Genomic DNA, 222,037 nt, shown 5'->3' on the forward strand with positions numbered 1-222,037 from the left:
CCTCCCGCATTTTCTGCCATCCAGGAGTTTCTCGCACCCTATTTGTTGTGTGCCAAAGGTCTCATACACCCCCTTTTTCGTCCCTAAACATCCATTGTCCCACATTGCCCTAGACTTTGTCACGAGTCTTCCTCCTTCCTGGGCATTCCTTGGCAACACAGTCATCCTTACAGTTGTCGACATATTTTCAAAAATGGTCCATTTTATTCCTCTTCCTACCGCTGAACTACTGGTCACTTACATTTTCTGCATACACGGCCTCCCTCGCAACGTTGTCTCCGACCGTGGCCCCCAGTTTGTATCTATATTTTGGAGAAAGTTTTTCAGGCTGCTTGGGGTAATTGTCAGTCTCTCCTCAGGTTTCCACCTGCAGTCAAATGGTCAGATGGAGAGGCTGACTCAGGACCTGGAGGTTGGTCTCCGAATCTCTTGGTCTCCCAGGAACCATCCTCCTGGTCCCAGAATGTGATCTGGGTTGAGGAAAGAAATCTACTGTTCCTTCTGCGCAGGCTTCTGTTCAGTGCTGTCAGCTGACTTGGACGAGGGCGCGTGCTGCTCTAACCAAGACCTTAGACTATTATAAGAGATTCGCCAATAATGCCACAATAAATGATGGTACTGTTGCTGTAGAACAGTGCTGTAACAATAATAATGCTTCTACTTCAGAGTAGCCCCTGTTTTCTAAAGATAGGCATTCCATGCAATAGCTGGCAAATCTATCGAGATTTTGGGTCCCTAATTCTGTTATTACTTAAAGTCAGGATTAGCAGTAAAATAAGAGATCAGATGGCTAGAAGAGGTACGCATCACTGTGTCCATACATGATTTCTTTTCATGTAAACACCATCCATTCATTTTTTGTCTAACCTAACCATCTATCCATCCCGTGTTGCTACTGCTTTTATGTTAAACAAAAGAAAACTTCTTGATTTCTTTGACCTGCTCTGTTTTTCTATGTGCATTTATCAAGCAGACTTGGGTGAAGAGTTTAAGTCACTCCTGTGCCATCCCCCCGCCCCCAAAAGCTAAATCCCTTAATCTGCTCCCGGACACGTCTGGAGGGCAAAACAAACAAATAGGATCCCCCTGGTACTCCTCCTTTCTACCACCGACTCCACACACACACACACACACACACACACACACACACACACACACACACACACAGCTCCCACCTGAGCACCACCAAGCACCACCACCAAGCTTGACTTTACTAGGAGGAGCGGGTGACAATAACCCTCTCAAGGTTAACAAAGTGAATTCAAATCATGACAGTGGATTTTTCCATGCCCACTGGATAGACATGGTGAAATGTTGTCATAACAGCAGCACATCATCACTTAACTGTTATTGAAAAATGTGTTTCACGATTAGGTAGAAAATGTTTTGGTGTGAGTTAGGGGATCATCATGGAACACTTTGGTTCAGGAATGATTGTAGTCAAGCCTAAAATAAGGTTGACTGTTGGCTGGAAACTGGAAAGAAGCCACGGTCTCTCTGGTAAAAGCCTGAGTTTGCTCCATGTGCAGACTTTGTTGCTATATAATGTCACCCGACATCATAATTATTACAACTGCTAATTTAGTCACTTCAATATAAACATGTTGTTAGTAATGATGCTTTATTCCATATCATTATGTAAAGTTTTAGATTTTCACTATTTTATGTTTTATTTGCAATTTTTGCTCCTATTGTTCTGCATAGTGAATTGCACTGTTTAGAGCACATAGTGTAGATAAAAGGTTGACTCAACACCAATCAGTAGCCCATATTAGTGACCTGTAAGCTTGTTAAACACCTTCTCTTGTGCACATTTGAAAATGCACCTCAAGTGATCTGAATTAGGTTTTTTTGACCATTAAAGTGAAAGTGTCCCCTTGTGTGTTTGTGTGTGAGAGAGAGAGAGAGAGAGATAGAGGGAGAGCTGGTGCTTCTGCAGAGGTCAAAATTGAAAGGTCGGTGAGGGATGTGTCATAAAAAGCCTTTGGCTCGTCAGCTGATGACACCGAGATAGAGAGAAAGAGGGGAAACACAGGCAGGACATAAACACAACTTATCTAGAAACTAGAAAGTATTGCAAGTCGCAGACAGAGTAAGCCAAAACATCATTTGGGCCCCAATGTGTATTTATTTATATACGTGTCTCACCCTCTTCTTATGCCTACAAACTAACCTTATTACCTTTAAATAAAAACCATCTTTTCCCCTTTTTCTTTTTCTTTCCATTCATTTTTAGCTGCTTCCTCCCTTCGCTGTGGGTTACCTCTGACTTCTGACTGGGTGGGAGCGACCATGGGCCAAAACAGTGATGTCACTGGTGTTATTTTCAAGAGGGGTGAGCTCATTGGCTGCAACCACAAAGGAGCTGGCATCCAAGTGTCAGGGAACAAGCAGCCGGGGTTGCTAGTGGCCTGGCGCTGGTCTTGATTTGCAGTACATCTGGGGAAAGGATCTGGGACAAGTTGTGGTAGATCTCAATCTATCTGTCGTTCTATCTGTCTATTTCTATTTTAAATGCAAAGGAGTTATAAAGTCATTAAAAGAGAAAAGGAGTCTTTAAAAGATGGGGCACAAGAACAAAAGAAAGACAAATTGACACTAAGACCGCAAGAATAAATAACTCAGCTTTTCACATTTTATAGTTTGGCTTAAAGGCCTCAAGGAGCAGATACCGAGGCGTGGAGCCCAGCAGCCACGCACTAGTTGACCATGACATGGAAAGAGTGACACAGCTTTGCAAGATGTGCCAGAGGACTGATAATACAACAACTGCTCCTCCTACAATTCCAGTTCCTGTTGACTTTTACAAGGCACATAAAAAAAACCCAGCTGCACAAATCTTCAAACTAAAGGATTTCTTTTTAGTTTGGTACAGATAATATCACTTCACAGTATAGTACATCCAAACATTTGTATTTTAAAGAAATGTTCAACTTTGTTTAACAAGATCAACTTTGTTTATATATATGAAACCAATTAAAGTGGGGAGACTGAGTGAATGTTAAATTTGCCTTAAAAAAATCTTTGACTCAAAACATAAGATGACTATACATCCCTTCACTATCTCAAAATAATAATAAAAGATGACAAAAAAATGATTGTTCCGACACTTTTTTTCTTCTGTTTTTTATTTGAGAGATGGTGAGTGACATATGTGTCACTGACATATCACTAAGCATAACAGAATCTCTCTGGGAAATGTGATTAAAGCTACAATATGTACAGTTTGGGACCCAGGCTTGCTGTATCATGAGACTTGAAATCAATCCACTGAAGGCATCAGATACTGACACTGTGTTACAGCCCGCGGCATCTCATAGATGTGGGCAAGGTACCTTTTCATGTTGCCTTGTGACACACAGGGTCTCTGACTGGTTAGAAGCACAAGTGTAACTTATAAACCTTAATGGTGAAGGCAAGCTAACAGCATAATTTTATTACCAATGTAACCTTGATCAGTCGCTTCATACACCCCACTGTGTGAGGCAGAGAAACAAGGACCCCGTTCTGTAACAGAAAGTTTAAGAAAGCTGAACCTGGTCTATGGTCCAGTGTGAAGCCTATCGTTATGTGCTTATGCTCTAGTGACTAACGACACACAACACTGTCTCCCTATGGAGAACATGGTGGAGAAATGTTGTGCCACATAAAGGGTGTAACAAAACCTGGAGATAACGTGTCAACTTATGACAAGATATTTGGACATGGCTTTCATAGTTATTGCTTAGTGCCCTAAGTGTGACAGATGCTAATGAGCCAGCTAATCAATCGGCTGATTGGATATTTGTCTGTGGCTTAAACTCAGGACGGTAGTTGGGGTGAACCTTTACTCTCTTCTTGTTTTAACTGGACTGTAACTAGATAATTTCCCTTTGTGTGGTGGATTTGCATCAAAGAAAAACCAATATGGGGTCTGCTGCCTCTTGTAGGTGAGGTGCGTTCAGGGACACACAAAGTTAAGGTCATATGTGTTTCATTAGAAAGTGGCTCTGTGCTAGGTGTCTTACTTTGTCTTAATGTCAAGTTGAAGTCTAGCTCTGCATGTCATCTAATGTAATTTGCCTAGTCAGAAAGGTTATTGGGCATATTTAAATATACTTAATTATATAAATATTATTATATAAATATATATTACTATTTTAAATAGATTAGAAAAAAATTTCATACTGTAGCTTTAACTCTAATGTTACTTTTTTCCAAGGTCAGAAACAAATTACGGTTCAACAGCTAGTAAATGGACTCTAAGATAAAGCTGCAAAACAGCTGTTTCCAAGGCCAAAAACAAACACTTTGAGTTAAAGTAAATGAATCAGATTAGAGATAGATAAACTCACAAATCACTGAGCTTCAATGACTGTTAATTTGAAGGTGAATTATTCCTTTATCATAGATCATATTGTTGTATATATGATTGAAAGTGATAAAAACCTCCAAAACTGAACTATATACCCATCGATCTGTGTAATGAAAGTTGGTGAAAGTCAGTGTGTGTGCACGGCTGCACTGTAAACAGCACATAGGATAAAAGGCTAACAGAAAGAGATACAGAGCAGATGATTTTCTGCTTTCTGTCCTTCCATTAAAGTTGTCTCTGTGTGTATATTTCTGTGTGTGTTAGTGCCTCATATGTGTGTGTGCCATTCAATGAATGTGTTTACACGCCTGTGTCTGTTCGTGTATTTGTGAGGGTCAGCCTGGGCAGCAGTCCAGACTGTTAAGAAGAAAAGGAGTGAGTTTCACCACAGGAGGTAGTTCTGGGCACTGTGCCAGTCAGCCTAGCACAGAGTCACAGTAACACACACACACACACACACACACACAGACATACACACACAGCCCGAGGCAGTGGCCCTGTGCTGTTGATGCCTGCAGGCAGACCTGACAGAGAGGACAAGCTGATAAGGTGGAGACTAAGAGAGAAACGGAAACAGAGGCTGATAATGATAGATGGAGGAAAACAGAAAACGAAAGACAGAGAATGAGGTGTCAGGAGAGAAAGAACAATTGGTAAAGGAAAAAATGAAATGGACAAAAGGGAAATGGGATGATTGAGGTGAGTTATAGGTAGGTGTGTTTGTTGTAGGAGGTGCACTGAAGGGTCCCGAAATGTGGAACAAGGGGGGAGACACAAAGCTGTGGGGAGAAAAGATGGGAAAGAAGTGGAAAGGCAATGGAAAGTGTATCTGAAAAAGGAAAGGGGGTGACAGAAACAGACAGGGGCTTTAAGGATAGTGGAAAAAGGATAAGATAAAGCAATGCAACCAGGAGAAGTGCTTGTGTGGGACAAAGAGATTTAGACTGGTGGTTTAAGGACATACAAAGCCTCCTTTAATTGAACTGATAGAGAAGTGAATGAAAGAAAGAGAGAGAAGATGAGAAAAGAAATTAGAGAAAGTAAATAATACAAAGAGGATGACACAGAGTAGAAAAACAGAGCAATAAAATACCAGAGGTAACATACACAATTGAGCAATCACGAAATATCCCACAGGCTCGGCTTACCCACAGACTGCAAAGCAATCTGTTTTGTGAATGCTTATTGCTTGCAAATTGCAGATGAGTTCGCATCCTCATGCTTGGGTCACAAGTAAAAGGTTTAGATGAGTGCAGTGTCAAAATTAACGAGGGAGGAAATGATCTCATATTTTTGTAAAACAGCCAAAGGTGGGATGATCAAAGATGGGTTCATCAGCACAAGCTCACAGAGGGATTACCCCATTCTGAAACTATTACACTATAAATGAGTAAGCAGACATGTTGTACTCCATCTAGTTGCATTATTTGACTTTGATATTCCAGACACATGCACTAATTATGCTCTTCTGCTTCAAAGATAATCTGTATGTGGGAGAAAGTGCTAAGATTCATTACCTAACTTACTGGTAAAAAACTTTCTCTTCAGTAAAAAAAATATATAAAGTAGCTAATATCAAAGTGTTTTATTATCATTGGATCTCATTATGACTTTTGGATTTTTTAACTTTGCAATTGTGTTTCATTTGCATTTACTTCAAGGTAGATATGATAATAAGCCCGTCATTGGGCTTTTATCGTCTTCCTACTCAATAATATATTTCATGTATATTTGTTATAATTGTTTGAAATTATACAAAAAAATACATATACTATACCAATAATTTCCTTCTTTTTAATTCAAATGTACAATGTCGAATATGTCTCTCATAATGATGGACTGACAGTAAATTATAATGTGACTCTGTGGTTCTCAACAACTCTTTGTGGTATCTTTCAATCCCCATTATTTACTGTTCTGGTTGACACACACTGGTGCATCACCCAGCATTTGGTAAATGGTCTGCCCTTAGCGTTCTTCTACTTTACCTGACAAAGAGCTTTACAATGTTGCTTCTCAATCACCCATTCACACACACACACTGATTATTGCAGAGCTGCCATGCAAGGTTCTGGCTTGACCCACCTCGAGCAAATTGGAGTTCAGTGTCTTATCCAACACAGCATGATGTAAAAAAGCCATTTACTGGCAAAAACAAAACTATAAATAGCCACTGTATCCTATTTGCACAGTGCCAAACAGCAAGCTGACACAGTTAGCAGCTAGCTGGAGAATTTATTGGAGATGCCAGATGTTCCCATCACAAGTTGGACATGAATAAATAGAGCTAAAAAGACTGAATATTGTAATAACCAAATTAATAATAATGTTTTTGGGTTTTTTTGTCCTTTCAGCTTATCCTATGAGTTCAGGTCGCCACAGTGGATCATTGTCCGGATGTTGATTTGGCACAGTTTTTACGCCGGATGCCCTTCATGATGCAACTCTCCCCAATTTCTACTGGGCTTGGAGCAGCACCGCACAGCTGGGTATGGGGACGGTGTCCTGCCCAGAGACACTTTGACACTTTTTGCTGTATAACAAGCACTGTAATGCAGATGAAGACTGTCCAATAACAGCCAAAACATTCTATTAAAAAGTAATCGTCAAGGTCATCCTTTATGCTCACATTGATGAGAAGTTCTATAGGTGTTGTCTGTTAATGGAACATGACAAATAGCCGACTATACAGCACATTTGTCCGAAGTGCTTTACAATCTTGCTTCTTGTTTACCCAAGGACACTTAGACATGTGACCGGGGATCAAACCACTGACTCTGTGGTCCATGGATGACTGCCTTAACAACTGAGCTACAGTTGTCTACAGCAGAGGACCATATGATTGTAGTTGGCTTTGAGTTTAAAGGATTTCACGCGATCTGGAACATTTTCTGCAGAACTGTGAAGAGGAATGACAATATTTATATGTAAACTCTGTATACGAATGGTGACAAATCCAAGGAAAAACCTTGGATTTGTTAGGAAGGTGTGGAGCCACCACATGCAGCCCAAACAGCTTCAGTGCACCTTGACGTTTATTCTACAGGTCTCTGCAACTCCTCTTAAAAGTTGGAAAACCATTATTCCCTCATTTGTTGTTTGGAGAGCACTTTCTAACATCAAAATCTTCCATAGATGATCTATTGGATTGAGATTTGGTGCCTGCGAATGCCATAGCATAGGATTTTCGTACCCATCAAACCATTCAGTCATGCCTAAAGGAAGAGGGCCTTATCATTCCACTTTTCCACTAATTTATTTGATTGGCATAATCGGTATCTTATAAAGTATAGGTAACTTGATGAGGTATTGAATGTATTAAATATTGTTCGAGTTTTCAATAATAGTTTTCTAAAATTAAATAAATTTGGTTAAAAAAAAGTAAAAACCTTGTAGCACATAAACAAAACATGTTGAAAATGGCCATCAACAGTGATGTTTGGCACAGGGAAGTTTGAACTCTCAATAAGGCCACTGCTGTATCCTTAACAGCACTCGGTGTCAAGTGTAGCTTTTGTTTTATTGTTGTTCTGACTGCTGTTTCTTTCACTCCTCTTCGCACCAGTACAGGCAGGCAGAGAAGGGCGAGAGTGATCCAGCAAGACAGGCATGCTGAGAGAGAGAGAGGCAGAACAACAAGAGTGAGACAGAGGAAGAGAAAGAAAGAACGTCTGTGTGGGTGCCAGAGTGAGGTATAGGGTTTCCTGAGACTTGTTTTCCTGACTTAGCTGTTCTGTAAGCCCTCCATCCACTTCCCCTGTCACACACTCGCACACACGGACACACGCACGCACACACTCCTCGCCTCTCCTCGAATCACACTACATATCGCTGGAGATAGAGGCTTTTGGAAAACTGAGCTTAGTTCCCTTGGGCTATTCCCAAACCTGCACTCCGGTTACACCACCACGTTCCAGAGTGCAATTCCTCAGTGTTGGGTTGAGTTTACTTAGGCAGACGCCTCTCTCCTCAAACCCTACACAATCACCCCCAGAGAACTTAATCTCTGTTATTGGAACTCTGCTCCTATCAGTCCCCTTCCATCTAAATATTATTCGAGGCAGGGATAATAAAAAGTTGCAATAAATATGTGAAATAACACAGAGAGTGCACAGCAAGTCCACTTCCCTAGCAGTTTACATTTGAAATGAATGTGTTAATATGTGAAGTGTGTACAGAGTGTGTAACCACTGTGGCATCATGTAACAAATGTAAAAATAAAAGCAAAAGTCTAAGCAAAGTCGTAGTTTGAAGTGAAAGCGTTCTGTACAATACTTCAAAGTACAGACGTGTATCATCTCAAAGCCTTCAAAGAGCCATCAGCTTGGCCATCATTGTCTGTGTTTATGATTAATCTGATCGCTTGATCTAAAAGATGGTCGAGAGTCAAAAGATTACTCATCCTAAAACAGAAGTCACATAGGATTTACTACAAAGCAACCCATAACCTGTACAAATAATACTGCAAAAACCTACTGTATTGTGGTAACCCACAACTTACCTTCGGTAATTAAGGAATAATATTTCTATGTTTTGTTTTTAAAAGACTGATTCCCTTCATCTTATACTTGTCTCCACCAACACAAATGTTTAAAAGTTGTTGCTGCAGTGGACTGATTTGAATAATGGATTGAATATTGGTATTGGCCACGATGACTGTTAATGATTCTTACCAGACTTATCTTCTCGTGACCCTCAGATTTAGTTTTGAGATGAGATGCAAATGAACCATTGCTCTGAAAAAAACAAAAAACAAAAAGCACATGAATTCTGATCTGATCGTTCTGACAACGGCAAAAGTGGTCCAGATCTGATTTTTTAAAATTTGATTTTGTCCACACCTTAGAAAGAAAAAAATGTGGGGCTAGACCTACTCTTGAGGTCTAATTCAAATTAAAAACAGCTGTTTGGATGTACGTTACCTTAAACATTGACCCAACCGTGCACCCATAGTTCAATCTCTTAGAAAAACTGTAACTTAACTTTTGCATATTTTCTTTGAATTAAATAAACAATGAATCAGTTAAAACAGTCCTGAGAACAATGTGCTTATGAGGCGGAAACACACAAATACAGAGAAAACAGAGAGCTAGTGCAGCTGGCTTGCATTTTATCAGTACACACTATGTCACAATAAGGGGTGGTGAACCCATGCTGCTCGAGGGCCGCAGCTCTGCTTGCTTTCCAACTATTCTTGGCCTACCCACTGTGTTCAGTCAATCAGAAGCAGGGGCAGCAGTGGGTAGGGCAGGGTTTGAAGGGGGAACTAAATCCAAATGAGATTTTTGTTAATTACAGAGTGTTTTGTTGATATACAACATCTATATAACGGCGAACAAGATTTAGATTGTGCATATAGAAAACTGCTTTTTTCGTCAGATTTTATGACTTGAAAAGTTGAAAAGCTGTAATCTCTGGTTCCTGCCAAGTCACCTGACTCTGGACGTTACAACACTCATGAAGGACGCTAATAGCACACTTTTGACAGTAGGTCAAAATGAATACAGTAGTACCTCATGTCTCTCAAACACCTTATTATGTATTTAAAAAAATCTATACATCCTATATATGTATTTAATATTTTCTAGGAATATCTTTTATGCTGTTGCTTTGTCTGTGTCTGCCTGGCACGTAACAAACCACCCACACACTGCAGAGCCGCTACTACAGCACATGCTCAGCTATTGCATTTTTAAAATACTTTGGATGGATCCCAGTTTGTCGATATACTTTAAAATAAAGTAGGAGTTCTGCACAATACTTGTACAGAAATGCCTTAGGCGAGTAGTTTCACCCCATGCTGTCTGTGGGGGGTTTTGTTCATTAGTACATACTGTAGGTAGCAGCAGGGAGACAGACATCACTGTGCAGTGGTGTGCATTAGGAATCCAGAAACCACAAGTACAAGCTGGTTTTCCTTCTCTCTTGTCTCAACCCATCATCTCTAAGCCAAACCACTCTTTCTGATACCTCAGCCTCTGTCCAAATGATTCATTCAACCATCCACCCATTAAGGAAACACAGAAACAAAGAATGAATGTAACATAAAACAGCCTATACTTTTCCAACCACATACATTCACACTGAAAATCTGTTCACCCTTGTGCGTTCGCGCAGCGCAACACAAAAAAGACATTTACTCATCCCGATACACAGCAATACACACATACCAATTGCACGCAGTTCTTCTTCATCATATTCCACGTCATTCAACTCCATCTGTCTATTCCTGCCCTGAAGCCCAAAGGCAACACCGTTCCTGCCACCACAGGTCCTGGCCTACTTCCAGTGCTGACCTGAGATGACATCATTCGACTGGCCCCCTCCCTGTGCTCCCTGTCTCTCCCCCTCTGCTCCCATCATACTCTAACAAAGGGCTGAGGTCCAACACAAATCATCCAGCCCTGTCCTTAATGACAGGGTAGAGCTAAGTGATGCCAGGGGGCAGGAGAGCTGGAGGTACTTTGGTCTGGGATGCTGCCCATTCGGGATTCCTCCCTGAAACATGTGGTTTGTTCTCTCTCTCTGAATAGAGCATGAACAGAGGAATGGATGGATGAGGGGAGCAGGGAGGAGGGAACAGGGAGACCACAAAGTAAGCTCATAGCCCCAAGTGAGGGATCATTTGTAGCTCAGGTGGGATATGATTCCGCTTTCATCTTGCGGTGGCTTTCTTCTGTGGATGGCATTAAATACCAGAAGTATACCCTTTGGACAGAATATGAGGATGAGGTTTATGTATGCAATTCAATCGTTTTTGCAAATTTCCTGACATCACTGCATATGGGTGCTATTTAATCCTGTGGTTTGGTTTAGGGTTATGCACACGACATGACCGAGGTTATTTTCGACCCTCCGTTGCACGTACAGCTCAGGCGAACAAATGTAGGAAATAATGAAGTTCTTGAGCAGTTGTGGAAAGAAAATCCTTTCCAAGGCTTTTAAGCTATCGAAAAGAATACAGTGATATAATTTCCACAACCTTAGCTTAAAATTTATGACGCTGTCCTCAGCAGCTTAGGCTGCACACAATCAGAGCTGTTTTTGTGTCTTTTAAGGCCAGTTTCAGTTTCCAAGTCATTAGGATCAAGTCAAGTCAAATCTTTTGCCAAGTGAAGTCATCATGGATCAGTAAATTCTAAAGTCTAATGATCTAATGATGTCAAGTCCTTAAGAAGATGTTCAAGTCAAGTTATCTGCGACCAGTGCAAGTGAATTCTCTAGTTTTGTGAAAGTGAGTCTCAAGTATGGTCTTTTAAGGTGAGTTCAAGCCATCTAAACAAGAACTGGAGCACGAGCTGAGTCTCAGGTTTTGTGACAACAAGTCTAATTTTACATCCAAGGCAAGTCTTGAATCGAAGCTTAAGTGTGTAACAGGAAGGTTAGGTCACGTCCTGTCATGTTGATTAAAACTATTTTAATCAAGTCCAAGTCATCTTCTAAGAGAGAGATTGACATTCTTAAGAGTCCAAGTTGTGTCACAAATAGCTATAAAAGGCTTAATCAATTCTTTTAATAATGAACCTAATCGTTGCCCCAACTCCTTACAATTCAAATCCATGTCAAGTCACCTGTCTTACTAACAACCACTGTTATGTCTTTACAACATGTCGGAATCATGTGATATGAGCCAAATCAAGCCAAGTCAAATCACACATTTTGTAACAGTAACTACTAATTTCATTAAAGACAAACCACATAATGAGTCATTCGTGATTTCAAGTCTCAATTCCTGACAAATAATGCTGACAATTAAATTATTGTATTCTTTCTATGTTTTGTCATAATATGTTCTAAAGGAATTATTGAAACAACTTTGCATGTTGCTCCTTCGTGATATGAAAGACAGCTGTTCCAAAATACAAGACACTAAGTGATTCCTCTTTGGATTTACTTCTTAAGAGCTTTGAGGATTTTATTTGGTCTACATGAGGAAGCTAAATGCATTGAACACATATAGCAGATTCCCTGCTGAGGCAGAAAGAGATTACCAGTCCACTAATACTACTAGTTAATTACTAATTATCAGTATGATTGGGTTGTGTCAAATCTGCTGTCGTGCTCAGAGACATTCTGGCCTCTGTTTGATATAAGCCACATGTGAGCCAGCCTGCCTGGTGCAACGCTGTAAACCTGTCATTGTTCTGGGTCAGCTCCCTAAGGATGTCCTTAAGGCCCCCCACCACACACACAAACACACTACAGCAGGATTTCTCCTCCTCCTCCTCCTCCTCCTCCTCGGTGGGGAACGGGCCAAAAGCGGACAGCCTGTGTTCCGTCAAGGCGTCCAAAATTCCATGACTTTCCCAGAATTCCCACCCCAAGCCAAGTCATATATTCTGTTGTCATCCACAAGGCCCTAATGAAAACCCACGACGAACAGAGGCAGATCATGTCTGCTCACTCACACGCCATTGACACTAAAATGAAAATACACATTGAATATGACTCATCACACACCACTGTGGATGCTAATTATCCGTCAAAACATATCAATTATACAGCTGCTAGTATATGGGATATAGGCTGAATAGACTTACTGAATTAATTTGCTCTGTGCGAAACCACTAATGGTAGGACACAGTTCTCCTTGCAGCATTAAAATAGCAGCATATTCAGTATAGTCTACATTGTGATTCATTCAGTCCAATTGCGTCCAACTCAAACAAGATCTTAAAATTAAATCAAAATTACACGCTTTTTTATTAATATTTATTGCATTACATGTTGTTAAAAATCTCACTAAAATAAAATTTTTTTTAATGCTGTCTCGAGGTCAAACTGTTTATTTTGATGTAGTCAGACAGAGGAGGAGTGTACTTCCCCATGCCAGGAAATATGAATTAAATCTGGCCCATCGAGTGCAAAAAGTGGTTTAAAAGACCTTTCCATGTTTTTTTATTTAAAGAACAGCTTTGATAGGTCACAGACTTATTTTAACCAGTGAACATGTCAAGTGTTAAGGTGTATTATAAATCACTCTCCCTCACGTTCTGTTCCACTCTTTTCTTAGGCTTTCTGAGAGGTTTGGAGGAGCAACATAACTGCTCGCAGCTTTGGAGCGCTTCATCAGTAACCTTGCCTAAATCTACATTCAGCCTGCTGTTTTATTGCATTAGAAATATTTAGGATTACAATGGGACTTTAAAAATGGAAACCTGCTATACAACTATGATTGATTGGCGAGGCTTGCACGATCTCATTCAGTGGTGCTGTAATGGTGTGTGTTTAGGAAGAATGACAAAAATATTTCAATCAGTTGTCTGTTAATCAAATAGTTCTGAGTTAAATATAATTGTGGTTTTTGACAATCTGGTTCCACAGAATCAGTGGAACATGGGGGCAGCACGTTAAAAGAGGAAAGGATGGTCTGCGTGACGACGTCTGTGTATAACAAAGATTTTCCCCTCCTTTGAAAAAGAAGATGGAGGAAATAATTACTTTTTTCCAACCTTAAAGACCAACTAATTGCTTAAACATTTCCTCTATGGATCCACATGGGGGCAAAAGCCAAGCAACAGTCTTTTGGCAGTCTTAAAGCCACATTTGAGAATTTTCTACTCACCTCAGACAGAGCTGTTAGAGAGTTGAAGGCCTCATTGAGTTTCATCATAAACACAGTAGGGATACTTGCTGCTCCCTTAACATTCTTGGGGGGTATTTTGTGAAACTATTAACTGCATATGGTGTATGTTTCTCTTTCTACTTGCCACATTTTCTACTTGAAGCAAAAAGACTTTGCTGCTCTTCTGATTGTAAGGGCAGAATACTTGCAACTTTGAAGCTGCCATTCAGGTGTGCACATATTTTAAAACCACAAGTAGACATCCCACCTGCCAAAAAGTGATTTCAATGGATTTGACAGATATGTGGGTTTTGTTCCGGGTACTCTGGTTTCCTCCCACAGAACAAAGACATGCCTGGACAGTTGTTTTCCAAGCATCTGCCACTATTAAATGCACCAACACTGCTGATAGTTACGTGTTAAATGCACACACACACCATCACCTCTTCATAACCCACAGTGCTGGACAAAGTTACAGTTATTACAGTTCATCTTGTAGATGTACTATGAAAAATCTTCTGGATTGCAGACAAAAACATCCTTGCGCTTCTTCGTTTTTTTGGCCCATACACGCGGGCAGTGGTGACCTCCTACATTCAGCTCCCCCAACACATTAATATGGCAAAAATAAAATCTCCCAAATTTGTTCCTCTCGCTTCGAAAGGTGATGCTCCTGCCAAAGTGCACCTGCAGCATCAATACCAGATGCAGTTGCTCCAGACGCAAATAGTGGCACCCCTGGAGCGTCCAATAGTGACCTTTGGTGTCATTAGGATGCCTTTGGGATGAGAACGTGTTGAAAGACCACATAACACGTTTTCACACGTGAATCGCTGGGTGGCCAACAGCTATGCTCTATGTGTGTAACCAAAACTTCCTGTAAAAATCTAAATTACACTAGCCACCAAGCGGGGGAGAACAGACAAATCATCATTGCATCATTCACCCCATCTTATTGGCTCTCTCTGCACACCACAGCAATGAACTGCAATGCCTTCACGACTGGGCAACAGAGATGCAACCTAAAACAAACCATAATTATCTATTTGTGGTCCTGCTTGGGGCAAATCGGAACATAATACAAAAGCACACACATGATGTTTGGAGTTCCAGTAAATTCCACAACCACAGTTTAGTCTCCAGGGGACACTGGGTTCCTCTCAGCTGAACTTCTTTGCTTTCTTTCCTGAATGACACATGTGCACGCACACTCACGTACACATTAACTGTAACACTAGCCTGCTCCAGACCACACTGTCATTGGGGCAGCTCGCCTCGCATGATGCTAACCTGGCCACCGTCTTTTTTCCTATACATTGCTTAAGACTTATACCGTTTCCACAGTCGTATGCCTACTGAACCACGGCCCTCCTGTTCATTGTTTTACAGGTTTGAGCAATCAATGTGAGATGTGAAATTTAGACTGTTTCCTGTTTTGTGGAGAAAAATACACAGTGTTTGTTTGCCCCTGTGCATGTGTGTAAATTAGTGGTAAGGGATGTTCCTTTTTTTGAGCGTGACATTTGGGGAAATGTGGTCAGTGGTTTTGTGATCTATATGCAACATACAGAAAATTTAGTGCATTCTATAGCATCTACTACTGTATATGCATAGAACTCTTTAGATAAAGTACAGGTAGCTGCACAAATTGTGATAAACTGCCTCAGGTGATGTCACTTGAGTCAGCCCTGGTTGGTGCTGTGACAAATTTAGTATTTGGTATTTAAGGACCCAAGTATACAGGCAAGAGGTTTCAAATTAAAACAGGGTTTATTGTAGTGATTAGGGAGAGAAAACAGAAAATTGTTTCTATTTTCATATTAAACCCAAATATGAAAACAGAAACAAACTAACAGGGTCAAACAAAGAACCGAAAGGCTAACAAGATTAAACTGTAACTATAAAACTATAAAAAATAAATAAAAACAACTAATGAAATAGATAAAGAAAGACTAAACGTGGAATTTAAAAACCTCAGTACTAAGACAGAACCTAACAGGCAGGGATAACCAAACCAAACCAAACCTCAGACCAAGGGGAAATCAGAGTCCATCTAAAGAGAGTCCAAAAACGGACAGGCAGGTAGGCAAGGTGTGTGGAATGAGGTGAGCAAACAGCTGAAGAAAACAGGAAGAACTGGCACCCTACTGTGGGGAGAACTAGGTTTAAATTAAAGGGGGAACAGGTGAAAACAAAGACTATCAAGGTGGGTAAATAGTCGGGAGAGACGAGAACAGGAATTGGGGACAAGTAACCACAAAATAAAAGTCTGTGAACAAGAAGTGGAGAAATGAAAACAACCAAAAGTCCAGAATCCTGACAGGTGCTGAAGACTACAAGAGTAACCTGGGAAGAAGTGAGCTTCCTTCTCATCTGTGCTTCAGCCTAGAGGCTCAAGAGTACATTTCACAAGGAAGAAGAATCCAGTAAAGTTGTGCTTTATTAATAAGTTTGAACACTTTATTTTTTAGGTTCATGCCATTGAGATGCCATTATTAAATTATCCATTGGCGCTTTACCTTGCAGTGTTTGCTCACACACATTTCGGCCCCTTTCTTATGCTTATTTTATATTATACTAATTCACCCAGAAACACAAGTACACGTTGTGCTTGTTTGTGGCTTAAGGTGGTATTATCTCTTATGTGTTTTGTCTTAATTAGCCCTGCAACTTGTGGTTACCTTCTGAATCTGTGGATTACAGGTTTGATTGTTTTAGCTCTAGTTGTCTTACCTTCTAACTATGGCATGTTTACTTGGTTTTGTTTTTGAAAATCCAATGTTTAATGCTTGACCACAAAGCACACTAACAAACAGCATCTTATTCGGATGAGGTGCATAACTGTTTTCCTTTTTAGATTTATGCCATAACCCGACTGTGATCTTTTACATGAGGTACATCCACCCAATTTATTAATTGCATACTGATTCAAAAACAAAAAAGCCCTCCTGTAAGCTGTAAAAACCTCCTCAAATATAAATGAATTCCACTGTACTCTGTCTTCAATTACCGAGTGTGTCATTAGAGTCCCTTTGGAGCTCTCCCAAACTCTTGTTTTTGTTCACTTGTTATTTTCTTTTTCTATATTTTCCACCCTAGACACAGTAGGAGCAAGGCATTTGCTCCTTTTACGTCCCATCCCACCCCTTCCCAAATGCTCTCCGCTGTTTCTCCAACCCTGTGGCCTGTCTGTCAACCCCTGTTCCCATGGCAATTAGTTAGAAACCATGGCCAATTATCCGGTGCTCTTGAACACACACGCCTAACGAACTGCTCAGAGCAGAGACTTGCCACCACCCTCCAGAACCTCCTCAATAGCTGGGAGAGATTTGTGTGATTGGTTAATGGTGGGGATGGTGAAAGTGCTGCAGAGGCGACAAAGTTGAGTTCATTTGGTTTATAGTATGCTTTGACCCTATTGAAAGTTTTATTGTGATGGGTGTCTATCTACATATTCAGCTGAATGGGACAAAGGGCACATAGAGAGGACGAGATGACACAGACCCATAAAAGCCTGGTACAGACCAGAGGCCTGCTTCAGAAAAGACACACATAAGGAGAAAGCGCATGTCTAACAGGAAGTGTCACAGTGTTTCAGAAGCTGGTTCACGGCAAGGCTACACTGAAAGCCATGCTGCACAACCTGTTACATACTTTGCCAAGCGAAGTAACAGAGATTGAGTGTCTTTCTATTCTGTGTGTAGGTGACGCGTCCCCTCAAGAATGTGGTTCTCTTCCTCTCGCCGTTTGCTTCAATTTCCCCTCTGGTTGCTTACTTCACTCACACAGCCGAGAAGCTGTCGCTTGAGGAATCTGGAAAACACCAGCGGGGAATGAGAGGAATTTCTGCTTTTCGCTTTTTCTTAACCACCCCCTCACCCCTTGCTCTCTTTACTTTGGACGCCTCTGCACAGCCGGGCTCTTGAGTTTTCTCTTGTTTCTGAATGTAGCCCAACAATAACAACCTCTCATAAACAATGGGGCTTGTTGATTGGGGGGTTGAGAAAGAGAGTGGCTGTTGCTGGCCTGTGCAGTTGGTTTTGCTGGTAGCGGGCCTCACGAATGCTCCTAAAGGGCCGAAAGTACAGGCTATATCAAGGACTGTGAAAGATTTAAGGGCATTTAAAATGCACCATCCCTGAAGGACCATAAACACATGTTGTAGCTCTTTCTTAATCTATCTTTCCTTCGAAAGGACTTTGATGAACCAAGCTCTGAAAGGGGATGCTGGTCGGTGTCAGGAAACCACAAAAGTACAGGGAGAAAATGGTAGTTTTGGAATTCTGCTTTTACAGCACACTTGTACTCGTAAAGGGAGTCTGGATCACATAGAGTAGGATTCTGAACAAGACGACCACGGAGCACTGCCCTGTCCTTTCAGCCTATGGGCAAAACACAGCTAAAGTCACATGCCACTTAAACAGCAGAGCAACAGTTAAACCCTCTGTCTGTGACAGGGAAATGATAATACAGAGTGATGTGTCCTGGAATAACTCTGCCTCTACAGTTTCCATTTTGGAAGATGATACCACAGCTTACTGGACATTGTCCCTCATCTGCTAAAACGTTTTTATGACTCGCACATCAACTAAATCATAATAAAATGTCAAAAGAGATTCTTGTGAATGGGATGGGTAAACAAACCACAAGTGTATTTTATTATAATTTCCTACAGGCTGCATACCAGAACGTTGCTTTTGGAAATACTGAAGTTTTTCCAAAATATCTAAGATGCACAAACAAAACATTACACCAATCAATGCCCTTTGTATCTGCAGTCAGGGATGCAATGCCCCCTTGTGTACCAATGAGAACCAGCATCTGACAGGATTTTAAATTTGGGGACACAAAATACATTACACAACATGCAAGTCTAAAACATTTTTTAACTGTTTAGAGCAATAAACTTTATTTGTAAGGAATCACTCAACAGCCAAAATAAACACATTCTGGAAATCACTCACTCGCACACCCCAAGCACTCATCAAATAGACGTTCTCCAGTCAAACTCTTCATCAGCATCAGTGTCTGGCATTAGTAAAGGTCAGCTTTCACTGGTCATCATTTTCCTGCAGACTTGAATGGATCTGACCATATCTTTACACCTTGAGAGAAAACAAAATCTAAATAAACATCATGTCAGTGATAACGCCATGAATTCCACAATATTAAATGGTCATTTTACTAACCACACCTGTTCCAACAGTGTGTGCATTTAAATGAAATCTTAATTCACAATGTCCTAAATGAGTGCGGCACACTAGGACACTGTATTCAATTTTTCTAAAAGATTAAATTGAGTATATTTGTTTGGTTGTATAACGGTGATGAGACCAAGCCCCCTTCTTTGTGCGCTTACCAACAGGTTGTACGTCTGCCTGGCTAATTCCTGCCCGGTTGGACTTTTGGACTTCCCCTAATAATGAAAGACAGTTATTGTATTTAGTGTCTTAAACAATATTTTGACATTGCAGCTAGTTATTATTGGTCTTTACTGTGTGTCAGTAACACTGGAAAAAGTTTATCCAAAATCCACAATCTCCTGTATTGCCCTGACAATAGCTTTCCATCTATGCTGGCCAGAAGTAGCTAAGAATAAAGGACACTGTCCAACAGCTGGAGTGGCGGTCCTAGACATATGTCGTAACCACAACTATGTGGCTTAATGAATTTTCCTGGCATCACTCATTGTCTAAGTTGGTTTAGCTACATGTTTATGGTTTTGAGGTTGGGGAAAGGAAACCTCTTGGTGTGTACTATGAAATGATACTTGTCTTCTGGGTTTAAAGGTTATTGTTGTAAGTGCTCGCAGGACAGCATACATTCATACATTAGTTATTTTAAATGTTCTTTGTCACCAATTTAAAATCATTACATGTAGAAATGTGGTTAAACTTACAAAACCAAATAAAGTAAATTAAAAACTTGCAACCTTGTTCATATAATTAGAAATTGTTATATAGCTAGAGAGAGTGTATTGGCAAATGTATATCTGCTAATATTGATAAAGATGATTACATTTAAAATGAAAACAATTTTTTTTCTGTTCCATTTACATGAATAAATATGATATTTACCCAAAATAAAAGGTAAAATTGTAAAAGATCTAAATATTGGTTGTTTTTCAAATGGAAGGACATTTTAAAGTTTGATATTTGGCTAATTATACAGGTTTTACCAAACGTTCTATGTAACTGAACATATAGAGCTGGATAATATTGATTAAAACTTTGAATTGAATTGCTTTTTTTTTTTTTTTTTTTTTTACTTCGAACAGGCCATTTTAAATATCTTAACTATGTATCTGAGCTTGCTATATTCTTGCCATGTGCTCTACTTATTGTGTCTTTAACCATAAAAAGACTTTCTCCCATTGATAACCTAAATTTCTGTAACTGTAACTTGATATACGACACAAACAACGACGGAGCCACTTCAACTACTTTATGTACTGAAATTTAATTAATGTAGTTTTTGGAGCAAAAAGTATAATATACATGTTTTACTGCAAATTACACTGGATTTAAGTAGCTTCTGTACTTAAGTACATCACTTGTGTAAATGTACTCACTTAGTTAACATCACTGGAAAAGGCAGAAGAAAAGCAAGATAGTTGCCTTTAATTAGGTAACACATCCACAAGTTATGGAGACATGGAGTTATAGCTAGCGCACCTAGCGTTCACTAATAAAGATGTAAATGTAATAATTTTTCTTAAATTATCTGTGCGCAGAGACAGTGAATAAGTGAATGGTAAAATATTTACAAGCACCAAACTGCTAAGTTAACAAATGACACTAAGCTACACATTATGAACTTGTGTATAGTTAGCTGTTAGCTTGAAGCCACTTACTGTACTCTTCTTTATGCGTGAGCGGGTAGAAAAATATTGGATAAAAAGCAGCAGCCACAGCCGTTGCAAAGCCTCCAAATACCAGTGCTATTCTTACATTTTTTGACATGTTTGTTGCACAGGAGGACACGCTTCGAACTCCAAAGGTGCGCCGTGAATTACAAGAATTGTTTCCGGGCTAAAGAAGGTGAACAGTGACGTGCGGACAGGCTGTTTTGACCTGTTCGGGCTTCCGTACTGACTAAAGTTGAGACGTCAGTATCACGTGCTGTAGCACAACAATAATAAGGAAGTCTGAGTGCTGATTTGAGGACTCGGTCTCTAATTTAAGGGCAAAAAGATGATATTTTTAATCTCTATTGCGGTACTTTGTTGTTGTTGTTTGTCCAATGGATTGACAGACGAAAACAAGCCAATTCAGACGTTTGTCATTCCTCACAGTCACATGGATGTTGGATGGGTGTACACTATCCAGGTAGGTTTCAATTTCAAAATTTCTGTTAACATGTTAACGTTGACCAACATTTACAGTAACGTTACAGACGACAGTTCAGGCAAATTTGTGCATTTCCTTTAAAATGTTTTTCAAGGAGAGTATGCGCGCATATGCAGCCAACGTTTACACCAGTGTGACTGAGGAGCTGTCAAAGGCTAAAGACCGCAGGTTCATCGCTGTGGAGCAGGAGTTTTTCAGACTATGGTGGGACACTGTTGCCACAGACTCCCACAAGAGACAAGTAAGGACATATAGTGGATCAATAATATGTACTGACATTTTGCAAGAAAATGAAAGTCGCAAAGCATATCTCATGCTATTATCAATGATCTGGTTACAATAGCTTTTAGAAGGTCTAACTCTAACTCAGATTATGTATTTTTCAAGTAAAAAATTTGCAGCAGTGCCTGAGATACCCCAGATTTGGCACTGTTTTACAGCCAAATAGTACTTACTATGATTTACTATGAAATAATTACTTAGTTAATTATTAACATGTTATTGCTTGATTGGCTTTCTAGGTGCGACAGCTCGTGAAAGAAGGTAGACTTGAGTTCATCATTGGGGGCCAAGTGATGCATGATGAGGCTGTGACTGATCTAGATGACCAAATATTGCAAATGACGGGTAGTTTACCACATTTCCTGCTTCTTTGAATCTCATTTCTAGGCATGAGTTATATAGTAAATTACACACAACTTCCCTGCTCTTTCAGAGGGCCATGGTTTCCTCTATGAGACATTTGGAGTGCGTCCTCAGTTCTCCTGGCATGTCGATCCATTTGGGGCATCTGCCACCACACCAGTCCTGTTTGCCCTAGCAGGTTTCAATGGCCACCTCATCTCCCGCATTGACTATGACCTGAAAGACACAATGCAGAAAAACAAGGTATTAGTTACTGCCCGATTCCACATACTACAATTTTTGAATGTTGATGATACTACGTAGCAAAAAATAAAACAACAGCCCACGTTATATTGAGCTACGTTGGTCAAAAAAGTAAATTGGCATCATTTAATCTGCATATTTATCTTGATATTTCCTTTTTTGGTACAGAATCTCCAGTTTGTTTGGCGAGGTTCTCCCTCTTTGAAATCCCAGCAAGAGATCTTTACTCACACTATGGACCAGTTTAGCTATTGCACTCCATCCTACCTGCCATTCTCTAACAGGTATACCATGTTTAGCCAATTTTTGAATAATGCATATTTTAGGTATTGTTTGATGATGGTGGGGTGTATTTTAGCCCCAGTGCTTACTACTAAACAAATGACAAGTTTTGAATATTAATAGAATCTGTACACACTCTAGTTCATCTAAAACCATTCAAGGAAATCTAATGCAAAAAAACACTGACTCACAAGACTTTCTTAAGTTTGTGATCAAAGTTAATTTCATAATTCATTTTTTAAATAATTACTGTTCCACCCTAAGAGACAGCTGGAGTATCAAGCAATAGACAAAGAGCAGACTGTCATTAAAGACATGTTCTTATGTCTCAGCTCTGGTTTCTATTGGAACGGAGTTGCCTTGTTCCCAGACCCCCCTAAAGATGGAGTCTACCCCAACATGAGCCTGCCCGTAACCAAGGAGACTGTACATGCCTACGCCCAGACGATGGTTGAAAACATCAAGCAGAGAGCTGAGTGGTTTAGAACTAACCATGTGCTTTGGCCATGGGTAAGTAGAAACCTGGATTCATTTAGTAATAAATCCAGTTGAGCTAACAGTACAGACTTTTTTAGTGCAGCCATCCACAAGTATTTTTATTTAAATTAATATAATATTCTTTAATCCTTGTGCTTTAGGGCTGTGATAAACAGTTCTACAACTCATCAGTGCAGTTTAACAACATGGACCCTTTAATGAAGTATATCAACCAGAACAGCAAAGAGTTTGGGGTGACAGTCCAGTATGCTACTCTAAGTGAATACTTCCAAGCCATGTACCAGTCAAATCTCACATGGGATGTCCGTGGGAGTGAGGATTTTCTACCATATTCTACAGGTAATAATCTAAAACCATTCTGTAATTTAATCATCCCTTGCTTTACACTTGCTTCAGTTCTCTCTTTTCATGTCACTGACTGTCGCTTATGTGTTTTATTCCCTAGAACCTTACCAGGCATGGACAGGGTTTTATGCCTCCAGGAATGTTTTAAAAGGAGTAGCACGACAGGCTAGTTCTCAGCTGCATGCAGCTGAGACTCTTTTCACCCTCTATCGAATCAGCTACCCTGACGGACCAGTAACAAAAGACTGGGCCCTGGACAAACTGAAAGCCCTTCGCTGGGCTGTCTCTGAGGTAAAATGTCAAAGGCAGTTAACTCCATTATTATAAAAATAATTCTAAAACCAATTTATTTGCTGCACACTATTTAGTATACTGTATATTTGACTTTCAGTTTTAGATGAGCACAAATCATCCGAATAAACTTATCACTGAATGATTGTCTGGTTTAGACTCAAAAGAGTATTTGGTGGTTGTTTTTTAGGTGCAGCACCATGATGGCATCACTGGCACAGAATCTCCAAAGGTAGCAGACATGTACCTCCAGCATCTCATGCAGGCTATGATGGGAGTAAAGGAGCTACAGTCTGCACTGTTTCTGCTGCCCCACAGGCTTGACAAACCTAGCTTCCTCAGCAGCCACTACCAGAGAAAAGGTCATTACAGCAGGACAAAATAAAATTTAATTAACATATTATTATTATTATTATTGTTGTTGTTGTTGTTGTTGTTTTTGTTGTTGTTGTAGCAATTCCTGACTGTTGATTTGTGAGTTTAAAAAAGCCAATTTAACCCTTTTGTACGCTTCATAAGTAAGATTTTAAGTTAGTGTTTATATTAACTAATTGTCTTTTTGCTTTCCTACCAAGCAATGAGGCGCAATGACAATGGTATCAGTCATGTCTAACTCTTCAGAAAAAAGTTTAATAGAAAGGCTGCATATTCAAGCACCTTTACTATTTCAGAATGGTTTAGGTTACTATTAAAATAAATAATTTGTAATTATTCTCCTGATTCCAGGTGTTGATCAGGAGCTGGAGCAGCATATCATCATTTACAACCCTTTAGCATGGAACATCACCACTATCATCAACATTACAGTAACATCCCTGTATGCAGCTGTCTTTGATGATGAAGGACATGCAGTGCCTGCACAGGTAGTGTGTGTGTGTGTGTGTGTGTGTGTGTGTGTGTGTGTGTTTGTGTGTGTGTGTTTTGATGTAAATGGATGTTTAAATGTCTCGACTTCAAATAAAAACTTTTTATTAACTCGTGTTACGGAAAAATAAATAATGCTAAAATATGGTGTAGTATTATAAAGACATTTTTCATAAAGTCAACAAACATAGTGTTTGGACATTGTCTTACACACACAAAATATATGCGTCAATAATATTTTACTCTGTCTATTCTAGATCCAGAGGTCTGCGCAGTCCAATGTGACCAATGACCTTTTCATCGTGGTGGAACTCCGAGGCCTTCAGCACAGGAAATACTTGATTAGGTTCTCTCAGACAACTTGTTCTAGAAGCCCTAAGTGTAGCTGGACTTATAAAGCCAAAGGAGTCTTGTTTGCAAGACGTAACATCAAGGACTGGAGGAAAACTGGGAGGAGGCTTCTGCCAGTTATAAATGAATGTTACAAGCTCATGTTTGACCAGGACACTAATCTACTGCACAGCATCACATATCTGTAAGATTACAAGTATCATATCACTTATATTTGCATATTACTTAGAGATTATTCTGCTATTTTTTACTCTGTAATGCTTTTTATTTGTTAAGCACTGTCATTTTTTATTAGTTGCATTTGTAGCTGATTATGATACATAGTATTTTATTGATAGAAAATAAATAAGTAATCAAAGATCATAAATATCATATTTTAAGCAAAAATTAAGCTTCTCAAATGTAAATATGTGATGTGTTTTAAATTTAATGCACTTGGATTTTCAACTTTTAAATTGCAAAAACAAGTAATTCTGTACCTTTGGACATTGCAGTAACTATTGTTCAGTCATTGGTGTCATATTGTTTCTTAATTTTAAAGAACAAAATAATTAATCAATAAATAATGAGCTTATGTTGCAGTTGATGCTTTTCTCTTCTGTTAAAATAACTCTCTGACTTTCAACTTGTCTGTCTTCCTCAGAAGTCAGGAAAAAACCCCAGTAATGATGACTCAGGATTTCTGGGAGTACCATGCTAATGGAGATGTAAAAGAAGGACCCATCTCTGATAACTACGTTTTTAGTGCCAACGGTTCTGCTGTGCGAGCCTACAAGGCTGTGGAAATGGAAATTATTCCTGGGAAGATTGTATCCGAGATCAGGCAATACTTCTACAGGTGTGTGAAGGAAAATGTATTAAATATTTTGGATTTATTTGTCTCAGGTTTTTCTGCTTTTCTTTTCTCGGCCATGACTGCATGGACTGCCATGGACAGCGTTCATTCTCACACTTTGAGGTGTTCTCTCTTTCAGAGAGGAAGGTGATAAAGACTATGCTTACTCAATCATCACCCGTGTCCCAGAATGCTTTGGAAGCTCAGTAAGGTGTCTCAGGCTGGAGCAGACCTACTCTCTGGGCCCCCTCCAACTCAACACAGAGGTTGTCCTGAGGACCAGCTCTTCCTTGAAGAACAACAGGACCCTGTACACAGATGACAACGGATACCAGATGATGAAAAGGCCATATAGGAAGTTTACCAACAACACTTTAGCAAGAGTAAGTTGTTTGATAAAATAGACATGGGAATTTTTATTTCTATATGTTATATGTGCCAAGTACTGCTAATAGTAAAGCCTTTTTATATATAATGGGCATTTTGCAGAACTACTTCCCTATGGTTCGTGCTGCCTATATTGAGGATAACGTTAGCAGGCTGGTACTTGTCAGTGACAGAGCCCATGGTGTGTCCAGCCAGGACAATGGACAACTAGAGGTAAACTAAAAAATAAATAAATGGATTAACGCACTCAGTTAGCATCTACTGAGTCAGAAACATGCTAATGTCCTGAAAACTTCTCAGGTAATGCTCCATCGACGTCTTTGGAACAACTTGGCCTGGAACCTTGGCTACAACCTGACTCTCAACGACAGCTCAGTTGTACGGCCCACACTGTGGATGATGCTGGGCTCCATCAGTGCCACAGCTACGCACCAGAGAGAGGGAATAGAGCTGCAACACAGACCTGTTGTCATGGTTATAGACCAACCACGTGAGTGCAAATTTTTGTAACACACTGCATGACATCAAAAAGTTCCCAGGATATGGGATTTTTCTTTAATAACAAGTTCGTAAAAAGGAACAAGCCATAACCCTATCCCTAGACAAGGTAGATCTGAGATTTACAACCCCAATTCAAAACCAGTTAGGGTGATGTGTCAAACGTAAATAAAAACAGAATGCAATGATTTCACAATAAACATAGACAACATATCATATGTTGAAACTGAGATATTTTACTATTTCACTAAAAATAGTAGCTCATTTTGAATTTGATGGCAGCAACACATCTCAAATAAGTTGGAACAGGGGGACCAAAAGGCTGGAAAAGTAATTGCTGCAAATAAAAAAACAAATGGAGGAGCGTAACCTAATTAGGTTACTTGGCAACAGATCAGTAACATAGCTGGGTATAAAAGGAGCTTTTCAGAGAGACAGATCCTCTCAAATGTAAAGATTGGCAGAGGTTCACCAATTTGTGACAAAACTGCATCTCAAAATTGTGGAATGATTTCAGAAAAATGTTCCTCAACGTAAAATTGTGAAGACTTTAAAGATTCCACCATCTACAGTATATAATATCATCAAAAGATTCAGAGAATCAGGAGGAATCTCTGTGTGCAAGGCACAAGCCCAAAGCTCAAAACTTAGAAACAGGTGTGATTCTCTACTGGACATCAGTGCATGGGCTCAGGAACATTTCCATAAACCACTGTCTGTGAACAAAGTTTGCTGTGCAATCCACAAATGTAAGCTAAAGCTGTATCATCCAAAGAAGAAGCCATATGTGACCACAATCCAGAAACGCTGAGTTCTCTGTGTTAAAGAGGGGATGCTACATAATAGGAAACTTCCACCTGTTCAAACTTTTTGTTGCTGCCATCAATTTCAAAATTAGCTAATATTTTAGATATTTTTTAAATAATTTATTATATATTTTGTGCTAGTTAACCAAGTTCGCCAATCTTTTGTACACGAAGAGAAGCCCTGGCAGGAGAGAGAGCCGAGAAGCAATTCTCCTGCGCAGTCAGTCGTTCTGCCGCCGAACCTCCACCTGCTCAGCCTCAGTATCCCTGGATGGAACTACTGTGCTAATCATGACGTTCACCTCAGCCACTTACATGCAGGTCAGCTGGGAGAAATACTGGGTGCATAAAAATCTATTTACATATACTTTTTGTGTTGTGGAGTTTTTCTTTTTTCAGACAAAGTCATCAGATATAATTGTGTTAGAAATATCAGATAGAAATATGTTGTTTTATGTAACATACATATAGGTAAGGATCTGCACTCAGAGCCGGACTATGACCGAGTCCTCTTGAGAATCATGCATCTCTTTGAGGAGGGAGAAGACCCAGAGCTTTCAAAGCCAGTTACCATAAATTTAAAGGTATTAATTAAAATACAATGATGCAAAAACAAAATCTCATTATTAGCATAGTTTTGTAAGATTTCTTTCATAATTCTTCATATTTTTCTTTCTTATGGTAATTTCATGTCTGCACAGGAAGTTCTTCAAGGCATAGGGGAAGTAAAAGTGCTGGAGGAGCGTTCTCTCACAGGAACCTCGGATATCACTCATCTGCAGAGGTGGAAGTGGAAGACTGTAGATAAATTAGAAACAAGTAAGACTTATTATTTTTAAATAGGAGAACAGAAAACAGCAAGATTTCGTATTGCATAAGTAACAGATTGTATTGGCCAGAAAAGTTCTTTTGAGAAACAGATTTAATTTCATCTGTACATCAAGTCAAACTATCGCCTCATTCCTTTACTCATTGTATTTATTTATTTATTTTTTTAGATGAGAAAACATGTTGGAGGTGTGGAAATGATGCTTTCACTGTGACCATCTCACCCAAAGAGATCAGAACGTTCTTTGTTCACTTCAGCTCCAAAAACATTTAGGCTGAACTGAGAAGAAAGACCTAATATGCAAATTCTTTTAAAGATCTGCTATGCTGCCTAATAATGCTCTTTTTGCACATTATATTGATTTTAAGAGGCACTTTCTCAGTGTGAAATTCCCCACTTAAAATCCCCATCAATTCTCACTGAATAAAGTAATTGTTTTTGTGATGTTTGTGTCAAAAATCTGACTTATCTTACACAGATCAACAAATGCCACAGCAACGATTGTCTGATATTTAGGGGAATTTATCATCTCCTTGTGTCTTATACAGAATCTTAAAATCTATTTTGTACATGATGTGTAGTGAACACTGTGACTGTGCTAAACTAAGCTGCTTGTCTCTTAGACTTTAATCTCATCAGACAATACTGACCTGGTATCTTCTCATCTAACTCAAAAATAAAACAAATAAATGCTTTTCCAGGCAAGGACATGTAGCACTAACTCGAAGAAAATATAGGTTGCCAAAATCAGGCTCAATGTGTAGTGGATGCTAAATTTCCATAAATTCATTTTTTGAACAAAGCATGACATCACTGACATCAGTCATTTCCTATGACAATGGTGACATTACCTTACAGTAACTAGAGGAGCAGACATTAGTTTAGGGGTTATATTTTTCCAAGGTTTGAATCCGAGGAGATTGGTGGTTCTGAAGCTCAGAGCTTTGTGTCTTGTTGCCACTGGGTTTTCTTTTGTTTTTGTTCTTGCCAAACGTCAGCTGCCGGTTCAGGGGGGACTTTTGCTCTGACCTTGCTGAGATGCAACCCTACTTCCATACCCTACCTACCCTGCTCTGTGGTCAGAAGATGGGAGGAAGAGAATTTAGGGGGTTAAAATGGTGGGTGGCAAAACTGTAAAATAATGACAGAAATTCATATTCATGTTCTAAGATAGTCATATTAAAACACAGGCCCAATAACTGAGACCAAAATGGAGCCCATGATCTTGTGAAACTATTTTGCCATTTGTAAAGTGAAAAAAAATAAATAAATCCGTGTGGTTAGTGACATTTTGCTGACTTTACTGCCTCAGAAAATTAGGCTGCACCATTTTTCCTATAATTAGAGGACAAGGAGTTTTGTTGTCGGTAATTGTAGTTTCCAGCATGGCCACTAGGGGCATCATTCTCCACACTTACATCGCCCAAAACCTCAACCTGCAACCAAGAGCACCATTAATCAAAATAAGGCAACACCCGAGCAAAACCGAAGCTTGTGCCACTGTAGCATCCAAGGAAACAAAGTAAGGACATGCAGGAGCATTTGATCGTCTGGGAATGAGACGTTTCTGTAATTTGGATCAAGATGAGCAGCGGCACCGTGAGTAATATTTCCCTCATGGTGTGCGTGCCTCTTCATCAGATGCAGGGTTTGCAGCGCGTGCGGCACTACTTGGAACTGATTTAAGTAGGACAACCTAATACGTTTTGCAGCATGAAACTCAAATCCATGATTCAGTTTACGCGTTGTCCCTCATTTGTCCCTCAGTTTAGTAACACGGCTGAAGCTATTATCAGTACAAATGCAGGATGCTGTGAGGAGGCGTTGCGTGGGTTGCTAGGATACAAGGCTTGAAGGGAAATAGGTGATTTATGGTTCGGGGATGAAGAACATAATCTAAAAATGCTATTTTTCCTTATATATTTGACCTCTGCTTAATAGAAGAGAGAGAGGGAGCACAAGAGGAAGCTGCAGCACTTCCTGAGCGACATGGCTTTGATTGGATCATTACAGGTGCGAGCAGACACACCCAGTAGATGCAGACTGTGAAGAGACTCTTGGTAATATGAATAAACTTTTTGTTTTTCTCGCAGGGTTTTAAATACTTCCAGCCTTGGCTCAGAGGGAAAGAGGAGTTGCTGCTGACAGTTGTCAATGAGGACCTTGTCAGTTGTGTGGATGCAGTGTGATTTCCTCTGTAGAAAACACATATAGACACAAACACACAGCTTGTGTACTACAGAAATTAATGGAATAAATCACGCAACAGTGGCCCATGTCACTTACTTTGTCTCTTGCTCCTGCTCCCATCCTGCAGGGTTGGCGTTCCCCAGGCTTCGCCGTGTCCAGAGCCTCGTCCTACTCCTCCACCAGCAGCTGCAACAGCAGCAACATTTCCCCCAGCAGTAGCTCCCCCAGCCTCGACAGCAGGAGCAGCTCTCCCCTGCCTGGGGAGCCACCGGGGCCACGAGACCCCCAGTCACGCACACACACTAAGACTCAGCCACACGCTGGAAGGTAACTGATGTCACTCTGGGTGTTTGTGGGTTGAGTTCAGTGGAGCTTGTGATGTTTGAGATAGTTCCGTGTTCGTGACTCTGCTTCTATTTGTTTTGTTTTAGGCAGCAACATTACAAAGCAGCATTTGTAGTTGCTGCATTCACTGTTAGTGCTCAACAACAACTTATGCAGATGGTGTCTCTGTGTGAATCATGTACATTACCTGTATGGTGGAAATAATGAGCTGCTATTACTGGACAGTAAAGTGATGTTTGGATACAAACATTAGACATTTATGGAATTACAAGATCTCACGTTGGACTCACTTGAGGACTCAAAATTTTCTTTCATCATCTGTATACCCAAAAATCTAGAAATCAAATAGTTGTAGCCGTGCATATCACATAGTTCGCTAGAGTTTCACAGATAATTTTTTTTCTCTGTCAGTTCTTGAAATTGTTTTTCTGTGGGACACGTACTGGTTAACCTCTTCTTGAATTCGTAGGGAACCCAGCAGTGAGGAGCATCTTCTTCCTGCATCGCCCAGTGAAAGAGAAATTGCAGTACCTGTAAGTGCTTCAGCCAGAGAAAACCACAGCCTAACAACTAAAAGTTGCTTCAAAGGGCAGCACACACATGGACAGACAGCTATTTCTAGTTTTTGCCAAAACTCAGAATGTTTGAACCTCACCACTAAGTCATTCACACACACACACTTCACTTCGTCCCTCAACAGGAGGTCAACTGCACTCTGTTTTTATTGGCTGGGTACATCAAATACGGCCGGCCCTATGCCTGGATACGCTCAAATCACGAACGTTTGGTCAACATCGGAGGAACTGATTCGATGGTCAAGGACACGCCCATGAAACTTAAGTCCATTGCAGACTGGCAGACACGAGGTATGGAAACTGTGTGGAATCCAAACAGGGCAAAGTTATTGTTTTGCTGCACAAATTGAATAATAACACTATTTTCCATGAACTAAATCACATGCAGATGTCATTGCTTGTGTTTAACCTTTTTTAGAGACTACTGTTTGGTGCAGATTAGGTTTATGGAAAAATACTCAAGACTTCTACAAATGTTTTATTTAGATTTTTAAGAAAATCCTTTCTTCCCTTTTTTTCCCCCAAGGTATTCGTGTGTGGGATGTCATCAGCGAGCTGGTGTACCTATGCACTGTTCCCTCTCCCTCCAATCCATTTGCCCTGGATATGCGTTACATCAAAAGTCTACCCCTCCCTGACCATTTCCTTGTCACAGGGGCTCTCCTTAACTTCCTGGAGATGTACGTGGTTTACGGGAACCGTGACGAGCTGCACTATGACAAAGGTGTGTTTCTGATCCCAGGAGGTCTTAGACAACAACAGCTGGTGTCCGTACACTATCAGACTCCAATATGCTGTTGGATTTTTATACATTTCTACTAATGTTGAAACCAGCAGGTGATGCTGTTTAGCCACAGTTCACACAGCCTTTCTCCCACTGGACACTAACAGCTACATTTCAAAATGAAATTATCGGTTCGTGTTTTCGATGATTTTATTGTTTTCTCCTTTCAGTTGTAGAGGAGGTGAAGCCTCTGAGGCGTCTGCATGTCCAGTCCCTGCTTGAGTTACAACGACAGCGGGAAAACCATGCTGCAGCCAGCAGCACAACAGTTCAAGACTCTTGTGGAGAGGAGTGAGTGTACACTGATCAGGGGTAACATTGTGATCGTATTCATTTTAAATAGGGTGTCCAAAACATTACAACCACCTCTTCTTATAATGCTTTCCAGTACGACTCCACTACCCACTTTGACCTCAACCATAAACATATAAAAATATAGTAGAATTATAACCTTTCTGACAGTTTCAATCTAAAAACGGAGAAATTGTAAACTTGTGTAAAATTCACGCCAGAGCTACCGTATTGGATTGCCTTACATTTCACAGGGGGTCACAATATTATGCCTGATCGGTTGAAATGAATAGCAGAACTAATCTCAGTTACCATGTCATCAATTTAACCTTAAATGTAATTTGGTACTGTAATCGTGCATCTAAGTAAATTTGAACATTGTAATATTATAATATTTTTGATTTAAAGTGGAACTCAAGATAATTATTTCAGCATTAGTATCCTTTTAATTTCAACGTCTGTGGCTTACAGATCATTAAAATAAAAACTTCTAGTGTCTCAAAATGTGAATATTTCCTAACATCAGTCCAAAAAGACATTTCCCACTCCTGTAAATTATGGGCCTTTATCAACTCAGTACTTGGGCAGGGCTTCTTTAGCATAAATCATGTCAGTTTTTTTCAATTACATTTATTCTACAACAACTTATGCACTTGCACATCCTTGAGAAGAACTTGCGAATGCTCTCCAAATACTTCTTCCTGAGTTTACCCTCAACTGTAATTCCTTCATGCATGCTACTGCCTGTATTATGAGAAACCGAGACAGGTGAAACAGCTTTATTTATGCTGAATGGCTTCTCAGCTATCCCTGCAGAGGCTGTATCATCTAAACAAGTTTTTTCCTGTGGTCTCTGAAGAACTTGTGAAAAGCCTTATATAGTTCTTCCTGTAATGGACCTTAACAAAACCTGTGGTTCCATCACCTTAGCTAATGTCTAAATTATGTGCAACACAGACAGGTGAACCAACCTTGTGTCTGGTGGCCTCTGAGATGGGGTTCCATAATTTGGGATAGTGGTGCCAGCTTCAGCTGCGGCGTATATTAATCATTAATGTAGCAGTGTTGTTCTTCAACACGATGTGGAATTGTCTACCCATGTGAAATGGAGTGATTAGCAATCCCACTTCACAGCTAGGAGGTCATGGGCTCTAATCAACCTGTGAGCCTTCTGTGTGGAGTTTGCGTCTTCTCCCTGTGCTTGTGTTTCCTCTGGGTACACCGGTCTCCTCCAACACTCCAATGCATGTTGGGCTTATTGGTGACTAAATTGCATTTGGTATAGCAGCTCTTTCAACTCATTAAAAACAAGCTTCTTCGGGTCATAGGTCAATTGTCTAAATCTTAGATTTCTTACAGGGCATTGAATAGATCCAAATTAAAGTAAGTCTTACTTTCAAAATTACATTGAAAAAAAAGCATCTGGTTATTTAACTTTTATCTCAATCAGATTGTGCAACAAGAGGCAGTGTGATCAAGGTTATTTCCTTTTAGATTTAAGCTCTCCGTAGGTAAAGCATGTTTTAGTGGTGTCGTAGTTCTCAGGAACTGTACATTTAATGCAACGGTCAACAAAGAGGGTTTTGAATTCTAGCTGGATAAATGGTTGTTGAACACATGGGTTTCAAGGACTCACCATCCGGTTGGAACTGTATCTGCATCCTTTCTACAGCTGGAGCATGGTCACATGTATTCAAAATGCTTTCAAAAAGTTGAAACACGGGAGAAATAACCCTGGGAAATCAGTCACATGGTCGAGATTAAAAATCCCAGGACCTCTCTGAACATCTTGCCCTGCCTGGCCAAACCCTTCAATCTCTCCTTCTCTCCCACACAGACATACTTGGAGCAGGAATTCTGTTTTCTTCAGGCCAAATATAACTTAAATGTTGAGTGTCCAATCATGGACTCATCCATCAGGGTCAAAGCAGCAGGAATTAAAGCTGGTTATAGTACAAGAACAACTAACAAATAGGTGTGTTATATATAAAAAGCTTTAATATATCATAAAACATTTAATTAAATATATACAATAACAAAATAGTGAATTGATTAAATACACCTTAAAGCAGGCACATCAAAACCCTTTTGAGATGAGGGTTGTGCCGTTTGTAAGATACATCACGAGTACAAAAATGTTAAAACTGATAAAAACAAAGTGGCACATCAGTAAAAAACTCAGGCACCTTTCCAGTCCAAAAAGGTGACTTCTCTAGCTTAGTTTTGGTCAGGAAGAAAAAAAAAAATAAAAAGGGAGAACTGAATGGTAGCCTCGGAGTGTATCACTGGAGTCTCTCGTTTGTAAACCTTGGACAGAAATCCCCATTATGAGAGCATGTTATGCAATACTGCACACGACTGTGGCTATAATAGTCACTTTAACTGGACCTAAGTAGTAAGTTCACCTTTTATGGCTTTGGTAATGTGAACATGCCGAGGGTTCAAGAGCTAAAAAGCACATTGTAGCATCTGAGGATGAGGAGGCTCAAAATGCAAACTCATGGTTGGACATGAGGATTTGGGGATTTATAAGATTCTCCGTCTCAGATTTCCTCCTGTTGGAATGCACGTGCATGTCTGCACATTCCCCACAGAGGCTCGACATGGGAGCACACAGATCCCAGTGTTCAAATAAAAACAAACCTGCAAGTCACTGCGTTGTGTGTTTTTTCCCTCCTACATACTGCAAATAATTTATCACTGAAGTGTGAACAGTCAGAATCTGGTTTATTGCAGTGTTGCTGGAGTGCATAACGGAGGATTTTGTTGTCGCTGCAAGTTCAGCAAAGGTTTTGTAAAATTGTTGGCAGGTGCTGGGCCCGCCATACATCATAGGAGCAAATGACTCCTAAAATGTGAAATTATTAATTAAGTCCTTGAGTAGGAATTTAATTAATGTCAGAGATATCAGTCTGAGACTAAATGAGTGTTTTTACTGTAGGTGCGTTACAGACTGGAGTCATTTTACTTGACTTTTGTATGACGAGTCTGCAAATCTGGTGTGGTTTCATCCATCCATCCTATTCAAAAATAAAAAGGAACATGATTGCTAGTGCCACAGGGTTAAAATTTTGAATAAAGACATGACCTATCACATGTCAAAATGTGAATTAAAAAAACAAGATAAAAAAAACAAGATTCTTGTTATCTTTTTCCAGTTCTGCCTATGGATTGTTTAGCCACCAGCATTGTTGATTTCATGTCTACACTGCAGCAAATCATCAGTGACTCAAGTGTCATGCTAACAAACAGTCCAAACAAAGAAGAGCCATGGAAATGAACCAGTCAAGTCCTTAAATGACTCAGTCACATGTCCTCATGAAACTGTTGACAGGTGAACAAAAGCAGCTGTGAAGCAAAACCTGTTGACAATTCAACAAACAACCTTCAAGTCCATACACTCACTGAGAAGTGTCCTCATATGTCCAAATATGGACTCCACATCCTGATTTTATCCCCTTTGTCCCTTGTTCTATTTTGTCATCGTTCCAATCTCCTTCTTCCCTTCAGTGCTTTCATTCATGAGGTTGTCATCATGTTAATGTGTTCCCACGTCTAAAGGTTTAAAGCCGGGGTTCAGTTCCAGCTGTTAGAGGCAGACCCTCTTCTGGTGATGCCCCTGAGGGGGCTGCGAGACACAGAGCTCCTCTTCCTCCAGCGAACTGAAAAAAAAAAGCAGGAAAAAAAAAAAAAAAAAAAGAATAGATAAGTGACATTGGTCTGGTAAATGCAAATAAAAAGCTAACACTGGTGTTTAAATATTAAAGTTATTAAGAAGTGTCCAAGTGAGTTTATTCATTTACTACCACTGCAGTGTTCAGTACTTTCACTTATTGTTCTTGGTACATCCACAAAGTTTTACTTTCCAAACTACTGTAATATAACTGTACACCAATACAGACCACTGTGGACCATCAAACATTTCCCTTTCTGCCCTACAAATCCAAATCGCAGTAAATATATTTGAATCAGACCTACATTAGATCTGACTTTTTGAGCTGTTTAATTATCCTATTCTCTAAATCTGGGGAAAACATGAAAAATATGAAAAACTAGAAAGCAGCAATACATGCATACGTGCATCATCTGCACTCTCGCAAATTTAGCCTGGCTTTGGAAAGCTTATTTTGCAATTCCTCAAATCATCAAAACAGTTTATTTTATACCACATAAATAAAGTGGCATCTAAATTAAAACATGAGAGAGGTAAAGATTAACTAGTCAAACTAAAGATTAACTATTCAAGCTTAGCAAAGTTACTTTAATGGCCCTGCAGCTTACGAATATATTTCAATTCACATGATTTTAAGGAGTCAGGTTGACTTTTAAATCAGATTTGCACATACTTTATCAATTATTAGTTTACTGAAGAAGCTCAATGGTTTGCACGGGAACACAGAGTGAAAGATCATGTTTGTGTTTGTGTCAATGATCAGGTTTAATATAGTATTTGTTTTAGGTGACTTCACTTGTTTGTGAGGCAGTATTGTTTTCTCACCTTTTCCCAGACTGGCAGGCAGCGTGGAGCTCTTTGTGTTGGTAGGAGAGTTGGACGACTCCTCACCACGTTTCCCCTTTACCTCTCCTGCAGTCAGGGTGGCCGAGCCGTCCTGCTGCCAGTCACTCAACGCACGCTGGAAGGAGTGAGCCAGACATGCTGTCATGTCTCGGGCCCGCTCTGCCCGGCTGCACCAGAACACCCGACACTGCAGCTGCTGCCCGTGATGTTTACAGATGTACAGGAAGACATTAGGTCGGTTGGCATCAGCAGCACAGTATGCAATGTCCTGCAGGTACGTCTTAGTGAGCTGCCGTCCTGTACTTAATTCCTTGACCTCGACATATCGTGGGCGCACCACCAGAGCGTGATCTTTGCTCAGCTTTTTCCCATTCGCAATACCTTCTAGCAAATGGCTAATGGCATCCTGAGCCTGCTCTCGATCCAGGGAGAAGATTTTTTCAGTGCCCAGGTAGTGAACTTTGAAGAGAGGATCACCGTGGGACAAAGACTCGGTGCGGTCGCGGCGGAAGCGGCGCCGCAGCGCAGCAGGAGAGTTCTTGAGGGTCTGCATGAGCTGGAAAGTGCTAAGAGACATTTCTGGCTGGGTTTTGGACGAAATTATTGCAGAGGTGCGACTGCTGGTGGTCAGCTGGTTCCCTTTACAACGTCTCCCACCTCACGTCTTTAAAAGGAGAGAAGCAGCATCCACAGCTTTGCTCTGAAATGAGGAAGATAAAGAGAGTGGCGTTAGTGGATCCATCTCAAAGACACGTGAATAATTCCGAGACAAATGCTGAAGCTTTGACAAGCTTTGAAGTTAAAATAGGGTGAAGAGAAGGCTACATCCTAACAATGGACAGTTTTGACACAAAATATGAAGCAATTCTTGATTAGTAAATTTTTTTTAATGCAATTTCCTGTTCACAACTCTTTGATGAGGAAAAAAAAAACAAACAACTGTCAGCACAACTAGAGCCACAGCGTGGGAAAACAAATGGTCATTAAAAATCATCAGCATGTGATGCACTGAGTGAAAATTTTAAACCACACACACTAAATATTTACAGTTAGGTGTAGTTTGGGCTTTGTGCACACAGTGAGCAGTGAACCTTTAAATGAGCTACAAACACCATTGAACTGGATACAAAATGTGAAAATAGAAGGTTGCTACACCACACAGATAATGACGTAGGGCTCTCTTTTAACTCTACCCATCTCAATTATTCAAACTATCACCATACCAGTCATTACTAGAGCACATAAAAAGTATCTGTGACCTTGCTAACTCGAGCTTTATGTAACTACATGTGGCCTCCTATTGTCATTCATTCTACAGAACTGCCTGTTCTCCATTGTTTTACACTTAATTTTTTTCCCCGGTTCTCTTTTCTGGGCTATTTTCTCAACATCCTAGCTCCCTCTTAAGATGTGAGCTGCAGACAGAACCGCCGACTGTTCTGAGGTGTTGTCCATTGTTAGCCGATCCCCTGTGCAGGAAACAGCTTTGCATTCCCCCACCCTAAATGTTTCTCCTACAAACAATGGCATGCTTCTGAGTGTGTGTCACATCACAAAAACCAGGCTGGTTGACCCAGGATATGCACACACAGATGTGTGTTGTGTGTAGTTACATGAGTGGATTACAAATAAAGTACCTGCCAAAGTACCTAAAACTCTCTCTCGGAGACTCTGACCCCAGTGTTGCATTAAACCACAGCCCCTGTAGAACCAGTTTGCTCTGTCACTTGATGCAAGGCAATGTTAGACGGAGAAAAGATCTAAAGTACATCAAAAGAACTTCACGTGATCAGAATAACTATCCCCATTTCATGACTGACCAAAATCTGCTAACAGTTCATCCTGTTAAGAAAATCTTAGAGTAATACGTTGACAATATTTTACCCAAAGCATGTGGCAAAAGTATATTCAATAGAGAGTCAACTTTCTTCATTTGAAGCTGCATCCTAGGAGAGAGAACATCAAGGACGGCTTCAATTGTTTTGAACTTGCTTCTTATGGTTTTAGTTTGGGTAGTACATGTACATCTACTTCTAGCTGAAAAATGCCTCTAGATGACATCACTTGGAGGATCCTTCAGTTCAGGTTATGTCATCTTGTTGCCCACACTATGGAGTTTGTGATCATGGTCAACCTGCTTTTCCAGAGGTCCCCCAAATCATCTGAACTCCTAATGATGAAAAACTCCTCGGGTGATGCCATCTGGAGGAATTTTGCAGCTAGAAGCAGACAAATATTTGATATAGTAAAGTAAGTTGGACGTTTAAATGCAATATTGGACTATTACACCCTAAACTGGATGAAGTCGACATCTTCTTGCACCAAAACAAAAATCAACTGTTGAAGCAATGAACAGGACTTGATCTCAAACCCGTTCATGCCGAATTAGCTTACAGAGCCTTGCGATTACACGAATTCAAATGAAAGACGTCTTGAGCAACGTATGACCTCAGAAAAGATGGATTTATATTCTCACATTTTTACAGCGCGGTTTGGGCTCAGCCCCGCGAAACTAAACATTTTTTGTAGCCGTTAACAAGACGTTAAAAAATGTCTCAGGTGTTTATGATTCAACTTACTTTTTCTCTCAGTCACGCTATTCAAATATGTTTGTCTTACCTGGGCAGTTTCATGCAAACTGTGTCCTCGCGCGTCAGGTGAACCGCCGAATTCTTTTTTTTTTTTCTTTCCTCTTCTTTTTTTTTTTTTCACGCACAATATCCAAGTTTTCCTCCAAGCTCCGTGTACACAAATGACCGAGATATGGCCACAAGCTGACGGTTTATGCGAGCTCTGAATCTTGTTCTCCTGCCTCCGCTCAGCGTGTGTGAACTAACTAACTGACTCACTCACTGTACGCGTAGGACGACCGTATTTAACGGCGTCAGCGCGAGCGCGTCACACACGTGGACGAGCTCTTGCGTCTGAGGAGCGCAAAGGCCGCTATTGTGTATGTGTGTGCGTGTTTGTGTGTGTGTTTGTGCAGAGGAAGGTGTGTGGGGAAGGGGTGATGTTTTACAACACAAGAGGGTTGGGATAACAATAAATTTGATTCTCTTACATAATGTCACTGTTATCTGCATATGTGCATAAATATTTCAAACCTCTTACTTTAGTTTTCCAGTCTGTTTCTCATTTGTTACTTTAAATGTTCTTCTTTAAAGTCCAAAATCAAGTTTTGTTAGTTTTCAGCTTCAGATTCAGGTTGGGAAAACAATTTTTATCCCAAGTTGGGAATGAAATCTTCTCTGTTTACATAACATTTACATATCCCAATATTTCTGTAATGTGTATAACAACATTTCATATAAAATATTAACACAAAAAAAAATCACATAATGTAATTCAAACAGTGTTTAACTACACATTGTGATGACTGGTATAGCAGCCCACCATTTGTTGGGATAAAAAATATATACATATATTTTTTTTAGCACATTTACTGAAATCAGCAAAGCAGGCTGACTAAGTCATAGATTACAGAGCCAGTTAACATGCAGAAATAAACTCCTCATGATTATTTCAATATTTTTAAGCTAACAATGTCTTATATTATTGATGAATCCGCCAACTATATTTTCCAATGAATTAATTTTGTCCAAGGAGATTTTATAAAATGTCTTGTTTTGTGGGACAAGCTGCAACCTACAATTTCAATATACAATGAAAAAAACATCAAATACTCACATTTGCTGCAACCTTTAAAGCAACATTTTAACTTACTTTAACACCATTTTTACGTTTTACAAATAAACAGCTACTGACAGCTAACTTTTTTTTTGTTAATTAACTAATCTTTCTGTGTCTATTCAGGAAGCTTTTTAAAACCCTCATAATACAGCTTTAAACTGACATAACTAATGTAAATGTCACATGACATAATTAGTTGACATCATTGCACAAGTCTGTGACACCATTCTGCTCCTGAATGCTTTAAGCATATTTGCAACAGCAGAATGAGGAAACATCTGAAACCCACTACCTCTCATTACTATCACATTGCATCATCCCTGTCTCTAATGGGGATCATTGGCCTCAATGCTTCAGATCTGCTGCAAGTGTTTATTCTGGGGGCATTTTGAACAGTGGCAGGGGAAAATTTAAACAGTTCCATGTGTGTACACGTCTGTATGTGTATGTGTGGCAGGGTGTGCCTGACATGGGGAAACAGTAGGGTCCCTGTTTCTGCTGGGTTTAGCCCAACAACAGTTAAGTTCTGGACGTCACACTTGCCTCAGTGCCTTGCAGGGCACACTGGAACTATTCTTAGGGCACCGGTGACATAATGGACCATCTCAGACAAGCACCCACCCTTTTCTAAGTTTCACACAAGGGGCAGCAAGAACAGAGTCAGCATCCAAATTGTGGTGTGCAGCTGCAGAATATGAGAACGTGTGGCGTTTTGTTTTGAAGGTATAGGCAGTTTCCAAAAGGATTCAATGACTGCAAACATTGAATTAGGTCTCAAATTCCCCTCCTCATTGGTAAACAGTGTAGGGATGCAGCACTATGCAGAAACTGGAAGTGCCAGATACTTCACAGGTTTAACCCTATTAGTAAAAACAGTCCAACGTGTGTTTCTTGACCTATTTAGTTCAATGCTGAATCTTCAGCCAGTTGCTCTGCACAACTTGACAACTCTGAGATGGATTACTTCATAGATCTGTACATAACCATGGCCCCTTGAGTTTAAAGGAAACTGATTGTGGTGACAGACTTTTCATGGTACCATCATCTGTTTAAACCGGCAAGTCAAAGCGTGTCTGCACAGATAGCATTAAAACCATGTTGTTCAGTCATCTACCTTGTGTGTGCCTCTCAGAACAGTTGCTGTTTTGTCAATCCAGCTAGGCAGCATACCAGCTTGTGCATAGTATTTTATTCATGCAACTTTATTTTGACATTAAATGTCTCTGTCTTTGTTTTTCATGTCTGTAACTACAGTGGATTAAGACTGGGCTCTGAGCACCTCCAAAGTGTGGATGACCTACAAGTCAACACAGTGTCTGATCACCTCCTGTGTAAACACACACATTTTGGAAAAACCAGCATAGACCAGCATAGAAATGATGCTGGTCTATGACGGTTTTTTCCAACAGCATGTTTATGAGTGGCTGCTGCTGCTGCTGCTCTGCTGACGTGCTGAATGCTTCACACAGTACTGCTTTGCACTACTTTGTGTAACTGATTTCTTGTTCCCAGTTGGTTTGGTTTTTGGCTGTATTGTCTCTAAACTTCACCAGTAATCCCATTATGAGTGTGCCAGTGTTAGTTTGCAGACTCAGGATTTTGCCTGCAGGATTTTGCCGAATTAAATGTAGTTATCAAACGAATTGGAGAGTACAATTTTATCCCGTTATCAACATGGCATTATTATCAGCGGGTGTAGCAGCTGTTACAGGCACACCCAAATGTTCAGAGACTAATGAGCAGCTAAATGTCCTCAGTGCTGAAACTGACTGAAATTCCCTACATGGTAATTACAGGTCACTGTGGGGAAACAAAGACAGTATCTGACTACTGTGGGCAGGGAAAAGGAAAATCTGTGGTCCAGTGTAGACAAAACTCAAAAGCTCCTTCAATGGTGAAAGTCGGCCCAGTTCATTGTTAAACTCCAAGGACGTTTAGAGATTTCAAGGCCAAAAAGCATGCTTTGTACCACACAACTAAAACAAAAGGGAAATTAAATATTTGTTGATGATGTAAGCTTTTATTTCATACTAGATGGACAGATAGACAATAACTGGGCTCTGTGATAGGCTGGTGATCTAAGTTCCTTTCAGCCAGTGACTGGTGGGATTGGCTTCATCCCCCCTTTGCTCTTAACAGGATGAGCAGTATAGATAACAGATGGATGAATAGACTCAGACAGGAAGGATATTACAACTTTAACAAACCATAAACTCTTAAAGAAAAGAGGCCTGTTCCAAGAAGCAGGTTTACTGGAGTTTGGGTAATCTAGCTTCTTAGAAAAGAAGCCATCATATTTACAGGGTTGTGACCTGCCTGTCATACCAAGACAAACATGTATACTGCTACTGGTGGAAGGACAGCAAACACAGTAAATTAAGGAAGTAAAACAAGAGAATGTAAAGCTCCATCCATTCAATGTTTTATGCTGTTTTAAGTTCCCTTTTTTAAAAACTACCTTAAATCATATGTCATTGCCATTTACTGATGTGTATCTACGCACGTCAATAATAAGAGCAGCATTCCAGTTTGCTGCAGTTCTAGAAAAGCAAAAAGCACATAGCAATCTGTCCCTGCTACAATCCCCTGCTATAAAAAGAATGCACTTTTCATAGGATAACTGTCAGAGCTGAGTCACGCTATTGGCGAGGCTTGAGGACCATTAGTTCTCATTTGTTCACCACTTCTGTTCAAATTAAAGAATCTTTATTGTAGAGCCCAATGAAAATATGAATGAGCAGTTGTGCAGAAAGATTCACAGAGGCAGGTCCGCAAACTGGGGCATCGGTTAGTAGAGATATCCCCAAGGGTTAATCAGGTTGAGAGGGCCATATTCAACTAATTTGGGGAAAAAGGCAACAAATTTCTCCTCTCTTTGCATATGTATGCTAATAACCTTTCATCTTTGATTTGCTTAATAATTTAAATTATCATAAAATACCTGAAAAAATAAGTACTCTTTGTTGTAGTTGTACTTTGTGTTTAGGGATGATTAGTAAATGTTTGCATATCAATACAACAACCTGGGGCTAGGACTAACATGTTGTTGCATTGTGAGCATGTTTGCATGTTTGCATGCTGACGTTAGCATGCCTCGGACATCAGCCTTCAGTAAGATATTACGGTTTAATTTATCATGAAAATAAATATTAAGGAAAAGGCATGTGAAAACCCTGCTGAACTTACTTTTTTTACCAGTAGGTTTTTAGGTTTAGATTAGAAGCAAAATCAAAGTATAATGAAACAATGATCAGATCAGAGCTTGAAAAGGGTGAGATTAAAACAGGAGGAGAAAAAAATAAATTAAAAAAATGAAAAGAAACAACTAGTAAGGACTGTGTGTAGGGGATGTAATCCTAGTGTCACTAAGGAAAAATAGGAGACAGGACGAATACAAAATAACTGCATCCCAAACCAGCTGATATTTCTCTGCTTTATCATTCCTCAGATAGGCTGCCTTTGTTTGGGGGATTTGCAGGAATTTCACAGTGTTCACAAATTCAGTAATCTGACAATAACAAAAATCCAAAATAAAACCTTTGAAAGTAAGCAGAGTAACTTACTTATGTGCAACTAAACTTCACATTTGAGCCAAAAGTCAAAATCATATCTGATGGTTACTGCAGTGTCATTTGTAGTCAAACTAGTTTGGATTATTTAGTTGAACGCCACACACCCACACACTATGTCCCAGTTGTTGTCTTTGAATTGCAGCAGAAATACATTGCATGACTGTTGCTTTAGATTGTAAGCATGACTATGTTTATTTCTGTGAAAAAAACATATTTCCTTCTCTGTTTCAAGTAAAACACATGCAGAAGCTGAACACTTGCATAAAGATAATTATGACATTTATGTTGGTTATCAGTGTCAGAAATATGACATAACTACTGTTATGAAGAATACAGATAATACAAAATGTTATTATTCTTGTGAAACATAGTGAGCATGAACACATCGACCTCCTTTTATGTGAATAATACAGTGCAGTTACAGTAGCTGCTCTTTCAGTGCAAGTGACCAGATTTAGTGACAGGTGTGTAAATCCAAGTATGTATCCAGTCCCCGGTTACACTTTCCTATACAAGAACATGCCTCTGGTTTCTTAGGACGAGGAAATGGCTCAGTTACTCAGAAGAAATGTCACTGGTGGGGGTTCATTGTATCTGTTGGCCTCACAGTCAGGTTTTCCTGTTATTCACCTAAATTGAAAAGAATCAAATCACAGGAAATTACAGAAGAAAGAGAAAGAGGAGAAATGGGTGGCTCCTACATTTGATAACTCGGAAATTCTAAACTGCCTCTTAAATTCTGAATCGACAGTTTAAGAGTAGTTTTTGCATCTTTACAGTACATGGGGTTTATCGCTTCCCAAAAATTAATATGGAAAACACATCTGACTTTTTTTTGGCTGCAGCCCAAGCTTTGAAGCTTCATTACAGTATTATTTAAAGGGGGAGACGATTTCCTCAGGATGTTGCTAAATAGCGTATTTGTTTCTACTGTACTGTATGTTTGTAGTTTAGATACACTCCGTGCATTTCCCAAACTGCTGTGTTTTGTAGAAATACAGGCACTTGTAGAACTGATGTACCGCCCTTTGTTTGTTTACTAAGTTGATGTAACATCATCACCTTTTATCTATTTTTGTTCACACCCAATAAACTGTTCCAGGCCAGAATATCGAGATCAAACACTGGCAAATCTGTTAGAACGTTTGTGTAAATGTGTGTTGCACTAGCTATAAAAAGATTAAACTTAAAAAAAAAGAAAGACTAAACTTAAAAAGAAACGTGGTGAACAATATCTGCTTAACAGTCAGCACGTTGGTAGTCTTGTAGCGAGCAGATCAGCTTTCTGACATTAGTATTTATTTTCAAGCACCATGTTAGGATTTAGGCCCTAACATGGAGACAATCTTAAGGCCAGATCATACTCAGTGTTAATGAATGCACGATTATGGCTCAGTGGCCAGTGGTCAGCAGTATTACTCTTATTTTAACTCTATTTGTGTGTTAGAGAAGCTGAAAGAAGCACCTGGATGAGGTTGCTAGTGTGCATGGTCTATGGGCCCAAAAATGTGAAAGCGTAAAGATGGTCCATGTAATTTTAAGGCTGGTATCTGGAAGAATGATTATGTTTTTCAGAGGAATGATTAGGCACCATGTTTGGATATGATATCCAAACGTCCCAATCTCTCTCATGGTTTATTTGATGTCTATGTGAGGCATTTAGGGACCGTACAGAGCAAAGGACAGTTGTTTTTCAAAAGTGCTAAATGCCACTTTCAAGTCTCTCCCAACTAGTTTGTTTTTCCGAAAAACTGTAAACTTAGTTCTACTTTCAAGATTATGAACTATTTACCTGAACTCAATTATTGTAATCCTAGTGAAGTCCGAGCTAGCTCTTGTAAGGTGTGAACTTGTACACTGTTCATACTTTCCTCGTACAGGCATGTACTGGCACTATAGGCGCACATTTCTAGTCATGATTCACTTATAGCTGTGTTCCTCACATGCGCAGTATAAATTATGGCAGTAACCTTGAGGGTAGCAGCAGCAAGAAGAAACACTCCTTTGTTTTTGCACTTGAATGAAAAACATGAAATAGCGTAAAAAACAAAAAAAGGGTCTAACTGCTTTGTGAAAGCAGCATCAAGACCATGTTACACATAAACACCCACAAGTTTGTTTGATATATCTTGATGAAACAAGCAGCTAGTTTACATTTCAGGCACATGCACAGTTGGTGCACTGGCACTTTTGGGCTTCATCCATGTTTATACAGAGTCTGTCCTGAACCGCATAATCTTAGGTGGTCATAAAATAAAATACATGTTTACACCCATGGTCAAAGTCAGCTGCCAAAGCTGACATCTGAAAGGTAGAGGCCTTCCTAGAAGCATCCCTACTGCTTAGGATTTGTTTATATTTACTGGACCTTGTGCAGTTTCACTGCTTGGGAAATGCTGGCTCCAGTTTTACATCGCGTCATCTACTGATAGGGGCAACAACAAACATACTGGGTGCATTTAGAAAGTATGTTTTTCAAAGGTTAATGGGGTCTATATAAGGAAGTGGTACAATGCTCTGTGTACTTACCTGTGTGCAGTTATGCACCACAGGATAATATTTGCATAGTAGCTCCAAGGCTAGTAGGACTATTATGATGTTTGAAAAACAATTCAAAATTAATGGTTGTTGACAGGAGCAACAGTTTTTTGTGTGAGTGTTCTCTCTAAACACAGTTTTGACCTGCACTGAAGGCTATGACAGATGACCCTTTTACAAGGCACAGATCTGGGCCTGAAAAGGGAAGCTGGAGGGTAAGTGGAGCTGTTATCAATGGAACAGAAATATGAGGCTTGTAAATAATACTTCCACACAGTATTAAGTGAAAGGGAGTTATTTATCCCAGATTGATAAGTCACATTTGAGCTTTGCCAGCAGTTTACGGAAAGTGAAGCTACTGAGATAATTGCACCTCCTCCAAGAATTGTTAACTGGACACTGACACGGAGCCGAGCCGGAACGACAAACTGTTTTCTTTTCCTTACGGGAACACTAGTGCTCTATTTATCTTCACAAAAAAATTCACCTGCAGTGTTATTGTTTAATTTTTGCCTCGCTGTGGTACTCAGTCAAAGTCCCATGGTGAGCAAGCGGCCAAGTGTGTCGACCTTCACAGGAATCACATGACTCAGACTGTCTGAAGCATGAGTATGAAGCAGAAAGCAAAAGCAACATCTGGCAGCCTGACTGCTTCTACACTCAACTGTCTGCAAATATCCTAATAAGGTGTGCTAATAGCTCTGTGATAGCAGAGAGAATGACACGTGTCTCCTTTTTTTTCATGTCTAGTTGTCTTTGCATGTGGGTTACGTCAGTCGACCGGTGAGCTAATTTCCTTCATTTTCATTTAAGGGGAAGTGGCTGAGTTTAAGTATAACATAAGTAGGGCAGTCAAGAGGAAGGGTTTGTCTGTGAGAATTACTTAAATCACAAGGTTTTAGCACGATGGCTTTCTGATGATATTCTTGAAAAAGGAGGCTATCACATTGCTTTTTGCAACAGGAAACATGATGCCAACCAATTATGTAATAGCCTAGAATAAATCAAAAGATGCATTTTTGAGGCCTCTGTATTCCCAGAGTGAGCTATTCATGAAAAGGCAAATAAAAGGCCTCGAGTGACTTGAATAGTTCTTATCTCAGTCCCTTTTCTGTGTCGAGCTTTGCTTTTTTAAATTCTTGCACAGAATAAGTTTATCATGAGGGATTTACTAGTTATGGGATGCACGTATTATGAAAGCAAAATAATGCCCAAAAATGGAGTTTGTGGAATTTCTATAAGGGAGCTAAGAAGATTCAACAGCAGTGGCATTTTTGACCCTGAGTCTCTTTTCACTTTTAGCTCTTTTAAGAATATAATAAAAGGATTCACTGCGTTGTTGTGGAAATGCTTCTGAGCCCAGGGGCCAATCAGAATGTAGACTAAACAGGAAGAGGAAGTAGCTTCCTGTACAGGCCCAAAGGAGTTTCCTTTATAAGAGCCTAAATAACAGTGAACTGAAACAACTTTCTCAGGGAATAAGAGAAACAATAGCTTGTCAATTTTAAAAGAAATCCAAGTCGGATTAGTGTGAATCTAAACTCAGGTAACAGGTCAACAAATTGACAAGCAAAAGCCAAAAAACTGTTTGATTTCTCTTTCTTTTCTGTCCATTTAATATAAAGCTGCAGGCACCTAGTTAGCATAGCATACGACAAAGAATGTACAGATGCCAACAGCCACTCTGGCATTGTCTCAACTCAGATGACCACTAGCCAGATTTGTGAGCATGAACACAAACACGCATATCCCAAGGCATATGATTTTATTGCTCATTTAAGAAGGGAGTATCAAAGCAGAATTGATGTTGCCAATCTTTTTTTTTTTTAAATCTCTTAGATCTGAAAAAAACAAAAAACAAGTTTAACCCTTTATGATGTCAACTTTTTAAATGTTTTTACTGTTTAAGGACACTCAAGATTTATATATTGCAGAAGTTTTACACAGCAACTGTTAAATAAAATTTGTTTTGTGCAAAGGCTCAAACACTCAAATCTGTGCATGCACAGTGTCACCAGACTACGGGCTTGTTTTCCTTCTTTTATGGATGTCAAAGATCATATGAACCTTAAATCGGAGCATGTTAAATGACCTCTAAATCCCAAAATTAATATTTAGCTTTCTATTAGAACTCAAGTACAATTAACTCAAAAGCCTACTGGCTTGTTTCTGTGATGCAGAACAGAACTTGGCTGCAAAGCTTTATCCAGTTTGGACTTTGAAAGTAGGTGCACATAACACAATCTTTTTTCATTTATTCTAAGGTGTGAATCATGTCCTTGTTATTCAATAAGTCTATTCATTAGTACTGAATCGAAATTGTGCAACCTTGGCTTTGCCTTTTTTATTGCCTTCTTGCAAGTATTTGGAATCAGACTGCACCATAAATTCAAAACAGCAACATTATGTCCTGAAGTGACAAATGACAAGAAGGAATTAAACATCCCATCATGAATGATGAAAAGCACGTACTGTAATTCCACAGAATAAACTTTTACTAGCCTAAAAAAAGGAAATCACATTTGAAAATATAAACCTTTCTTTAATCCATAAAGAAACAATCTTTTGATTTAATCTAAAAAATGGAGTGTAGCAAAATAACCAAAATCACGTTGGAGAAAAACGCAACCTTAATTGCAGTTAAAACATTACCTCTGGTTTGTTCCAGTTGCTGTTTGAGCAACAGTTACAGAAGTTAAACATCCCCAGAGTACATTTCTACAGGTGTTTTCAGCCAAGTGACTGTTTGCCCTGATACGCCAACTGCTTTTCTGTCCTTGTCTTTTTTTGTGTCTAATGTCACGACCTGGCTCCCTTTTACACTTCCTCCCTTTGGACTTTTATTTTGTAGCCCCTTTTCCCCACTTCCTGTTCCTAGTCCCGTGCTTCAGATTTACCGTTGTTTGCGCCTGTTCCACTCACTATTTAGGTCCAGCTTTCCCCTCTAACCATGTTCCCTGTCAGATCCTTGTCTCTCTCCTTGCCTACACACCGAACTCTTGCTTTACCTGACCCGAGTAATCCTGGCTCCCGTGAATTGCAACTTTTGGTGTGTTTCTTTTTATTAGTTTCCTTAGTTCATTCTGGTTTAGTAAATTATGTTTCTCATCTGTGTCTTATTTTGTTTTGTGTGTTTTCTGTTCATTTGTCCCCTTAGTATTTAGTGTTAGTTGGGTTTCCTGGTTGGTAATTTAGGTTTAGTGGGTTGCATTTTGGTTTCTTATAATTTATCTTGTTTTCATTCGGGTTTGTGTTCCAAGTTATTTCCCTGAAATTCTTGTTGTTCAGTTTATTTCTGTTTCCGGTCAGGTTTTCATTTGTACCCTCCTGTTAGGAGCGATTTATGTTCATTACTGATTTTCTAACAATAAACGAGCTTGTCAGTTCAGTCCCTTTCACCGTCTCCTCACTTGGGTCCACCTTTGTACTAATTGTGATAGTAGGATCTGGCCAAATATTGGACCCTGACATGTGTTCTGATCTGTCAGAAGAAATTGAGTTTTGGCTTCAGTTTAGGGAACAGTCAGACTCTCAAGGTTGTTTCTTTGAAAACCCCGTCCCCTGTCCCTGTTTGTCCTGTCCCTGTACATCATGTCCCTGTTTGTCAATATCCTGTCCTGATACCAAGGTCTTTGGCATCCCTCTGCCTTCTGCTCTGCCTTTGTCCTCTTCATCTTCCTCACCACTAGAGTCGTTTTACACAACACCATCCTGTGTTGTCTGGCTACACTCTCCCCTACCAATACTTTGCAGTCACTGATCTCTTTCAGATTACAACGTCCGCATCAGATGTAGTCCCCCTGAGTGCGTCTACCTCCGCTCTTATACGTCACCCTATGTTCCTGCCTCTTCTTGAAGAACATTTCCATCCTCTTTGAAAAAGTCTACTGCCATCTGTCCTTCTGCGTTCCTGTCCTAAAGACCAAATCTGCCCATTATATTCTCATCACCTCTGTTCCCTTCACCTACATGTCCATTGAAATCTGCACCAATCACCACTCTCTCACCTCTGGGGATGCTCTGAATCACTTCATCTAACTCACTCCAGAATTTCTCCTTCTCGTCTAACCTGTGGGGTTAAACCACTAACATTGAACATCACACCTTCAATTTCCAGCTTCAGACTTATCAACCTGTCTGATACTCTTTTCCCCTCCAGAACATTCCTCACAAAATCCTCTTTGAGGATAACTCCATTTTTAGTACAGAGTCGGCAGAACTTTTTTCAGAGATATTCACTTCCAAAGGCGTTTGAACTTGTCCTTCTAACCAATCAGAGAAGGCCTGACATGAGCTACACAACAGTTGGTCTGCTACTTGGCTTTTTTAAAGTTAGCTTGGTGCATCACTGACCTAAATGTATATAAGAATGTAGTGTTCTGTTCTCTGGTTCCCAAAAAAAATTAGTGTTTAAGTGAAAGGAGCCTCCACTTTATAGCAGTAGGAAACACAACATCACTGGAGCTAATAAAGGCTATGCCACTATTTTAGTCTCTTTCTAATTTGTAATTGACATATTTATGTCATCTCTACCTGTCTCAACTTCTTATTTTTGGCTAATTTTGTTCATTTTAGTGAAAATCACCTTAATATTTTTATAAAACAGTCACCATTTTATAAATAATGTTTATTGGCCTTTTCGGTGTAACTTTCTGGGTTTTCATAGGTTTATGGCAAATACGATGCTAAAGCCTTGTGACAGCTTAGCTTAGCATAATGAATGGAAACAAAGGGAAACAGTTAGCCTGGCTGTGTGCAAAGGTGGCAAAGACAAGTGCAGAGGAGGCAAACAACTCTTCATTTCTGTGGCTTTGGTTTGCTGCTAGTGCTCCAGTTTTGCTACTTTCAGACTGATCTTCAAACCATAAAGTAAAAATGTGGGTTTCTCAAAATTTTGAGCTTTCCTTCCAAGGTTAAGAGCTGCACTCTGAGGTGCCCTTGGAAACATCTGTGTTGATATTTCTGGACTTTCAATATTTACCACATCACACAGATCACTATATAACTCTATTCCTGTTCATCTGCAACAGACCCATTTTATTAGTAAATATCAAAAACACAAATTGCGCTCTCCTTAAATGAACTTTTGTAGCGTTTGTCAGATGTGAAAAGCATAGTGAGAGGGCTCAGTCTCTTACTCACAATGCACTGACTAATACTGTCTAACATCTCTGCTCCTGTGCCTCTGCCTCATGAGTGCGTCTGTAAAAACTATCAGGGGTATTTTTCGCACGTCATCATCACAGAGGCTGCTGATGAAAATGGTGGCAATGCTCTGTTTTCCACTCTTGCCTTGCCTGAAAAAAAGCAGTTCCTCAGTCTTGAAGTATCACACCACCTCATCTGAGCTATTAATACCCACACAGGCAGCCTTTTTTCAGGAGAAAGCTGACCATACAGCATTTGAAAGCAAACCCAGTAAAATCCCCCCTTTCCCTGCTCATTTCCTCCCCACCCTCTTTACTCTGTAGAAAGCCATGTACTGTGACAAATCTCTCACTAGACGTATTTTTAGCTCCGAGCAGCCAGGCTGCTGTTTATACTGAGACTTAAATAACCAAAGGTTGTGAGTTAGGTATTAGCATGTAGTACACTGAACCATATCTGTTGGGCTGTAGGTTAAACATCTTAATGTGCGAATAGACATGAGCTGAGCTATTTGACTGTTGAGTCATTCATCAATTATTAGTTCAAGCCAGACTTCACATGACTGCAGTTTTTATTAGTCTGGTTTGACCGATTATTATAACAATGCTCTTTAACAATGCTCTTGGATAACTGATCAAAAAGTTTAGAAAATGCTGTTGAAAATGCTGAAAAATACTGAAGCTTCATGTGTCATCTGGTTCCTGCACCAGAACAAAATTCGATTTAATTTGTTTTTTAACAGCATTTTAAAGATATTTTAAATATATTTTTACCACACAAAATATTTTATATACATTATAGTTTTTCACCCAGTAATATAAATTAAATTACAGATATGTTGGTTGACTTAATGTAAAAATAGTCCTTTAAAAGTACATAGTCTTCTTCATTACAAAGATATTAAACTATCAAAAGGGGATCTGTTTGAGTTGTTTTAACTTTGTCCCAGAATGTGTTAAAATTAAACTCTGAGGGGCTTTACCATGGGGTCAAAGTGCCTGCTGAAGCTCATTAGTTAGTGGCTAGTGCCAAAGAATGAAGTAATGGATGAGGTACTTTAGAGGGACCACTTGTCTTTTTATGACAACTTGAAGGAGGGGAAAATTATTTGACAGACAAAACAGAAAGAAACAATACAACTTAAACAAAGAAAATCTATTGTAACTTTCTTAGGACTTCTCATTGATTTATTCATTTGTGGGCTTATTTTTCTATGGTGCATCACTTCCTTCACAAAGGCGTTCTCACTTCCTCTAACATGGTGCTCTGGTTGTTGGGGACTTGCCGTTAGGTCTTTGTGAAACAGTGCAAATTCATGAGATCATCCTTATTTCTGCCACTGAAGTTCATAGTTCACACTGTGAGTCATCACTGTCTATCTAAACTCTATAACCTCTCCACTACTTTTGTCAAATTTTGTGTTTTTTTAGTTTCAATGACTTAATCAGTATATTTAATAACCTGCCACCCAGAGACACCTACTATAAGCTTAAATAGTCAGTGTTAAATGGATCAAGTTATTTTAAGGACAATTGGGCAGCCTAATTGTATTTTTAATGTTCTGCTTTTGTCTGAATTATTATTATTAATAGCAGTAATATTATTATAGAAACCAAGATCTCAGCAGTGGAGGAGATGTGCATTTTCCACTTCTGTCCACACGAACATCTATAAACTCTTAGACGTCTGGTGTCCTGCAGCTTTACTTACCATCTGTACTGGCTCTAAAATCGGGGTAGTGGCCTCTACAGGCTGCAATATTTATTACATCCTACAAAAAAGTTGGGTGAGAGGTTTGCACACCTTGACTTCTAAATGCAGTGCTCCTGTGGAATAAAGGCTACGAGGATCATTTCATTCAAAGGGAGTTGTTTGTTCTCTGACACTGATCAAGAACATAAAAAAACATTAACTCCTACTACACTACATGAAAAACCATCTTAGCAGGTCATATAATAATGGGTTTTTTACAATAATCTACCAGGTCTACAGTTGTGAATGTGGCTTAGAAGATATGCTGGATCACCAACCATGGGGCAGAAGCAGCAGCCTATAACTGTCTGGGCCTATGGCTTATCTATGACATTATGCATCAGCGGTGCATTTAGGTCCATATGTGTTTGGTGAAGCACACCAAGGAGAGTATATTATATAGTTTTGGGGGCTCTAGGGATATTGCAAATAAACAACATCACTTAACAGAGAGTTGTTAGAGTGGGAAGGACTGCTCCGGAGCCCCCTAGAGGATACATCTGATCCCTGCAAGAGGAAAAACACCAGTCACCGACAGAGAAAGCATCAGTAGATGATTAACGAAGCACGGCTACATCCGTTGTTTCTAAGTTACCAATCTCTATAGAGGATGTTTTATATTCTTTTAAAGCGCCTTTGTGTCCACAAGTGGAGCTGAGTCCCCCGATCACCTCCGTCCTGGGGGAGGGCGCTCTCAGCTTTTGTTCCTGCCTTTTGTGGGAGGTTCTGTCGTAGCCGGTTTAAAGACTACGGGTTATCTGCGCCCCCCCCCAGGTGATAATTCCCATTGCATCCTAGTACACAGCAGCGAGTACTCTCAGGGGAATCGACATGGACTTCTCCATCCGCGCAGCTAACGTGGAGGACTGCAAGGACATCGCGAGGATGATCATGGTGAGCGAGCACGTGCGCAGAGCAGCTGCTGGAGGACTAGGAAGACATTTTTAGCCTTTGACCCAGATCTTTAAGTCAGTAGATCCATTCATACACAGAATGCTGCTGTTTGGTTATTATGACATTAATGCATCCTGCAAATGTACATGCAGCAGCCAGGAGTGATACTTTTAACTTATTGTTATATTGAATATATGATCAACAAAAAGCACTGACTTATGTTTTTTTCCTCTAGAAATTGGCTGAATATGAGAAAATGGCAGACCATGTGAAAATCACACAGAGAGGTACTGTATGAAGAGCTGTGTCAAATTAAGTACGATACACTTCACTGCCTCTTGACCTTACATTAAAAAATATTTAACCTACATAATAACAAGGTGTAATCTGTGGGGGGGCTGTAGCTCAGTTGGTTAGGCAGTCATTTGATCCCGCGTCCCAGCTATATGTTCAAGTGTCTCTGGGCAAGACACTGAACCCCTAACAGCCCATTCCCATCCTCAGTCCAGTAGAAGTCCAGTAGAAATTGTGGAGGGTTGCGTCAGGAAGGTAAAAATAAAACTGTACCAAAAGACGTAGCCGCGACCGGGATCAGTTAGTAAGGCAGTCGTCTTACCCCACAGGGTCAGTGCTTCGATCCCAGTCCCGGCTACGTGTTGGGCAAGACACTGAACCTCAAGTTGCTCCCGGTGGGTCAGGTGAGCACCTTGCATGGCAGCCACCGCTATCCAGGTATGTGTGTGTGAATGGGAATCCACCTTGTAAAGTTTACCCAGCAAGAGTTAACTTTAACTAACTCTAGGCTTTCAGCACAATCCATTTAGTAGCAATTCTGGTGCTTTGACCTTTGGATCACTTGTGAATTTTTGATTTCAAGTGGAAAATTCAAATATTGACATTGACCGTTTTGACACAAGGCCAAATCTCAACACTTTGTTTTGTCCTTTCAGTTTATCTCATGAGTTCAGGGTCGCCACAGTGGATCATTTGTCCGCATGTTGATTTTTCACAGTTTTTACTGCCAGATGCTGTTACTGACGCAACCCTCCCCAATTTATTCCAGGCTTGGGACAGAGTGTCTCGCCCAGGGACACTTTCACATGTGGTCGGGAAGAGCGGGGCATGAATCTTAATCTCTAACAGTTTAATATGGAATGAATTTATAACCAAAGAGGGTACTCAGTTTTCCTTTATAATTGATGACCTGTAACACAGGACACTTTAACATTTTATTCCCCAGTCTTCTTCTTCTTATTTTCCTTTCGGCTGTACCTTTCAGGGGTTCCACAGCGAATCACATGCCTGCATCTAACTCTATCATCTGCATCCTCTTCTCTCACACCAACTAACTTCATGTCCTCTCTCACTACATCCATAAATCTCCTCTTTGGTCGTCCTCTAGACCTCCTGCATGGCAGCTCCAACCTCAGGATCCTTCTACCAATATATATATTCACAGTCTCTTCTCTGAACATGTCCAAACCACCTCAATCTGGCCTCTCTGACTTTATCTCCAAAACATCTAACATGTACTGTCCCTCTGATGTCCTAATTCCTGATCCTGTCCATCCTCGTCACTCCAAAAGAGAACCTCAATATCTTAAGCTGTGCTACCTCCACCTCTGCCTCCTGTCTTTTCTTCAGTGCCACTGTCTCCAAGCCGAACAACATCGCTGGTCTCACCACTGTCTTGAACACATTTCCTTTCATTCTGGCTGATCTTTTATCACACAGCACACATGACACTTTTCTCCACCCGTTCCAACCTGCTACACTTGCCTCTTCACCTCTTTTCCACACTCTCTGTTGCGCTGAAGCATTGACCCGAAGTACTTAAAGTCCTGCAGCTTCTTCACCTCTGCTCCCTGTAACCTCACTTTTCCACCTGGGTCCCTCTCATTCACACACATGTATTATGTCTTACTGCGGCTAAGCTTCATTCCTCTGTTTTCCAGAGCAGACCTCCACCTCTCTACATTTTCCGCTACCTGCTCCCTGCTCTCACTACAAATCACAATGTCATCTGCAAACATCATAGTCCACGGAGATTCCTGTCTAACCTCATCTGTCAGCCTGTCCATCACCAGAGCAAACAAGAAGGGGCTCAGAGCTGATCCTTGATGCAGACCCACCTCCACCTTGAACTCCTCTGTCACACCTGCAACACACCTCACCACGGTCTTACAGCTCTCATACATGTCCTGCACCACTCTAACATACTTCTCTGCCGCTCCAGACTTCCTCATACAATACCACAGCTCCTCTCTCGGCACCCTGACATACGCTTTTTCTAAATCTACGAAGACACAATGCAACTTCCTATGACCTTCTCTGTACTTCTCCATCAGCATCCTCAAAGCAAAAACTGCATCTGTTGGACTCTTTCTAGGCATGAAACCATTTTGCTGCTCACAAATTTTCACCTCTGCCCTTAGCCGAGCTTCCACTACTCTTTCCCACAAGTTCATTGTTTGGCTCATCAGCTTTATTCCTCTGTAGTTGCCAGAGCCCTGCACATCTGTTTTTCAACTTCCAGCACTTCGTTCTCTGCTCTGCCTTTGTCCTTTTCATCTTCCTCACCACCAGAGTCATTTTACACACCACCATCCTGTGTTGTCTGGCTACACTCTCACCCACCAATACTTTTCAGTCACTGATCTCTTTCAGAATACAACGTCTACACAAGATGTAGTCCCTGCTGTCAGTCCTACATTCTTAGCTTTCCTGTTCTCTCTCTGCCTACGAACACACCTTCTTCCTCTCCTTCTTCGACCAACAGTAGTCCAATTTCCACCAGTGCCCTGTGTAGGTCGCTGTTATTCCGGACCCGACCGATCCGGTATGGAAGTCGTGTGAAAGTGTGAAAGTCATGAATCGCATTTTTAATTTGGCCTGTGTTTTACGTCGGATGCCCTTCCTGACACAACCCTCTGCATTTATCCAGACTTGGGACTGGCACAAGAAGACACTGGCTTGTGTCCCCTTGCGGTTGCATTAACATTTTATTACCCAGTAGGGGAATAACCTGCAAGTTAACCTGCAGGTGCAATTATTCAAAACTTGATGTTAAGAATGAATTAAATTGCAGTGGAAAGATTCTGTGAGTAAATAAATGCTGGACTCAGCCATCCACCAAAATCAATAATGCCTATTAATGTCCAAAAACGACTTCGGTGCCTTCCAACCTTGTGTATCTCCAGGCCCTAGAGCAGCAAAAACAGGCTGTCACCTCTGAAAAATGTTCATTAAACTGTTCATTAAGTGTCTGTTTTTAATGTGCAGACTTGGAGCAAGATGGTTTTTCCAAGAACCCGTTCTTCCATGGGATCATCGCCGAGGTGCCAGAACAGCACAGTACCAAAGAAGGTAAAGGAGAACCACCATTAACACTGTTGTTGTAGAAAGTCAGACACCAGCATTAAGTTGTTTTAGTTATGGACTGAATGGACACATTATCACTTTGAATGGTTAAATGCTGAACGTGTTAGTGTTATTGTTATTACAGACCAGCTTATGTGTTTCTGGTCACATGAATACTTCTAGTTCAGTATCTGCAAGTTCAGTAACTGCAAGTACTTGTAAGTCTGGATTAACTTTATTACCCTTCTTTCACAGCAGACATTTTGGGTTGTTATAGCAGGTGTAATTAACTAATGAAGGCTGAGTCTTGTCAGCATGCCAGATGTTTAATAAATGACACCTTATTTTAAATAATATTTTCTTTCTTTTCCTCAAATTACTAATATTTTAACAGTTTAATAGCTGCATTTACCACACATTTTAAAGATCTCTGTTCCCTGGGATAACAAGCACTTTGCTGATGTGGCCTTTTGCCACTGGGACAACAAGGCAAACAAACTGATTTTCCCCAGAATACAGTAATAACCACTTTAAACCGTTTACACCGTTTTTAAGCTTGGCTAGTTGGCTGCCACTGGCTATCTCATAGCAGATATAGAGGCTGTGCCTACGAGAGCGATAAAAATGGAGCTTTTACAGAGATTAATTCTAGCAATCAAGGTGTGTGGCCGTAAATGTTTACTGTCTTTAGTCTGTCCTTGCTGGAGGCTAATGCTGGCTCGCAGTTGTCTGCAGACAGCAGGGTGATGTCTTGTTGTAAAACTGAGTGGCAAACTAAATGTTAGTAGCAATTTTATTGACAGTCCAGTTGTTGATTTATTGCATACAATAGTGCATTTTTTTATTATACATTAATTATATATTGCTTTGAACTTGTATATCTAAAAATATATAAATGTATTTAGGTAAATCTGTACTTGCCAAGGGAAATAAAACCTCAGTTCAGAATTTTACAATCAAGAAAAGTGTTTACTGCTGAGTGTATTCTGTTTATTTTAGCTTTATTTGCTTGATAGGATAAATTCTGAGAGAGACTTTACGCTTCACTGGCATTTAACTGATTTTGGTTCAAAATTTAATTAAATCTGCAGGTTAGTACCAGGATTCAGCTCTGTTAATATCTTCCAAGCACCAGACTGCTGACGCACAGAGTTAGCAGCTGCAGTAGCCGACAGTGGAGCATTTAGGAGCTAAACAGTCTGATATTTGAGACTAAACAGATCTAAACAGAAGCAACTGGACTTATTTTCATCAGATGGCCGAAACATGCTCAGGACGCCTTAAACAATGGATAACATATCAGGACTGAGCCTTTTCACATCTGTGGATGACTCCCGACTGAGATTAATCTTAACTTTTCAAACAGGAAATGTAAATGTACATAAAATGAAAAAACACACAGCAAATATTTACTAAGAGTGGCCTGAATTGTGATTCTCCTAATGCATTGAATTCACCTTTCATCTTTGACTGTTTGCTTTTAGGTCATACAAAGATAGGCTATGCACTTTATTTCTACTCGTACAGCTCATGGTCTGGCAGGGCCATCTATATGGAGGACTTGTATGTGATGCCAGAGTTCAGAGGTACAGTAGACACATCGATATTGTTATAGGGCAAACACATTTTATGATAGTAGTCTGAAATATATCAGCTTAAAGAAAAAGTAGAAGTGTACAGTATGTGAAAAAATTCCTGAATAAGACTTGGTTTCTGTCTTTTAGGGAAGGGCATTGGTAAAGCACTCATGAGCAAGGTAGCACAGGTGAGTTAAACCTAATTGTGATTCTAAGAAATGTATATTTATTCATTTATTAGGCTTTAAAATTAAATGAATATTCATGATACGTATAATCTTTGAACAATTTACAATCGCCGCTCTAATATATGACTGATCGATGATTGACAAATCTTATTTAAACACCCTACCCCTTTGTAATCGCCTCTAAAGGTAATGTCATCTATTCCTCATATACCAGACAATTAATCCAATAAATAAAGATATCTAGGAGTTCTCCGAGCGTTAAATAAACAAAGAACAAAAGCAATGGATTTATGTTATGTCAGCACACCAGTACTTATACTCGTGTTTTTGTTTAATTTTGTTTTCCTGTAGCTGGGCCTGGCTGCAGGCTGCAATCAGCTCAACTTCAATGTTTTGGACTGGAACAAATCATCTCTGGACTTCTACTTCAGTCAGGGCTGCTTTAATATCACCACTACCATGGGTTACAACTGTATGCGCTGTGAGGGAGAGGCACTTGAGCACCTGGCCCAACCCTAACCCAGCACTGCGCTCCTGACCTCTTGACCTTCGCAATCAACCGGTCAACCCACAAAATGCAGAGAGAGAGCACAACTCAGTGTCTCTGTTCCAAAACTTGCCACTCTTCTAAAATCTTTACTATTTTTTTTAAACATTAGATGTTTTATTTTTTGCAAAAGCAAAGTTTTTGTTTCTAACCACCCCAGATTTTGTCAGTTGACAGCTGATACAAGCTGCTATTGTAGTGCCGCAATTTACTACAGCATGATATGTATGTATTATGTCGTTAAAATGTGCTCATCTTACAAACTGATGCTGTTCAAAAGTTATATGCTCCTTGAGTTTGAAAATACAGATAGTATACCATTGGTTCTGTATGCTAACTAAAAAGACATGCTAATGATGGTGTAGGTAAACATAAGAGTCAGTATAACTTTTTCTTGTGGTTTCAGAAAGGCTAAAAACAATTATATGAGAGAGAGAGAGAGAGAGATGCTCCGTGCAAGCGATTTTAACGTAGGAAATCCAAACCTTGACAGATATGACTTTACTATTAATGATTTTTATTTATTGGCCTAATATTTGGAGAGTCAAAGATGTGGTTTTAAATACATTAATGGGGCATTAGCATACATTTTTATTAATATGTAAACAGGACACTAAAATATGTTTTGTGTTTTTCCCCTGGGATATTTTACCTTTGATTTATGGATTAAATACCCTCTCTTCCTGCAGCGTGATTTATTTTGAATAGGAGGAGGCACGCAATTGGCAGTAGCCTACAAACAGGTATGTTTCTGGTTTATGTGGCTTGTAGGGGAAATCTTAACATCATCATCCAGAAATGTTTATTGTCTATATTCAGAAAAACTGATTGCAATGCAAAACCAGAATCTATGTTTCAATGTATACCTATTTAAAAATGTGCCCTCATCCAGACAAGAAGCTCTGCAGAGCTGTTTGTGAAGCACAGTGTTGGTATTTGTACTGTTTCCTTCCTTTTGAGCTATATAAGTATCAAGTTCTCAAAATCATATTGTGCACTAAAGGAACCAGTTGGATTCAACCTAAAACCACCATCCATGCCGCCAGACAGCACAGTCTTGGGGCTGGTTTCAAAGAAATGGATGAATCAAAAATGATCCATCTGTTGGATTTTGAAAACTAAAATCTTGGACTAGGCTCAGTCTCTTTCTTTGAACCTGTCCAGGCGAAATCAAAGTGGCACAATACTGGTCTGCACTTCTGTTTTATATCTAGTCTGATTTTAAAACATAGGGCTTTTTGTATCCTTTCCAGCCTTTTAATGAAAACAGGCTGAGTTGAGGGTTGTATTTAGTTTGTTTTCTGTCAATCTAAACTAGAGAGAACTACTGACCTTCCTTTGGAACCTTTACAATTTGCATTTTTTTCCATACTTTGTTTACAACATAACAGTAGGAAAAAGGAAACGCTTTTTATTGATTAATTTCATACTGTGGACATTGTGTTGTTATATATCTGGTTATGTGTGCTTCAATATTACGAAACCTTCGGTTATCATCTACAGTGATGGGAAATTAGTTGTCAAAAGTAATATATTACATATTACTGTTCATTAATTTGTTACATTACAATATTACTTTACAAGGCAGTAACTTTGCAACATTCCATTGCAAAAACATTCCCATAAACTAGCATTTAGTATAATGTAAAATTATAAAGGCCCAGGTACTGAAGCACTTGTCAAGTATTAACAACACATTTCTATGACCTTTCTTCAAGCAAATAATCTCACACAGGCCTACTTACAGAGCCTGAAGCTGAACCAACTTTATGTATACACAAAATGAGCTGCACCCGAGCAGCCACAGTAGTAGCTAATAGTTATCTCTTCGTGCTTTGAATCAGCTTGGTTTGAATGGGGCTAATGGTCCTTTTGGAAACCATAGATTTCACCATGGATAATCTTTACACATCCCTTACTATATACTCTGCTGCAAGCTGCCTTAGCCCCTTCAAAGGAAAAAAGGTTAAGTTTAGGTTTTTATAATGTTTAACATAGCAAGGTTGTGCAGAATTCACAGCGGATTAGTTGAATTCATTGTTACAATCACAAATTTGTTGAGGGACTGAAATAGGCTTATTAGTATTAGGAGTCTTTTTTTTTTGAGTAAACAGAAAGTTGTTGTATGGACGCAACCCGTCATGAGACAACAGAGTCAGTAGTAAATTTGAAACATTGCAAAACAACCAAGGCGTTTGAAGAGATTAATTTTATTCAGAAAACCTTGATTCCATCCAGGTATATGTTTAAAAAAAACACATTTTTTTTAACATGGTAATACACTACTGCATAAAACAACTAGTAATATTATTACAAAACAGATGAGGAAAAGCTTTATATTACTTTGTTACTATGAAAAGTCATATATACTGGTTATCAGTGTGGAAAACTACAAGTAATGCGCTGCCATTATGCTGTTACTGAGTGCATGTCCCAGAAATCAACATCAAGCCCAAGGAAACATGAAATGATATTTATATGCTCCCTTGTATGCAACTTCCCATCAGAGTGACAGACCAAGAGTTATAACTCTGTTCCCAACATGAATTCCTCAAACTGTTTCTAATCAGTTCCTGTCAGATCCACTGGCATCTTTGCAATATATCATGTTAGTTACAGCATTTCTGCATAGAAATGACAAAAAAATACATAAAATGTTTGAAATGTTTATTGAGATTTTAGTGTGCTGGATGTGTACTGTGTGTAATTACCACACTGTGTAAATGTTGCTATAAATAGACTAGCCTGTTTATGTCCTGAGCTTGTACCATCGGTTTTGGTGCTGTACAGTTGTGCTAGAGTACAAAAAAGGTGTAATGTTCTGTCCAATCATAGACGTTTTCTGCAATCAGAGGTAGGTGTTAATCCACTACGTTAATCCAAAAAGTAAAACATTCTTCAACTCCTTACTTTTGTATGAGGTTCATGGGATAAATTAAACGAACAGAGGAGCATGAAATTCCCCAGATGATTAAAATGTATTAATATGTTTATCACATGACAGCAGACAAATGTTGGATGCCATTTTCTTTCTTCCAAGTGGCTCTTATTGCTATGTGTTGTACCAGTAACAAAAAGCCATATTACATTAAACTGCATGAGATTATCATATAATTATTTTAGGCTTCCTAATTTTACACATCGATAAAAACCACGTGTGTGTTTCACTGTTTCCTTGCCTGCTTTTTCTCAGTAGTTGACATCAGTCAGAGGAATAAAACTTGTCAGACTGATAATATAGTCACATGTTTGAATGTGTAACCTTGTCGAGTTCACTTCATAACTTTTCTTGTCATAACTTCTCTTTTTTTCAAAAATGTAACTAAATGTGAATTGCAAATTTACTAATATTTTTATAAATAAATACTGCTTGAATTTTAATGATTAAAACATCAAACAAGCTTGTCAGGAGGAAGCAAGTGCATTCAACCACCTGTTCTTTTAATCTGAGATGAAACAGAAAACTAGAGGTAGTGCTGGGGTTTCTGGGGACTTGATGCCCCCCCCCCCCCCCCCGGAATCTCGGGCCTGCACTACCTTTAAACATAATGAGGTACATATAGCGGGGTAGCAGAGGGGGGTTTGACATTACACATACCAACTATAAATGCATTGTTAAAAAAATTAATAAATATAGAAAACAACTACTTCCAAGGAGAAATGTTATAAATGAAATGAAATTGAAAAAAATAAGGTATTAAAGGTGCCTCAGCATTACAATTTTACAAATCACAAGCACAGATGTTCAAAGGCTAATTTGGCTAAAGTGATTTTTGGAATCATTGTCTTGGCAAGTATTAAATTTTTCCAGAGGAGTTTATTTTTTTGACCGCTATTAGCACTATGGAGCAAGCACACACACACACACACACACACACAAACAAGGGCGCGTGTGCATGCACACTGCAGCTGATGGTGGTAAGATGCCTGGCAATGAAGCAGCGAGCCGTCAAAGGCATGACAGTGGACGACTAGCAAGTAAACGTCGATACAAATAAAAAGACTTTCAAGTTTCTCCAAATAACAGCTTTGCAAATTTTTTTGCACAATAATGCACAATATAGACCAAGGTCCATATTGTATATAATGAGAGAAGGCACAACTACTAGTGGCAATATGTGGCTTGTTCCTGTAATATATCTAAAATTCAATTACTTTGCTCCCTTAAAGATAATAAAAAGCATTTGAAACTTCAACTAATACAAGTTATGATTGTGTGTTCAGTGGCTTTCTGCCAATTTAGACAAAAATTAAGAATTTAGGTGGGAAAAGGGCACAATCAGTTCCTGCCTCTCCTGTTGATGGCACACTTCACCGTTGCCAGTAGAGTAAATCTGGGTTATCTTTATCTGTACACTACAGCCACCACGTGGTTACAAACGGAATTGTCACACGAGTGAATGGCACATATTTTCAAGACATGCAGGCTGATGAAATTGATTTGAGAAGCAGAAGCTCCTCATAAGTTTTTTTTTCTCCCTTGCGCGCACCTTGTTGATTTACGGCGGATGCCAGCTGGTATCACTACATCGGAGCTCTCAGCGGGCGCATGAAAAAGTTCACCTCCAAGTCTCTGCGTGTGTAAATTCACGCTGATGTGTGCTCTGTCTGCCTGTCTAATATAGTGACCCCCCAGCACGCCGTTTAAAGGGAAGACAAGAGCGCTGAGTCAACGAATCACAAGGAGAAGGATGCAACAGTTGATGTGCGCAAGTTGCACAGTTTACTTGTATTTGGAGACGGCGTGCACACACTGAGGATGGTGGCTTTGATCTGTGTGAGGAACGAGAAAGGAGCGGATAATTTGTTGCTTTAAAAGCCATCACATAAACGGAGAATCAAGCACCGAGCTGTCCACAAGCAGCGGTTGTTAGTTTTAGGCGGTCCGCTTGCGCGTCTTTTACCAAAATGGACATTTGGACAGAAATGCATTTGAAGGGACTTCATGCTCTGCTTAAATGCAGTTGAAGTGCGGATTTCGGATGGTCTGCCGCGGTGAGTAGCAGTGCAGTCTGCACCAACATGCATCGGATTCTGCAGAGGAGGCGAGTGCGCAAGCTGCGGGTCGTCTGGGCTTCTCTGGCCCTGGTGGCTCTGTCTCTGGCCGCATGCAGCGCCCTGTTTACGGCGTGGACTTGGCGGCAGACGCGGGACCTGTCTCAGTCCTTTAAGATCCTGCAGGACCGACTGGACCAGGTTTGTATCGTACCTAAAACCATTCAGTCTTGCAGCCCTCTCCTTTAAAATCTATGCATCTTTGTACCAACAGGAATATTTAATCGTCTTCAACTTTTACTAAGCAATTGTTTGTTATGTAACTTCTTTTGTGGCTGCGGTTACGGGAATCATCGCGGGGGGTGTAGAGAAAATTTCAAGTCCACATTTCGCCCCCCTCTTCTCCCCATTGCACGCACTCTCTGCTATTGCACCGATTCTCTACTTGGCACGTTTATTGCTTACCAATAAGTGCAGTCAAGTTAAGTGGAGTTACTGCTTATTTTTGTGTCCAACCTCCCTCCGCTACCCCGCCATGTTTAATTACTCTGGTGCCAGTTTGTGCTCCAGTTTTATCTCAATTTACTGGAAAGCCTCAACTATTTGGCATGTGAGCACTTTTATACCCAAATGACTGCAGCGAAGCTTGAAGCATGAAACAGGCTGAAAGATAAAGTGTGGCAAGTGTAAACCTTCTGTAACGTGCAGAGCCTCCTCTCATGCACACACCAGGGTGATTCCAGTCTGACTTATATTAGTAGAAATCGGTCACTTTTTTAACCTTCTTGCACTTGCAGCAGATGTTAGTTAGACTGCAGCATGAGGTTGCATCACGAGGCAAATTGTTTCTAAATGCGGCCAAAAGGAGCTGATGGAAATTCTTCTGGTTTCCAATTCACAATATTTACAAAACCAGGTTGCACTGGATTTGTGATCAGGGCGACAGGTTGGCTGTGTATCATGTTGACAGACCTGCATACACACATACACAGTTTGTCCTTCTCTCTCTCTCTCACTCTCTCACACACACAAACACACACTCAAACACCCCAAAATTGGACACGTGGAGTGTTGATGCTGGAGCCTTTCCCAAGGGGCCCCATTCTGTCCATTTGACTGTTTGCCAGCTTCTGATGAGAGCCAGTGAGTGAATGTCTGGAGAGTGAAGAGCAACTCGTTGCCTTCATTTCCACAGTAGCAGTAAATTTAAACACACGTTCCCTGAGTCTCTCTCACTTCATATAAGCCTGCTTTGGTGGTTCAGTCGGCCCCCAGCCAAGGAATTAAAACTTTGCTGGCTTGACAAAACTCATTTCTATGTAAAAAAAAAAAGGGGGAGTAAAGACATGTGAGGAATGCAAAGCACTGAAAACATGCATTAGGTGTCGCAACTAGTCTCTGAGGAAGTGGTCGACCTAAAGCTAGCATGGCAGCAGGGCCGGGATACTGGAAGAGACATGCCTGTTTATGTGGCTGGCTGGAAGAGGCTGCCTGTGGCTGTGTGGGAACAGTGCCAGTACAAAGTCATAATAAAGTTATTAGATTTGTTAATAGTGCTTTTTTTCTCTCTTTCAACAGGTCAATACACAGAGGAAGGCCATTGTGCAGCTCATCCTGGAGAAAAGAGAGTTGCTGGTGGGACAGAGGGTCAAGAGAGATGGTATTGCAAATCAAATGTTGTCCTGAGCTACATTTGCTTAACTTCCACCACCAGTATATAAACGTTTTGATTTTTTCAGTTGCGGAAACAATATACTTACCAACTGCACTTGTTTTTTCGGGAAGAGCATTTAACACAAACGTTGGCCAGTGTTGGCCCACATGCCACTTTGGTCAGGTCTAGCGGGCCGCAGGCATTACCCGCTGCTAAAAGTTGACACAGGAAAAAGTAGGCAGCTGCAAGTCTGTTCAGAAATTACAGGTCTGACCGGAGCGGCCTCGAAGCCCAGAAAACCAGCTGGCACAGGAGCGAGGCCTTGTCGCACGCTTTTGGGCAATGAAATTGATGTTTCCCCTCACTGGGGCTCGCGGCTGACACGGCTATGATTTGTTGTAAAAGCAGTGATATTTGACGACATATCGTTGGTCTATTTATAGCCTCTGTTGTGTCACCATCGCGGCGTTGTTCACAATTTGTCTGAGAGTGAACCCTTGAGCACCTTTGTTCTGGACATGAGTTGAGGAATAAAAATCCAAATTTCACAAAAGGATTCCGTTAGAGAACTGCATGTCTGGCCAAAATATCTATACTGCTGTCCTGCAGGTATTGGCTTTTCTCTGTAGTAACTGATATCTGATTTTGTCTTCCAAAACGCATTAAACAGTGTTTAGAAATTCATGGCTATCAATTGGGGGAAAAAGACCAAACATCTTTTTCCAGTTTGGAAAGTTGACCACCACGGTGCACCATTTCAGCAGGACACAGCAGTTATGTTCTCTGCCGGTGACTGACAGCTCAAGTCAGGAAAGTCTGGCCGGCCTCAGGGCTTTACGCTCGCCCATAGCAAATCCTAAGTCTACAGGGTCACCCACCTGTGAGTTATTTTAGCAGAGACTTAATATTGCTGTGTAACGACAGGGGCCCAGTGTTTGGCTGCTCCATCTAGAAACATAAAGTATATATTTCACAGGTCATACATACAGTATTCAAGTTGTATCTATGCTTGAAATCGTTCCCCGTAGTCCAGACTGCAAAGCTAAAATAAACTTTTGGTGAATAACTAGAGCAGGCGTTCTTCAACTCTGGCCTTTTAGTGTTGTGTTTTATTTATTGTTTTTATCCGAGCGGGGCCCGTGGCTGTTGCTTCACTCTGTTCTGAATCAACTCTTTCTGGCCACAGAGCAGCCAAAGACCTTTTTGACTCTCTTCTTCCGGCACTTCATTTCTCTTACTTAGTATTTTTAGATTTGTCTCTCAGGCTACATTTACTCCTTCATCAACCACTCCTCCTCCACTCCTTCCACTGTCCATATTGTCTTTTTCTACCCCCCCTCCACCCTCCCACCCCCCCACACAGGACTCCATCATCACTCTGGCCCTCTCCTCTTCTTTCTTTTATAGTTGACTGCGACCAGCTGGCACTAAGATTAGCCCTCACAGTTCAAAAAAATAAAAGGCCTCCACTTGTGACTGAAAATAGCAGAATGAGGAAATATATTAAAACACGTGAAAGGAAATCCTTTGCCCATCTGCTAACTGCGTTAAATTGAGCCAAGTTGAACGTAAACTGCTGGAAATTAACACACCATGTTATTAAACATATACCGAGGGGTATTATTGTTTTATCAAAAACCACCAACATTATTTTCTTTGCCATTTAAACTCATATTCTCTTTCTTTTGCCTTCCAAAAGGGGGGGCGGTACGAGGGAGAAATGGAAATGGAAATGGAAATGGAAAGAAAGCAGCGTCTCATTTTGAGAGTAAGTGACTTGGCAGATCCGTAACAGGCCTCTCGTGTAGCATCTGCTGAAGTGGTTTCAATCATATGCCCCTATAAGATTGCACTCATAAAATCTTAATTGACTTTTCCCTTTTCTTTGTCTTTCAATGTGTCTCTTACTTTCCACCAGTAACCAAAGTCTCCTCTCAACAAGGTAAGAATCATAAAACTGAAGCATAATTGGGGAATCTTTCATCTGCTAGATTAATAACTTTGACTTCCCTGTGTTTGTGTGTGAGTGGGAGAAGGTGGTGTGATAAAGGGCTGGGAGGAAAGGACGTTGAATATGAGTAGAGCGGTGACGTACAACAAGGAGCAGGGCACCTTCACTGTGGAGCGAGCGGGCGTCTACTTCCTGTTTTGCCAGGTGAGCTTGTTCTGGAAGTTGTTGTTTCTTAACAGCAAGACAACTGACTAGCCTGGTCTCCACTTTAATATTAATATTGATTAATATTTAGATTCTGACAAGGGACCAAATCACTGTGTAGCTTATAATTATCACCAGCGTGCAGTTGCTCTCAGGCCTGCAGAGCATTTTAGCATCTTTCAGCTGATTGTTTCAGTTTTCTGGCCAAAAATGACTAAAAGAGACGGGGAGCAGCAAGCCAATGAAAACAGTGGAGCATTTAGCAGCTGAAGAGCCAACTTTTCTAGAATGAGATGAAAACAGAGCTAACAGGAGGGTGAATATTATACGTTCATCAGGTGGACACAAACGTGGCTAAATAAAATCTGCATATGTGATAAAGGACATGCTGGTTAAGAAGTTCAGTACATGAACCTTTAAAATGTTCTGAACTGGCTTTACTGCCACCAAGATGCCAAAATAATAATAATAATCATGCTTTGAGTGAGAGAATAATAGAAAAAAAATACTGTCATTATACAGTAATGGCTTCACACATTTTCGACTTGGCTTCTACAGTTCTAGTTTGGGGAGTACAGATTACCCAGCATACATTCTTCTGGTTTCCATGGACTGAAATACTCCCCTGCAAAATCCCTCTGATTGACATCATCTGGAGGAGTTTTTCCTCTCTGATCATGTCATGTGGTTGCTACTGCTATGGATGTGTAGTGCTGGCTGACCTAATTCTGTAGAAGTCCTTCAGATGATGTCATGAGGAGGCGTATTTAGCTAGAAGTACAGATATTTTAATACTCCAAAATAGAATCATAGGAATTAAGTTGAGCATTGGTAAAGACACCTTTTAATGGTAAAAACAAAATTTCTAAAAGTAGGGAACAACAATTTGGCTTCTGAGGTAAATGATGAATAAATATTAGATTTATTTCATATTTGCAACCACACTCAATCCGAGTCTTAAGATTAACCAGCATAAAAAATAAATACTTTTGAATACGGTGGCCACTGATTTTTGTAATAATAATTTTTAAAATAATAATGTATTTGTAATTTTGACCTTTCATCAAATTTTAATTTTCCATTAATAATGTTTTTTCCTTATAACTAATCTGTGGGCCTGGTGGCTCAGGGGTAGAGCCTTGGGTTGGGATGCAGAAGGCTGTGGGTCTGAATCCCACCCCACCAGGCACAGCCCCACCCAGCCACCAAGGGCCACCCTGGTGCCGGTCCCAAGCCCAGATAAAATGCGAGGGTTGCGGCAGGAAGGGCATGCGCCATAAAAACTCCTGCCAAATCAATGTGTGGAACAAGTTACGCTGTGGTGACCCCTGAAGGGACAAGCAGAAAACAGTTGATCTTTTTTTCATCATAACTAACTAACTAGTTTTTTTTTTCCCTTCTACTTGCGGAAACAACCTTCCATATTTTTCAGTGGTACCTCTGAGAAAATAAAATCTGTCTATTCTGCCCTGTCTGAAAACTGGTGTTTAGAGAGGCAAACACTTCTCCAAATGAGAGGCTGAAAACAATTAGATACAAGGACAAAACATACAAAATAATTTTGAGTTCAAACAGAAAATTCATCAAATGTTCAAAGTAAAAGCCTGTATAAACTCCTGACACATAAATGAATGTACCCTGTACAAAAATGAGTACTGCAGCATTATTAATAGGGTGAAGTGGGAGTTGAGGTGGCTGTGTCCACACAAGGAAAACAACAAACCCCAGTGTGGTGTCCAGGAAAATAAAGACCTCTCTTGACTAATATCAGTGTTTATTGACTGAAATCTGATCACATTTTATGTTGTATTCACACAGAAATGGAGCAAATTCTAAAAAGTTCACAAACTTTCAAGCTCCACTGTTCTAAAATGGGAGCTTGGAAATACCATGACTCTCTGGTAGGTTTTATTGTTTGTAAAGAAAGATGGTTTTGTGGTCATAGTGCTCCTCTCTGTCTCCTTTCAGGTGTTGTTCAATGACAAGCAGACTCAGTATGTGAAGTTGGATGTTGTGACCACTGGCCAGAGGCCCCAGAAGCTTCAGTGCATAGAGGGCTATGCGACGACCCCGTCTGCCGGGCCGCACGCTTTCCATTTTGTGAAGTCCTGCCAGGTGTCCGGCCTGCTGCGGCTGGACAGAGGCACAGAGCTGCAGGCCATCACAGGCCCGTCCTTCAGACTCCACACTGTGGGCAGTCCCTCTGCCTCACCTCACGTCTTTAGCATCTTTAAAGTCAACTGACGCTCAGCGCTCATATGTTCTGAGTTGGGAACTCTTTTTAAGAGTGCATCAGAGGTTGTTTTTGGGTGGACAAGGGTTTTTCTACATGGTAAAACAGTCATAAGCCATTGAGGGCATCACATCCTGCTACAGCCTCTGTAATCCTGACATTTGTGGAAGTTGTTGTGGAATTTTTTCCTGGACACCGGTGCTGCTTTGGATCCGAACAGCAGACTTTGGATTAAAACCAAGAGACAATGTGGACGAAAAGCCTCAATGAATGTCTGCCGGGAGAACAGATGTGATGGAAGCTGTTTTTTAGCTAAAGGGGTTCATATAAAAATATTTGGATGTTCATACTAGCCTTGGTATCATGTAATAAATAGTGCTTACACTCTCTTTAGAAGACTGACAGTAAAACTGCACCTTTCACTTTTATATCACCGGATGCCTCAAGGAGCTGAGAACACATCTGCAAGTGTCTGATATGAAATAATATGAAAGCTTATATGATATTTTATAAAATATAGCATCTGAGTGTGAAATGTAATGAATCAAACTATGTGTTTTTGTACTGATTTCTTATGCTTCGTTATACAATGTGCTGTGTGAGTGAGAAACACCTGTAAGCCTTTTTTAGAAACTTTGTATATACATCACACACATATGTGCATATCAAGTCATGAGCTGGCAAAGAAAGTGGAACATTTTAAATATCATTGATGTGAATTTGTGCTGTTTTCTATGGTCATTTTGATTGTTAAAGTTTTTATGTATAGCATACTTGGCTTTAATTTTGGAACGTGTGTTCAATTTATGGACTACAACTCTAAATACAGCTTTGGTTTCTGCTTCAGCTATGACACAGTAATCACCACCGCCACCACAACGCCTATATCTAAATCATCTGATGAATGTTAATATTAATCCCATTAGGAGACAGTCATGAGTGAGGCCCTAATAGATTCAGAGATACAGTATGTAAAATGTACTTCAAATTCATCGTTGAAGTTTTTGTTTAAAAAAAGTGGTAGGAAAATATATATAAATATTTTAAAAGAATCAAGGTGTAGCAAAACAAGAAAAAAGTGCATTTATGTAAATTATTTATGTGAAATTAGGTATTAGATTGGCATAAAATGTGGTACTACTACTAATCGACGGTCTTTTCTTCTATCACCACCAGCAGGTCAAACTTTTTCATTTGTGTAAAACAAACTGCCAAATTAATAACATTCAAGCTCAGCTTTACTTTGTTTAATGCTAATTAGCAATTTTGCGATTAGCGTGCAAACACTTTAAGATGATAAGTATTATAGCTGCACAACCTCCTTAGTTAGTCAGTTTATGTAAGCATGCTGCTATTAGCATTTAGCACCTACGTACAGCATCACAGGACCAACAGTAAAAAGTCCCATGTTGCTCAGTGGACAGTCAAACAACAAACAGATGTGTGATCTACAATGTACTTTTTGTTTTTAGCACTTGTAAGCGTTAAACTTATAAACCTCAAATAACTAAAAATAAGATGGTAAACATTTTTAACAATGTCACTCTTCATTTGTGGAAAAATCCTGACTCCAGATCCGCCCTATGACACCAAATCACAAATCTGCAGAACAAGCATGGAAAAGAGCCAACACACACAAAAGGGTCTGCGATTCATTTTCAATGGAGCTGTTCCAAGTAAAGTTATATATAAAATACCTTGATAACCTCAGGAAAGACCCAGAAAGTTGTGGTTCCTAGGTTTCTGACTAGACAGAGGGAGAAATGGCATCAGCTTAAATTTAAAAGATTAACATTCAGAGTTATATATCATTCAGTTCATGCAATTTTTGGTTGCCAGCATTTTGTCAAGCTCCCTTTTCTGCTCTGATTATTTCATATGATTATTATTATTTTTTTTTTTTGCTTCTATCTCTGAAAATGAATCTCCTTTCATCTTTTAATATGCTTCTGCTGCTTTTTGTAAATAATCCCTGCTGCCATACAAACAGTGTCTCATTCTAACAGTGGGATTCAGCAGTCCCACTCTTGTTTATAAGTAGTTTTTGTGGATGGACCGCATTGGTTTCTCTTCAGCACTTTACTGCAGTGAACATAGATTTTTTAAAATTGGAGCCAAACATTCCTGTTTTCAAATAGAAAAAGTGTACACAGACATGGATCCTGTTTGATTTCCTCATCGTTTGCCTCTTCCCTTTTGTGTCTCACTCATCCACCCCACCGCCCTTACCACCCCCACAGCCCCGTGAACCTTATATTTCCCCATCAGCACCAATCAGACCGCAAACACGCACACACACACACACACACACACTGAATCTCATGCACTGCACCCAGACACACATACACACGCAGCAGCAGCCATCTAAATTTTCACTTCCTGAATCTGAATCTGAACCACAAGCTAGAAGTCTTTGAGGAAAAACATGCCTTGTCCCTCCCCCCCCCCACACACACACACTTCCCTGCCCAATTCCTTTTTTTAATAAATGTCAAAGTTTATTACCACCTCGGAAAATCTTGTGAAGTCATGTGAAGAAGTTCTCTGTAAAATGGTGATGTATGCATTGCCTGTAATTTTGTTTTTTTATTTCTTGTCAACTCATCATAAATGTTGAGTAAACTTCTTTTGTGGTTTTTGAAAAGTTACTCTGTTTAATAAAAAAAATCCTTGAAAAAGCCCTTGTCTTTCTAGAAATAAAGGAAAGGTGAAGATAAAATGTTCATTGAAACGATCCAATCCAGTAAATAAAGCTGCATTAATCATGTGTTGCTAATGTGAAAGGAATTGCTAAAAATGAGGAACCAAAAGAAATTATCACTGTCACATTTCCCTCTAAAGATCTCTACAGCAGATTTTAGCATTTTAAGTTAACTATTTTGGTTTTATGGCAACCAACAATACTGTGGTTCACTCTTGCCACTGTCCCCAGCATTTTAACCAGCTGTTTTCAGGTATCTGCGTAGATCACTGGATACTACCTGCTCAGCAACAAACAATAGAAACGTTTGTGAAGACAGTGAGAGAGCAAAACAGAATTAAATCATATTGCTCGGTGGCAATTTCAGTATTTACTATATTGATATGTCGAAATGTATTAAGAGTATATGCCTGTTTTTTGTTTACAGCTCGTTGTGTGATCAAAAAAATGTTTTTTATGTTTTTTTTAGTGTTTCAAATGATAATGTACAAAAACAATGTAAGAATGTAAAACGGGGACAATGGAGAGATACATTGTGGAGCATTTAGCAGCTAAAGGTGGAGACCAAAGTCAGAGCTTAAAGGTGACTAAATACTACAAGTGCCATGTAGAATCAAAGATGAATCCAAATGAAGGCTAATGCTGTTTTGCTTTACATGTAAATGAGAACTGTGAGCCAACATGTTTACAAGGTGATAAAATATAAAGTGCTAAAATGTTATAAGGTAATGAAATATATACAGTGTAATAAAATGTTAATAGATTTATAATATTATTATTACCATATAGAGACTCATTCATAATATCTTGCTTTAAGGAAACAGTTTTAATTATATGTAAGCCATATACCACCAGTTATAACAGCTAAAGGCTGTAAACTATATACATTTCAGTCAGATATCTGAATCTGAATCATATTTTATTATTAAACATCTTCGTGTCATCCAACTAACTCTCATCTAACTTAGAGTAGCTACAAAAAGCGATGACACGTAACTAATTTATCATACTCACGATCCTACTGATCGTAGATCGTAGTCATTCTCTCAGTCCTAAGTAGTTCAGTAACATTCGAAGGATGTGTACATTTGAAAGTAATCAGCGCAACAACAAGATAAACAAAGAAACGCAAGTAAGCGAATGGCTGAATAATCATAATTAAACATTAATCATAAATCACATGGCCCAAACCTACTCTAAAGTAATGTAAAGTCGGCATGGTTTTGCTTGTTTACTGCAGTAATGTGTGTCAGTGTTTTGTTTAATAAATATCAATTATCAATTAATAGCATCTGAACAATGAATATTACATTATTTTGTAGAGTGTTTGGGGGCTTAATTAACTGATGCAATTACTTTTTACAACAGTACATTTTGACATTTTAACAACAAACAGCATTCACCTGAATAAACTAAAGAACTACCAACAAGTTTCTGTTCTGCTACAAGAAGCACCTGAAGCATACACCAATCAGCCACAACATTAATACCACCATGTGTTTTTACAGTATAAAGATATTATAAAGTAATAAATGCTGCTGTATCATTATGGGTTAGCCACCTGTCTGGACATGAAGTTGCTAAAAATTAGCTCCACCCGTACAAACGGAGATCCTTGACCCTTTTTTTTATTAATTACAGTACATGTTTTGTCATCCTTAAGTTTAAGATACTTCACTTTTGTGATAATCTGCTTTGTACATTTACGTAAGTAAAAGATTTAAAGGTGTACTTGTAGTTGATAATTGTTTCAGGCCAATATTTGGACTTACTCAAGAGCTGAGTTTGTGTACATTTACCACCGTTGCACATGATGTATCACATTTTGCTGTGAATGTCCCTGTGTAGCTGCAGACCACTCAGAGTGTCCCTTGTCCTCCATGTCACTGTTAAGACCACCAGTAATAATGTTATGGTTGAGTGGTGTAAATGTAAAATACACATACAGCAGAGAAGAGCATGCACATAATGGGAGATGACATAACCTCCAGAGTCTCCACTAGAAACCACAATGGTGAGATAATAGTAAATAGTGAACTGCGTGGCATCAATCTGCTCTGAATAACAGATCACTTCATCTTTAGTCATTATGAATCATCAACCATTTGCTCCTCAACTTTGTTGTTACGAGTTTGTGTGTGTGTGTGCGCATACACATTATCAGCCTCCCACATAGATGTCTTCCTACAGTGCTGCTACACACTAATTCTCAGTCATCGAAGTAGACTGACATAAATTTTAGCCTCTGAGGATGACTGTTCCCAATTCGTAAGAGGTTTAATCAGATGTCAAGTTTTTATTCATCTTCATTTATCAATGACAGCTACAAAGAGTTCACAATGTTTTCTCTCCTCACAAATCCCTGTAATAAACCATTTTGTGCGCTTAACTGCAGATTTACTGGTATATTGCTGTATTGCAGTTAGAGTGAAATTAATAAATTTTACATTTCACAGGCTATTTCAATCTACAGGCTTGAGCTGAATCATTTAGATGTTAAGCTTACAATCTAAAATACATAGTAGAGTTGGGAAAAAAATTCCCATTACAGTTTCTGGATGCAGCCCTAAATGTTATTTATAGTGTGTGCTTCTCTGTCTGTTTCTAAAAAAGTCTGTTTTTACAAAAGGGTTTAAAATGACGTTAAATAGGACTTGACATATAGAATAAAAAGTAAGACAAGGCTTATAAGTCTTAAAGTTTAAAAAAACACTTCTTCTCTAGTTGACACATACAACTGTGCTACTGGTACAACTTGTGAATATTTCAGCTGGATTCATTTTGTGGCTCATACCCTATTTTGGGGACAGTAGATTTGAACCGGACATGTGGATTTTGGTTCGGATTTGGACAATAGTCCCTCCACTGGGCTCTACTGTTCTAGCATTTTCCATGATTCTGTAATTATCAGTTGGGGAGGCAGCTGCTGTTTATAGAGTTTAAATGGTTTAAATGGTTATAAAAGTTATGTATCTTGTGTTCTAGTTGTAGAGATATTTCAGCGCTGACCAAAACCATGATGCAAGTGCAGCAGGACAAATGATGATAATGTGTCTGAAATATAAACCCAGTCTCAAAAAATGCACACAGTTGATCATTTCATTCAGTTTTATTACAAACAAAAAAAAAAGAAAGGAAAAAAAAGGAGATGCATCATCATTGACATGTTTTTACTGCCACTCATCATTTGATTGGCACCACTACATACACAGTGACACAAAAATACCCAGAAATGATCACAAAAAATCTGGAAGGAGGACAAAATTAAAATGGAAAAAGAACTAAGTGCTTGATTTTGATGCAACATTTTAGTTCAGGGGTTGCAAAAAGTTTTTGTATGAAACATAATTTGTAAAATGGACTGACTATTTCCTGGGGGGATCAGCATAAAATGTTCTGTGGTTATGGGATAAATGAACTATCTACTGTTTTTTTTTTTTTCAACTTAAAGCAGAATTCCACTGGGATTTACAGGTTGACATCAGGTTCATTATTCAATTTAATGACTTTACATTTGTTCAGCTATGTTTATTAAGGCGTTTTTTTAATAGTGCGGTGTATACAATGGATTTCCAGCCTTACATTTTCCAGGTAATAACCATGTATTTTTACTGGTGTTAGATAGTATATATTTTCTTTTTGCCCATACAAGCATTAAGGGTTACATGTGGCCTATTTCCTATATATGTCTATGTCTTTTGCAAGCCCCAAATCTAAAACGTAAGCAAGAAAAATTAGTTTTTTCTTGTAATACATCTACGTCTGAAGTTACTTTAACTTCTTCGTTTGCGCTCTCTTGTAATTATAGGACAAACATGGCAAAGAGGTGCATCGTGTGTCGCACATACTGTATCATACTGTTTTTCATAATTTCTTGTTACAAAAAAAATGTCTCTTTTGGTAGAAGCTCTTTCTCAAATAGCAACAGCGAGAACAACAGCAACATTGACGACAACAATACTGATAATTGCGAGTAAAAACACAAGAGAACACGAATGAGCTGTTTAAATATGCAAAGTATATCACAGGATTTTGTAGAAACAAATAAAAACTGACAAAAATTGATTGAAAAGCGGCAGGGAAAGGAAGGAGAGGGTATCAGGAGGAGCGTCAATCGGTTTTAATAACACTGACTCGCTTCTTAAAAGGTTATAAACATTCATAGGAGGTTTTTTGAAAAATAGCATCATCATGAGGCCTTTTCTGGAACAAACCCCCAAATCACGTCAAAGCTCTGTACATAAGCTTAAAATCAGGGAAGTGGGATGGTGTTTCGGCACATACTTGCGTGGCTGAACAAGTTCTGAATATAATTATCACTATCACACCTTGCTGCGAGTGTTTTATCTGAACGTGTACCACAAAAAAAGAAACGAAAAAAAGGTGAAACAAAACTAAGGCCTGATAAAACTGGAGCTGTGCTTGGAACTGCTCAAACTGAGAAGTTGGACTGAATTAAAAACAGTATTAAAATTACTTTAGGCACGGCTTGATACCATTTTTTTCCTTTCCACGAGACAGCATTATTGTGATTAGAGCATGCTTCAGGGGATGGAGTGTAGCGGTAGAAATTATTTTAGTTTCACATGCAGCTTCCTGTCAGGAGTTTAAGGAGCAGAGAAGAAAAATTACATGATCTATTGAAAGATCTAAAGGTTTTAAGATTGAGGTGAGTTTGTGTGTGTGAGTTTAAGCATGTGTATGTGTGTGTTTAAGTGAGGTTAGAAGCATCCATAGAGGAGTAGGAGGCCTGTATGAAGAGGCCATCTTTTGAGGAGTATAATGGTTTGAGGCAGACAAGAAAAGGTTACAAGAAGTTATGAAACAATACGGACTGTATGCACTGAAGGTGTGCGTGTGTGTGTTTGTGTGTGCGTCCAAGGACACCAAGTGCACATGTGCATGAGTGTGTAAGTGCGATTGTAGTTTTTAGCGAGTACCAGTGAGCAGAGTGTTTAAAAGAGTGTGTGTGTGTATGTAGGGACTACAATCACTTGGGGGTCAATAAGTTCACCCTCAGTCAGTCAATCTGGTTTAATACTGGATGTTTGGATCAACGGTGCTATTTAAGGAGCATTTACTGCAGAGACTCAACTTTCTTGAAGAGAAATCGTAGAAAGGTTTGCAGCAGATGGGTCTCAGTGTGTGTGTGTCTGTCTGTGAGAGTGTTTGTAGGTGTGTATGTCTAGTCGTCAATACAGATGACCTCTCCACTGCGCTGCTCCCGCCGGTTGACCAGCAGCTCTGCCACTTCTCGCTCCTTCTTTACAGACATCGGAGGCCCATTCAAGACTGCAGGGGAAGAAGAAGACAACGTAATTCAGGTTCAATGTGTACTTTGCTCTCTGAAACTTCTCTGAACGCACAGATGCAACAGATCAACACTGGTTCATGTACATAAATATTGCATCGTTAACGCTTGAATTCAAAAGCAAAACCCTTTTCTTATTAAGAGCAAGTCAGAATCTTTGTTTCTAATGGTTGCATTGTCCATTGTCCATCGTTGAAAGGAGGGTAGGCAGGATTTTATTAGTATTAGGCGTCAAAGGTTTACAAAGTTATTAAGCCAATAAAATACTGATCGTATCGATTTCAACTGTAAAGCTGAAACATAACAAAAGGTATTTCTGAGATTTAACAATTTACACTATCATGTAAATTGTGAGTTTACATTGACTATGACCTTTCACCAATCTAATCTAATCAGTTCATCCCTGAGTCCAAGTGGAAGCTTATGGCAAATTTGAACAAATTCTTTTAAACCATTCCTAAGCTATAATATTCACAAGAACGGGAGGGACAAAAGAGACATAGGGCAACAAAACCCAGAGGACTTCATGCTAGAGTCAAAGTCGATGCTTGATAATGTGGACTAAGGATGGGGCGATGCCTCCTTATTACGTAAATACGTCGACTAATTTAACGTGCGTCGACACTTCGTAAATAGGACATAAAATCCGGGTTGATTTCAATGAACCACTTTTCAAAACATGAGTTTCTTACTAAAGTATTTGTCTTTAATATTTTTATCAAGTATTTTTTAATAGTAAAATTTGTTCAAAAATTTTTCAACATAGGTAAGAAGAGCCAAAATATTTTGCTTTGACAAAGGGGTTAAAAATTTACATCCTCGTTTTCAAAATACAAAAAGCAACATTGTTTGTGGGAAATGTGGCCTAGGTTTTGAGAAGCACAAGCACTATATATCTCTGCAGCTCATGAACTACTTGTCAATATTCTTTAACTCAGGTTTGTTTATTTGTGATAACGTGATAATTTGTGATAACGATTACTTTTACATTGTGGTTTTTTAATAAAAAAATGTATTGTAACTTAAAAAGTATTGTAATACCTAATACATAATCTTTTTCCATTATTAAGAAAACAAACCAAATCCAGGCATGCCTGATAATATTTGATAGTTTAATAAGCAAACTTGCATAATACATTACAGTACATCAATATATCATATGACATATACAGTATCATGTTTACATTAATGATAAAACCCTAGAATGCATAATTGTTAACATGGAAAGTGAGGTCGGCAATGAATATAAACAAACACTCTCACAGACACATACACACACGCAGGCACATGAGGACACAGACACACAAGTGCACACATGCATGAAAATTTACTTCTTTCTACACAAGTGCACAGCTGGCCAGCACACAGATTTGTGGTTCCCACATTTGTGCACTATCATGAATCTGCTCGGGGAGTGGAACAGCAAGTTTAGCACTCCTTTCAAAACAAAGCCAGGAATAGACTAACAGCGCACTTCTCTCACTCGTGCCATGGGGAAAGATAAACTGTCATAACACTCCCGTGCAGATCAAAGATATGATATGTGGAGCATTGAGCTAAGGAAGCTTTGAGGGGGCTGCAACTGTGTGTGTAAAACCAGAGGAGGGACCACTTATGGGAAAACTTGTGGAATTTTGCCAGTGGAGGCCAACAGAGGGGATGGAGAGAAAAAGAAGAGAGGAGAGACAGAGTCAGAAAGTGTGCATGTGAGTTGAAGACAATCTGATAAGAAGCAAAACAAATCGAGGTAAAGACTGGGTGAAAGAGCAAGAGAAATTATGAGTGCATAGTGGAAAAAGATGCAGAGGCAGAAGACAGATGTGCAAGAGGAAGACAATAAACACAAAGCAATACTTTTAGCATGAGCCAAAAAACAGCAGGAAAACTGCAGTACAGAAATGGGAACGTGAGGAAAGTGCAGAAAATGAAGTGAAGGCAAGTATACAATTGTAAAATATCCCCCTTTTTGTTGGAAACTAAATGTTGGGATCCTCACGAAAATGTTTCCTAAATAATGTAAAGGAAACACAATACTTCTATTTGATTTGAAAAGCTTGTAAAGTTGTAATGCTTAAGGTTTCTGTCAACCTAACCCCCACTTTTGAAACTATGTTTATCATTTTTCAGTAATGGCCAAAAAATTAATACATTCTGTAACTATAATAGTGGGCTGCTGGCAGACTATGCCACACCTGCATTGTATACAAATACAGTGACTGATCTATACTAATTTTTATGTTATTCTTTGGTAACAGCCTCACTATTTACTGTTTTACATTAAAAGCATTTCTGCCAAACACTGACTTTTGTTTTTAAGCGGTCAGATAAAACTCAACATTTCTGTGCGATAACTGCAACTGATTATCAAAATAAGACATTGTCATTTTAAGAGTATTTGGAGAGCAGATCAATTTTTTTATAGACTGATATTGTTAATAAAATAAAGTAAGTTTGAGTTCAGTTGTGCTGTAAACAGATACTGTACAGTAGCTGCTGCTACTGCTGTAATAAACCACTTGTCCACCAGTAAGCACAGTTGTAGCCCACATCAAGTGTTAATATTGATATTGGCTTCACAAAAACCTAGTATCTACTGAGCTGCACTACAAGGGTATATAGGGGAAAGAAACTGGAGGAGGGATTCAATGAAGCACTTGTTTTACAAAAGATAACAGATTCCCTCAGCAACATTGCACATTTCCCTCCATTGCCAAATTCACTACAGTTCTACACCTCTGTCGTCCTCCTCTTTCTTCATACAGACCTATACTAACCTGCCCGCACCTTAGCAGTAGCAGCATACACGGTTACACAGAAACAAGTATGGTTGGTTAAAATTGTTTACAATAAACATAACAGGCCACCTAAGAAAAAACCAAACCATTTCACTAATAGGCTGACAGCTCTGGGATAGCACTGGGTGGAACAAGTCCAGAAAGGCAATAAAAAACATTTCTGGCCAATGTGTTAGCGTAAATCTCTCCCCTGTAGGTCCTGCCTACTATCTGACAGAGGTGAATGCTGCCCTCTTGGCAAGAAATGTAGCATTTTTGCTGCTTGAAGAGCTTTGCATGAGTGCATCCATTCCAAAAAACTTTCATCAGTAATCATCTTGTGTGTCTGCCATGTCAACCTTTCAGGAACTAGAAAAACCGAATGAAGAGGCCGTCCAACTAAGACTTGAAAAGACCATCATAAAGCCAGAGGTGGCAGGAATTTTTCAATTGACTGAAAAAGGAAATTATTTTTTAATTTAAGGCTGCATAAGTGCACATGTGGACATGAGTGTCCGGAGCACTGAGTGTTAAAAATGTCAAGTTTTACAATTTAAATAAGAGCCTCATCGAAAAAACGGTGACAAAGACCAACTGCTGCATCTACTCAGGCCAACTTTCGTCAAAGCCAACAAGTTGCCCTTGAACACATTGCAAAGACAGGTGACAGGCATATAGCATGTTCTGTGCTTGTGTGATTCACCAAGGATGCATCAGAGTGGTCTCTCTGACTCTTGGGATCATTTGCAAATGACGACTATTCAAGTGAAATCGGCTGAAAAGCTGCAGAAACTACACAAACTAGGCCGACCGATGCTCACTATTGGCCCAACACTGGCTGATGGCCGACCATCAGCTTGGTACAAACACAGTCTTAAAATGCTTGGCAGCATTTAGAGTTGAATTTCTATCACCCTAATGATGGTGAGTCAGTACTCTTCTTTTAGCTGGGTTTTCTGTCTCCACCAACTCCTAAAGGATTTATTTGGCCTTTTTAGCAGCTAAATGCTTCACTATGTTCACCATTGTGTTGGACAGGTAGTGTGGAATGGGTTCAACCAAAATATTTCACTGAAAACAGCTTCGAACAAGGGGGCTGAGAGCAATGGGACTGAATCAAACAGTAAAGCTGTGAGACGTAAAAGCAAAACAATGAGTTCAAAGATGATAAACCTTTGTGGAGCTGAGGGGAAATGCAGAATAAGGTGAAAATTGTGTTTGCATTTGTCATTATAAGTGACCCCCTTCACATCAGTCATAGTAATTTATTCCATTGTAAATATTGAAAACTAATCAGTGCAGCTTTAAGTTTAAAATTTAGCCATTTGTGATATCATATTTATTTAGGCAAAATTCTTGGCTGGCTCCATTGAAAATTAAGTGTAAAGACATTTAAGTAATTTAGCTTATTTTGTAGGAATAGAAAAAGGTGTTTTTAGAAAACATAGTAAGGTATACAAAAAGGCATTATTTTGAAATTGGCCAAAAAAAACCCCCCAAAAAAACGTAGGAATCACATTGGCACAAATATCGAGAATGTTAAACAATACAGTATCTGGTTTGCATAAAAAAGTCAGTTAGACCATGCACACAGTCACACGTACAAAAATACATTCATACACAGAGCAATTCTTCAACCTACACACAAGCAGCATGTTCTCAATGCAGGCCGCACCACTGCCACACTTATGTCGTTCATGCTTAAAGGGAAATACCACTCCATTTTAGCTCAAAAATCATAGAAAACATTTTGACAGTGGAACTGACTGTCCACTTGTCTTCTTTACAGAAATGAGGCAGGGGAGTTTGTTCAGCTCCCAGCTCTGGGATGTCACACATGTAGAGCTGTGCAGCACATACACACAACCGCGCCAAGCTGGAAAAACGATGAGAGAGTCCAGAGTGTTTTATTTTCTCAGGGAATAGGGGCATTTTCCAGTGTGGAATCCATCACACTGTCACAATAAAGAACCTCGATGAACAAAAATGTCTCTTCAGGCTTCAAAGAGAGTCTCCCTTTTTTCTTTCAATGACAGATTACAGATCTTAAGCTTTGGGGAAGTGCTGCTCATAAATACAGATTTAGCTAAAAACAGGAAATGTAAATATTGCAGTTGAGTGATATTCCCCTCTAAGTGACCCCCCCTGCAAAAAAAGGTGCAATAGTAAATATGCTTTGTAATACAGTACATATCTCAATACCTGTCCATGAGACTGGGTCAAAGCCACATTGCTACTGATTGTTAAACAAAGGCAAAGTCTCAGTTCTCTTTATCTATGGTTCTTGCTTCTATGCTTGGTCGAACTTAGGAATGCTGGGGTAAACGAGTCCATGGGAAGTAGTGTTTTATAATTAAAAAAAACTTTTTTTCTTCCTTTTCTTTCTTTCCTTTTTATGCAAGATAATGAGTCCAGTTTGTCCCTTTCTTTTTTGAGTTTAGGTTTAGGAGATGCAATCCGAACCTAAACAAGTTCTTTGCAGGTTTTCAGGTTGTGTGTGAGGTCTAGAGTGTATTTATATATATGTATATATATGTATATGTGTGTGTGTGTGTGTGTGTGTGTGTGTGTGTGTGTGTGAATGTTAGTGAGGGAAATACAGAGAGAGACAGAGGAGTGGAGGACTGTGGAGGAATGAGGGAGTACAGGGTCAAAGTAAGGGGACAGACTTGTTCAGTCAGCCGGCTGATGAAGAATTGATCCGTGGGGAAATCTTATGTCTACGCAGAGCGAGAAATAGAAAAAGAGGTCTAGTATAATCTGTCTGAGAAGAAATAAAAAAAATTCTTTTTTGCACTATTTCTACAATTCTGCCCTCATATCTGAAACCTCAAAAACCTGCGATTGCATTCACATACAATCTTTTTTCCCTGTCGTTCTTACAAAGGCTGGAGTTTTTCAATAGTAGCTTAATTATTTACTCAAGGATTTGTTTGTTGCAGACAGGTCATCTTTCTTTTTTCTGTTTCCTCCATTCTTATCATTAGTGCTCAATCTCAAGACCATTTTTTTTTTTAACTCTCCCTCCTCTTTCTCTCTCCGCAGTTGATTGCTTGTTTTCTTTTGTGGATTAAAGTGCTGCCACTTCTTTTCACTTTTCATGTCCTCTCTTCTTTTGTTTTCATGCTTTCATCCCTCCGGAATCCATCCAGGGAGCCTTTTTCTTTTTCCTTTGTACTCTTCACATTCCAACAGTGTCAAAGTGCTCAGTTCCTTTTGGACTCCCTTTTCATGCATTCAGCTTTAGGTCTTTCTTTTCAGTTTACGTTTTGTTTAATTCCAGGATGTTTTATCCAAATGTCCTTTCTTCTTCCCTTTCGGTGAGTTTCCTCCTCTGATCTCAGGGTTTCTTTGGTCGGCCATTGCGCGGCAGGTTCTCCACTGTGTTACTGAGCCGGTACTTGACAATAATGCTGTGTACCGTGGACTTGGGCATCCTCAGCTCCTGCCCAATGGCTCCCTCTGACTTGCCGTCCTTCCAAAGGTCCACCACTCGCTGCCGCTGCACCACATCGTGCTCCTTGGTCTTCTGGCAAGAACTGGCAGCGGTTGGCCCTCCAGTGGCTCCACCAGCAAATCCCCCGGTGGCCCCAGCTGCGGCGGCGGCTTCTGTGGGGGCAGACAAGCGGCAGACTGTAGTGGAGACTCGGAGAGGGGAGCAGGATAATGTGACACTTTACTGGTCCCCGTAGGGGATTCTTTTAGCTTGAGTTCCTCCTCTGCAGGGAGGTCAGAGGTGAGTGGGTAGCTATTAGAGCTGGTTGGGTTGCAGTGTCTCGGTCAGGGACACTTCAGCAGGGCAGGTGCTTGCAGACATTAGGGCTTGAAGCCATGTGCTCGACTCCATTTCTCTAATTCCTACCTTGCTAAAAGATAAAGCTGTGTCTAGTATGGGGCCTTCCATTTAGTACAGATGAGTAGCTTCCTCATGGTACTGATGCGTGAAACAGGTTCTCCAAATTCCAAGATTCAAGATACTTAACAACAGCTGATATATTGCCATAGGTGAGACATCACAAAACAGTCCTTCATTGGAGCATTGGGTGTATCATTACATTCTGTTGCAGAGTTCGCAGAGTGCAACTAAAGTAGTATATGAGCAGTTAGAAAGTTCCATGGCAGACATGGATATTTTTGGACATTTTGTTTTGTGTACTCAAGTGAGGGAACTTTTCTCAGGAGAGTGCTGTTAATGGAGGGAGGCTAGGAGGTCACAAAATCAGAGGATTGTGTTGTTTTAACTCCTTCTATTTCTTCTACTCACCCTTTTTTTCCTCTCTGCCTGAATCTAAAAAGGTCAGGAATCAGCAAGACCCCAATCAAGACCACAAATGCGGCCTCATTTGCTGTACGCTTGTGCCCTGCCAGAGTTCAGGATGTTCAGACTGCACACTGCTCAGCTCGACCTGTGCTCAGCTCAGCTGCTCGCCATGAGGCCCCCACAAGCAAAAAAAAAAAAAAGAAAAGAAGAATAAACCCACGAAGCAACACAATTCGATCGTGACTATTTCTGAACAGCCAGCACTCGGCCCTGCCCTCCACTGGTTCACAAGTCACAACACGACGTTTACACAACCAAACTCCTTCTGTGGTTTCTGTCCCTCTCAAAATACCTCGGTACAAAGTCCGAATGTTTTCTTGGCGCGGTTCGACTCAGACAGGCTGAGCATAATGACATTTTCAGAGATAGGCCCTGGCTCTCTAAAATGCAATGGTTTTGACAGATGTCTCAGGCTACAATTACATAAATCATGATACACTGAGTGAGAGGCAAGCACAGCACTGAGAGAGTTGGTTCTTGTGGTTTTTAGGGCAAAGCTATTGGGGAATATCAAGTTTTACCAGTTATCTCCGCCACATCTCTCCTATCTAAACATCTCCGAACACGAACAGACATGCAGAGAAGAGTGTGTGTGTCTGGTGAGCATATGCTGTTACCAAACTAATTATGAGAAAATAAATTCACAAACTGCCTGTACGCTCTGACAGACTGCAGGCGAAGGCAGTTGGACGAGAGGCCAAAACAAAACAGATTTCTTTTTCTTTTTTTGTGACTCTGATTCTAAAGCTTTTAACTCAGTAAGTAATGAGAGCAACAACAGGACTTTATAAGAAAAAAATAAACATGCTTAATAAAGAAAACACTCCTCAGACAGGTCTGATAGCACAGACTGTGCTTTATTTTTGCACAGTGTGCTATTACCACTGAGCCAACTACTGAGGTTGGACATGTTAAGAGATGAAAATGCCTTAATATAGCAGTTCAGCACGTTTGTGTTTGATTTGGGTAATGCCTATTTCAGGTGTCTATCTGGCAGCCACATCAGAAACTCTACAGCTGTTTTTTTACCGATATGGAACCACTTTCTGGATTTTGCAGGTTTCACAACTTTAGCTGCTAAGGGAGATACTGTAGAGTGGCTATTCAAAGTGTTTTAAACAGAGCTTCTTTATAAGTCATCAGGTTGGGTCTTTGCACCAAACAATAAAGGATTATTTTGAAATGCTGGAGTTAAAATGCGCTACAGTGCATAGAAAATTTCCTGAAATACCCAATTCCCACAGTCAAGAATTTTGATAAAGCCCGAACATTTTTTGCCACGTTTTTCCACAACAACATAACCATATAAAGATGGAATTCCTTCCTCAGATGAGATCTTTAAATAGGAGCTACATTTGGACTGCTTGTGCCCATCATTGTGTAAGTTGCCAAGTAAAGCCAGACTTTTAAACCCAGATATTGTATGTGAGTTTCCGCCACAGTGTCCTGGGGCCAATATCGCTTAACTGGAGCCAACATAAAAAATCTTAACAATTTAACTACCATATAGCTGCAGAGACAGAAAATAATGTTAATTTGTATCTGTTGCCAAAGATCACAGAGGAAACACTGAATAAAAGTAATTTTCTTCTTTTCAGTAATACTAAACAAAATTACACTGTGCAACAGTAAAGTTGTTCTGTGAGTAGGAGGTGTGTGTTTGGAGATAACAAACTTGGTTTACATTTCTAAACATTGTGTGTGAGGTCTAAGGCAACTACTTCTTTGTGTTTCTTCTCCTGTCAACATGGTTAAAAGGGGTGTAGGTGGAGGTAAATGGTTCTGTGCGGCCCTGTATCCTGCTACAGCCCCCCTATTTACCACTTTTGAGCAATCCAACTAAATCTGAAGGACCCACTTTTTTATTTGAAATTTATCACATTGCTGAAGATTCCAACTAAAGTTTAACACTGACTTGGTGCTACAAACGTAGGAGAGGGATTAAAAGCTGAATCCATGAAGCAGCATCCAAGGTATACTGAACTTTACTCGGAATACATAGTTCGTCAATTAAATTAGACACTACATCTCCCACAGACTAACCCAATTTGTAAGATCTTCCTTGCCAGGTAAATCTCTGTATCTGTAATGCTCAACTCAACACCTCCAGATTATAATGTTTCTCCCATTAATTCACTATGATCATGGTTGTTTTCTCCTCTAGTGTCATTAAAAAGGCATTTACAGGGTGACTTGTACTCTCCATGATAAGTAAACTGATCTTCATGTGTAAATTTAGTGGAAAGCCCTTTAAACACGACTACTTTATAAATATGTGTTTTATGCATTAGGTAGTGAATTCTGTTCTGGTTAAGACCTTACTGCTGTCTATTTGTCAGAATGCTAAGAATGTATCCCAGTTTCCTTCAGGAACACACGGAGAGTGTGAGCGTATTGTGAACGATGACACTCAACTGGTTAAATTCTCTGCTGAATTGTAAATCAGTTCCTGTGCCAGAGGCAGCTATTGCAGTAACACCTCCGCAAAGAATCATAAATCTGGATGAGATCTCCAGCTTGCCAAGTATCAAATAGATCAAACAAACCAGTATTCTTCCTCTGTAAATTAATCTTGAATACTGTAATTATGGATCCTCTAATACCTTTGAGTTTTTATTACTGCTTACAGTTACACATTCACCTGTTTATCTCACACAACCATAGATTCACAGAGTTTTTCCATGGTGAAATTCTTTTAACCTATCCCTTGAGTACTTTCAAAGTAATATGAAACATTTTTGCCCCACAAACAGTTTATATCTGAATCTGCTTGAGGTAGAGCTCTTTAAGGTAGAAGTATTTCTGATATATTAAAGCCCTAAATGTTGTTTTTATAGCTGCACCTTTATAAAATGAAAAATTCCAGATATTTAGGGCATCTTTTTGTTCATATTTCCCTGCAATTGAGACTGACACATCTGAAGTATTTTTAACTCTTGATTTTCTAACAGCAAAAGCAGCTGAGCAGTTTTCATCTGCACAACATATGTTTGTACTGATGGATCCAACTTCTGACCACAGCACTGATTACAGTAGTAGAGACAGTGTCAGTTGAACTGACCTGATATGAAGGATCCAGGCGGCATCTGACTGTAATTGGCTCCTCCCATGTGCAGGGCGCTCGGAGGGGCAGGAGTGAAGGGGGCTCCATAGTTCTGGGGGGTGGCGTAGGGTCCTGGAGGAATGGGCTGCACAAAGAAAAACAGATTTTGGTCAAGAACTATGGCTAAAGAACTATCACCAATAAGTGATATGATTTTTAATAACAGTCAGTAAAATAGCTCAAAACTCTTTTAAGTTACGTAAGCTGACAAAAAAATGTGCTGACTAAGCAACTGTGGAGAGAAAAAGAACAGGTGGGTGACAACATAATGGGCTCTGTATTTTCATTGGCTGTTTTCCATCTATTATTTTTCCACTAAGCGCACGCAGCTTGAGCAGGTCCAAACTTGTGAGTGTGGCTGTTAAAGTGTGTGTGTGATGTAAAAGCTTGCTGCTGACCGGGGGAGTGTGCGTTTCCATGCCCTTGCTGGCCAGTCTGCTGAGGATGCTCCTCTCAGACATTTGCAGGCGGGCGGCGATGGGTGGGACTCTGGAAAGCGTGGCCGGTAGTCGGGTCACATCTGCCTTCATGTCACTCAGCAGCTCCTCCAACTGGTTCAACACTGCAATAACAACAAACAGAAATATCTATAGACTTCCTGAAGGAATACATACATTCATACATCCTACTTGTTAATAGCTTTTTTCTGTTTCCGTGCAAAAAAATGTTTTATAACGATATTATTTAAAGTTCACAGTCACTTTAATTCAAGACAATTAAAAAAGGTCTTTAAATGGTATTATAGTGATAATTTTGGGGTTAAATATTATTGTCTTAACACTGTTTGTAAACCTCAGCTTTTTACAAATTAAAAAAAGCCAATTTCTCATTCTGTTTTTACAAGGAATGTCTGGTACCATTCTTTTTTTTATCTTACTAGTCTGTCACCACATCTCTACATGGAATTAATCACTGATAACAGACTAGCAGCATAGCTTTGCCCATTGACTAAAATGTTTATGACCATCTAATAACTCCAATGCCGCTGCATCCAGACATAAAAAATGAGAATACGAACAGTAGTGTGTTAGGCATGTTGTGCTTTCAACAGAACAATGTAAACATGGACAGACTTGCCAGGCACCAGGGAGGAAATGTTTGGAGCTATCATTTAACATCGTGCAAGCTTATCTGTTGGCTTTACTGAAGTCCGCTCCAGGGAGAGCGATACGGTTGCTGCTGCAGGAAACATGGAGATTGCACAACAGTGCTTGTGTGATGTGTTGATAATGTTTATCTCTCTTTGATTGTCTGCCTATGCCTGTCTGCCAATGTTTCCCACTTTCTCTAAATGTGCTCACTCTGTTCACATATATTTTGTTTTAATTACAGACTAATATTTAAAGTTTTTGATTGTAAGCCCTAATTACTGGCATCATTCCACCATCACCGACCTTTGTGCAGGACAGCATTTGCTGGCTTGTTGCCTGCCAGCGACTCCTTGCTGAGGTGCTGGTGTGACTCCGCCAGGCACTCCACCTCAGCAAACCGTGCATTGAGGGCCATGGCAGGGTGGCTTGGGTCCTGGGTCATGTTCAGGTAGGCTGCCCGTCGCAGCTGCTCCTCTATCACCAGTGCCTGCTCCAAGAGCTGTAGGGCAGAGAGCCAAGGGGGTTGGAGCAAGAAGTAAAGAAAGAAACACATTAATGTTTAATTTAAATGAAATCAAAATATCTGAAAACAACACGGGTCTCTATAAATGACGCGCTCAGCAATTTAGTAGGGCATACTGACTTTTGCGGTCAGAAAACTAGACAAACAGAACCTATTTAAATTAGGCTGTTGTGCTGAATTGGGAACAGAGAGTGTAATCAATATTTAACATGGCTGTCTCTTTTGGGCAAAGGAGTGAGTATAGTTGGAACCAACGAGAGCATTGGACATTCTTAATCTACTGCTGTAATTTACTGTGACAGGGACAATATGTTTGCAAACCCTGCCTAGTAAAACTGGTAAGAAAACATTTTACATAAAACTTTGAGGAAACTCAATAATTAAAGTGTTGTCTTTCTCCCTCCTTCTGCTCCCTCCTCTCCTCACATTCAGTATGAAAACTTCTACAAGAACTCTTTTTTTTTGGATAAAAGCGCTATATAAGCGACTATTTATTTACCATTTACCATAAATACAATACAACTTTTACAGCAATGTGAAGTGTAAAAATGTTGTAAAACAGGGTTTTTGTAATACACCACCAATTATAATTCAAATACAGTACACTAAGGGGAAATTGGTGCAAAGTCATTGCATTTGTGCTGGATTGTTCATTTTTGATGTCATGTGCGGGAAAAAAAATTGTAACAAAGAGATAATAAGAAAAAAAACAAGTCAAATAAAGTAAAGTAAATGATGATGTTGAGGGCAGGATCCGAAACACAGGGAACACGTGAAACTGGTCAAAAACAGGATGAGTGCTCTTCCAGAAAAGCAGTGGTCAGCAATACTGTCCAACCAACATGTGGGACTAGGGGCATCTGTCATCCGACCATCAAACAAGTCAGGTGATGGTAGACGCTGAGAAATGGTACTAAAATAGTCCGGTGGCATAAAAGTAGGGAAAGATATAGAAATGTGTCTGCAGGAGACATTACTGAATTTAGTACTGAATAATGTATTGCTCATAGTTGTAATCCTATTTAAATCAACCAAAGAAGGTTCAAACATTTTTACACTTAATGCTTGAAACCTTTGTCAAAAAAGAAACAAACAAACAAAAAAAACGGGGGGGTTGTAAAAGTAGTATTACTTATACTAGTTTTTCTATACTACTCAAAGTGAAGCTGTCACTGCTGTGTGGTCTTACCTTGAAGCGTCGAGCCAGAAATTTGTTCTTCATCTCCAGGAAGTTGCCTTTATTTGCTTGAGACTTGAAAGGCTCGTTGACGATGGCAAACTGTGGATCATTCTGGATGTCCTGCCACCGAGCGTAGCCGTGACTGGCACAGGGGTAAAGGGTCATAAAAAACCAGTCAAGACAGTGGTAAGCAGCTCTTTTGTGGGCTCATCTTTAATAACAAACTTTACAATTATAGCATTATTGTAAAAATAAACAGGGAGGATTCTTTGAATTCTTTTAAAGACTGAGAAGAGAGAGAAAGAAGAGTTGTTAGTTTACCGCTTTGGAAAATGTGGTTATTTGCTTTCTTACTAAGAGTTAGATGAAAGGATTCATTCTTGTCTCATGTAGGTGCTTAGGGCTCCAGCCAGGACACAATTAGCCTAACTTATTATAAAGCCTTAAAGCAAGTCTAAACAGCTAAACTCCAACAATTTGCCTGTCAACACCTCCAACGCTAATTCACAAGTTCAACCTTGTTTAATCTGTATGCAAACACAAACTTAAAAACAAGTATATATGGTTTTAGGGGGAAGTTACAAACGTTTATAGCATGGTTTGCCACATACTGTATGGGGGGCCTGGTGGCTCAGGATGCAGAAGGCCGCAGGTTCAAATTCCACCCCACCATTCTAAATGAATGAGCTGACAATAGCTCATCCAGGCAGACTACTCACTTGTGGTGAACCAAGTGTTTTAATTGTAGTAAACTGTTTTAGCAAAAGCAGTTGAAAACGCTGTCTGAAATTGACTGCTATTTTGACATTATGGGAGTGTGTATACATGCGCACATCATGTTGGTAGCTCATTGTGAGTTGTGGCTCTGTTTGTCAGGACACTGGGCAGAAGAGCTACAGCACATACCACCTAATCAGTCAGTCCACAAGATGTGATTTTTAATTCTTATCTCTTTTTGTATATGTTCAATAAAGGCCATTCAAAAGATTAATCAGTGAAGGTTAATCAGTGAAGCTATCCCCAAATCCAAAGCCAATCACTTTCCAGCTCAACAAAAACAAACTTTAAGGAATTGTTAATTGGCCTTTTCTTACATAATAAGATACAACTCATATAATTCTCTATAACTGATCACTCCAATATCTCCAATACCATTGTGTCAATGTAAAGTACAAAAACTGGACACAGGAAAACAGCTATTCTATATCTGATAGTAACAAAATCTGCCTACATACTGTATGTCATTTGTTTTAGAAGTTCATAACAAAATACAAAAAAAAGAAAAAATCTTTTACAGATCATTTTTGAACTTTGGAGAGAGCCAGGCTGGTCAGGCCTCATGCTAAAATAAGCAAATAGGTTTCTTAATAAAATGTTGAGCTAAACATTTAAAGTTTTTTTAGGGTGATTTATTTCATTTCTAATCTTCTTTAAATGTAAAATTGTTGTTATTTTAGCACAAAATAGGTTTCAGACCAGTTCTGAAACCAAGTATTACTCCCCCTTTTTTTGCCTAACTGGGTCAGACCATTAGCTTGCAAAATAATGAAAACAGAGTTTTATGTGAATGCTGGATGGCCTTAATTACAATAATAGAGGGAACAACGTGAACTAAATGACCCACTTCATCAGCTTCCAGCAGACAGAGTTTGCTGTTTACTAAGCTCTGGCTGGCTTGTGGACTTATTACACTGGGGTTCTGCCGGCTGATAGAAAAATAAACACACCAGGGTCACTGCCTGGGCAACTGCTGTCAAGGATACACCACAATTCCCGCCAGCAGCCAGAAGTCATGTCTGCGGTGCCAGATCTCGTTCATCTTCCCCGAGGAGATGGCAGCCCGCTCCTCGTTCTGCCAAAGGGTGTGCAGCTCTGCGGGGTGAAGCCAGCACAAGGTGAAAATTAGACTGGGCTGCAGGTGTTTCCGCAGCATGCACAGCATTTGAGGGTTTGTGGTCAAGGTAAAGATAATTTTCTCTCAGTGCCACTTTCTTGTGCAGAAGTCAAGAAAAGCAAGGGTAAGGAGATTTTGTTTTAGCAGTACATCTTATATTGTTCAGACTGCTTAGTAACTTGTTTGGCCAGGCTAATATTTTTTTTCTTTTTAATCCTCATTTATCAGGGCCTAATCCTCTAATCCTTTAAAGCGTTTGTATTAGTTTGTTTTTTACTTTAATACTTTACACACTATGGTGCACAATTTGCATCTTCTAATTGTGATGCTAGATGATTTCTACAATAAATAAAACTGCAATGTCTGTATTTAATTTATTTTGCATGTAGAACTACTGGAATGGCAAGGCCCATTCATTTGTGATTTTTGTACACATACATTTTTGCTTTAAGGTCAAACAATGGCTATGAGACAAAAGGTCCGAACTTTAAGTTTTATTTCCATCTAGGTATAATTAACAACATAGAATTTAACACATTTTGTATCAGATTAATGCTTCTTCTTACCGCGATGTGTCCTCTGAAACGGTTTAAATAAATAGCTCTTAATGACTTCTCTTGAAAATTAAACCCTTTAAACCCCTTGGTTTAACCTATGAAGACTATATTTGTTGTTGAAAAGGATAAAGCAACATGAAAACCAGAGAGTGGTCTATGGGAGAAAAGCAAGCTATTTTGAATCTTAGAAATCAGGGAAAACAAAGACATTGCAAAACTATTGGGCATTTCCAATACAACAATTTGGAATGTCCTGAAAAAAAACCCACAGGTATACTGAGCCACATACACAAAAGGGGTTGGCCAAGGAAAACAACAACTGATGACAACCTCCACAGACCAGTGGTGAAAGGTATCACAATCCACCATTCCTCATGAGCATTCTTAAAAGCTTTATGAACAAATGCAAATGCGATAACACAACATGCAAATCCCTCAACAGTAGTAGGATTCAGAAATCAGGAATTTACAAAACAAAAGTTCAGAGGTGATCCAAAAGAGTTCTGGAAAAAGGTTTTATGGACTGCTGAGACTGGTGAGTGGAAGGTTTTAGAGTCTGAGTCGATCCCCATAACACTACCCAACTGAACATGCATTTCAACCTGCTTAAGACAAACTGAAGAGAAAAAACACAAACAACAACTCAAAGAGACTGCAAAAAAATAAAAAATTAAATCTGGAAAAGCAAAAATTTGGTAAGATGACCGACAGGTTGGATGCAGTTAATGCAAGGAAAAGATTTATTCTATGTTGTCTAACAAAAGGTGTTTTATGTTCACTCCTCCGCAGTACAGAGGCCTGCATCATCTACCTGCAACCTGTGTACACACAGTAGGTTTAGAACCTGACAGAAACATTTCATAAAACACCATATGTCCTATTTTGAAGCCATGTTTTATTATTTTGCCTATTATTATACAGCCCAAAGTTTTTGTGCATTTCGAACAATTAGGTTGAACCCAGAATACCCAGAATTGGTGTTTTCGAAGCAACAGCAGACTATAGAAAGCTAATAAGAGAGATGAAGTCAAGGAAAATCAGAACAAAGGCTGTAATGGGAGACCTACGTACATGCCTAAACCACACAAAGTTCAGTAGCATATAGGTCAGTTTAATCTACTGCATTCCACACACGCTGCAGATGGGCCAGTTACTAACCTGTAAAACCTCCGTCTGCGATGTTGAACATAAAGCGTGGTCGGTCAGTCTGTGGCTTCCCTATACCCTTGGGCATCTCCTTGGGCACCATTTCTTTCCCAGCATCCTTTTCACCTTTGACCTCCTCTGTTATTGAGCATGACCGCAAACATTTAATTTAGCAAAAAACTGCCTTTATGCACTAATGGCAACACACCATCACAGACATTGAGATTGTACCTTTCTTCACGTCTGTCAATTCAGTTTTGTCCTTGGCATCTGTTGCTTCCGTTGCAGTAGATGTCTCCTCGCGCTTTTCTTTTTCCTCCCCAGTCTTCTCTCCTTCTGCAGGTAAAAAAAAATACAATTAACTCAGGCATGATGCAATTTCCATGTTGCATTGCTGTGTGCAAACCTTGTCCATCTGTTTGTATCTGTCAGATTTTATCAAGCTTATGGCTTTTTCAGGAGCCCTTTCTGCTTTTGTCTTACCTGATTTTTCTTCTTTGACCTCTGTATCTTGCTTTGATGTTTGTTTTGTTTCCTCTTTGCTCCCCTCCTTTGCTTTTTTATCCTCTGTTGTGCTAACTGGAGGGTCAGTTGTTTCTTTCTTCTCTTCGTCCTTCAGGCTGCCCTCATCTTTGCCGTCAGACTTTTGGCAAGGAGATGCATTGTGTGATGTCTCTTTTGTCGAGGAGGAAAGCTATGGACAGTGACACGATATGGTAACAATAAGTTACAACACACACTTATCATTTTAATACAACAGAGTAAAATACGGCAGAGATGCCAAAACAGAAACTTGCATAAACAATAACTAGCATTTGTGTTTTGAGTCAACTGTCCTACCTCTTGAGGGTCTCCATCCTTGCTGCTGTCCACCTCTTTCCCCTCTGCCTTCTCCTTCACTTTGTCTTTCTCAGAAAGCGCATCACCTTCTTCTTTATCCTCTTCCTTCTCTCCCTCTTTTCCATTCTTTTCCAGCTTGTCTACTGGAGCAGGGGTCGCTGCAACAAATTAACACATCAACACAGAAACAAACACACACACATTAATGGAGGACACAGCCAACAGCTTCAACGGACTAACTGGCTGCCTTTACATGGAGAGCCCCCTGCTGGTGTGTGTGTGTGTGTGTGTCTGTGTGCATGTGATTGTGTGATTCTGTGTGTGATGTTCGGTTACCTGGCTTGGAGGTGCATGGTGTATTGTTATAGCTGGCTTCAGGGGTGGGTGTTGCGGTTTTCACAGCAGGAGAAGAGGCCCTGGAGGAGGATTTGTCTATGTTGACCTCGGGCTTGAGCTCTGGAAGACTCCACCGCCCGTTGATGTGCTCAAACTCTTGGATCTGAACACAAACCACAAACCGCATATTCATTTTCACAAAAATTGGCACATATTTACTTTACCTTATACCACCTTATTTCAACTCACCACCCACATGCCCTGTGTGCCTGGCAGTATATCATACATTCCCTTTGGCATACAGAGCAGATCAGAATGTCTGCAGGTTTAAACAAGTTGAACTGAAAACTGGATTTGAAATATTTGGATAATCTAAACTGGCAAGGTGAAATAGGAGCAATGACAACATCTGTCACGATGCCATGATTGATTTGTTCATTAGAAAATCAAGTTAACAACTAACATATAATTTGAAACCCAAAGACAAAATTGTGTTTGCTGTTTATTGAATTTCAGATTACTTTGTGCTGACATGAAAGGATCCAATTGAAGTTGCAATTTGTGTGAAATCAAACCGTTAATGCTATTTATAGTTGGCAAATGTTGAGCAATAGCCTCTAAAAGCATGTACATTCAGTAATAAACTCTATACACTGATCAGTCACAACATTAATACAACCATGTGATTTTATTATGAAATTTTCTTTTTTTGAAAAGTATTATGAACTAAAACATGCTAATGTTTTATTATCAGTTAACCAACTGTCAGCACATAAAGTGGTTAGAATCAGCTCCACCTTCAGTGTACTCTGACTCATATTATTATTTTTTATTATTAAATACTAATCATGTACTTTTACTTGACTAAAAGATTTGATGTGGCCAAGACTTGCACTTTCACTAGAGTACTGAGTCTGTGTACTTCTAACACCTCTTCACAAAATGTATCACATTTTCCTGCAAATGTAGCTGTGTAGCTGCTGGCTACTCAGTGACCATACTGACCCTTGTCCACCGTGATTTAAATAAAACAACCAGTGGTAATGCTGTGGCTGATCGGTGTATAGTTGATTTCATTGTTAGTGGTGGATTCCTCAATTCACATGCCAGGCTCACAGGACACAATGCAGCATGTAGTCCAGCATTAATGTTTTTAATTTCATCTGACTGCAAAAAGGTTTACTAATAAATGTTATCTTACCTTAAGCTTTGCCAAAGATTTAATGAGTTGCTTACTACTACTTCACTGTACAAAACTGTAAAATGCCAAAACACACAGGGTGTTTTATTGAGAAGTGGGCACAGGAAACACAATTTGTCACACTTCTCTAGCTTTTTTCTTCCTCAGCAAATAATTTTATTTTATTTGTGAGGGAGTAACAAGAAGAAACAATAGGAAGCTACACGTAACAGACTACATACCTCAAATTAATCAAAGTAACTTCCAAAACTTTCCTCATTATTAATAAGTTTGTTCATATGCATTGTAAATAGACACACTAGCAGTTCCTCTGTTGTATTTTAAACCAATTAGCTACTCAACAAGTGTTTGCTGAAGTTATTAAAACACACTTTTGGTAACATTGTAATCACAGTTATCACAAAGCCAACCAGGACTGAACTTAAGGGTCAGAACCTGCTTCATTTACCACATTTGTCTTGACCTAAGATAAAGAAAACTTTGTATTTGACCTTCTTTTTGACAAGGGACATGACGCCAATTCGGGTGAGGACTGGCTGGCGACACAGTCCCTCTCTCGGCACGCCGTCCGCAAAGGTTTCGGCACCGTCAGCCACTGGCTCACACAAGTGACGCATGAAGAGAGACACATATGCTCTAGCAAAGAGGAGGACAGAAATATATTTACAAGGTGGACAGAACAACTTTGAGTGATATTTTCCCTAACATGGTACTTACTTGAATTCTTTCTCAGTCTTGCCCCTGAGGTCTCTAACCAGCCACTGAGAAGAGAAAGCGTCCTGAGATGGCATCCCCCAGCGCATCACTGCATTCAGGAAAGCCTTTCTCTGGCGTGTGTTAAAACCAAGCACCTACATGTGGAAATTACTTTGCATTACGGAAGTTTCTGGGTGAAAGAAATCAGTATCACTGACTGGACATTTGAAACAGTGTTAGTCTTTTAAAATATATCAAGACCTTAAATAATGCCAGGATGAGATCATTAAGTTGAGAATTTGACTGTCTAATAATAGTAAAATAAACCCTGAATTCTAGCTTGAACAATGCGGGCCATTATAATCATGTCTGTTACTATCAGGATGATGAATGAGCCTGAAAAGCTCAGTGCTGTTGGAGATGTAATAGCTATGCTGCCATCTCCAATTTAAGATTGTTAGGCAATATTCTACTTCACATTAAATAAAAGCTGACAGATTCCAGTAATCCAGTAATATCATAATAAGAAATACAAAAAAGAAAGCAGTACAGGTTCCAGAGATGTACAGACCTCAAGGTTGCCTCCAACTCTGGCCAGAAGAGGAGGAAGAGGTTTATCCTTCTCATTCCTCAACTGACGACGTGACTGCCTTCGACCTTAAATAAAAGCAGGCAAAAGAAATACTCTAATAATACACACAGGAAAAAAGCATGTAGGAGTAAATAAATGTCCATTTAATGTTTCTATCAGGTTTCTCCTTGCAGACTTGGAGCACCTCCTTAAAATGTACAGTTAAGAGAACTTCTTCAACCATGAATCAAAAGTTTGTGAGCATTTTCCTTCAACTGACTAAAGTAAGAGGTGGACAGCGGTTTGCATATTTGGCAGTCTGACTCTGCCAGGCAACTGCAACAACTAAATCAATTTCAAACTGTAATTCAACACAGACCTGAGCGTGTGTGTGTGTGTGTGTGTGTGTGTGTGTGTGTGTGTTACAGCAGACATCTTTAATCGTACTTAAGACGCCTTGCCTGAGATATATATAGATACATATATCTATATGTATCTATATATATATATATATATATATAGAGAGAGAGAGAGAGAGAGAGAGAGCTAGATAAACACATATATATATTTTTTTTTTATTTATTTTTTTTTTAGCTCTCCTTACCTTCTGGCCGATCGTCAAAGTCCTCATCTTCCTCCTCGGATCCCACCGAATACTCAGACTGGTTATCTGAAATGTCAGCATGCCACTCTGAAACAGAACAATGTGGCTTATCATTCAGTAGGCAAGGCCGATTCACACCCACCGAGCAAGTACTAACTCCAACAGTCCAGTGGTAAACATTCCACTCTAAAAACAAAGCCCTACCTTGGTCTTCCTGGGCTGCATCATTGTAGTTCACTGGCTTGCGGTTCCTTTTGCCTTTACCTAGTTTACTCGCTAGGTCCTCTTGTTGCTGCTCATAATGATGCCGCAATAGTTTCTCCCAATAATCTGGATCCACATTCTCCTCTTGTTTGATAATCTCCCGCTCAATCTCTTCAATCTGGTTTAGATAAGTACATGTATGTTAAATGCTTTCCTTTCTACAAACACCCCCACAATCTCTATAGGTCAGACTGTGCACTTTATTTATAAAAGTATTGAAATTATTTTTCACATTTATATATATTTCTTTTACAGGGTACTGAGTGTACATTAAAAATATATAATATATATATATATAATATATAAAAAAATTATAAATGAAAAAAGCGAAGGGGGTCTGAAAGCTTTCCAATTGGACCTTGAACTACCTTGAACTTGATAAATACCCTCTGGGCTCTGCATCTATCAACATCAAACACTGACATCTCTCCACAGCTACACACAGATTTAGTCATGCAGTCAACAATTATTTTCATTATCACATAATGTGCTGGTTGTGATTAACCAAACAATCATTCCACGTGGCAGAATTTCAGAAAACAGCAAATAAAAATTAAAAAAATCACAATTTTCCAATGCCTCAAACTGCCTGTTTTGTCCAAAACCTTAAAGTATTCAGTTCAGTCCCAGTGAAAACAAATAAAACCAACAAATCATGTTAATAGAAATGCTGGAACTAGTGAATTATTGGAACAGGACAAGTTCTTTCAGCTTCAGCCAAACGTACATAAAATGTGTGTTCCTGTGTTGATTTTATTTTTTATTTCTTTTCATTTTTTAAACTTGTATCAAGACAAATTTGGGAATTTGTGAACATGTGTCTGAACCTGCGAACAATCCCCCCTCCTGTCTACTTTATACTACTTTATACACAGTACTATATACTGTGTTCAAGTAACATGCTGCTGCCCTCCTCCCTCTCACCTTATCCTCCTCTCGGACCATGTATTGGGCCACTTTAAAGGAGCTAAGGTACTCGTTCATGTTTTGAACATCTGAGTCATCTGTGGCATCTTGACTTCGGTCTAGCAGCCTCTCAATGGCCGCAGTGTCGTAGTGGATCACGTTGCCCTCGTCCTCTACTTTATCCCCTGAATTATTCTTCATACCTGTGACATGTGGAAATAAAAAGAAAGTGGAAGTGAGTTGTCCTGTGCTTTGTGTAAAAAGGATTTTTCTTGTCATCCAATTGCATGACCCCATATTAATATACATATTTTACTGAAACGTAAATTTCACACTGTTCACCTTCTCCCTCATCCTTGAAGAGCTCCTCTGTTCCAAACTTGAGGATGTCATCCAGTTCCTGTTTGGTCATGGACCCAGCTTTAGATCCCAGACCTGGCCGGACCACCAGGTGGGTCAGCATCATCTTCCTCTTGGCCACCTGAGTGATACGCTCCTCCACGCTGGCTCGCGTCACAAAGCGGTAGATCATCACCTTGTTAGCCTGTCCAATTCGGTGAGCTCGACTGAACGCCTGAATACAGCACGAAGATTAGAATTTTGATACAAGCAAGTACAAAAAGTCAATCATCTTTCTGTCCCACATCAGGTATCGGTCTGATACTACCTGTATGTCATTGTGAGGATTCCAGTCAGAGTCAAAGATGATGACAGTGTCCGCTGTGGCCAAGTTGATGCCCAAACCTCCCGCTCTGGTGGAGAGCAAGAAACAAAACTGACAAGCTCCGGGAGCTGGAAAAAAGCAACAGAGAATGTGCGACCATAATTTATTCAAAAATGTAAATAATGTCTTAGACAGTCCCAGTGTTTCTGTACATTTGTTTTGATTTATCAGAAGTTTTTTAAAGTACTGTATCTATTTTGTCTTATCTTGTTGGGTATCAGTCTGAATTGAATCACCAATTAAAATTTTAGGATCTTTTATGCAAGATTTGGATTTTCCCCAGATTTCCCCCAAATGAGGGTCGCTTATAACTCAGCGTTACATTAAGAAGTAGAATTGGTAAGATTTCTTGATTTTAATAAAATGGAATGACCAACAGAATTATGATAAATACAACTCATTCAGCAATTACTTCACCTTCAAAATTGTTAAATTAAATATATTTACATCACCTGGTGTATTAAAGACATTTATATCTTGAAATGTTCACTCTTTTATTTTGACAGGAAGCTTTTGAAACTAGAAATTCACAGTTATACTCACACCTACAAGCAATTTAGAGTCACCAATTAACCTAACTTGGATGTCTTTGGACTGTGAAAGAAATATGGAGTACCCGGAGGAAACCCACGTAAGCACAGGGTAAAACATGCAAAGGCCTGAGGCAGCAATGCTAACCACCACCATGCTGGCTGATTTCATTCCCTAATATAGACATACCCCATAACAATACAGTATACAATTAGAATCTTACAATGTTAAACAAAACTTTATGTCGAATTGAAACACATTCATTTAAACACCTTTTTAAAAAAACATTTTATCAACAGGAAAACAAAATCTTTAACATTGACAAATCACAAATATTTTTTGATGCTAAAATTTTAAATTAAGACATAAATGGCCAAAAAAACCTATGCTTATCACTGTGGCAAATGCACTCTGCACTCTTTGTGCCAAATTCAGAGAATGCATCAGTGCCCGATAGGCTGTTATTTATACTGTATAGTTTAACATCACTCACTACCAGCAACTTCTTATTGATATTGTTGATTCTCCATGAAAACAAACTCACTATGATATCCACTGGTGGCAAAATGCTTTTAGCTGTGACAACAGTTCATCAACAGCAAGTAATTCTTAGTTTTCCTCCCTTTGCCTGTCTCTCCATCTCCTGCCATCATCCACACTGCATTTACACCCACTCAGCAATAGAGGGGCATAAACTATGAACTTGGAATAGTTCAAATCCCCAAACCCTCATATATCATATACCAATACATTAATATATATCAAAATTTTCTGGAAAAATGACACGAGAATTTGTTTGAGGATAAAAGACAAAATTTCAGTTTTTAGTCGATTCATGTATTATTTGACAAATTAATTTACTTCAGCACACTGATGCAAAATCGATATAAAATATGTAATATAGCCCCACATATAAATTTCTTACTGCATTCAGATATATTTAAAGTTGATAAATGTATAATGCTTCACAATAGTTAATCCCATCCCTACCATGAACATCATCAACCACTGAGCTGCAAAGTAAAAAAACATTGTGTTCTCAAGCCCAAAAAGCAAAAAGCAACACAACATTATCACAGTGTTTTGTATTGTTATGTGTTATCTCTTCATTATACATTTTTGGGATTTGCAGCATTATTAGACAACTTTCTATGGCTTGACACTATCCAGTATCTCACCATTGAAGCGATCGATGGCCTCCTGTCTCAGCGCTCCTGTGATGCCTCCATCAATTCTTTCATACTTGTAACCTTCGGAGTCCAGGAAATCTTCTAATAAATCCAGCATTTTAGTCATCTACAAACAGAGGACAGAGAGAGTTGGCGAGTATGTTTCCATCTGTGCCAGACTTCACACAGACACACCGACAGCTGGAATCACAGCCTGCTGCTAAGCCTTCTGCAGGTGTCATGGGACTAATGTCTGTGAGGTCTGTGTGAGCCTATGTTAATGAGTGTGTACCTGTGAGAAGACCAATACTCGATGTCCCTGTTCTTTTAGCTTCCTCAGCATCTTCTGCAACAACATCAGTTTGCCAGAAGCCTTAGTGAGGGCTGACCCCTCATAAGCACCGCTGGGTGTTTTTTGAGCCTCCTACAAGCACGAACAAAAATATACCATGATGATTAATAAGATACAGCACTTTGATTGGTTGTCCTAATAATAAATTCATGAAAACATTATGTAATATCTCATAATAATATAGAAAAACATCTCAAATGTAATTTTATCCATACATAAAAAAACAGTCACCTTTGCCACATCACCACAAGGTGTCAATGTTGTGCAATTTTAACAGTGACTTAAAGAATAGTAATGCAGTCAACGAATGGAGGAACTTCAACTTCCTGTGTTACCAAGCATATACAATTTATACAGTTTGTTTGTGTCCTCTCACCATGGAGGCCACAGGGAAGAGGTAGGGGTGGTTGCAGCACTTCTTTAGGTCCATCATGATGTTAAGCAGGGAGACCTGGTTTCCTCCACCTTTCGAGTTAAGAGCCTCAAAGTTCTTGGTCAGAATCAGCTTGTAGTATTTCCTGTTGCAAACAAATAAAATGATAACCTCATCTCTGCAAAAATGCAATGTAAACTACATGTAACACAAAGATCGTTACACATTTTCTTAATTTCTCTCCTCTCCATCTTATTGTTAATGTTCAGTTACTGTCGCTTAGCTTTCTCATGTTTGTATTCCATATTTATTTTATATTATACTAAAGAAAATAAGATTTCAGAGAGCTAACAATTACACACAGATTGTTTTACTGGTGCACAACAATAAACACTGCATATCCTATCTTTCAGATTCTATTATCAGTAGCAAACAGCATTTTTTTCACATTAATTTTTAATCCTATCTCTAATGTTAATCTTTAATATTATTAAAAACCTAAATGTCCAGATATTGAACAGCAAAAACCAACTATTTTTGCTAGAAATCTCCAAAATGTTTGGTTAAAGATAATGCCAGCTAGGTGGTCAGCATGGTAGCTTTGTAGGAGAATGTTTTCCAGTTTCTCACAAATGTCCACATGTCCCCGTAGGGGGTACCAGGGGAAATTCGTACTTCTGCATAGGGCTCAGCTCCACTCTGACAATCAGCTCAGTTTTGGCGGGCATGTTCTTAAAGACGTCAGCTTTTAGCCTCCGCAGCATGTGAGGCCCCAGGAGGTCGTGGAGCTTCTTGATCTGGTCCTCCTTAGAGATGTCAGCAAACTCTTCCAGGAAGCCCTCAAGGTTACTGCAGAGAGAAAGACTGGGTCAAAGACTGATAAAACCACTCTTTAGCTGAAACTTTTATACAAATGTATTGGTAATAATGTCCTGTTCCTTAGAATTAACAAATATTTTATATTTAAAAATATTTTTAGGTTTGGAACAAACATAATTGTTAAGTTCACCAAACTTGTCAGGAGAAAAACATATCTTTCCTACTTGAAGCGGTTGGGTGTGAGGAAGTTAAGTAGATGAAACAGCTCCTCCAGGTTGTTTTGTAGAGGTGTTCCTGTCAGCAGCAGCTTGTGGTCGATCTTATAGTCGTTCAGACGCCTGAAAAACTGAGAGCAAAGAAGAGTAAATGTTAAACCGCCTACAACAGATCTAACACTATCTTTATAATCATCACAACATGTCAGAAGAACAGACCCACCATGGCTACTATTACTGGTCAGTTCTAGCATATTACTAATAATTGACATACAGTCAGATTCATAAATATTGGAATAACTGACAGCAATTTGCCATTCTCCGTACACCACATTAAATGTGAAATGAAAGATTAAAAATGTGAGCAAAGTCATGACTTTCAGCTTTTATTTAAGGGGCTTGACAAGAGCGCGGCATTAACCATTTGGGGATAACAGCCATTTCTATACACACACACCAAGTGTGTGTCCAAGTGTGGTCTGTTCCTTTATTACTAATCAAGCAGATAAAAGACCAGGAGGTGCTCAAGTGGATCAGGAGTGTTAAATTTGCATTTTGTAGCTGTTCATTGAAACCCTGATCACGAGGTCCAAAGAGGTATCTATCCAGGTAAAGGAGGTTGTCATTAGGATGAAAAAACACAATAAACCCACCAGAGAGAAAAGAAAAACATTGGGAGTGGCAAATTCAACAGTTTAAAACATCATTAAAAAGAAAGAAGTAACTGGCAGCTCAGCAACAGCAAAAGGCCCGGTCGACAACAGAGAACCCTTTCATAACATCCTGCCAAGTCTCTTGACTCTTAAGGGAGGTACATGTATCACTGTCAAAGTCTACAGTAAAGAGACTGAAGAGAGTGAAACACCAGTGGTGAAACTCAAAAACAAAAGGTCCAGATCAGAGAATGCCAAAATATGTAAAACAGCACTGAAAGGTGTGAAAAATTAGACTTCTTGGTTACAGTAGAAATTGTACAAGTTGTTTATTAAAAATATTATATATTAAAGTATATTATGGATTAAAAACTCAATTTCCACCAAAGCTCTAAGTTTTATTAAATTAACACTGACACACACAGACTACTTACTATACCTTGGACTGGTTGTTCTTAAGGCGGTGAGCTTCATCCACCACCAGGCAGGCCCAGTCGATGGATTTGAGCGCCGTCTGGTCAATGGTGACCAACTCATAGGAGGTCAGAAGCACGTGAAATTTAATGGGAGCCTCTCTCTGCAGGGGAAGACGTAAAGCAGGAAGAATGACCGGCTGTCATTATGTCACTGCCTTCTTAAATCACAGAGGTTAATGTTTCAGGTTATTGCTTTACTTTTTCCTTCCTATTACTATCATACTGTATCATCTTCCCTTCCATGTCCTCCCTTTATCCTCACCCTCAGTTTAAAAGCCTTCTTTCCTCCCTTGACAGCGGTATCATCGAAGGTGAACTCATTCTCTCTGATGATGGCTCGACTGTCCTTGTCTCCCGTGTACGTCACCACATAGAAGTCCGGTGCCCACATCTCAAACTCCCTCTCCCAGTTGATGATGGTGGAAAGTGGAGCACTGACCAGGAATGGGCCCTTAGTGTGACCCTGAGGAACCGAGAGAGTAAAACCCACACAGTGCTTTTATCTAAGCGAGCACAAAGTTGAAGAACAAGATGATAACAGAAGTAAGCAGCTACAGTACCTCTTTAAATAGCGAGTAGAGGAAAACAATGGTCTGGATGGTCTTGCCGAGGCCCATCTCATCTGCCAGGATGGTGTCTGTGCCCTGAGCCCAAGAAAACCGCAACCAGTTCAGACCCTCCAGCTGGTACAGATGCAGTGTGCCACCCGTCGATGTGACAAAGTCTGGCTGCTCCTCATATTTTATTGTAGGCTGTGAAAATAAAAAGACAGAACAGAGATAAGAGAAGTGATTGACACACAATAGAAACAACAATAATAAATAACTTTTTCTCACTCACAGACCTATGGTTCCTAGCAAATTGAAACCTCTTGTTGTGCCTAAAGTCGATCATTTAAGGACTTTTTTCTGACCACATTTCTTGCTCGAAGATGATGGGTCACCACTTTCCATCCAGGTTTTAATCATCATTTTAGAAATTCTAACCTGGTTTTAGTTGTTTCAGCAATCGTCCTTGGTTGTTTTCTTTGCTTGATGCAGGCCAATAATTTAACAGTTCTGATACAGAGTTTTTCCATGACATAGGGCATCAAGATCAAGAAATAAGAAGCTTCTCATTGCATCAGTGCGAGCTGAATAACTTGTTCATCAGTGAAGAGAATCAGCCAGTGGCAACAACCCAAACTTTGAAATACTCAATGTAAAGCTGGATTTTACTCACATCAGTAACCGGTGAAGCAGCAGGAGACTCCTCTTCACCATCCTGGTTCTTACACCTTATTTTTCTTGGTTTGTCCAGATCCTCCTTCATTATGGCGTCTCTGGCAGACAGAAGGTTATCACAGAGAGAAGCAAATTAGTCAGCCAAGAAAGAAAGCAGTCAAACAAGATTTGTAAATGTACAACTGTATAATAAACATATATATGGGCAGAGTATTAAATAGACATTATCTACAGTACATTTCCATACTTTGTGAGACTCTCTTGTCCTTAAATAAACCTCTAACCCATTGAAAATAGTTGAAACATTAGTACAGTGTTTTTTGGTAAAAGAAAACAGCTTAAGGGCCATGTTATAAATATAGCTGGAGAGCTGCTCTTTCTTGTTACAATCAGCATTTGTTCTTAGTGTGAATATGTTCCCTGCAGTACCTGTGTCTCCAGTAGGTGGCCTTGTAAATTGGAAAGTCCGGGATCTCCAGGTCATCGCGCTCCCAGGTACACTGGTCGTAGGTCAGGTCTCTCCATTTCACCAGGTAGTGGTATATCCCTTTCTTGTCCACACTGGCAGTATGACACAAACAGGACAGTTAATGCACAGATTTTGTTTCTTTGCTATGTAAAAATGTAATAAGTTATTTTTGTTTTAATGTCATAAGACCAAAAACAATATTGTTTTTATCACATTAACATTAACATTATCACAGTTGCTCACCTGTGATTGATGATGCGGTGGATCATCATCCACTCTGGTTTGATGCCATATTTGTAGTACTTGTCTTCCAGGATGGCATACTGGGGGTCCTTGGCCCTCCTCTTCTCACTCTTTCCCACTCCGTTCTCATCCTCTCCACCCGATCCGTAGTCTAAACTGGGAGGCTCGTCCATGTCTGTCTTCCTCTGGTAGTTCCTGTACATCACTGAGTGGAAGATCTCCAGCTGGAGGAATGAGCGAAAGTAGACGCAGACAAAAATAATTTTTCTTTAAAGCATTACTAGACAGAACATTTTGAAATAAATATGACACTGACTGTCCTTTGGCTTCTGCTGATGCTTGTTCAATGTGTATTCTTGAGCAAACATCTATTTCTAAAAGTAAAAGAAGTTACAGTCGTTCTGTGTGGAGTTTGCATGTTCTCCCCATTGGTTTCCTCTGTGTACTCCGGTTTCCTCCCACAGTCCAAAAACATGTATGTTAGGTTAATTAGTAAATCTAAAAGTTGTCTGTAGGTGTGAATGGGAGTGCGGATGCTTGTCCGTCTGTGCATGTCTCTCTGTGTTTGCCCTGAGATAGACTGGTGACCTTTAGATTTGACTTTACACTTTACACTCATCCTTCTGCTGATCTTTTCTCTCACCTGCAGCTCGGTGATCCATGTACAGTGCCAGAACGACTGCCCAACAAACTTGACAAAGAACTCCCTCTCAGCTCTGCCCTTCATGGGCGGTGGCGGTGGGGCATCAGGTGGAGCATCAGGAGCAGGGGGCACAGGAATAGGAGGCGGAGGTTCACCCCATCGCCAATGGAGAATCTTCTGTACACGTCCTTTGATTGGTGGGCACTACATCAAGAAAACACTTCTAAATATGATGGACATTATTTGAGCAAGAAAAAATATATATACACAATAAATATGCAAATTGCTGTGATTTCTTAATGATATGTGTGTACACGACAGTCCTTAATTACTGCATCAGAACAGAACAGTTTTAATGCCAGTACACATTTAGTCTTGAAAAGTGTGATCAGATGTATTACAGACATGATTTTTGAAAGCCAAAACTCCTCAGAGTGATGTGGTTCTTCAAACTAAATACAGGATTCAAAGGTGTTAATGACATTTTGGCAGAAATAAAGAACCATTCAGATTGAAGTAAATATGAACACTTGTTTTCAAAAGCAAACAAGAATTGAGCCCAGGATGGTATTTGGGGAAAAGAGCGTTCTGTAAGAGCATTTTGTATTAGCTCTAATTTATGCTTTGGTGTGTAAAAAATTATAAAATAATTTCATTTTCATTTTGCTCTGCCATACTTTTGGAAAATGTATGTCATATCCCTTAAGTCCTATTCTTAATATAAAGGCATGATGGGAATCTGCCTCTATTATACACATATCCATAAATGACTCATAAATCCTAAATTTCCAGGAGTGTGAAAAGGGTATATTATCTTCATTTAAGCAAGAAAAAAATTAAACTAGAGTACACAGAGTCCCGAATAAGACATAAATGGCAATAAAATCAACTGAGAACAGGAGAGGGACAAACCGTGCACCGCGGACACAGCCACTCTCCATTGGGGATCTCTGGCAGCGGCGGGTTTAGACAGTGGATGTGGTACGATGAAGTGCAGGTGTCGCAGCACAACAGTTCACCTCCATCTTTACACACCCGACAGAACTCCATGTGGTCATCATCCTCCTCATCTGCCCCAGTGTGGATCCCAACCCCAACCTCTGAAATCACTCTGTCCTCGCTGTCCTCCTCAAAGTCTTCAAAGTCTTCGTCTTTTGCCTCCCACTGAATTCCCTCTTTTTCCTGGGAAAGAACAAACAACAGAGAATCACTTGATCCATTTAAGTCCTGAATATGAGAAGAAGATTTTCCAAGAATGAAATTTAAATTAATTTTAAATGTCAGATTTTCTATCAAATAAATTGTCAGGTTTTCCTCTGGGCTGTAAGTAACCTCTGAGAATTAGAAGTAAGGGAGGACTGTGACAGGAAGGTTCAATCCCAGGACTACAAGGATGAATTTAGGAGAGGTTGTTCAAAGGAAAGGTTTCAATGAACCAAAAAAAAAAAAAAGGCCCTGCTATGTTTTGGAAAAGAATGGCTGTTAATCCATGAGCATTATTGGGTATAACAATATTCTCTCTTAAGTAATCAGTGAACAAATGAAAAAACAGCTCTATATGGAATAATATGGAATAAATGAAAGTCAGTAGTGACATTTTAAAACTGACACTAGATGGTTTGCTAAATCAGCCTGCTGACATTCAAAGAACTATATGTCTCTAAGGAAATGAAGCAGTGTCAGCTGATAGGCATTTCCTCTGCTGGATCTTAGTTATTGGGCTCTTTCATTAATGTGAATTGTGAGCATCACTAACAACACACAAATGATTCAGCATATAAAGCAATTTTGTTCTTGGTCTTTTTTGGGTTGTAGGTGGACAATTGTATGTTATTGGTGAAATGTACCAAATGAGTGAGTGGGGAAATTATCTCTCGGCAGAAAACACAACACACAAGTTGCAGATATAACAGCATTAAATGAGCCTTATTTAAAGATGTCGTATAGAGAAGTGACAACAAGCCCCTCACAGTGAGTAAGGATTATTAAAAAAGGATATATTTCACAAGGCTCTTGACAACATCTTACTATGAAATCTATGCACCAAAATCATGGATGGATTATTGAATGGGAACGGGTAAAGGCCCAGTGGCCCAAGAGTCAGGGGGCTCATGGAAAGTCATGGGAAGTCTTGCTTGAAAGTGTTCAGTTAGAAGACACAAAACGAATAATAAATGATTAACAACAACTGGAAACAATCTCAAAGAGGTGCTTAATGTCCAAAACCACACACCACTTCCAAAAACTATTGTAAGATTACCACATACTGAGTAAAAGGAAAGGGTGAGTTGCCCTTGCCCTGTCTAAGGCCCCTTTTTTCATAATGCATCCATGAGAAGAATGCCACAAAAAAGAGTTTAAAAAAATGCTACACACATGTTCATACACAAACACAGGCAAGTCCAGCAACCACTCAACACCATTAGGGAGTAAATCCACTCCGTGTAAGAACTAGTAACTTGACATCCCTGTGGTAGACAGTGATTAACACTGTTGTCAACACAGACATAAATTTAACCTGGCACCCTATAAACAAAGGTCTGAAAGCAACAAAAGAACAACAAACAGTGTGCACCAATTGTTTTCTAAGACTGGCTCAATTTTCCCCGCAGAAGAAATCTAACCATCAAAATAAATTTAAAAAATGCACAAGTCCAATACAAAGACCCAGTTTCCTGCAGTGGCGATTTACTGTGCATCAACTGAACAGATTTTAATAATCTAGCACTGATTGTCATCATATTTTCTGTATGAAGACTGTGTCATAGCAGCAAAAAGAAAAGTATGAGCAGCACTGTCTGTCTTTGTCTGGGCAGGATTGTGTATGTCTGTATGCAGCCAGCCCTCCATTCTGATTTGTGATGCAACTAAAAAAATCTCTATTTATGTGTTCCTCCAAGCAAGTAAGAATAAACCACTTTTCACTTTGGTTTGCTAAAGAACCACCTTGCCTGGAGATAAATGTGAATATGGATGCATAGAAGGCAGGAAACAGACTTGCGCAGCTGTACTTACGCAGTGCGGGCAGCTCCATTTGCCCTCAGGGGCCTTGTCCAGCTCAGGCTCAAGGCAGACAAGGTGGTAGGCTCGAGGACAAGTGTCACACAGGATGATCTCTCCGCCCTGCTGACACACCTCACAGTAGTCCTGATGATCTGTCTCATAGCCGTCCCCTTCCTCTTCACCTGAGACTTGAGGAAGGAGAAGGTGATGACAATCACAGAAAGACAGGCCACACAAATGACTTATATGTTAATGTGCATAAACTGAAAAAAAAAGCACGTTTATGCAACGAAATCAGCATGAATTTTATGTGAATTATTATTTCTTTTTCTCTCAGTCTAAATGGAAAAGAAACCACACAGTGTCTGCCACTTTTCTAGCTCTGCGCCAATAACCTTTCGATTAGATTCTATAACAATTTACAGGACTTTGTGCTGTAGGACTATGTTTCTGTTTGCAGCTGTAATTGTGTAAGTAAAGATCACAAAAAGAGTAATTTCAGAAAATACAATAATAGCAATCTTCTTGTCTACCAGAACTAGTAAGGACAAAATTTTCTGTTTTGTGCATTACTCTTTTTTGGCAGATCACTGCATAGATTAAATGAAAGAAAACAGACATGACGCAGCTTGTGTAGACAGCTGGTCTGATCACAAAAGCAGCGTGTGTGCATATTCCATCAGACACAGTTGAGACAGATAGCTGGAGAATGCAGCTGAAATGAAGTGTAGACACACCATAAACTACAGAGAGACTCTGCAAAACACAAGGATGCTCCATCTTCCTAATTAGGTTTGCTCCTGGTTGGGAAATTGAAATTCTGGTGTCAGGTGTGGACACAGGAAGTGACAAATGAAACCTGAAGAACTCCTCACAGACAGAGAGCAACAAGTGGTTCTTATGTCTCACAAGGGAATACTGAAAACCTTGTCATCATGCAGTTTACATAAAAAGCAATACAGATCAGCACAGATTGGTGAATGTTTATATGTAAAGTCCAGCCACGTAACCAAAGCTCAGAAGGACAAAAAAAAAATATCAAACAACAAAAAATATCCAGAGAAAAGATTTTCTTTTCTAAAGTGGAACTCAGAAAGCTGCATAATATCAAGACGGATGCTGACATACATAATTTATCTTTATGTGCCACACACAGGCTTTCCTTACTTTTCTTTTTTTTTTTGGAAGGCCGTCCTCGCTTGTTCTTCTTGACACGACCAGAGCTGTCAGAACGAACTGAGGAGCTGTGAACGCTGGAGTCCTCCTGCTCAGACTCATCCTCGTCCATATCCTCGCTCTGAAAGAGAAAAAGTAAATGTTTGAAGAAATGGGTTGAAATAATAGAGGCAAATCTACTTATCCCTGTCCATTCGCTATTTTCAGCATCGACTTTATACTCACTGAGCAGCTCTTCTTCCTCTTGGCACCTATAGGAGATAGTTTGATACGAATGGGTGCCATCTTTTTGGCCTTTGCAAGAGCTGAAGCCTTTTTCTTGTCAGGGATCCGGGGACTTTTACTCCGTTTCTTATAGCCTGGACCTGGACAGACAATAAAATCGTGAGCAGTATGTAGCAAAAAAAAAGCAGAATGAAAACAGAGAGGTATTTATTGGGTTGGGATGCAGAAGGCCGTTGATATCTTTAGTTGGCAGCATTTGTTGCTTTAAATTCTGACGCCATGTCAGGGGCAGTTTTTAGTGGAAACTATTTCCCACATTCGTTAATTTTAATATTACGTTTACTGGAGTAGTTTATAATCTGAATATAAAGGGTACAGGGTCTGTCCACTCACCTTTGCCCTCTTTCGTCTTGGCCTTTCTGATTGGGGGCGGCTGTGGCGGCGGCTCAGGCGAGGCGGTTGCTGCAGAGACCTGCTCGGCGACAGCGATAGCTGCAGCTGCAGCAGCTGCAGCAACGGCAGCAGCATTTCCCTTGAAAGGGTTGTTAGAGCTGAACTCCCTCCACTTGACCCCCAGCATGGTCATCATCTTGGACATGGGGATCTTAGGGTTCTTCTTAGCTATCATTGGCCTGGGAACAAGAAAAATGTTTCAGTATAATTTGTTAACTAATGACGGTTAAAACATTGCTAATTGTTGAGTAAATGTATAGATATTTGTCACAAAAATGGTTTGTATGCAAAGTCTCAAGTATTTGAGAAAAGGTGATTTTGGTAAAGTCACTGGAATGGCCTAAAGGCTACCGCCCAGTCATTCAACAGAGTAGACAAAGGCTAAACTTGACAACCAAATCACTGCCCAACGCACATGCTTTGGGTAATAAGGATTACTTCGTGTTACCAGAGTCAATGCAGCTGTGAGTCAGTTGCGGAGGAAGAGGCTCAAGCTGCTACTGAAACACTCAGAACTTCTGCCTGCACATCCCAACCACGTGGGAAAACAAAACCAAAACTGCCAGAAGAAAACAGAGGTAGTAGTTCTTGTCCTGTTGTTCTCAACCAGTGACACCTGTCTCTGTGTTCATCTGCTGCTGGGGGTGTCACCAGTCTTTGTGGATGGTGATGCTTGTGTGTAAAGCCACTGGTGTTTGAGGCAATGTGGAGGTTCAAACAGAAAACCCTTGCAAGCACATGTTACCATTTATGTCCATGCTCATCACTAACACTGTTATAACCAACAAGCAACAACATGATTTAGTGGTGTTTTGATTGCTGATTCATGCAAATAAAGTAATCTCTAGTGAGCAAAGCTAAAAATGCAGGACCATAAAAAAGCTCCCTCTTGGAGCTGAGATGGTCTTGTGAGTTGGGCACTAACATTAAATGTGAAGCAAAATTGTAAAGTGCTTTTAGTACCGATAAAATAGAAAAGCGCTTTAAAGGGGCTGACCATTTACCAATGTAATGCATCCATTGAACACCCATTTCTCTGGCATAACATATGGTCCACCAGAGCTTTTTTAAAAGAGAGTGGAAAGAGTGGAAAAATCTGAAACAGCAGATTTTAATGTGGACTGGGAAGATAGAGCTTTTGGAAAGAATAAGGATGCCATCAATAAATCACTAAGGATGCTTCATTGGGTTTTACATGGCATTACAAATAAGAAGCTAACTTACGACAGCACGTTTGTGCATTTGGAGATAGAACATAATGAGCAAACAACTCCATCACAGCTGCCAACAACCGGATTTTGATTAAAGTACAGTATAGACTGATCTTATTGGAGTGTTTCTGAATCACTGCTAGAGGTTTCAGAGTCAGAGATGTTAGCAAGTCTTAACATGTGCTTTTTGTGAGCTTCTTGAGCACCTAATCGAATTTTCTATCTAAAAATCGAAACAGAAGGAAAACCTTTCTTGTATTTTTGAATGGCTTCCAATCATTTAACAAGGTTTCAAGTCGCAATTCTCTGCACTCAGAAGCTCCACCTAATCCCCTTCTGAGCTACTGCATATTTAACCATCAACTGGTGAATTATTGCATGTCAGTCTCAACAAAGGCTGAGTGGATTTCTTGAGAACACTTAAGAATATGTTTTCCTTTCCCGCTGTCTGAACTAAGCCAGGGTTTCTGAAGCCCACCAGGGCTTTTTTAAAACAGACAGCAGAGTGGAAAAATCTGAAACGCCAGATTTTAATGGGGACTGGGAAGACAGAGCTTTTGGAAAACAATAAGGATGCCATCAATAAATCAATAAGGATGCTTCATTGGGTTTTACATGGCATTACAAAAAAGAAGGTAACTTACGACAAGAAGTTTGTGCATGTGGAGATTGAACACAATGAGCAAACAACTCCATCACAGCTGCCAACGCAATAAATCTGAATACACTGTACGTGATGTTTGACCTGCAGCTACAGCCGGCAGTCATTACTACATCAGCCACATTACACCACGTGTAAACAAGAGAAAGATACTGAACCTCATGAACTGGCTGAAGGCTTTATAATTGGTGAGCTCCCTGTAGTCTTCTTCTGTGAAGGTATGATCAACATCCTCCAGACCCCACTCCTTTGCCAGCTGAGCTGAGGTCTTCTGCTCTATTGGTTGCTGAGAACAAAGAACCAATCAAGTGAGAAAAATGCTCAACGACTTTGTCAGAACAATTCAATATCAGTTCTGATCATGGATGAGAACGAGACAATTTCTTTACCTTTGTTGTTTCCTCCTGGCTGCTGTCACGGTCTCCGTCATCTTTTTTCTTCTTCTTTGTTTTCTTCTCTTTCCTTTCTTTATGTTTCTTCTTTTTCTTTTTCTCACTAGTTCCATAGTCACTGGGGATGCTGTCTGAGTTCTCGCCGTAATCCCTCTCTCTGTCCGAATCTCGCTCTACATCACTGTCCTAAAAAGAAAAAGAGAAACAAATATACTGGGGAATAATGAAGGCAGTACAAGAGAAAACAGCAGATCCACAGCAGGTTAACAAACTTACAATCTTCTTCCGTTTTTTTGCTTTTACAGGTTTCCCCTCTTTATCTTTCTTTTTTGTGTCCTTCTTTTTCTTTGGCCGTCCTTTCTTCCTGCATGGGACCTCTCTGTCTGATATCTCTGCCTCGTCGTCTAGGAGAAAACACCAGTGAGGGTAAAGCATGAAAGAGAAGACTAATATGAGAAGCAGATGAACAATAATCTTCTCTTAACACTTTCCAACAAGCCAGCTAATCCCTGCTGACAGACAACAAAAGCTGCATGATCACCACTGTGGCTTCAGTGACCTCTGACCCCGCCTGAGTTGTGACACATGCTAAATTAGATACAGTTTGTCAGAGTGGCATAAGCAGATTTGACAGCTGGTGTTGGTGGTGCCATAGCACACTGCAGGAATAAGGGGTTTACGGCCCATTTGTCAACAAACTATCTCTGATGTGTTTTGTGCTTTTGTATAAAAAGAGCATAACATTTTTAAATACTTTTAAGGGAATAGAAATAGTTCAAGTGTGGCTTTAAAGCTTATTCCTGTATTGTATCATTGAAGAAGTGCATCGAAAATTCATGATTAATTCCGCTTTCAAATCATGTGGAAATTTCAGGCCACTTATACCTATGCAACAACACAATTACCAGGAAAGCTATTTAACCTGCAACCTGACCTGGGATGCAGTAAAATAAAAGAAGCAGAGAGGCAGCTGCAGCCTCAGCTTCAGACAAAATGCAGCAAAGCATTAAAGCGGGACCAAGATATGGGCTGCGGTCTCCGCCGTGCAACCACCCCGTTAGATAGGCCGTATTTTGTTGGCTTTAATTGTCTGCCTGTCTTTGTTGGTGCGCGCTCCCAGCAGCAGCAGCAATAGCCCCTCCACCTCCTCCTCCTCCTCCTCACTCCAGCACCATCCACCAACCCCGTTTCCCGCGTATCGGTGCAGCGTGCAGCCGCTGAAGACACGCCGGGGGCGGCAGCAGCGTGCACGCAGGGCTCGGTGATTCAGAGGCCGCCAGCCAACGGGACGGTGCGGTGAACGACTTCTTCAGTTCCGCAATTCCCGCACCGGGACCACCGCTGTGCCCGCCGCTACAGGTCAAGGAGGGGCGATAAGGTCCTCAAAGGGAAGCCCGACACTAATTTATCTGTCTGACACGGCACAGCATGGCGGTGGGTCTGGAATCGAGCTAATGAGTCTAAACAAAAAGCCAATAGGGGACTATTCTACTGTTCATACAGGAAATCACATATTCCGTTTATGTTAAATAATTTTGCATTTCCTCCCTTTCAACATCTGCACTGTGACTTTTAGGTTTCTCCATCACAACTGTATCTAAAACATTATGCTCATCATGAGGCCAGAGCAGTGCTATTTCTGATTTGTACTGTGACGTTAGCGGTGTGGTTAACCAACCACTACTTTTCTGCACCCTTCACTTTCCCTGCAACTTCACCACTGTCAGAAAGTTCCAGAATGTCATGTGCACTTAAGGCAGTCACCTTTCATCCCAATCAGTGACGCACAGAGCTGCTGAAAGGAGCAAGCCCCCCTGCAGAAAAGACATCCACTTCTGTTGGATTAATATTACACATTTAATACCATTATTGTTGGTCTAATTGGTGATGTATTGGCATGTGTGCTGTGCTACAGTCACACGTCTGTGCTGAGAGTGAGCAGCATGCAGCAGCAGGGGGAGAAGCGGGGGCCTGGCGGGAGTCTTATTTTGACCTGTCACAGCCACAAAGGGGCAGGGGGCACGTGTCTATCTCACACCACGGTTCCACATTATCACCCGGCTTTCATGTCTGCACAGCAAAACGCACCATCTCCTCCCGACATGGGCGTCAAACATACATAGCCCGCGGCCGGGGACACCTCCATGCTTTTGCCAGACTTTGTTGCCATGGGCTTCTCGCCCTTCAGGGCGACTTTATGCGCCCCGCAGACCCGGGCTCATTTACATGTCACGCATGTCTAGGAGCTGTCAGAGGGATTTAAAGGACAAACACGCTGCAACTTTTGATGAAGAAGAAGAAAAGGGAGAGAAGCTCGCAAGGAAAACCAGCTGCGACAAGTTAGCTTAAAGTTTGTTGGGATGTGCTGGAGGCGAAGAGTAAGTGGAGTAGGTGAAAATGAGCCAACGAAACGAACGTACAAACACATCTGGGAAGCTGGGTGTTTGTGCATTTTCTTCGAAACTAGAGTTTTTGCTTCGAGCGCCTGGTTTGTTTTAACAACCTGCCTTATAGCTGCAACTCTGGCAACTAGAGCAACACATAGGTCACGTAACTGCAGACTATATAGCGGATTTAGACTTGGAACATGTGCCTCCTTTAAAAAAAAAAAAAAAAAACACGGAGAAGTGTGTTTCTGTTTTTCATGCGCGCACCCGAGTCCTCGCTGGGCTCTACTGTACAGTACTGGACCTGCAGGATGGGACACAAACTGCTGCTTTCGGCTACTTCTAACATGTCGTTTCTCCTCAATTTTTGTGTTAGTAAGGGTGTTTTTTTTTTATTTGGTGTGCGCGCTCCCGAGTTGTCCGCCACTTTTCTTTTTACTGTACCTGGCGCGGCTGGCGTTGCAGTTTCCCGAGGCGCCGCCGGCGAGTTTATGTCGCTTGCGTTCTCGTCTAGGTCTCCGTCGTCGTCTTCTTCATCAAAATCTCCTCCCTCGGAATTAACCACCATGCCCTCGTCTTCCTCACAAGACCGGAGAGGAGAGGACATTATATTCCTGTCATTGGATCCGTCCTTGTATTCAAAAAAAGCGTATTCTTGTCCGATTATTTGATATTTATTTAATATTCAAATCGGCACAGAAAAAAGTGGGGGGCGTTTTGGAATATTTTACACTAGGCAGAGCAACAAAGATGGCCGCCCTCTTATATTTATTTTTTAACAACCCCCCCAATAAGAAAAAAATCCCCTTACATAAAAAATGGCTGACTATATTATTTCAGAACGCACCCCCTCCTCCTTTCTCTATCGCTCTCCGTCTCTCTTTCTCCCTCTGCGCGCCCCCTCCCTCCTTAAAAACGTACACATTGTTACAAGAAAAAGGGGTGTGTGGCTGCATGTAAGTTACATTGTTACTTGTTTGTTTCTTTTCTGTCTCCCCCTTCTTTTTTCTTTCCCCCTCTCTCTCCCTCTCCCTCTCCCTCTCTGTCCAAGTCCGGATCAGTCACGAATCCGACAGACTTGCCTGGTGTCACTGTCACTACAAAGATCACACGTAACAACTCGCGCTTTCTGCATTGCAGAGCCCGACACAAATCTATCAAATATGGCCACCTTATATTCTCCGGAGCCCCCACCGTAGTATAAAAATTATTTTGGAGCAGCAGCAGGGTTGTGTGTGTGTGTGTGTGTGTGTGTGTGTGTGAGTGCTGGGGAGGGATTCAGAGAGGGGGGTTGGGAAAATCTGCCGCAGCCATGCCCAGACTTACATCAGATTGTATTGCTTAAAAATTAACTGCTTGTGGTGGGGATGAAAACAATTCAGAATATGCAAACTACTCTTTCTACTTCACAAACCACCATATTAAACAGCTCACAGAGCACAACCCTTGTCTAACTCAGAGGTTTAAAACAAACCCAGGCGATTTCTGTGCTCTTACTGTAAAATCAGCCTCTGGCAAGCAGCAGGCTGAGTCAACTGGATGGCAGTAAGGCCATGGGAATCCCTAGACCTCGGCCAGCCCCTCAGTGGCTGCTAAGGGCACTTTTGTTTTGACAAAAGGAATTTTGATTTGCTTTTCACATTCGAACCTCACAGCAAAATAGGGGTCAGACAGGAGAAAGTGCTGCACCACTGAATGTATAAGCATGAAAAAAGAGGTGTGTTTTATGAAAACATCTGCATGAGTTTGTGGAACACTGTGAATAAAGGTCAGTATTAAAATATTAGCAAGCACAACTTCTAGTGTCTTGCTTTTAATGAATTCAACTAATTTCATTGCACTTGTGCTGTGAGAGAAAGGCGACAACAAAGCAAATGCACAACAGGAAAATAAGCCCAACTGCAGTGATACTCAGTGACATTTCATATAATAACTAAAATATTTAAATCTCTTGTAATTTAAAAATCTCTTTTAACCCCATATGGACTAAAATCTTAATCACTTAATAATTGTAACCACATTTTGTACTAGCGTGTTAAAATCTAGAGCAAAGTGTGAATTGTAATAAAAATCTCAAGAAAAAAGTTTTTTTTTCTTTTCTTTTTTTTAATTTTTTATTAATGAATCAGCACAAAGGTCAACAGTTCATTTCTTTGCCAAAAAGACCATCTTCAAAATTACTAAATAAAAAATGTCCAAACAAAAGTCAATTTATTTTTCAGGCTCATGACTTATTGAGACACTTGAGCAGCATTCCAGCACCTATGCTTCTCTCATATGGACGATCCATGTTGTTGAAGATGAAGAGGTCACAAGCTCCATGTCCTTTATCTTGCTCATGACTATTAAAAATTTGCCCACTGAATAATAATTTTTCTATAATGTTACTTTTATGTGCACACACATATAGGCCCAAACTTTCACTGCATCAACCAACAACACAATGAGTAAATTGGACAAAGCTGGTTGCTGAGAAAATGCTAACGAGCACTTATCAAGCATAAACTCGCTGCTACATTGTACCTATGGTAACAGCTATTGTGTCTTGATAGGTCAGATATTTAGTCATTTCAAATACAGTTAATAAAGTCCCCAAGCAGATGCCACCACTGACTGTACTTGTTGCATCCTAAACACTTCCCAGCCTACCACAACACCACAGGACCCTGCAAATTATCATTATTGCTTTTAATCCTCCCTGCATCATTTCTGAACAGCATGTGCAACTCTGGCAGCTGCAGCGTTCACACCAATAACTGGACATCATGTAAATGAGCTTTTCAATTATGCCTCAGCTGCTGTGCACCCTTTCTCTCTTCGCTGCAACAGGTGCCTGAGCTGCTCCAGCTCGCCTTCACTACGCCCACAAATGAGACAAGAGGAATTTGTTAGTGGCTGATCCAATGGCCACATCTGCCAAGAGACAGAGAGAGAGAGAGAGAGAGAGATAAAGACGGTGTGATGTATAACACACCGGGGGGAGGAGCTGGTGTGTTTGTGTGTGTAGGGAAAGTGCATCTAAGAATGTGAATAGAGCCCCCCCACTAAGCCTCTGGACACTGATGTGTCTCTTGGTGCCAGACTGGGTGGCTTGAGAGATGGTTGCAGTGTGTGTATGTGTGTAAGTCCCTGGTCCCTTTGGCAGGGAGACATTTCGAGGATGAGAGGGAAAAGCGCCTCCCCTGGGTGCTGTGCTCTTGCTAACCCAGATTTTATGCAGTGTGACGCACAGAAAAAGACACCCGCTCCTGTGCTCCATTCAGAGCTGAGCTGTCTAAACCGAGGCAACCCAGAGAGCTGACAAAGCTAAAATAACATTCATACAGTGGGGGTTGTGGAGAACAATATTAGCTTCACATAACCCAGGAAAGTAAAAGTGTTACATATGGTTTTTGTGCTTAGCCTTGCATGAGTCAGTTAATAAATACAACAATGGGTTTCCTGCCTTCTGAGGTTAAGATCTTCTAAAGCAATTTCACTGTTTATTCATCTGTTCATCTTGTAAATGACGATATAATTACTGCTTAATGACCTCTAAAAATAAAGGAAATGAACTAGTCATAGTAACCTGTAAAACTTTCCACTTTCTCCCTTTGGTGAGTTTCCAGTCATAGTTTTGTTGCATCATGAACCCCTGCATTTGTCTCTAAATTTGTACAAAAATCGTTTCTATACAGATGCTGCACGATCGTGGAATGGTTAGAGCTGCCGCCTCCCCGTCCTTGCGTAGGGTTTCCTCTGGGTACTCTGGGTTTCCTCCTACAGTCATGTACGTTAGGTAAATTGGTGACTCTAAAATTGCCCGTAAGTGCAAATGGTTGTCTCTCCGTGTATGTCTCTCTGTGGCCCTGCGATAGAGTGGCAACCAGCCCCCCCGCAACCCAAACAGGATAAGCGGTTACAGATAGTGGATGGATGGATGTTTCTATACACCTCTCATGTCATTCAGCTGCTACCAATATAAGTTATTAATTAAAATCAGTGAGTCTGTTCCAGAAGCAGTCATGCAAGCACAAATAATGTCACTACCTCCGATAACAGTAGGTCCTGTGACTTATAATCAAAGCAGTATTACCGCTCACCATGTATGCTGCTGGAGCTCACCAATGTCAGTGTCCCTGTCAGGAACTAACAAAAGCTGCCCAAAGGTTTGTAGGCCATGTGGATCTATAAATGTGGAAGGAAGATGTCAGTGTTTATTGGTTGATCATTTAAGACCAATCAATTCACACGTCTTTAGTTTCAGGGTTAAAAGAAAAAAATGGGTGTTATTTCCTGTTTACTCAGGGAAGAGAAAACAGACAACAAAGAATTGTGCTCTGCTTCGTTTCCTAGTGATTTTATAGCTTCTGCACATATTCTAAGGTCAAACATTTTTAGGAGTAAAACTATACATATCAATGTATATGTTTTTTATTACTGTTTTTTACTCTCTTTTCATTATTTTGTTTATTAAAATCAAATCTTTTTCACCGTATTATAATAGTTTCTTTCTCATCTGGTACTTCATCTTCATCAAGAAACAACACAATTATTCTTTATAGGTTTTTTTAAACCTTAAATTTTTGGTGGTACAATGTCACTGATATGACAGGGGGCGCATGGGGTCGGAGGTTCGTGCCCCGCTCCTCTCGACCACATGGCGAAGTGTCCTTGGGAAAGACACTGAACCGCCAACAGCCCATCCCCATCCTTGCAGTGCCGGTCCCAAGCCCGGTACAAACTGGGGAGGGTTGTAAAAACGGTGCTAAATCAACATCCGGACAAATGATCCTCTGTGACGACCCTCAACTCACAGGATAAGCCGAAAAGTAAAAAATTGTTAAAAAAATTAAGTGGTTCGATCCCCAATTCCGGCTTTATGGCGAAGTGTCTCTGGGCAAGACACTACGGCCCTAACAGACTATTCCCATCCCCAGCTGTGCAGTGCCGGTCCAAGCCCGATAGAAATTAGGTACTGTTGCGTCAGGAAGGGCATCCGGAGTAAAAACACAACTGTGCAAAATCAACATGATGATCCACTATGGTGACCCTGAATTCACGGGATAAGCCGAAAGGACAAAAATAAAAAATAAGCAAACAAACAAACAAAAAAAAAAACATTTTAAAAAGACCTGGAGAAATGAAAGGTATTTAAATGTGACATTTTCTTGTGAGGGCCAGTTGTAGTCGCTGTTCAGAAAAAAAGTTCATTCATTTCCCAATGGCCTGGCGTAAAATATCGTTGTAAAATGTAATTAAAACGATAATCACACTTACAATTAGTTTTACATTTCATTGCGTTGGGGTCTGTGGATAACAGCTTTCAGGAGTCTAACAAATTTAGCTGCCTGAAATTATGCTAAAGATAAAAATGTATGATAGATATTTAACATTAGTTTCAGACTGCTCATGCATATTGTTATTAAGTTGTGTTTTTTTGTCAATATTACCAATGTAACAGTTCATTTAATTTTAAATTTCTATATGTTACAAAACCAGTATCTTTCTGGTGCCGTTATCTTTAAACAGCATAATGAGTTTCCGGTTTAGCTGGTCCCTCAGAAAAGATCTTCCGTAGGCAGATGAAGAAGAAAAAGAAGGGGCTATGGCCACAATGATTGAGGAAAATGGTCCTTCAACACATGTAGGTTATGTGTTGCTATTTAACACAATTGTATGTTTTGGCGTGTTATAACTGAGAGAAAAAATGACCTGCTTGTTTACATATTGCATCGTTATCTTTGCTTTAGCGTAGCCTAACGTTAGCGGGCGGCTAACGAATTAGCTTGTACAAATGTCTGCTGTTAAACATAACGTTATGTATTAATGTTTGTATTGATTTATCAAACAGTTTACATGCAAAACCTTCCTTGGCCTTACCATGCAAATTAGCTTGTAAACAGTGCAGTTTTATTAGTGGATTTAAAATGTTAGTTAATGCTAGAAATATTAATACCGATAACTTTTTTTTAAATAAAGCCAATAGCTATGTTGCTTATTGCTCGCTTGGTCTAATTAACAGCAAAATACCTCAGTGCATTGAGATCAAAATGACAGAGCTAAACACGAGCATATGTTAACTTTAAGCAGAAGATGTTTAGGTACTTTTAGACCATAATTAAACAATTGTGACTATATATTTGGAATCACTAAATATTTTAAATTCATGATGTGGGCTACACGGTCTGTTTGATATCTGTTCACTCAGGAGCCGCCTAAAGTGTCCTCATCCTCCCAGGCCAGACAGAAACTAGAAGGGCTCCTGAACAAGAACATGAGGATCCGCATGACAGACGGTCGGACTCTTGTGGGCCTTTTCCTTTGTACAGACCGGGACTGCAATGTCATCCTCGGTTCAGCTCAGGAATTCCTTAAATCCACAGGTAAGTGGAAAAGAGTAAACATCTTTACACCACAGTGTGCAGTAATGAAGAGATAAGATAACTCTTTGTCACTGCTCAAAACTGATTTCAGACACTTTAACATTTTAGGTTAGAATATGTTCATCAACCTAATTGAAAATAATGCGTGCTATGGATAAACCTTTTATTGCAGACACACATGATTTGAAAAGTTTAAACTAAAATAAACTTTGTATCGTTTGACAGTGCAAACACGCCTACTTGTTTGTTTCTAATTAGAATGGAAAATGGAAGAAACAGAGCTGTTTTTTTCATATTTTAGCAACACTTTATTATTGAAGCTACAGTTTGTAACTGTTTAATTTTTTTTGTTTTTGTGTTTTTGGTTGAAATATGTTTTATGGTGGTGATGTGCTGTCGTCACTTCGGTCTCGAAGAACAGTGCAGAGGACATATCTTTTAAAGGATTTTTGTTTATCTCTTATGTTAAAAAGGGTCTGGATACTTAATTTCAGCTCTGTCCTTCCCCACATTGACCTTCCTGACTTGCTTTCTTCACCTCCTTCAAGTAATTAGTTTGAAATACAAAAAAAATCTGCATCATTTGTCTGTGTCATATGATATCTGAGTAATTAATTTGCTTACAGAACTTTTCTAAGAACTCTCACATGACTACCATGAGTCTCATGCAAAAACATGGTGAAATCACCGGTCAGCACCATATCACTTTGTAGAAAATATGAAATATTTCGGAATATAAACATTCACCTTCTTTGATTTAATTTCCAGAATTATTTCATGACTTTGGCTGTTCCATGACTTGGCTCTGTACCATAGCCTCTAAAATGTAACCTGCAGAAAGCCATTAGGAGCTCATTCCTGTGCAATGTTTAACTGTCACAGGGGTTTTTAACTTCTCACTTAAGTGAATGTCATTATCATTCAGTGTCAGTTCACCTGACCGTCCAGTCAAAATAAAACATGGCTGACAGGACCAACAGAGGTGGGTGCTTGATGGAGATAAGAGTTTGAAATTTGGTAAACATTTAAAGAGAAGATTCTGTCAAAGCCAAACTGGAAAATATATGTCACCAAGCACTTTTTGAGGAAAGTGCTTTGACACAAATGACACTGTTATTCAGTGATATTCTTGTTTGCATGTGACTCATGTTGTAGTTAAAAGACTTAAAAGACCAAAAGTTAACCATCATTTATTCATGAGCCTGATTCATATGTTTTGATTATCTATTTGATTATATATAACCTGTAATTTATATGAAAGTTTTTAATATTAGAAACTGTGTAAAATGTTTCTTTTATGTGTCCATACTAGCAGATTCTAACCTCCAAATCATTTAAATTCAAAATCCACTTGATATGTGAGATGTCTTCCACTATTACCTAAGGCAGTGATTCACTTTTTTGTATTTAATAGATATATTTTTGAATGAAATTCTTAGCATGTCCAATTATATAGCAATAGGGACACATGTAATTCAAAAGCCAGTACAATTCTACAGAATTTGTCTGTGTAGACAACGGTCTTCTCTGAATTATCCTTTTTTCTCCTTTTTTCAGACACCTTCTCTCAGGGTGAACCCAGAGTCCTTGGGCTAGCAATGATCCCTGGTCACCACGTTGTATCCATCGAGGTGGAAGCAGACAGTTTGGATGATGCTGAAGGATTTGGAGCAAAACATTGATGAAACTCTCGCTGTTTGGACGACACTCAGCATTCATGTGACTGACTAACTCAGCCAGGAGTAAGGCTGTGATGGAGCCTAAAGAACAATAGACAGCTTGGCTGGAGCAATTTATCAGTAATTTCACTTGCTTGATTTCTCTCCATGATCTAAGAGTGTGGGAATAATGTTTAGTGCTGTGTACAGTAAATGTGTTTTGAAATAAATTAGCTGTATTTGAAGTATTTTAAGTAGTTATCTCTGCTACCGTTTTAGTTTGTTTTGAAGAACAAATGAGCACAAACTGGATTGTGTCAGTATTTTAATACACTTGAGCATGTCAGCTGATTCAGTTTGACAAGAGAAAAATGGATTCCCACACACAAAAAAAAATCAAAACAAACAAAAAAAAAAGCAAACAATCGAAGAAACCTAACCGTCCTACGCTGTCAATTTAAATAAAGAACCTGTATAGCTTTTGGCTCACCCACTTGAGCAGTAGACAGAATTAAAAGCAGCTTCAGCCATCCTTTCCTTAAGCTACTGTACAAAATAACTTAAAGTTGTGCTTAAAAATAATATTCAAATAAAGGTCTCGTATGGCAGAAAAACTGGAACCCCACTGATAAAGTTTTTCCTTTTTTCAGCAGCATAATGGTTTTCAGTTACAGAACATAGTTTTCTGCAACTTAGTCTAACATTCAACATGTGCACTTTTTAGGGGCTGCTAGGCAAATACTGAAGACACTTGATTTGTGAAGAGTCATTTATAAAGGCTGCCGGAACACTTCTGGAGTCAAAGGATAAAAGTGCAAGTTTTACAAAAACACATGCTTTTGAAGAATTGAAAAAAAAATACTAAAACTAATGGTTCTGTCATTAGTGGCTATGTTGTCACATCCACTAAATGGTGAATTTATTTTGTGTATTTTACCCAGTTTTTAATTTGTTATATCCATAAAGATTGCAACTGGATATACAAACGAAAATATCACCTAAATGCAGAATTCACATTATGCCAATTAGATAACTGCACATAATCAGTGGTCATTTACAACCCCAATTCCAAAGAAGTTTGGATGGTGTGTGACACAAAAACACAATGCAATGATTTGCAAATCTCATCAACACATTTTATCTACAATAGAACATTAACAACATAGAGGTTGAATAAGATTTTACCAGTTCATGGAAAATATTAGCATTTCAGAGAGGCAGCTCCAGCAACTGGTCTCGTTTCCACATAGTTGTTAAAAGAAGAGGGGATGCCGCACAATAGTAAACATCACACTGTCCCAGCTTTTATTGAGATGTGTTGCTGCCATCAAAATCTGAAATGTTGAGGTTATATTGTGAATAAAATATGGGTTGATGAGATTTCCACATCATTGCATTATGTTTTTATTTACGTTTACACTTCATCCCAACTTTTTTTTGGAATTGTAATTGTACATATAAGAAAAAATAAATAAATAAAAATAAATAATAAAAAAAAAAACACAGCGCTGAAACTTATTCCTGGATCTCCAGTGTAGAGATGCTCCGATATTAGTAGAGATACAATTCCTTTAAACCTTTAAGGAATACTGCAAGCTCACATCAAATTTGACAGTCTTCCTATGAATTGTCTGGGCAGGAGCTGATGTACTGAAAAACAAAAAAACTCTACAGGTTCAAAAATGGCACAAAGTAAAGACATGTAATAAGGATAGACTTCCCAAAAAGAGAAGTCCCATAATGACTGATTTCAACCATACACCTGCCATTACTAAGGATCTGAAAAGTTGAAACAAGACTTCATGTTCAGCCACAGCTACAAGTCAGTTTAACTGTAGCCATAAATCAGTCCTTGGTTTCTTGTTGTAAGAAGTCCAGGTTGTGTAGCTCAAATCTCTGCTGTCCTGACATTAAAAATCCAAAGTTCAGATAAGCCACAAAACTGTGTCCAAACTGAAATGCAAGTTCTGCAGAGGATTCCTCCGTAGAGCCGCCACGTCCCCTCCACTAGAAAAAGGTCCCATCGCCGCCTCATTTTTTGGCAAATCCTCCTTTCTAGTTGTACTGGAACTTGAAGTGGAAGCTGCCACCAGACTCGAAGGGGCTGAAGTGGAAAGGCCAGCTCTGTTGTCCACCTCCACCTTGCTGGTTTTCTGGATCCAGGGGATCTTCGCCTGCATCGAACTTCTGCCTCATTTCTGGCAGGACAAGGGAAAGCATGAACAAATTCTATGCCGTGAAAGCTAAACTGCTGTTTAACATTAGGCATAAGTTGAATAATGTCAAACAAGCAGATCTGAAATAGCATAACTACGAAATATCAATTTTGCAAAATTCATTACCAATACAAGCTCCATCCATTTCTTTATAAATTTACTGACGGTACGTACAAGTACAGAGAGTACTATATATCTGTTTTTATTTATTACTAAACTGTGTAAGAAATTGTTCACTGCCATGCTCCAACTTCGTGGTTATTTCGTTTAATCACACAGCAGCCTTCAGTCAATCAAATATTATACTTTGGAGAAGCACATAATTAGCTGAGATTTCTGGTTTTAATAACTTGCTTGTAGCCTGTTTTATTGTTTTGGAACCAAAGAAGGCCAAGTTTAGAGAAGCATGCAAATGCACCATTTTGCCAAAAGTTTAGTAAGAAGATCAATACCATAATTAAGTTCTGGCTAACCAGCTACAACCAGCAGCTTGGCTTATCTAAACACAGTCCAGTACACTTGTATTTTTAATTCTTCAGCTTTTTACACAAATTGTTCAAATGCGGTATAATATTTTATATAGTATGCTTTTAGGTGTCGTTATGTTGGTTTTTTTTTTGTTACTTTGGTTTGGTCAGAGCTAGACCAACTGATTACAACTTTATACTCTGCTATGCTACCTAGCTTTGCTTGGAGATGCCATAAGAGTGGAATCGCAAACGTTACACAAATGTTTTACTATTCTATCAAGATCATGTGTTGGTAATGTAATAATTTGACATCATAGTTACAGTACACCACTACAAGTACAAGCTGCCATGAACCATGGTGGAACTTTGCACGATCATTTGTTAAAAGTTATACTTAAGAAGAATTGTACTGTTTATAAAATCTGAGGGAATAATCAGCTGCTGACCTGGGTCAGTGAGGACCTCTTTAGCTGAAGCAATGTCAATAAACTTCTTTTCAGCTTCCTTCTTCTCAGACTCTGACTGGAAGTTGTCGGGGTGCCACTGCTGTGCCAGCTTCCTGTACGCCTTGATAATTTCCTGCTTGTTGGCATTCCTGAGGGAAAAAAAAAAGAAGTTTATGAAAGTTAGTCAGTGGGATCTACTCAGTTAAGTTTTTCCCAATAGGCAGATTTAAGGTTTGATGGCAGTCCAAAGGTAGTAAACACTGTAATAAAAATAGTTGAAGTGGTTACCTGTTGACACCAAGGATCTTGTAATAATCCCTTTTACGAGAGATTTTGAGCAGTTTCTGGGCTCGTTCAAGTCCTTCTCTAATATCGTTGCTGTCGCCATCAAACTCTCTGGCCTCCTGGTAGTCCTCCACAGCTGTAGTAAAACAGATATTAAAATACATTTAAAAAATGATTTGCTCTGCTTATATGTGAACAATATATTTAGTTTTAACTTTTTTCCAAAACAAATTTGTTTTCTTAAGACAAAACCCCAATTAGCTGATTGTCTAAATTGTTGTCAACCTAAACCATGCAGCCCCAAACAAAATGGGCAAGTTTACAAATGCTAGATTTACTTCTATACAGATGTGTTGGTGTCTAGTCCTGGAATCAATTAAAGGAATTATGACTGCCCTGCCTTCTTTAAACCAGTCTCTCTTTCTTTGTTACAGGGACTGTAACAAAGATGCCTTAAGATTCAGGTCAGTTTACTTCAGTTTATTGTCACTGAGAAGGCCGAATCCTGTTACCTTTCTCATAGTCCTGGTTTAGGATATAAGCTTCGGCTCTGTCTCGGAGGATGTTGGCGTTGCGTGGATCTCTCTGGTGTGCCTCTGAGCACACATCTATCGCCTCCTGAGCCAGCTTGAGCTAGAATCAGCAAAAGGCATAAGATGCTTTAGAAAAAAAAACAGGAATTGAACTTGAACCAGTAGATCAGTGGTACTGGCTGTTGTCAGCTGATGTCTAACTATCGCTTTGGTATTTTTTTTTTGTAAATTGTAAACTTGGGTTCTCAGAAACTTTTACCAAACTAAATTAAAAGTATCTTATCTCATTTAAAACATTCACAGTTCTCTCACCTTGACGAGGCAGAAGCAGATCCTCCCTTTGGCCAAGTTGGTGTACAATGGTATGTTAGGCTCAGTCTTCATCACTGTTTCATACTTATCAATGGCTTCCTGATATCTAATTGTAAAAGTATTACTATTAGTTACATGTTGGATATAGTTTCTCATATTTCTGCTTTTGAAATGTCAGGTCGAGATATATATTTATTAAAAAAAAAACACAACAACAACAAAACAAAAACAACAAAAAAACGGGTCAGATTCAACATTCTGGGACTGAATAAGATTTGAATGTCCTGTAGGCCTTGTTTCAAAGAACCAGGATTGATTCACCTATCAAACTGCACAAGCATCTATGAACTCTTACAAATTTGAAATGCTGGGAATAGGAATAATATTTTAAAGCAATCTCAATTGTACAGAAGTACTGACCCCTCCGCTTGTATGAGCTCTTCTGCAGAGTCCAGCTGCTTGCTGAGCTTCTTCACCTGCTTGTAGTGGCTGAAACACTCCTTGTCATCCTGATCGAGCTTCAGACACTCTCTGACGTGACTGCACAGAAACAGACAGAGATAAAGAGAAGAAAGAAGAGTGAACAATGTGGTAAAAAGATGCTTACAAGATGAAAATCTACTGAATTTGCATAGTTTGCATATCGTAGTTTGTGTATTCCAGTGTAAGAGCTCACTTGAGTGACTCGTGGTGTCCTCCGAGGCTGTAGTGCAGCATGCTGACCTTCAGGAAGGCAGCTCGGTTGTCATTTCGTAGCCTCGTGGCCGGTGTGAGATCCTGGATGGCTTTCTGTGGATCTCCCATTCTGATGTAACAATCTGCACGAAGCTCCCGCGACTCAGGATCCCAGGGAGAAATCTGAAGAAGGTTACATACAACAACTTATATCCGATTTTAAAACACATATTTAAATTCATAGAAAAACAATAGCTACAGAGTTTGAATAAGTATCATATGCAAAAACTAAAAAACACTTCATTAGAAGAGAAAATGGGAAGACTCTGATAAACAAATCACTTTGAAAAGCTCTATAAACCACACATAATGTGGCAAAATGACACTACTAATAGGTTTCACCAGTGAGCCACCTTCTACTACCTGACCCTATCTGTAGGCCCCGATGCAAAGCAGACACACACCTCTATTACTCTCTCAAGCACAGTGATGGTAGTGCTGTATTCCCCTTGGTGGTATAAACCATTGGCCTCCTCCTGCAGCTCCTCCAGCTGGTTTGCTTTCATCAGCTGGTCACGGGCCTCTTCATGGTCTGGAGAGCGCTGTAGCTAAACAATACATTTGTCCTTTAATGCTTTGTTTATATCCCGGAAAACCACTAAAGACAGAAGCAATGTTTTAGGCGGCGAAAACTTACCACTGCTTCAAAGTCCTCCCTCGCCTCCTGGGTGTTGCCCTGTTTTAAAAGGATATTCCCTCTCTGCAACCTGGCCTGTAAATACAGAGAAATGAAAAGAATGGTTGACAAGAAGATTAGTTTCAAGAGAGACATTGTAACAGCGATTAAATCTTTTGTAGACTTCCAAGTTTTTGTGGTTGTGATCAGGAAAAGTTACCGCAAGGAAGTCAGGCTTTAGCTGGATGGCTCTTGCCAGGTCTGGCAGGGCAGACTTGGATTTTCCCATGGCCAAAAACACTGCAGCTCGCTTGTAGTAGGTCAGGTAATTCTTAGAGTCCCCCTCTAGAAAATTTCAAAAACACTTTAAAAACCTGTTTTAAAAATACCTAGCATCAGATTTCAAACTACCCGATACTCATGGCTTGCGTGTACTGAAAGGCATTATTTTAACAGTAGAGGTATGAGAGAGGGTAGGAATTTTTTTTAGATTAAAGATAGAGACTGAAAATGCCAGTTAGTGGTGAAAATATAAATGTGTGTGAGGGTCTGCTTGGCTTTGTGTGTGTGTGTGTGTGTGAGTGTGAGTGTGTGTGTGTGTGTGTAACCTTACCCACTGCAGAGTGGTAGTGGGACAATGCTTCAGCCAGCTGACCAGCTGCCAAAAGTTTGCGGCCCATCTCCAAGTGGTGCTCAATCTCGACATGAGTAGCCCCTAAGACACCTGTAACACAAAACTGTGCTTGAGCCTCACTAGAAATATGTCAGTGCCAAAATTAAAAGAAGCAGGCCAACCATGATGCAGCTAATTATTCATAAAGGGCATTCCGGTATGACCAAAATTATAAAGTTGTCGTAAGAACACACTATAATGAGTTACAACCGTATTATTCTGTTCTCACAGATTTCATGTCAGCAACACAAAACAAACTCAATTAGTCAGTCCCATGAATGATTTACACACAGTATTTAAACCTAAACTGCCCATTCCACAAATTTGTAACAGAGAGAAGATTTATACAAACCAAGTTTTATAAAGGTAGACATTGAGACATGGCCAAATGATTTCAGACAAGTTTTCAAAGGCAAGTTTGTTTGGATTCAAGTATCAAATAAGGAATGATGAACAAATCCTACATCTCAAACTTAATAAGTCATATAATTTTAATATCATATTATAAAGGGTTAAGAAACTTGACAGTACATAAAGTAAATTCTCATGTCAACGGTCAGAAAGCACACAAACTTTTTTAAACATGATTTTAATAATTCTATGATGAATAATTGGTCATTTATGTTTTTATGTATACATTAGTGAATGCTTCACCCGCTCTGTCTTACACACATATTTTAATAATTTCCGCAACAGCTAAACAATTATTGTCTTAGTAGGTTTTGGTAACTCCATTATATTTAAGTAGCGACGGTGACAGTGACTTTTATTTTGGAGGGATCGACGTGTTTGGTAACGCCGGCGAGCTAACATACCGTTGCAGTTTGGGAAACTAGCTAGCTAGTAACAAGCTAGTAAGAAGCTACAAATGTCGGTGTTACTGTATTAATGTGGAGTGTGAAGCCAGTCTTACCGTCCAGCTGAATGTCTAGGATGACACACAGCAGTGAAAGGGAGCACAGGACCCCGTTTAGTCCCGTCCGCCGACACGACTCCATTTCTGAATTTATTCACGCTTTCACACCGGAACCTGCAACTCAACAACTCTGCTTTCACGACAAGTGAAAATACTGAAGTGTCTCATTGAAATGTTGATGTTCTTCATTAAATTCTCATCGTTTTCCCCCTCTGCCCGACCAAACGACCAGCTACGACGGTGTATTTACGGTCCTAGTCGCACACTATTCCGTGTGGAAACGAGACTCGCCAATTAAGGGTTCCTCCCCCAAACTTAACCATTAAAACAGAGCGCTCAGACTGAAACCAGGAATTACGAGGCTTTTTGTGAAATGAAAACAACTTCTAGTGACATGATGATGATGGAGACGAAGAACAGCTGACGGCGTTTTCACCTTGTAAACGAAGCGTCTCGGCTACTGGTTTCGTTCTCCCCTCCCTTTATGTCCTACATTTCCGTGGTTGGTCCACATCGTGCACATCCGTGTGGGTCTAGAAACGTGGACTGCGCTCATTGGAGAGACAATTTTAACTCTGAGGGCAACTCCCATAATACCGCTGCATGGACGAGGCATCGCCGCAGGGCACAAGGTTACTCATAATGATCACGCATTATAGATAAATAAATGTAAATTAAGTAAAACAATTAACTTCTTAAATGTGCATCCTCAGTGCAGAGAAACTGAAAGTTTGAGATCCCTTAGAGGCAAAATACAAAGATGGAGGTGATTTATAGCTTCAATCACCTTTACATTGCCCAATGTTTTGGGAAATGCTGTATCCATTCACTTATTTTGTGAAGTAAGTTTTATATAATTACCCCTATTAAATAATGTCTGGTTTATTGTTTGATTAGGGGATCACACACACCTTAGGAGTTACATGGAATAAAAACAAGGCTTCACATTTCCACATTGTGAGTGCGAATGGTTGAATGAGAAGCAGTGTAAAGCGCTTTGAGTGGCAATAGGTCGAAAAGCGCCATTTGCCATTTACATCGCACAAGTCTGATGAATGATCATTCATTTTATCAGCATGGTTTTTATATATTGCAACGTTAGTACTTAGTATCTACATAAAATGTACTCTTTCAAAATGGAAATGTATGTCATGACACTTTTTATTGTGTGCAATTGTAAAAAAAAGGAACAAAACCCTCAAAACTTTTCCTCTATCCTCTTACATGGCTATAAAACTGTACAAAACACACATTAAAATATCTAGATTATCACACTTTTGACCTTCTATTTACAAATGTCTAAAGTGTGAGTGAAGATCATGAAATGACTGAATTTCTTTGACAGTATGTAAATGTAATTGTGCCAACATTATCAGGGAAACATAAATAAAGTCATTACATGGGTACTGGCAGAGTGGTAAGTGGCTATGCTTTGTACAACCTTTACAACATTAGTGCTTTCACACTGCAGAAAATATTACAGAATACAAACATTTTGTGATTATATACAGTTCAGTGATACTTTGTTACCTCCATCAGTGAACAATTCATCAACCTTTAGCTTTTTTCACACTGTTGTGGACAAAATGTAAAATGCAAAATGTAAAAGTCCAGAACTTGTTAGAGGTATCAACAAAAACCAAAGTAATAAAAAAAAAGTTTACCCCGGCCAGTTGCAAGAGGTTTATCATCAACAAAGTTCTGATTTCAAATCCTGCTCAAACATAAGCATTTCGGCCGTAGGTACTGGCAACAATGCTTCTGGTCGGTGCAGCTCCAGAATATACAGTTCCCCTGGTTTGATAAGGCAAAGGGCTGAAAAACAAGATGGTTATATCGATGCATGAGTCACACTGGTTAGATATCTACATTAGCTGTGATTAAAGTTTAACTCATTCCCTAACTAGTTCCTGTGAAATTGGCGCAGTCTGTTTGTTTTAATTTCAGCATTGTGTATTCATCCTACCACTGAGGGGCGCCACTGCCATCTTAATATTCTACATATAGGGGCTTTAACATGACTCCCAGTGCCCTTACATTGGATTTCTTTTTTGATCCCTGTACAACATGTTACAGATTCGCACCAGTTTTAATGAAACATGTATAAAAGATTTTAAGTGTTTATTTATTTTAACCTTTTGGTATTTAAATTTTGGTAATTTCTAAATGCTAAATAAATGTACCTCTCTTGACCTAAAACATTCACTCTTGATTGGTGATTGTATTACAAATTTTAATATTAGAATTTAAAATTTCATTAAAATTGCAGTAAAATCATAGCATAATTGTAAATAGTCATGTCATTTACAAGTACTATAAAATTTCACTTAACTTTACAACTTGTACTTATACAAAACTACCTGCTCTCCCATATGTCACTTCAAGTGGTGTAAGAGTTGACTTATTTATAAATATAAATACAAGTCGCAACCTTTATAATTAGTACATTTTAATTCAAAATATCTTTATCGTGCTATAAGTTTTGACTGAACTCACCTCACTTATGAATATTAATGCTAAGATTTTGTGCCCTAATAGAGTTTCAGTATGTCTGAAAAAAGGCCACTACCAATACATTGAAGTTATAATGTGCACTGAAAACTCATCATTACAGCCAACAGATGGATTAATAAAAATTTGCTGCAACAGTACCACAAATTTAAAGTCCCCCACAGCATTCATGACATGTGCACGTACATTCTAAAAGTTAGAAAAGATAGTTATTTTTCCTGTTTTTTATATTTAAATATTAGCTTGTTTTTGCATGCGACACCATTTAAACTATTTAAAATGAGCGAGTTGGGCAAAACATTAGAATCACCTATTTTTATAATGGGGGATTCTCCACCACCCACTATTAACTCAATAATAAACACATAGTAGTATTATCACCTTTCTGATAGTTTCGACTTAAAAACTGAGAAATTGTTACCTTTTAAAAGTAGAAGTTTATAGTAGAGTCCCTTTATTTAATGGTATTAGATTATACTGACTTACATAACGGAAGTGATTGTGTTATTTTATACATTTTTATTACAGTAATTAAATTTTTATATGGATATATTCATAGTGTGTGATAATTTTTTATATAACCCTTGTTAAGAAATATTTGTTAATACATTAATATTCATCTTGAATTGACTATCACATCATCTTTATGGCTGAACTATAGCGAGCAATTCAAATGGTTGTGAAACCAAACGCAAAGAGCAGTTATCAGTAAACAAATTAATATTTTATTCGTCCTGAAAGGGAGAACTCACTATTTTTCCTCTGTGCCCAATTTGCAAGAGCAGGTGAGACAGGCTCCTCCAGCGATGCTGAGCACAGCAGAGCACCAGCCAATGTAAAGTCCTTCTCCTATTTCATACCTGCAAAACACAGCCCAGTGTCAACAGCCGAAACTCACGTGAGCTGCATTTTAGGCCTGATTTTTTCTCTCCACCTAAATCAGCTGCACCTCACCTTATCCCAGGATAGAAGGGGTCAAAGAATTCCTGAGTGATGTTGAAGGCGTACCAGGACACTGAGACCATTGTGCAGGTACCTTTAGACAGAAGAAGAGCCAACAAATATTATTTAATCATTGAGAAAGAAGTGGGGAAGCTGCCAGCATTACTGGTTCAAAGTCTTGCAGGAATCCAGGAAGAAAGTTATACAGCATTGATTTCGATTTCCAATAAATCACAATCATGATTTATTATCTTTCTTAAGAAATTCCTTTAACTATTTATGGGGTTGTGTATTAAGATACCATTATTATTTGAAAGGTCAAAAAGAACAGTTTTTTGAAAAATTATTCTCACTGGTTTATCTTCTACTTAAATCTGTGTTTCTTTTTACCTTGAAGTATAAAAAGGACTCCAGCTGTGCCAGCAATTCTTCCTTTGAGAACATAGTTTTCCCCTCCAGCCTTCGAACACTGGATTCCTATCAGAGCTGCCAACAGTCCAAAGGTGCCCAACACAATTGATGTGATCATTAAGGCACGAGAGGCTTGGATGTAACCTGGAGATGAAACACAATAAGCCACTGAATTTATCTTTTTCACCTTTTACTGAATATCTGCCCTGAAAATTTTGATGAGACTATGGTTTGTAAGTTTTTATATTAGTCTGTCAACACGTTTTGCAAACAGCTTAAACATTAACATTATAAAAACATTATAAGTTAAAATGATTGAAAACTTTGTATAGAGTGAAAACTATTTATTTAATTATTGTATATGATATTATAACATTTGTCATCATACCACTGAGCGCAAGCAGCGAAGGGAACTCTCTGCAGTTATGAACTCCAGTCGAATCAGTCGCACATGACATCCACAAGTTTTCGTAGATGGTGGAGGTGGTGATGACGGACCCATCAACAGTGGAGGTCCTCCAGTAACGGTTCGGCAAGGCGACCCCCACCATCACCCATCCAATGAACCCCAAAATCAAAGCCACTACTTCCACTATTGGATCCATGACTCAGTCCAGCAATTAACCAGATGTAAATCCAGATGTCAGCTTTTGCAGGCGGAGAAACTTAATGAAAAGTCAGAAAATGTGATTTTGCTCTGACGGAAAGTGAGGTTTTGTGGGGTCTGGTCTGCCACTTTGGGATGTGTCCAGCTCAGCACATATTTATAATCATTTATATGACTTTCTTTTTTACTCCTCCCCCTTCTGCTAACACACTCTCTCTCTTTTCTTTTTTTTTTCTTTTTGCATTTACGCCCCTGAAACTTAACAGGTGTTTATCGGCTCACTTGCAGAGTCCAATGGTCATGTGTTGTTGTTAGTGACACAGAAAGTTTTTTATTCATGCTTAATAGTCATGTTTAGACAATTCTTTGTTTATTTTTTTATAAACAAAATCGAGGAATGATTAGTGCAATATAATGATCTAATGAAATAAATATAATGATCAATCTAACATAAATATAAAACCATTACTGGTGTTCCATAAAATTGTAAATTCTTTTTAACAAAAATTCTAAAAATGTGTACATGTCTGAACCTTTAAGTGCCACGTAATTTACACCAATGTAAAATAATTCAGTACTTTTTAAATAGAGCCCGTTGCATCCGGTTAGCTTTATTGTTTTGGTTTGAACATCTAAAGGCCACAATTCACAAGGTCACAATCATGACGCATGCACAGCCATTATACATATCAGTACTTGACTGGTTTCCTTTAAGGTCCAAAGTCACAGCTACCAGCCACAGAAAAAGGTCTGAGGCTACTGAGTTTTGCCCCTGTTATTACATCTTCATAAATAATCCCTCTAATTGCTGCAACACACAGGGCAGGGAGTTTACTATAAAGATAATATTAGGATAAAACTTGAACTGCATTTCAGGTTCAGGCAAAGACGATAAAGTGTGTATAGGTAAACCAATCAAACATTGTTTGAAGGTCAAGAATTAGGGTCCAGTAATAGATGCCTCGACAACCTGATCCCTGCAAATTGCTAGTGTAGTAGATAAAACTAAACACGTAAGAAACTACAAAAAAAACACAAACAAAATGCATGACAGGATTTTGCATCATATTTTTCTGCTATGCAAAACTAATTACCGCCCTCAATAGATAGACAGAAATCCTTCAGATGATGTCATATGGAGTTTTGCAGCCGTTAAATGCAGTTCATATATCTGCACCCTAAGACTAAAACCCTAGGAAGGGAGTTGAGAATTGGTGAAGTCACCCTTTACTAAGAATACTTTGAGACGATTTTGTGGCCCTGTGCAATAGATGTCCTGCATCAGGGGCTTAGTTTTGTTGTTACATTGCAAAGAAAAAATTGAGTTTTCAACTAATGATGGGATACAAAGTAAAGTGCATTGACTTTTGAAACAAAAGCTTAAAAACGAATCACAGTTAAATCTCAGTTAGCTGCCCTACCTACCTCTAGAAAGATTGTGCCTTGTCATAAATGTCTCATTTTATGGTTAAGCTGTTTGGAAAGCTCATTATTACTATACAGTTCTCCTGGCAGCACTATCAGTTGCTGCTGAGTTTGTGTTGATTGATGTGAATATTAAACTGGCTATGTCTACAATTCTGTGGTTTTGAATTAATACTAATAAAAATCCTAAATGATTTGTGTGCACAGAAAACATTGGGAACCTCTACAGATTAGATTAAATATGATGCACCACTTGTGTGTGCTGATTTATTTTTATTTATTCCTGTTCATGTCAAATATTCTGTAACAAGCTCAGTATGTTGTTGCCCCTTTTTCAAGCATTTCTGTTTAATGCTTCATACAAGACGGCAACTACATTGATATCAGTTCATTTACATTTACAGTAAATGCCCATCTTGCTTAAAGAAAATGTTCTGTACAATTAACATCAAATCATTCATTTTTTGGTTCTCTGGTAAGCTTAACTGGTTTTCCATATCTCTAAGGAACAAGTTAAAAAAATATAGAAATTCTGACTAAAATAATTTACCCATGCACCATTTACCTATACTTATTATCAAATGCTTCAAGCTTCTCATTTAAAATAGCACAAAATTTTAGATTACACTGTTTTATATTTTGTGTATATCTTGTTACTGCCATATGTTTTGTTTTTCCCCACTATGACCTCAAAATAAACAGAGTAGAATGATCAACTTTCTGAATTTCAATTTAAAACCTGAGAAATGATAACATATAAAAGTCGAATTCATGGCAGAGCTGCTGTATTGGATTGCAAAAGTGGCTACTGAGTGTATATAATATACCACAGCTATTCAGAAATGAATATAAACAAATGCTAAGAGAGGAAATGCCATGGTAAGAAAGAGGGACAGTTTTAAGTCCAGTTCTATATTAAAAACTCACTTCTTCCAGTAATGCAGCTTATGAGACAGGTGGCAATTCTCTATCTGGGAGTCTGATTTAAAAAAATCTCAAATGTAACTCAGAATCTGAAATTGTTACTAAAATATCATTTTAAAAGCAAGCACTGTTAGATACTGCTAGATACTTTATAAAGTATCTATTTGTAAATGTTACATCATAATAACATCATGGTATTTCTGATGAACATTTTTTACAAATGTAACACTGTTTTACTAAACGCAAAAAGATACCCATGACTTTTTGAAAACATATATAGGGATCTTATTATGTTGGATCCTACATTAGGATCCAACATAATAATGTTGCATTTTTACCTTAACTTGTTGCCATGTTAGTCAAAAATCGAGAAAAGAAACAAAAATACCACAGAAAATATAGAGAGAGGGTGAACCGTCATCACTCTGATGATCCTTCACATTCCCAGCAGCCTCAGCTGCACTTTGTGTGGAGTATGAATTAGCAAATGTTGGCATACTAACCAAGATGCCATGGACTCTTCAAAGATCAAATCTAGTTTTATTCAGTTACGGTGGAAACCTAATAAGTGGCAAATGTAAAATACAATGTGTCCTTGACCCAGGAAAAGCTGATGATAGGCTTTTAAAAGATCTTTTGTGTGGTGTTATGGACATTATTTATTTGTGCAGTTAAGGTTAAAAGATTCACAGATCTTAAGAGTGATCAATGACATGTACAGGTATAACAAAAAGGCAGGAAAGCGTATGACAAAATCTGAATTTACTACCTCTCGGTGTTACAGACTATAATGTATAATGACATACAATAAACTGCTCTTTTACTGGATTATACAATAACTTTAAATGATTGCGTTATGGCATGTATGCAGGGTGTAACTACAGCCTGTTCACGGCCTGTTTCCCTTTCTTCATGGTGATTACACATTAATATCTCTCAGCCATCTGTCAAAACCAACGGAAACTCAATGAACATTGGCCCTCGTAACTCAAACCCACTGAAGCTGATCTGAATGATGCTGTTCTGATGAATCATTAATGCTCAAAACATCTTTGCAAAGTTATTATCTCCTTAGTATACTTATACATTTGAACATTACATTTGATTGGTGGAAGTTTCTGTCATGCCATCTCTATTTGTTTATCTATACTCATTTATCTTTCACGCTAAAGATGATTATTGTTTTCACTGATATGTCCCTGTTGAGTTTCGGTCATGTCACGTAGGTTAATTAGTAACATCCGAGAAGGCTGATAGCACAGCACACAACTGGCAGCCTCCATAAGCATTCCTCTTGTAAAACAAGGCCTTCGACACTAATCTTTCTAGGGGTAATGATGTGATCAACAGTAGGTGAACTATAACAGAAATTTGTTTTAAAAAAAACAAACTACAGCCCAATCATATATTGCTAAAAGACTCAAACTGTAAGTTCTGTAATTAGTCCTTAATGTCAACTACTTTGCTTTACATTTAAGAGTCAATAAACAACTGTGATAAGAAATTGATCCAATTCTGGACTTTGCTACATTATTTGATTCTAACAAAGATGACGGGACATAAATGGATCAGCTGTAGGTTAAGGTGAATGGAAAACTACAGTTTTCAAATCTTTCACAACAGTGAAGCACAGCTCAGTGTTTTCTGTGTGCAAATGATTGCAGGCATTTAGTGTGTCTGTCCATAAAACATTTTATTCTTAATTTTAACTGAATTTTTTGATTAAAAATAAGCAAGAGCAAGTTAATATATAGACATACAGTATGTATACCTGACCAAAAGTGTGTAGGTAGAATATACTGCTTATTTAACCTCTCCTTCTCACATTGCTCACTTCATCATCCTCTGATTTACATCATATATTCAATCCCAACCATACTGTAATCCTCAATCAGGTTTTTTTATATTCAACAAGTGTCACACATTAACCAATTACTGAGAGTTTTGTGCCCCGACAAATTAACTACAATACGTGAAAGAAATCTCTTTTTAACATTTGTTGGTTTTTAAACATACCAATATATTTACCTGTCACTGCAAACCGCTTTTGGATGGTTCCTGTTACAACATGTACAAAACATTTTGCAAATAATTTTTTAAAACTAACAATATGTGCAATTATTCACTAGTTGTTTTTTTATTTTATTTTAAACATATTATAAAATGTTATTTAAATCAGTAAATTTTACAAAATTTGAAATTAATATGCTTTACAAAAGTTTAATCAGGTCACAATTTGCATTGCAGCTTTTTAAATTCTAAAATATCTTTGAATTGACACAAATACATGTTTATATTATATATATATATATATATATATATATATATATATATATATATATATATATATATATATATATATATAAATGCATAATTTATTAAAACTTCATATTACATTGAGTCTTCATAAGAATAAAGCAGATTCCTGAATAATCAACAATCACGTGTATTCTAAGGGTGGCGTGTACTCACGAGATCTTCATTCCACAATGAAGTTGTGTAGTTTACCTTTGCACCCTCCAATTCAGTTATAAGATAATTAGCGTTCTCATCTCTATGTATTATGTGAAAAAGCATGTTAGTCCTAACACCACAAGCAACAACCAAATACAGATGGTTACCCAAAGAAGTAATGAACTTGGCAGGATCTCCTTTGACAAACTTTAGTTCCACAGGCAAATAAAAATATATTAAACCTACTGACTGATCTCTAGAGATGTGGGAATGCAGTTTTTATTATCGTCTCTTATTCTGCTTCAACCTTTTCCTTGCAAAATATTTTGATCACATTAAGATCATTATGCTCATGCAGCTGTAGTTTAACAGCATAACAAATATTATCAGATAATACAAATATTGTCTCAAAAAACAAACAAACAAAAACAAAACAAAACAAGATAGAAGAAACCACAATCCTCCAGGCAGAGCACAGGTAAATGTTAGGAAATGTATTTATATGACAAGTCTGTCATCTCGCATAACTCACATTTACAATGTCTAAAGTTAAAACACAAACATCTGCTCATTACCTAAACAGCAGCTCCCTCATCGTACTGTTGCTTTTGGCATTACAAACAACACTTCTCACTGCACCACCAACACTTTCTTTAAAGACTGAAAATGAAAAAGTTAAGGAACCACACCTTAACGAATATATTTTTTACAAAATGTAAATCTCAACGTAGGAGGTTTAGGCTAAGGTAAACATTAAGCAATTACTATAATATGAACTGCACCCTGTCTTTTCAATTTATTTAAACAAATAGCTAGAAAGTGTCATGCTATATTCTGTGAGTAGATAGCTGTGCATGTCCCCATGTATGGTGAATCTCACCCCTGTTAAAATATAAAAACAGGTTATTCACTGGCACTATTCAAACCCTTTATGATGCAGTATTACTCATTTTCAAACCAAAATGTTACATTCTTCAAGGTTTCTCCACAAAGTTTAAATTTTTTAATGCAGAAGAATAGCTCAGTGTGTTAGTCTGGAAAAAAGACACACTGTCTCACTTCCATGTTAGGATTTGGCAGCTCCTTTTGACACAGCCAACCCGATGAGCCCCGCTAAACCAGCCACGCCAAGACCTATTCCACCAACGATCGCCATGCCAACCAAGCCATCTAGATGACAATTTACAAACAAACATCAGAATTTATGCAACCAACAACAACAACAAAAAAATAACCCCCAAAAAAGGTTTATTCTTAAATTGCACATCTGGTACCTTTCTTTAAAGCCTTGTCAATAAGTTTTTCCAGCTCAAGAGCCTGCTTGTTTCCTGGCTCATTCCTTAAAAGAGTTCGAATGTACTTCAGAGCTTTTTCATATTCCTAGAACAAGAGAGAGGAAACAAACTAAATTAATTACAACAAACATAAGGCTAAATATGTAAATTTAAAAAAGTGCTTTTGGGCAAAACAAAAAAGGTTTAACAATGTTAGCAGTGACACAATGAATGTCAGTGACATGATGAATGAAAGGAATGCTCCTTACTTTGAGTCTGTAATTGGCCACTGCAAGGTAGAACAAAAAATCCCGCGAGTCATCCTTTGATGCCTTCTGAACAAGCTCTACGAGACACAAAAATATATCAATTCCACCTCAAAACCAAAAACACACTGGAGAACGTATTACAGCAGTCATCGTTTTGCAAACAGTATGTTTTCGTATTTTACAACAAATAAATTGTACAAATAGTGTAATTAAGTACAATTGTTGCCTAAACAAATACAAATATTGCATTAACTTACCTTCCAACAGGGCGATTCCCTTCTTGATATCATCTGTGTATTTGCTTCTGATCAGACACCAAGCATACTCAAACTTTGTGTCTTTGGAGACAGCGCCTTTCACCAGCTCATTGTTGTATTTCTTCTCGAATTTCTGTCATAACAACACACACGGAGATCACACAATTCGTGTTATTGAACGTGTAATATTTCCGTTTGTACAGCAACACAAGCAGCCAGTGTCCAAGCATGACATGAAACTAGTTGAACATTTTTCCAACACGACAGTGAGCTGCTTTAATTATAAACACGATCGTTAGCATTAGCGTTAGCTAGCTTCATGACGTGACAAAGTACGTCTGGACATGTCGCATTTCTTTCAAATATCCTTCACAAACTCAGAAGACGTTATAAGGTCTTCCAAGTTGGTCCAACTAAGGCTAATTTATGCGTTTTTATTTGAAAAAAAGGTTTAAAAAATACAAAAACTTACTAAAAGGTCTTCAGGTGCTACCACATCACTCAGCACAGCCTCCATGTTTCCGGAAACAGCTTTCCAACCCGCCCACGTTTAATGACGTACCCTAACACATCGCAACGTCATCTGTAACGTCTGCTGCATCATCATCATTATCATCATCATAATAACAACAACAACTAGGAAAAAGCATTTCCAAAAAGAAGATGGACTGTGAATGGTTCGGTGCTGAAAATTCTTTCCAAGCAAAGCTGAAAAATGCTGAAAAGAACAGTTTTTGCTGAAATAGCTGAAACAAAATTTTGCTTCCTTATATACTTCGTTAGGCTAACTTCAAAGCCAATAGGCCTATAAAGGTGAAAGTCAAAAACTTAAAAGGCAATGATGTGATGCCATTGGCTATGTCATCAATTGTCTACAAACATTTGCTTTGAAAGTCATCAAACACAGCATCTTTTATTAGCTTTTTCTTAATGCTGTTGAGCATTCACAGTATATATATATACGTATATATACGTATATATATATATGTGTGTGTGTGTGTGTGTGTGTGTGTGTGTGTGTATATATATATATATATATATATATATATATATATATAGCTTATCCCGAGTTCAGGGTCGCCACAGCGGATCATTGTCCGCATGTTGATTTGGCACAGTTTTTACGCTGTATGCCCTTGGGACTCCGCAGCTGGTGATGGACAAGGGCTGTTGGGGTGTCTTGCCCAAAGACGCTTTGACATATCCTCGGGACCTGGGATCGAACGACAGACGCTGTGGTCCGTGGTCGACTGCCTTACCAACTACAGCTCCAACTCCCCCATTCACAGTAGATAATAATATACATAAAAAACATTTACTCATGTTAGAGGGGAAAAAAAATTTATTGTAAAAGTGTTTTGTTTATTTAGGTGACATTTGAAACGATTTCCCATAGAATAAATCAAAAGACAATGTCAGCTGTAAAAAGGTGGTTTCCTTTATGTTCTTTTAATTAGTCTAATGTTGACTAAGGATGCTGCTGAGGATTCATCACTTCTTTGTAAGGTGTGCTGGGGAAAAGGCTAGAGGCAGCAGTTCATTAAGGCTGGTTTCTTTGATGGATCCATCTGGCTTTACCAAGTACACCGCCCACTCTGGTCCAAACTGGTGAGAGAAAGATAAACAGAGATTCTAAACTGTAGGAGAAAAAATAGCAATGTGTAAGGCATGCTTTATTAAATACAGTCGCTTTGGGAAGTATTCAGACCCCATCATGTTTTGCAATTTTTATTGTGTTATGAATTTAATTTTAAATGTAATTTTCCCCCTGTCAATCTGGGCTGTTCGAGTCAGGTCAAGTCAATTTCTTTAGCTACATTCTTGCATCCATACATTATCCTAACTGCTCATCCTATGCAGGATTCCGGGGAAGGGGGTGCTGTCATTGGGAAAGGCGGGGTACTCTCTGGACTGGTTTCCAATCTTTCTCAAGACCAGCATAAAGAGACATACTGACACACAATTATTCACACTCACCTTCACATCTAATGGCAAGGTAAACACACCAACTAACCTAACCTAGCATTTCTTATGCCTGCGGGATGAAACCAGAGTTCCTGGAGGAAACCCACACAAGCACAGTGAGAAGGTGCAAACTCCATACAGGCCTCCACCAACATGTTGCCCTTTAGCTACATTCATCCTTCTTTCAATTTTGACCAGTCCCCCTATCCCTGCTGCTGAAATGCACCTCCAACCAATTTTTCCAATTTAAATTTAAGTGTGCATGTCATAGAAGAGGCTCACCTCAATGAGAACCTGTCGACAGGCCCCACACGGTCCAACAAACGTGTCTTTGATGTCACTGCGGAGAGCAGAATGGTTAAAAGTATTGCAATTTGTATATAAGAAGCTCTTAATGTGTCGTCTGCATCTCACCAAGTCACAGCGATGGCTGTGAACTTTGTGTGTCCTTCCACCACAGCCCTCTGGATGGCCGTGCGCTCAGCACACACTGTCAGACCATAGGAGGCATTCTCCACATTACAGCCTGAAAATACCACAAACTTTCTTACAAGTCACCAAAAAAAATTTTTTTAATTGGGTTTTCCTTGAAAAATTTATAAATTTACAATCTGATAAAAATAACAAGACCATAAAGTAAATCATTTTCTGCAAACATAATACAATAAAAAAGAGCATGAATTAACGACGTTGGTATGTGAATATGGGAGAAGAGGATAGAGAGATTAATATTCTCCAAGAGGTCAGACCATAGGAGGCATTCTCCACATTACAGCCTGAAAATACCACAAACTTTCTCATAAGTCATCTAAAAAAAATTTTCCTTAGTTTACTACTACATTTATTGCATTCAGAGATGTGTTTTTGATAGTACTGAAAAACTAAAAGAGTAAAATGATATACCCATTATACATCACAATCGCTAATGGCACTGACTCTACATACGGTACATCGTGTGCATATAAAACCAACAAAACACCCGACAAAAAAGGTGGTTACAATGTGTACAATGAGTAAAAGTGGCCACTTAAAAGTTTTGAGACTCCAATCTGCAGGTAGCAAGACTACTGTGAAAATTATATATTAGTCATCTCAGATGAGGATAATCTATGAGGATCTCTAAACTTTTTATCAGAAAAGCAAACAAGGCTTAAATCTTTACTTTTAGTGTCTGGTGTCTTTATTAAGCAAACTGTGTTCCTGCAAAGACGTTCAGGAAGAGCTTCTATGCCTTTATTGGTTATACTTTTATATACAGTTGCATCCACTTCATTCAGTATATACATAATTGTGTGATTGTATCTTGCACAAAGACAATAAAGAATGCTTCTTAATGGTATAAGTAGTAAAGGTACAATATTCAATATTACATTGTTTCATCTAATATACTGACAGATCAATGTGTAAGATGCAGTCCACACTGATGCACACTGCATCATATTTTTGATTGAGCACTTTAAGCTGCAGATTAATCCTTAACTTCCGGTGTCCAATTAATGCAGTGAAGAGTAAATTATTTCTCTCCGTAATGAAAGTGATGTATAGAACCATAAAACAAAAATTGCCTGCCATTGGGTAAAATATTGTGCAGTAAGTGAATAAATTTGCATTATTGCTTTATATATTTCCGCCACTGTGTTTCACCTGTTATTACCTGTGATTATTGCGCCATCTGCTGTTAATATGGCAGCACCAACAGGAAAGCGACTGTAGGGGCAGTACGCCTTGTTCCGGGCCTGCAGGCACTTTGAAACGAGCTCTTGGACTTTGTCTACACACGACACAAATCACCCGGATTAAATTCAAAAGAGTTAGTTAACATTTGCAATACATTCCATCAATTAGTACTACAAGGTGTGTAGTGCGTGACTTGCCTGTCATGGCAGAAAAAAACTGATCGCAGTTTTTGGTCAGTTTTGGAAAAAGTTTTACAGCTGGGCCGTCATGCAATCCACAAAGGGATGAGAGTCCAGTTAATGTTTTAAAAGTGATTCTGACTGAGGTTAACGGGCTTGCAGACAGGAGCGCTCAGGCGACCAGCGGGGATCAGGACATCCGCAGGCGCGCTGTTTACCTACGCTGTTTATTGGCTTCGTGAACGCAGCGTCATCAGCCAGATTTTTCAAGACCAGTTAGGTCCAGATTTGTTTAACTTTATGCGCAACAAGGGGAGTGGTGACATGTAACTAAGTACTTTTGCTCACTGTAAATAAGAGGCACATTTGAAGCATTTGACTACTGTACTGTGTATTTTCTTTTCATTCCACAGTTTTGAGGGGAATCTTGTATTTTTAAATACAGTTTCTAAGAGCTTTAATAACACGAAAAACTTAAAAATATGATGCTTTGTTATACATTCAACTAACCAACCTCCAAAGACTATTTAATGGCAACTGATTTGATCGTTGTTTTGTGCAAAAGTAATAAATATTTCATGGTTTACATTTGAGATTTTACTGCTTTTGCTTTTAGGATTTTTTAAAATGTTATTTTTATACATTCAAGGTTTGCACCGCAGTGTGGACAAAACAAACGTGCTAAAGATGTCTTTTGGGCCTCACAATTTAAAATATATATAAAATTATAAGAGCAGAGCAGCTTTGTGGCATGTCAGACTGTCTGCTACTGTATTAAAAACCACTGTGGCCGATTGGTGTATTTAAACATAAGTCATTAATTAACTGAGATTAACTGAGATTCCTGTAAAAGTGTGTGTCTGTAGGTGCAGGACTCATCATTACACAGCACATCAGTCCTTTGCAGAATTTGGCCAGGAGGACCCAAACCATCAAGGTCTCCCACACTGCATTCCAGAAGGCAACTGTTTAGAGGGTCCTGTTACAGTAGAGACCAACAGGAGCTGTAGAATCCTAGGCTGATAAATTGAGAAGACCCACAGATCACCTATGATTCATGGGACAAAAAGATTTGGTCATATATCCTTCCTCTTTTTTTGGGGGTGGAATAAACGGATAGGACCTGGACAGAACAGTTATTTGTGTGTGTCACAACTACAGGAATAACACATGTCAATTTCTCATCTGTACCTGCCAGGATCCAGATGTGGGTAAACAGCCCTATCAAAAACATCCGACAGGCATTGAAACATGTGGGGTTTTCCTGTGGCTGCGTTGCATTGCTATCACAGGGCAAGGTCATAAATGGTATCATCCTCAGAGAGGCCAAAGGCAGTCCTAGCAAATAGTTGGGAATGTTTGGCTGCTGGGGGCAATCCTTGAAATACATTACACCTGTGGACAGATGGTGTTGAGAACAACGTTAAATAAGTAACTCAAAGACAAGTCAGATATTACGTTGAAGGAAGAGCATAATGACCATAAATAACTCTTGTCAGAATTAGAAACCCCAATATATCTGTGGCTGCAGCTAGAGAGGGTTGATTGTCAAAAATTCTAATGTGCTACTTTTATAATTCAAGCCATGGATGTAGACTAATACTTAAGCATTTACGTTTATGATTAAGTATTAGCATTGAATAGCAGACATTTCTTTTTCTTTTTATTATTGTTTCATTATCTCAAATGGTGACTATAACCAAAATTGTAATCAAACTTTGTTTGAAAAATGTATAAATTTACACTCTGATAAAAATAACATGACCATAAAGTAAAAATTAAACCATTTTCTGCAAACATAATACAATAAAGAATTACAGCTCGTAACAGTCGCATCAGGCTGTTTTGTTGGTGTAATGTTACAGTTTTTAAGCACTGTTCTTCAAACAAAGAGGTTAAATATAAAAACTGTGCACTGCCCTTGTAGACTCACAAAGAAATGCAGTGCAGATCAATACTGCAGTGTTTAAAAAAACATTGGTTTTAATATTAAATAATTCGTATTTTTAAAGATCGTATGTCATTCGAATTTAGCAGAAATTACCTTAAATACCCGTCACACTCATTATATAAATCTTTAGGCAGTTAGACATGTAAACATTTATATAAGCCATATAGATATATTTTAAGAAACTATGAAACCATGTAAACTCCTCTATACTTCCGTGGACACAAAGTGTAGAATAAATAAATGAATATAAATACAAGCAAACCTCTCTAAATTGGATCCTTGAGATTTGATTTTTATTTCTGGTAAACAACAATGTTTGTTATTACGGTTTTCTGTTAAAATGTGCAGATTAATGACTGTTGCCGCCTTAAATTCAGAGTAGCACCACACATTTTTATTTATCTCTGAGTAATAATTGTTCATATTATCAGTGTTTCATCCAGAATCTTTATCTGTGAAGAACATTGACATAACTGAGATGTGGGGTTCCCACATCGCTCGATGCACTGTATACATATCTTGTCACCAGAGTCAAGCACAGATCAGACAGGTGCAGGAGACAACAACTTTATTGTATTTCTGCAACTGACTTCCCCAGTGAATTTGTGGTAATTTGCTTAAATACAATGCACATAGTACATATCAACTATAGAGCACCTTTTAGCAGACTGTATTGATAGATTATAGTAATGACTTTATTGGTGATTGGATATGTGTTGTTAGATGGTTACTGGTTTAATCTGTTTTCAAAATTGCTTTGGAAACAGCTTTATAAATAAAAACTAATTGAAAATGGGAATGATATGTCTCATTTGCTGTTGTAAGTATATCATGTGTTCCACTGTTGTGTCAGACCAAAAAAAAACCAAACCAACGATATAAATGACTTACTGCGCAAAGCAGCTTGGTTGTTGTCATTAATTTGCAGAGCGCAAAAATCCATAAATGATAACAGTCTGAAAATTGATGAGCTATATGAAGATGTGAATGTTTTAGCCCAGCTGTATTTTAAACACTGACAGGTTCTTGACTGCTAAATTCTCCAGTCCTTCACATCTTTTATCTCTTAAATTATTTACCATTAACATATAGTTTGAGGAAAAACAAGCCAACTAATTTACACCTTGTAGTAATTAGTGGGCTTTGCAAGACACAGCTCTTCTTAAACTGTCCTGTAGACCAAGCCCTTTATTATGTTTGCATAAAGGCCATAAATAGAATAAACAGACTGATATCAGCAGCAGATACCAAAGGGCATCTAGCTTGATATAGCCTCTAAACATACACACACACACACACACACACACACACACACACACATGCACACAGACACACACACGAGCGCGCACACACACAATCACCTTCTGTGTTCTTTACTTTTTTATCCCTACTGACGATTTAAATTTTTATTGGGACCCATGTGATGACACACAGGTCTGAAATCAGCCCCACTGGTACATGGACTTTGTTCCCTCTTTCCTACCTGCTGAAACTGTCACTGGTCGTGTTTGAGTTTCACAGTGTGACAGGTTCATTCTCCTCCTTTACTCCTTCACTTTTAAATGAATTCAGTCTGAATTTAAGAGAAAGAAAGCTAAAAGGTAAAAGCATGTGTTGTACGGGGAAGTGTGCCCGCCTTTTGGGCCTGATCCTGTTGCCTTCAGCCTTTGTCTGCATGATCTCCAACCTGCTGCTGTTCTTCCCCGATGCAGAACGTCTGGAAAATGATCAGATCTCCCTCCAGGTTTGGCTCATGGGGGGACTCATCGGAGGAGGCCTCTTTGTGAGTAATGGATTATGATCTGTAGAGTGTAACTGCATGTTTTATTGTGTATTTTATTGGGTTTTTCAGACATTTACTCAGCCTTGTGTAAACCTTTAAAACCTCATTGCTCGCTTTTATTGAGTTTTACTCAGTACCATTAATTTGTAGTAATAACTGTAGAGTTTTGACACAACATCATCCAACATCATCCATCCATTTCATTTAATTTGATTAAATTTGGTTTTAGTTTCTTTAAATTCAGCTTTAATCTGTAGTTTTTCTGGCTTTTGCCTACATGTGATCTCGCAGCCAGAAACTTCGTTGTTTAGATACCTCCGACACTGTACTTGTGTAAGAGATACGTGGGTCTGGCAGTAATATAAAACCATAACTCAAAGCACCTTATTGAAATTTTTAGTCCAGATTTAAACTATTCAATACTATGAATAAAGTGCTTCAGGATAATTCCATGAATCCATAAATATACTGTGTATGCAGAATATTTATTTAATTGAATGATCAACTTCAAATTGATATTAAGAGCAATTTAATTAAAAGTTGCTTTTTAGAATCCCTTAATAAGAACCAAACATCATTTATTCAGGTGGTATTCTCACAAATATCCTATTTAATGGTTTGCTAAGTTGACCCTAAACATTTTTTACACACCAAACATGTGAGGAGACTGTAACATTGTTATAGATTGAACAGATAATTATTAATGCCACTTCCTCATTAATGTAATAAATTTATAATGCATGACAGTATAAGACTTTGTCTGCTGAAGTAATTTCACTGTTTCACTGAGGATCTTAACTCAACCTCTGTACACATGTGACAGTGTCTTATTCTGTAAAAAACATGTCATATGTATAAGGAGAACTTTTGGAGAACTGATGAGAGATTAATATATTGTCAGATCAAGTACTTCCTCAACAACAACCAACACAAAGATCTGATTATTAGAGTTTCCACCATCACTATCTTGAGGACAATATTCTTTTACAAGGACAATAAATATGACACGAATATTTAGTCAAATAAATGGATCAGAGAGTGATTTGACATTTGCAGAAAAAACACAATTTTATTACCTTGATATTGCAGTTTGAATACGTTGTGAAGTAATTTTGTCTCCTTTTTTTAAAACTGCTAACTCTGTGGATTTCACTGTCTGTTGGGTCAAGTGAAACTCGATTCAGGATTCACAAATACTTGGAGTTAAGACACACATGTGCACACACACATATGAACTAATTTTGTCTGTGGCTAGGTCTATACTGTATGTGGACACAAACACACACCATACTTATATTGACTTGTAAATACTTTGAAGAAGCTCAAGGATGCATGTAAAGCATATGAATCCTAACTAAATTGGTGTTTTTTTAACATTTCAGATGCTATGTCCGAGCTGTTCGGCTATCAGAGCGGGGGGCAAGGGTTGCTGTGGGAAAGGTTGCTGTGGCAACCGCTGCCGAGTGAGTAAAGCCATTCAGAAGTTTTGTTGTCTGCTGGGAGTGGACGACGGGTGGGGAAAGTCAAAAAGGGAAAGAATGTGTCAAGTAAAGACTCAGAGACAGGCTTAAATTGTGTAATTTTATCAATAACGGACAATGTACTCATCTAATCGTACTATAATAACTGTACCAGAGCCAATGAGGGCCCTTCATAAAAATATGTTCATTTTGAAAAGTACAGCTCATGACTCCTATTTACTTCCCTGCAATAATAAGGCAGTTTTAAACATTCATAATAACAAACATTAAACGGATCTTTTTGCAGCAAATTCTAATTAATTCCCTATGATTTTGAGCCAGTGTAGGTCACAAATTCAGGTTTGGCCTTAAGTCAAATGTACTGTCAACTGTACAGGCAAATGTGTCATTAGACAAATAAAGTTATGTTATAAATAGTAACAAATCCTGACATGAGTTTAAAAAGAGCAAGAGTGGGCATAACAGCTATTTTATTTCAACCCTATATATATTATTTTATATATTTTTACACTTGTATCTGCAGATATTTTCACATTAAGGAAGCAAACAATATAAACATCATTAAAATACCAACAAAGCACCGATAATTCTACTGTTCTGTGATTAAAAAAACACAATAAATGTCCATTATTTAAGCGCATCTTTGTGTCATATCAAAATAACGATGCAGCGTGTTTCCATCTTTTCCATCTTTCCTCCAGATGTTGAACTCTGTGTTTTCCTCTGCTTTTGGTCTGGCTGGAGCGACTTATTGCATCAGTGTGGCATCAGCTGGTCTGGCTATAGGACCAAAGTGTCAAGTGGACGGTGGCATATGGAAGTACCCCTTTGAAAACCTGGGCACGTGAGTGTGTCTCCTAGTGTTTCTCCTATCAATTAAATTGTATTTACATGCCGTTCAATGATGTTGCAACAGTCGAATAACTCCAGCTGCAGCTACTTCAGCAAATATGTTGCACATTCCACACTTTTGTGACTCTTCCCTACTCTTTAAGGCTTATGCTGTAGATTATCTGCAATTCTCTTTATACCCTCTTATCAGCTATATCTAGCTTCTTTCGCTTTCTCTGAGGACTAACAATCATAGCTCTTATTAAATGCAAAACAATGTAATATCCTTGAAATCCTGTAGGAGGCAGACTGACTCAGCTATTTTCTGTTTGTGTCATCTTTTAGCCACAAGAGCTTGTAAATCCAGAACGAGCTCACACTTTTCTTCCAAAGACCCCTTGTCTTTTTAAAATGTTCTTTTGAAACGTGAAAAACACAGTAATGCAACAATTACTTATGCCTGAAGAGGATTTTTTTATTATATATATACAGCTGTTTAAAGGGTGCCATGTATTTACACGGAGGGAACCAAGTTTAATTAATATTCAATCTCGACTTGACCTTCCTCCAAAAAACCTCAAGTTCCCCTTTTCTGTTTCTCTTTTCTATGTGTTTACCTGCAGATTTTTACTTTCAGTGATGTCCAGTTATTTTGTTTTTTTGCCAAGCAAAAGACGACAGGCTGCTGGCTGCAGCTTCATATTTACTCTACAGGGATGAAGCAGTAGGAATTTTTCCATCTAACTCTTGGCAAGCGTCTTCCATAATGTTGAACTATTGCTTTAATTTCCACTATAAATCATTTTTTAATGCTAATTGTAAATTCTTCTCTTAGTTGTTTTTCTTTTTTCTTTCCACATGCTTTGTCCTCACTTGTGACATTTACCTCCTTACTGACACATTTTTTTCAACTCAGTCATCTTTTTCATCATGCACAAGAACTTGGCCTACTCTACACTTACTTTTACACTGTTCTCTGTGTTATCCTTTGCAGGGGTAATGGCAGCTACCTTATAAACCAGACTCTGTGGAGTGACTGCATATACCCTAAAAATGTAGTGATGTGGCACGTGGTTCTGTTCTCCATCCTACTGTCCATGGGTGTGCTGCAGTTTGTACTCTGCGGCATCCAGGTGGTCAACGGCTGCTTGGGGTGCATTTGCGGTGACTGTCGCGACAGCAAAGATGTAGGTGTACAAATCCTGAAAATATATCTCTTAAAAAGTGAAGTGAGTTAGAGTGGAGAGGACACATGGGTTTTGAATAGCGTTTGTGAGTCTAGCAGATCACGAAACCTACGCAGAGGATCTGGAGTGGAAGCGAAGAGGGGAAGGCAATAAATTATTAAACAACTTAATCAACTGGATCACAGCATGTGAACAAGCATGTGAGCTGGCTATTCTTAGTTTTGGTATGAGTTGCCCTTGTACCAGACTCTCACTGTGTTGATTTAGTGCTGTTTTGTGTGCTATGCTGGATTTCTATCACTCCTACTGCTGATGAAAAACAGGAACAGGAAAAGGGTTTGTGGATTAGATTCCATGTTGATAATATGTGTTCAAGGAAGAGGGGAGATTGGCTCTTACTATAGAAAGAGTTGTGCCACTTAACATAAGCATGGTTCCCTCTGATTAGAAGAACTGCAGTGATTAAAAGGTTTGAAATTTTGGGACTGTTATTATGTTAGTTTTCCACTTTAACAATTGGATTTTGTTACATTTGGACAGAGCCATGTCAGCTGTTTTACCTGTTTTATTTCTTCATGCCAAGCTGTTGCTGGTTTATAGCTTAAATTTAGCATAAAAATTGATGAGGTAAAATGTGAAACTACTCATTTTATTTCAGTGACTGTAACTCCTTTAAACTCCAGCTCTAAAGATAAGCTCCCAATTGACGTAGCAATTCAGTAGTTGTAGTTGGTTAAAAGAAAATAAATATTTTTTTATATTCAGGCCCATGATGATTTATTGTCAGAAAATTCAGATACATCCACATTTATCACAGGTCCTGTCCGTCTTCGGAGAGCTCACGCTCTGTACAAAACATGAAACAAACACGTGACTTCTGTTCTGTTGCAGGATGACGGTGGATTATAAAAGAGAAGATGCCATGACCTGCCATCACAAAGGCCAAAAGACATTTCCACACTTCAATAGGAAATTTGTCACAATGAAGGATGTCAAAATTTTTCTTTTCTAATCTTTGATGCTTTTAGTGTAATCTCTTTTTATATATGTGAAAAGCTGCTTACTCCATTATTGTAAGAATTTTAGTCCAGGTGATGGTTTATGTACTGTCTGACTTTTTCATTTAAACAAATGACTGAATAAATCACTTAAAACTCCACAGGGGGGCAAATATAACTTAACATGTGATTGTAAATAGCTGTCTGCTTTCCGTTTTGTGTATCGGTTTAATGTGACAGCCTAGTATGAGTTGGTGAATGAAAAAAATGCTATAAAAATTTGCTGGTTTGTCAAGTTACTGATATTAATGGAAACCTCTGCACTAACTGTGCCACTTACTAAACACATTATTTAGTTCTCCACAGTCATTGTTCAGGTCACTGTTCAGGTGCTGTATCTTACCTCATGCTGTGCTATGCAGACAGAGAGATTGCTGTGCACTGAGACACGGTCAAAGATCACCGTGTCCCCTGTGGACACTATATACACTGCAGCTGCATAAATTGCACAATCTGTACAGTGCCTGTTAGCATAGGTGCAGGTTAAGCTCATAATCTTTTGTTGCCATGGAGCGGCTTCATGGTAATTGTTACCTAACTTGCAAGTTAAAAGCCTGTTGCAGAGCTGCGTCTTGGTAAATATAGACACAATCTCTTGAGAGAGTCCAAGTATCCCAAAGCTGCATGGTTCAAAGCCTCCTTGGCTGTACACATAAATACATTTAGACATGCTTCAGTGGCTTCATTAATAATGTCTGCAGAACACTTTAAGAGCCACAACCAGAATGAGATCTGTGTGTGCAGCCAGGTGAATGACAGTTGTGTCTTTAATATTAGATTATTACTTTATCACGGACACATACATGGCCCAGGAAACAAATAGCAATACACACACACACACACACACACAAAACAGCATAAGAAGACATTTTGTAATGTTACATATTTCCATATTGGCTAAAACACCAATGGTTCCACATTTGAGAGAAGAACCTGGCCAATCAGCTTCTGTGTGTACTTTTAAACATTACACCATTGTGTTGCACATTATTCACATTCTGTTTCTGTGTTCACAAATGTCCTGGACAGGGAGGGTGAATTATTTGTGGATAAATAGGGGCCTGTGCCCAAGACTGTGATAATCTAAGCTAAATGATTGTCCAGGGTTATGCAGCTCTCTTATATAATGTACAACACAAAGCGAGGAAGGAGCATAAGCAAGACGAATCTGGAATAAAAGAACGGTCGGACAAAGGGAGGGAAATGGGAAGGGGGCCCGTTCTCAGCCACTTCTCATGCAAATCACAGCCAAACTGAAAGAATCCAGAGAAGCAAATGAAGTGCTTTTTGATGGTGTGGTGGACAAACAATGATGACACAGACTTAAACCTCAGAGAGAAGTTGTGGAAAAAAGAAAGAATTCAATTGATTAATTAAAAAGATTGTTGTTGAGCTAAGAATTCCTCTGTTATATACGCCTTGTGCACTCATTTAGACCATGGAGTGAGGCCATTATTTAGAAATGTGCCCCTGTCCCTACAATGAGCCCCTCCTCCCTGCTTTAACACGGGACAAAGAAGCAGAACTGGCCAGTATGGACCAGAATTACATTTCAGCAGAGTTGGGAGACAAGCGTACAAATCATTGAGCAAAGAGGTTAATTATATTATCGTAAATCAACCAGCTCCCACACACTGTGTCTGTGCTCCTCTTCCACTTTCTTATCTGTTTTGAAAACTGTGCAGAATACTCACAACCACAGCCTTATTTAAAAGCAACAGTCATGCTGTAACCGATGACCAAAATCAAATGTCAACTCAGACACGTAGCTGATAACTCAGCAGTGTCCGCCACCCAATAATTATGTCACCCACACTGTGAATGACCTAAATCTAGCCACAAAATAGACTGCCAGGCACATACAGCAGGTCTGCAAGGACCTAACATCAATCTTTAACTTGACATCTTCCTTTTTTATTGATCTTTCTAATAGTTTAAACATCTTTCTGGGGCATTTTAATCAACATTTATTGTTAGATGTATAGTAAATACTGCAGTTTAAACAGCTACAATCATAAAATCCTAAACATCATTGATAAAATTCAGACCAAACATCACCAAGAAGACATTATGTCACTTTTTTTTAGTTTTTATTCGCATTGTTACTTAAATTGCAGCATATGTGTAAAATGAGCTAGAGAAAGTATTGCAGTCTTGAAATTAAGTTGTAAATCCAGTCTGCACGGAGCTGCAGGATTTAAGGTTAGTATGGAGTCTACAGTTTTGGTCAAAAGTAGACAGCTAAAGCAGGGGTGCTAGTCAAAACTGTTATGATTAAGAAAATGTTTGTAGTTGTCTTTGTTTATTCACAAACCAAAAAGGCAAGAGTTAAATCCAGTCACGGTGGAGAAGAAAAAAAGCACAATTTCAACTTGTTGTTTATGGCAACTAGCTTAACGCAGCTTTAAATGCCATTAGGTTCAGTTAAGCCAACGTAATACTGCATGATTTAATGGCTCTAAGTTGTAATTTAAGTTGTAATGATTTCAAAATAAGTTGTGGCAGTAGACAGACAAGCAAAAATCTATGGACTATAAATAAGTCAACTAAGGTTTATTTTCTCACACAAAAAATAGTTAAAATTGACAGAAAAGGGGGAAGAATACATTTTGTTAGAAATATTAAGATTATTTAAAGGCAGAGTTCAGTATCTGCACGTTTACCTGTTTAAACCTGTTTAAAGGTTATGGAATGAAAGCATTAAACTAATATTTGTACTGGTTTCTTATTTTACAGCTAATTTAATTTAACCCATTTAAACTAAGTAGACAGCCTTCCTGCTCCCTACTATCTGTTTTGTATGATTAAATTAGAGGCACTGAAAAGGTATGCAGGGAAACAAACCTGCTGCTCTGTGACTTACGAATGCTGATTTACTACGTACCTTGACCCATTTGTGGTATGTAGGATACAACCATGATTAGGCTCCTTCCCCCCTGCACTTTAGGATTAATGTAACCACTGAGTACAGCAGATGTACAGAATGTCTCATGCTTGTGTAAAGACAGGGTGGGCTTGGGGAGCATGAGATGAGTGACATAGTGTATGGGGGGAGAAGGAGGGTGACAGTTGACAAAACCAGCCATAAGCACCCCCAGCCAGTCAGCCCTGGTTGTGGCTCTACAACATCAACCGAAATTCAACAAACCCTGGTTGTGGGAATGTCTGGAGGTCTAAGGGAAGGGCCTGGAGAGGAAAACAGGGACTTGGGGTGGGGAGTAGTAAACACGCACAAAGACGACTAGACCGGTTTGATCCAGCAATGTCATAGTCTCCATTTGTTTACACAGTTTTTTTCCATTACTATTAAATATATAGGCACCAACAGTAACCTAACATATTAGCATTTATTTTTTTTTAGTCTTCTGACACAAAATTTAGGTGGAAGAACATTTTTAAAAATCACTTCAGCGTCAAGAAGTTATTAATACATTTGCCTCTAAGGCACTGAAGTCATTTAAAATCAAATTAACCTGGATTTAGAAGTCATTAGATGGGTGTGCAACTGCACATACAATATGGATCTGTAACTCATAAACTCATGTACACTGCATGAATAACTCACCTTTTTTTGGATGCAATACATCAAGTGACAAAAAATCATCCTTAATCAGTGAGGTCCTAAGTCAAATATAAGTTGTGGTATGATAATAACACCTGAGTAAAAATATACTAGCTACAGAAAAAAACTTTATAATTTTGAAGATGTTTTTCATAATACTTGTATATAGGAACTGTCTAAATACAATGTGAAAAGGTTGGATGGGAAAAGCTGTTTGCAACCCTTGGTTGAATGAAGCATTATTTCACAACAGAACAATAAGTAAAACAAAATTCCCAATAATACACACACGCGCACACACACAGACACAAACTGAAAGTTAGTCACAGTGACTGACAAGACAGTGTTTTTCTTCATTCCGGCATGTTCCCAGTCCTGCTATTCTGGTACCTTGTGTGGAGTAACACCACTGTGAGATTAAATTACCAGAGAGTCAAAAAGGTAACGATTTGCTGTTTTCCCCCATCACCCAGTCAGTCCCCTTCAACCCCAGCTGAAAGCATCTGATATCAGGACGGCACTTGAGAGCAACGGGACAGTGGGAGTGGTTCAGCTCCTGATATCTGAGCCCCTTGCAAGCTCACATAGAGCTACTGTGTTGCCTCGTACTCATATTTGGACCACCAGCAGCCTGGCTGGACACCTTACAAGGAGAGGAATGAGTGTGTATGCATGGAGGTGACTCTGCAGTGGGACTGTTTGACTTTTTGTGAAGGTTTGGAATTTGTTGCACAAACAGAAAAGTGCTGTTTCTTTCATGCACACACGTAATTGACGATTCATAATTCCGATGCCATTAGATGAATGTTTAACTCAATAAAACTACTGCAAGGTGGGGCTGCTGCCCTGCTATTAATCACTCGTACAGTGAGTATGAAATTAGAGACGTCCCTCCAAAGTATGCTTGTCTTTCACCCACATCAACTGCTGTAAATCTGATCACGTGAGTGTGGACGTCTTTATGAGTGACATTGGACAGTCACACAGACAGCACAGAATTTCCAGCAGCCACATAACAGTTAAATTTATATAACACTGATATATTGCAAATAAAAATCATAAAGTTTTGGCTTATGCTTCCATTGCAATTAAATTTTGATTTATATCGTTCCTTTCACCACAAAGTTCAGGACTTGCAGAAATACCAGCACTGGTCTGATGTGACAAACTGCACTTAGGTTTCACATTTAGATGTGGAGCAGTTAAGTGACTGTGAATTAAAACAAAACCTAATTCTAATTATCCGTGTGGTTTGGGAAGATAGAAAAGTGTTTGTGAGTCATTTGCTTTTGTCCTATCAAACCAGTCACAATAACTCATTATTTGTATTATGACTATTGTTGGACTGATTGGGGCTGTCACCCTGATCTGGTTGCAACCTGTTAATATCCACCCTCAACTAATACATGATATTGTGCAATGTTTACAATATCATGCATATGAACCGAACGTGAAAATGTCTCATCTACTCATGGGTTTGTCCCTGTTGCAGTTGGCATCAGAAGACCAGCTTTAAAAATGTGCCTGCTGCTACACAAGCTGTTTCCTGGGTGATTTCTGTCCAGCAGGCTCACTCTGAGAACTCCTCTGGGTAAATTTCCACCAGGACAAATCCCTGCAACCAGTGAACCGCCCTCAATAAGCCTTAAACACAGGCCAGAAAGCTAATAAACAGCAATAAACCATCTACTTGGCCAAGAATGAATCTCTATATCTGTCTTTATAGAGCGGATAGTTGTTCAGAACCATCTACAAATCCAGGGTTTAGTTTATTTTGCAGGTTGTGCCTCTTGAAAACATGACACACGCTCTGTGATGGCTCACGTCCACATGGAGCTGACTTAGTGTCTCATTGGAAATCTGGTTTTTGGGTGCGACTTCAGTATAATCTATCCCAACAGTGAGTCAGTCTGGGGCATTTCAAAGCAGCTTGTGCTCACACGTACTGTCCATTTCATATAGATCTAAAGTTGAAAGAATCTCAACCAGCAGGCTACAACCAGCTACAGTAAGTGACTCATTTATACATGTGACAAGGAAGCAACATGTGGCCACACCTCTGTTCTTCGAAAACATAGTTCTACTAAGTAAGTTATGTTTATGCCTTCTGTAACGCTGTGCGGCTCTCACTATGCTGAACAGGTTTCTGTGAAATACAGGCAACATGAGCCAAGAAACAGGTGATAACATGTTAGAGCTGATCCAGATGTGGGTTTCTGTCATTAGACTGTGAGTGTGTTTGTTTTTGTATTAGTGTTTCTGATTGCGACGTGTTCAGAAAAGGTGAGTCTTAGTTATAGGAAAAAGGGAGAGAAACAGGGGGAGGCAGAAAATGAGCGTCCACCGTCTTGCTTGTTAATTCTTCCCAGTAGGTTTGATCCACTTCACACTAAAACCGTGTCAATCTAACAGGATAGATGAGGATAGGTAAGGATTTCCTCTACGGCTGTAGGTCTCCCTTTTTCTCATAGCTCAGCACCACTCTCTCACATATCTCATGTGTTTTGGATCCAAACACACATGTAACATTTACGTTTTTGGAATTAAACAATAAATAGGCATCAAGGTCACATGGAAGTTTGTTTGTGGATTTTATGTGACTTCAGGTGAAGTACATGGCTATCCTTCATCTCAACCCTCTGTCTTTAGTGTACCCATCATGCAAACATTTCACTATGCCCTGAATTTTAAAAAGTGCAAAAGTACAAGTACTCAAATCATGTACATACCACTGAAACTTAATGTTTTAAATAAAGAAATATTTCAATTCATTGTACTTAATGTTTGTACTCGAAATTTATTTAAAGCAACTATATATTTTTAGTAGAAATATGTCCCACAGTTTATCTCAATGTGCATCGAACAGCAATGACAGCAGTGCAGAGATTGTTTTTTTTTTAATTCACTTCCAAAGGCTTTCGAGTGAGGCTCATTTCTCTGACCAATCAGAGAAGCTCAAAACTTTGCACCACATGCTGATGCGAAAATGCACTTTGACACCATATCAGTTATGATGCCCTGGTCACTAGATTGATGTGCAAACATCACCTGTGGTGCAGCTGGTAAATGCGGGACAAATTTGAACTGCTTCATGTAGGTCTTGATCAATAGTGACTGTGACTAAAAATGTAAAATTAAAAATGTAGTGGAGATAAACACGATTTTGAAATATGCGATCATATGTTTCAAAATTTCAAAACAGCTATATGCTAGTCTCTTTGGAAATTAGACAACTTAACCGACTATTAAAATAGCAAACTGTCAATAAACAGTTAAAGCTGCAATATGTAACTTTTGGGAATGAAGCTGGTGGTACCAGGAGACTCCACCTAGCCCTTCAAGTTTTAGTTTTATGAAATTACAAGACAAAAGAAAGACAAAAAATATAATTTAGAAGAATCATAAAGAATTTGAATATATCTGGAGACTGCCCGGTGAGTTTAGGACGCATATGCTCTGGAGTATATTTCTATTAACAGAATATTCAGAAAATTTTAGTATTCCTGTAGCTTTGGATAAAAAAACAAAACAATGCTACCTGCAACAGAGATGGAGCCATTCTGTTGCCAAAGGAAAGAAAGGGTCTTAACCTGAATCCAAATAGGAAAAGATTATCTCATCTGTGATTTATGCACTTTGACAGCAAACAAGAACAAATGAGTCTATTGTTAGAATGTCATTCCCTCCTCGTTGGTTCATGATTTAAGACATTAGGCTCATTTTGTTTATATATGACACTGATCCATTACGACTTGACTTTTAGGCTACAAGGAAGAGAAGCTATTTATACATTTTTAATTTATTTTTTTGTTACCTCTATCAGCAAATATGTGGAGAAGAGAAAAGCAAAACAAAGCAGGGGGAAGTGGGTACAGTAACCTGCTGTCACCGTGTAGATGTGGTGGGAGAGGGGCACCAAATGAGGAAAGGAGCTCAGATGGCGAGAGCAGTCTGGAGGCAAGGAAGGAGGGAGGGAGAAAGCAGGCGTGTCCGCTCCCTCACCACGCTCCAGGGATTAGCTATTTAAAGTTCAGTCTCTCCGCGCCACAGAAACCTTTCCATACTGTCACAGAGAGACGCGCCAGGACGCACAGAACCGGGCATCGATCCCAGGACGCACAGGGAACCACATTTTATCGAGACGACAAAGTGAAAACAACCGTGTTGTTGCCGGAAATTTATTTTAAAAATTCCACCTTTTATACTCTGTCAGCCCACTTCAAGTGTTCTCCATCAGGTAGGGGATGTTTATACGTGTTATATGTGCTTTCTGATTAGGATTTCTACAAAATTTGATTTGGTGAAACAAAGGGTCAAGATAAAGATAATACTTGACACTGTCCCTCTTATCAAAACAACTGTGTATAAGTGTATAAGGGTTGCTGTCAGTAGGATGTTTAGAATAAACACTTGTCAAACTTTATTCTGCACGACTGAATAAGTCACTTATTGTTTTTATTAACTGTCCAGTGCTTCTGGTTTAATTACTAACACAGTCATGTTTCAGCAACAGTTTATTATGTTTAAAACACTGTTCAAATAAAAAAGCAGACATTGAATTTCACCTCTGCCTCTAGTAAACCTATAATTAATTCACAGAGACAGAGAGGAGATGAGGGCTCAGATTAAGAGTCTGGCGCAGCATTTCACTCAGCCTTTCACGTGCGCGCGCACAGAAGCCTCGACCTCCGTGCGCGAGCTGTTCACACATTCACAAAATAAATCAGAGGCAGTAAATAATTGGTTAAAAAGTTAAAAATTTACGTTTTTTGCCTCACAAATACGTTTTGCATTGATAAATATGTAAATTAAATGTGTTTCTATGAGCCAGAACAAACTTGACCAAAGTGGTCAAGTAAAAGTGTATGACAGCGAACATCACTTGTAAGTTAGGCCCAGTATTTGGGTAGTTTTATTTCAGTCTGTTTTTGTTATACAATTACATAAAGTTTTATTAACAACTTAAAATGACGCCATATACAGATAGAGTCAAAGTGTCTCTATCAGGGTTTTATTAATGTGCACAAGCAGAAGTCATACTATGATATTAAGGCTTAAATTTGGGTGCATATACAAGTACCATGTTAACATTGCCATATAACTTTGAAATGCTGTAGAGACAATGTTGCAGTTGCAGGAATGTTTTTTTTTCTTTCAAAAATGCATTTTAATGTGGAGAGAGAGAGAGGACATTAGGAAGTGAGAATTAGGAAGAATTAGGAAGTTAGTTGGTGTGAGAGAAGTGGATCCAGAGTATAGGGTTAGATGGAGGCACATGATTCGCTGTGGGGAACCTTGAAAGAGAACGGCCAAAAGGACAAGAAGATTTTAATGGGGAGAGGTGCTGTAGACACGTTGCACACTGTAGTATCACAAAAACATAAGCAAATATGTCTTTAAATATAAAACGTAGAAGAACTTATTTTGCGTAATAGTTAATTCATACTGTTGCTGCATTATTATAAAAGCTGCATTTTAATTGGGTCAGTAAAACTGCTGCAGGTGTTCAATGTACTGCAGTAAAAGTTCAAAATTTGCATTTAAAATGCAGTGAGGTAGCAGTATAACGTAATATTAAATGAAAGTGCTTTCAACTACTGACTTCACCTGCATTATTACAGGTATTTGATCTGTGTGACATGTTAAAGGGCTGCAAACATATTAAAACTGCTTTATGCACTGGCTGCAATGCGAGCTGCTACTAATGGACAAAATAGCATATATATATATATATATATAAAACTTTATATACAGGTTTTAATGGACAAACACACTTCTACATAGTCTATGCGTCATCCAGCTGCTCCAGTCCTGTGTGAGGCTTTGTGCCGAGGGTAGTGACACAGGACTGCACTTTATTCATAAAACCCTCGGGGACAGACTGGAAAACCTGTGGGAAGATAGTTATCATGTTACTGTAATCACAGAGTATATGCTCTGCTTGTGTTCACACTGTTTACAAAGCAGATAAGGAGGTGAGTGTGGACAGAGGGGACTGGGGAGGAGGTTTGATGACAGAAAACTTTCATTGATGAGTAAAAATGGAAACAAATGGCATTGTAGTAAACAAACAGATAGAAGTAGCTTAACATTGTCACTGAATTTCTCTGTTAGCACACCCAGACAAACATGCACTCAGCATGATGAAAACCTTGCGACACGTACACAGCACAGGCGATAAATCATGAGCCAGAAGCCACTTGCTAATGTTTCACTGATGAGATTGTGCAATTCAGCCTGATTAGGTCAGCACTGATGGAAGACAGAAAACTGCACTACTGACGGGCTGCATGTCAGTCATGTCAGCTGCCTGAAGGCTGGCAGCTCCAGTTAGAGGAAAATCTGAAGTAAAAAAGGTCAAGGCACAAGTTCAGACCAGTATTCGCCATATTTTTGCACTTTCTGCCCACTTACTTCTTTATTTTTACAGCCTTGCTTTTAGCATTCCTCAATGTTGTTTTGTTTAATCTTCTATGCTTCTGGTCTTCATACTTCATTTCCTGTACTTTTTCTTTTTGTGGGCAGTGCGTGTGCGTAGTGTATGTACTTTCTGAGTTCGTGTGCATGTTCCATCTAAGGTTGTTTTCCTCCTCCAGTCTCCCAGGCTGTTGCCAGCCCCCCACAACCATCATGATCTTGGTCCAAAATTCCTCACCACTGACCACAGCTTATTATTGGGCTTCTTGGCACTAACATACACACTGGTTCTGATAGGGAAAAAGTGTGAGTGAGTTATTAATACACAAATCATTTCTAATCTGCAACCATAAACCTAGGTGGGGAAAAGCCTGGTCATTCTGTACTGTCCAAGTTCTTTCTACCTTTACAATATGTGCTATACTGTGAGTTCTCATCTAACGGGGAGATAATCTTAATTGACCTCACCATAATGGACTCACTGTGTCTGTAAAGGGGTTAGGATTTCACAGCCACACCTGAGTGAAACAGAAAAGAGAGGTGCATTAGATGGTTAAGAGGAAGAGGAGGAGAAGAGGGAGATTCTTCTCTTCCGTGTGAATTAGTCCAAAATAGAGGGGCTGTGAAATTAGATTCTGATTTTCACTGGATGCTTGCGTGCAGTGAGCTCTGTGTGCGTATGTGTGAGCTGTCACGTCCCTGTGATACTGCCTGACTGAGTCAAACAGCTGGAGGAAATCAGCCGAAAACAGTGAAAAAAAATGAAAAGATGTTAGCCCAGCACTGTTCTGCTTATGTCGCAACCACAGTTTACTGTTTACCATCAGATATGTGATTAACAAACAATGGAGCTCAAAGGATTAACAGACCGGCCAGGTAGGCGGGTCATTTCTGCTAGAATGGAAACACCCCTGCTCTGGTGTATAGTTTAACTATTACTGACAAAGTAGCTGGTCTTTTTTTTTTTTTTTTAACCAAAAGCATTCGTCAATGGACCTGGTGGTTTACTGGTGACAGCTAATGTTTGATCAATTAAAGGTAAATGTTTGGCTATTTTGCATCCGTAACTTAAAACTGCTGGCACACTTACAACAAAACTGTTGAGCCTGTAACCTCCCTCTGCTTTTTCTTAACCTGCTTATGCAAAGATAAATACCTTTCTTTAAACTCTGAGTGAATACAGCTTGGCTCTGGCATTTGTCAGATTGTATCTTACTACTCAGGGAAACTGAATATGTCAGACATGCTGCTAAATGAATCAGATCTAAAGTACCTGCAGCATAAAGCAAACATTGGGCGTTTGTTTAGGAGCAAATCTATTGCAGGCCCACATAAGGACAAATCAAGGTTGAGGTCGAGCAGTACTGTCAAACAAATGCAAAGCAGCTACAATTTGAGTTCTGCTCGAATGTCTTCCTTCTTTTAACCTGCGCAATGTAAAGAAAAAATGCTGGCTGAGAGGCAAAAGTTCAGAAATACTGTAAATTCATGTAGTGTTTAAATTGAAACTTCAGTTCAAATTCAGTTCAAATGTCCCTTTGGCTATGAGTCATGACTCGCTCTGTGTAATCTGTGTTCAGTTGTCAGTAGGGGGCTTATGAATTTCTCTGGCTGCTGTAGCCAATTGACGTCCATTGTCAGGATTAGACGGTGTGCAGGGTGATGACAGTGATGGTGATGGCACGGTAAATACCCACCGATTGGCTGGTTGCTGGGAAACCATGCCGCTGTCAGTGCTGTTGTCAGCTTTCATTAGGCTATCATGTCGCTGAAGTGCAGGATTATAATTCTATTAAACTGTGACCTGTTGAAGAGACAAGGAGCTGTCAGCAGGTGTGGACACTCAGGCTTCAGACAGTGCTTTAAAGCAGATAAAGATGTGAGCTGTAGGAAAGGTTAGTGTTCAGAGAAAAGTTCATAATATTTTAAAGAAAATCCATTACTGTTGGACTTTAGCTCTTTGTTAACACCGCATCAAACGTTGGTTTTCTGCTGATGTTGGCCTTTATGCTGATGTTGCTGCACTCTTTTGTCTACAGACATCTGTCATGGGTGTAAAGATGCTGCAGTGTTTCCCATTCTACAGAAGGAGCAAAGAGCGCTGCAAGAGCAGGCAGTGCCCCCAAGAGGCAGGTGAGGGGAAATAACTAAACTGAACAAAAGCAAATGTAGAAGAAAAACAAGTCGTTTACTCTTTTATTGTTTAGTTCCCACAGAGGAGGCAAAGCCACGGCTGTCTTCCACGACATCCTGGGGTAGTGAAAGCGAAGGAACAGGAAGTCTCAGCCGGGGCTCGCAAATTTATTTCTCCTCCAAGGCCAGGCTGTCTTTCAGACATCAACTGGACAGCAACATCAACGCAGTGGATGCCACCTACTGAGGAGGACACCAGGGCTGCAAAGGACAGAAAGTTACCAGATTCCCACTTGTGCTCAGATCCTGTGTCCCAGATGTGGAAACCTGATAGCTGAGCGTCTGTTGTCACCTTTAGATGTGATCCAAATTAGTTGTGGTCAGCCACAGGTCGCCTTTTAACCACTCGTTTCTCTTGACGACTACTCAGATCCAACAAGGGACAGGAAAAACTGACTGAAACAGACTTGGTTTTCAGTCTCAGGTTTTAGTCTTCGAGAAGACTAAATGGAGTGGAGCCACTGCCCAAATGGACACAGTACTGATGTAAAAGAAGAGACTTGTTTACAGCATTCACTAACCACAAGTGCATTATTTTTTTGTTTTGTTGTTTTCTACCGATTTTAAAATGTCTTTTCTGACAACTTTTGGGGAAAACAATCTCCTTTTTGGTGATGATATTGTGGCCCATGTTAAGCTAGGGTGGCTAATTATTAAGAAGTACCAACGTATGATGAGTATCTAAACTTCATGATTCAATATTTCTAAATCTAATGTTGAAAATGAAAGTGTGAGCTGTTTAATTCCACTTTATAACACTGAAATGCATTGACTCTAATCTTAGCAGAAATGCACAAAGCCAGGTCTGTAAATGGTCTGTTTATATAGCGCTTTTATCCAAAAGGCCTTAAAATGTCGCATCACACATTCTCATTCTCACTCTCTCACACACACCAATAATGCCAGCTGCCATGCAAGCTGCCCGTGTGACCCACTGGGAGCAACTTAGGGACATTTTGACATGTAGCAGGAGGAACGAAGGAGTCTAACCACAGATTTCCTAGATGTTTGTTAATGTTCAGCATTTTTTTGGATTTCTATTACATATTTTGTGAGTCATGCTTGGCTTCTACTCTTTTTGGCAAATTTTTTCATGTTTATAAAAAGAAGAATCCTGGTTGTATTCATAATGTAACTGTCTAGACATTACACAAACCCGAATGAGGTTCTGTATTTGCCTGTTATGAACAGATATGAATGTAAAGTGCTGATCCAAAATGACTGTGAAAAATTTGCTAAAATGTTAAACTTTGTTAAATGTTTGTCTTTTTGCATAACCAATAATCAGTGATTCAACTCTACTTTATTCTTTACTAATGTAATAACAACAAAATGTACATAAAAATGTCTCCCGTGTTTTTATTAATGGTGAATGTGAAGCTTTGCAGCATTAAAAATGAGAGTGCACATGCGCACACACAGTAATGTACAATATCAACGAAAGCATCGCTCCAAAAGTAATCCACACTGCAGTTTTAATAATTTCTTAACCAAGACACAGACAATGTATCTTGTTAAGAATATTTATTTAAAAAATGAGATCACTGATATAAAAAAAAAATAAAAAAGATAGTCTATATACAAACACCTCCAGACCTGTGGCAACTGATGACATCACTGCATGGTTTTGGGTTTGGAGATGACACCATCTGGATATCGCTTCTTAAACCGAGCCACGACCTCAGGATCCAAGAGATGAATGCCATCGAGTTGGTTTCCCAGAGTAATCCTAATAGATAAGCAAAAACAGAAAAAAAATTAGACTTTTAATATATTTTAAAATACGTAGAACAGTGCGCCACCTTAAATGAAAGCAGAAGCTAAAAGTTACCAGTTGGGTTGGACGTTATGTGGTCGACCAAACAGCTCAATCTTCCTGGTACCAGGCGAGAGCCTCTCTATCATACCGTAGATCTCATCTGGTTTATGACTGGTGGATCGAACCTGGCAGAGAGTGTGTGAAATGTAATGAAAGCAAATTCTCAGGAATTAAGTGCCGTTAGTACAACGATAAATTTGAAGGAGTTGTCATTTACCTCAGCCACAATGACATCACAGTCCAAACCTCTGTTGAATCCCTGAGGGTTTCCCTTTACACCTACCTAAACAGAAACAAATCACATGGGGTTTTACAATTTAGACACATTCGCAACCACATGCCACATAATTTAAGCAGTAGCAGCTCAGTATTTTCCTCCAAAACACATTCCAGCTATGGAACAGCCTAAACTTCCAAGTATGAACAGGTCAAGCATGGAGCTCTGCTACAGGTCCATCTAGATCACAGAGGTCGATTTAAAAGTTTAGACAATATGATGATATCTAAGGACATAGGCATGTGAACATACCAGACAATGCTCTTTCCCGTGGTTCAGCCAGTGGCCCGTCCGACCGGTGCGAATGATTCTTTGAAGCTGATTGGTTTTCACCCAAATTATTTCATCCACACGTTCATAGCTAAAAGAATAGCATTAAGCAAAAATAAAAAAAGAAATGATTAATTTAAAAAATATTAAATCAAATGCTCTCCTAACAAAATGACATAATGTTGCCCAGAAGGAAAGACTTACCCCCATAGACTAAGACACTCTCTTCCCAGCTCCATAGCCCTGTAAAATGAACAATAAGTGTATGGGCATATAAAGATAAATTCATTGCTATTTTAATAAGAATATAAATATGCAGAACTAGAAGACTGTCTGCTCTACTAAATAATTTTAGATGTAATAAATCTCACAACAGTTATCTTCTAGGGAAAAAATATATAGTTCAACATGCACTGTCTGAATTGTACAAAAGTACAAAGTACCTGCCGAACTTATCGATTCTAAAAAAGCCCACTTGTTGTGTTTAGAACTTAACCAATGTTATAACCACTAGATGTTCATTTTCGTTATCTGTTTCATAACAGGCTAAAAACAGAGAAACCACACTAATTTACCACACTAGCACTCAGTCTCCTCTGTGTTGCTGGGATATAATGTAACTTATGGAGTGACTCACATCCTGTTAAGGGTTGTTTTAGTTACCTGCCAGTGACCCACAGGAAGAGGAAGCCATCATCCTGCAGCATGGGGATGTGGAGTTTTCTCATCTCGTCGTCCGTCAGGGTACCATAGGGCAGCTCCATGTGGATATCCCATGGTGGATCAGCCATCACCACAGCAAACTTACCCAGAATGGCAACATCCAAGTAACGTATATCACAGCAAATCCACTGGGAATTAAAACACAGACTTGGAGATTTTAATAGCTGGTCAGAAAAATATCACAGTTTCTTGCTATCCTATCCCATCTTATCTTTTCCTTCTTTCTCTGACTCCCTCACCTGTGAAGGGAAAAGTTTGCCAACGTTGCTGTCGGTATCTCCAGCGTGGAGGCCCAGCTCTGTGGTCCCAGCCTGAGGCCCCAGCAGAATCCCTTCAGTTTCTGGAGGGCTGTCGATCTCGTAATGAACATATTTGCAGGTGTCCATGTGGAAACATGTGTTGAGGAAGGAGCAATCGCCAAGGCTCTCATCAGTGTGCTTGTTGATGATGCGACTGAATAAGACATTAGGTACCACAATTTAATTAATGCAACCCTGAAGAACTTTCGGGTTTGGTTAAAACTACACCAAATTAGTTTAAACAAAAAAACTAAAGATAAAATAAGAAAATTTACCTTTTAGAAAACTCAGTCAAGTCTCTTAGTCTTTACCAACCTTTTTCCACAGATTCCCCATTAAAACTAGCAACATCTATGTTTGCCCCATTGTTATGACTGTAAAAAGAATGAAAAACTAAACTACAAATTTTCTATAGCAGCTTTTTTCTGCTAGAGAAAAAACACTTTGCGTTATTGGTTTGCATTTTTGATTTCTATCTAGTCAAATTGAAACTTGTCTTACAACAGCAAAGACAATAGAAGTCCTTATAAGTCCTTAGTTATTTACATTAATACATTTGTCTGTGTTTTATATAATTTGCCATATTTTTTAACTTGATAACCATGTAAAATAAGTACAATTTTAAATAACTACATGTACATCATTCACATAAGTGACAGCATTTGTTGTTGATGCAGCCGGGATCATAGTGGAAAAAAAAATCTATGACATTTTTGTTATTTCAAATTTTTTTGGTCTGTGCCTCTCTTCATTTCCAAACCAATTCAAAATCCAACCTGTGCTATTTGAGACATCTGCTGTGACATAATAAATAGAAAGACTTCATAATAATGGGTGACATAAATATATGCAAAAAAGCAAGTTCTGACCGGAAGTGTAGCTTGGTGCATGGCTGAGGTGTGTCTCCAGAGCGTACACATTCTTCTTTGGTCCCATGGTCACAGAACTCTTGTACCTGGGCTCGTCCACGAGACCGGAACTTTTCCACGATCGACTGCTCCTTGGCGGTGCTTGTGTTCAGCAGTTCGAGAATCTCTCTGCTCACCTGTGCACAAATAACATTTAAATGATTATAATAACAATAACTACTACCCTGGCTCTTTCAATGGGTTGGGAATTAACCTGTTCAGAGTAATTGTCCTTAGTACCTTTTTGCTCTGCTGCTCCTTGGTGGACTGTTGGTTTAAGAGGCTCTCGATCTCCATGTCTACATGAGACGACTGGCTTTTACTGCTCCTGCCCTTCTTGTCAGCCCCACTCCCTAAAGCTGATGGCCCTGCCAGCTGTGAGGAGGAAGCCAACGTTAGAGAGGTGGAGGACGAGTGTGGGGGAGAAGCAGAGGTCTGCAGCGAGGGTGTGAAGCCTGCAGCTCTTTTGTTGTGGGTTTGGTCTTCTGCTTTCCTCTTGACTCCAGTCCTTTGGGCTCCAGCCCCAGACCCAATCATAGCCCAAAGTTTTGTATGATCCACTGCTATCACAACTGTAGAAGAGGAGGTGGAGGAGGAAGTAGAACAGGCTGAGGTGGGCTTCCGGACTTCAATGAGCTCCTGAGCAGAGAATTTGAGCAGCAGGCTCTGGATGCACCCATGACTAACAGCCAATTCAGACTGTGAGTGAGAAATAAAGAGAAAATGATGAATTTCAAACAAATATTACTTATTTAATGTGATACAATAAAAAATATTAAACAACATCAGCAATACATAGGAAAAAAATGATATAGAAGCACAGACTCACACTGTTGAGTTCATTTGTGATGGCGAGGGAGTCTATAGGTAGAGAAAGACTGAGATCAGACAGATATCCCAAAAGCCTCTTCTCTAGTTCAGGGTCTGGTGGCTTCTCTGTTTCTTCCTGACAGGTGAATGGAGCTGATGGAGCTGGGCTGTCACTTCTGGCTGTGGAACCATCTGTGCTGCTGCCGCCATCTGCTCAGTAGAGAGTTGTGACAAAAGAGATAAATGAACAAAAATACAAGAAAAAAAACCTCCTTAATTTATAAATTAAGTTGTCTTAAATGAAGAGAAATTTTAGTGACCATGTCAAGTTGAAGAACTACATGAAAAGAAAAATACACATAGTAGAACAGTTCTGCAGGTGAGGTTTATTGTTTTGTTTGTATTTTGATCATTGCAGTACTGTTGTTGAGCGTTGTGACCCACAGACTGAAGTTTTGTCTTCCTCTACTATAAATACCAACTCCCTGCAGTTAGGCAGCGCCACAGCAAATTATTAGACCTGAATCCAAAAGTCAATTTATCAATAGACAAAATAACGTTAGTTGCTCATTATTTTTCCAGGGATAATAAAAGATTATTTGACTAACTTTTGCAGCTATCAATTAGTAGTAAAACTTCAATCATGCCTCGTGTATATCTAATGTTTCACGGACTAAATAAATAACACGATTTTTCCAAAAAACATCGTTATCTGCAGCCCTGCTGGTACCCGCTACCTTGTCTAAACGTACCGGCGGACAGTTGTGCTGGGTCTTTTCGTCGTCGCTGCAGCCTCTCCCGCAGAGAGTCCAACTGCTTCTTGTGCGCCTGAATGTTGCTCCAAGTGTCCGACATGACGAGCTGGATTCAACAAAAATAAAAACACCAACACCGGCCAAACTTGCTTTTAGCAAAATAAGTTGAACACTAACCGCTGAGCAAGGAGCGAAAACGGCATCGTGCACAGCGAAAGACTGTCGGACCAGCAACTTCATAGAAAAACTCTGTGTTCAATCATTTTTTGTTCACGAATGATTAATCCTGTTATATCAACTGTATTAAATAACGTATAATACTTTTATTAGTCTGTATTAAATCATTAATTTTATGACGCTAACACATCACGATAAAAGCTTTAACGCTATTCTTAATATTTAAAGTGATTCGTCGTCGGAGTCATTTTGGGTATGGACCATTCCAACTTCCGGCGTTACTGAATTTAAAAGCCAGTTTTCGCTGTGCTGAAACTTCTCACATTTGTCACATCTATTTGCTGTCCTGTTAAGAGCAAATGCCCATATTTATTGCTTATTTTGTAACGTGCGGCGTTTTGTAACGCTACAGCGGCTTCGCCTCTCGCTGCGCTGTTAGTCTGTTGCTGCAAAACCCAAAGATGGCGGAGGACGAGAAGAGTGGCGAGCCAGTGGCAGTCAAAACCGAGCTGGAAATTATTAAGGTAAATTCTGACTGTTATACTGTACCGTTACAATGTCTTTAAACAACCGAGTGTTTAATGTCCTTGTTATACAGCAGTGGTCCTGTGTTGCTTTTGGTTTCGCTTGTACGATACTGGAACGACTTGTTACTATAACAACTAGTAAGCTGTAACAACTGAGGAATGGATATATGGTTGCACTTTATTTTTGAGTATTGTATCGGGTTTATACATCCCATTCTTCTTGTTGAATTAGTAAAAAAGGGTCTTCAATATTACCAAAACCGACAGATAAATAAAAAAAAAAAAATGCAGTCTAAACTTGCATCTACCCACTTCTTGCTGAATCACGACATTGTCAGTTTACCATTAGGCTCCATGCACCAAGTACGGGCACAATGACATTAGTACAAATCTAGGTTACGCTATTTTTTTCCAACATCACGTCTGCAAATCGTTTATTCCAAATAACTGCCACTTAAGATTAATCTGTTATTTCTTCCAGATATGACAGTTGTTTTAAGGTTATAAATAGAGCAGTAGTGGCACAAATAAAACCATCACAACCAGCAGAAAACAAAGAGAGTAAGCGAGTAAGTGCAGAGGATAAGAACAGATGTACAGACACTGTCATGAAATAAGACAAGCTAATCACATCCATTCACTCCATCCATTACAAATACTTCTTATTAAAAAGTGTAACTGATACAGGAATAAACTAGTATTGCACGTTAGCAAAATCAAAGCAACAGTGGGGCATATATGGTGATATTTGGTTCTAAATGTGGTTCAAGCACCAGAAAAGATTAGCAAACTCACCAATTATTTGCACAAGCTCAGCTCCTCTTTTAAACTTCACTACCAGTTCATATCACAGACCTTTTGTTCAAATTAATAAATTTGCAGTTATTTTTTAAGAACCACACAATATGATATAAAATTAATATGTGTCATGTTGAATAAACAGATCTTAATGTCCTCCTAATTTTAACCAATTCAGCACAGGCAAATTTAGCTAGCAGGAATAAGCTTTATTGTAATTAGAACGCTGTTACAATTAGGTAACCTATATTTTTAAAGAAATGCATACCTCCCCCCTCCCTCTCCATACCCTCCCATTGCAGGAGCTTGTGGATGAACTGTATAATTTCAGAGATTGCTACTTTGAGACTCACAATGTTGAGGAAGCTGGAAGGAAACAAAGTGATGTCGCACAACAACTGGAGAAGACTCTAAAAAGGCTGGAAGAGAAAGAAGGTAAGTGTTGGATTTACATAACAGCAATTTGATCTCTAATTTGCTCTCTAATTTATCTTGTATTTGTGATTTGCCACAGAACATTATAAACACAAAGTAGAGTTTCTGCTGCAGAAGGGCAGGTGTCTGAACGTAGCTCCAGACTTTAGTACAGTAGCAGAAGAGTGTCTTTCCCGGGCTGTGAAGCTGGAGCCCAGTCTGGTTGAAGGCTGGAACACGTTAGGAGAGCAGTACTGGAAAAAAGGAGACTTGATCGGTGCCAAGAACTGCTTCACTGGAGCTTTGCAGCAGGTGCAGTGAAAAGGATAAGTCAGATTTTCCATTATACAGTCTTGACTTTACCTCAAAAGCCAAAATCCGACAATCCCATAGCAAGATTTGTAATAAAATGTGAAATGTCCACAGTCCATTTACAGTAACCTGCAGATCATTTCTGAATACTAAAAGTACTCAGAACACTCTTCTAATGCTATGCTTCATCTCTGATTTATTTTCATTTACTGTAGAGCAAAAACAAAGTGTCTCTACGCAACCTGTCCATGGTGCTGAGGCAGCTGCCAGCAGCTGCTGGGGACGCACATGGCAAGCAGGTGCTGGAGAGCGTGGACATGGCTCGACAAGCTGTCCAGCTTGATATCACAGACGGAACGTCCTGGTGTGAGTACTGGGTTTGGTTGCTTAGGAAGATGTGGATGGAAGATGGGTTGTGCGTCTATTTCCATCTGTATCGAGGGAACTGTTCCTAGCTCAATGTGCATTAAATATTATGTTGATGAAAAAATATGTTTTACTCTATTTGAGGCAAGTTTTACCACATAATGTGCGTCCTAAAATTATATTTTTGTTTTTACAGATATTCTGGGTAATGCCTATGTGTCCCTGTTTTTCACATGTGGACAAAAACCACAGTTGTCTCAACAAGCTCTAAGTGCTTATTCACAATCTGTAAGTACATATAAACGCAGACACGTCTAAGCGGTGGACATGTTTGTACAGGTAAAATCAATTTTGGCACTAATATTTTCCTTTGTAGGAGAAGGTGGACAGAGCTGCCTCTTGTTACCCAGAGCTGCATTTCAACCGAGCAACTCTTTTCCAGTATGAGGAGATGTTCGGGTCTGCGCTTGGTGGCTACAGCCGAGCAGCGGCATTGGACCCAAGCTGGCAGGAGCCCCCAGAGAGAGAAAAGCAGCTACTGGAGTATTTGGAGAAAATCATAGAACTCATACAGAACAAGGTGGGACACTTCTGCAAGCAATGCTATAATTACCTTTCCATCTAGTGATTTGGCAGATGCTTTTCTCCAAAGCAAATTAGAAGTATGATATGAGGCAAACAAAAATCAGGAAGGAGAAAACAAATGAAGAAGCAAGTGCAAGATGTAACAGATAGAATTTTCTTTTTAAGATTTAGATGCAGAAGAATTTGCAGAAGAATTCTGCAAATTTTTTAACTGGTTTGTGAATATTGGGAGTGAGGCTGCTGAGCGTGCAGTTAGCATTAGGTAGCTTGTTCTACCATAGTGGGACCAATGAGCTGAAGAGTTTGGAATCTTTTGTGTAGTGATGGGACCACCAGATGCCATTCTTTGGTAGAGTGCAGTAGGCGGGAGGTATTGTGGACCTGGATGAGGGAGTTGAGGTAGGTAGGTGTTGTTAAGTTAACCACTTTGTAGGGAAGATTTGAACCTGATGGGGGCAGTACAAAGATCTGAGGACTGGTGTGGCTTGTCCTTTTTGGCTGAACAAAACTCAATAATTTATTAATGACTAACTTCATTAACTGTGTTCTTTTAATCACATTTTTGTTTTTATCAGAGCCCAAGATGAACTCTTCAAATGATGTTTTTAAAATGATATTTCTACAGGAAGCCATAAAGAACTGTTTAACTAAATTATGGTTATGAAAATCATGCTCTTGCACAATATAAATGGGGGGTAAGTCAAAAGGTAATTGGCTTCATGTTAGTTAACAAAAGGGAATTTGTCCTATGAAGTGTTTGTAAATTATACTTTGGCTTTACTTCGTGACGACTAGTTTATGTCAAATTTTATTTATTGTAATATTTCAGTTTTTATAGCTTAGTTTAAAGATTTCATGTTTCACCACATGGTGGCAGCAAAGGCCTGACTTGTCTCTTCCTGCTCCCTCCTAAACTTCAGTCTCTCTATCTCCTCAGGGGAAGGTGAAAGCACGAAGGTTACGGACGATGCTTTCTAACCTCAACACGTCAGCTTTGGGTCCCTGCTCCTCCCCTCAGTTTCGCTCCCCCACAGGCCGTGTCGGCAGCCTGGAGCCTCGAAATCTTTCGGCCCTCACACATGGTCACAATGCAGGGGTGGTTGCTCTGGGCAAGGTGGTGTTCAGCCTGGCTTCTGAGGGTCGCATGGCCTTGTAAGTGCAGCTTGTTTTATTATTAGATTATCCACATGCAGTTTGCTTCATTCTTCTTTAGTCTTGTTGTAGAGGTGGACAAAGTTTTTTTTTTTTTTTTTTTTTTTTTTTAAATGGTGGTGTGAAATATCCCCCCAGTACGTTCGGCATGGTGGACAGTGAGGAGACATGTATAGTTGTGATGGTGTATAACACAGCAGACAGTTGGGGCGTCCTGATAGGAGACACTGTAGCCATTCCTGAACCTCAGGTCAAGCGACACAGTATCGCACATAAAGATAAGGTCAGTGTTTCATACGTGTGGCCTAACATTTACTGAATAATGTCTGTCTCCTTGGCTGACTTTTTTTTTTTTCTCCCCCCCCCCTCCCCTTCTTCTTACTGACAGTCATTTGACTTCCGAAGTATACGAGTGGACTCTCCTCTGTTGCTCATCGTCAATGGAAAGAAACAAAACATCCAAAGTCAGATTGCTGCTTCTGTCAGCTACAAGCCCCAGAGTGAATGAGTCAAGCAAGATGGAAGACAACCTTTTTTATGCTGGATGTTAAAAAAGAGTGTGCATTTATGTGGAAGTATGGAAATTTCAGACTTTCTGCCTGTTTTTTTTTTTTTATATATAATGTAAATAGGGGTCATCGTGTTACTGTCTTTCAGAGAGACAGTTTGTTTATATTTATAAAGTTCTCATTTTTGTATTCTTTTGTTGTATGACCTATAACTTTATCCTGAACATCTTGTTTGTATGGTGTCTTTAAATAGTTGTTTACAGGAGGGGTCTTATATTCACCTGGGGACCCCCCCATGTATTTGAAATTTATCACAGGGCTATTTCATTTATTTGTGAACAAGCCTTTTTGGGGTTGGATTTGTTAATGAAGGACGGTAGGAAATGCACTGGTATTATAGTAACATAGCAACAGCTCCATCCTTTCACTTAGCTATGGCAGTAGATTAGCACTGGTAAAAGGTTCCTGGTTTGACCTGTCAGCTGTGGCTTTCTTGTTTATAGTTTGCATCTTCTCCCCAGGCCTGCATGGTTTTTGTCTGGTTCCCCCCACAGCCTGAAGTATATTTAGGTTATTTGATGACTGAACATCTTTTGTAGGTGTGCATGTAAGTGTATTTAGTTTCAGGCTGTGTGTGTCCCTATGATCAACTGGCTACATTTTCAGCGTGTACCTCTCACTAGATGCCAGCTGGAATCGGTTCCAGCATGCCTGCGATCCTGGCTAAGTGGCGTGGATGGATGGAGACTATGATTGTGTGTAAGTTAACTAATACGCACACAAGGACCCTTAAACTGAAACAGCTACTATACATCAAAGTGAAAGATCCTTAATTATTTCCACAATGCGAAATGGCCTATATTCTACCCTACAAAAGCAAAATGCAGTAATTACATATTTTATATATGTTGTAAAAATCTGTTCTAACTAGTAACTGGTTTTCTGACATCTGGTTTACTCCAGAGAAATGATGATATAGAAAGTAGTGTAACTTTTATGAAAAACTGCTTTTTAAATTTACAGTAGCCCCACAATGGATCTAAAAGCTAATTCACAACCAAAACACAGCATCTGCACATTGGCTATGTAGTTGCAGTACTCTGGTTGGTATTCTGTCTTCTGACTTTTTTTTTTTTTTTTCCCTTTGGCTTATTTTACCAAACACAATCATTTTTGTGTTATTTACTGCATTATTTTTTAATCTCCATTTTTGACAAGCAGCATGTGATGTTTAAACATTTTGATTAATCTCAAACAATTAACATTACAAAGAAGTCTTTGCGGTAGGGAAGTCTGTTGTATTGCACTTACTTTGACTATACTAGTAACACAAACAAAAAATCTACACAGACAGGAATACAAGTTCATAAGGTACCATATTTAGTCAAATATATTTCCTATAAACCCAAAAACATATGGTTCAAATTCAGTTCTACAATACTACAAAAAATATACTTAAGTTAAACTACAACTAAATTAGTATTAAACCAGGAAACTCTGATGTAGTTGAAAGGTAAAGTTCTTTAGAAAGCCTGTTCCTCTCAGTGCTTCTTGATGAGGGGGAGTCCCTTTTCTCTGGGGGGGGAGCTGAACTGGAAGAAGGTCTTTGCTCTGTCAGTCTCCAGGCAGGAGAAGAATTGACTGTCCCCATCATGGCCCATGGAGAGAAACTGTGGGCTTCTTTGGGGCGTTGCCTGCCGAGCCACCCCTGGTTGGCACAGGAGAGTGATTGATGTTCCTCATTGTTAAACAGAGTAAAATTCCCTTACACAGACAATTGCCTCATTACTCCTACTGTTTTTTTTGTTTTTTTTTTGATTACCACTTCTTAACAGAACACCTACTGTCATGTCTTCCTTTGTGCCAATAAACATTCTTCTCTGTGCTTCCTTCCTTTTCTCATTAATCAGTGTGGACACAACATGACATGACAACTGATATTTGTTTTTTAAAGCCCAACATTCTCAGGCAGAGAGAAAACCCTTTTGCCTCATTCACCTGTACTGAATTCTATTAATTTTTTTATCCCATTAGTTCAGGGTCAGCACAGCGGATCATTAGTCTGTTGATTGCTATGTTGATTTGGCACAGTTTCTTTCTTTTTTTTTTTAAATATATCAACTCTGGATGCCCTTCCTGATAGAACCCGACCAGGCTTGCGTCTGGTCTTTTTTCTGCAAAAAGCAATGTCTTGTGTTTGAAACATTTTTGTCCTGTTTTTTTAGTACTGGTTTCCGTTGTTTATAAAGATGGAATTTTAAACATTCTAAAAGTTTATAATGAAGACTCAATTGGTAACTTGATTATTCATAAACTCCCGCAAATCTGAATCCACCTAAAGCATAGATCAGTTGGTGGAGCAGTCATCCCAGAACCACAAGATTAGTTTAGCTAGTTAGGTTAGTTTGACTTTTGGGGCTCCTGGCCACATGTTGAAGTGTCCCTGGGCAAGACACTGAAGCCCAAATTTGTTCCTTGTGTCTACTACTTATATGTAAGTTGCTTGAAATAAGAGCATTTGTTAAATTACTAATTGTAAATTTGCTCTCATGGTGAAATATTAATTTCTCTTCTGTGCAGTGATCATCTGTATTTTCAAGAGTGTCTGTCTGCTTGTATAGACATTAGTCTATGACATTAGCCAATTTGTTGCTCTCACCAGTATTATAGTCATGATGTCCTGGTTGTGGCAGTGTGTCTCTTTCCCCGACACCCACCACCATGTTACGGAGCCTCAGAGAGTCATACAGTCCCTTTAGTTTATGGTACTGTCTGTTCCTCTCCATCAGTCTTTCAGACACTTCACTGTATTTCCTTTTATACTCCTCCATCACCTTAAGGAATAAGGAAAGTATGGTTTGGGTAAATTGATTTCAATAAAAAAATAAAGGATTTAAGTGAACTGAAATTAAGTAATATCTTTGACATTATCAAAACAAATTAATGTGTTTTTAATAGATTATTATTACGAAACGAAGACATATATGAAAAAGTTGTATTATTCATATTTCTACTTTTTTCATCAGCTAAGTTCTAAGAGTAAAAGATAATGACCATACACATGCAGTACTCTAGTCTGTCACCTCTGTCCAGTGCACATTTATCTCAGGTACACAACATGTACAGTATGGCAACAGTACTTCTTAGCAGGTTATACACTGTTTTGAAGCTGTTTACCTAAAGAATATACTTCTCACACTTTATGACAGTCTTATAATTTGCATGAGTATTAGGATCGTGCTCTAGATATGTGGTTTACTTTTTTCAAGGAGGTGATTTCTCCCCTCATTGCAGTGAGCTCCAGTTCTCTGCTATGGTTCTGCTGAGTCAGCACCTTCTCCATCTGCTTCAGCTGTGACTCAGCCCGTGTCAAACTGTACTCTTGGTACATACGCTCCTGATGGACCTGTACATCAGAGACTGACAAGTTACGTTATGTTTAATAATAAAAAATAAGGCAAGTAAACTGACACGCAATCTAAGGTTTCTGTTATGTTATTATTTGTGTTTGTCATGTATATTCATAGCTATAGTTCACATACATAAAGGCAGGAAGACATTTAACCTGATAGCTCCAGAAGGCCAAAGCACGGGCACTGATGTCTAGTACTATGTCTGGTCGCAAACCTGCCAGCACCATGGCTTTGTACTCCTCAGATGGCGATAGCTCTGTCCTCACAATGTCCAACTTCCCAGACAGTGCAGAAGAGCAGGCCGGGCAGATGGCAGGAGAGCGACTAAACTCACCAGACCCATGCTGGTCACAGAAAACATGTGAGCAGGCTGTGACCCATGCGAAGCCGCTCAACTTGGTCCGACACTTGGCAAAGTTACAGATTAGTGTGTCGTCACAAACAGACATGGCCATGACTGAAAAAAGTACAGTAACCATCAATCATTGAATGAATTCTCTGTATAGCCTTTAACAAAAGTTATTGTTAGTGTGATTGAGGTAAGAAGTTATAATACTGCTGACATTTAGACATTATATGGCAAAACTGTGACTGAAATTTTTCCCAAAAGCGAGTAGAGTAGATTGAGTAGACTTGACTCTAAATTGCCATTAGGTGTGAATGTGAGGATGAATTGCTGTCTGTCTGTGTATGTCTCTGTGTTGGCCCTGAGATAGACTGAAGACATGTCCAGGGTGTATCTCGTAGCATAATTTAAACTGTCCATTTTAACGTTTAATGTATAACCACATTTCAAAAAAAGTTGGGAAAATGTGTAAAACGTAAATCAAAACAGAATGCAATGATTTGAAAATCTCATCAACCCATATTTCATTCACAATATGTCATAAACAGCATGTCAGATGCTGAAACTAAGACATTTTACCATTTCATGGAAAATATTAGCTCATCTTGAATTTGATAGCAGCAACACTTCTCAAATACGTTGGATCAGGGTGATTTTTACCATTGTGCAGCATCCCCTCTGCTTTTAACAACTCGCTGTAAATGTCTGGGAAGTGAAGAGACCATTTGCTGGAGTTTAGGAGATGAATGTTGTCCCATTCTTGTCTGATTCAGGATTCAATCTCCTGAACAGTTTATGATGTGCCAAATGTTTTCTTTGGTGAAAGGTCTGGACTGCAGGCAGGTCATTTCAGCACCCGGACTCCTCACCTGCAAAGCCATGGTGTTTGTGATAGATGCAGTATGTGGTCTAGCATTGTCTTGCTGAAATATGCAAGGCCTTTCCTGAAACAGACGTTGGTTAGATGGGTTGGTTAGGAGCATATGTTGCTCTAAAACCTATATTTACATTTCAGCATTGATGGTGTGTAAGCTGCCCCTGCCATAGGCACCAATGCAACCCCATACCACCAGAGATGCAGGCTTTTGAACTGTTCACTGATAACAAGCTGGATGGTCCCTCTCCTATTTATTCCGCAGGACACAGCATCCATGGTTTCCAAAAAGAATTTCAAAATTTGATTAATTTGACCACAGAACAGTTTTGCATTTTGCCTCAGACCATTTTAAATAAGCTTTGGCCTGGAGAACACAGCGGCATTTCTGGATCATGTTCACATATGGCTTCTTCTTTGCATGATGCAACTTTAACTTCCATTTGTGGGTTGCACAAAGATCACATGTATCCAGTTTTGACCGTCAGCCTTGTCCCTTGTGCACAGAGATTCCTCCTGATTCTCTGAGCCTTTTGTTGATATTATATACTGTAGACGGTGGGATCTTCAAAGTCTTCACAATCTAACATTGAGAAACCTTTTTCTCAAATTGTTCCACAATTTTATCAAATTGGTGAAGCTCTGCCTCTCTGAAATGCTCCTCTTATATGCAGTCATGTTACTGTCCTGTTGCCAGTTAACCCTTATTAACTTTGTTTTTTTTAATTTGCAGTAATTACCTTTTCTTTTGTGAGATGTGTTGCTGCCATCAAATTCAAAATGAGCTAATATTTGCCATGAAATGGTAAAAATATCTATTGTAGGTTGCATTGATCAAAATATGGGTTGATGAGATTTGCAAATCATTGCATTCTGTTTTTATTTACCTTTTAAACATTGTCCCAACTTTTTTTGAATTATATTTAACATAAGAAGAAGAAAAATAGATACACCTAATATTGTAACTTTAATTAAGCAGATGTTTGTATGTTTTAAAGTAGCTAGCTTAATGCTACATCAACTACCTGACTAAATGTTAGCATTATATTATAGACTATTCCTTAAATCCGCTTTTTGTCCAATGACTGCTTTATGAAAGAGTTTGACTTTAAAATTATGTTAAAGGTAAAATTTAAACGAAATAGCGTCATTTAACATATCTTCAGGAAAAAGCCGTTTACCAGGTCGTTCTTCCTTCAGCAGGTAGCAGCTGGTGACGCTAAATTTGTATTGTAATCTGATTGGCTGATTGTAACCCGCAATCATAGTGGTAAAATTTCCAAATTCTAACTCTAAGGGTTAGAAAATCACTGGCAACATGCACAAAATACTTCGTTCTGACGTAATTTATATGTCTCTAACACCGAAAATATGTTTATTCCTGTAATGCAATTTACTGTAGACCTAATACATGTAATACAATGTTTTTGAGTGTTTTTTCTATGACACTGGTAGAAGTAAGGCATAAATTCTACATAAATTAACTGATGACAATAATAATGTTCTAGGGGGGCCACTCTGAACTATACAGCCCAGTGCACAGCAAAATGTAATACACTATATGCTGTGGTATTAGAAACAAACTCAATATTCAAGTAAAAGTGCAGTACCCCTTCATATCTTTTAAAGTAAAAATACTAATCAGATTATTTACATTTTTCTTTAAAGTATAATGGAAAAGTACTCCCCTAAGAAAGCAATGTACTGTGTGCTGATGGGTGGTTAACCCATTATGATACATCAGCATTTTTATTAATTCATAAAATGTATTTTAAAAAAGTAAGATATTTTAAAATAAAACTACCAGGTAGTATTATTGTTGTGGCTGTTATATGTTTCGTGAAAGCATCCAATAAAAGTTGTAGTTACTTTGTGGGTTAAAATGCCTTTGTCACATACAATCATACAAACGTGATGCATTATATAATTAAATTACTCAGTAGGCTTAAAACTTTTAATTACTGTGCCAACATTGAAATTCTTATATTTTACAGTGTAAATAGCCTAAAATTATTACAGATGCACTCTAACATCAACAGTGACAGTAACCACTACCTTTTTGTAAATTACCCTGAATTAGGTAGCTCAATATGATAAGTAGATTAAGTGTTGACTTTAAATAAATTATGCTTGTATATCTGTAGGCATCTTTATTTATAAAATTTTAAATCAATACTTGACATTGACTAGCCCAGTCCCTTCTTGTAGGAGAACTAAAACAAGCTCTTGCACTTTGACTTTATGTTTGCATTTTTTTTTTCTATTATTGTTTCATGGGTTGCCAATTAAGTCAGGCACTTTGCTGACCATCCAAAACAGTAACCTGTAACTTTGAATAAATAGTAGAATAAACAGTTATTCCCCCCCAAATGAAATAATGTCCTATATCCTTAGCAGCGTCTGGGTGGATATATGTATAATGTGAGAAACCTACTTAAATACGCCCCCCCTTCACCTCCTCCCACTTTTTTTCTCTCCTTTTTATCCATTTCTCCACGTGGTACAGGAGTAAAGGAGGGGGTGAAAGACAGGCATTGTGCTATGCAGCCGTGGATCCGGGGGTTCATAGTCAGAGAAGGGAGATGCTCACTCAACTGTGTCCAGCACGCCATTGTCACAGATTCCCATCTATTCTCCGCTTTTTAAATAGAGCTCCAGTGTAAGATGCTTTTGGGGGATGTGGGGCGGGGGGTATTATGCGCTTGGCGATAACACATGAAATACATGCATGCATGTGGAATGGATGTGTGGCCCCACTTGCACACAACAGGCACTCACTACGCTGTTGTTGATAATTGGCCCTACAGAAATCAGAGAGTAGAAATATCGCCTGTACACTAATCACGAGGCACAGTAACAACACCGGGGTAACAAATTTGTGACTTTTGTTGTCGGAAACACCTGCTAGTCAGTTACTAAAAATATAATTTTATAATTTAAGCACCTTGCTGAGGATTAGAAAGCAGTCTGTGTGTAGCACACCTGTGGGGCCAAACACAAGTCACATGATTCATCAGTCACTTTTTAGGACACATTACTGCGTCTTAATTTAACCCATAATGGTTTTATTCATTCCCAGAATTGATTAAAATGTTTAAAACAAAAACAGTTCTTACGCCCACTTTAATCTGTTTTTTGGCACTCAACGACTTTGACACCTCTTTGTCTCGTTTTATTGAAAGTTTATAGCTGCTGCGGGAGTGTGTAAAGAAAAAAATAAAGCTGTGGAGAAAAAGAAAGAGAGAACCAGGGATGCTGTGTGTTACACGCCATTGAAATGCAAATATTATCGAAGAACAAGGAGTGGTTCTGTTTGTATGAGTGTGTGTGGCGTGTGTGTGTAAGAGTGTGTGTCCCTGTATGTGCATGCAGCGGGCAAGCAGTGTGAGAGGAGGGGCGCAAATTGAACAAGTTTTGGGGGGAGAAGAGACTTTAGAAATCAGCCACACACACGCACTGGCGACAGCTTCATATGACACAGTGCAGACCTGCGGATTTCCAAACACCTATGCCATCTTTTGTTGACGTTCTTCCCCAATTTCTAACATTTAAAACTGAAATTTGACAATTGTTTTATCCACGGACTAACGGGGATTGCACGAAACCTGACCTTTGGATGCTTGGATGTTTTGAGGAGAAGTACACAAAAACGTGCCTACTAATTCAAGCGGCTGATGCCCCCCTCTCTCTCTGACTCGCCGTGAATCATGTCACGCCGGAAACAGAAGCGGCCCCAGCATCTCGTTAACTCGGATCCGGGGGGCCCGAGGCTGCTATCTCACGGTGAGAAAACATCCTTACAACTGTGCATGTGATTTTGTCTTGAATTACTTGGCATACAGAGCTTGATGCCCTGTAACGCATAGCCTACTGGTACTCATAATTGCGTGTGAAACTGAAATGTACACACTTTTGTCAAATCAAATATTTTGGAGTTTATTGTTTAAAATTTTTAAATAGATGTAAAATATCAATTTAACTTGTTGTTCATAAGATTTGTGTATGCATGACTACATTCCCACAAGTGCACCTGATTTACCAGACCAACAAGTTTAGTGTCTACGTTTGCTGGCTAAAGATACCCCTCTTGTTTACGCATTCAGTTTAATGGGTCCCACTAAATGGAGGCCTTAGACAGGCCAATAAACTTCTCCCTGTAAAGTGAATAGAGAAGGATTAACTAACATACATCTGTGGCCATTTTCATGTGCTGTGAGTCCTCAAGGAAACCAACAGGCTGCTCAGTGCTGACTGCTGGAGGTCTTTGACTAGTAAAGAGCACTCTCTTATTTGTTAACAATAGAGTGCATGGGTGGGGGGAAGGGAATGCAGTGTTTTTGGTAAAGATTAATCTTCCACTCTTCTATTCTCTTCTCCTTTTGCTCCTTATCCATGCTTTTCTTCCTTACGCACCCCTCCTGCCCCGTTTCCCACCTTCTCTCCCTCCCCCCTGTCCCCCTCTCGCTCTCATCTCCCAGTCCTATTGACTGTATACTCCGAAACAGTTCGGGAGGGGGTTCATATGGATGAGAAAAAAAGATTCAGAGGGTAGAGAGATTGGTCTCACACATGTACTGTGTTGCAATGGCGTGACTCTTCAAATGCATGCACCTTAAAGTCTGTGCAGGTAAACTTCCACAAATGTAGGAGGAAGTTTAAATTTAGAGTTATATATGTGCTGCCTGCAGGTTCATGTTTGTTTGTAAATCACAGGGGAGGGAAATTCACAGAGTTACAGTCTTTCATTCCATCACTATATCTCTCCAGGTGGGAATAGTTAGTTTGTCTCTCCATTGTTGTTACCCTCCCCCCTTCTTTTTCTTTTTACTCTTTCCCACTCTGTATTCAAGATTCTGAAAGAATTTGACCTATGAGTGGCAGAGGTCAGATTAGCTGACCAATCAGAGGGTTGGGACAGTGTCCCGAACCCTTTGCATGGCCTGACCCTTGACCTCTACTGTGACGTAAGGGGGAAGGGTGAATAAGGAGATGAAAGATGTAGCTGCTGTAGGGAGGGCTTGGGTTAAGAGGGGTTATGGGTTGTCTTGGTGATTCCCATTGTCCTCTAAAATGTGTTGCCATAGCAGCAAGGTGGTCTGTGAGCTTTTTTGTGCGTGCAAGATGTTTGAGGAGTTTTGCTCCGGACAGCACAGATTGAGACAAGACATTACAAAGCCTCATAGACTGCAGAGTTTCTTCCACTTGTTTATTTGCTTGTTCAAGTCCACCTCCCAGCAGGCATTCCTTTTGAAGTTGTAACAGAATCTCTTGGTATGCACACCAATTGAAAACCTAAGTTTGTAAACAGTAACCAGAAACAATGACAATAAACACATTCTGTAACCCAAGCAGAAAAGCTGAATGAATTTTCATGGATGTCTGGCAAAAGTGTATCATGTAATAATGTTCCGGCAAACAAACACACAGGTTTTAAAAAGAATTCTTCTCATTCTGTCACTTTCCAGATGACCACCTGGGAATGAAGTCACCTTCCACATCTCTGGGCTCAGAAGTGACCTCTTCAGGGTCTTCCTCCTCATCCCCCACCTCTCTCCAAGACTGCCAGCCACCTCTGGCCCCTCGCCCATCCCCTGGTGGGCTCCACGCGCCCTCCTTACCCAGTGAGAGCTCGCCTCCTCCCCACTGGCCCAACCATATTGCCCCCTTCACCACCTCTCTCCCCAACACACACTCATCCCTCTCCCCAGACTTTCCTCATCCCTCGCTGTCTTCCCAGACTCATTCACCTCCTCCTTCAAGTCAAACCTCAGATTCCCACCAAGGAAACTCTCACTCCACCATGACCTCCCCACCTGTGGGCAGTTCAGCCACCACCACTACTTCCACTTCCTTGTCTTCTCAGTGTGTGCCACCTAACAGGGACAGTTCCAGTCCAGGCCGGCAGCAGTCGTCCAACTCTCTGGGGCAGCAGGGACAGATCCCAGTATCTCCAACACTGGCAGTATTGCTAGAGGAGCTGAGGGTTTTACAGCAAAGGCAAATCCACCAGATGCAAATAACAGAAGAGATCTGTAGGCATGTTCTGAGGCTTGGTGGGGCTGTCCTTGGCCAAGATAATGATATGCAGGCCAGTGGTGCAGACAGCAACCAGAAGTCTACAGCAGCAGCATCTACATCACCAACACACCTTTCAACTGCCACTGCAGTAACCACAGCCTCATCATTTTTGACTGGCCTTCCATCTTCCCTCTTCCCACAGCCAAATGTCTCCAAATCAGCTGCTTCGCATGTAAATGGCAGCAGAGCTCCATCCTCCTCTACCTCTGCATTATTGTCTTCTTCTTCTTCATCTATTTCATCTACTGTCAACTCCCCAGTTGCCACTTTACACCCACTGTCCTTGTCACTGGGGCTACCGCCACGCTACCTCCATGAGAAATCATCTAACACCACCTCCTCATTCAGTAACAGCAATAGCGCTAGTTTTCCTGCTCCTACCCTTCCTACCACCAGCCATTCCCAAGACAGCCAGCCCAGCTCCTCTCTCACCTCTGCCTCCTTATCTGGACGCCCTCAGCATGTCTGCCGTTTCTGTGGGAAAGTATTGAGCAGTGATTCATCACTTCAGATCCATCTGCGGTCACATACAGGTGAAAGGCCCTATCAGTGTCCAGTCTGCCTGAGCCGTTTTACAACCAGAGGGAACCTAAAAGCCCATTTCCTGCGACACAGAGAGCAGAACCCAGAGCTGTCCCTCTCACTGCTGCCCCCAGCATTGTCCGATCAAATGCAGAGTTCTGCTCCTGGTACTATCCACAGGAGGAGAAAACGAAGGGCTGATGATGATGAGACGTTTAATGCAGTGAAAGGAAGCATTCCTGGGATGACAGACAATATGGCATTAGGATTCCTTTCTGGTGCATCCGCTCGGCCCTCGCCCTCCTCTCTACCTCTACCCCCCTCCATGGACATGGCACTGCTGTCCACAGCCCATTCACTGCTACAGCTGAACCGAGCCTCAGTTGCAGCTGCTGCCAGTGCACCGAGCACTGTATTGCCTTCTTCCTCTTCGTCCTCATCTTCTTCCTCCTCCATGGGAAGCCAATTCAAAGGAGTAAAGCAACAGCGATTTGATGAAAACACACCTCCTCATGCCACGCTCCATACAACCTCTCCATACTCCCAACTGGCCCACCTCCCCAAGATTCTCTTTCCTGGAGGTGCTTCCCCTCATCACCTAGCACTTCTCCGACCAACAGGCCACCCATCCACCTCCCATCTCACTTCACCTCATCAGCTCACCTTCCCCTTTCCACCTTTCCCCAAACCGTCCAGCTCCTCTTCCTCCTCCTCGTCTCCTACCACCTCTACACAGACCTCAGATACTTCTAAGTTGCAGCGGTTAGTACAGAAGCTTGAAAAGCAACCACAAGGAGGTGCCTCAACATCTTCCTCTGCCTCTTCTCCTTCCACATCCTCCCAAACAACTGCTGAAGCCAATGGGGACACACATGGTCATGACTTGTCCACCACCTCCAGTGCCTATCGCAGGGAAATGTTGGCTGCTCTTGGCCTTAGCCCAAGTGTCAATGCTGGAGGACTTATGACCAGCCAAGGAGTCTCAGGTTTAGGCACTACAACTACCACAACAACCCCTCCTCTGCCTACCACCCAAGTTGCTAATCAGTGTGGAGTGTGCCTGCGTGTCCTTAGCTGTCCCAGAGCTCTGCGACTGCACCAGGCCACACATCTGGGAGAGCGCCCATTCCCTTGTAAGCTCTGTGGACGCTCCTTCTCCACAAAAGGTAGCCTTAGGGCCCACTTGGCCACACATCGTGCAAGACCAGCCAATGCACGTGCCCTGAACTCCTGCCCGCTGTGCCCACGCAAATTCACCAATGCCTTGGTTCTTCAGCATCACATCCGCTTGCACCTAGGAGGGCAAATACCACCTGATGAAGACATACCACCTGAAGATTGTGCAGAAACAGAAAGTGCTGTCTTTGATGATGGTGAAAATGACTCCATCAGCTCCCCATCTAAAGCACAACAGCTTCTTCCCTTGGCTTTAACAACAGGCTCCAAGGCTCAAAATGACACGCTTAACTCAGGGTCCACTTTTAAGCAGGTTACAACTGCTGACCCCACGTCTGCAAATGCTGAAGAATCTGAGGGTTCAACACACAGTGTAAGCCCACCCTTGAACCGTAATGCCCCCTCAGCAGGAGCTAAGCACCCCCCACATCTGGGAGAAAACACCTTAGTTGATGGAAGCCCCATGAACAGCTCTGTATACTCTGAGGAGGAGACCCACACTGACCTGGGCAGCACCAGCCCTTTCAAAGCACCCTTAGCTAATTCGTATTCAGCTGTAATGAATGGAGATGCAGAAGCAGAGGACACACCTCTCTCCCTCTGTCTTTCAAAGCCTGTGGTAGAAAATATGCTAAACAGAGGGCTAAATGATGAAGCCTGCTCCACAGATGAGCTCACTAATAGCCGACATTCCAACCTTAATTCCCCAGCTCCAAATCCCTTACCTGCTCTGACCTCCCCTGCTAGCCCCAAAGTTATCTCAGCAACAGAGGCCTTTGGCAGTTTGCCACAGGAACCACAGGAGAGAGATGCTGCCCAAAGAAATGAGAAGACTGAGACTACACCCAGAGAGGCCTTGCCAGAGTTGGATCCAGAGATGGTGAAGGATGCTCCAGTCAAGTCCTCAGAAGAGCCAGAGCCCTGTGTGCCAGCACCAGCACCACAGACCCACACTCCTCGCCCAGACAAACCCTACAGCTGCTCTGAATGTGGAAAGGCATACGCCAGCCGAAGTGGACTTAAAGTAAGGGTTAAAGTTTTTAAAAACTGAGACTATGGCCAAGTCAAGAGTCAATGATTTTAGGAAGACATTTGGATAATGTGTTTTTTGTACTTTTTAACAATAGTCACTAGTAAATAACAAATGTTTTGTGTTTGTCATCACCAGGGACATATGAAAACTCATCCCGGCGCACTAACCAACACACCCTCCAAGGCTCAAACCTGTGACATTGATGCTGTGGTAGATCGCAGCACACATTCAGCCAATAAGAACCTGGGACAACAGGAAGAAGGACATGGACTGGTCAAGTCCCCCAGGAAGGGAGACAACACTGATCCCCTAGCAATTAGTGTTGGTTTAGAAATGGCAGGCGAGCCTATGGACACTACTGTGTAGAAAATTAGTTTTGTTCAATAACTGCTGTCAGTTTTTAAATGATCCTGACATGGGAATGTATTTTCTTAGTAGAAAGAGATTAGTTTTTATAGTTGTTAAATCAAATTCATTTTTACCCTTTGTATTAGCCTTATAGATCTAGTTTATATTATAGTACTATTACAAGAGATCTGTCAATGTAGTATTTTAGCTACATATTTTTGTATTTCAAAGACCACAGTGAGGCCTTATCTTACACACTTCACAGCATTATCCTGATGAGAATTAACTGTTCAGTACATACTGTAAAATTTCACATAAGATGTATAAGCTGATTTGAATATGAGGATGGTCCAGAATTTTACATACCAAAATGGGCCAAATTAGTAATGGCCAGTGTTTACAAATACAAGCTGCAGTAACATTTAATGTCTTTTAAATATTACTTTCTTCTTTCCTCCTTTTAAAATGTGATGCTGCTGAATGCATGTTTCTGATGTGTTGAGTTGCTACGTCGCACTGTGAGTTGTGTTCTGTGCTGCCCATACATCTACTGAAACAAAGCTAGCAATGACAATAACAATGAGGATATTGATAATAATAATGATGGAAATAATTGTCTTAGGTTTTCTGTACATTTGTCAGGAATTCTGTACTTATAGCTGTGAACATTGCTAGCAGAATGACCTTATTTGTAATGATTGTTTTTGTCTTGTTGCTGACCTGTAGAGTCAAACCAACAACAAGGATGAGCAATGTCCATTATAACCCCCCCCTCCTTTATCTCCCCCCTTCAACCTTCGCCTTGCTTTCCTCTCTCAAAGCACTTGAGAGTTTTCTGCTCCTGCAGAAATTGTCTGCACTCACTGCATTCCCGCTTAGCCCACTTTAGTATTTGTATGCTTTGCTTTACCCTGTAAACTTTTTTTGTAGCCACGACAAACTATGTTTCCATGCTTCCCATGCAATGTATAAAAGTTAAATAAAACAATGCTAATGTGAGGCAGAGACCTGTTTGTGTTTCTTCGAGCAAGTTTTTTTGTTTTTTGTTTTGGTCTGGGTTAATTTTAAGCCTGTGTCTCTGTGAATTAATTTATCTGTTTAGTATTCTGTATCTGTTAAGTATTCTGTTTGCATGACTCTTATTCTGTGTGTGCCTGCATGTACACTGTTGGTGAGTTTTCTCAGCCTTCTGTGTGTCTGAATTGGGGGTCTTTTGTTTGAGGTGCTGGGCTAGCTGTCTCCTAATTCTGCCTTTTTTTGGCCTCAGTGTCTTTTAATATGTTTCCCCAGTACTCTGTGTGTGTGTGTGTCTGTGTGTGTGTGTGAAAAGGATAATCAGAGCCTGTATGAGTGAGATTGAGAGTGCAGCTGTAGAGGCCACCACCTCCATCCCTCCCTCCGCTGCATTTCCCTCCCCTTTCTGTGTCATACTCTCTTTCATACGCACTCTCTTTCATTTTCTCTTTCATTTCTCTCCCTCACTCTTTCTACTCACTCCCTCACCCCTGTATGCACCCCCCCTCTTTCCACCCCATGTAATGAGCTGACACACAGGAAGCTCTAATCCTCACACAATGCCACCCCTCTTCCCCCCAGAGTGACTGGGAACAGGACAGGGGGCAACAAGGACCAACCTGGCCCAGCTGTCCCCAAAATGGCCGCCTTTAATCCCTCCAGTTTTTTAGCCTACAGGGGCTGCTGAAACCATGACAACCAGTAACCAAGGAAAAGAATGCCCAGGGCAGAGAGCAGGACAAAAGGAGTGAAAGGAGCCATGTGTGAGAAGTTTGTCCACAAGCGTTCGTGAAGCGACAAGGGACGTGTCTCAATCAAAAAACAAAAAAGACAAAGAAAAGTCATTTTAATAGGTTTCATTTTAAGAAAGAAGCAAAACAATGGGGGTGCATACAAAAGTCCACAGGTGTGATGGTGATGTTTGCAGACATTGATCACATGTAATCCATTTATCGCCAATCAGTAAGAATCAGTCAACTCTTCAGACATCACTCATCTTTGTTGAGAAGGACAGAAGTTTTTAAAACTGTTAACGTCCACATAACGTGTATTTGTAATCTAATCTAGTAATCTGTTTTGGATAAAACCTCAATACATACAATATGGCATAAAAATGCTTTCAGCAAACCCTAATGAGTAACACTATACTATAGATCCTACAGTTGAGTGTCTGGAACAATTAAACAAATATAACTCTTTCTGTGGTCACCCAATGTTGCTGCAAAATGAATGATATAGTAAAACTCATGTTTCAGGTACAATTGTTAATAATAGTAATATTGCTCATCTATAAAGTGTAGAAATAAACAATAGCATGCTATAAATAAGTTATTAGATATTTGTGTAGTGCTTATAAATGCTAAATAGCGGGACTTCAAGTAAAGTATCTGGGTTCTTTAAAATATATTATGTTAATGAGTCACAGAGTTGTATCGTCTGTTTATGGGAGAAGCAGAGGTGTCAGTGACAAAACAGGCATTAATGTACATTTTGTGGAAATGTAGTGCTGACTTCACATGATTTACCAATATAACGTACCGATATACGACTTTCAGCAATATCCTGTTGTAAATTTTATAAGGATATTACACAAATTCCTCATTAAAGAGTAACATTCCTCTGCAGGATGATACATTTTAAAACATTCTACTGTCTGCTATTTTTATTTAAAAAGTCGTAGTCATAACCAATGCATCTTTATGTGACTCACTGCTTTTTGTGGCTGAACTGTCGTGTTGTGAATCTGTTCCCACGTAAAAAAAAACAAACATAGATTTAGATCTCACTGAGTAAACAATGTTATAATGAACTGGCTGTTGTTTGGTGGGTCACTGGCAGATAAGCCCATCAATCATAAACTCAGTTCCTGTGCTTTAGTATTGTTAAAACCCACAAGAGGGAGCCATAGGTCCACAGTTTATTTGACCCTCCTAGCCTATAGATATATGAACATGACTTTTATTGGCCTGTAATTATTTTCTAACTTATGCCAAACATAATTATCATAAAGAAGCTGCTGCCGCTATATTACTATTATAATCAATAGAAATCTGTAAAATTATTTTGTTTTTATTCGTGCGTTTTCCTGTGATAAATTGAAATTGAACTATTCAAACCTAAAATGTGCCAGCTGTTTTAAGAAAGAAGACCACTTCATCAGTTTATTTGTTTAAAACTCACATGTTCTTACAGTGGTTCCTGTCGCCAGTTTTTCTTTGAACTCTGGTTAACGCTGTTAACCAGACTCAATGCTTTTATAATTATGCTTAATGTCCTGAAAGTAGCTCTAACAGCCCAGTTACTCTAAGATGATTGCAGCGCTAATTTAATTAAAACCCTTTAATTTTCTCAGCGAAACTCAACTAGAGACAATGCGAGGAAATTACGTCCCCCACCTCCTCGTCTCCACCTCTGACTGGTTTCCTTGGTAGTAAGGCGCTGGAAACCAGAAGTAGCCTGCATAAAAACCCCAAGTTCATCAGCTGATGAGCGCGGAGGTGGAACCACAGACGGCAGACGCGACGAGAGGTTTATTTTTACTGACAGAAATAGAAAGAAAGTGCAATGAGACGGCAAACTTGGGATGAGAGGTGAACATTATCACACATCTTGTGATCAGTGAGGACCTGCGGAAATGTGTTTTGGACCGTCGGGAGGATCCAAACAACGGTGAGACGCGTCTAGAGAAGGTGAGCCCCCCCCCCTTTTATTTCTCAACACTGCTTTTCCTGCTGATTGATGTAAGCGACACAAGACAATTATAGCCTCGTTTACAACACAGGGACGTCATACTCATAATTCTGAACCTACAATCTCATTTCACGTGTGACTGATTAGAAAAGTTAGAAGTCTTTCCCAAGCAAGTTTGTTGTGTTTAGTCGAAATATCCAACACTTATCCCAAAAGTAAAAGAAGTAGTGGCAAATAAACATTTTTGGAGGCAGAAGCTGGGTTTGATGCATTCAGCTGATATTTCACCTTTCATATCTGATTCCAATATAAGAAACTACATCCTCCAAATAATTAAATGTAAGGTGCATTGATCCATGGCCTTACAGTGGAATCTGGATCATTTCACCCACACTAAACACTTGATTAGAGAGGACATTCTTGATCCAGGATGTAACCTTGAGTAACTCACGAAGGACTATTTATCAGCAGTGTTTGGACCTTGTACTTTGTTTCTGTAAGAGCCTCACCTCTCAGTGTCTGTGGCAGCCATTTGATCACATGCAGGGACACTCAGACTCCTCTCTTTCTCTTTTGCGGTCACTCCTTCAGGAACCCACGTGTTGCTGATCTGCTTCTGCTGCTGCTGCCTAAAGGTATCTGAACTTTCCCGTCTCTCTTACCTTCTCCTCATGAGCTTCATACTGTCACATTTGTGAAAGAGTTCTTAAAATCTGGGGAAATGTGCAGTACAGTGTGTCATTGTGCATGTTGTTCATATCTGACTGTCCCTGTTACATCTCTCTGAGCGGCTTACAGTAGCCTATTTATTACTTAGTGTCTTACTATGCTGGGAATTACGAGACTTCACATTATTTTCAGCATTTCTTTGCTATTTTGTTTACAGTTAAAGTCACTGTTCGTAGTTGTTTGATCACTGTCTGACTTATCTGCTCATCAAGGAATGCTTGAACAGACCAGAAGCTATTTTTGTTAGGTTTAAGATATCTATATGTGGCCATAAATGTTTTAAGTAAAAGCCAGAAGGTAGAAAGAGCAAAGAAAATATCAGCAGATACATGGCAGAGATTGTCATTGAATTCACTTTGAAACTCAAGCTGCCTCTGAACTTTTTTAATCAAATACACGCTTTCACTCAAACAAATGAAGCCTAGGTGCTGACTTTTTCATTCAAAACTCCATTAAGAATTTGTTGGATTTCCTGTAATTTAACTGTAAATGTAAGTGCCTTTGTACTACATAATATTGTGGAAAGTGGAGCTTATTGATTCAGAGTGACAGTATCTCATTGAGGCCAGTCATGCAGGAAGGTGAATGAACATGTAGCCTTAATATGTGTCTGTCTCATAATTTAACTCCATCATGCTGAGGATAATGAACTTTGGAAAACATGTGACCAGCCACTATGCTGACACACTCAAAGTCTGCGTATGTGAGCCAGGTTAGTGGGCGTCTATCAGTCCAAATGTGTTTCTTGAATTCTTTCTTAGCGTACGGTTACTAATGAAGAGCCAGTGTTTTCAGGCATGTGGCATGTTTGCTCCTCTCCCTCACTCTCTGTCAATAAAAAGCCATTTGCTGCGCAGCCTAATGGCTCCCCAATCCAAAAACTGCTCTCATTTCCAACAACAGCATCAACTACTGCTCCTACATTAGGTTTTAGCATGTAAATATGTTTTTGCTTGACTACATTTGGACAGAAATGAAAAAGCTTAATTTGTTGATGACAAATGACTTTCCATGGTAACAGCATCACTAATATGACCTTGTGTGTTGCCTCCACAGATGGCAGGAGATTACCATAGATAACTGGAAAAAAGCCTAATCTTCGGTCTCCCTTCAAGACCAAAAAATATATTTTGAAAACAGCAAATTAATTCAAAAAGCAAAAAAAAAAAAAAATTATAATGGCAGCCGCTGCACCAACACACGAGACATCCAATGGCGGCCCACCATCTGTGAAGTCGGAAGTCTCTCAGGAGTCAATGAAGCTGAAGAAGGAGATCTCCCTCCTGAATGGGGTCTGTCTGATCGTGGGCAACATGATCGGCTCTGGGATCTTCGTCTCCCCCAAGGGCGTCCTCATCCACAGCGCCTCCTACGGCCTCTCCCTGGTTGTGTGGACCATTGGGGGCATCTTCTCTGTGTTTGGGGCCCTGTGCTACGCTGAGCTGGGGACCACTATCACCAAGTCGGGGGCCTCCTACGCCTACATCCTGGAGGCCTTCGGGGGTTTCCTGGCCTTCATTCGCCTGTGGACATCGCTGCTGATCATTGAGCCCACCAGCCAGGCCGTCATAGCTATCACATTCTCTAACTACATGATGCAGCCCATCTTTCCAACTTGTATAGCTCCATACTTGGCCAACAGGTTGTTGGCTGCTGCTTGCATATGTAAGTACACAAAGAGAGTGTGTGAATGTGTAATCGCTGAATGTGTCACGTGTCACGTGACAAGTGTGTTTAAGAAATTAAAAGAATTATGGTCACATTTGGTTTCACATTATAGAAAAATCACATGCACTTTAGAGACAAGAGAAGTGAAAAATGGTGACATGACAGCTGTGGTCAGCAGGCCTGCAGCAGCAAGTCCCAGCTAAAAGAGGAAGTGAGGAGGAATAATGGAAAAAGCAATTTTACTCAATCTCAGAGCCACGATTTACTCATGTTGAGCTAGCCTTTTTGTGTGGATGTGGCCCAGATTGCCAAGGTAACTAGAACACGATGTCACTGAGAAAGAGCAAAGCTGGCAGACTAAAAGAAAAACTGCTCACCAAGGCAACTAAAGGCAACTTCAGAGGCAAAGAAATACTAACAATCAGGCAACCAGACACTGAGACAAGAAGCCACAAAGAGGGAGAGCATATTCAGGCAGCATCTTTCAGATGAGCCGCAGTATTTGAGATAAAATATCTACATAATGTCTTCATTTGCAAGAAATATTAGTCTTCCATTCCTTTATTCTCCGACCACCTTGAAAGCCATAAATGGACAAATGCGCACTTAAATCCACGTAAATACGCACTTGTGCCATGCACCGATAAGCAGCGGTCAGAGCAGGACTGAAAGTGCTGATAGCTGAGAGATAAAGTCCTCACTGCAGGGAGACTCTGACCTGAGACGCTAACAGGCCACTGACAGCTCAGCAGCACAGAAGTGAAGCTGAAAATCAAACTAAACCTGTATCTTGTCAGTTTCTTTAAAAAGCTTTTTGTCTGAAACTAGGACTCTGTATTCTTCCGGTTTCGGTATCACATTGACCCCCAGTTAATATTAACCATATTTTGGTTCAAATTAGGTTACTCTTTGTTATAATTGTTAAAAGGTAACATATATCCTCTATTATCTTAACTGCTGGCACGGATTCTCATATAAATGATGTTGGTTCATGTGTGCAGAAGCTCATTTATGCACGAAGAGAAAAGGATGAAAATTTATGTCAAAATCCAGAAGGAACCAAATATACATTGTTTATATTTCCTTATTTAAAAAAATCAATTGCATATCAATTCAATTGACATCCAGAGGGTTTTTAAAGATTTTCATTTCACTTCACAGCTGGACTACGTTTCTCACACTCTTTCACACCTCCCACCCGTATAACCTTTCACTGTCAACACACCACACCTCTACTTCTGTGCGGCACAGTCTCCTTCTCCATCGCTCATCGCTGGCCGCCTCCATCTGACGCATTATGTTTTGTTGTGTTTGAGCGAGTCTCCTGTTGGGAACGAGCTTATTATGATCCCCGACCGGTCAATGCAGCGGAAGATGATATTGTTATGATTTGTCCCCTCACTGTGGCTAGTGGCCAGAAACGAGGAGGTTCTGTAATCCCGTTTCGTGGCTTGACTGATTTGGAAGATAGTCTGAGTTTGATTAGTGTCGTCTGTGGGCGGGGGTGCTCTGAACTCGATGCTACTGTACACAAAATACATTCACTCAGCTTTTTTGCAGGTGAATGTGTTATATTAGCGCTTTTAAGACATAATGAAAATTACTTTAATTTTAAAAAGGTTTTTGACAGAAAAGAGAAAAATGATTCACACTGTAATTAAATGAATTATTATCTGCGCTAATTATTAACAATTGTGTCTTTCACAATGAGTGTTCACAAAATGTTCACACTAGTTTAAACTATTATTAGGGATCATGTGCTGATAAGAGGTTAGGGAGAGATAAGTAACAGGCAGAAACACATAAACATGTTTTCCAAGGACATCAATGCTGCTCAAAGGGAAGGGGTTCACAAAGAAAAGAAAGCAGAAGGCGAGAACACTTTTGGTTCAGGCAGTGGATAAAAAAGTTAAAATAGTCTCAAATCACCAACTTCATTGAGAAACAAGGTCATCAAATCAGTGCTGGTTTCACAACTCACTTCTTTCAAGTTTTGTCTGAACTCCATGTACCTGTTTGGCCTTGTGTGTGTGCATGTGCATGACATTGTATGTGCTGCACTCAGCTGTTTCCTCGTCTGAAAACAACAGGCCAGTGTGCTTGAGTCAGCAACAGCGTTTCCTTAAATCAGCCAAAGTGCCACACAGAAACAAGCTGGAACTCTCACAGTTTACTGAGCAAATGTCACCACTGATACTGTTGAATAGTTTGTTTGTGCGTGTGTGTGTGAGTAATAAATGTGTATTTACGATCTGTTTCTTCTCAGGTCTCCTGACCTTTGTGAACTGTGCTTATGTGAAGTGGGGCACCAGGGTCCAGGACATCTTCACCTACGCAAAAGTCATCGCTCTCATTGCTGTCATCATCACAGGCCTGGTGAAAATTGGCCAAGGTGCTGAAGCCATCACTACTCCTAGTCTTATGTTGGAAAAGAACATTAAAGTGAATGCTTGGGAGCTATAAGTGACAAGATAATTATATTACATCAACAATCCCCTGATAATGGACACTGAGAAAATGAATTGCAGTGGGCTAATATTAATAACTGTGTTGGTGGTTTGCAGGTCAGACACAGAACTTTGAGGGTCTGTTCGATGGCTCATCTCAGGACCCTGGGGACATTGCTCTGGCTCTGTACTCGGCTCTGTTCTCCTACTCTGGCTGGGACACCCTCAACTTTGTCACGGAAGAAATTAAAAACCCAGAGAGGTGAGGAGGCCGCGAAAGGTTATAAGTGATACTGGGTGAATTGCTTTATTTTAGGCCAGTGCTTCTGACGATAAATTTCAGAAGAATAATAGATTGTGAAACATATTTTGAGAATAAGTCTCTATGATATAACATTTTACACTCTTAATTTACTGTGCCAGCTAAACCACAAGGATGTTCGGAAGCAATTAACCAACCAAATTGTCTCTGTGTGTCTGAACTGAAGCACAATAATGTCCATAGCAGTAGTGGTTGCAATATTTTAGTCTGACCGACACACTGACATTGCTGTACATGAAGAGGTTTGTTGTTCCACACTGAATATATGTGTGGGAGTGTGTGTGTGTTTCAGCTGTTTGCTGCGATTCACACACATGCGACTGGATCACAGGAGCTCCCAAGGAAATGATCAATCTCACCTTATCCCAGTTCCCATCCTTCCCCCACCCAAAGGGTCAATCAGTTCTTGACCCATTGACTCCTGACAAACCCTTTACTTCATTATTACCCTATTAAACGCTCCTTTTCTTACTCCTTTGCTTCCCTCTGCTGTTTATTTGTGTGAATTACAGGAACCTGCCACTGGCCATTGCTATCTCAATGCCCATAGTGACAGTGATCTACATTCTGACCAATGTGGCCTACTACACCATCCTCCCCATCAATGCAATCTTGGACAGTGATGCTGTTGCTGTGGTAAGGGCCTGTCATCCTCGTTAAGTCACTTTATTTTAGCTCTGACAAACAAACGGTATATTTACTAACTGCAGCTTTTGCTAAAGTTTCTTCCCTCTTCTCCTTCCAGACCTTTGCAGATCAGGTGTTTGGGGTGATGAACTGGACTATCCCCCTTGCTGTGGCTCTCTCCTGCTTTGGAGGACTAAACGCCTCCATCCTGGCCGCCTCCAGGTGAGCGATTCTGCCTTTTTTAGGATTAAATATACTTTTTGTATGAAACCCCCCACTCAGTCCATCTGCAAGCCCCATCATCACCACTCTGCTGCATATGTTTGTGTCTCTAAAGGCTGTTCTTCGTGGGCTCAAGAGAGGGCCACCTGCCCGACTACCTGTGCATGATCCATGTCCATCGCTACACTCCCATCCCCGCCCTGCTCTTTAACGTCAGTCAGCTCTTAACATCCTTTTCATTTCTTTTGTGTAAACACGTTTTTTAGCTTTCATGGATTCTGTCTTTACATTCCCCCCCAAACACTGTATTTCCTATTCCCCTGCAGGGCATCATGGCGCTGATCTACCTGTGTGTGGAAGACGTCTTCAGGTTGATAAACTACTACAGCTTCAGCTACTGGTTGTTTGTAGGTCTGTCCATTTTGGGGCAACTGTACCTGCGGTGGAAGCAGCCAGACAGAAAGAGACCTCTAAAGGTAATTCAGTTAAATATTCTTCTCCAGATGCTGCAGGAAATTAAGAGCTTCAATCTTCTAAAAACATTTATGGTTATGAATGTACTCCACTGACTTAGTACTGCACTCCTGTAACACTTTCACTGCAGACATGTAAGAAAATCTTATGCAGCAACAATTTTTTTTTTTGTTTGTTTAGAACTTTTCATCTGCATTGTCTAAAACTTGAGTTTCTATAGTTTGATTGGGGCTTTTGTTGATATACCAGTAGCAGTGAATGTAGCCTCAGCATCAAAAAAAGATCAACAGCTTGTTCCTCAAGGAGTTGCCACAGCAGAACATGTTCCACATGTGGATTTGGCATGAGTTTTTAAGCCAGATGCCCTTCTATTTTTAACTAGGCATGGGACCGGCACCAAGGTTGCCTTTGGTGGATGGGTGGGGTCACACCTGGTGGGGTAGGATTTGAACCCATGGCCTTCTATATCCCTGCCTAATGCTCTACCACTGATCCACCAGGCCATCAGCATGAAATCAGCTTATTTATTGTCACATTTAGAAGTATAGTTTCTCTCTGACCATTTCCTTGAGTTTGTTGTATTTCATTGAAGCCCCCATGTTCAGTTTGTACTGAAAAATTACAGTACCTATATAATTTTTTTCTTTCATCTCACCTTTTTTTTCTCTTGCTCACACAGCTAAGTCTCTTCTACCCCATCATTTTCTGCCTCCTCACCATTTTCCTGGTGGTGGTGCCAATCTACAGTGACACCATCAACTCTCTAATTGGCATAGCAATTGCCCTCTCGGGAGTCCCCGTTTACTTCCTCTGCTGCTACACTCCTGCTCACAAGAGGCCAATCTGGCTAAGGAGCTTCATTGGTAAGAGACTTGAAGAATTTCCTCACTGATTTTGTTGGATTCAGCAGTTATTACTTTTTTTTAATGGAATAGTCTTGAATACTCAGTGAATACTAAATCATTAGCAATATTTTTTCTTTATTCAGCTACCTATTAGCTACTATACAAAAGCCTTTGTGGATATATTAAATGTGAATTTTTGTGTTATTACTCAACAATTACACTCAGCAATCGTGGGCCTTAGTGCATAAACTGTAATATTATATATTTTTACTACTAATGTACCATATATTAATGGGTACAATCATTGCACCAATTCAATAATTTGATATTTTCACACTTTACTAAAGTTATTATAGGTTATCTGAATTCTTGTTCTTTTCTGCTTTATGTAAAACGGCTGCTGTGACGCTGCAATTTCCTTTGTTTATATTCATCAATGCTTTATATTTTCAATCTATTCACTACCTCAAATTAGATGCATGATATCCCATATGACAGAAATATTAAGTCACCTATTCATGAATACAATTTAGAGTGAATTTATAATATTTACTGTTGTTTAATTTTTGTTGATGTAAATATAACATTTCCAAATCTGCATCTCTTTTAGCTAAATCTGGAGTGCTGATTCAGAAGGTATGCTTCTCCGTTCTGACTGAAATGGACACTGACAAAGCAGAGTAGCAACGTTCGGTTTTAACACACTGCAGAACACAGATGACGCACAAACAGACCTTAACCAACCTTAACTCCTCCTGGCTCATCACTGCTGCTACAAGGACTCAAAGGAGGAGCATTTGGGCTTGAGCTTGACCTGCTCTCTGACCAGTTGACCATCACACTGGGGCTAATATTAATAAATAATTGAATGACAACTCCCAGGTGCTTAATGGCAAAATTTCCCTTTAGCTGTGCAAGTTCAGAGAACACATTTTATTACACAGCTGAAGAAATCAACAATTGATTTAAACACATAACTGTATGTATTAGTAGATTTAATTTTATCTGAATCCAGGTATTTTTGTGAGAGATTACATAAATGCATTTTGATTTTAATGGAAGGTGGCAAATTATATTTGTGGTTTGTTTAAGTGGCACATCTGTGAAACACTGCTGACCTTATAAACAACCATGATGTTATTTGCACAAATAAATATACTAAAGGAGATTAGAGCCCCATCTCATAGGGAGCGTAAAGCTCATAAAAAGTGTTATACTGTCCACTACAAGGTCTAGGAAAGTAAAGGGCTATTTTTACACAAATTCACTTTTTTATGCATTATCTGACTTAAACACTGGCTTTTAAAGGCAAAAGAGTTGCAAGCATATTTATATTAAAATTACTTGTGGACAAAATAAATTAACTGTTTTCTTTCAATTTCTTCAAAGATGTTTCTGTGTAAGTGGACTTAAATTAACAATATAGAGTCCAGAGTAGATGTTATGAGCCAGATTTTACCTTTTAATTAGAATAACACATTATCACAACCGCTTCCCAAACTACCCACTTTTCTATTCATAAATATGTATATACATAATTTTATTATGTAGCTGTGATATAAGATTTATACAATAGTGTCCTTCCATGGCCTTGTCTTGCCCCCAGCTGTCTTGTTTTTAGCTGATGCTGCTGCCATAGGAGGGGGCTGCTGCACAGGATTATGGGTAAACGTCTGCCTAAGCGGACCTGCAGAAAAAAAGTGCAAATAATGACTTTCAGAAATGATGAACTGAACTAAATACATGTATTAGTGTTTGTCGTAAACATAATAGTTTAAGGATGCTTCAAGCATTTAGAGGCAGCAGAAAACCATTTTGAGCTTACAGCTCAATCTAGTGACCAGGATGTGTAAGTACATTTTAAAAAGACTTAAGTCTCGATGACCATAGGTGAGCTGTTATTGATATTATACAACATAAACTGAAAACCCTAAAAAGCCAAGCTGTTCCTTTGCATAAATACTAAAAAATGGTACAAAACATGCATGTCTGATGCAAAGCTGCAACTAATTAATATTAATCTACAAATTATTTTCCTAAATGATTGGTTCTTTGGTCTATACAAAGGCACTAAATAGTCCAAAATACCCATTACAAGACAACCAACCACCAACAGTTAAAATTTAAAAATCATACTTTTCTTCTTTTTTCTTTAAATGAACATTACCTTGCAAAAGGAACAAACTAATCATTTCAGTGCTAGTCTAAAAACTACAATTACTGCATTACTGTTGTATGTCTAATTTAACCAGTCAAGTTGCAGTTTACATACTCATCTGACCAGACAGGTTACCCAGGAACGTTTATGCTAAATCTAGAGAAATTCCCTCTAGTTTCTAAGATTTCTTGTTGATGAGAATAGAATGGACACAATGCCTTCAACGATGGATGTCACCAGTGAAAAATGCATAAAAACAAAACAGTGCAGTAAAAACACAACAGTCCTAGATACTCAGACTGCAGATACTGTGAATTCTGCAAAAAAAGTATTCTGTTTAATCTTCCAGTATTCAGACTTGATAAAAGTCTATAATCCATATTCATCCTAGAGCCGATGCTGCAGTGCATTTTATTGGTGAGCCCTGTTTTCGAGTAAAGAACGTGTACTTTCAGAGGAAGATATTTGATTATTATTTTTTTTAGTTCTTAGTTTACTTCCTCATTGTTTTTAATGTAAAGGGATTAACAGCAAAAAAGAAAAAACGTCAGAGTTTATATGACTAAAAGCTAAAACTAAATAAACATGTAGTATTACAATTCCAAAGACTTTTCCCCCCTCATTTCTTTATCTAAGTTTTTGGAGTTTACTCAATTTTTACAAACGGCTCTTTTGAGCTCTTTCTTTTGAAGTCAAACATGGTAAAGTTAAAATGAAGTCATGAACTCATTGTGGAACTGACCTTTAGAAGCAAGGTCGAGGTGATTTTTGATCCTCTTTTCCCTCTCTTCCAGCTGCTGAGCCAGCTGAGCATTCTTCCAGCCTGAAGACCAAATTTAAAACATGGAAAAAGACAAAATTAATTTGTTGAGCTACTCAAAAGATAAATCGCTAAACAATGTAACTACTGATAGTCACTCAATGACTGTCCCGATCTTTTAGATTTATTATTTTCCACTAACCCTTCTTTATGCTTGTGATGAAGCCATCATTTTGAGGAAGGACAGAGGTTGGGTGTTTGATCCTCTCTGGAATCTTCAGTCTCTCTCTAATCAGAGGGTGTCTGAGCAGACCCACTTGAACCAAGGAGAAGCAGTTAGAAGTCAACCAGTAGGTGAACACCGCCTGAAGATAGTTGAAGAATTTTAATCACTCCAGAATCTGGAGGAGCAGGTAGTTTAACCATTCGTTATGTATGATGTGAAGTTAAAACACTGAACAAGAAAAATTCCAAAAATAAGTGAATGTCTGACTAACTGTGGGGAAGTTAATAGTGAGCGGGAGGATGACAAGGGGCATGATCCTAAACACAGTCTTCATGGCTCTCAGATTAGGGTTGTCGATACCAGACTCTGCCCCCAGCTAAAAGAGAAAAAAAAAATCATTGTGGTGACTGCTTTTTTTTTTTTTTTTTTTTTTAGACATTTTATTATATAAAATGTCATCAGCTTCTAGGAAAAGTATAACAACTTATGAAAACTTTGTCAGAAAATTTTAGTCCTATTATTCTCATAATTAAAGGATTAGGTCATATTCAGGCATGCATGATAAAAACCAAAGCATTTTAATGTTCCTATGACCTTTCTTTGTGAAAGGAAAATTTGCCTTACCTCCAGGATGAAGAACATGGTTCCAGTGACAGCCAGAGGCAGAATATAAAAAGGGTCTCCTAAGGTGAGGTCTGGAAACCACAGCAAACCTCCTGTCTGCATGCTGGGCACTGGCAGATAGGCCATCTTCCTCAGTGCGATGAAAAAGGAGATGAAGATTGGCGCCTGGAAGAAATAAACATCTGACTTGATTATTTAACATTAATTTTTTGATCTGTAGGGTTAGGGTTCGGGTCTGTAGCTTGATTATTTGATTATTTATGACAGGGCAGTTCATAAATAATGAAGACAAATATCAGATGAGTACATAATTGTAGATATTAGAAGAAGAAGACAGTTGACAGATTTGACAGTATTTTAAAAAAGAACACAGAAAAAAATCCAATATACAGAATAAGTCTAATATTATAGATGACTTTGCCCAAAACATTAGACATATTGTGTTTTGAACTGATTTGCAAAAAAAGGCAGAATCCACATTAAGTGACAAACTGACCTGCACCAAAGGTACCAGGAAGCCACGAAGAGGATTCACATCGTGTTTCTTCTGGAACAAGTTCAGGTCAGAGTAGGCTTTAGCAACTGCAACATAGAAACAGCATCTCAAGACAAGATTATCTCTCTCTAGCACACACATACACACAAACTCACATCTATAGTGTAATGGAAAAAAATGCAATGAAGAAAGAGGAATTTTACATTCAAATTTGTTTCCACTTTGTTTTGCCTCGGTCATTCTGTTGGTGAGTTTGGTCATTTCAGGCAGCACATTGTTCAGCTTGGCTGCCTCTCTCTGGCCCTTGACTATGACTGGAAACACAGCCAAACGAGCCAACACCGTTCCTATGTATATTGGCCAAATTAAGAAAAGTAAAAAATAAAATGAGGATGATGAAAAGACACTAGAAGCACTGTAAGTACTGATTAAAGTGGCATTTATAGACATCCCCCTTTCATACCAATATAACTCTTATCAACTACTTTTCTATAATGCCACCTTTCTTTTATACTGGCCTAATTTCTTTTGTTAATCCGTGCTTACCTACGACGATTGCTCCCCACCAGGGCAAACCGAGATCAATGTGCATAAACTCTAAGAAGTTCTGGATCAGTCCCACTGGTGTGTAGCCAGCTAGTCCTAGCTCTGCTAAACTGGCTTCTGCACCTGAAGCCTGCAGGACCTCCAACGCAGTTGGTGCAGCATCAGCCACTTGCTCAATGACTGGCTGTGTTAAAATAGGGGTGGGGTCAGCTGACACAAGTTCAGTGAAGGAATCTGAGATTGTAGGAGGAGGAAAGCTGTCTGCTACTGGTGCTGCTGCTGAAACACTTTCAACTGTGATCTAGAAATATCAATGAAAATGGCAAGTTAGAATTTAATTGAGCCCTTGGACAGATTATTAAACCTCAGACATAATCTAAGTCACCTGTTCAGTGATTGATTGTGTGATGATGGGAGTGGGGTGAGAGGGGAGAGAGACAGAGAAGGACTCCAGGACTGGAGGACTGTTGGGAACTTCCACCACTGGAGCTGAAATGGCCCCATCCTCAGATAGGATCTGGAAACACATTAGAACATATGAAACATATTAAATTGGTATTGAATTTACTCATTGGTTAGCATGTTTTTTAAAAGAGACTATAGATTTTAAATTTAATAATGCCTTCTGATGCGGTGATGTTTATTTACATCAGTAATAAATGGAAACAAAGTTGTAAAAAAACACATTTAAACATCTTTGAAAGGCACAAGAGGCTTTGTTCCATTTGTGAGTGGTTGTTCACCTGTGTGCTGTTGTGTCTGACAGCAGTGGTGTTTACCCACAGGAACTTTCCACGATGTCTGTGACCCAGCAGAGTCCTGGTGGCAGGACTTTGGCACTCAAACACTGTGTGCAGATGAGACCTCTGGAGCAACTGCTGTTTGGTAACAGAGGGACAATCAGTCACACTTTACACAATAAACTACAACCTTATTAAACATATGGGGTCTGTAGCTGTGTCATCTTATTAAACAGCAGTAAGGAACAATTGTCTTCAAAAAAACGTTTGGGGATCCATCAATTATCTGTGATCGCTTATCCTATTTGGGTAGTGGGGGGTTAGAACCTTAGAACCTATCCCAGCTTTCATCAGTCTAGACACTGGACAGGGTCCCAGTCTATCTCAGGGCTACAGAGAGACATACACAGACACAACCGTTCACACTCACATTCACACCTACGGGCAATTTCAGAGTCACCAATTAATCTAACACGCATGTTTTTTGGACTGTGGGAGGAAACGCATGCAAGCACAAGGAGAACATGCAAACTCCACACGGAAAGGCCAGGGCGTGAACCCACAACCTTCTTGCTGTAAGGTGTCAGCACTAACCACTCCTCCACCGTGCTAAAAACTAACCACAGATAAAGAAATATGACAGAAAATTAAAAGGAAATATTTTAATATATCACAAAATTCCAAATGATCAAGAAACATGTTTGCATTCTCAAATATGAGTGCTTTTTATTTAGTTTTTGTCCAGTTAGTGGGTTGAAAAAAAGTAATAATAGGCTCTGAGAAGTATTTTTTAACAACTAAACAAGATCTTTTATAAGATAACCTAATTCAGAGAAGACATGCATAATAATATGCTTCTTTTTCTTATTTTCTTATTTTAATTAAGGAAAACCAGATCTCAGACCTTCAACTCAACCAAGAATTACACTATATTTGTCATGTAAATTGAAATACTACCAAAAGAAATTTTGTCCCATAAAAATAACTTACTTTAAATGCATCAGCATCTTTGCAGTAGAAACTGGATAACAAAAAATATTTTATTTGACTAAATAATTAAGACAACATAATTCACGCATCGTTCGCCTGCCTACATTAATGACAAACCTATCAGCCAGTAAACTTGAAGTGGTTTATTATTTAACACTACTGAGACCATTAGTTTGATAATCAACTTTTGTATGGCAGAAATTAAGCGAGTCATTTGTCCTTACACAGTATTGCATAAGTGTTGCCTTCATAATAATATGTGGAAAATAATTGGTCTGAAAAAATCGCGTTTTAAACCATGTGAACTTAAACCTCAGTAAAACTAGGTGAGCAACCAGCTTAAGTAAAACATCGCTGGGCAGGGTATTTCTACAATGCGGCTGGGTTTAAAGTATATTACATTTTAATTGCTTAGATTTAACCCGCTCCTAACGCTTAAACTTAAGCAATAATTTACTCAAGGAAAATACTATGGTAGTTGCTGGCAGTGCTGACAGAGACCTTCCAGGCTGTGGACACACTCTCGTGCACTTGATCGGTGATCTTAAACACGTAACGTTATTGTTCGCGTTTGCTACACTGCCCATATTTCTCTTTTGTAAAAACCGCCAATTTAGCTGGTTTATTATTATTTTTGCAATATTACTGTCTTCTTTACTGCAGAGGCTTTTACTGTCAAAGTCACTGCTAGCCGGCTAGCGAGTTAGCCGAAGAAAGTCGTTTGTTGTGTCATTGTTCCAGAAGCAGGGACGAAATACTAAACAAGTAAAAAGACCTACGTGGGTCCAAAGCTTTGAAAGAGCATGGTGGCCTTCGCTCAGTTTTCCAGTCTGTCTTAGGAAACACCGGGCTAAACAGCCCGGAGTCACCCCGCTCCTGAGAGCAGCCATGTTCACAGCAAGGGAAACCTGCTACGGAAAGCACGAGTACTCAATACACATTTTTCACACTTCCGCATTTCTCAACCGGAAGCTGCCGATAAAAGGCTGTCTAACTTCCGCTGTTAATCATTACAAACGAAAAAAAAAAAGGCAGAATCTAAAAACTGAAAGAAACAGACACATTTGTCCTTTCGCTTGTTTTTTAAAAAATCCAAAACTTAAAAAAAAAAAGATGAGTGCAAGACGAAAAACAAGTTCTGAGGTACAAAGAGGTAGCGTGCACGTTTGTAGTCAGCACTTCACACTTCTTGTTTTTTTCATTAAGACTGTTCCCTTTCAGGGGTCGCTACAGTGGATAATCTGCCTCCATCTAACCCTATCCTTTGCATCCTCTTCTGTCACATCAACTAACTTTATGTCCATCCATAAATCTCCTCTTTGGTGTTCCTCTAGACTTCCTGCCTGGCAGCTCCAACCTCAGCATCCCTCTACCGATATATTCATAGTCTCTCCTCTGAATAATTCCAAACCACCTCAATCTGGCCTCTCTGACTTTATCTCCAACACATCTAACATGAGCTGTCCCTCTGATGAATTCATTCCTGATTCTGTCCATCCTCATCACTCTCCACAGCCTCCTGTCTTTTCTTCAGTGCCACTGTCTCTAAGCCAAACAACATCTCTGGTCTCACCACCGTCTTGAACACCTTTCCTTTCATTCTCGCTGATACTCTTTTATCACACACCACACATGACACTTTTCTCCACTCGTTCCAACCTGCTTGCACTCACTTTGAGCTGAAATCTGCTCAACATATTATTTTCATACACTCCCTTATAAATTATATTCATAGAAAAAACATCTGTTGTCACTTCAGTAAACCCTAGGGTGCAGACTGGTTGAATGTTTAAACACGTATGAATGGACCTGTATGTGTTCACATCTTAACCAATATTGGTGGTCAACAGTTATTGTATTTTAGTCCAACAGAAGGACTGAAACATCACCAATTACTGTTTTAATCCAGTGCAAATATATACATTCTTGACATTATCCATTATATAATTATGAATAATTTGCATATTAATTTACTGACCAGAATCTGAGTTACTAATACTGAATTTGTCAATAAAAATCTTTTTTGCAAGTTTCAGCTAGGGCTCATTTATGCTTCTGTACTGAATCTACACATAGGTATGGTGTACAGCATGAACATGACATATGTAATCAAAATAATATGTCCTGGTAAAAATTGAATGAAATGCACATAGGAAACTACATGTCTGTCCTTACAACACTGAAGTCTTTTCTGTAAGATTGGTCCAATTCAAGAGGTAGAAACCAAAATGGACCATCTGTGTTTGTCTCTTTACCACAGAGCATGTGTTCTTGTGTATCAGCTGTCCCTGGAATATCTTTAAGAACACAGACACAGCTAGCACTGTTTTACATTTTACTAAAAGATTTCTTTAGTTTCAGCCATACCTTTTATTTCCATTATTAAATCTGTACTGGTGAAGCCTCAGTGCTGGTCAGACTAGCCAGAATCTTCTCAAGGCACTCAGCAACATCACGTTGTTCATACACTGAGTGCAGGAAGAAGTGAAATGTATATGTTGGTCTTACTACAAAAGGTTATATGACTGGATTGACCTTTGGTAAACGTTTATCTAGATACCATGACACCTGTCCTATATCCTTTATTCATGACTGTGATAATGTACAGAGGGGTTTTTCTTATTTACAGAGCAACAGCACAAACTGCATCCACTGTCAGAAATACCACTATCGGTTAGAGACTTCCCTATAAACAGTGTTACATGTGCATTTGTGGATTAGTTGAAGTTGTTTTAAATATACTCATGTCTCCATTAACTTTGTCCTGAATGCATTGGTGGTTGCCTATAGTTATGATAGATGTTAAGGGCAGGAACCACATTACCTGCCCTTGTTAATGTCACTCATTGAATTAAAATATTAAGTACATTTAAACTTGTCCAGTTTTCAACTGCCATCTTATTTACATGTGCATTGCTCTGACTCACTGCATGTAGGCACTAGTAACCTCATAAGATCATGGGTTGCAGTTTTTTGTGCCATAACCAATTAATCACCTGATATAATAGCTGACTGGTTGTATGCTTTGTTTCTCTTTTATTTTATCTGATTGTTTTGCATGTGTGTAGTTTTATATCAAATCAGTCAGATAATTTATACAAAGCAGCAAACAAATATAAAATACTGTATTTCATCATTATATTTATCATTTTTAAGTCAAATACATGAGTCGTATTATTATAAAAAAGAATTAGAAAATATTATTTTAGGCTAATACTACAAAGAACCTAAAATGTAAATGAAACACATTTCCCAAATATATAGATTGGACCATTAACATCAGAAAATGTTTACTGTACCTCTGTTGATGCCCAACTTCTTTGTAATTTTGCATGTTTGAGCTATGTTTTTCTCTAATTTATTAAACAAGGTGTTAAGGTGATGATCAATACACTCAGCGGTAGGACCACCACGGGTGGACCTACAGCAAGCAACACAATAATGGCCATGAGTGATACAAAAGTGCATTGTTATTGAAATATCCATCACTAAATTAAAGACAAGCATTACATGGCATGAACAAACCTCTCCTCAGCCTCTCTGAACTCTTTGGTCATGAACAGCACCTGCAGAACACTGTTCAGGTAGCATGTTGCTCCTTGGTTCTGCAAGCCATAGTACGTCCTAAGACTGGCAGCAGTGGTACCTACTGTAATAGAAAGATGATCCACTTATTCCCAAAAGGCATGTTTATAGCAGAACTGCCCGGTTAACAAGAAAGTAAATACAGACCTGCATAATGGAACACATACTGTAACTTACCTGGATGGGTTAAAAAAGTAACAGTGACAGATTTTATTTGCCATCTACTCCACTATGATATCATCAGATACAGTATATCATTAATATGCTGCAAGTACCTAGATATAAAGAACTCGTCTGTTTCTTTGACAACACACTAACTGAAATGCTGCGTTCCAAGATTTTGGCCATATACTATAAGAGCACATCATGCACATAATATTTTAGGAAGGTTAATGATAGGACTGGTAAACAATATGATCACTTTCAGATTTTCATATGTAGATGAACAATGTGAAACACAGATACAACTTGGGCTTTATAAATCTTATAATTATTCATTATTTCCTGTCATTCTATTCTTGTCTCTATTTACCCACTTTGTTCTGATTTCTCTGCATGTCCACACAAACTTGTTAAACACAATCACATCACACATACTGTACATGTTGCTGACTGTCTGTTTGCACATCACCCTCCAGCGTGTGGTGTGTTTTCTTTATCTTCTTGCCTTTAACTGCTTTTCCTCCCTTATTTCCCCCCTTTTTTCCCCATTTGATTCTGATCATCCTGATGCCCACCTCCAGATGGAAACACCTCACTGGTGTTTTGAGTCAAATTGTCTGCTGCATGCACTGCAAAGATGAACCAAAGCAGAGATAAAGATCAATTCAATTATTTAGATAAAACTTAAATCTAATAAAATGTTTTATGTCTTAGTTTTCTTTTTCTTGTAGAAAAGAAGATAAGCACTCTTGGATCTGCTGTGAGTAATGTGAAAAGAACATATGGTCAAGGAGCTAATCAGGGAATGTATGTTGGGAAAGAAAAAGATAGACAAGAACTTACTTCTGGAATTTTTCTCAATGGTCTGGTATTTTATGAAGCTGTGGATGGAAAGAAGGGAATAGAAGTTTAAACAAATAGTTCAGAAAAAAGGTGTGTCCATGATTAATATTTTTTATGTAACACGAAAGTGCTCCTTTAAGTGAAACTGATACTTTAGGAACAAAAACACTGAGGTAGAGGTGATTAGTCTTACCGATGTGACACTGGTATCATTGAATTCATATTCATTCATTCAGTTCTCATCATCCTGGGACTCGATTGTTTCAGTATAATTTGCACTGATCAGACTTCCAGAATGCTCCACAACGGCAAACAGCTCATATGTCTGATCCTGATCACCAGTGGAAAACAATAACAGTAATCAATTCAATTCAATTCAACTTTATTTATATAGCGCCAATTTACAACAAAGTCATCTCAAGGCACTTTACAGAATAAAGTCCAGACTACACAAGTATGTAGAAGCAACCCAACAAATCCCCCTTGAGCAAGCCCTAGGCAACAGTGGAGAGGAAAAACTCCCTTTAATGGGAGAAACCTCCAGCAGAACCAGGCTCAGGGTGGGCGGCCATCTGCCTTGACCGGTTGGGGTGAGTGGAAAGTGGAGAAAGAAAAGAAAAGAGCAACGAAAAGCAACAACGAAAAGCAACAACAAAACAACAAAAAAGCAACAACAAAACAACAAAAAGCAACAACAAAAAGCAACAACAAAACAACAAGAAAAGCAACAACAAAACAACAAAAAAGCAACAACAAAGCATCGTGCAGGTTGTAGGATATAGAATTAATGGTATACAGTAGTGACAAGTAAATGTATAGAGAAAAGCTAGTTCAGGTTGAGTGAGCAGTTTAACTATAAGCTTTATCAAAAAGGAAGGTTTTAAGCCTAGTCTTAAAAGTAGAGAGGGTGTCTGCTCCCCGAATTTGGATTGGAAGCTGGTTCCACAGGAGTAATCATGACCAGGAAACACAAAACAAAGAGTTATGGTAAAAGAGTAAATAATACAGTATACCTCTGATATCTGCAGAGAGTAGGGAATGTCCACACTACATCTGATTTCTCTTGTAATGCTGGTCAAACTTAAATCTCATCAACTTGACTGTCAGAACATCCAAATGGTGATTTATGACACATTTCTAAATGAAAAAAATTGAAGGGCTAGTTGTAGCTCACGTTGATCACAAAAGTATACCACACATTAATAGAACTCAAAATGACACAATCAGTGTACAGTGCATGTAAACATTAGGTCATTCTTGGAAAAATTCACAGTAAATTAATACTACTCAGCATTTGCTTCAGATATATGAATAACTCATGAAAAACTTGTTGAGCATGACAATTCATTTACAAAGTATATCCATGAACGAAACATTACCTAAATATTAATTATTCTGGTATTTATACTTAATTTCTCTAGTAACTCTTCTTTGTCTAATAAATAATCCATAATTCAAAGTCCTTCAGGAATGACCAATTAATGATTAATTAATGTGTTATTCATGAAGTATTAATTTACAAACGCCACCATATAACTCTAAACTAAAGCACAATTCAGGCAAGAACAATGTACATTAAAAGCTAAAGTACTATCTAAGGGAAGGGAGACATCAATGACATTATCAAATGTAGATAAGAATATGGTCCAAGGACTAAAGTGGACAAAACCAACCACACACTCATTGTAAATTGTGTTGCAGGAGACATGTGGAGCTATGATGTAAAGCAAGTTGTGGTTACTGCAGTTGCATCTTGCTTTAATTCTTGTTCAGGCGTTCTGTATATTGCAGTCATAAACACAAAAAGTAATGGTGGGAAAAAGTAAAGGCAACACTGAGAGTTCATTTAGCTAGACAGGGTTACTGAAAGGTAATCTCAAAATTCGTTCATCACTCCCCACTTAGACAAATTGTCTATAAATAAAGAGGATTTGGTATTATGGCTACTCTCCACAGATGTGGGCACCTAACCAAGATCACTCCAAAGGCACAACGTAGAATAGTCAATGGGGTAAGGAAAACCCTCTAAACCCTAGAGTAACAACAAAAGACACGTAGACGCAGCATGTTTTCTGACTAACCCTGCACTACCCACTGCTGATTACCTGGATCAGGCGTGTTTAGTGAATCTGAAGCTGGAATATACAGTACCATCAGCAAGTAATCAGCAGTGGGTAGTGCAGGGTTAGTTAGAAAACAAGCAGAGTAGGGGTCCTTGAGGACCAGGATTGAGAACGACTGTCCTACAGGATACTGTCAGGGTGGTTGTCTACAAGTTGAAGCTCAGAATAAGATGGGTTAAAATAAACCTAAAGACTGAAGTAAATCTACTACAGCATTAACAAAAGAGGTGTACATTGATTTTCTGAAAGCTTTCATTGGCATCTTTCCTGTTGTACTGGAAATCAGCCTGTTGAACTGGTACAGCAGTCCAAGTATCTGGGCGCTGTGGTGGACAATAAACTGTCCTTTGAGCCCCAACAGTACCAACAGGTTTAAAGGGTCATTTATTCCTGTTGCTGTTAGTTTGATCGATGAAAAATACTTATTAGTTGTTATTTGTTATGTTAATGTTTGTATTGTTTGATGTTATTTATGCTCATTGTTAAACAAATTGCCCCTTGGGGAAATTAAAGTTACTTTGAACCTTGAGTATGGCTTTGGATCCTCCTTCTTGAGTGGCTCAGCCATTACCCAGACCTCAACATACTAGAGATGTTGTAAAATAACACGAAAGGACCTTTTCACACAAGACATCCTAAGATTATAGCTCATTTAGAAGCAAATCTATTTGTACAAGTGGATACATGGGTACATGAGATATATTGTTTCAACTTACAATCACTTCAACATAAAACATAAACTCAGTGATTTCATCACAAAATCATCAAGTGTTTTTCAAACAAATTTACACCAATGTTATTCATACTTACCATGGTACCGTTAGATTTGGCATCACAATTCTCACAGTACATTTGGTTTTCTCCATTGATATCTGATACTCTGAAATACTTCCTAATACCATCTACCTGTAAAAATGGATTGAATGTGTTTTATACCTGAAATTTGCTCAATAGGTTAATTTCATAAGCTTCTTTATAAAGTATACTCAAGGAGTGCAGCATGGTTTAATATTTGAAATTGTACAATCCCAATATGGTTTGTTAATTACCTTTCCTGAAATCCACAGAGAAATCATAGTTTCAACCATGCTGCTAAAACCTGAATGTATTACATATGGCAGACTAAGATGTCTGTCCTTACCACACTGTAGTTTTTTCTGTCAGATTCATCCAATTAAAGAGGTAGAAACCAAAGTGGAACATCACAGTCTGTCTCTTTACCACACGTAGGATACAATTAATCATATAGCATATAAGATACAGTACATAACAGTTAGTGTACAAAACATAAATTACAATATATTACTTTAGGATAATTTAACATATACTGTAACCTAAAAAATAAACTAAACCAATTTTCCAAAGGAGTGTAGTCTTAGTTTAGTTAAGAGGATTGTTCAGTATACCTGTTATGATTCCCAGCTGGTTTATGATATCATAGGTGTATGGTTCACCTTTCTTTAATGCACCAAACAAGTTTTTAAGATGACTGTCAATGCAGTCAATGTTACGGCTGTACCTGGTTTTATACCTTTTGTTTGAACAATAAGCTGGTTAAAGAACATGTATTTCTTGCCCGGAGTGTCACAGTACCCGCTCTCCCTTCCTCCACTCTCCTCTTTCTCTTGTTTGTTTCTCCCCAGTGCACCTGGACTGCGGCAGCGGCCACACCTGCATGCAATCATCTGCCCTAATGACAGCAGCTCTTATACCAGTCTCCTTCACACCACAAGTCGCAAGATCGTCTCAGTAACTGCCATGGTACTCGAGTGCACTAGGCTCCTAAGAATCAAGCTGTATAGTTTTACTAACCTGCTCTCTGTGTCTCCCTGCTCCCAGAACCTCCGGCCACCCTGCCGCGTCCAACAATTCCCTTCAACTCCTCGTCTCCACGGCACGTAATTCCACGGTCACCATTGGTCTTCCTTTACGCCTCTTCCCCGCACTGGGTTCAAGCTCCTCCGATCAGGCTCTCCTCCCCCGGACATCGCTCCCCATCGGCCCTCTCCTTATCCCTGTCTCTACCCGTGTTACCTACCCTCCCCTCAATAAACCATTCTCACTTTCCTAAATAACCTGGTTCTGTCTCTCTTTCTGGGTCCACTACCATCGACTGCACTTTGCAAGTGTGACACGGAGAGTTAAACTCACTTCTAAAAAAGAAATTGAGAGCCATTTTTGTTTTCCTAAGTTTCAGGACAAACAGGCATCGCTCACTGCAATAGATGGTTTTATGAAATGACACTATGATCAGAAGACAAGAAACGCCAGAAGATAAATATGAGCTTCCCTTCAGCCGAGAGCTAAATGTTCTTGAATACTCTTATTCTTGAACAGCACCTGTAGCACACTGTTCAAGTAACATGTTGCCCATTTGCTCTTCAAGCCATAGTAGGCTATTAGAAGAAGAGAATCAATACTGCAACCCAATTCAGAACTGTCTTTAAAACAGTGTTGTGTAGGAAAGACTGGCCTTACCTAGAGGACTAAAACTATTTTCGCAATTCATAGTTGTACATGGGTTTTTCCCGAAAAAGTCACTTAATTATACTGTTAAAAGAATGGGTAGAAAATGTTATGTTGGACTGTACATTGAAAGTAGAGGCAGACAGAAGAAGATATACATAAATAAGAAGAAACCCAACAGCGTCAAAGCTAGATACTAAAATTATATGCACACTACAGGATTTGGGTACCTAATTAAATATCCCAGTTCACTTTAAAAACTATGCTTGAGCTGAATCATTATTTAATAAAAAAATATACACATGAAAAGAGTGTCGCTATTTTGAAAGGTCATAATGACATCAAATCTAAATAAATAATCGTATTTTAATCACATTTTGATGCAAAACCACAGTATAAATATAGTGAGTATATTTTAGGTAAGAAAATTCAAAGAAAAGACTTTAATACATTTCACGTAGTTTAATTTTAAAGGACTTCTTTTTCCCTCTTATTTACAACACATCGATGTTACATGAGCCAGAGCTTTTTGGTTTTGGCTACGCTGGATCCTGCCTGTATGAAAGAGTTTAAGTTAATCTGTTCAGGAAACATTCAAAACTGGACTATGCTACAGTCGGCTGTCCACAACATTGCACACCGATGCAAACTGTCATGTGTCATACATCTAACACTGAGATGCAAAATACGTCTAAGGTTAGCCACCGTTCATTCGTTTTTCATGATACATATATGTAGGCTGTAACTTGTCTGTTTTAGCGCGTTTGGTTCAATTTTCCTTGTTTTTTATTGCATTGGGTTTATAGTTGGTGTTTTGCAATGCCCTTTGCAATAAAGGGGAAAAGCAGGTTTGTGTGTGGCCAAAGTGGTTGTAACGTTGAATGGCCTTACACTTACAGGGATTTTGTTTTAGTTCACAAAGTGCTCGAATTCTGAAGAAATTGGAGTACTTTGAAAAAAACATGTCCTACAATGCTAGGGGTTGCTTTGATACAAAATCTGTAAGTGTTTAATTAAATCGAGCTGCCTTTAAATTATTTTTTTCCTCTGTATGAAATTGTGAACTAAAAATCCTTTTTTCTCCTCTTCTTTAAACATCTACCACATCACAGTGTCCTGAATGCAAATTGTCTGTGATGAGATAAAATTAATCTAATCTAATCTCAGTGTTTGAGGCAGTGGAAGTTTTCAGCTCCACGTTCAGACCTCTGTGAAAACGATGGATGACAGGATGTGCCTCCATCCGTGCCTGTCCCACCTGTGGGGCACTGGTGGAACATGAAAAAACAAAATGTAAGAATGTTGTCTGCCCCAAGTGTAAGGTGGAGTTCTGTTTTGTGTGCCACTCACTGTAGAGTGTTTGAAAACAAGCAGCCACTTCGTAGCCTGCTCCAGTGGTGTTGCCCCTAGGCAGACGTCTATACCTGTGTGGAAGAAACAATAATATAAACCACTGTATGTGTTTTAGTTATTTCATGTAAGACAGAGAAAGATAACAGCCTGTCTGGTCCTCATTAGATGTTTGTGAAATTGTTTGCTGTTGTGTGTTTGGGCTGAAAATCCTTTAATCACATTGTAGTAATTTAAAATTGAAATCTAACTTTAATGTGCATTACAAAGTTATTAAGTAGCAGTCCTG

The 222,037-nt window shown here is 39.4% G+C and overlaps 19 protein-coding genes and 1 long non-coding RNA gene across 31 annotated transcripts; 10 read left to right on the forward strand and 10 right to left on the reverse strand.

Annotated features, from left to right (window-relative positions):
* Positions 1-15,688: 15,688 nt before the first annotated feature.
* smim20 (small integral membrane protein 20) lies at positions 15,689-20,990 on the reverse strand. Of its 2 annotated transcripts, XR_010915703.1 has the most exons (4): positions 20,773-20,990; positions 19,279-19,335; positions 18,884-19,024; positions 15,689-17,732 (listed from the first exon to the last, which is right to left on the reverse strand). XR_010915703.1 is itself a non-coding variant. In XM_067523474.1 (3 exons), exons 1-3 carry the CDS (start codon positions 20,879-20,881, stop codon positions 18,981-18,983), a joined length of 210 nt encoding a protein of 69 aa, XP_067379575.1. In that variant the 5' UTR covers positions 20,882-20,990; the 3' UTR covers positions 18,801-18,980. The 2 variants fall into 2 exon arrangements, 1 of the variants encoding a protein (XP_067379575.1); XM_067523474.1 differs by lacking the exon at positions 15,689-17,732 and having other exon boundaries at positions 18,801-19,024.
* A 30-nt stretch (positions 20,991-21,020) lies between these two features.
* On the forward strand, positions 21,021-28,562 carry man2b2 (mannosidase, alpha, class 2B, member 2). Of its 2 annotated transcripts, none has more exons than XM_067523466.1 (19): positions 21,021-21,247; positions 21,363-21,509; positions 21,790-21,895; positions 21,984-22,156; positions 22,325-22,440; positions 22,771-22,948; positions 23,077-23,275; positions 23,382-23,572; positions 23,763-23,934; positions 24,299-24,435; positions 24,694-24,971; positions 25,431-25,625; positions 25,762-26,005; positions 26,112-26,222; positions 26,310-26,499; positions 27,455-27,634; positions 27,785-27,897; positions 28,015-28,132; positions 28,312-28,562. In XM_067523466.1, exons 1-19 carry the CDS (start codon positions 21,113-21,115, stop codon positions 28,413-28,415), a joined length of 3,087 nt encoding a protein of 1,028 aa, XP_067379567.1. In that variant the 5' UTR covers positions 21,021-21,112; the 3' UTR covers positions 28,416-28,562. The 2 variants fall into 2 exon arrangements, with proteins under 2 accessions (XP_067379567.1, XP_067379568.1); XM_067523467.1 differs by having other exon boundaries at positions 21,022-21,247; positions 27,488-27,634.
* A 161-nt stretch (positions 28,563-28,723) lies between these two features.
* Positions 28,724-32,831, forward strand: si:dkey-19b23.7 (uncharacterized). Of its 3 annotated transcripts, none has more exons than XM_067523468.1 (8): positions 28,724-29,741; positions 30,084-30,155; positions 30,236-30,307; positions 30,460-30,659; positions 31,147-31,210; positions 31,378-31,543; positions 31,779-31,976; positions 32,207-32,831. In XM_067523468.1, exons 1-8 carry the CDS (start codon positions 29,727-29,729, stop codon positions 32,329-32,331), a joined length of 912 nt encoding a protein of 303 aa, XP_067379569.1. In that variant the 5' UTR covers positions 28,724-29,726; the 3' UTR covers positions 32,332-32,831. The 3 variants fall into 3 exon arrangements, with proteins under 3 accessions (XP_067379569.1, XP_067379571.1, XP_067379570.1); XM_067523469.1 differs by lacking the exon at positions 28,724-29,741 and adding an exon at positions 29,787-29,828; XM_067523470.1 differs by lacking the exons at positions 30,084-30,155; positions 30,236-30,307.
* A 1,472-nt stretch (positions 32,832-34,303) lies between these two features.
* On the reverse strand, positions 34,304-39,710 carry si:dkey-19b23.8 (low density lipoprotein receptor adapter protein 1-A). Of its 2 annotated transcripts, none has more exons than XM_067523471.1 (3): positions 39,466-39,710; positions 36,826-37,546; positions 34,304-35,989 (listed from the first exon to the last, which is right to left on the reverse strand). In XM_067523471.1, the coding sequence occupies exons 2-3, from the start codon at positions 37,421-37,423 to the stop codon at positions 35,904-35,906; spliced, it is 684 nt and encodes a 227-aa protein (XP_067379572.1). In that variant the 5' UTR covers positions 37,424-37,546; positions 39,466-39,710; the 3' UTR covers positions 34,304-35,903. The 2 variants fall into 2 exon arrangements, with proteins under 2 accessions (XP_067379572.1, XP_067379573.1); XM_067523472.1 differs by lacking the exon at positions 39,466-39,710 and adding an exon at positions 38,731-38,974.
* Positions 39,711-54,108: 14,398 nt separating this feature from the next.
* Positions 54,109-60,800, forward strand: sat2a.1 (spermidine/spermine N1-acetyltransferase family member 2a, tandem duplicate 1). Its single transcript, XM_067524981.1, has 6 exons — positions 54,109-54,440; positions 54,676-54,727; positions 57,723-57,806; positions 59,285-59,386; positions 59,525-59,565; positions 59,917-60,800. The coding sequence occupies exons 1-6, from the start codon at positions 54,378-54,380 to the stop codon at positions 60,082-60,084; spliced, it is 510 nt and encodes a 169-aa protein (XP_067381082.1). The 5' UTR covers positions 54,109-54,377; the 3' UTR covers positions 60,085-60,800.
* A 3,718-nt stretch (positions 60,801-64,518) lies between these two features.
* Positions 64,519-71,995, forward strand: tnfsf12 (TNF superfamily member 12). Its single transcript, XM_067525036.1, has 6 exons — positions 64,519-65,308; positions 66,686-66,767; positions 68,461-68,529; positions 68,680-68,703; positions 68,789-68,916; positions 70,885-71,995. Exons 1-6 carry the CDS (start codon positions 65,135-65,137, stop codon positions 71,158-71,160), a joined length of 753 nt encoding a protein of 250 aa, XP_067381137.1. The 5' UTR covers positions 64,519-65,134; the 3' UTR covers positions 71,161-71,995.
* A 4,976-nt stretch (positions 71,996-76,971) lies between these two features.
* On the reverse strand, positions 76,972-119,722 carry chd3 (chromodomain helicase DNA binding protein 3). Of its 2 annotated transcripts, none has more exons than XM_067523347.1 (40): positions 119,011-119,721; positions 116,456-116,583; positions 116,177-116,365; positions 115,946-116,073; positions 113,856-114,094; positions 113,463-113,602; positions 113,229-113,358; positions 112,074-112,249; positions 109,971-110,240; positions 109,059-109,262; positions 108,416-108,639; positions 108,133-108,264; positions 107,702-107,801; positions 107,041-107,232; positions 106,743-106,943; positions 106,444-106,581; positions 105,361-105,482; positions 104,993-105,166; positions 104,321-104,462; positions 103,885-104,016; positions 103,602-103,719; positions 101,836-101,960; positions 101,511-101,742; positions 101,187-101,371; positions 100,203-100,380; positions 99,999-100,085; positions 99,395-99,480; positions 98,845-98,978; positions 98,619-98,763; positions 96,927-97,089; positions 96,591-96,748; positions 96,234-96,444; positions 95,982-96,086; positions 95,763-95,888; positions 93,917-94,025; positions 92,163-92,295; positions 90,754-90,949; positions 89,758-89,921; positions 89,318-89,444; positions 76,972-79,142 (listed from the first exon to the last, which is right to left on the reverse strand). In XM_067523347.1, the coding sequence occupies exons 1-40, from the start codon at positions 119,171-119,173 to the stop codon at positions 79,036-79,038; spliced, it is 6,213 nt and encodes a 2,070-aa protein (XP_067379448.1). In that variant the 5' UTR covers positions 119,174-119,721; the 3' UTR covers positions 76,972-79,035. The 2 variants fall into 2 exon arrangements, with proteins under 2 accessions (XP_067379448.1, XP_067379447.1); XM_067523346.1 differs by lacking the exon at positions 76,972-79,142 and adding an exon at positions 80,300-85,544 and having other exon boundaries at positions 119,011-119,722.
* A 4,355-nt stretch (positions 119,723-124,077) lies between these two features.
* On the forward strand, positions 124,078-126,837 carry naa38 (N-alpha-acetyltransferase 38, NatC auxiliary subunit). 2 transcript variants are annotated; one of them, XM_067523506.1, is made up of 4 exons: positions 124,078-124,192; positions 124,757-124,931; positions 125,405-125,478; positions 126,489-126,837. In XM_067523506.1, exons 1-4 carry the CDS (start codon positions 124,154-124,156, stop codon positions 126,525-126,527), a joined length of 327 nt encoding a protein of 108 aa, XP_067379607.1. In that variant the 5' UTR covers positions 124,078-124,153; the 3' UTR covers positions 126,528-126,837. The 2 variants fall into 2 exon arrangements, with proteins under 2 accessions (XP_067379607.1, XP_067379606.1); XM_067523505.1 differs by lacking the exon at positions 125,405-125,478.
* Positions 126,838-128,637: 1,800 nt separating this feature from the next.
* On the reverse strand, positions 128,638-134,309 carry dnajc3b (DnaJ (Hsp40) homolog, subfamily C, member 3b). The gene is made up of 12 exons (XM_067523502.1): positions 133,789-134,309; positions 132,816-132,926; positions 132,423-132,547; positions 132,224-132,298; positions 131,991-132,134; positions 131,528-131,709; positions 131,272-131,391; positions 130,852-130,957; positions 130,519-130,639; positions 130,010-130,142; positions 129,722-129,870; positions 128,638-128,787 (listed from the first exon to the last, which is right to left on the reverse strand). Exons 1-12 carry the CDS (start codon positions 133,871-133,873, stop codon positions 128,645-128,647), a joined length of 1,494 nt encoding a protein of 497 aa, XP_067379603.1. The 5' UTR covers positions 133,874-134,309; the 3' UTR covers positions 128,638-128,644.
* A 625-nt stretch (positions 134,310-134,934) lies between these two features.
* Positions 134,935-138,410, reverse strand: cldn15a (claudin 15a). Its single transcript, XM_067523503.1, has 5 exons — positions 138,044-138,410; positions 137,635-137,799; positions 137,257-137,338; positions 137,055-137,162; positions 134,935-135,606 (listed from the first exon to the last, which is right to left on the reverse strand). Exons 1-5 carry the CDS (start codon positions 138,258-138,260, stop codon positions 135,510-135,512), a joined length of 669 nt encoding a protein of 222 aa, XP_067379604.1. The 5' UTR covers positions 138,261-138,410; the 3' UTR covers positions 134,935-135,509.
* Positions 138,411-142,287: 3,877 nt separating this feature from the next.
* fis1 (fission, mitochondrial 1) lies at positions 142,288-145,469 on the reverse strand. The gene is made up of 5 exons (XM_067523504.1): positions 145,338-145,469; positions 144,866-144,998; positions 144,609-144,685; positions 144,340-144,445; positions 142,288-144,235 (listed from the first exon to the last, which is right to left on the reverse strand). The coding sequence occupies exons 1-5, from the start codon at positions 145,380-145,382 to the stop codon at positions 144,132-144,134; spliced, it is 465 nt and encodes a 154-aa protein (XP_067379605.1). The 5' UTR covers positions 145,383-145,469; the 3' UTR covers positions 142,288-144,131.
* Positions 145,470-146,189: 720 nt separating this feature from the next.
* Positions 146,190-148,933, reverse strand: zgc:103586. The gene is made up of 5 exons (XM_067525339.1): positions 148,705-148,933; positions 148,485-148,601; positions 147,245-147,356; positions 147,113-147,170; positions 146,190-146,470 (listed from the first exon to the last, which is right to left on the reverse strand). Exons 1-5 carry the CDS (start codon positions 148,709-148,711, stop codon positions 146,357-146,359), a joined length of 408 nt encoding a protein of 135 aa, XP_067381440.1. The 5' UTR covers positions 148,712-148,933; the 3' UTR covers positions 146,190-146,356.
* A 3,172-nt stretch (positions 148,934-152,105) lies between these two features.
* tm4sf5 (transmembrane 4 L six family member 5) lies at positions 152,106-157,078 on the forward strand. Its single transcript, XM_067525343.1, has 5 exons — positions 152,106-152,420; positions 153,803-153,883; positions 154,603-154,745; positions 155,727-155,919; positions 156,811-157,078. Exons 1-5 carry the CDS (start codon positions 152,247-152,249, stop codon positions 156,826-156,828), a joined length of 609 nt encoding a protein of 202 aa, XP_067381444.1. The 5' UTR covers positions 152,106-152,246; the 3' UTR covers positions 156,829-157,078.
* Positions 157,079-164,782: 7,704 nt separating this feature from the next.
* Positions 164,783-169,179, forward strand: LOC137137374 (uncharacterized). Its single transcript, XR_010915714.1, has 3 exons — positions 164,783-167,994; positions 168,996-169,085; positions 169,164-169,179. It is a non-coding gene; the product is annotated as an uncharacterized lncRNA (long non-coding RNA).
* On the reverse strand, positions 168,669-175,246 carry mettl3 (methyltransferase like 3). 2 transcript variants are annotated; one of them, XM_067523563.1, is made up of 12 exons: positions 175,008-175,246; positions 174,275-174,465; positions 173,686-174,144; positions 173,407-173,582; positions 172,478-172,691; positions 172,179-172,366; positions 171,720-171,758; positions 171,498-171,606; positions 171,186-171,251; positions 170,981-171,093; positions 170,746-170,878; positions 168,669-168,760 (listed from the first exon to the last, which is right to left on the reverse strand). In XM_067523563.1, the coding sequence occupies exons 1-11, from the start codon at positions 175,108-175,110 to the stop codon at positions 170,764-170,766; spliced, it is 1,773 nt and encodes a 590-aa protein (XP_067379664.1). In that variant the 5' UTR covers positions 175,111-175,246; the 3' UTR covers positions 168,669-168,760; positions 170,746-170,763. The 2 variants fall into 2 exon arrangements, with proteins under 2 accessions (XP_067379664.1, XP_067379663.1); XM_067523562.1 differs by lacking the exon at positions 168,669-168,760 and having other exon boundaries at positions 170,623-170,878.
* Positions 175,247-175,435: 189 nt separating this feature from the next.
* Positions 175,436-181,735, forward strand: ttc5 (tetratricopeptide repeat domain 5). Of its 2 annotated transcripts, XM_067523564.1 has the most exons (9): positions 175,438-175,711; positions 176,815-176,947; positions 177,027-177,238; positions 177,454-177,604; positions 177,801-177,892; positions 177,981-178,184; positions 179,127-179,341; positions 179,480-179,624; positions 179,730-181,735. In XM_067523564.1, the coding sequence occupies exons 1-9, from the start codon at positions 175,649-175,651 to the stop codon at positions 179,847-179,849; spliced, it is 1,335 nt and encodes a 444-aa protein (XP_067379665.1). In that variant the 5' UTR covers positions 175,438-175,648; the 3' UTR covers positions 179,850-181,735. The 2 variants fall into 2 exon arrangements, with proteins under 2 accessions (XP_067379666.1, XP_067379665.1); XM_067523565.1 differs by lacking the exon at positions 179,480-179,624 and having other exon boundaries at positions 175,436-175,711.
* LOC137137373 (E3 ubiquitin-protein ligase CCNB1IP1) lies at positions 181,392-183,807 on the reverse strand. The gene is made up of 4 exons (XM_067523566.1): positions 183,416-183,807; positions 183,110-183,256; positions 182,510-182,684; positions 181,392-181,558 (listed from the first exon to the last, which is right to left on the reverse strand). Exons 1-4 carry the CDS (start codon positions 183,740-183,742, stop codon positions 181,392-181,394), a joined length of 816 nt encoding a protein of 271 aa, XP_067379667.1. The 5' UTR covers positions 183,743-183,807.
* Positions 183,808-187,890: 4,083 nt separating this feature from the next.
* Positions 187,891-194,620, forward strand: si:ch211-212k18.5 (sal-like protein 2). Its single transcript, XM_067525317.1, has 3 exons — positions 187,891-188,266; positions 189,949-193,283; positions 193,428-194,620. The coding sequence occupies exons 1-3, from the start codon at positions 188,191-188,193 to the stop codon at positions 193,656-193,658; spliced, it is 3,642 nt and encodes a 1,213-aa protein (XP_067381418.1). The 5' UTR covers positions 187,891-188,190; the 3' UTR covers positions 193,659-194,620.
* A 2,488-nt stretch (positions 194,621-197,108) lies between these two features.
* Positions 197,109-205,740, forward strand: slc7a7 (solute carrier family 7 member 7). 2 transcript variants are annotated; one of them, XM_067524236.1, is made up of 11 exons: positions 197,109-197,344; positions 197,937-197,980; positions 199,131-199,739; positions 202,009-202,134; positions 202,307-202,451; positions 203,024-203,147; positions 203,257-203,360; positions 203,476-203,572; positions 203,687-203,836; positions 204,514-204,697; positions 205,290-205,740. In XM_067524236.1, the coding sequence occupies exons 3-11, from the start codon at positions 199,253-199,255 to the stop codon at positions 205,361-205,363; spliced, it is 1,491 nt and encodes a 496-aa protein (XP_067380337.1). In that variant the 5' UTR covers positions 197,109-197,344; positions 197,937-197,980; positions 199,131-199,252; the 3' UTR covers positions 205,364-205,740. The 2 variants fall into 2 exon arrangements, with proteins under 2 accessions (XP_067380337.1, XP_067380339.1); XM_067524238.1 differs by lacking the exon at positions 197,937-197,980.
* A 447-nt stretch (positions 205,741-206,187) lies between these two features.
* Positions 206,188-212,157, reverse strand: oxa1l (OXA1L mitochondrial inner membrane protein). Of its 2 annotated transcripts, none has more exons than XM_067524234.1 (11): positions 211,999-212,157; positions 210,233-210,367; positions 209,875-210,006; positions 209,490-209,790; positions 209,147-209,290; positions 208,944-209,029; positions 208,448-208,612; positions 208,095-208,199; positions 207,800-207,962; positions 207,580-207,660; positions 206,188-206,366 (listed from the first exon to the last, which is right to left on the reverse strand). In XM_067524234.1, exons 1-11 carry the CDS (start codon positions 212,107-212,109, stop codon positions 206,245-206,247), a joined length of 1,545 nt encoding a protein of 514 aa, XP_067380335.1. In that variant the 5' UTR covers positions 212,110-212,157; the 3' UTR covers positions 206,188-206,244. The 2 variants fall into 2 exon arrangements, with proteins under 2 accessions (XP_067380335.1, XP_067380336.1); XM_067524235.1 differs by having other exon boundaries at positions 210,233-210,364; positions 211,999-212,150.
* Positions 212,158-222,037: the final 9,880 nt, after the last annotated feature.

The sequence above is a fragment of the Channa argus genome, chromosome 12 (assembly GCF_033026475.1).
Source record: "Channa argus isolate prfri chromosome 12, Channa argus male v1.0, whole genome shotgun sequence".
NCBI classification, from domain to species: domain Eukaryota; kingdom Metazoa; phylum Chordata; class Actinopteri; order Anabantiformes; family Channidae; genus Channa; species Channa argus.

Bases quoted from the DNA above. Each gene is read 5' to 3' on its own strand.
- smim20 (XM_067523474.1), bottom strand. From the start codon at position 20,881: ATGTCAAAAAATGTAAGAATAGCACTGGTATTTGGAGGCTTTGCAACG. The intron at 19,336-20,772 runs GTAAGTGGCTTC...TTTCATTATTAG, and splicing joins CACGCATAAAGAAGAGTACA to GGGAAGTCCAAAAGTCCAAC. The intron at 19,025-19,278 runs GTAAGCGCACAA...TTTTCTCTCAAG, and splicing joins GGCAGACGTACAACCTGTTG to GTGTAAAGATATGGTCAGAT.
- man2b2 (XM_067523466.1), top strand. From the start codon at position 21,113: ATGATATTTTTAATCTCTATTGCGGTACTTTGTTGTTGTTGTTTGTCC. The intron at 25,626-25,761 runs GTGTGTGAAGGA...TCTCTCTTTCAG, and splicing joins ATCAGGCAATACTTCTACAG to AGAGGAAGGTGATAAAGACT. The intron at 28,133-28,311 runs GTAAGACTTATT...TTATTTTTTTAG, and splicing joins TGTAGATAAATTAGAAACAA to ATGAGAAAACATGTTGGAGG.
- si:dkey-19b23.7 (XM_067523468.1), top strand. The intron at 30,308-30,459 runs GTCAGTTGTGTG...CCCATCCTGCAG, and splicing joins CAGTTGTCAATGAGGACCTT to GGTTGGCGTTCCCCAGGCTT. The intron at 31,544-31,778 runs GTATGGAAACTG...TTTTCCCCCAAG, and splicing joins TGCAGACTGGCAGACACGAG to GTATTCGTGTGTGGGATGTC.
- si:dkey-19b23.8 (XM_067523471.1), bottom strand. From the start codon at position 37,423: ATGTCTCTTAGCACTTTCCAGCTCATGCAGACCCTCAAGAACTCTCCT. The intron at 35,990-36,825 runs GTGAGAAAACAA...TTTTTTTTTCAG, and splicing joins GCCTGCCAGTCTGGGAAAAG to TTCGCTGGAGGAAGAGGAGC.
- sat2a.1 (XM_067524981.1), top strand. From the start codon at position 54,378: ATGGACTTCTCCATCCGCGCAGCTAACGTGGAGGACTGCAAGGACATC. The intron at 57,807-59,284 runs GTAAAGGAGAAC...GTTTGCTTTTAG, and splicing joins ACAGCACAGTACCAAAGAAG to GTCATACAAAGATAGGCTAT. The intron at 59,566-59,916 runs GTGAGTTAAACC...GTTTTCCTGTAG, and splicing joins TCATGAGCAAGGTAGCACAG to CTGGGCCTGGCTGCAGGCTG.
- tnfsf12 (XM_067525036.1), top strand. From the start codon at position 65,135: ATGCATCGGATTCTGCAGAGGAGGCGAGTGCGCAAGCTGCGGGTCGTC. The intron at 65,309-66,685 runs GTTTGTATCGTA...CTCTTTCAACAG, and splicing joins TGCAGGACCGACTGGACCAG to GTCAATACACAGAGGAAGGC. The intron at 68,530-68,679 runs GTAAGTGACTTG...ACTTTCCACCAG, and splicing joins AGCAGCGTCTCATTTTGAGA to TAACCAAAGTCTCCTCTCAA.
- chd3 (XM_067523346.1), bottom strand. From the start codon at position 119,173: ATGTCCTCTCCTCTCCGGTCTTGTGAGGAAGACGAGGGCATGGTGGTT. The intron at 116,074-116,176 runs GTAAAGAAATTG...CTTTGTTCTCAG, and splicing joins GCCAGGAGGAAACAACAAAG to CAACCAATAGAGCAGAAGAC. The intron at 114,095-115,945 runs GTTCAGTATCTT...TCTTGTTCCCAG, and splicing joins GCCTTCAGCCAGTTCATGAG to GCCAATGATAGCTAAGAAGA.
- naa38 (XM_067523505.1), top strand. From the start codon at position 124,154: ATGGCCACAATGATTGAGGAAAATGGTCCTTCAACACAT. The intron at 124,193-124,756 runs GTAGGTTATGTG...CTGTTCACTCAG, and splicing joins AAAATGGTCCTTCAACACAT to GAGCCGCCTAAAGTGTCCTC. The intron at 124,932-126,488 runs GTAAGTGGAAAA...TCCTTTTTTCAG, and splicing joins GGAATTCCTTAAATCCACAG to ACACCTTCTCTCAGGGTGAA.
- dnajc3b (XM_067523502.1), bottom strand. From the start codon at position 133,873: ATGGAGTCGTGTCGGCGGACGGGACTAAACGGGGTCCTGTGCTCCCTT. The intron at 132,927-133,788 runs GTAAGACTGGCT...TTTGTGTTACAG, and splicing joins CCTAGACATTCAGCTGGACG to GTGTCTTAGGGGCTACTCAT. The intron at 131,710-131,990 runs GTGTGTGTCTGC...AACCTTCTTCAG, and splicing joins TGCTTGAGAGAGTAATAGAG to ATTTCTCCCTGGGATCCTGA.
- cldn15a (XM_067523503.1), bottom strand. From the start codon at position 138,260: ATGGATCCAATAGTGGAAGTAGTGGCTTTGATTTTGGGGTTCATTGGA. The intron at 137,800-138,043 runs GTATGATGACAA...TTTCATCTCCAG, and splicing joins TTCGCTGCTTGCGCTCAGTG to GTTACATCCAAGCCTCTCGT. The intron at 135,607-137,054 runs GTGAGTTCTCCC...CTTGTTTTTCAG, and splicing joins TTGGGCACAGAGGAAAAATA to CCCTTTGCCTTATCAAACCA.
- fis1 (XM_067523504.1), bottom strand. From the start codon at position 145,382: ATGGAGGCTGTGCTGAGTGATGTGGTAGCACCTGAAGACCTTTTA. The intron at 144,999-145,337 runs GTAAGTTTTTGT...TTGTTATGACAG, and splicing joins TAGCACCTGAAGACCTTTTA to AAATTCGAGAAGAAATACAA. The intron at 144,686-144,865 runs GTAAGTTAATGC...TGTGTCTCGTAG, and splicing joins GGGAATCGCCCTGTTGGAAG to AGCTTGTTCAGAAGGCATCA.
- zgc:103586 (XM_067525339.1), bottom strand. The intron at 147,357-148,484 runs GTAATAACAGGT...TGGTATTTTCAG, and splicing joins AGATGGCGCAATAATCACAG to GCTGTAATGTGGAGAATGCC. The intron at 146,471-147,112 runs GTGAGCCTCTTC...TTCTCTCACCAG, and splicing joins GTCGACAGGTTCTCATTGAG to TTTGGACCAGAGTGGGCGGT.
- tm4sf5 (XM_067525343.1), top strand. From the start codon at position 152,247: ATGTGTTGTACGGGGAAGTGTGCCCGCCTTTTGGGCCTGATCCTGTTG. The intron at 152,421-153,802 runs GTGAGTAATGGA...TTAACATTTCAG, and splicing joins TCATCGGAGGAGGCCTCTTT to ATGCTATGTCCGAGCTGTTC. The intron at 154,746-155,726 runs GTGAGTGTGTCT...TATCCTTTGCAG, and splicing joins CCCTTTGAAAACCTGGGCAC to GGGTAATGGCAGCTACCTTA.
- mettl3 (XM_067523563.1), bottom strand. From the start codon at position 175,110: ATGTCGGACACTTGGAGCAACATTCAGGCGCACAAGAAGCAGTTGGAC. The intron at 172,367-172,477 runs GTGAGGGAGTCA...TTTAATTCCCAG, and splicing joins GCAAACTTTTCCCTTCACAG to TGGATTTGCTGTGATATACG. The intron at 171,759-172,178 runs GTAACTAAAACA...TTCATTTTACAG, and splicing joins TTCCTGTGGGTCACTGGCAG to GGCTATGGAGCTGGGAAGAG.
- ttc5 (XM_067523564.1), top strand. From the start codon at position 175,649: ATGGCGGAGGACGAGAAGAGTGGCGAGCCAGTGGCAGTCAAAACCGAG. The intron at 176,948-177,026 runs GTAAGTGTTGGA...GATTTGCCACAG, and splicing joins AAGGCTGGAAGAGAAAGAAG to AACATTATAAACACAAAGTA. The intron at 177,239-177,453 runs GTGCAGTGAAAA...CATTTACTGTAG, and splicing joins TCACTGGAGCTTTGCAGCAG to AGCAAAAACAAAGTGTCTCT.
- LOC137137373 (XM_067523566.1), bottom strand. From the start codon at position 183,742: ATGGTTACTGTACTTTTTTCAGTCATGGCCATGTCTGTTTGTGACGAC. The intron at 183,257-183,415 runs GTTAAATGTCTT...TCTGATGTACAG, and splicing joins TGGCCTTCTGGAGCTATCAG to GTCCATCAGGAGCGTATGTA. The intron at 182,685-183,109 runs GTAAACCACATA...TTATTCCTTAAG, and splicing joins AAATCACCTCCTTGAAAAAA to GTGATGGAGGAGTATAAAAG.
- si:ch211-212k18.5 (XM_067525317.1), top strand. From the start codon at position 188,191: ATGTCACGCCGGAAACAGAAGCGGCCCCAGCATCTCGTTAACTCGGAT. The intron at 188,267-189,948 runs GTGAGAAAACAT...GTCACTTTCCAG, and splicing joins CCCGAGGCTGCTATCTCACG to ATGACCACCTGGGAATGAAG. The intron at 193,284-193,427 runs GTAAGGGTTAAA...TGTCATCACCAG, and splicing joins CCAGCCGAAGTGGACTTAAA to GGACATATGAAAACTCATCC.
- slc7a7 (XM_067524236.1), top strand. From the start codon at position 199,253: ATGGCAGCCGCTGCACCAACACACGAGACATCCAATGGCGGCCCACCA. The intron at 202,452-203,023 runs GTGAGGAGGCCG...TGTGAATTACAG, and splicing joins GAAATTAAAAACCCAGAGAG to GAACCTGCCACTGGCCATTG. The intron at 203,837-204,513 runs GTAATTCAGTTA...TTGCTCACACAG, and splicing joins ACAGAAAGAGACCTCTAAAG to CTAAGTCTCTTCTACCCCAT.
- oxa1l (XM_067524234.1), bottom strand. From the start codon at position 212,109: ATGGCTGCTCTCAGGAGCGGGGTGACTCCGGGCTGTTTAGCCCGGTGT. The intron at 209,291-209,489 runs GTAAGCACGGAT...CAATATACATAG, and splicing joins GTGGGGAGCAATCGTCGTAG to GAACGGTGTTGGCTCGTTTG. The intron at 208,200-208,447 runs GTAAGGCAAATT...TTTCTCTTTTAG, and splicing joins CCATGTTCTTCATCCTGGAG to CTGGGGGCAGAGTCTGGTAT.